The sequence below is a fragment of the Pseudophryne corroboree genome, chromosome 3 (genome assembly GCF_028390025.1).
Source record: "Pseudophryne corroboree isolate aPseCor3 chromosome 3, aPseCor3.hap2, whole genome shotgun sequence".
NCBI classification, from domain to species: Eukaryota; Metazoa; Chordata; class Amphibia; order Anura; family Myobatrachidae; genus Pseudophryne; species Pseudophryne corroboree.
In genome coordinates, this window is record NC_086446.1 from 240,763,690 (window position 1) to 241,052,047 (window position 288,358).

General features: G+C 46.4%; 2 pseudogenes; both read right to left on the minus strand.

Moving 5' to 3' along the window:
• Positions 1–14,457: 14,457 nt before the first annotated feature.
• On the minus strand, positions 14,458–14,562 carry LOC134899794 (U2 spliceosomal RNA; annotated as a pseudogene).
• A 246,867-nt stretch (positions 14,563–261,429) lies between these two features.
• Positions 261,430–261,548, minus strand: LOC134898172 (5S ribosomal RNA; annotated as a pseudogene).
• Positions 261,549–288,358: the final 26,810 nt, after the last annotated feature.

Sequence of the window (288,358 nt, forward strand, 5' to 3'; positions counted from 1 at the left end):
ATTGGGGACGGGGAGCAGCTGTTAGGGAGTACAGTGCAGGGTTTTGATTATACCACCAGTGAGTTTAATCCTTTGTTTCTCTGCCTGAAAAAAACGCTCCGACCACCATATCTGTGCTCACTCAGTGTGCTGCACTGCTGCATGATATATCTGTGCTGAGTGCACTGCTCTGCTCACACTGCCTAATTGTGGGGACTGGGGAGCAGTTATAGCAGGAGTACAGTGCACAGTTTTGCTGACAGTGACCAACAGTCCAGTATACGTTTGTCTGCCTGAAAAACACTCCTGTGTTTTTTTTTCTTTTTCTTCATACTAGTTTAGCAGTCTGCTGACAGTGTCCACCAGGTCCGTTATACAGTATATTATATATATAAGCAGCAGTACGGTAGGCCACGGCTGTACCTACCTCTGTGTCATCAGTGCACTTGTCGTCCATAAGTAATATAATACTATACTATCCATCCATCTACATTGTATACCTGTGGTGTTTTTTTTTCTTCATACTAGTTTAGCAGTCTGCTGACAGTGTCCACCAGGTCCGTTATACAGTATATTATATATATAAGCAGCAGTACGGTAGGCCACGGCTGTACCTACCTCTGTGTCGTCAGTGCACTCGTCGTCCATAAGTAATATAATACTATACTATCCATCCATCTACATTGTATACCTGTGTTGTTGTTTTTTTTCTTCATACTAGTTTAGCAGTCTGCTGACAGTGTCCACCAGGTCCGTTATACAGTATATTATATATATAAGCAGCAGTACGGTAGGCCACGGCTGTACCTACCTCTGTGTCGTCACTCGTCGTCCATAAGTAATATAATACTATACTATCCATCCATCTACATTGTATACCTGTGGTGTTTTTTTTTTCTTCATCCTAGTTTAGCAGTCTGCTGACAGTGTCCACCAGGTCCGTTATACAGTATATTATATATATAAGCAGCAGTACGGTAGGCAACGGCTGTACATACCTCTGTGTCGTCAGTGCACTCGTCGTCCATAAGTAATATAATACTATACTATCCATCCATCTACATTGTATACCTGTGGTGTTTTTTTTTTCTTCATACTAGTTTAGCAGTCTGCTGACAGTGTCCACCAGGTCCGTTATACAGTATATTATATATATAAGCAGCAGTACGGTAGGCCACGGCTGTACCTACCTCTGTGTCGTCACTCGTCGTCCATAAGTAATATAATACTATACTATCCATCCATCTACATTGTATACCTGTGGTGTTTTTTGATTTTTTCTTCATCCTAGTTTAGCAGTCTGCTGACAGTGTCCACCAGGTCCGTTATACAGTATATTATATATATAAGCAGCAGTACGGTAGGCCACGGCTGTACCTACCTCTGTGCCGTCACTCGTCGTCCATAAGTAATATAATACTATACTATCCATCCATCTACATTGTATACCTGTGGTGTTTTTTTTTTCTTCATACTAGTTTAGCAGTCTGCTGACAGTGTCCACCAGGTCCGTTATACAGTATATTATATATATAAGCAGCAGTACGGTAGGCCACGGCTGTACCTACCTCTGTGTCGTCACTCGTCGTCCATAAGTAATATAATACTATACTATCCATCCATCTACATTGTATACCTGTGGTGTTTTTTTCTTCTTCATACTAGTTTAGCAGTCTGCTGACAGTGTCCACCAGGTCCGTTATACAGTATATTATATATATAAGCAGCAGTACGGTAGGCCACGGCTGTACCTACCTCTGTGTCGTCAGTGCACTCGTCGTCCATAAGTAATATAATACTATACTATCCATCCATCTACATTGTATACCTGTGTTGTTGTTGTTTTTTTCTTCATACTAGTTTAGCAGTCTGCTGACAGTGTCCACCAGGTCCGTTATACAGTATATTATATATATAAGCAGCAGTACGGTAGGCCACGGCTGTACCTACCTCTGTGTCGTCACTCGTCGTCCATAAGTAATATAATACTATACTATCCACCCATCTACATTGTATACCTGTGGTGGCTTTTAGTTGTGCGCAAAATATGGAGAACAAAAATGTGGAGGTTAAAAAAATAGGGAAAGATCAAGATCCACTTCCACCTCGTGCTGAAGCTGCTGCCACTAGTCATGGCCGAGATGATGAAATGCCATCAACGTCGTCTGCCAAGGCCGATGCCCAATGTCATAGTACAGAGCATGTAAAATCCAAAACACAAAAGATCAGTAAAAAAATGACCCAAAAAATCAAAATTAAAAGCGTCTGAGGAGAAGCGTAAACTTGCCAATATGCCATTTACGACACGGAGTGGCAAGGAACGGCTGAGGCCCTGGCCTATGTTCATGGCTAGTGGTTCAGCTTCACATGAGGATGGAAGCACTCATCCTCTCGCTAGAAAAAAGAAAAGACTTGCGGCAAAAGCACAGCAAAGAACTGTGCGTTCTTCGAAATCACAAATCCCAAAGGAGAGTCCAATTGTGTCGGTTGCGATGCCTGACCTTCCCAACACTGGACGGGAAGAGCTTGCGCCTTCCACCATTTGCACGCCCCCTGCAAGTGTTGAAAGGAGCACCCGCAGTCCAGTTCCTGATAGTGAAATTGAAGATGTCAGTGTTGAAGTACACCAGGATGAGGATATGGGTGTTGCTGGCGCTGGGGAGGAAATTGACAAGGAGGATTCTGATGGTGAGGTGGTTTGTTTAAGTCAGGCACCCGGGGAGACACCTGTTGTCCGTGGGAGGAATATGGCCATTGACATGCCTGGTGAAAATACCAAAAAAATCAGCTCTTCAGTGTGGAAGTATTTCAACAGAAATGCGGACAACAGGTGTCAAGCCGTGTGTTGCCTTTGTCAAGCTGTAATAAGTAGGGGTAAGGACGTTAACCACCTCGAAACATCCTCCCTTATACGTCACCTGCAGCGCATTCATAATAAGTCAGTGACAAGTTCAAAAACTTTGGGCGACAGCGGAAGCAGTCCACTGACCAGTAAATCCCTTCCTCTTGTAACCAACCTCGCGCAAACCACACCACCAACTCCCTCAGTGTCAATTTCCTCCTTACCCAGGAAAGCCAATAGTCCTGCAGGCCATGTCACTGGCAAGTCTGACGAGTCCTCTCCTGCCTGGGATTCCTCCGATGCATCCTTGAGTGTAATGCCTACTGCTGCTAGCGCTGCTGTTGTTGCTGCTGGGAGTCGATCGTCATCCCAGAGGGGAAGTCGGAAGACCACTTGTACTACTTCCAGTAAGCAATTGACTGTCCAACAGTCCTTTGCGAGGAAGATGAAATATCACAGCAGTCATCCTGTTGCAAAGCAGATAACTGAGGCCTTGACAACTATGTTGGTGTTAGACGTGCGTCCGGTATCCGCCGTTAGTTCACAGGGAACTAGACAATTTCTTGAGGTAGTGTGCCCCCGTTACCAAATACCATCTAGGTTCCACTTCTCTAGGCAGGCGATACCGAGAATGTACACGGACGTCAGAAAAAGACTCACCAGTGTCCTAAAAAATGCAGCTGTACCCAATGTCCACTTAACCACGGACATGTGGACAAGTGGAGCAGGGCAGACTCAGGACTACATGACTGTGACAGCCCACTGGGTAGATGTATTGCCTCCCGCTGCAAGAACAGCAGCGGCGGCACCAGTAGCAGCATCTCGCAAACGCCAACTCGTTCCTAGGCAGGCTACGCTTTGTATCACCGCTTTCCAGAATAGGCACACAGCTGAAAACCTCTTACGGCAACTGAGGAAGATCATCGCAGAATGGCTTACCCCAATTGGACTCTCCTGGGGATTTGTGACATCGGACAACGCCAGCAATATTGTGAGTGCATTACATCTGGGCAAATTCCAGCACATCCCATGTTTTGCACAGACCCTTGAATTTGGTGGTGCAGAATTATTTAAAAAACGACAGGGGCGTGCAAGAGATGCTGTCGGTGGCCAGAAGAATTGCGGGCCACTTTCGGCGTACAGGCACCGCGTACAGAAGACTGGAGCACCACCAAAAACACCTGAACCTGCCCTGCCATCATCTGAAGCAAGAGGTGGTAACGAGGTGGAATTCAACCCTCTATATGCTTCAGAGGATGGAGGAGCAGCAAAAGGCCATTCAAGCCTATACATCTGGCCACGATATAGGCAAAGGAGGTTTAATGCACCTGTCTCAAGCGCAGTGGAGAATGATTTCAACGTTGTGCAAGGTTCTGCAACCCTTTGAACTTGCCACACGTGAAGTCAGTTCAGACACTGCCAGCCTGAGTCAGGTCATTCCCCTCATCAGGCTTTTGCAGAAGAAGCTGGAGACATTGAAGGAGGAGCTAAAACAGAGCGATTCCGCTAGGCATGTGGGACCTGTGGATGGAGCCCTTCATTCGCTTAACCAGGATTCACGTGTGGTCAATATGTTGAAATCAGAGCACTACATTTTGGCCACCGTGCTCGATCCTAGATTTAAAACCTACGTTGGATCTCTCTTTCCGGCAGACACAAGTCTGCAGAGGTTCAAAGACCTGCTGGTGAGAAAATTGTCAAGTCAAGCGGAACGCGACCCGTCAACATCTCCTCCTTCACATTCTCCCGCAACTGGGGGTGCGAGGAAAAGGCTACGAATTCCGAGCCCACCCGCTGGCGGTGATGCAGGGCAGTCTGGAGCGACTGCTGATGCTGACATCTGATCCGGACTGAAGGACCTGCCAACGATTACTGACATGTCGTCTACTGTCACTGCATATGATTCTCTCACCATTGAAAGAATGGTGGAGGATTATATGAGTGACCGCATCCAAGTAGGCACGTCAGACAGTCCGTACGTATACTGGCAGGAAAAAGAGGCAATTTGGAGGCCCTTGCAGAAACTGGCTTTATTCTACCTAAGTTGCCCTCCCTCCAGTGTGTACTCCGAAAGAGTGTTTAGTGCCGCCGCTCACCTTGTCAGCAATCGGCGTACGAGGTTACTTCCAGAAAATGTGGAGAAGATGATGTTCATTAAAATGAATTATAATCAATTCCTCCATGGAGACATTCACCAGCAGCAATTGCCTCCAGAAAGTACACGGGGATCTGAGATGGTGGATTCCAGTAGGGACGAATTAATAATCTGTGAGGAGGGGAATGTACACAGTGAAAGGGGTGATGAATCGGACGATGATGATGAGGTGGACATCTTGCCTCTGTAGAGCCAGTTTGTGCAAGGAGAGATTGCTTCTTTTTTGGTGGGGGCCCAAACCAACCAGTCATTTCAGTCACAGTCGTGTGGCAGACCCTGTCGCTGAAATGATGGGTTGGTTAAAGTGTGCATGTCCTGTTTATACAACATAAGGGTGGGTGGGAGGGCCCAAGGACAATTCCATCTTGCACCTCTTTTTTCTTTCATTTTTCTTTGCGTCATATGCTGTTTGGGGAGTATTTTTTGGAAGGGCCATCCTGCCTGACACTGCAGTGCCACTCCTAGATGGGCCAGGTGTTTGTGTCGGCCACTAGGGTCGCTTAGCTTACTCACACAGCTACCTCATTGCGCCTCTTTTTTTCTTTGCGTCATGTGCTGTTTGGGGAGTATTTTTTGGAAGGGCCATCCTGCCTGACACTGCAGTGCCACTCCTAGATGGGCCAGGTGTTTGTGTCGGCCACTTGTGTCGCTTAGCTTAGCCATCCAGCGACCTCGGTGCAAATTTTAGGACTAAAAATAATATTGTCAGGTGTGAGGTGTTCAGAATAGACTGGAAATGAGTGTAAATTATGGTTATTGAGGTTAATAATACTATGGGATCAAAATGACCCCCAAATTCAATGATTTAAGCTGTTTTTTAGGGTTTTTCTGAAAAAAACACCCAAATCCAAAACACACCGGAATCCGACAAAAAAAATTCGGTGAGGTTTTGCCAAAACGCGTTCGAACCCAAAACACGGCCGCGGAACCGAACCCAAAACCAAAACACAAAACCCGAAAAATTTCCGGTGCACATCACTACTCTAAAGTAGAGATGTGCGGGTTCGGTTTTACTCGGATTTATTCGGGGCTCGAAACGGCATCTTATTGGATCACGAATGTCACGCGTTTTGGATAGCCAATAAGCAAAACCCGAAATATCCGAGTAAATCCGAGTAAAACCGAACACGCATATCTCTACTCTAAAGGGGGGTACACATGGAGAGATCAGTGCTTAAATTCTAAGCAATCTGACTAGACTGCTTAGAACTTAAGCACGGATCTCTCCATGTGTATCCCCTACAGCGATTCCGATGCGCGGTCCTGCACGTCGCTATCGCCCATGCTAGATTGGCCTAGCAGGTCGCTCATTTCCCTGGGTGAAATGAGCGCCCCCCCTCCCCCCCCCGCCCGCCCCCCCTTGCTCAGCACATCGGCACTGTGCTGAGCGGGGGGAGAGATGTGTGCTGAGCATTCGTGCTAGACCGCTCAGCACACATCTCTGGGGAAATCTCCCCATCAGTACTGGCCTTAAGGCTATGATTCACTTGCCTAGTCAAATACAGATGGGAAGATCTCCTGTTTTGACCCAGGCCCTATGTCAGAGTGCCCTAAAGTATTTTGATGGCTTAGGCAGGCCTCTAAGGTGGAGTAAGGTGCTTCTTATCATGCAATCCGCAGCAAACACACAGAGGACAACACACAGGTAGCTCTTGTTTTTCGTTGCTTATCAGGGGTCTACACAGCTCTACTTGCCATGGCATTCTTCTGCGATGCCTTCACTCTGGGTTGCTGCATGACTCCTGCCGGTCTTTACCTGGACAGCAAGTGCCAAATGTATGCTCTTTTACTAAAGGCCTCCTTGTCACCAAGACACATTTTTGGTGGTTAGCCGTAAATTCTTAGTGGTTTTTGTTTTTCTGTCTCCAATATGTCTTTACATTGAGCCTAGCTTCACCCTGACACCCACGAAACCCTGCACCAGGGCTCTGATTGGCCCACAGCTCATTACACACTTAAGCAGGGGTGGCCATCGGTGGGTGAAACCAATGATGGTTACCTTGCAGATGGTTTAATTACATCAAAGCTGTCCAGCAATGGTACCATTGATGGTGATCATCGATGGATAACTTAGCGATGGCCATCCCTACTATGGGCCGCAGCACTGTAGTGAGTAGGCAAATGTTCAGAGTAGTATGAGGAGGGCGTGCAGTGACGTAGTATGAGGATGTTGTTGATGTGGGGAAATAGTGTTGTGATGTAGTGTTGGCAGGAGTGCAGTGATATAGTCCAGAGATGTAGTCTGGGGATGTAGTGTGGGGAGGTAGTGCAATGCTATAGTGGTGGGATGTAATGTGGGGAGGTAGCTTAGTGATCTACTTCTGGGATGTAGTGTGGGGCGGTAGCATAGTTATATAGTGTAGGGAGGTATCTTATTGATCTACTTTTGGGATATAGTGTGGGGAGATAGCATAGTGATATAGTATAGGGAGGTATCTTAGTGATATACTGGTGGGACGTAGTGTGGGGAGGTAGCATAGTGATATAGTGTAGGGAGGTAGCCTAGTCATCTACTGCTGGGATATAGGGCCTAATTCAGACCTGATCGCTGCTGTGCATTTTCGCACAGCAGCCGATCAGGTCTGAACTGCGCATGCGCCGGCGGATGCCAGACAGCCGACGGCTGTCTCACCTCTGCGATTGCCTCTGCCTGATTTTGTGGGCCGCAATAGGGGGCGCGGTCCAGGCAATGTAGGCGTGCCTGGACCATTGGGGGCCGGGGGCGTTGACTGCGTGACATCACACGAAACCGCTGCGACACACGCAGCGACGAGTAGCTCCTGCCAATGCGCAGCAGCTGCGCTGGCAGGGCGCTACTCCTACAGTACAAAAGCATCGCCGCTGTGCGATGCTTTTGTACTTGTGTGGGGTGGGGGGTCGGGCCTGACATGTGGGACGGACTAGCCCTGTGCTGGGCATCCCCCCGCATGCCTGTGTGACTGATCGTAGATGAACTAAATTTAGCACATCTACGATCAGGTCTGATTTAGGCCCACAGTGTGGGGAGGAAGCATAGTTATATAGTGTAGGTATGTATCTTAGGAATCTACTGTTGGGATGTAGTGTGGGGAGGTAGCATAGTGATATAGTGTAGGGAGGTATCTTAGTGATATACTGGTGGGATGTAGTGTGGGGAGGTAGCATAGTGATATAGTGTAGGGAGGTATCTTAGTGATATACTGGTGGGATGTAGTGTGGGGAGGTAGCATAGTGATATAGGGGGTCATTCCGAGTTGTTCGCTCGTTAGTTTTTTTTCGCAACGGAGCGATTAGTCACAAACTGCGCATGCGCAATGTTCGCAGTGCGCCTGCGCCAAGTAAATTAGCACAAAAGTTTGGTATTTTACTCACGGCATTACGAGGTTTTTTCTTCGTTTTTGTGATCGTAGTGTGATTGACAGGAAGTGGGTGTTTCTGAGCGGAAACTGGCCGTTTTCTGGGAGTGTGCGAAAAAACGCTGGCGTTTCTGGGAAAAACGCGGGAGTGGCTGGAGAAACGGGGGAGTGTCTGGGCGAACGCTGGGTGTGTTTGTGACGTCAAACCAGGAACGAAACTGACTGAACTGATCGCAGTGTAGGAGTAAGTCTGGAGCTACTCAGAAACTGCTTAGAATTTTCTATTCGCAATTCTGCTAATCTTTCGTTCGCAATTCTGCTATGCTAAGATACACTCCCAGTAGGCGGCGGCTTAGCGTGTGCAATGCTGCTAAAAGCAGCTAGCGAGCGAACAACTCGGAATGAGGGCCATAATGTAGGGAGGTACTGTAGTTTAGGTATCTACTCCTGGGATGTAGTGTGGGTAGGTAGCGTAGTGATAGCGTAGGGAGGTAGGTTAAGTATCTACTGCCAAAATGTAATGTGGGAAGGTAGCATAGTGATAGAGTGTAGGGAGGTAGCTTAGTGATCTACTGCTGGGATGTAGCAGGGGAGGTAACGTAGTGATATAGGGTAGGGAGGTAGCTTAGTGATCTGCTGGGATGGAGTGTGGGGAGGTAGTTTAGTGATCTAATGCTGGGATGTAGCAGGTGAGGTAGCGTAGTGATATAGGGTAGGGAGGTAGCTTAGTGATCTACTGCTGGGATGGAGTGTAGTGAGGTAGCTTAGTGATCTACTGCTGGGATGTAGCAGGGGAGGTAGCGTAGTGATATAGGGTAGGGAGGTAGCTCATTGATCTACTGCTGGGATGTAGTGTGGGGAGGTAGCAAAGTAATATAGTGTATTGAGATAGCATAGTTATATGGTGTAAGGAGGTAGCTAAGTGATCTTCTGCTGGGATGTAGGGTAGGGAGAGTAGCATAGAGATATAGGAGTCATTCCGAGTTGTTCGCTAGCTGCTTTCGGTCGCAGTGCGGCGATTAGGTGAAAAAGCGGCATTCCTGCGCATGCGTATGGTGTGCAGTGCGCACGCGCGACATACTTTCACACAAAACTATGCAGTTTCACACAAGGGCTAGCGACACTTTTCAGTCGCACTGCTGATCGGTGAGTGATTGACAGGAAAGGGGCGTTTCTGGGTGGCAACTGACCGTTTTCCGGGAGTGTGCTGAAAAACGCAGGCGTGTCAGGTAAAAAAGCAGGCGTGCCTGGGGAAACGGGAGAGTGGCTGGCCGAACGCAGGGCGTGTTTGTGACATCAAAACAGGAACTAAACAGTCTGAAGTGATCGCTAACTAGGAGTAAGTCTCGAGCTACTCTGAAACTGCACAATCTTTTTTTGTAGCAGTTCTGCGAACCTTTCGTTCGCACTTCTGCTAAGCTAAAATACACTCCCAGAGGGCGGCGGCCTAGCGTTTGCACTGCTGCTAAAAGCAGCTAGCGAGCGATCAACTCGGAATGAGGGACATAGTGTAGGAAGGTAGTTTAGTGATCTGCTGGGATGTAGTGTGGGGAGGTAGCGTAATGATATAGTGAGTGGATGTAGCATAGTGATGCAGTGTGGGGAAGAGGAACAGTGATCTGATTCAGGGATGCAGTGTGGGTAGGTGGTAAAATGATATAGGGCCTGAGTCAGAGGGATACTCTGTGGTGGCATTGGACTCAAGCAGTCGTTTTTAGTCTACGAATGCATCATTCTAACCACCAGGATCTTGTCCAGCAGGATATTAACAACATCCCCCACAGAGCTGCGAATTAAAAACAAAAAAGGATTTCTTCTGTAATAACACGGTATGTGCACAGCTGCACATCATGTATGTTGGAACCTTGTGACTAATTAAATCTGACACTTACCTGTAATTGATTTAGGTGGTAAATTGTTAAAGTGTTCTGTGAACATAGAAACATGCTGTATATACAGTACCAGGTTGAGTATCCCTTATCCAAAATGCTCGGGACCAGAATTATTTTGGATATCGGATTTTTACGTATTTTGGAATAATTGCATACCATAATGAGATATCATGGTGATGGGACCTACAGCTAAGCACAGAATGCATTTATGTTACATATACACCTTATACACACAGCCTGAAGGTCATTTTAGCCAATATTTTCAATAACTTTGTGCATTAAACAAAGTGTGTGTACATTCACACAATTCATTTATGTTTCATATACACTTTACACACACAGCCTGATGGTCATTTAATACAATATTTTTTATAACTTTGTGTATTAAACAAAGTTTGTGTACATTGAGCCATCAGAAAACAAAGGTTCCACTATCTCACTCTCGCTCAAAAAATTCTGTATTTCGGAATATTCCGTATTTCGGAATGTTTGGATATGGGATACTCAACCTGTATGTTGTTTTGCAAATCCTACTTGCCAGCTATTGGGTCTTCGTCTCCAGAAGATACTGGTGGGGAGGTTCAAGTAGCAATTACAGGGGCTATGATGACGTAGTTATACAGGCTATAATGAGGCAGCAATGGTTGACCATGAATTTTGTCATCAAGCCATCAGTTTACTGCATCAGGAAGCTTGTGGAATCCGAGAGGGTACCCTGTTTTCCCATGAGATGTCCCGAAATTAGTGAGTCTTCCAGGCATTACAGGAGATCTATGAGGTGGAACTCTGGCTATACCACTTACACATGTAAATTAAATCTTTCTTTTTGTAATTTTTAAGGTCTACTAACTTTTTAAATGAGCAACACGCTGTGCTTTGGTTTCTGTTCGGCTGCTCTCCATATTTTAATGTTCCAGCTTATCTGTAAACCTGAGTTATTACTTGGCTAACAATGCCCCATTTTAAGATTAAAGGAGGAATGGAGTGTCAATGCATCCAGATGTGAGGGAATGAACGTCTCCATTTGGCAGTGAAGGGTCCCTTCTCCCTTATCAGGGGCCAATGTTTATGATACCTTCATTTTTGGCAGAAAAACCTGCTGTAAACATTTACGCTACACATTCCTTCAACTGCTGCAAATATTTCGCTTTCCAGGTACACGAGAATTATATAAACAATTGCTGCCTGCATCTCATTGATAATAACTATCAAGAGTAGCAATTAGATTTTATGTTATAATAACTATTCATATTTCACATTGTTCAACATCTTATTTATATATCCTATTAATTAAACTGAAGATGTGCACTCATTGCAAATATTTTATTTGACCGCAGAACCACTAATTTATGTAAATTTATTTATCTATTAAGATCCACTGATGAATATTGTAATATTTTATGTACAGTAATAATATATTTTATATTTTATTTATTGTGAGACAAAAAAAAAATGCAGCAATTCACCTTGTAATTGCAACTTCCAGACCACTTTCTTTTTCTAATACATTGAACAATGAGCTGAATATACAGTCAAAATGTTCAATTATGTTTATAAAAGAGATTTTTTTGGATTGAAAAAGCAGTCTTTATTGACATAAGAAGCAAAAAACATACATAAACATTACACACATACAGTAAGTACCGTGTCGCAGCACAGCCTAAACACAATACAAATGCAGACGGTATAGTGCAGCTGAAGAACTACGGCACAGGCCAGCCTACACTATAGTTCTCAAACTGCACTATGCATTTAAACTGTACAATAATACAACAGTTAATAAGGCTATGGGTGTGGAGGGTAGGAGGGTGAGGGAATCACAAGCCCGAAGCTTTATTGAAAGACAGACACATATAAGGGGAGGGTCAATAAATAGAAAGACATCAATAAAACAACAGACATTGTGAATGGGGGAAAGGGGCCACGGTCCCTAGTCTTATTATGCAGTTCAAACAAGGGGAGAGGGGCAGAAGAAGGGGGGTTTAGTCCTCTTCTTGCTCAGGGCTGTCCATGACAGAATAGTCTCTTAGCAGGCTGTGCGCCAGCCTGCAACAGTCCTGGATGGACATCCTCTCCCTCCTCAATATGAGGCAGTTCCTGGCGAGCCACAAAGCATCCTTAACACAGTTCATAAGGTGCCAGGCTTCCTGGATTGCCACTTAAGTGTGATTGCCAGGGAATAGTCCATAGAGTACCGAGTGGTACATGAGACAGTTCCTTGGCACACAGTCTTTCAGTTCGTTTTCCAGGGCATCCAACAACAACTGTGCACAGGTACAGTCCCAAAACAAGTGCATAGATGTTTCCTCATGTATGATGCACCTGGGGCAATGTCTGTACCTGCACAGGTTCCGGGAGTGCATGAATGACCTGAGGGGCAAACCCCCTTGTTGGCCATCCACGACAGGTCTTTGTGTCTGTTTGTGAGCCTTTTGGATACCACATTCTCCCAGACCTGTTTGGCAATTGCTGAAGGGAGCCCCGGATTCAGCTCCATAACGTCTTTGGCTCTGATGAGCTTGTAGATGGTCTTTGGTTTCCACAAGTCAGGTTTAACTCCCTCCAGTTGGTGCTCCCTCACAAACTTGGACACATCCAGGTAAAACCAGGGGGTGTTCCAGTTGTAAGGGATGGAGCTGTCCCATTTGTCCCAGCTGAGGACCCTCCTAAGGGGCAGGATGAAGAAACGAGACGTGGAGTTTCCTGCACAGTCTTTAAAGTTCTCACACAAAGTCCTGCGGATGCAGTTACACACAAAGAAGGCTCGCAGCATGGTGGGGATATCAGGTATTCCCTTTCCACCTTTGAAGGGCTCCATTTACATAACTGATCTCTTAACTCTGTCCATCTTGGAGCCCCAGATGAAGTGAAACACTGCCCTTGTGATGGCCCTGCAGACTGCGACCAGTGGTGGCCAGGCTTGCGCGGTGTACTGCAGAACGGGAAGGATGTCGTTGCACAGCACAAGTGATTTCCCCTTGATGGTAAGTTCTCTGAGGCTCCACAATCCAATTTTCTGTCGTACAGTCGCCAGTCTCTCATCCCAGCATTTCAGGGCTGCACCCTCACCGCCGAAGCAGACTCCCACAATCTTAATGAAGTCAGGCTTGATGGCAAAAGGAAATGGTGCAGAGGATGACAGGTGCCACTTTCCGAAGAGCATAGCCTCTGACTTCCCACAGTTGACTTTAGCCCCTGAAGCTCGGCCGAAGTTCTCGCAAGTCTGGGCGAGTGCTGTTACCGAACGCTGGTCTGCGCAGAAGACGTCGTCCTAAACAATAAAAGAGATTTTTTTTTTTTTTTTTTTTTTTACTTGAAGCCCGAGGTGCGGTGCTTCATCACCCAGTGTCTGTGACCAAACGTGCTGGGGGCATAGGTACTTGGACCCTCTCCCAAAGGAGAAGGGCCCCGTTACTCCTCTAACCCTCAGAGCCAAAAGGCCCTGAGGGAAAAAAAGGACTGTGGGTCCCCCTTTGCCAAAGCGCAGGGGAACCCTCGGGTGTCCCCAGGGTTAGCCGAAGCGTCCCCCTGGGGACCGATTTCTGCGTCTGGTCCTCCCCCCGTGGAGAGGACCTCAGCAACTTTAGAGGAGAGGGCGGCCCATAAGGGTCTCACCTTAACCCCAAACGAAAAACGTGAACGTGACACACTACACACTACAAAAAACGAATATAAGTGCTATAGTTTGTGCAGGTGCGGGTGCAAGTGCAAAAACTCAAATGTGGGCATAAATAAATAAATAAGCCCCAGCCAAAAGGCCGGGGGGGGGGTAAAAAATTATCCTTGCCCTAGCCAAAAGGCCAGGGCAAAGGATGTGGTGCGCCAGAAGTTGGGGGAAGTGACTGTGCAAGTGCTCTCAAAGTGCATAGGCTTAAGGACCAGTGCAAATTAAGGCACCCTTGGGGTTTTCACCCCAAGGGCACATGTCACCTCAGGCTTCTAAGCCGCTCCTGGCCTCTCAGCCAGACCAAGCTTCATACCTGCTCTATGCCAAGGTCAACCCCCAGTACGAGAGCAGATACTGGGCCAGGCTGTTCCCGATCCAACGTAAGGTACTGTTAGATCTTACGAAGTAGGGGTACGCCCAGCTTTTCTCCGCTCTCGACCAGGGGCCTGCCACACCCCGGCACGGTACTCCACAGGATGTTTCTCCATTCCACATCTAGGAACCTCTCACGCTCCTAGTGTAAGAACAGGTACTCCACCCCATGTTTCTCTACCGTAGATACTTCACCAGGCCGTTCCCTATACAACATGGGGTTTGCTACTCCCCATGAAGTAGGGATAACCGGCCCGGTTTTTCTCCACTGATAAGAACAGATACTACACTTGATCTTAGCCAAAAGGCCGAGAAGCGATTAAACAATAAAAGAGATATTGTACTTCAGTGTAAATTATAGGCCCAATCGTGGTTCTTTGGTTCATTCATGTACAGTCAGATTTAATGCATTTTTCATGCCCTATTTAATATATAGAGAATATGTTAAAAAAAATGTTATAAAGAGTAAAAATCAGACACAATGAGAACATTTATGAATCCTGGTCTATTCCAAATTATTTATTATTGGAACTTTTTAAAACAGTGCCAAACTATAACCTGTCCTAACTACTTAGCACTAACCTGATCATTTATGGTGAGATCTCCTGGAGTACTGCAACAGCAGGCAATTTCCCCAGGTAAACGTCTATGACAGGTGGGTGGGGACATGAATGATTATGCAAATTATGTATTCAAGCTACACCCACAACACAGTAAACACTGATAATGAATAATGAAATTAATGTCATTATACACCCTACTATTCCCACTTGATTACAACCCTCTTCTTTTAATACCTAGCTTCCACATTTCCCTGAAGTGAGGTACAAAAAGTGGGCAGGTATGATATAGTGTCACACTGCATACTCCTATGCAAGGTTCTGGTTATTGCATGAAGGTCTCGAAGCCCTGATTGGATTAGCTTGCACCAGAATTCATGTGCCTACTGCCTGTGGTTCAACTCTGGTGTTGCCACAGTACAAGGTCTCTTTCCAGGGATTACATATGTAATACCGGCAGACAGGATGCTGATTGTCAATATTCCGACAGCAGCATTCCTCCAGCAGCATCCCGGCCGAGAGAGTGCCTGCAGCGGCGCGAGCGCTAAAAGTCCCCATGAGGGCTTGCTGCGGTCGCCACGCTGCGGGCTTGGTGGCTCACCACAAGATCTATTCCCGATCCATGGGTGTGATAGACACCCAAGAGTGGGAATAGCCCTGGTGCGCTGGGATTCCAGCTGGCGGTATTGTCGGCTGTCGTATTTTTGGCATCAGTATCCTGAATGGCGGGATCCTGACAGCCGGCATTTTTACTTCATCCCCTTTCCTCATACTAGCTGTTTGTTCCTGCTGATACTGTTCTGGCATGGGATCAGTATGAAATACCTACAATCAAAATCCCAACAACAATTGACCGACGGTCAAAATCCCGACAAGGTCAAAATACTAACAAGGTGAAAATACCAACATTTAAAATGTCGACAGGTCAAAAAGTCAACAAAAGTTTTTCATTGTTTTTTGATGTGTATGTCGACATAGGTTGACATGGACACCGTATAAGTGTACCGCGTCCCCTCGCATGGCTCGCTGTGCTCGCCATGCTTCAGGCACAGTATTATATTCACCCTCTAGGTCCACTGGGATAGTAAACTATGAACAAGTTGGTTTCAATTAAAAAAATCATGAAAAACTCATGTCGACTTTTTGAACTGTCGACATTTTAAATGTCAGTATTTTGAGCTTGTCAGTATTTTAAATGTCTGTATTTACACCATGTCGGGATTTTGACCTTGTCAGGATTTTGACAGTCAGTCAATGGTTGTCGGGATTTTGACTGTCGGGATTTTGATTGTAGGTAAATTGACCGCATCACTCTGGCACAGTCTCTGGTAATATGTGAATCTGTGCATGACCTCTGCTGCCTCAGACTAAGTCTACTGGCAATTCCCAATCTGGTCCATTTCCTGGCTTTTCCTGTCTGCCTCCGGCAATTAATGACCTTTCCTGTTTCCTGACTGCCCATATTCCTCTGGCGTTCGCTAACCCAGCGGGTAACCTTAACCTTGTGCAAGCATTTGTATTCAACTGTGCTTTGCCCTGCTTCAGCCAGTGTTCGTGTGGTAAAGAGATTCCAGTACCTTCTCCATTCTGACTTGTCCTACATGTTACTCTGTTCTGAGTTTCCCTAAACTACTGGACATTACAGAATTCCTGTGTGTATAGTTTTCCAAAGCTGCAGTTCCCATCCCTTTTTATAATGTTACTTTGCTATTGCTTTAGTATTCTGTGATTTATCATTGGTGGCATTGTTAGTCAGCTTTGCTGTTCTGGTTATTCCTGTGATTACTCTCTAGGTGCCTTTCAACTGCAGTCCCTCATACCTCGTTAGGGGTTTTGTCATTTGCCTAGATTAGCTTAGTTTGGCAGTTTATCTCAGGTATATTAGTCTTAAGGGCCCTACACATTTAAAGATCCGCCGCCGAGCTGTCCAACGGCGGATACGGCCGACGGGCGACCCGGCGGCGGGGGTCAGTGACGGGGGAAGTGAAGTTACTTCACTTCCCCGTCACACAGCTCCATAGAAATGCAGGCAAATATGGACGAGATCATCCATATTGGCCTGCATGCACAGCCGACGGGGCACCAGCGATGAACGAGCGCGTGGCCGCGCATCGTTCATCGCTGGTGCCTCCACACTCAAAGATATGAACGGTATCTCGTTCATTAATGAGATTGTTCATATCTTTGAGTGATATCGCCCAGTGTGTAGGGCCTATTAAACTGGTTACACACTTTAGCGATCTTAGGACCCAGTGATGCAACAATACAATGCAATATATTGTGTCCTTGTACACACTGCACAATCCACTGTGTGTGTGTGTGTGTGTGTGTGTAAGTATATATATATATATATATATGTATATATATATATACATATATATATATATATCAATGTGGGAGGGGCACTCCTGGCTTAAATAATGCCATCTCAAGACATATCCTGCTGTGACAATGTTTCAGTGCTTTACTGTTATCAGGTTAATCAGTAAAGCAGTACAGCACTGAAACGTTATTACACCAGGATATGTCTTGAGACTGTATTTTTTTTAAGGCAGGAGTGCCCCACCCATGTTTGCTATACTACTTACCTGTGAGGGCACCAGCGCCAGTTTTCAACAATTAATAGGAGTGCCAGACCTTGGACTTCAATACACATAAGAAGTACTTTTCCATCATGCAATACCATCAGGAAGGCATCTGAGTGCCCTCAAATTTATTCTGCAGCAGGACAATGACCCCAAACATATAGCCAATGTCATTAAGGGCTATCTTCAGCATACAGAAGAACAATGAGTCCTGGAAGAAATAAATAAGCCTACCACAGAGCCCTGATCTCAACATCATTGAGTCTGTCTGGGATTACATGAAGAGACAGAAGGATTTGAGCAAGCCGACATACACAGAAGTTATGTGGTTAGTTTTCTAAGATGGAAAGGATATATAACAAGTATATATATGGGCGCTGTGATGAGTGTGTTTTCCCTAGCAGCATTAACAAATCCTCAAGTCCACCTGAAGTCATTATTGAGACATACTATACCTTAGAGTGTAGATTTTTAACTTGATAAAGCTAAATATTTATCATACTTAAAACCCTTTAAGAGGTCTAAGAACACTGTACGCTATTAACGTATGGAATACCGTAAGGGTACGCACGTTGCGTAACAATCGCTTAGCCGTAGTCGAGACGCTCAAGCGTCACGTTTCGCTCACGGCCAAGAGATCACAGGCAGGCACGCTATTGGCTGCCGACTAACGTAATGATTTGCTATAGCGTAGCGGACGCTCGGGACCACGAGGAGATCACCAGCGGCGCAGACACTCACAATGTTAAACCTTTATAACTATACCATAAAACAGTGTATTATGCAGTAAACCTTGGTGTAGTGATAGAGTGTAAATGCAACACAGTGTAACCTTATTAACTTAAAAGCTATTTGAGCGTCTCCGACGCTCTGAGAATACTTAGAAATATAAGAAATACACAGATACCGGGCTTAGGGTCTAACGCCTTATATGAATGTTATACTTGCAAAAGAATAATACAATACAAGTCATACACTACCAATATAACATAGACTACCTAACCAGATAACTACATGAAATACAATATCAGTACAATAACTATATAAGAGAAACGAGAGAGAAAGAGAAGAGAGAGAGAGAGAGAGAGAGAGATATGGCTCACAATAACAAGAAAGACAATATGATTGCGGAGAAAACTTACGCACAAAGGAACGATCGCATGCGCCTTTCTGAATATCCAGCTCCCGATTATCAGAGATGAGAACCGTTGAAGAGAGTGTGCTGGATACGATCGGCTTGTCTATTTATGCCCCACACACAATACAATTCAATGGTCCCTACAATCTCATTGTTCATTGGACACAGGAATTCGTCTTCGCATTATAACAAAAGGTCATAGGTTGATTCATACAGGTGGGCTGTGTCTACTTCCAACTGCTCAGGTGGGTGGGAAACTAGGTTTCCCGCCGCATGGATAAGTAAGTGCAAATAATAGTAAATGGACATAAACTTCTTATGTCCACAACTATTCGCACGAGCGATTAATCCGCTTCAAACCAACACCGGAATATTGCTAATTAAATACTCTTCCGATGGATACTAAACACCACTGTATGACCCATGTCTGACCCTTCGTATCAAACAAAGAGGGATCTCTTTGTCCATGAACATGCTATATTAACTAAACTTTCAGAATCTATCAAAGGGACCATGATCTACAAAATACATTATATGGTTAAAATATATATCGATTGAGTCGCCCGCTAGACGCATACAAACTCTACCGTAAATCCGCATATCGTGCGCCCGCGGGTGCACGCGACTGCGAGTATGCGCACGCACGGGAGAGCTCTTGCACGCGCAGCGGGAGCTCGCATGAGGTGCAAATATGGCAGTGTGCATAGTGATATTTTTCTGACTTTGACAGTCCACCCTTTGGCAGTCAACAATAACTGCCACTTCCTAAAACATTTCAAAACGAGAAAAATATATGTCAAGTGTAAATACATTTCCATGATTGGGTAAGGGAGGAGAGGAGAAGGTAGGAAAAGGGTATGACCTAGTGAGATAGCAGAAGCATGTGTGTATGAATCCATGTTTGGGGGGGTCATGTATCATCGTGCCGTACGTGTTTTAAATCAAGCTTCGAGGTATTGCGAAGTATACATTTGAATTCCTTCTTATCCCGTATTAAGGGTCTGTGGATGGGCTGTCAAACTCTACCGAGCTCTTTTCGGCTGTGGTTGTAACAAAATGGGGAAGCACATTTTAGTTGATGATACATGAATGGGGGAATATGTGATTGCTGATATCTGTGCCTGTATTCCCTATCGACTATGTGTGTCATTACCTGAGGGTTGTAGAAATGAAGATAAAGAACAATTATGGTAAATACAGTGGTATTCTATGTCAGGTTAATGAACATTTGTCGGTTGAAGTCTTGTTCGGTGTCTGTTGAATGCAGTCTTCTTTGGGCTTTTGCCAACAAGTGTGGGCAAAAAGCTTTGTCAATGTCCATAGACTTACAAAAGTGTTGGGCTAGCGTAAATTTAAAATTTCTAGGGAAACTGGGGGTCTATGGCATAGTTCATCAAATATCTGTGTATAAGGTTGTCAAAACTTCTTCTTTAATCCATCAGTTGTCTGTATACAGGCTCGTCAAATTCCTCGTCCAAGTGGGTCTTTTTACCTTGGAGAAAACGGAAAAACAGGTGAAAGAAACGGACCGTATAATCGCATTTTCATCACATCATTGTCTCTACCGTTGGGTCATAAATCAAATCCATTGGAATTACAATTTCCTCACTCCTTAGACTCATTATCCTGGTACTACGTTTGCACTTCATTAAAGCCTGACCGCATCTAAATATCAAGCCAATCGATATGACAACACCCAAGATACATAGAAGAAACTTCCCTACATCCATTATGACTCCTTGAGCCCATTCTCCTAAACCAGAGAACCAATTTCGCGGGTTCAACCATGACACCCAACCAGTCAGCTCATTACCCACAGCAGCAAGGGTGAGATTGTGTCTCCTGCGAAATTCCCACTTTAATTGGAGAATGTCATCCATCTTTTGGTCTATGACCTCGACCGGATCCTCGGTACTATTCGTTATATATGTGCAGCATTTCACGCCGTACTGCGTTGCCAGTGTGACACAATATCCACCTGTTACTGCTGTGAGATAATTAAGAACCATTCTATGCTGAACCAGTTCTGTTTTATAAGCTTGAAGTTCTCTTCCAGTATACCTAAACGTGTCATCATACATTTCTGTGATATTGTCTAACAAATTTGCGAGCGCAGATATGTATTTATAATTCAACACTCCTCTGGCGGTGCGAGTGATGTCTAACGCGAGTAGAACCTGAATCCCGGTGGATTCATGGATCATGTCAGAGGCCGGATGCTCTGTTCTTTCTATCAGGTGCCGTTTAACTACGTGCTCGTAATGAGTGTGAGTATAAGGAGCTTGGGCAACACGGTGTATATCTTTCATTTTGGCATGTGATACAGTCATTACCTCAGGCAGTACTTTTCCAATATAACACAACCCTTCTGAGTTTGGGGCAAGCCACTTATACGCCTTCCTCCCGCATATGAAATATGCATCATCGGGGAGAACATATGGGACGGAGTAGGACATAACCATATTACACATCTTCCATGTGAAATCTCCTAACCCTAATTCTCCCATCTGTCTAGTACACGTATCTGTTTGTATGATATGTGCACAGTATCCTGGTGATACCTCTCCAACTCTCATAATCCTACTTCCTAGGGTATACCTATATCGGAAAGATTTTTCTCTACTGGCTATGTGGCGTATAAGCTCTGTATCTGTTGGCATTCTGTCGGCTCTGTATGAAAAGGTCATGGTTTGGTTACTCCATGACACTTCCCAATTTCCCGGCTTTCGGGGATTGGAAATGTTAAAACATATTAGGGACTTATCCACATGATATTGGTGGAGCTTCAAACTAGGAGGACTGGAGATATTAAACCTCCTGTCCACCGGCCTCCCACCACTTAGCTCAAGTACCTCCCCTATCGTTAAAGGAAATGGTACTAGTCCTGATTTGCTATGACCTTGAGGTACTTGAGAGCATACCCAACAATCTGTTTGATTTAACACACTACCCACTAAGGAGTGATAGTCACTCAATGGATGCCGGTCCATGTGGATATTAAAACTGGATTGGCATTTCTTGATGCACCCATCCTCAACTACATTGTCACAGAGCCTACAGATACAGTTTTCTTCAGCGAACAATCCTTCACAATTCCTTCGATGGTCTATGTTATCGGATCGTTTTCTGATACTCGCCTTTGCTTGTTGATTATGTTGTTCTTGGGAAACTACGCCTCCATCTCTGTCATCAGAACCCATTCCAGAACCTCTCTCGACCTCCATGGTACTCTCGCCGGAACAGACTGCTCTGGTCAACATCATGGTCAACAGGAAAATCCGGATCACAGTCTCTTGGGGCAAGTCCATCTTAGAGGAGGAAATGGAGAAAAATGAGAAGGGGGAAAGAAATAATTGAGGGAGATGGGATGGGAAGTGGAGAAAAACAATAAAAGGGAACAGGGAATCGACAACTGCTTTCGATCTTGTGATTTTCAATGTTCGGGTGCCGCCTCAGTCCTCCTGGAACAGACACTCCAGTGATACAACTTCCTCTACCGTCTGTTCCTTATCACGGGACCTCTCTGGATCAGCAACCTTCTTACAATGGGACGAATGAACCCAAGTCTCTCTCTCGGCAACCTTCAATGCTGTAGTGCTAGTCAATAAGACTTGGTATGGTCCTTCCCATCTGTCAATAAGGCAACCTGAGTGTAGAAAATTCCGTATCATTACATAATCCCCAGGTTCAATGTCATGACAATTACTATCTGGTAAATCAGGAATCATCAACTTCAAATTATCATTTTGATTCCTTAGCTGTTTACTCATGTTAATCAAGTATTTTACAGTCACTTCATTGTTACACTTCAAATCATCCTGAGGGTTAATCATAACATGCGGTTGTCGACCAAACAAGATTTCAAAGGGAGACAGATTAAGAGGGGACCTGGGAGTGGTTCTGATGCTGTATAGTACAATGGGTAAAGCTTCTGGCCATGTCAATCCTGTTTCTGCCATAACTTTGCTCAGTTTATTTTTAATAGTGCTGTTCACTCTTTCCACCTTCGCACTCGCCTGTGGACGGTATGGAGTGTGCAGCTTGCTATCAATTCCCATCAACTTACACATTCCTTGAAAGACATCACCTGTAAAATGGGTACCCCTATCACTTTCAATTATTCTAGGGATACCATATCTACATACAAATTCCTGCACAATTTTCTTAGCAGTAAACATAGCGGTATTTGTGGCCGCAGGAAATGCTTCGACCCAATTTGAGAACACATCTATACAAACAAGTACATATTTCAAATTTCGACAAGGGGGTAATTGGATAAAGTCAATCTGTATTACCTGAAAAGGTCCGCCTGTAGGTGGGATATGAGATGGTTCTGTTGGTATTGCCTTTCCGATATTCTTTCTCAAACAGGTAAGGCATGACATTGCTCTCTTACCTGCATGGGATGAAAATCCTGGGGCGCACCAATATGCTCTTACCAACTTACACATTCCCTCCTTGCCCAGATGAGTCAGCCCGTGTGCTGCCTCAGCTAAACATGGAAGATATGCTCTGGGGGCCACTGGTTTACCTTGTCCATCCGTCCGGAGTCCTGAGGACTCCTGGCCATATCCCTTTGCCTTCCAGACTGCCTTTTCCTGTGTGGAACACAAATTTTGCATTTCACACAGCTTCTGTGTGTTGATGGTATTAAATACCATCAGTTGTGTGGTGTCTGTCTGTCTGGGGGTACCAGCTGCTAACTTAGCAGCTTCGTCTGCTCGGCTGTTACCAAGTGATACTGGGTCCTGGCTATATGTGTGTGCTTTACACTTGATAACAGCCACTCTGTCGGGTTCCTGTATCGCTGTTAGAAGCCTTTTGATGTGAGCTGCATGCGCTACCGGTGTACCAGCTGCCGTCATGAAATTTCTGAGGCGCCATAGGGCTCCGAAATCATGGACTACCCCGAATGCGTATCTAGAGTCGGTGTAGATATTGGCTGACTTGCCCTTAGCCAATTCACATGCTCTGGTTAGGGCGACCAGTTCAGCAACCTGGGCTGAGTGAGGTGGGCCTAGCGGTTCAGCTTCTATGGTGCCTTGGTCGTCTACGACTGCGTATCCAGTACACAAGTCTCCCGAGTCTGACTGTCTGTGACAACTACCGTCAGTGTAGAAAGTAAAGTCTACATCTTCTAGTGGGTTGTCACTGATGTCAGGCCTTGCCGTGAAATTTTGGGTCAAATATTCCATACAATCATGTGTGTCATCCTTTGTATTAAATCCTCCTTCCCCACCACTCTCATCCTCCACCCTTTGTGCCTGTCCAGGCACACCTGGGAGATATGTTGCAGGATTTAATGCACTGCATCTCCTTATGGTGATGTTTACGGGGGCCATTAGTGCCAATTCCCATCTTGTAAACCGCGCTGATGAGACGTGTCTGGTTTGGGCAGAATTTAGCAAGGCTGACACTGCATGTGGTGTATGAATTGTGAGGTTGTGACCTAGCACTACATCTTCGCTTTTCGTTACTAGCAATGCTATCGCAGCAACGCTTCGCAAGCATGTGGGGAGGGATCGCGCTACCGTATCTAGCTGAGCGCTGTAGTATGCTACCGGCCTGCTGGCATCACCGTGCTTCTGGGTTAGGACGCCTGCCGCGCAACCAGCACTTTCTGTTCCGTACAGCTCAAAGGGTTTCCCATAGTCTGGCATACCTAATGCTGGCGCCTGCGTTAGGCACTGTTTAAGTCTCTCAAATGCCATCTCGGATTCGTCTGTATGCGAAATCCGATCAGGTTTGTTTGAGGAGACCATCTCCTGCAAAGGTAACGCTAGAATGGAAAACCCTGGGATCCAGTTACGGCAATACCCACACATTCCTAAAAACGTTCTGATCTGTTGCTGGGTTTGTGGCAGAGTCATGTCTCTAATTGCTTGAATTCTATCAGCGGTCAGGTGTCTCAGTCCTTGTGTTAGACAGTGTCCCAAATATTTTACTTTAGTTTGGCATAATTGTAACTTGTCTTTGGAAACCTTGTGTCCTGTGTCTGAAAGATGAAACAGGAGCTGTTTCGTATCCTTCAGGGATGCTTCCAATGAATCTGAACACAGTAGTAAATCATCCACATACTGTATCAATACTGATCCACTCTCTGGTTGGAAAGACTGTAAACAATCATGCAAAGCCTGGGAAAATATACTTGGACTGTCTATGAAACCTTGTGGTAATCGAGTCCATGTGTATTGGACTCCTCTATATGTAAATGCAAACAAATATTGGCTGTCAGGGTGCAGAGGTACCGAAAAGAAAGCGGAGCAGAGGTCAATAACAGTGAAAAATTTCGCAGTGGGAGGGATTTGCATAAGGATGACAGCTGGATTTGGCACTACGGGGAACTGACTCTCAACTATTTTGTTAATCCCCCTTAGATCCTGCACTAGCCGGTAACCCCTCCCCCCACTCTTTTTCACAGGGAAGATGGGACTATTGGCAGTGCTGGATGTTCTTACCAGAATGCCCTGTTGTAGCAAGCGCTCTATTACGGGATACACTCCTAACTCCACCTCTGGCTTCAGAGGGTACTGTGGGATTTTTGGAGCTATCCTACCATCTTTTACTTGTACAACTACCGGAGCTACGTTTGCCATTAATCCAGTGTCCTGTCCATCTTTAGTCCAAAGTGACTATGGTATCTGGGATGTCATTTCTTCTACTTGGGATGTAGTCCTATTTGTCATAATGGTATGTGACAGTAATTTTGATGGGGAGTCTAACATGTCTCGCACTTCCTGAGCGTGATTCTCAGGTATGTCCAAGAATACACCTTCAGGAGTACAATAAATGACGCACCCCATTTTACACAATAAGTCTCTTCCCAGGAGATTAGTCGGTGCCGATGCAGCCAGCAAAAAGGAATGCTTGGTATGTAAAGGCCCTATTGTAATCTCGGTTGGTTTGCTAACAGGGTAGTGCTGGACTACTCCCGTTACTCCTATGGCTGGAATTGTCTTACCAGTGGTTCTCATGCCCACTGTCGAATTTATCACTGATTTGGCCGCCCCCGTATCTACAAGAAAGTTTAATGATTTACCAGCTACATTTATTGCAATTTCGGGTTCACTTCCAAGACTTGCAATCAATTTTACTGGCTGCAGATTACAGGTATGGCCACACCCCTATTGGGTATGGTGACCTCCCTGAATCCCGCTGGCAGCAACTACTTGTGAAGGGGTTAAATGGGAACTGCCAGAAGTTTGCCAGTCTCCTTTTGGGGGATATCTTTTTGTTTCCCCTGTATGTGGCTCATAACTCCGTCTCTGTGGACCCTGATCCCAATTTCGTGTGTCATGTCGTTGTCTAGGGGGTTGGTATGATCTTTGTGAATTTTTCGCTCTACAGTCTCGTGCTATGTGTCCCTGTTTATGACAAAAATAACATGTTACCACATTTGACTTACCCACCGGGTTTGGTGATTTAAACAAAGGCTGCTTTGTGGTCAGGGCCTGTATACTTACGGCCATTAACTTATCACCTTGTGACTCCCTGTGTCTGGTAATATTCCGGTCGTGATCAATAGCAGCCTCTCTCAAAGTAGCCACCGACAGACCTCGCCAACATGGTTGCGTGGTCTGTACCCTTGTCTTTAATGCTTCTTTTAAACCATCCATTAGCACAGATACTGCTACTTCTTGATGATTTGCATTGGTCCTAATGTCCTCTATGCCAGTGTATTTTGCCATTTCTAATAGTGCCCGGTGAAAATACTCAGCAGCTGTTTCTGACTCTTTTTGTTTAATGGAAAAAATTCTATTCCATTTGGCTACAGCTGGGAAATACTCCTTTAACTGTAAATTTATTCTTTTTACATTGTCTTTGTTGTACACATCTGTAAGGGGTACATCCTGATCCAATCCACAGTCAGCTAAAAATTGAGCTGAGTCGACATTGGAGGGTAAACATGCCCTCAGCAATATCTGCCAGTCTTTGTTATTTGGCTCTACAGTATTTCTAGGTCTCTGATGTATTTCTGGCTAGCAACTAGATCTTTCCTAGGATCAGGGAACAAGAATGTGAGAGGAAAAAACAGAAGGAAGTCTGTATTGTTGACGCACTGAAAGAATGTGAGTTTGTTCTAAAATATAACCTTTATTCGATATACATTAAAATAAGGTGGATATTTGTCCTGAGCTACCGTGAAACATCAGAGTTAAAATCACAATACTAACAAATACGTGAAAAGAATGGAAAAATGTGTGAATAAAGAGTTAAAAAACGTGTCCACATGTGTTTCTCGTCTAATTCTTGGAAGTTATTGTATATAAGTATATAAGTTATTACAATAACTTCCAAGAATTAGACGAGAAACACATGTGGACACGTTTTTTAACTCTTTATTCACACATTTTTCCATTCTTTTCACGTATTTGTTAGTATTGTGATTTTAACTCTGATGTTTCACGGTAGCTCAGGACAAATATCCACCTTATTTTAATGTATATCGAATAAAGGTTATATTTTAGAACAAACTCACATTCTTTCAGTGCGTCAACAATACAGACTTCCTTCTGTTTTTTCCTCTCACATTCTTGCTTCAGTGCACTGTAGTTGACAGCACCCCCTGAATACATTGAACAATATTTGTGATATAATATTAGGGGTTCACCAAGTGAGTGGATGGTGATGAACCACATACACTCACACAAAAAAATAAGAATTTACTTACCGATAATTCTATTTCTCGGAGTCCGTAGTGGATGCTGGGGTTCCTGAAAGGACCATGGGGAATAGCGGCTCCGCAGGAGACAGGGCACAAAAAGTAAAGCTTTAGGATCAGGTGGTGTGCACTGGCTCCTCCCCCCATGACCCTCCTCCAAGCCTCAGTTAGGATACTGTGCCCGGACGAGCGTACACAATAAGGAAGGATTTTGAATCCCGGGTAAGACTCATACCAGCCACACCAATCACACTGTACAACCTGTGATCTGAACCCAGTTAACAGTATGATAACAGCGGAGCCTCTGAAAAGATGGCTCACAACAATAATAACCCGATTTTTGTAACTATGTACAAGTAATGCAGATAATCCGCACTTGGGATGGGCGCCCAGCATCCACTACGGACTCCGAGAAATAGAATTATCGATAAGTAAATTCTTATTTTCTCTATCGTCCTAGTGGATGCTGGGGTTCCTGAAAGGACCATGGGGATTATACCAAAGCTCCCAAACGGGCGGGAGAGTGCGGATGACTCTGCAGCACCGAATGAGAGAACTCCAGGTCCTCCTTAGCCAGGGTATCAAATTTGTAGGATTTTACAAACGTGTTTGCCCCTGACTAAATAGCCGCTCGGCAAAGTTGTAAAGCCGAGACCCCTCGGGCAGCCGCCCAAGATGAGCCCACCTTCCTTGTGGAATGGGCATTTACATATTTTGGCTGTGGCAGGCCTGCCACAGAATGTGCAAGCTGAATTGTATTACACATCCAACTAGCAATAGTCTGCTTAGAAGCAAGAGCACCCAGTTTGTTGGGTGCATACAGGATAACAGCAAGTCAGTTTTCCTGACTCCAGCCGTCCTGGAACCTATACTTTCAGGGCCCTGACAACATCCAGCAACTTGGAGTCCTCCAAGTCCCTAGTAGGCGCAAGGCACCACAATAAGCTGGTTCAGGTGAAACACTGACACCACCTTAGGGAGAGAACTGGGGACGAGTCCGCAGCTCTGCCCTGTCCGAATGGACAAATAGATATGGGCTTTTTTGAGAAAAAACCCACCAATTTGACACTCGCCTGGCCCAGGCCAGGGCCAAGAGCATGGTCACTTTTCATGTGAGATGCTTCAAATCCACAGATTTGACTGGTTTTAAACCAATGTGATTTGAGGAATCCCAGAACTACGTTGAGATCCCACAGTGCCACTGGAGGCACAAAAGGGGGTTGTATATGCAATACTCCCTTGACAAACTTCTGGACTTCAGGAACTGAAGCCAATTCTTTCTGGAAGAAAATCGACAGGGCCGAAATTTGAACCTTAATGGGCCCCAATTTGAGGCCCATAGACACTCCTGTTTGCAGGAAATGCAGGAATCGACCGAGTTGAAATTTCTTCGTGGGGCCTTCCTGGCCTCACACCACGCAACATATTTTCGCCACATGTGGTGATAATGTTGTGCGGTCACCTCCTTCCTGGCTTTGACCAGGGTAGGAATGACCTCTTCCGGAATGCCTTTTTCCCTTAGGATCCGGCGTTCCACCGCCATGCCGTCAAACGCAGCTGCGGTAAGTCTTGGAACAGACATGGTACTTGCTGAAGCAAGTCCCTTCTTAGCGGCAGAGGCCATAAGTCCTCTGTGAGCATCTCTTGAAGTTCCGGGTACCAAGTCCTTCTTGGCCAATCCGGAGCCATGAGTATAGTTCTTACTCCTCTACGTCTTATAATTCTCAGTACCTTAGGTATGAGAAGCAGAGGAGGGAACACATACACCGATTGGTACACCCACGGTGTTACCAGAACGTCCACAGCTATTGCCTGAGGGTCTCTTGACCTGGCGCAATACCTGTCCCGTTTTTTGTTCAGACGGGACGCCATCATGTCCACCTTTGGTATTTCCCAACGGTTCACAATCATGTGGAAAAACTTCCCGATGAAGTTTCCACTCTCCCGGGTGGAGGTCGTGCCTGCTGAGGAAGTCTGCTTCCCAGTTTCCACTCCCGGAATGAAACACTGCTGACAGTGCTATCACATGATTTTCCGCCCAGCGAAAAGTCCTTGCAGTTTTTGCCATTGCCCTCCTGCTTCTTGTGCCGCCCTGTCTGTTTACGTGGGCGACTGCCGTGATGTTTTTCCCACTGGTTTAATACCGGCTGACCTTGAAGCAGAGGTCTTGCTAAGCTTAGAGCATTATAAATTTACCCTTAGCTCCAGTATATTTATGTGGAGAAAAGTCTCCAGACTTGATCACACTCCCTGGAAATTTTTTCCTTGTGTGACTGCTCCCCAGCCTCTCGGGCTGGCCTCCGTGGTCACCAGCATCCAATCCTGAATGCCGAATCTGCGGCCCTCTAGAAGATGAGCACTCTGTAACCACCACAGGAGAGACACCCTTGTCCTTGGATATAGGGTTATCCGCTGATGCATCTGAAGATGCGATCCGGACCATTTGTCCAGCAGATCCCACTGAAAAGTTCTTGCGTGAAATCTGCCGAATGGAATTGCTTCGTAGGAAGCCACCATTTTTACCAGGACCCTTGTGCAATGATGCACTGACACTTTTCCTGGTTTTAGGAGGTTCTTGACTAGCTCGGATAACTCCCTGGCTTTCTCTTCCGGGAGAAACACCTTTTTCTGGACTGTGTCCAGAATCATCCCTAGGCACAGCAGACGTGTCGTCAGGATCAGCTGCGATTTTGGAATATTTAGAATCCATCCGTGCTGTTGTAGCAGTATCCGAGATAGTGCTACTCCGACCTCCAACTGTTCCCTGGACTTTGCCCTTATCAGGAGATCGTCCAAGTAAGGGGTAATTAAGACGCCTTTTCTTCGAAAAAGAATCATCATTTCGGCCATTACCTTGGTAAAGACCCGGGGTGCCGTGGACAATCCAAATGGCAGCGTCTGAAACTGACAGTGACAGTTCTATACCACGAACCTGAGGTACCCTTAGTGAGAAGGGCAAATTTGGGACATGGAGGTAAGCATCCCTGATGTCCCGGGACACTATATAGTCCCCTTCTTCCTGGTTCGTTATCACTGCTCTGAGTGACTCCATCTTGATTTGAACCTTTGTAAGTGTTCAAATTTTTTTTTATATTTAGAATAGGTCTCACCTAGCCTTCTGGCTTCAGTACCACAATATAGTGTGGAATAATACCCCTTTCCTTGTTGTAGGAGGGGTAATTTGATTATCACCTGCTGGGAATACAGCTTGTGAATTTTTTCCCATACTGCCTCCTTGTCAAGGGGATACCTTGGTAAAGCAGACTTCAGGAGCCTGCGAGGGGGAAACGTTTCGACATTCCAATCTGTACCCCTGGGATACTACTTGTAGGATCCAGGGGTCCTGTACGGTCCCAGCGTCATGCTGAGAGCTTGGCAGAAGCGGTGGAAGGCTTCTGTTCCTGGGAATGGGCTGCCTGCTGCAGTCTTCTTCCCTTTCCTCTATCCCTGGGCAAATATGACTCTTATAGGGACGAAAGGACTGAGGCTGAAAAGACGGTGTCTTTTTCTGCAGAGATGTGACTTAGGGTAAAAACGGTGGATTTTCCAGCAGTTGCCGTGGCCACCAGGTCCGATGGACCGACCCCAAATAACTCCTCTTCCTTTATACGGCAATACACCTTTGTGCCGTTTGGAATCTGCATCACCTGACCACTGTCGTGTCCATAAACATCTTCTGGCAGATATGGACATCGCACTTACTCTTGATGCCAGAGTGCAAATATCCCTCTGTGCATCTCGCATATATAGAAATGCATCCTTTAAATGCTCTATAGTCAATAAAATACTGTCCCTGTCAAGGGTATCAATATTTTTAGTCAGGGAATCCGACCAAGCCACCCCAGCTCTGCACATCCAGGCTGAGGCGATCGCTGGTCGCAGTATAACACCAGTATGTGTGTATATACTTTTATATGATATTTTCCAGCCTCCTGTCAGCTGGCTCCTTGAGGACGGCCCTATCTATAGACGGTACCGCCACTTGTTTTGATAAGCGTGTGAGCGCCTTATCCACCCTAAGGGGTGTTTCCCAACGCGCCCTAACTTCTGGCGGGAAAGGGTATACCGCCAATAATTTTCTATCGGGGGGAACCCACGCATCATCACACACTTCATTTAATTTATCTGATTCAGGAAAAACTACAGGTAGTTTTTTCAGATCCCACATAATACCCTCTTTTGTGGTACTTGTAGTATCAGAAATATGTAACACCTCCTTCATTGCCCTTAACGTGTGGCCCTAATAAGGAATACGTTTGTTTATTCACCGTCGACACTGGATTCAGTGTCCGTGTCTGTGTCTGTGTCGACCGACTAAGGTAAACGGGCGTTTTAAAACCCCTGACGGTGTTTTTGAGACGTCTGGACCGGTACTAATTGTTTGTCGGCCATCTCATGTCGTCAACCGACCTTGCAGCGTGTTGACATTATCACGTAATTCCCTAAATAAGCCATCCATTCCGGTGTCGACTCCCTAGAGAGTGACATCACCATTACAGGCAATTGCTCCGCCTCCTCACCAACATCGTCCTCATACATGTCGACACACACGTACCGACACACAGCACACACACAGGGAATGCTCTGATAGAGGACAGGACCCACTAGCCCTTTGGAGAGACAGAGGGAGAGTTTGCCAGCACACACCAAAAAACGCTATAATTATATAGGGACAACCTTATATAAGTGTTTTCCCTTATAGCATCTTTTTATATATTTCTAACGCCAAATTAGTGCCCCCCCTCTCTGTTTTAACCCTGTTTCTGTAGTGCAGTGCAGGGGAGAGCCTGGGAGCCTTCCCTCCAGCCTTTCTGTGAGGGAAAATGGCGCTGTGTGCTGAGGAGATAGGCCCCGCCCCTTTTTCGGCGGGCTCGTCTCCCGCTCTTCAACGGATTCTGGCAGGGGTTAAATATCTCCATATAGCCCCCGGAGGCTATATGTGAGGTATTTTTTGCCAAAAAATAGGTTTACATTGCCTCCCAGGGCGCCCCCCTCCCAGCGCCCTGCACCCTCAGTGACTGCCGTGTGAAGTGTGCTGAGAGCAATGGCGCACAGCTGCAGTGCTGTGCGCTACCTTAAGAAGACTGAGGAGTCTTCTGCCGCCGATTCTGGACCTTCTTCTCTTTTCAGCATCTGCAAGGGGGCCGGCGGCGAGGCTCCGGTGACCATCCAGGCTGTACCTGTGATCGTCCCTCTGGAGCTAATGTCCAGTAGCCAAAGAAGCCAATCCATCCTGCACGCAGGTGAGTTCACTTCTTCTCCCCTAAGTCCCTCGTTGCAGTGATCCTGTTGCCAGCAGGACTCACTGTAAAATAAAAAACCTAAGCTAAACTTTTCTAAGCAGCTCTTTAGGAGAGCCACCTAGATTGCACCCTTCTCGGCCGGGCACAAAAATCCAACTGAGGCTTGGAGGAGGGTCATGGGGGGAGGAGCCAGTGCACACCACCTGATCCTAAAGCTTTACTTTTTGTGCCCTGTCTCCTGCGGAGCCGCTATTCCCCATGGTCCTTTCAGGAACCCCAGCATCCACTAGGACGATAGAGAAATATAATAAATAATACACTACGAGTGTGCAGATACCCAATCTCTAGGATCAGGGAATTCAGACACTATGGTTCTTAATTCCATTCGGGAAAATGGGCTATACATGGCAATGTTCCTAATGGGAGTGACTCCTGTAGTGTCCGTTTTCCCATTTGGAACAGCTATTACCCTAACGGAAGCAAGTTTAATAATGTCATTCTGATTAGATTCTACCGCCTGTGGTGAAATGGTTTCAGCATAGTGTAAGGTGCCGTACTTACCCGTTGATACGACCTCACCTGTCCCTCCGCTAGGGGCCTTTGTTACTAATCTTAAGGGTTGGGCCGTGCCTACTGTTGTCTCTGATATGGTGGCTGCTAGAGAGAGCGCCGATATTGTTGATGCTTCGTCTTCTTGATCACACTCCTGGGGAAAGTTCAAAACAGGGTACAACTTGCACGGGTTAATACTTGCATTGGTTAACTCATTAACATTTACACAGTTGCTAAGTGTTTGTTTGTTACACCCTAGTGCGTCATTCTCCGCAACCAATTTCTCTCCTGATATGTATGGTGGCGGCGGGGCCGTGGCTATCAGTTTCCTGATAGGATAAGATCCCGCCGCCTGAGCCAATCCTCTCTGTATTTCACCCTCCTGTTGCCATAACTGCAAATAATCATAATGTTTGATTCGTCTCTTTGCTGATTTAATGAGACATATCCTCCTCCTTAGATTTTGTAACACTTCTGGGCTAAAGCTGCCTACTCTTGGGAACTTCTCCCCGTCATGAACCGTCATTCTCTCCCATTCATCACATAAAACTTCTGTGTGTGAACCGTATTTTTCACACATTACGTACCTTGCCGACCCGATTGGTCGGTTCACTAAATCAACCCGAACCGAGGTTGATCGCCCCCTTCCTGAACAACTGGCCCCCATAATTTGCAGGTGTTGCTTGCTCTACCTCTGACCTTTATATCAGGGTCTTCAGCGAACCCTTACAAAAAACCAAAATATTCAAAGATAGGTTGACGGTGGTAGTTTACCGAGTACCCCACTTACTCGCCCACGCCGACCAATACGACCTCCACACTGATATAGTGCTGGCGTACTCGACCCAGGGCCCCTATGAACCTTTGTTTACTGGAACATGTGAGTGTGATCCGCAGAGCATTAACCCTTTCCAGTAACTGTGGGGTTGTTGGATAATTCCTGAGTGACCAGCGAACTTCCCTTTTAAAAATAAAAAATTACACAAATCACGTTAGAATGTACAAATAGCGTTTATGACCCTTTTCGTACACAAATGGTACTAGGTCAGATTACTAACTAATGCACACAATTACGTGCGGTACAATCGTTCAGTACATAAGCAACTAATCTTATGTACGGAGCGACCAACGGAATCGACATTCAGCAGCTGCGAATTCCTTCAGCCTGAGCTTTAATGGCCTATATGGGTTCTGCACCAACCCCCTGGGTTGTGCTCTTTCTCTATTTATAGCGGACTTCCTTGTCTGCTGTACCTGGACCTCCTGGTCTGTTCTGGACCTCCTGGTCTGTGCTACAGTATGACCTCCTGGTCTGCTATACTCTAATGCTCAGATTTTATGTTTAACAAGGGATGCCTCCCTAGCCACCATGCACGTCACTTACACGTATGTACTTCACGAGAACTCGATGATTTCTGTGGTTCAATCCCCAAAATTGTAAAAACTTTTATATGCAAAACACTCACTCACCACATGTACACTTTTGTTTCTATTTCTATTTCTGCGCAGAAATTTCTTTCCTTTAGACCAGATGTGTTGTAAATTGGAGAAGGATCTATTAGCTTAAATTTCGGACACTGAAATAGACTTGCGCTATTTATCGCGTTGCCACCTCTTCGCCTGCTAAAATAACACTTATCGTGTGATTTGAGTTACGTGGGCGTACCCAGACACTCCGTTGCGTAATATACGATGCATGCGTCGGCCTTTGAGTTGCGTGCGCGAGTCTCAGCCTTTTGTTAGAGACACGTGTACGCAATGCAGATATCCACCGTAACACAACTAACACGTTTATCAATGTAGATGATCCTTGATCATCTACCGAGCACCACACCAATCTCTCCTTGTATCTTTAGGTAGAGCTGCGTGCGTGCTTTGCAATTTATCCCTTAATGTATTACTTTTACACTTTAACTATGAAATAGCGACAAATCTCTCTTAGCACGTTTATCAATTATAAAATGGCAAACAGGAGAGTGATATATGAAAATACACGAATAAAAAGAAATGCAGATATGCGTGTGTGCGTACGCAAGATAGAAATAAACAGTTTTAAAAGACACTAGCGTGTTGTTCTTACCTCCGGTTCTGGATTCCTTCAGCACCCTTTACTAAGCGAAGCAGACGCTTATCCAGACAGCACTGCGAGGAATATGATCTCCCGCCCTTTGCTGATGGATAATGTCTGCTGGAATTACCTAGCAGAGATATGTGAAGGACTGGACGAGCCGCCAATTGATAAAGCTAAATATTTATCATACTTAAAACCCTTTAAGAGGTCTAAGAACACTGTACGCTATTAACGTATGGAATACCGTAAGGGTACGCACGTTGCGTAACAATCGCTTAGCCGTAGTTGAGACGCTCAAGCGTCACGTTTCGCTCACGGCCAAGAGATCACAGGCAGGCACGCTATTGGCTGCCGACTAACGTAATGATTTGCTATAGCGTAGCGGATGCTCGGGACCACGAGGAGATCACCAGCGGCGCAGACACTCACAATGTTAAACCTTTATAACTATACCATAAAACAGTGTATTATGCAGTAAACCTTGGTGTAGTGATAGAGTGTAAATGCAACACAGTGTAACCTTATTAACTTAAAAGCTATTCGAGCGTCTCTGACGCTCTGAGAATACTTAGAAATATAAGAAATACACAGATACCGGGCTTAGGATCTAACGCCTTATATGAATGTTATACTTGCAAAAGAATAATACAATACAAGTCATACACTACCAATATAACATAGACTACCTAACCAGATAACTACATGAAATACAATATCAGTACAATAACTATATAAGAGAAACGAGAGAGAAAGAGAAGAGAGAGAGAGAGAGAGAGAGAGATATGGCTCACAATAACAAGAAAGACAATATGATTGCGGAGAAAACTTACGCACAAAGGAACAATCGCATGCGCCTTTCTGAATATCCAGCTCCCGATTATCAGAGATGAGAACCGTTGAAGAGAGTGTGCTGGATACGATCGGCTTGTCTATTTATGCCCCACACACAATACAATTCAATGGTCCCTACAATCTCATTGTTCATTGGACACAGGAATTCGTCTTCGCATTATAACAAAAGGTCATAGGTTGATTCATACAGGTGGGCTGTGTCTACTTCCAACTGCTCAGGTGGGTGGGAAACTAGGTTTCCCGCCGCATGGATAAGTAAGTGCAAATAATAGTAAATGGACATAAACTTCTTATGTCCACAACTATTCGCACGAGCGATTAATCCGCTTCAAACCAACACCGGAATATTGCTAATTAAATACTCTTCCGATGGATACTAAACACCACTGTATGACCCATGTCTGACCCTTCGTATCAAACAAAGAGGGATCTCTTTGTCCATGAACATGCTATATTAACTAAACTTTCAGAATCTATCAAAGGGACCATGATCTACAAAATACATTATATGGTTAAAATATATATCGATTGAGTCGCCCGCTAGACGCATACAAACTCTACCGTAAATCCGCATATCGTGCGCCCGCGGGTGCACGCGACTGCGAGTATGCGCACGCACGGGAGAGCTCTTGCACACGCAGCGGGAGCTCGCATGAGGTGCAAATATGGCAGTGTGCATAGTGATATTTTTCTGACTTTGACAAACTGTTTAAAAGTATTTTATTCACAATTCTTTATATTAAATACATATATTTTTAGATTATACTGTGTCAAGTAGCGCTGTATACTTTTCTTTTCTTCTAGTTTTCTAAGATGTTTGGAACAACCTCCCTGCTGAGTTCCTGCAAAAACTGTGTGCAAGTGTACCTACAAGAATTGATGCTGGTTTGAAGCAAAGGGTGGTCACACCAAATATTGATTTGATTTAGATTTATCTTCTGTTCATGCCCCTTGCATTTTGTTAATTGATAAAAAAAAACTATTAACACTTCTATTTATTAAAGCATTCTTACTGTGCAGCACTTTTTCCACGCCTGCCTAAAACTTTTGCACAGTACTTTATATATATATATATATATAGAGATGAGACATAAAGCAAGCGGCACTCTAAGTCTGTTTGAAAGTCAAATATATTTCACACAAATAGTGATCCGACGTTTCGGGGTCCAAGCGCCCCTTTGTCAAGGTGAACAACCTTGACAAAGGGGCGCTTGGACCCCGAAACGTCGGATCACTATTTGTGTGAAATATATTTGACTTTCAAACAGACTTAGAGTGCCGCTTGCTTTATGTCTCATCTACCTACCTACTTCTGAGATGGCACCTAAGCAGTGAAGTGTGGAGGGGGAGTGCCGGTCCGCACAGTCTTCCTATATATATATATATATATATATATATATATGTACACAGTATATATATATATATATATATATATATATATTTATACACTGCTCAAAAAAATAAAGGGAACACTTAAGCAACACAATGTAACTCCAAGTCAAGCACACTTCTGTGAAATCAAACTGTCCACTTAGGAAGCAACACTGATTGACAATCAATTTCACATGCTGTTGTGCAAATGGAATAGACAACAGGTGGAAATTATAGGCAATTAGCAAGACACCCCCAATAAAGGAGTTCTGCAGGTGGTGACCACAGACCACTTCTCAGCTCCTATGCTTTCTGGCTGATGTTTTGGTCACTTTTGAAAGCTAGCGGTGCTTTCACTCTAGTGGTAGCATGAGACGGAGTCTACAACCCACACAAGTGGCTCAGGTAGTGCAGCTCATCCAGGATGGCACATCAATGCGAGCTGTGGCAAGAAGGTTTGCTGTGTCTGTCAGCGTAGTGTCCAGAGCATGGAGGCGCTACCAGGAGACAGGCCAGTACATCAGGAGACGTGGAGGAGGCCGTAGGAGGTCAACAACCCAGCAGCAGGACCGCTACCTCTGCCTTTGTGCAAGGAGGAACAGGAGGAGCACTGCCAGAGCCCTGCAAAAATGACCTCCAGCAAGCCACAAATGTACATGTGTCTACTCAAATGATCAGAAACAGACTCCATGAGGGTGGTATGAGGGCCTGACGTCCACAGGTGGGGGTTGTGCTTACAGCCCAACACCGTGCAGGACGTTTGGCATTTGCCAGAGAACACCAAGATTGGCAAATTCGCCACTGGCGCCCTGTGCTCTTCACAGATGAAAGCAGGTTCTCACTGAGCACATGTGACAGACGTGACAGAGTCTGGAGACGCCAAGGAGAACGTTCTGCTGCCTGCAACATCCTCCAGCATGACCGGTTTGGCAGTGGGTCAGTAATGGTGTGGGGTGGCATTTCTTTGGGGGGCCGTACAGCCCTCCATGTGCTCGCCAGAGGTAGCCTGACTGCCATTAGGTACCGAGATGAGATCCTCAGACCGCTTGTGAGACCATATGCTGGTGCGGTTGGCCCTGGGTTCCTCCTAATGCAAGACAATGCTAGACCTCATGTGGCTGGAGTGTGTCAGCAGTTCCTGCAAGACGAAGGCATTGATGCTATGGACTGGCCCGCCCGTTCCCCAGACCTGAATCCAATTGAGCACATCTGGGACATCATGTCTCGCTCCATCCACCAACGCCACGTTGCACCACAGACTGTCCAGGAGTTGGCAGATGCTTTAGTCCAGGTCTGGGAGGAGATCCCTCAGGAGACAATCCGCCACCTCATCAGGAGCATGCCCAGGCGTTGTAGGGAGGTCATATAGGCACGTGGAGGCCACACACTACTGAGCCTCATTTTGACTTGTTTTAAGGACATTACATCAAAGTTGGATCAGCCTGTAGTGTGTTTTTCCACTTTAATTTTGAGTGTGACTCCAAATCCAGACCTCCATGGGTTAATAAAATAGATTTCCATTGATAATTTTTGTGTGATTTTGTTGTCAGCACATTCAACTATGTAAAGAACAAAGTATTTAATAAGAATATTTCATTCATTCAGATCTAGGATGTGTTATTTTAGTGTTTCCTTTATTTTTTTGAGCAGTGTATATATATATATATATATATATATATACAAACAAATATAGAAAACCACAGCACTCGCCACCCCAGAAGCGGGGTGCAGTGTCTGCACTCACCACTCATAGGGTGGGGAGCATGCAGCCCATGGCCACCTACCCAAATACATACAAATAGAGAATTCAGCACTCACCATAGCAAGCTCACTTGTCCTCACAACATCAATAAATAAATGAATGATGGGGGTTTAGTTAGTGAATTGGCCAATGCACGGAAGCCTGCATACCGCTCCACGGTACCCCACCTACATGCAGGTCCTACACTATCACAAAGCTGTGTAATCTCAATTGTTCTAAACCTGTGTCAGCTGCTCCTTAGTAATTTACCGGCTGTGTCAGGTGACTAGTATGCCTTTAAAAGCCACTAGATATGTGGCAGGCATACATTAAACTTAGTGGGCATATTTGCAGTTATATTATGTGATACAGTTGCCAGGTTTTAATTCTTAAAGCTTTGTGATAGTGTAGGACCTGCATATAGGAGGGGTACCGTGGAGCGGTATGCAGGCTTCCGTGCATTGGCCAATTCACTAACTAAACCCCCATCATTCATTTATTTATTGATGTTGTGAGGACAAGTGAGCTTGCTATGGTGAGTGCTGAATTCTCTATTTGTATGTATTTGGGTAGGTGGCCATGGGCTGCATGCACCCCACCCTATGAGTGATGAGTGCAGACACTGCACCCCGCTTCTGGGGTGGCGAGTGCTGTGGTTTTCTATATTTGTTTTTATATTATGGGGTTAATCTTTGGTTAACTCTTATTAACCATGGTCACAGGCCTTTTCATGCACCCATGTGTAATCTCAATTGTTCTAAACCTGTGTCAGCTGCTCCTTAGTAATTTACCGGCTGTGTCAGGTGACTAGTATGCCTTTAAAAGCCACTAGATATGTGGCAGGCATACATTAAACTTAGTGGGCATATTTGCAGTTATATTATGTGATACAGTTGCCAGGTTTTAATTCTTAAAGCTTTGTGATAGTGTAGGACCTGCATGTAGGTGGGGTACCGTGGAGCGGTATGCAGGCTTCCGTGCATTGGCCAATTCACTAACTAAACCCCCATCATTCATTTATTTATTGATGTTGTGAGGACAAGTGAGCTTGCTATGGTGAGTGCTGAATTCTCTATTTGTGTGTATATATATATATATATATATATATATATTTGTACAGTATATATATATATATATGTGGATAGATATAGATAGATAGATAGATAGATAGATAGATAGATAACTAAATGGTTGTATGGTTAATGTAACAAGACCAAACATACATATGTACATACCTACACTCACTTAGAGGCTACTTTATTAGGTATAATTTTCTTGCACTAAAGAGAAATGCACTTGCCCCAGAACAGCCTGAACTCTTCATGGTAAGTATTCAACATGATACTGGAAATATTCGTTAAAGATTCTGGTCGTATTGACAGGATAGTAGGCTGCACATTAATGCTGCATATCTTCCATACCACCACATCCAAAACATCCAAAGGTGCTCTATTGGATTTAGATTTGACAGTTTTGGAGTACACTGCAGTAGACTGAACTCATTGTTATTTTTGTGGAATAAGCTTAAGATGACCTGTGTTTTGTGAGACATGGTGAATTATCCCTCTGGAAATAGAGATTACACCGTGAGTAGACTAGAGCAGTAACGGGATGCACATGGCCTGCAATGGTACTCCGGTTAGCTTTGGCATTAAAACTGTGCTCAATTTGTATTAAGGGATCTAATACGTGCCAAGAAAACATTTCCCACAAAATTATACCACCATCTCCAGCCTTAACCATAGATGGTCAGGATGAATCCATGTATTCATGTTGCTTATGCTAAATTCTGACGCTACAGTACCATCTACATATCACACCAGAAATCAGGATTGCTCTGACCAGCCAACAATTTTTCCATCCTTCATCTGTGCAGTTTGGGTGAGGGTGTGCCCACTGTAGCCTGTTGCATGTTTTTAGCTTACAACAGTGGAAGTCTTTGGTGTCTTCTGTTGCTGTAGCCCATCCACTTCAACCTGCTCTGCATTTACCACCTCTGATTACCACTGGTGTAATGCATGGTTACTTAAGTTGCTGTCAACTTGAACCAGTCTCGACATTCTCCTCTGACTTCCTCTCATTAAGAAGGCATTTTAGTGATGTGCACCGGACATTTTTCGGGTTTAGGTTTTGGATTCGGTTCCGCGGCCGTGTTTTGGATTCGGACGCGTTTTGGCAAAACCTCACCGAAATTTTTTGTCGGATTCGGGTGTGTTTTGGATTCGGGTGTTTTTTTCAAAAAACCCTAAAAAACAGCTTAAATCATAGAATTTGGGGGTCATTTTGATCCCATAGTATTATTAACCTCAATAACCATAATTTCCACTCATTTCCAGTCTATTCTGAACACCTCACAATATTATTTTTAGTCCTAAAATTTGCACCGAGGTCGCTGGATGGCTAAGCTAAGCGACACAAGTGGGCGACACAAACACCTGGCCCATCTAGGAGTGGCACTGCAGTGTCAGGCAGGATGGCACTTCAAAAAAATAGTCCCCAAACAGCACATGATGCAAAGAAAAAAAGAGGCGCACCAAGGTCGCTGTGTGACTAAGATAAGCGACACAAGTGGCCGACACAAACACCTGGCCCATCTAGGAGTGGCACTGCAGTGTCAGACAGGATGGCACTTCAAAAAAATTGTCCCCAAACAGCACATGATGCAAAGAAAAAAAGAGGCACAACAAGGTCGCTGTGTGACTAAGCTAAGCGACACAAGTGGCCGTCACAAACACCTGGCCCATCTAGGAGTGGCACTGCAGTGTCAGACAGGATGGCACTTCAAAAAAATTGTCCCCAAACAGCACATGATGCAAAGAAAAAAAGAGGTGCACCAAGGTCGCTGTGTGACTAAGCTAAGCGACACAAGTGGCCGACACAAACACCTGGCCCATCTAGGAGTGCCACTGCAGTGTCAGACAGGATGGCACTTCAAAAAAATTGTCCCCAAACAGCACATGATGCAAAGAAAAAAAGAGGCGCACCACAGGTATAGAATGTAGATGGATAGTATACTTAATGACGACACAGAGGTAGGTACAGCAGTGGCCTTCCGTACCGTACTGCTATATATAGTATACTGGTGGTCACTGTGTCAGCAAACTGCAAAACTAAAATGCACCACAGGTATAGAATGTAGATGGATAGTATACTTAATGACGACACAGAGGTAGGTACAGCAGTGGCCTTCCGTACTGCTATATATAGTATACTGGTGGTCACTGTGTCAGCAAACTGCAAAACTAAAATGCACCACAGGTATAGAATGTAGATGGATAGTATACTTAATGACGACACAGAGGTAGGTACAGCAGTGGCCTACTGTACCGTAATGCTATATATTATATACTGGTGGTCACTGGTCAGCAAAACTCTGCACTGTACTCCTCCTATATAATATTATACTGGTGGTCCCCAGTCCCCACAATAAAGCAGCACACTGAGCACAGATATGGAGTGTTTTTCAGGCAGACAACGTATACTGGTGGTCACTGTCAGCAAAACTCTGCACTGTACTCCTGCTATATAATACAGCTGCTCCCCAGTCCCTACAATTAAGCAGTGTGAGCACAGATATATACAGCACACTGAGCACAGATATGGAGCGTTTTTTTCAGGCAGAGAACGGATAACTGGTGGTCACTGATCAGCAAAACTCTGCACTGTACTCCTCCTATATTATACAGCTGCTCCCCAGCCCTCCCCACAATTAAGCAATAGTGCACAATCAAGTTCAACAATAATGGAGAGGACGCCAGCCACGTCCTATCCCTAACATTTCCAATGCACGAGTGAAAATGGTGGCGACGCGCGGTTGCTTATATAGAATCCGAATCTCGCGAGAATCCGAAGCGGGATGATGACGTTCTGGCGCGCTCGGGTTAACCGAGCCATACGGGAGAATCCGAGTATGCCTCGGACCCGTGTAAAATGGGTGAAGTTCGGGGGGGTTCGGTTTCCGAGAAACCGAACCCGCTCATCACTAATTTTCATACAACTGCAGCTCACTGGATTTCTTTGTTTTGTGTACAAAACACTATAGACTGTTGTGCTCAAAAATCCCGGGAGGTCAAAGGGTTCGGCCCCACCATGGTCAAAGTCACCTTGATCACATTTCTACCCCACTCTGGTATCTGGTCTGAACAATAACTTAGGGGGTCATTCAGACCTGATCGCTCGCTAGCTGTTTATTGCAGTCCTGCGTTCGCATAGTCGCCGACCACCGGGGAGTGTATTTTAGCTGTGTATGTGTGCAATTGCATGTGCAGCCGAGCGGTACAAGGTACAAAAAACTTTGTGCAGTTTCTGAGTTGCCCAGGACTTACTCAGCCGCTGCGATCACTTCAGCCGGTCCGGGGCCGGAATTGACGTCAGACACCCGCCCTGCAAACACTTGGACACGCCTGCGTTTTGCATGATCATGTCTGCATACTTTTTTTGTGAATTGAGTTGCTGCTGCCACATTATCGGCTAAATAGATATTTGCATAAATGATGAGGAGAATGTCAAGGGAACTACTTTTTTTTTAATCCTCTACATACAAACCATATTGCCCTCTAATGTAGCATACAAACATGTTTTAATTAAAACTGGTTAATCAGGAAGTTCAGCAAGTGACTAATATTAGTATTAACCAAACAATAGGCAGCATTTAGGTTATAAAAACACACTATGAGAAAAGCTCTTGCTAACACCTGTCACATTGCTAGTAGAACCTGAATTACATTGTGGCCAAGTTCTGAAGTTCTGTGTGTGAATAGCTTAAAGATGATAACACAAATAAAGAGAAACAAGTTTGTGTTTCCAAAGGATTACTATCTGGATTTGTATGTCAATGACTGATATACATATTGTAACTTGTGTTATATGCTCCATTGCATCATGGAAAATGTTATATAATCAGTATGATATGAGTAACACACATGTAATGTAGGAAGCTGGATATAGCATTATGTAAGGAGAAACCGTTGGAGTACATCTAACTCCACCTACCCCTCAAATATGAAAAAAGACTCAAAATGATTCCTTAGGTTAGAGGCCATATAATGTTGGAAATATTGATGGCATGGGATGCAGTTAAGTTCCTGAAGGACGGGATACCAGCGGGCGATATACTGATGCCGGAATCTCGAAGGATACCACAAGCTCTGCGTCTAAATACCGCCACAGCTCAGGATACCGGCATCAAAATACTGACAGCCGAAATCCCGAACGTCCTTCCAACTGGACGAGCTGACGTCCTGCCGCGTGCGGGTGAGGGGGTTTAGGTTTAGGCATAAGAAGAGGGTTAGGCTTAGGGTGCAGGGCCAGGAAGGTTAGGGTTAGATACTGGGGAGGGCAGGTTAGGGTTAGGCACTTAGAAGGAGAGGTTAGGGTTAGGCACCAAGTAGAGAGAGTAAGGTTTAGGCAGCGGGGAAGGGAGGGTTAGGCACCACTCACGAGGGTTAGGGTGAGGCACCGCCGGGGAGGGTTAGGTTAAGGCACCCACAAGGGAGAGTTAGGGTAGGGGGCAGGGGAGGCTTAGAGTACTTTACAGGGGGGCTGTCAGTATTCTGATTGTCGGGGTGTCGCTGTTGGCATTCTGACCGCCAGCATCCCATCCATCGGGATATCATACTGAACCCGATGGCTGAGCAGCATTACTTTCATTTGCTAAGGATTGGGCAAATACCTGCAAATGAATGAATGAGTGTTCAATTAAGAAAAATGTCACTTTTTAACTAATGCAGATACTGAGGTCTGGATGCTATGGTTTTTTTTATCATCCATCTTTAGCTTCAAAGCATATCTACAGCACTCCTTAAGTATCTACTACCAGGCAGAGCTGGAACTAGGGTGGACTAAGGGGTCACATGGCCCGGGTGCTGGATTTGTGGGAGCATTGAGCAGGGCCCCATGAAATTTGTCCCTTGCCATACGTGGCTCCGTTCCCACAGGTGTGTGTAGTGAACCTGCCTGCTTTCTGCACTGAGCTTGGGGGCATTCATGGCCCGCTAGTGCAGGAGGCAGACATGCATCCAGCACAGACCTTGTGCAGTTGGGGATGAAGAGACCGGGGAGAAAAATAAGTGATTTCTATGGCCAGAAGAGACTGAGCCGGGGCCCTGAGCAAGACAAGGCAGTGCTGGTGAAAAGAGTCACTGCCTCTACTACCTGCCTCTCTATCTCCCCTCTCCCTCTCCTCTATCTCTCCTCTCTACCATCTCTCTCTCTCTCTCTCTCTCTCTCTTTCTCTCTCAACCATCTCTCTCTGCTCTCTCCCCCTTTCCACTATTTCTCTCTCACCCCTCTCCCTCTCCTCTTTCCCAAAACTGTCTTCCTCTGTCCCATCTCTCTCTCACTCCCCTTTGGGGCGGAGTAATTAATGCTAATGAGCGATACTACTGTGCAGTGTAATGAGATTACGATCGCACTACTGTGTGGCATAGATTGAATTTTTTTTTGTTATTCTATGGTTTGTTTTGGGGTTTTTTTTTTTTTTTTTTTGGGGGGGTGCCAAATTACTGCCTTGCTCTGGGTGCCGAAAAATCCTGGATTCGGCCCTGCTACCAGGTCACACTGATTGTGTATTGACTGAGTCACAGCATTATATTAATGCTAACAGTACCAGTGTGATACTGATTTATGCATTGGCATACTGATTGACAGTCCTAGCATTCCACTAACTGATGTATCATTATCTTGATTGGCAGTCCAAGAAACATGTTGTCCCGATGCGGGTAATTAGTCACCACTTCTTACCTTCTAAATGTCTCCTGAGACTGGCCCAGCGCTCCAAGCCTGGATTCCACCTGCGCTGTCTACGTGCAGCACGCTGTGCAGCATTACCTCAGTCTCCCTTCTGTGATCACAACAGCGCTGTCATGGCAACTACTCTGTTAATCCCTACTGCTGAAGTGAATGGCGTCTCCAGCCCTCTGCGGCCTCCGCCGCCATCATCGCTGACTTCCACATGTTAATGTACAAACAGACTTTCCCTCCAGATTCAAACATGGGCGCAGCCATGTTTGATTTCACCACATGACATTCTACAGCCTATCCGCTGCGCTCTGGACTCTGCCTGATTATCCAGCCAATGCCTGCTTCCCAGCTGGTATAAATATCCTGCATCTAGGCAGCCTAATCGTCAGTGCTTTGGTTGTCTAACCCAGTACACATGTCTCTCCTGTTTGTGGATTCTTCAGCTTGTGTTTCCAGGTATTCCAGCTCTTGTGATCTTGCTCCACTAAGAGACCCGCACCAGTTACCATCCTGCGGTGCAGCCTGACTTCTGCAGGCTTCCAGTATTGCTCCCGGTTATCTGCTGCGATCTGACATCGGCTTCCAGCTTCCAGCGTTGGTCCTGCTCTGCTTTCAGACTCCAGTGGTGTCCTGGTATCGCACCTAGCTTTCGTTGTCTGCAACATAGCTTCCAACTTCCAGTACCACTCTCTGCTACCAGCGGTATTCCAATATCGCCCTGCATCTTCTGCCACACAACATCGAACCACAGTTTCCATCGATACTCACCATCGGACTCTAACTTCACCGGTGAGTTCAGCACACCTTTCGTTTGCACCGGTTCCATCCGGTAGTCTCGGACAGTTCTTCCATGTACCACTTCAACCCTGTGCACCTGTGTTTATCCCAGCTTCCTGTGCATCACCTGCTGGGCAGTACCATCTCGTTCCTCATCACAGCGGTTAGCTGTTGCCACGGACTTACAAACTCCGGATTCTGCAAGGACTTTGTCATCTTGTTCTGCATAGCCACAGCACTTATTACCTTTGCGCTTCTAGGAACTGTACTGCTATATCCTTCTGCACATCTACTGTTGAAGTCATTGCATTACCAAGGTGTTCATACTGTGTGTTCAATAAAATGACTTTATTTTTAAACTACGTTGTTGTGGTCACGCCTTCGGGCTGACGGTGCTAGATCTCCTGTATGTCCAGGAACCCTATTCTACCTTCACGGTTCACATACACGCCAGCCCCTACACCTGAGGCTTCCCCAGGTCAGCCTCATCCTTCAGTTGTGACACATGTTGACCGATGCTACTGAATGCAGTAATGCTGATACTGGCCAGAAATCTGACACTGCAGGGGGGGCACGTTATTTACTAATGGCTACTTTACAGTAGAATCTTTCCAATAGCAACCAAAGGAAAAAATAGCAACACCAGCCAGCCACTTCTCCACTTTATGGAATATACTTTGCTATAGTTAGACAATTGTAGCAGACACATGGTACAGGTTACGTGAAAGTGAAATTCTCCTTGAAATTGTGTGGATAAGTCAAATACCATAATGGGATGCATGGCCATTGTCACATAGTCTGACGCCCTTTGGCAGCATTTACCTGGATTACAACCTGTGCCTGGCCTTCTCTGTACATTGGGGGTAATTCAGAGTTGATCGCAGCAGCAAATTTGTTAGCAGTTGGGCAAAACCATGGGGGTGATTTAGAGTTGATCGTAGCTGTGCCAAATTTAGCACAGCTTCGATCAGGCACACGGACATGCAGGGGGATGTCCAGCACAGGGCTAGCCCGCCCCGCATGTCAGTCCCTGCCCCTTCGCAGAAGTACAAAAGCATCGCACAGCGGCGATGCTTTTGTACTTCAGGAATAGCTGCCGGCCAGCGCAGATCCTGCACGCTGGCTGGGAGCTACTCATCGCTGCCCGGGTAGCAGCGGCTGCAAGTGATGTCACGCAACCGCCGCGGCCGCCCCGGTCCGGCCACGCCTGCTTTGGCCGGACTGCGCCCCTTAAATGGCGGCTTAATGCCGCCATCCCGCCCCCTCCCGCCCAGCGACCGCCGCTGCCTATTAATCAGGCAGAGGCGATTGCTAGCTAAAGACAGCCGTCGGCTGTCTGGCATGAGCCAGCGCACTACGGTGCCAGCGCATGCACAATTCAGGCCTGATTGTTGCTGTGCGAACACGCACAGCACAGATCATGACTGAATTAGCAACCATGTGCATTGCAGGTGCGGCAGATATAACATTTGCAGAGAGAGTTAGATTTGGGTCGGTTATTTTGTTTCTGTGCAGGGTAAATACTGGCTGCTTTATTTTTACGCTGCAATTTAGATTTCAGTTTGAACACACCCCACCCAAATCTAACTCTCTCTGCACATGTTTTATCTGCTTCCCCCTGCAGTGCACATAGGGGGTCATTCCGAGTTGATCGCTTGCTAGCTAGTTTTAGCAGCCGTGCAAATACTATGCCGCCGCCCACTGGGGAGTGTATTTTAGCTTAGCAGAAGTGTGAACGCATGTGCAGCCGAGCTCTACAAAAATAGTTTGTGCAGTTTCAGAGTAGCTCTGAACCTACTCAGCGCTTGCGATCACTTCAGCCTATTCGTGTCCGGATTTTACGTCATACACCCACCCAGCAAATGCACAGCCACGCCTGCGCTTTTTCAGACACACCTGCATTTTTACAAGCACTCCCTGAAAACGGTCAGTTGACACCCAGTAACGCCCCTTTCCTGTCAATCTTCTTGCGGCCGCCAATGTGAAGGAAAACTTCGCTAGAACCTGAGCACAACCACAAAGAGCTTTGTGTGAAGGGGGTTGCCCCCTCCGGCCGTGCATCGCGGCGGGCAGGCCCTAGCCTGGAGGGGCTTGCATCCGAAAGGATTCAAGCCCCTCCAATCACGACGCCTGATTTTGAACGGCGCGCCAAGCGGAGCTCGCCGCGGTGGGCCTATCAGGGCCCACCGCGGCGAGCCAATCGGAGCTCGCCGCGGCGAGCCAATCGGAGCTCGCCGCGTCATAGCTCCGCCCGCTCCCAGCGTCATATAAGAGACGCTGTGGAGCGGGAAGAGTCAGTCGAGCGTCGGACGGAGAAGAAGGAAGAGCTCCTGAGAAAGAAAGAAGACCTCCCGCGGAAGACAGAAGATCCAGCGGCGGCAGCGGCGGCGGAGCGGAAGAAGAGGAGGAAGACGTCGGCGGAGAGGAAGAAGAGGCGGAAGGTGTCGGCGGAGGACGGCGACCAGCGGCGGAAGTCCGGCGGAGAGTGCTGCAGCGTGTGGAGAGCAAAAGAGCTAACGAAGCTCCCCGCTGCAGCCTCTCCCTCCGAGACAGGTAGGCGGCCTTGGGCCACCTCCACCTACCTCTGAGTCCACCCTAGAGCACCAGGGACAGGCGCTAGGCCTGCAGGGATAATCAGGCCCCCTCGGCCTGTGCCCACGGTAAGCAGGCCTCCTGCCTGAGCCCTCTTCCAAGCCACCGGCCTGTGCCCCTCTCCCAGGCCTCCGGCCTGCGCCTCACTCCCAGGCCTCCGGCCTGCGCCCCTCACCCAGGCCTCCGGCCTGCGCCCCTCACCCAGGCCTCCAGCCTGCGTCCCTCACCCAGGCCTCCGGCCTGTGCCCTCACTCAGGCTCCCAGGCCTACTGCCTTACATGGGACCCGGGGCAATTTCTGTGCGGACCGGCCCGGATCGGCTGGAAGTGGGCTGTGCGGCAGCTTCCGAGGGATCCGTGGCCGGTGTTAGGAGCCGACCGGCCCCACGCGGTGTATACTCCAGGGGATTCGGAAGTGTGGAGTAACGTCCCCGTCCCACACGTCGCCATCCCCCGGTCGTCTGGAGTGGGCAGCCGTCTGCTCTGGACCCCCGTTCCCCATTTAGAGCAAAAGGCAGTGGCCAGTGGCCAGCATCTGGTAGGTAGGACTGGTTAGTCGGGGTACGCGTTTGGACCGGGGAAATTGTTCTACTGGCTTGTTGGTTAGTGAATGTGTTTAATTTGTCCGGTCTCTGCTAGCTTGGGATAGAACCAGTAGCCTCAGTTGTCGTAGACTGTTTGTTCAGGCAGGCGTAGTTGGCTGTAGTTGTTGTTAGCCGTTAGTGTAGCCTGTAGTTAGGGAGGCTTCTCTTCTTGCCCCAACAGGAGTGGAGAGGCGCGGCAATCAAGGTGACCAGCAAGTCGGGAGTGAGTATTACTCTGTGTCTGTTTTGTCATCACCCCGTATAAACGGTCGGGGTTCTGCTCACGGACGTGAGGACCCCCCCTCACCACACAACGTGCGAGAGTGCGAGTGTGTGAGAACTGGGTAGCTGAGGCCTGCTGGCCGGTGATGACCTTCCGCCCAGCCGGTGAAGGTCGCTGCTACCCCTGACGTGCCCCGTACTCCGGACGGAGGCCGACACGCACGTCTCAACCGGTTCGTTCCTTCTTCCTAGGTTCCGCATCACCCCCTGCAAGGTGGTGTTCACGCTGGTGATAGGTCCGGAAGGCGGAGTCCCCTGACGCTTCGGGCATCGTCGGTGACGGGAGTTGCACAGGTGGGTGGAGTGACGACACCTGCACGGCAGCAGGCACTACATCATCGTCTAGGCCTGTTACATTTGTACCCATATGTCACGTGTGCGCATTGCGGGGCATACGCATGCGCAGAAATGCAATTTTTTCACCTGATCGCTGCCAGGGCCGGATTAAGGTCCACAAGGGCCTGGTGCTGAAAATGATCAAGGACCTATTGTGAGAAGTTGAGGAGGTGTGGCTAATGTTGTGTGAGTGTGGCCAGTGACATTTGGGCATGTACACTCCCCACACTATAAGCCCCAATGTCTCCCAAAAGACATAAAAGTACAACAACAGAATCAATTTGTAAGGAAATTAACATTTTTATTTAAATTGTTATCATTTATGGCAACCATGTGATCAGCTGGTCAATTAAACATCATCATGCTGTCATGGTGATCGGCCTATTTCTATATGGGGCCTGGAGCTGTAGCTCCATACGCCCCATTGTTAATCTGGCCCTGATCGCTGCGCTGCGAAAATCGGCAGCGAGCGATCAACTCAGAATGACCCCCATGGTTTTGCCCAACTGATAACAAATTTGCTGCTGCGATCAACTCTGAATTAGGCCCATTGTCTGTAACACTAGGTGTTTGTGTTCTCAGTATGGAGTTTAGTGCTTCCTGTAGTCGCAGCCTGCAGAGCAGCAGTATAGGGAGAGAAAAGAGCACAAGTAGCTTATTTCCAGATAACTGGTTCTCTGTGTAATTAGTTACACCAACAATACACAATGTACAGCATAGGGAAGGAACACTCTATGTACAGGTTAGGCTTAGAGTGTACATTTAAAGATGGTTATCTATTGCTAGGGGCTGATCCATTGTGAAACTCATCCAGCAGAGTGGTTACTCAGGTCAGCACCAAACTGCCTCTGCCAGGAAACAATAAATAGCAGATTATGGAGGGTACCACACTGGGGTTTGCCAAGAATAGTGTGCAAGCTACACAATGGACAAGCTGTTCTATGGTTCTTTGACACATTTTTTATTTCTTTCTGGGCGGCACCTATTTGTTAGCAGCAACTGCTTGTTAGCAATTTTGTGATCCGTGCTGAATGAGGTCCTAAGTCACTTAAAACTAGTGATGTGCACCGGACATTTTTCGGGTTTTGTGTTTTGGATTCGGTTCCGCGGCCGTGTTTTGGATTCGGACGCGTTTTGGCAAAACCTCCATGAAAATTTTTTGTCGGATTCGGGTGTGTTTTGGATTCGGGTGTTTTTTTACAAAAAACCCTCAAAAACAGTTTAAATCATAGAATTTGGGGGTCATTTTGATCCCATAGTATTATTAACCTCAATAACCATAATTTCCACTCATTTTCAGTCTATTCTGAACACCTCACAATATTATTTTTAGTCCTAAAATTTGCACCGAGGTCGCTGGATGACTAAGCTAAGCGACCCAAGTGGCCGACACAAACACCTGGCCCATCTAGGAGTGGCACTGCAGTGTCAGACAGGATGGCACTTCAAAAAAATAGTCCCCAAACAGCACATGATGCAAAGAAAAAAAGAGGCGCAATGAGGTAGCTGTGTGACTAAGCTAAGCGACACAAGTGGCCGACACAAACACCTGGCCCATCTAGGAGTGGCACTGCAGTGTCAGACAGGATGGCACTTCAAAAAAATAGTCCCCAAACAACACATGATGCAAAGAAAAAAAGAGGCGCAATGAGGTAGCTGTGTGACTAAGCTAAGCGACCCGAGTGGCCGACACAAACACCTGGCCCATCTAGGAGTGGCACTGCAGTGTCAGACAGGATGGCACTTCAAAAAACTACTCCCCAAACAGCACATGATGCAAAGAAAAAAAGAGGCACAATGGGGTAGCTGTGTGACTAAGCTAAGCGACCCAAGTGGCCGACACAAACACCTGGCCCATCTAGGAGTGGCACTGCAGTGTCAGACAGGATGGCACTTCAAAAAAATAGTCCCCAAACAGCACATGATGCAAAGAAAAAAAGAGGCGCAATGAGGTAGCTGTGTGACTAAGCTAAGCGACACAAGTGGCCGACACAAACACCTGGCCCATCTAGGAGTGGCACTGCAGTGTCAGACAGGATGGCACTTCAAAAAAATAGTCCCCAAACAGCACATGATGCAAAGAAAAAAAGAGGCGCAATGAGGTAGCTGTGTGACTAAGCTAAGCGACACAAGTGGCCGACACAAACACCTGGCCCATCTAGGAGTGGCACTGCAGTTTTCTAACGAGAGGATGAGTGCTTCCATCCTCATGTGAATCTGAACCACTAGCCATGAACATAGGCCAGGGCCTCAGCCGTTCCTTGCCACTCCGTGTCGTAAATGGCATATTGGCAAGTTTACGCTTCTCATCAGACGCTTTTAATTTTGATTTTTGGGTCATTTTACTGAACTTTTGTTTTTTGGATTTTACATGCTCTCTACTATGACATTGGGCATCGGCCTTGGCAGACGACGTTGATGGCATTTCATCATCTCGGCCATGACTAGTGGCAGCAGCTTCAGCACGAGGTGGAAGTGGATCTTGATCTTTCCCTATTTTACCCTCCACATTTTTGTTCTCCATTTTTTAATGTGTGGAATTATATGCCAGTATCAATAGCAATGGCCTACTACTATATATACTGCGCACAACTGAAATGCACCACAGGTATGGATGGATAGTATACTTGACGACACAGAGGTAGGTAGAGCAGTGGCCTACTGTACCGTACTGCTATATATTATATACTGGTGGTCAGCAAACTGTGCAAAACTGAAATGCACTACAGGTATGGATGGATAGTATACCGTATTTTTTGGACCATAAGACGCACCTGACCATAAGACGCACCTAGTTTTTAGAGGAGGAAAACAGGAAAAAATATATTCTGAACCAAATAGTGTAATATAATATTTAATAAACTGAGGGGGGGGAGTCACTTTATTATGGCAAATATTTAAGAGTAAACCTTAGCATTTGCTGAAATTGCGGTAGATCTTTACACACACACATACTCTCACTGTAAACACAGGTTCCCCGCATCCAGCCTGCATTAAACACACACACACTGTAAACACAGGTTTCCCGCGTCCAGCCTGCGTTAACCACTCTGAGAAAGGAAGAGGTGACGGGGGGAGAGCGGGGGGACTCACTTTATTGCCTGTCACAGCCTGTCAGTTTACGCTGCCCAAAGCACTCTACTCTGAGGAAGGAATCGGAGGAGGTGAGGGGAGGGAGCGGGGGAGTCACGTGATGCCGGCGCTCTGCTGCCGCGCTCTCAGATGCCGGGCTCTGACATGACGGCAAAGCAGCAGCAGCAGACAGGAGCCGCCGCTACCCGCACCCGATAACTGCTGCCTCTCCCACCCAGTGCGCTCCCGCCCAGCGCATTGAGAGCGCTCCATAAGGTTTTTATTGCTCTGCATATGTATTATTCGGACCATAAGACGCATGTACTTTTCCCCCCACATTTTTGGGGAGAAAAAGTGCGTCTTATGGTCCGAAAAATACGGTACTTGACGACACAGAGGTAGGTAGAGCAGTGGCCTACTGTACCGTACTGCTATATATTATATACTGGTGGTCAGCAAACTGTGCAAAACTGAAATGCACCACAGGTATGGATGGATAGTATACTTGACGACACAGAGGTAGGTAGAGCAGTGGCCTACTGTACCGTACTGCTATATATTATATACTGGTGGTCAGCAAACTGTGCAAAACTGAAATGCACCACAGGTATGGATGGATAGTATACTTGACGACACAGAGGTAGGTAGAGCAGTGGCCTACTGTACCGTACTGCTATATATTATATACTGGTGGTCAGCAAACTGTGCAAAACTGAAATGCACCACATGTATGGATGGATAGCATACTTGACGACACAGAGGTAGGTAGAGCAGTGGCCTACTGTACCATACTGCTATATATTATATACTGGTGGTCAGCAAACTGTGCAAAACTGAAATGCACCACAGGTATGGATGGATAGTATACTTGACGACACAGAGGTAGGTAGAGCAGTGGCCTTCTGTACCGTACTCCTATATATTATATACTGGTGGTCAGCAAAATTATGCACTGTACTCCTACTATATACTACAATGCAGCACAGATATGGAGCATTTTTCAGGCAGAGAACGTATAATACTGGTGGTCACTGGTCAGCAAAACTCTGCACTGTACTCCTCCTATATAATACTGCTGGTCCCCAGTCCCCACAATAAAGCAGTGTGAGAACAGATATATGCAGCACACTGAGCACAGATATGGAGCGTTTTTCAGGCAGAGAACGTATAATACTGGTGGTCACTGGTCAGCAAATCTCTGCACTGTACTCCTCCTATAATACTGCTGGTCCCCAGAATAAAGATATTTGCAGCCCCCTGAAACAAAGTGAGAGGACGCCAGCCACATCCTCTCACTATCATTTCCAATGCACGAGTGAAAATTGGCGGCGACGCGCTGCTTTTTATATAGAATCCGAATCTCGCGAGAATCCGACAGCGGGATGATGACGTTCGGGCGCGCTCGGGTTAACCGAGCCATACGGGAGAATCCGAGTCTGCCTCGGACCCGTGTAAAATGGGTGAAGTTCGGGGGGGTTCGGATTCCGAGGAACCGAACCCGCTCATCACTACTTAAAACTGTAATTTTTCAAGTGAATACTCCAAATTCTGGGGGTTATCGTGCTTACCAACATTGTTTATCTCCGTTCCTATAGCTTATGAAATACATGCCCTTGCTTTTCAATGTAAACAGTGTAGATAGCGATGTCTGTAGTGTTGCTGATTTTGTAGAAGAGAATCCTTTCCATTGGTAATGGTGATAATTATCTTAATGCCAACAAATGATTGATTATTCATAGCATGACCAGCCAGAGGCGTCACAAGGTGTGTGCGGGCTTTACCATGGTGTCACCCTTTCAGGTGGTAACACCAAAGTGCTGTCACCACTACACTGACAGGAGCCAGGTGCTACAGTGTGACATTAACCTGCAGTAATTAACTCCTGTCACTAAGAAGGAACCGGCAGTGCTGGAAGAGTCTCCAAGGGCAGCCCGCGCCACACCAGAGTGAAGTAATCAGGAGAATCCCACAAGGCCATGCCCCCTTTCAGGGGCTGGCTGGGCAGGGGGGCAGGGTGCCATCTGCCCCCTGGGCCAGTGCAATTTAAGTGTTCCAGGGCCACCTGACTGCAGTTTAGTGACTTCAGCAAGGCTCCATAAGGCTACGCCCCATGTACAGGAAGCCACGCCCCTTTTCGAGTGTGCACCCAGGGAGTCCTGCGCTGAGTGTCACCGACCCCAGAGCCGCCAGAGTGTCCAGCTACACTTCAAGTTATGATTGAAATGGATAATAGCAAAAAAATCAGAATTTAGAATAGTTATACATTTTTGGGTATGGGTTTTCTTATGCCCATGTCCTTTAAAATCCACATAAAGTAGGCAATGCATACAAGGTAAGCATTAAGGTACTTTAATGAAAACTAAATAGGATCATTTATTTTTGTACTTTTTCTTGGTTGGCAGTATGGCCTTCCGAATATTATATCATTATACTATAATATAAATTCTATCAAGAGGTTTATAGTAACCAATCAGAGTTTAGCTCTCATTTATCTAGTCTGTTTTTTTTAACTGATAGCTACAGTAGAGATGAGCGCCTGAAATTTTTCGGGTTTTGTGTTTTGGTTTTGGGTTCGGTTCCGCGGCCGTGTTTTGGGTTCGACCGCGTTTTGGCAAAACCTCACCGAATTTTTTTTGTCGGATTCGGGTGTGTTTTGGATTCGGGTGTTTTTTTAAAAAAACACTAAAAAACAGCTTAAATCATAGAATTTGGGGGTCATTTTGATCCCATATTATTATTAACCTCAAAAACCATAATTTCCACTCATTTTCAGTCTATTCTGAATACCTCACACCTCACAATATTATTTTTAGTCCTAAAATTTGCACCAAGGTCGCTGGATGACTAAGCTAAGCGACACTAGTGGCCGACACAAACACCTGGCCCATCTAGGAGTGGCACTGCAGTGTCACGCAGGATGTCCCTTCCAAAAAACCCTCCCCAATCAGCACATGACGCAAAGAAAAAAAGAGGCGCAATGAGGTAGCTGACTGTGTGAGTAAGATAAGCGACCCTAGTGGCCGACACAAACACCGGGCCCATTTAGGAGTGGCACTGCAGTGTCACGCAGGATGTCCCTTCCAAAAAACCCTCCCCAATCAGCACATGACGCAAAGAAAAAAAGAGGCGCAATGAGGTAGCTGACTGTGTGAGTAAGATTAGCGACCCTAGTGGCCGACACAAACACCGGGCCCATTTAGGAGTGGCACTGCAGTGTCACGCAGGATGTCCCTTCCAAAAAACCCTCCCCAATCAGCACATGACGCAAAGAAAAAAAGAGGCGCAATGAGGTAGCTGACTGTGTGAGTAAGATTAGCGACCCTAGTGGCCGACACAAACACCGGGCCCATTTAGGAGTGGCACTGCAGTGTCACGCAGGATGTCCCTTCCAAAAAACCCTCCCCAATCAGCACATGACGTAAAGAAAAAAAGAGGCGCAATGAGGTAGCTGACTGTGTGAGAAAGATTAGCGACCCTAGTGGCCGACACAAACACCGGGCCCATTTAGGAGTGGCACTGCAGTGTCACGCAGGATGTCCCTTCCAAAAAACCCTCCCCAATCAGCACATGACGCAAAGAAAAAAAGAGGCGCAATGAGGTAGCTGACTGTGTGAGTAAGATTAGCGACCCTAGTGGCCGACACAAACACCGGGCCCATTTAGGAGTGGCACTGCAGTGTCACGCAGGATGTCCCTTCCAAAAAACCCTCCCCAATCAGCACATGACGCAAAGAAAAAAAGAGGCGCAATGAGGTAGCTGACTGTGTGAGTAAGATTAGCGACCCTAGTGGCCGACACAAACACCGGGCCCATTTAGGAGTGGCACTGCAGTGTCACGCAGGATGTCCCTTCCAAAAAACCCTCCCCAATCAGCACATGACGCAAAGAAAAAAAGAGGCGCAATGAGGTAGCTGACTGTGTGAGTAAGATTAGCGACCCTAGTGGCCGACACAAACACCGGGCCCATTTAGGAGTGGCACTGCAGTGTCACGCAGGATGTCCCTTCCAAAAAACCCTCCCCAAACAGCACATGACGCAAAGAAAAATAAAAGAAAAAAGAGGTGCAAGATGGAATTGTCCTTGGGCCCTCCCACCCACCCTTATGTTGTATAAACAAAACAGGACATGCACACTTTAACCAACCCATCATTTCAGTGACAGGGTCTGCCACACGACTGTGACTGATATGACGGGTTGGTTTGGACCCCCCCCAAAAAAGAAGCAATTAATCTCTCCTTGCAAAAACTGGCTCTACAGAGGCAAGATGTCCACCTCATCATCACCCTCCGATATATCACCGTGTACATCCCCCTCCTTACAGATTATCAATTCGTCCCCACTGGAATCCACCATCTCAGCTCCCTGTGTACTTTGTGGAGGCAATTGCTGCTGGTCAATGTCTCCGCGGAGGAATTGATTATAATTCATTTTAATGAACATCATCTTCTCCACATTTTCTGGATGTAACCTCGTACGCCGATTGCTGACAAGGTGAGCGGCGGCACTAAACACTCTTTCGGAGTACACACTTGTGGGAGGGCAACTTAGGTAGAATAAAGCCAGTTTGTGCAATGGCCTCCAAATTGCCTCTTTTTCCTGCCAGTATAAGTATGGACTGTGTGACGTGCCTACTTGGATGCGGTCACTCATATAATCCTCCACCATTCTTTCAATGGTGAGAGAATCATATGCAGTGACAGTAGACGACATGTCCGTAATCGTTGTCAGGTCCTTCAGTCCGGACCAGATGTCAGCATCAGCAGTCGCTCCAGACTGCCCTGCATCACCGCCAGCGGGTGGGCTCGGAATTCTGAGCCTTTTCCTCGCACCCCCAGTTGCGGGAGAATGTGAAGGAGGAGATGTTGACAGGTCGCGTTCCGCTTGACTTGGCAATTTTCTCACCAGCAGGTCTTTCAACCCCAGCAGACTTGTGTCTGCCGGAAAGAGAGATCCAAGGTAGGCTTTAAATCTAGGATCGAGCACGGTGGCCAAAATGTAGTGCTCTGATTTCAACAGATTGACCACCCGTGAATCCTTGTTAAGCGAATTAAGGGCTCCATCCACAAGTCCCACATGCCTAGCGGAATCGCTCCGTGTTAGCTCCTCCTTCAATGTCTCCAGCTTCTTCTGCAAAAGCCTGATGAGGGGAATGACCTGACTCAGGCTGGCAGTGTCTGAACTGACTTCACGTGTGGCAAGTTCAAAGGGCATCAGAACCTTGCACAACGTTGAAATCATTCTCCACTGCGCTTGAGACAGGTGCATTCCACCTCCTATATCGTGCTCAATTGTATAGGCTTGAATGGCCTTTTGCTGCTCCTCCAACCTCTGCCTCTTAAGCATATAGAGGGTTGAATTCCACCTCGTTACCACTTCTTGCTTCAGATGATGGCAGGGCAGGTTCAGTAGTTTTTGGTGGTGCTCCAGTCTTCTGTACGTGGTGCCTGTACGCCGAAAGTGTCCCGCAATTTTTCTGGCCACCGACAGCATCTCTTGCACGCCCCTGTCGTTTTTTAAATAATTCTGCACCACCAAATTCAAGGTATGTGCAAAACATGGGACGTGCTGGAATTTGCCCATTTAATGCACACACAATATTGCTGGCGTTGTCCGATGCCACAAATCCACAGGAGAGTCCAATTGGGGTAAGCCATTCCGCGATGATCTTCCTCAGTTGCCGTAAGAGGTTTTCAGCTGTGTGCGTATTCTGGAAACCGGTGATACAAAGCGTAGCCTGCCTAGGAAAGAGTTGGCGTTTGCGAGATGCTGCTACTGGTGCCGCCGCTGCTGTTCTTGCGGCGGGAGTCCATACATCTACCCAGTGGGCTGTCACAGTCATATAGTCCTGACCCTGCCCTGCTCCACTTGTCCACATGTCCGTGGTTAAGTGGACATTGGGTACAACTGCATTTTTTAGGACACTGGTGAGTCTTTTTCTGACGTCCGTGTACATTCTCGGTATCGCCTGCCTAGAGAAGTGGAACCTAGATGGTATTTGGTAACGGGGGCACACTGCCTCAATAAATTGTCTAGTTCCCTGTGAACTAACGGCGGATACCGGACGCACGTCTAACACCAACATAGTTGTCAAGGCCTCAGTTATCCGCTTTGCAGCAGGATGACTGCTGTGATATTTCATCTTCCTCGCAAAGGACTGTTGAACAGTCAATTGCTTACTGGAAGTAGTACAAGTGGGCTTACGACTTCCCCTCTGGGATGACCATCGACTCCCAGCAGCAACAACAGCAGCGCCAGCAGCAGTAGGCGTTACACGCAAGGATGCATCGGAGGAATCCCAGGCAGGAGAGGACTCGTCAGAATTGCCAGTGACATTGCCTGCAGGACTATTGGCATTCCTGGGGAAGGAGGAAATTGACACTGAGGGAGTTGGTGGGGTGGTTTGCGTGAGCTTGGTTACAAGAGGAAGGGATTTACTGGTCAGTGGACTGCTTCCGCTGTCACCCAAAGTTTTTGAACTTGTCACTGACTTATTATGAATGCGCTGCAGGTGACGTATAAGGGAGGATGTTCCGAGGTGGTTAACGTCCTTACCCCTACTTATTACAGCTTGACAAAGGGAACACACGGCTAGACACCTGTTGTCCGCATTTCTGTTGAAATAGTTCCACACCGAAGAGCTGATTTTTTTGGTATTTTCACCAGGCATGTCAACGGCCATATTCCTCCCACGGACAACAGGTGTCTCCCCGGGTGCCTGACTTAAACAAACCACCTCACCATCAGAATCCTCCTGGTCAATTTCCTCCCCAGCGCCAGCAACACCCATATCCTCCTCATCCTGGTGTACTTCAACACTGACATCTTCAATCTGACTATCAGGAACTGGACTGCGGGTGCTCCTTCCAGCACTTGCAGGGGGCGTGCAAATGGTGGAAGGCGCATGCTCTTCACGTCCAGTGTTGGGAAGGTCAGGCATCGCAACCGACACAATTGGACTCTCCTTGTGGATTTGGGATTTCGAAGAACGCACAGTTCTTTGCGGTGCTACTGCTTTTGCCAGCTTGAGTCTTTTCATTTTTCTAGCGAGAGGCTGAGTGCCTCCATCCTCATGTGAAGCTGAACCACTAGCCATGAACATAGGCCAGGGCCTCAGCCGTTCCTTGCCACTCCGTGTGGTAAATGGCATATTGGCAAGTTTACGCTTCTCCTCCGACAATTTTATTTTAGGTTTTGGAGTCCTTTTTTACTGATATTTGGTGTTTTGGATTTGACATGCTCTGTACTATGACATTGGGCATCGGCCTTGGCAGACGACGTTGCTGGCATTTCATCGTCTCGGCCATGACTAGTGGCAGCAGCTTCAGCACGAGGTGGAAGTGGATCTTGATCTTTCCCTAATTTTGGAACCTCAACATTTTTGTTCTCCATATTTTAATAGGCACAACTAAAAGGCACCTCAGGTAAACAATGGAGATGGATGGATACTAGTATACAATTATGGACGGACTGCCGAGTGCCGACACAGAGGTAGCTACAGCCGTGAACTACCGTACTGTGTCTGCTGCTAATATAGACTGGTTGATAAAGAGATGTCGTAGTATGTATGTATGAAGAAGAAAGAAAAAAAAACCACGGTTAGGTGGTATACAATTATGGACGGACTGCCGAGTGCCGACACAGAGGTAGCCACAGCCGTGAACTACCGTACTGTACTGTGTCTGCTGCTAATATAGACTGGTTGATAAAGAGATGTAGTAGTATGTATGTATGAAGAAGAAAGAAAAAAAAACCACGGGTAGGTGGTATACAATTATGGACGGACTGCCGAGTGCCGACACAGAGGTAGCCACAGCCGTGAACTACCGTACTGTACTGTGTCTGCTGCTAATATAGACTGGTTGATAAAGAGATGTAGTAGTATGTATGTATAAAGAAGAAAGAAAAAAAAAACACGGGTAGGTGGTATACAATTATGGACGGACTGCCGAGTGCCGACACAGAGGTAGCCACAGCCGTGAACTACCGTACTGTACTGTGTCTGCTGCTAATATAGACTGGTTGATAAAGAGATGTCGTAGTATGTATGTATGAAGAAGAAAGAAAAAAAAACCACGGTTAGGTGGTATACAATTATGGACGGACTGCCGAGTGCCGACACAGAGGTAGCCACAGCCGTGAACTACCGTACTGTACTGTGTCTGCTGCTAATATAGACTGGTTGATAAAGAGATGTCGTAGTATGTATGTATAAAGAAGAAAGAAAAAAAAACCACGGTTAGGTGGTATACAATTATGGACGGACTGCCGAGTGCCGACACAGAGGTAGCCACAGCCGTGAACTACCGTACTGTACTGTGTCTGCTGCTAATATAGACTGGTTGATAAAGAGATGTCGTAGTATGTATGTATAAAGAAGAAAGAAAAAAAAACCACGGTTAGGTGGTATACAATTATGGACGGACTGCCGAGTGCCGACACGGAGGTAGCCACAGCCGTGAACTACCGTACTGTACTGTGTCTGCTGCTAATATAGACTGGTTGATAAAGAGATGTAGTAGTATGTATGTATAAAGAAGAAAGAAAAAAAAACCACGGGTAGGTGGTATACAATTATGGATGGACTGCCGAGTGCCGACACAGAGGTAGCTACAGCCGTGAACTACCGTACTGTGTCTGCTGCGACTGGATGATAAATAATGATATAAAAAATATATATATATCACTACTGCAGCCGGACAGGTATATATATTATATAATGACGGACCTGCTGGACACTGTCTGTCAGCAGAATGAGTTTTTTATAGAATTTAAAAAAAAACACCACACAAGTGAAGTCACACGACGAGTGTTTAACTTTTTCAGGCAATCACAATATAGTATACTACTAACTATACTGGTGGTCAGTGTGGTCAGGTCACTGGTCAGTCACACTGGCAGTGGCACTCCTGCAGCAAAAGTGTGCACTGTTTAATTTTAATATAATATGTACTCCTGGCTCCTGCTATAACCTATAACTGGCACTGCAGTGCTCCCCAGTCTCCCCCACAATTATAAGCTGTGTGAGCTGAGCACAGTCAGATATATAATATATACATAGATGATGCAGCACACTGGGCTGAGCAGTGCACACAGATATGGTATGTGACTGTCTTGTACTCCTGGCTCCTGCTATAACCTATAACTGGCACTGCAGTGCTCCCCAGTCTCCCCCACAATTATAAGCTGTGTGAGCTGAGCACAGTCAGATATATAATATATACATAGATGATGCAGGCATGCAGCACACTGGGCTGAGCAGTGCACACAGATATGGTATGTGACTGAGTCACTGTGTGTACCGTTTTTTTCAGGCAGAGAACGGATATATTAAATAAAACAACTGCACTGCTGGTGGTCACTGTGGTCAGTCACTAAACTCTGCACTCTCTTCTACAGTATCAGCCTCAGGTCAATCTCTCTCTCTCTCTCCTAATCTAAATGGAGAGGACGCCAGCCACGTCCTCTCCCTATCAATCTCAATGCACGTGTGAAAATGGCGGCGACGCGCGGCTCCTTATATAGAATCCGAGTCTCGCGAGAATCCGACAGCGTCATGATGACGTTCGGGCGCGCTCGGGTTAACCGAGCAAGGCGGGAAGATCCGAGTCGCTCGGACCCGTGAAAAAAAACATGAAGTTCGTGCGGGTTCGGATTCAGAGAAACCGAACCCGCTCATCTCTAAGCTACAGTAGAATATGATTGGTTACTAAGGACAATGCCTCCATTTTTGCTCTTTAGAAGGTGTGAGAAATCTCTCCCTATGTACCTTACCTTAACAGTAGGCAAATTTCCACCAGCAGTGTCGATGAATTTTGCTTTTGCCTAACAACACTACCAAGTTCTATATGGGCAGGTGATCTTGGTATCCCCCTTATGCCTCTTTATGTATTTCAGTACAGTACCTTCAGCCAGTACATGCCTCTCTGGAAACAGAGCCGAGCTTAAAAGTAGCAACAGTGGACAGAGGGGCTTTTACAGTCAGTTATTATATGTGTCTGGGTTTTGCAGGTTTTTACACTGCAGATGCTTCGCACACGCATCTATAGGTCTTACACAATTCAATAACACCTCCACTTGATGGGGTGAGGCTGCAAGGTAACAGGGTGTTCGCCCAGTAACAAAGTTTAGCATGGGCATGTTGAGGTCATTTTGACTTAACTGTGGGCTATACAAAGTGTATGTGAAGATGCGCCTGGTTTTAGGATTTCTTGTACCAGGGATAGGACTGGTGCAAGTGTGACTGCTATTTACTGTAACACAACAAACAGCCTAGCTAGAATAGATAAAAGGATTAAAGGATAGATTAAAGATAATTATAGCCAATGATTTATACGTTTTATTTTATGTAAAAATTGAGAAGAACCTCACCTACTATACTTAACATATACCCGAGCCCAGGTTAATTACAAAGTATTACAAAGTAATTACAGCCATTATTTATTGGACATGTCCTCAGGGCAAAGCTATAATTTTTTATGGAAACAGCACCCTACATTAAACTTTTGCCCTCTATCCCACCCTTGTTTAGAGATGCAAAAAGGCCATAATTAATAATTGTATTACATAGCACTTTATCTGCTTCATCCACAAACAGAGGCATACACTTGGTACATACAGTACTGTAATACTAAATACAGGTTGAGTATCCCTTATCCAAAATGCTTGGGACCAGAGGTATTTTGGATATCAGATTTTTCCGTATTTTGGAATAATTGCATACCATAATGAGATATCATGGTGATGGGACCTAAATCTAAGCACAGAATGCATTTTTGTTACATATACACCTTATACACATAGCCTGAAGGTCATTTTAGCCAATATTTTTTTATAACTTTGTGCATTAAACAAAGTGTGTGTACATTCACACAATTCATTTATGTTTCATAAACACCTTATACACACAGCCTGAAGGTCATTTAATACAATATTTTTAATAACTTTGTGTATTAAACAAAGTTTGTGTACATTGAGCCATAAAAAACATAGGTTTCACTATTTCACTCTCACTCAAAAAAGTCCGTATTTCGGAATATTCCGTATTTCGGAATATTTGGATATGGGATACTCAACAAGTAATAATAACCATAACAAGTGTCTAGCTCATATTCATCTTTCATTTCTGACATCTATTTATTTTATATGTAATATCTATCTGACCTATACATATCTACACATCTCACATCCACCTACATACTAGTCTAGTCCATGAGGGAGAATAAGTGTTGGTATGCCAGCTGTCGGGATCCCGGCGCCGGTATACTGTGTGCCGGGATCCCGTCAGTTGGCATACTGAAGACTAGAGATGTGCACCGGAAATTTTTCGGGTTTTGTGTTTTGGTTTTGGGTTCGGTTCCATGGCCGTGTTTTGGGTTCGAACGTGTTTTGGCAAAACCTCACCGAATTTTTTTTATCGGATTCGGGTGTGTTTTGGATTTGGGTGTTTTTTTCAAAAAACCCTAAAAAACAGCTTAAATCATAGAATTTGGGGGTCATTTTGATCCCAAAGTATTATTAACCTCAATAACCATAATTTCCACTCATTTTCAGTCTATTCTGAACACCTCACACCTCACAATATTATTTTTAGTCCTAAAATTTGCACCGAGGTCGCTGGATGACTAAGCTCAGCGACCCAAGTGGCCGACACAAACACCTGGCCCATCTAGGAGTGGCACTGCAGTGTCACGCAGGATGGCCCTTCCAAAAAACACTCCCCAAACAGCACATGACGCAAAGAAAAAAAGAGGCGCAATGAGGTAGCTGTGTGACTAAGCTCAGCGACCCAAGTGGCCAACACAAACACCTGGCCCATCTAGGAGTGGCACTGCAGTGTCACGCAGGATGGCCCTTCCAAAAAACACTCCCCAAACAGCACATGACGCAAAGAAAAAAAGAAGAGGCGCAATGAGGTAGCTGTGTGAGTAAGCTAAGCGACCCTAGTGGCCGACACAAACACCTGGCCCATCTAGGAGTGGCACTGCAGTGTCAGGCCGGATGGCCCTTCCAAAAAATACTCCCCAAACAGCACATGACGCAAAGAAGAAAAAAAAGAGGCGCAATGAGGTAGCTGTGTGACTAAGATAAGTGACCCTAGTGGCCGACACAAACACCTGGCCCATCTAGGAGTGGCACTGCGGTGTCACGCAGGATGGCCCTTCCAAAAAATACTCCCCAAACAGCACATGACGCAAAGAAGAAAAAAAAGAGGTGCAATGAGGTAGCTGTGTGAGTAAGATAAGCGACCCTAGTGGCCGACACAAACACCGGGCCCATCTAGGAGTGGCACTGCAGTGTCACGCAGGATGTCCCTTCCAAAAAACCCTCCCCAAACAGCACATGACGCAAAGAAAAATTAAAGAAAAAAGAGGTGCAAGATGGAATTGTCCTTGGGCCCTCCCACCCACCCTTATGTTGTATAAACAGGACATGCACACTTTAACCAACCCATCATTTCAGTGACAGGGTCTGCCACACGACTGTGACTGAAATGACGGGTTGGTTTGGACCCCCACCAAAAAAGAAGCAATTAATCTCTCCTTGCACAAACTGGCTCTACAGAGGCAAGATGTCCACCTCATCATCATCCTCCGATTCATCACCGTGTACATCCCCCTCCTCACAGATTATCAATTCGTCCCCACTGGAATCATCATCTTCTCCACATTTTCTGGAAGTAACCTCGTACGCCGATTGCTGACAAGGTGAGCGGCGGCACTAAACACTCTTTCGGAGTACACACTTGTGGGAGGGCAACTTAGGTAGAATAAAGCCAGTTTGTGCAAGGGCCTCCGAATTGCCTCTTTTTCCTGCCAGTATACGTACGGACTGTCTGACGTGCCTACTTGGATGCGGTCACTCATATAATCCTCCACCATTCTTTCAATGGTGAGAGAATCATATGCAGTGACAGTAGACGACATGTCCGTAATCATTGGCAGGTCCTTCAGTCCGGACCAGATGTCAGTATCAGCAGTCGCTCCAGAATGCCCTGCATCACCGCCAGCGGGTGGGCTCGGAATTCTGAGCCTTTTCCTCGCACCCCCAGTTGCGGGAGAATGTGAAGGAGGAGATGTTGACAGGTCGCGTTCCGCTTGACTTGACAATTTTCTCACCAGCAGTTCTTTGAACCCCTGCAGACTTGTGTCTGCCGGAAAGAGAGATACAACGTAGGTTTTAAATCTAGGATCGAGCACGGTGGCCAAAATGTAGTGCTCTGATTTCAACAGATTGACCACCCGTGAATCCTTGTTAAGCGAATTAAGGGCTCCATCCACAAGTCCCACATGCCTATCGGAATCGCTCAGTGTTAGCTCCTCCTTCAATGTCTCCAGCTTCTTCTGCAAAAGCCTGATGAGGGGAATGACCTGACTCAGGCTGGCAGTGTCTGAACTGACTTCACGTGTGGCAAGTTCAAAAGGTTGCAGAACCTTGCACAACGTTGAAATCATTCTCCACTGCGCTTGAGACAGGTGCATTCCACCTCCTATATCGTGGTCAGTTGTATAGGCTTGAATGGCCTTTTGCTGCTCCTCCAACCTCTGAAGCATATAGAGGGTTGAATTCCACCTCGTTACCACTTCTTGCTTCAGATGATGGCAGGGCAGGTTCAGGCGTTTTTGGTGTTGCTCCAGTCTTCTGTACGTGGTGCCTGTACGCCGAAAGTGTCCCGCAATTCTTCTGGCCACCGACAGCATCTCTTGCACGCCCCTGTCGTTTTTTAAATAATTCTGCACCACCAAATTCAAGGTATGTGCAAAACATGGGACGTGCTGGAATTTGCCCAGATTTAATGCACACACAATATTGCTGGCGTTGTCCGATGCCACAAATCCACAGGAGAGTCCAATTGGGGTAAGCCGTTCTGCGATGATCTTCCTCAGTTGCCGTAAGAGGTTTTCAGCTGTGTGCGTATTCTGGAAAGCGGTGATACAAAGCGTAGCCTGCCTAGGAAAGAGTAGGCGTTTGCGAGATGCTGCTACTGGTGCCGCCGCTGCAGTTCTTGCGGCGGGAGTCAATACATCTACCCAGTGGGCTGTCACAGTCATAAAGTCCTGAGTCTGCCCTGCTCCACTTGTCCACATGTCCGTGGTTAAGTGGACATTGGGTACAACTGCATTTTTTAGGACACTGGTGAGTCTTTTTCTGAGGTCTGTGTACATTTTCGGTATCGCCTGCCTAGAGAAATGGAACCTAGATGGTATTTGGTACCGGGGACACAGTACCTCAAACAAGTCTATAGTTGGCTCTGCAGTAATGATGGATACCGGAACCACGTTTCTCACCGCCCAGGATGCCAAGGCCTCAGTTATCCGCTTTGCAGCAGGATGACTGCTGTGATATTTCATCTTCCTCGCAAAGGACTGTTGGACAGTCAATTGCTTGGTGGAAGTAGTAAAAGTGGTCTTACGACTTCCCCTCTGGGATGACCATCGACTCCCAGCAGCAACAGCAGCAGCGCCAGCAGCAGTAGGCGTTACACTCAAGGATGCATCGGAGGAATCCCAGGCAGGAGAGGACTCGTCAGAATTGCCAGTGACATGGCCTGCAGGACTATTGGCATTCCTGGGGAAGGAGGAAATTGACACTGAGGGAGTTGGTGGGGTGGTTTGCGTGAGCTTGGTTACAAGAGGAAGGGATTTACTGGTCAGTGGACTGCTTCCGCTGTCGCCCAAAGTTTTTGAACTTGTCACTGACTTATGATGAATGCGCTGCAGGTGACGTATAAGGGAGGATGTTCCGAGGTGGTTAACATCCTTACCCCTACTTATTACAGCTTGACAAAGGCAACACACGGCTTGACACCTGTTGTCCGCATTTCTGTTGAAATACTTCCACACCGAAGAGCTGATTTTTTTGGTATTTTCACCAGGCATGTCAATGGCCATATTCCTCCCACGGACAACAGGTGTCTCCCCGGGTGCCTGACTTAAACAAACCACCTCACCATCAGAATCCTCCTTGTCAATTTCCTCCCCAGCGCCAGCAACACCCATATCATCCTCATCCTGGTGTACTTCAACACTGACATCTTCAATCTGACTATCAGGAACTGGACTGCGGGTGCTCCTTCCAGCACTTGCAGGGGGCGTGCAAATGGTGGAAGGCGCATGCTCTTCACGTCCAGTGTTGGGAAGGTCAGGCATCGCAACCGACACAATTGGACTCTCCTTGTGGATTTGTGATTTCGAAGAACGCACAGTTCTTTGCTGTGCTTTTGCCAGCTTAAGTCTTTTCATTTTTCTAGCGAGAGGCTGAGTGCTTCCATCCTCATGTGAAGCTGAACCACTAGCCATGAACATAGGCCAGGGCCTCAGCCGTTCCTTGCCACTCCGTGTGGTAAATGGCATATTGGCAAGTTTACGCTTCTCCTCCGACGATTTTATTTTAGATTTTTGAGTCCTTTTTTTACTGATATTTTGTGTTTTGGATTTTACATGCTCTGTACTATGACATTGGGCATCGGCCTTGGCAGACGACGTTGATGGAATTTCATCGTCTCGGCCATGACTAGTGGCAGCAGCTTCAGCACGAGGTGGAAGTGGATCTTGATCTTTCCCTATTTTTGGAACCTCAACATTTTTGTTCTCCATATTTTAATAGGCACAACTAAAAGGCACCTCAGGTAAACAATGGAGATGGAAGGATACTAGTATACTTATGGATGACGAGTGACTGACGACACAGAGGTAGCTACAGCCGTGGACTACCGTACTGCGTCTGCTAGTATAGAGATTATAATGATATAAATATATATATACTGCAGGTATATATAATATAATGACGGACCTGCTGGACACTGTCAGCAGACTCCTAAACTACTAGTATGAAGAAGATAGAAAAAAAAACCCCACCACAGGTAGGTATACAATTATGGACGAGCACTGACGACACAGAGGTAGCTACAGCCGTGGACTACCGTACTGCGTCTGCTAGTATAGAGATGATAATGATATAAAAAATATATATATATATCACTACTGCAGGTATATATAATATAATGACGGACTTGCTAGACACTGTCAGCAGACTCCTAAACTACTAGTATGAAGAAGATAGAAAAAAAACCCCACCACAGGTAGGTATACAATTATGGACGAGCACTGACGACACAGAGGTAGCTACAGCCGTGGACTACCGTACTGCGTCTGCTAGTATAGAGATGATAATGATATAAAAAATATATATATATATCACTACTGCAGGTATATATAATATAATGACGGACCTGCTGGACACTGTCAGCAGACTCCTAAACTACTAGTATGAAGAAGATAGAAAAAAAAACCCCACCACAGGTAGGTATACAATTATGGACGAGCACTGATGACACAGAGGTAGCCACAGCCGTGGACTACCGTACTGCGTCTGCTAGTATAGAGATGATAATGATATAAAAAAATATATATATCACTACTGCAGGTATATATAATATAATGACGGACCTGCTGGACACTGTCAGCAGACTCCTAAACTACTAGTATGAAGAAGATAGAAAAAAAAACCCCACCACAGGTAGGTATACAATTATGGACGAGCACTGACGACACAGAGGTAGCTACAGCCGTGGACTACCATACTGCGTCTGCTAGTATAGAGATGATAATGATATAAAAATATATATATATCACTACTGCAGGTATATATAATATAATGACGGACCTGCTGGACACTGTCAGCAGACTCCTAAACTACTAGTATGAAGAAGATAGAAAAAAAAAACCCCACCACAGGTAGGTATACAATTATGGACGAGCACTGACGACACAGAGGTAGCTACAGCCGTGGACTACCGTACTGTGTCTGCTAGTATAGAGATGATAATGATATAAAATATATATATATATATATATCACTACTGCAGGTATATATAATATAATGACGGACCTGCTGGACACTGTCAGCAGACTCCTAAACTACTAGTATGAAGAAGATAGAAAAAAAAAAACCACCACAGGTAGGTATACAATTATGGACGAGCACTGACGACACAGAGGTAGCTACAGCCGTGGACTACCGTACTGCGTCTGCTAGTATAGAGATGATAATGATATAAAAAATATATATATATCACTACTGCAGGTATATATAATATAATGACGGACCTGCTGGACACTGTCAGCAGACTCCTAAACTACTAGTATGAAGAAGATAGAAAAAAAAAACCCACCACAGGTAGGTATACAATTATGGACGAGCACTGACGACACAGAGGTAGCTACAGCCGTGGACTACCGTACTGCGTCTGCTAGTATAGAGATGATAATGATATAAAAATATATATATATATCACTACTGCAGGTATATATAATATAATGACGGACCTGCTGGACACTGTCAGCAGACTCCTAAACTACTAGTATGAAGAAGATAGAAAAAAAAACCCCACCACAGGTAGGTATACAATTATGGACGAGCACTGACGACACAGAGGTAGCTACAGCCGTGGACTACCGTACTGCGTCTGCTAGTATAGAGATGATAATGATATAAAAAATATATATATATCACTACTGCAGGTATATATAATATAATGACGGACCTGCTGGACACTGTCAGCAGACTCCTAAACTACTAGTATGAAGAAGATAGAAAAAAAACCCCCACCACAGGTAGGTATACAATTATGGACGAGCACTGACGACACAGAGGTAGCCACAGCCGTGGACTACCGTACTGCGTCTGCTAATATAGAGATGATAAAGATGATAGAGATGAACAAAAAAAATATAACACTACTGCAGGTAAATATTTATATAATATAATGAATGACGGACCTGCTGGACACTGTCAGCAGAATGCGTTTATAGAATAAAATAAAAAAAACCACAGGAGTGTTTAACTTTTTCAGGCAGACAATATACTGGTGGTCACTGGTCAGTCACACTGGCAGCAAAAGTGTGCACTGTACTCCTGCTATAACTGCACCCCAGTCTCCCCCACAATTCAGCTGTGTGAGCAGTGAGCACTCAGCACAGTCAGATATACATAGATGATATTATCATGCAGCACACTGAGGCTGAGCACAGATATGGTATGTGACTGTGTATCGTTTTTTTTCAGGCAGAGAACGGATTATATGAAATAATAAATAAAACTGGTGGTGGTCACTAGTAACTATCAGCAAAACTCTGCACTCTGAGTACTCCTAATGCTCCCCAAAATTACTAAGTTAGTAGTAAATCAACTCAAGTGTCTCTATCTATTCTAACGGAGAGGACGCCAGCCACGTCCTCTCCCTATCAATCTCAATGCACGTGTGAAAATGGCGGCGACGCGCGGCTCCTTATATAGAATCCGAGTCTCGCGATAGAATCCGAGCCTTGCGAGAATCCGACAGCGGGATGATGACGTTCGGGCGCGCTCGGGTTAACCGAGCAAGGCGGGAAGATCCGAGTCTGCCTCGGACCCCGTGTAAAAAGGCTGAAGTTCGGGGGGGTTCGGATTCCGAGGAACCGAACCCGCTCATCTCTACTGAAGACCACCCCTACTTTTGGATGTATCCAACAAATGCTGTGCAGGTTTTTCTTTTAACTGCAATTTAAATTTGAGTTGGATCCTTTCATTCTAGTTCTTGTGCAGATATTTTTTTTCCATTTCCCTATTCTCTCCCCCTGTCCTTCCCTACCATCTTTCCCCTTTTCTCCCACTAGTTCCGTCTCCCTATTCTTCCCCCTTTCCTCCTGTTTCTCCCTGTCCTTCGCCCTTTTTACCCATCTCCTCCAGGTTCTTCCACTTTTCCTCCCATGCAAGTAGGGTTTTGGTTACGGGAGGAGGGGTAGGGTAAGGGAGGCTTGGCAGTTCTTGACTTTCCCCACTTGAGAGGTGGCAGTGGACACTCTGCAGGTAGGGAAAGGGGGTGGCCAGTCAGTTTCGGACCTTCTTCCTCTGGTGGGGTGTGGGTGGGCAGTGTGCTGCAGGCAGCCAGTGAAAGCTGTGTGGGGAGAAAGGAGGTTATGGTCAGCCTCCCTCCAACTTTCTGGTGGACTTGTAGTAGATACATGGCTCTAGCTTGTTATATTATAGATTTGTGCTGTCTGCAATCTTTCTATGGTACTTTTGATATATATATTCTGTATACCACTGTGTGTGCTGTATATACAGTGTACATTTGTCTTAGTGCTGCCTGGATTCTGTACATCTGCCCTACTATCATGGGTGAACATTGGCCTTTACTGCCCATGGGCATCATACACACCTGTTTGCCCTGTGTGATAAACTCTGGTGGTCTTTCCACTCTCCATGCAGGCTACATTTACCCAGTGTGCCTAGAATATCTGCCCCTGCAGGCTTTCTACTGTCTGCTTGTAGCTACACTCTACCTGTTTGCTTCCCCACCCTCAAATTCCCTATCTTACCCCTCCCTATTATTTTCCCAAAAGTGCCCCCAATTATCTGCAGCAGCAGATCATCAGCTAAGGTTGGGGGTGGACTGATCCCTTGTTGATAGCAGAGGTGGAAACCAAAGGTGAAGGGGAGACCAGCATATGTGTGAGCAGTCCGCTACCCATGTAACATCATGGGCGCATTGTGAAAATGGTAAAAAAAACAGAGCCAAGAAAAATATCCAAAGAGATACAAGCACAGCTTATGGTTGGTAGTTTATCTCTCACCACTATTTGATAACTTTCCCCCAAACAGGGTTTAATGGAGATTTCTAAATTATTCAGGGAGATCACCACCATTTCAGAAAGAGTCAGCAATTATAATGTAAACATCAAAGGTTCCAGTCATTTTAGCTCCAGCTGTGGAGAGTGCACTGAAGGGGTGTGTTCGTCTCAGTGCTGGCTAGTGGGGTGTGGGGCTGCTGGCTGTTGTAGGCCTGGTGTATTAGTCCAGGGGTACTCTGTCGTTAAGTGGTGTATCTGACATGGTGTGATCTGTCCATAATCCATATACATCCAGGAGATCTTCCCCAGAGTTAAAACCCAGTATACTGTATGTACATCCAGGGGCTGGTTGGTCCTAGTGTGTCCTCAGTATCAGTTCAGAGGTGCTCTGTCTGTCGTCTGGTGGTGTAGCTGACAAAGGGTGATCTGTCCATATACATCCAGGGGCTCTGCCCCAGTGTTAAAAACCCAGTATGCATCCAGGGGCTGGTGTGTCTGACTCCTATCAGTATTAGTCCAGGGGTGCTCTGTCTATTGTCTGGTGGTGTATCTGACAAAGGGTGATCTGTCCATATCCATCCAGGGACTCTGCCGTATGTTAAAAAACACAGTATACATCCAGGGGCTGGTGTGTTCCACTCCTATCAGTATCAGTCCAGGGGTGCTCTGTCTATTGTCTGGTGGTGTATCTGACAAGGGGTGATCTGTCCATATCCATCCAGGGACTCTGCCCTAGTGTTAAAAAACCCAGTATACATCCAGGGGCTGGTGTGTTCCACTCCTATCAGTATAAGTCCAGGGGTGCTCTGTTATCTGGTGTATCTGACTAGGGGTGCTCTGTCCACCTAGGGATGATCTGTCTGTCCATCCATTAATGTAAAATTAAAATAATAAAAGCTAAAAAGCCTAAAATATAATTAGATATATTTTGTTTGTTTGTTTGTCTTGTACCCCAGTGTACTATACAATTTTTATTTTATTTTCATAATTACTGTGACACTGCCGGTGAGGCCGAAGTATATTATTATCTCAGACTTCTACACGTATTGTGCAACACTGTTGGTGAAATTAAACCACAGTGTTTGATTAATATTCCTGACTCATACATGTATTGTGCGACACCATGCATGAAGGTGGTACCACAGTAATATATTTTCGTAATTTCATACATGTATTGTGCGACACTGTTGGTGAAATTAAACCACAGTGTTTGATTACTATTCCTAACTCATACACATATTGTGTGACACTGTTGGTGAAGTTAAACCGTAGTATTTGATTACTAATCCTGACTTACACACGTATTGTGTGACACTGTGGGTGAAATTAAACTGCAGTGTTTAATTACTATTCCTGACTCATACACGTATTGTGTGACACTATGGGTGAAGGTGGAACCATAGTAATATATTTTCGGACTCATAGTGTCATACACATATTGTGTGACACTGTGGGTGAAATTAAACCGCAGTGTTTGATTACTATTCCTGACTCATACACGTATTGTGTGACACTATGGGTGAAGGTGGAACCATAGTAATATATTTTCGTACTCATAAGCCTATATTTACTAATATTCGTGTTTGAGTCGGTTTATGTAGTGTTTAAACTCGTTTTGTATCGGGTGCATTTTCATGCAACTTTTTGAAACTATGGCCCTCATTCCGAGTTGTTCGCTCGCAAGGCGATTTTAGCAGTATTGCACACGCTAAGCCGCCGCCTACTGGGAGTGAATCTTAGCTTCTTAAAATTGCGAACGAAAGATTCGCAATATTGCGATTACACATCTCGTAGCAGTTTCAGAGTAGCTTCAGACTTACTCGGCATCTGCGATCAGTTCAGTGCTTATCGTTCCTGGTTTGACGTCACAAACACACCCAGCGTTCGCCCAGACACTCCTCCGTTTCTCCAGCCACTCCCGCGTTTTTTCCGGAAACGGTAGCGTTTTTTCCCACACGCCCATAAAACGGCCTGTTTCCGCCCAGTAACACCCATTTCCTGTCAATCACACTACGATCGCCTGAGCGAAGAAAAAGCCGTGAGTAAAAATCCACACTTCATAGCAAATTTACTTGGCGCAGTCGCAGTGCGGACATTGCGCATGCGCACTAAGTGGAAAAACGCTGCGATGCGAAGAAATTTTCCGAGCGAACGACTCGGAATGACCTCCAATATACGCCAAGTTACTAAGCAGTTGAGTTTATGGTTTTCGCGTGTTTTCCGATGTCGATGCCAGCCGGTTTTTTTTTCCGGCACATTTACGTACGTGTTTTTGTTGTTTTTACAGGTTTTTTTTCTATGTTAAACGCGGCAGGGTTTTTTTTCAACCACGGCCGCATTTTCACTTTTAGTTTAGTTTTTCATCCCCGTTCGTGATTGCTTGTGTTTCAGATGTAGGAGTGTCTGTGCGCAACCATATAAATAATATGCCCCAAACCGTCCGCACCTCGTGGGTTTAGTTAGTGGTGAGGAGGGATGTTGTGCTGTGGAGGTTGGTGAGTAATTGGTTTGGTAAGGAGTTTTTTTGGGCGATTTCTGAGTGTAGTATTGTGTTTGAAAGTAGTCTTGTCATTCTTGTAGTCGTTTTTTTTGGTTTTGTCTCATTTTTTGTCCAAGTTTTTTTGATTTAGAGTCCCTTGTCTTGTGTGTGTGTGTGTGTGTGTGTGTGTGTGTGTGTGCACACACGTGTGTGTGTGTGTGTGTGTGTGTGTGTGTGTGTGTGTGTGTGTGTGTGTGTGTGAGTTGTGCAGTGGTGGTGGAGGAGTGTGTTGTTTGTTTTTATTTTTTCTGTGTTAATTGTTTAACCGGACAACTATGTCTGACTCAGAGGTGAGTGAGGTGGTGGGTGTGAGTGAGGGGGAGGAGGTTGGTCAGGTGGAGGAGGTGAGTGAGAGTGAGGTTAGTGAGGTGGAGGAGGTGGGTGAGGTTGCTGCAGCAGCCTCAAGTGACAGTGATAGTGACAGTCAGACAGCTCCGCAGCCACGCACCACTACTAAGACTGGGCGGAATGTAAAGTTTAGTTATGCAGAAAATGTGGCATTGGTGCGGGAGCTGATGAAGTATCAGCGGCAGCTATTTGGGCCTGAGTCCGCCAAGGTGCCAACACGGAAGAAGACGGTGTTGTGGGCGAAAGTTGTTGCTGCTGTAAATAGTGAGGGGGTGGTCAAGCGGACGGAGGATACGTGCCACAAACGGTACTATGACATAAAGCGACGTGTCAAGTCCAAAATGGCCAAGGAGGCGAAGTCGGCTCGCAAAACCGGTGGTGGACAGCCCTATATTGCCAGATATCTGGACTATGAGGAGCCCATGCGGAGTTTAATACCTCCTGAAGTAGTGTCTGCAACCCATGTCCATGATTCCGATCTGCCCAGGAAGGATGGTGAGTATGTGTATTTGCCTTATCATTCCATTACATTACTTCTGTCTTTATGTTTTTTGGTAATGTGTGTCATGTGACGTTGCATATTACTCCCATCTTCATGTGTGGGTCAGCCAATACATTGTTTTTGGTGTTTTTTTTTTTACCAAAGCCAATATAACATAGTACTTTATAGTATGTCATGTGGTTTTTTTACTGTACATTTTCCATGTGTGGTTTGGACTTGGTGTGTAATTGAATTGTACAGCAATAATGTTTTCCTTTGGCACATTTGCCAGTTTGCAAATTGGCCTATGTTTTTTTTTTCAGTTATCCATGTGCAATGTTTGAAAATCAGTGGTTGACATGTTAGAGGCTGGAGTAGTGTAAAGTGGCTTTGAAGCCAGTTACATGTGTCATTTCATTAGTACTGTATGTAATCTTGTTTAAGACAAAACCACTATTTTTTGGTACATTTAGAGTCTGTATTTGTACCCTGACACAACACTGCAGACTTAGTTACCGTACTATTATGATGGTTTTTTTTAAATGTGTTTTGGTTTTTGGCTCATATTGTGCTAATGTGTGTTTGTAGTGCCACATCACAGAGCATTTTCTAAATTGCATATTTCATTAATGACATAACATTTTTCAATGAAGATGTCTGTGTTTTGGGTAGTTAGTGTATGTATTAGTAATTGTGGGGCAGATTTATTAAGCCTGGTGAAGTGATAAAGTTGAAGTTGATAAATTACCAAACAATCAGCTCATAACTTACATGTTACAGGCTGGGTTTGCAAAATTTCACTTAGGAGCTGATTAGCTGGTGCTTTATTAACAAATAATAAGAATTTACTTACCGATAATTCTATTTCTCGGAGTCCGTAGTGGATGCTGGGGTTCCTGAAAGGACCATGGGGAATAGCGGCTCCGCAGGAGACAGGGCACAAAAAGTAAAGCTTTAGGATTAGGTGGTGTGCACTGGCTCCTCCCCCTATGACCCTCCTCCAAGCCTCAGTTAGGATACTGTGCCCGGACGAGCGTACACAATAAGGAAGGATTTATGAATCCCGGGTAAGACTCATACCAGCCACACCAATCACACTGTACAACCTGTGATCTGAACCCAGTTAACAGTATGATAACAGCGGAGCCTCTGAAAGATGGCTCACAACAATAATAACCCGATTTTTGTAACTATGTACAAGTATTGCAGATAATCCGCACTTGGGATGGGCGCCCAGCATCCACTACGGACTCCGAGAAATAGAATTATCGGTAAGTAAATTCTTATTTTCTCTATCGTCCTAGTGGATGCTGGGGTTCCTGAAAGGACCATGGGGATTATACCAAAGCTCCCAAACGGGCGGGAGAGTGCGGATGACTCTGCAGCACCGAATGAGAGAACTCCAGGTCCTCCTTAGCCAGGTTGTCAAATTTGTAGGATTTTACAAACGTGTTTGCCCCTGACTAAATATCCGCTCGGCAAAGTTGTAAAGCCGAGACCCCTCGGGCAGCCGCCCAAGATGAGCCCACCTTCCTTGTGGAATGGGCATTTACATATTTTGGCTGTGGCAGGCCTGCCACAGAATGTGCAAGCTGAATTGTATTACACATCCAACTAGCAAAAGTCTGCTTAGAAGCAAGAGCACCCTGTTTGTTGGGTGCATACAGGATAACAGCAAGTCAGTTTTCCTGACTCCAGCCGTCCTGGAACCTATATTTTCAGGGCCCTGACCACATCTAGCAACTTGGAGTCCTCCAAGTCCCTAGTAGGCGCAAGACACCACAATAAGCTGGTTCAGGTGAAACACTGACACCACCTTAGGGAGAGAACTGGGGACGAGTCCGCAGCTCTGCCCTGTCCGAATGGACAAACAGATATGGGCTTTTTTTAAGAAAAAAACCACCAATTTGACACTCGCCTGGTCCAGGCCAGGTCCAAGAGCATGTTCACTTTTCATGTGAGATGCTTCAAATCCACAGATTTGACTGGTTTTAAACCAATGTGTTTTGAGGAATCCCAGAACTACGTTGAGATCCCACAGTGCCACTGGAGGCACAAAAGGGGGTTGTATATGCAATACTCCCTTGACAAACTTCTGGACTTCAGGAACTGAAGCCAATTCTTTCTGGAAGAAAAATCGACAGGGCCGAAATTTGAACCTTAATGGACCCCAATTTGAGGCCCATAGACACTCCTGTTTGCAGGAAATGCAGGAATCGACCGAGTTGAAATTTCTTCGTGGGGCCTTCCTGGCCTCACACCACGCAACATATTTTCGCCACATGTGGTGATAATGTTGTGCGGTCACCTCCTTTCTGGCTTTGACCAGGGTAGGAATGACCTCTTCCTGAATGCCTTTTCCCTTAGGATCCGGCGTTCCACCGCCATGCCGTCAAACGCAGCTGCGGTAAGTCTTGGAACAGACATGGTACTTGCTGAAACAAGTCCCTTCTTAGCGGCAGAGGCCATAAGTCCTCTGTGAGCATCTCTTGAAGTTCCGGGTGCCAAGTCCTTCTTGGCCAATCCGGAGCCATGAGTATAGTTCTTACTCCTCTACGTCTTATAATTCTCAGTACCTTAGGTATGAAAAGCAGAGGATGGAACACATACACCGACTGGTACACCCACGGTGTTACCAGAACGTCCACAGCTATTGCCTGAGGGTCTCTTAACCTGGCGCAATACCTGTCCCGTTTTTTGTTCAGACGGGACGCCATCATGTCCACCTTTGGTAATTCCCAACGGTTTACAATCATGTGGAAAACTTCCCCATGAAGTTCCCACTCTGCCGGGTGGAGGTCGTGCCTACTGAGGTAGTCTGCTTCCCAGTTTCCATTCCCGGAATGAAAAACTGCTGACAGTGCTATCACATGATTTTCCGCTCAGCGAAAAGTCCTTGCAGTTTTTGCCACTGCCCTCCTGCTTCTTGTGCCGCCCTGTCTATTTACGTGGGCGACTGCCGTGATGTTTTATCCCACTGGATCAATACCGGCTGACCTTGAAGCAGAGGTCTTGCTAAGCTTAGAGCATTATAAATTTACCCTTAGCTATATTTATGTGGAGAAAAGTCTCCAGACTTGATCACACTCCCTGGAAATTTTTTCCTTGTGTGACTGCTCCCCAGCCTCTCGGGCTGGCCTCCGTGGTCACCAACATCCAAAACTGAATGCCGAATCTGCGGCCCTCTAGAAGATGAGCACTCTGTAACCACCACAGGAGAGACACCCTTGTCCTTGGATATAGGGTTATCCGCTGATGCATCTGAAGATGCGATCCGGACCATTTGTCCAGCAGATCCCACTGAAAAGTTCTTGCATGAAATCTGCCGACTGGAATTGCTTCGAAGGAAGTCACCATTTTTTTTACCACGGCCCTTGTGCAATGATGCACTGATTTTAGGAGGTTCCTGACTAGCTCGGATAACTCCCTGGCTTTCTCTTCCGGGAGAAACACCTTTTTCTGGACTGTGTCCAGAATCATCCCTAAGCACAGGAGACTTGTTGTCGGGATCAGCTGCGATTTTGGAATATTTAGAATCCACCCCTGCTGTTGTAACAGTATCCGAGATAGTGCTACTCCGACCTCCAACTGTTCCCTGGACTTTGCCCTTATCAGGAGATCGTCCAAGTAAGGGATAATTAAGACGCCTTTTCTTCGAAGAAAAACCATCATTTCGGCCATTACCTTGGTAAAGACCCGGGGTGCCGTGGACAATCCAAACGGCAGCGTCTGAAACTGATAGTGACAGTTCTGTACCACGAACCTGAGGTACCCTTAGTGATAAGGGCAAATTTGGGACATGGAGGTAAGCATCCCTGATGTCTCGGGACACCATATAGTCCCCTTCTTCCCGGTTCGTTATCACTGCTCTGAGTGACTCCATCTTGATTTGAACCTTTGTAAGTGTTCAAATTTTTTTAGATTTAGAATAGGTCTCACCTAGCCTTCTGGCTTCAGTACCACAATATAGTGTGGAATAATACCCCTTTTCTTGTTGTAGGAGGGGTAATTTAATTATCACCTGCTGGGAATACAGCTCGTGAATTTTTTCCCATACTGCCTCCTTGTCGGAGGGAGACCTTGGTAAAGCAGACTTCAGGAGCCTGCGCAGGGGAAACGTCTCGACATTCCAATCTGTACCCCTGGGATACTACTTGTAGGATCCAGGGGTCCTGTACGGTCTCAGCGTCATGCTGAGAGCTTGTCAGAAGCGGTGGAACGCTTCTGTTCCTGGGAATGGGCTGCCTGCTGCAGTCTTCTTCCCTTTCCTCTATCCCTGGGCAGATATGACTCTTATAGGGACGAAAGGACTGAAGCTGAAAAGACGGTGTCTTTTTCTGCAGAGATGTGACTTAGGGTAAAAAACGGTGGATTTTCCAGCAGTTGCCGTGGCCACCAGGTCCGATGGACCGACCCCAAATAACTCCTCTTCCTTTATACGGCAATACACCTTTGTGCCGTTTGGAATCTGCATCACCTGACCACTGTCGTGTCCATAAACATCTTCTGGCAGATATGGACATCGCACTTACTCTTGATGCCAGAGTGCAAATATCCCTCTGTGCATCTCGCATATATAGAAATGCATCCTTTAAATGCTCTATAGTCAATAAAATACTGTCCCTGTCAAGGGTATCAATATTTTTAGTCAGGGAATCCGACCAAGCCACCCCAGCTCTGCACATCCAGGCTGAGGCGATCGCTGGTCGCAGTATAACACCAGTATGTGTGTATATACTTTTTATGATATTTTCCAGCCTCCTGTCAGCTGGCTCCTTGAGGACGGCCCTATCTATAGACGGTACCGCCACTTGTTCTGATAAGCGTGTGAGCGCCTTATCCACCCTAAGGGGTGTTTCCCAAAGCGCCCTAACTTCTGGCGGGAAAGGGTATACCGCCCATATTTTCTATCGGGGGGAACCCACGCATCATCACACACTTCATTTAATTTATCTGATTCAGGAAAAACTACGGTAGTTTTTTCACATCCCACATAATACCCTCTTTTGTGGTACTTGTAGTATCAGAAATATGTAACACCTCCTTCATTGCCCTTAACGTGTGGCCCTAATAAGGAATACGTTTGTTTATTCACCGTCGACACTGGATTCAGTGTCCCTGTCTGTGTCTGTGTCGACCGACTAAAGTAAACGGGCGTTTTAAAACCCCTGACGGTGTTTTTGAGACGTCTGGACCGGTACTAATTGTTTGTCGGCCGTCTCATGTCGTCAACCGACCTTGCCGCGTGTTGACATTATCACGTAATTCCCTAAATAAGCCATCCATTCCGGTGTCGACTCCCTAGAGAGTGACATCACCATTACAGGCAATTGCTCCGCCTCCTCACCAACATCGTCCTCATACATGTCGACACACACGTACCGACACACAGCACACACACAGGGAATGCTCTGATAGAGGACAGGACCTACTAGCCCTTTGGAGAGACAGAGGGAGAGTTTGCCAGCACACACCAAAAACGCTATAATTATATAGGGACAACCTTATATAAGTGTTTTCCCTTATAGCATCTTTTTTATATATTTCTAACGCCAAATTAGTGCCCCCCCTCTCTGTTTTAACCCTGTTTCTGTAGTGCAGTGCAGGGGAGAGCCTGGGAGCCTTCCCTCCAGCCTTTCTGTGAGGGAAAATGGCGCTGTGTGCTGAGGAGATAGGCCCCGCCCCTTTTTCGGCGGCCTCGTCTCCCGCTCTTAACGGATTCTGGCAGGGGTTAAATATCTCCATATAGCCCCCGGAGGCTATATGTGAGGTATTTTTAGCCAAAAATAGGTTTTCATTGCCTCCCAGGGCGCCCCCCTTCCAGCGCCCTGCACCCTCAGTGACTGCCGTGTGAAGTGTGCTGAGAGGAAATGGCGCACAGCTGCAGTGCTGTGCGCTACCTTAAGAAGACTGAGGAGTCTTCATGCCGCCGATTCTGGACCTTCTTCTTGTTTCAGCATCTGCAAGGGGGCCGGCGGCGAGGCTCCGGTGACCATCCAGGCTGTACCTGTGATCGTCCCTCTGGAGCTAATGTCCAGTAGCCAAAGAAGCCAATCCATCCTGCACGCAGGTGAGTTCACTTCTTCTCCCCTAAGTCCCTCGTTGCAGTGATCCTGTTGCCAGCAGGACTCACTGTAAAATAAAAAACCTAAGCTAAACTTTTCTAAGCAGCTCTTTAGGAGAGCCACCTAGATTGCACCCTTCTCGGCCGGGCACAAAAATCTAACTGAGGCTTGGAGGAGAGTCATAGGGGGAGGAGCCAGTGCACACCACCTGATCCTAAAGCTTTACTTTTTGTGCCCTGTCTCCTGCGGAGCCGCTATTCCCCATGGTCCTTTCAGGAACCCCAGCATCCACTAGGACGATAGAGAAAACAACCACTTTATCATTTCACCAGGATTATTAAATCTGCCCCTGTGTCCTATGTCTGTGGCCTGTACATTATTTCCTGTGTTGCACTTTCCATCGTGCATTTGGCTATTGGCCAATGTGTGTATTTATTTAAAACATTTATGGTTTTGTACAGAAATTATGCACACATAAATAAGCATCCATTTGAGAAAGATTTAATGTTTGTAAACATAATGGGTGGATGTATCAACAATAGCATGAAGAAATTAGTTCTTTTATTTGTTTCATTATTTACAGTGTTGAAAAAAAGCAGTACTGGACGGCCTACAGTCACTCCCATGACATCTGATGATGATGACGCTGCGGAAGCAGGTAAAGTGTCTATTGTAGTATAGGTTATCTTTATAAAGGAATGGCCATAACAAAAGTACACTTTACATCCCAGGTCCATCCCAAGAAGTTTTTATCAGCAGAAGGAGGACTCCTGTAGCACACCAAACAAAAGTACATGTGGCAACAAAGAAAGCAAGGTCTGATGTCCAATCACAACCACAGCAGTCTACTCCGCCACGAAGATTGTCTACAGTTTCTTCGGTACCACCACTCCAAATTTTGGTCACACCTCCAAGACGCCAACCACACTCCCCTCATCTTGATTGTGAGTAAGAAACTGTAATGATGAAATAAATTAATCATCTCATAATAATCCATTTAATAATACTAATTAACTCTAAATTCCACAAAATCTGCTAAACTTACCGGAAAAAAAAACATCAAATGGATTCTGACCAAAATGGCCTTGTCCACATCCAGTAAAGATATGTATGTCCACTTCAGCCATACAACAGCAGATTGTGTTGAAGATGCTGCAAAATAAACACATGTGTAAGCTTGCAAAATAGTAATATTTTTTACCGCAATTTACCTTATGTGTTTGTCGTAACATTGGCACCAACATGCCAAAACATTAGTAAGTTTAAGATTTAAACACTATAAGGCCAAAAATTAAGATTTTAAGTGTGTTTTTATGGTGGAGTATGTCTGATCTACCATACAACTCATGTGCTTGTTTTAATAATGAAGTAACCAGACACATTTGCCACAAACAGGAATATGTCTGTTTTGTAGTTCTGAGTGATGATGTTGCTATGCTGGATATCTGAATGCACCATTTAAATACATGTGTTCCATGTTTATTGGTTTGCTTAAATTTTTCAAACATATGTCAAACTTACGCAAAAATGGTTCTAATTCTAGATTCTAGTACTGGTACCAGCATCCAGATGCAACAGCAGCAACACAGTGACATGGATGAGACAATCATGTTACAAATGCAGCCATTAATCCAAGGAATCAGCCACCCAGCACCTGTGAGTACACCACCACAGCAAAGCACTCCACCACCACAACACAGCCCAACAACACCAGTAGCACAAGGCCCTGATTAAGTGTTTTGGGACAGTTGGGCTACACAGCATGCCATTAATCAAGATTGCCTGCATAGGCAGACCCAAATTTTTGCAAACCTACCAGCTCACCTCAGAAGAATCAGCAGAAATATCAGTCGCCAAAATGAACCAACCACCAGAATTGCCAATACTATGGAAATCACACGTGCAGACATTACACATGTCATGGGCAACTTACAACGCATAATGGAAGAACAGCACAGACAACAGCAAAGCTACATCAACATCTTAGAAAACAATCAAATGATCAATGAATCTATCACCAGAATTTTAGAGAATCAAAATGCTGCAACACGTGAACTTAATGCCACCCTCACTAAGCTCAATGAAACACTCAGATCCCAGCACCATCAGCAACCAAGCAGCAGTTCTGGTACGACTACTCCGATTCTCTCACCAGTGTCCTCACCACCAAGGCGCTCCACCAGAGCACGCCAACACGACAGTGGTAAAGGCAAAGGCCAGTCCAAGCAGCCAACCACAAAATAATAAAAAATAGATACACCGGTCTCTGTATAGAGAAGTAAATAAACACATTTAGTAAGTGCAGGTTTGTCACAATATCTATTACACTTACCACCTTGTAAATTTTTTTAACATCATTAATTATAAATGTTACAAACAACAGCAGGATTTTGGCCAACACATTTATTATTTTTTAGGAGGAGGACAAAGTTATTTGATCTGCACATTGATGTTAGCATGCAGTAACAAGACCACTTGATTTTTTTCTAATCATTACTCTTTCTAGATTCCAATCATTCTTATATCCTGCAGGCAGACTAATTGGCAGCCATGCAGAATGTCTTTAGCATGCAGTAACAAGACCACTTGATTTTTTTCTAATCATTACTCTTTCTAGATTCCAATCATTCTTATATCCTGCAGGCAGACTAATTGGCAGCCATGCAGATTCATCCATGACCAATACAAAATACAATGTGATTGTTAACTCTTTTACCTTTCTTCTCTATACAACATTACAAGAATAACACAATTGAGTTGGCTAAAAAGATCCTAATATGTTGTGATAGAATTTAGATAATTCAGTGCCAAAATGAATGTCATTATTGTTGGGCCATGTTTGTGTGTGTTAAAAATGAGTAAACAGTTTCTTACACATGATGCAGAAACAAAGAAATTGTATTTTTTTTTAATAAGCACAAATAATGTGTATAATAATGGATATATGTGGCAATGTATTGACTTACAAATCAGCAAGTTTACTGCAGCAAACATTACGAAATAAATTATTTTGGATGATACTAAGTTTGTGTCCCTTAAATACGATGGAGCATCACACATAGGGACACATGTATTCCTCAAGGCTAACATATTATATGTGGAGGAGTGTTTAATTAGGACACAGGTTCTCAAACTCGGTCCTCAGGACCCCACACAGTGCATGTTTTGCAGGCCTCCTCAAAGAATCACAAGTGACATAATTAGCTCCACCTGTGAACCTTTTCAAATGTGTCTGTGAGTAATTCATACACCTGTGCTTCTACTGGGTTACCTGCAAAACATGCACTGTGTGGGGTCCTGAGGGCCGAGTTTGAGAACGTGTGCATTAGGACGTTACACACAATCATAAAGTAAAATACTAAATAAATTACTATGTGGATTATGTGTGCTTGTAATAAATTACCTGTGCAAGTTTAATAACACTTATCCAGACTTCATGCATGCCACTCATAATCTGTTGTTTTGAGTTTTAAAATAAACACAAGACACATGCTACATTTGTTTTGCATCAAGCGAGGGTATGTTTGTACTGTATGTCTCAAGGAGACAGACACATTCTGAGTAATGGTTTTTAAATGAAAAATGGGGCAACATATATTTAGGCTTACACAACAAATGAAAGAAGCAAACAAAAATAAGATTTTACTTACCGGTAAATCTATTTCTCGTAGTCCGTAGTGGATGCTGGGGACTCCGTAAGGACCATGGGGAATAGCGGGCTCCGCAGGAGACTGGGCACTCTAAAGAAAGATTTAGTACTATCTGGTGTGCACTGGCTTCTCCCTCTATGCCCCTCCTCCAGACCTCAGTTAAGGAAACTGTGCCCGGAAGAGCTGACATTACAAGGAAAGGATTTTGGAATCCAGGGTAAGACTCATACCAGCCACACCAATCACACCGTATAACTCGTGATAAACTTACCCAGTTAACAGTATGAACAATAACAGAGCATCAGATAAACCCTGATGCAACTATAACATAACCCTTATTTAAGCAATAACTATATACAAGCATTGCAGAAAAAGTCCGCCCAGCATCCACTACGGACTACGAGAAATAGATTTACCGGTAAGTAAAATCTTATTTTCTCTAACGTCCTAGTGGATGCTGGGGACTCCGTAAGGACCATGGGGATTATACCAAAGCTCCCAAACGGGCGGGAGAGTGCGGATGACTCTGCAGCACCGAATGGGCAAACACAAGGTCCTCCTCAGCCAGGGTATCAAACTTGTAGAATTTTGCAAATGTGTTTGAACCCGACCAAGTAGCAGCTCGGCAAAGCTGTAATGCCGAGACCCCTCGGGCAGCCGTCCAAGAAGAGCCCACCTTCCTTGTGGAATGGGCTTTCACTGATTTTGGATGCGGCAATCCAGCCGCAGAATGAGCCTGCTGAATCATGTTACAGATCCAGCGAGCAATAGCTTGCTTTGAAGCAGGAGCACCCACTTTGTTGGATGCATACAGGATAAACAGCGAGTCAGTCTTCCTGACCCCAGCCGTTCTGGTTACATAATTCTTCAAAGCCCGGACTACGTCAAGCAACTTGGAATCTTCCAAGTCACAAGTAGCCGCAGGCACCACAATAGGTTGGTTCAAATGAAAAGATGACACCACCTTTTGCAGAAATTGCGGACGAGTCCGCAATTCTGCCCTGTCCATCTGGAAAACCAGATAGGGGCTTTAACATGACAAAGCCGCCAATTCTGACTCACGCCTAGCCGGAGCTAAGGCCAACAGCATGACCACTTTCCACGTGAGATACTTTAGCTCCACAGTCTTAAATGGCTCAAACAGTGGGATTTCAGGAAACCCAACACCACGTTAAGATCCCAAAGTGCCACTGGTGGCACAAAAGGGCACTGAATATGCAGCACTCCCTTAACAAACGTCTGAACCTCAGGCAGTGAAGCCAGTTCTCTTTGAAAGAAAATGGATAGGGTCGAAATCTGGACCTGTATGGACCCTAATTTTAGGCCCACAGTCACTCCTGACTGTAGGAAGTGCAGGAATCGACCCAGCTGGAATTCTTCTGTAGAGCCTTCCTGGCCTCACACCAAGCACATATTTTCGCCATATACGGTGATAATGCTTTGCTGTCACGTCCTTCCTAGCCTTTATCCGCTAGGATCCGGTGGTCAACCGCCATGCCGCCAAACGCAGCCGCGGTAAGTCTTGGAACAGACAGGGCCCTTGTTGCAACAGGTCCTGTCTGAGAGGCAGAGGCCATGGGTCCTCTGTGAGCATTTCTTGCAGTTCCGGGTACCAAGTCCTTCATGGCCAATCCGGAACAATGAGTATTGTTCTCACTCCTCTTTTTCTTACAATTCTCAGCACCTTTGGTATGAGAGGAAAAGGAGGAAACACATAGACCGACTGGAACACCCACGGTGTTACTAGTGCGTCCACAGCTATCGCCTGAGGGTCCCTTGACCTGGCGCAATACCATTTTATTTTTTGTCGAGGCGGGACGCCATCATGTCCACCTGTGGCAGTTCCCGTCGATTTGCAATCTGCGTGAAGACTTCTTGGTGAAGTCCCCACTCTCGCGGGTGGAGGTCGTGCCTGCTGAGGAAGTCTGCTTCCCAGTTGTCCACTCCCGGAATGAACACTGCTGACAGTGTGCTTACGTGATTCTCCGCCCAGCGAAGAATTCTGGTGGCTTTTACCATCGCCACCCTGCTCCTTGTGCCGCCTTGGCGGTTTACATGAGCCACTGCGGTGATATTGTCTGACTGGATCAGAACCGGTTGGTCGCGAAGCAGGGTCTCCGCTTGACTTAGGGCGTTGTATATGGCCCTTAGTTCCAGGATACTGATGTGAAGGCAAGTCTCCTGCCTTGACCACAGCCCCTGGAAATTTCTTCCTTGTGTGACTGCCCCCCACCCTCGGAGGCTTGCATCCGTGGTCACCAGGACCCAGTCCTGAATGCCGAATCTGCGACCTTCGAGAAGGTGAGGACTCTGCAGTCACCACAGGAGAGACACCCTTGCTCTGGGGGATAGGGTGATTAACCGATGCATCCGAAGATGTGATCCGGACCACTTGTCCAGTAAGTCCCATTGGAAGGTATGGAACCTGCCGAAGGGAATGGCCTCGTATGATGCCACCCTCCTTCCCAGGACTCGAGTGCAGTGATGCACTGACACCTGTTTTAGTTTTAATAGATTCCTGACCAGTGTCACGAGCTCCTGAGCTCTCTCTATCGGGAGATAAACCTTTTTCTGGTCTGTGTCTAGGATCATGCCTAGGAGAGGCAGATGAGCTGTAAGAACCCACTGCGATTTTGGAATATATAGAATCCAGCCGTGTTGCCGTTTCACTTCCAGAGAAAGTGATACGCTGTTCAGCAACTGCTCTATTGATCTCGCTTTTATGAGGAGATCGTCCAAGTACGTGATAATAGTGACACCTTGCTTCCGCAGGAGCACCATCATATCCGCCATTACCTTGGTGAATATTCTCAAGGCCGTGGAGAGACCAAACGGCAACGTTTGAAATTGGTAATGACCATCCCGTACCGCAATTCTGAGGTACGCCTGATGAGGTGGATAAATGGGGACATGAAGGAATGCCTCCTTTATGTCCCGAGTCATCATAAAATCTCCCCCTTTCAGGCTTGCACTCACCGCTCTTAGCGATTCCAACTTGAACTTGAACCCTTTCAGGTATATGTTCAGGGATTTTAAATTCAATATGGGTCCGACCGAACCGTCTGGTTTCGGGACTACAACATGGTCGAATAATAACCCCCTCCTTGTTGAAGGAGAGGAACCTTGACCACCACCTGTTGAAGATACAATTTATGAATTGCAGTTAACACTGTTTCCCTCTCGTGGGGGGAAGCCGGCAGGGCCGTCGGTGAGGGGGCATCTTCTCACAGTCCAGCTTGTATCCCTGAGACACAATATCTATTGCCCAGGGATCTAACAGGGAGTGAACCCACTTGTGGCTGAACTTACGAAGGCGTGCCCCCACCGGGCCTAGCTCCGCCTGTGGAGCCCCAGCGACATGCAGTGGATTTTTGTAGAGGCTGGGGAGGACTTCTGTACCTGGGAACTAGCTGTGTTGTGCAGCTTTTTTCCTCTGCCCCCGCCTCTGGCAAGAAAGGACGCACCTCGGACTTTCTTGTTTCTTTATTCGAAAGGCTGCATTTGATAATGTCGTGCTTTCGTAGGCTGTGCAGGAATATAAGGCAAACTATCAGAATTACCAGCTATAGCTGTGGAGACCAGGTCCGAGAACCCTTCTCCACACAATCCTCAGCCTTCCAAATGCCTCTTAAGTCGGCATCATCTGTCCATTGCATTTTCTACAGGACACGTCAAGCAGAAATCGACATAGCTTTGACTCTAGGACCCAGCATACTCATGTCTCTTTGGGCATGTTTAATATATATATATATGTATACCTATCACTTAAGACAGCATCTTTAATATATATATATTTCTATATATACATATATATATATATATATATATATATATATGCATACTAGGGTCTCAATCTCTGCTGATAAGGTACCTGTCCACGCTGCCACAGCGCTATAAACCCATGCCGTCACAATCGCCGGTCTGAGTAGTATACTAGAATGTGCACGCTATCTGCAGGATCCCTGAGAATAGCTAGTGCTACCTTCTGGGCAAACGGGACACCCTAGGGTTCCCATCACATCCTGGCCCTAGTGGTGAAAGGATACTGCTTGAGAATGTTTTGTAGGAAGCTGCAGTCTCTTGTCTGGAGTTTCCCGCTCTTTTTCCTCATGAGAGGAGGGAAATTTACCTCAGCTTTCTTCCCCTTAACATGTGTACCCTTGTGTCAGGGACAAATGAGTCATTAGTGATATGCAAATCATCTTTTATTACAATAATCATATATTGAATACCTTTCAGCCATTTTGGCTGTAACTTTGCATTATCGTAGTCGACACTGGAGCCAAACTCCGTGTCGATATCAGTGTTTATTATTTCGGATAGTGAGCATTGTGAGACTCTGAAGGTCTCTGTGACATAGGGACAGACATGGGTAGATTTCCTGTCTGTTCTCTAATCTTTTGTGCAATAAATTCACCTCAGCACTTACACATATCCAAACAGGTGTCGGCGTTGTCGACGGAGACACCCTCTCACACACATATTTGCCCTATCTCCTCCTTAGGGGAGCCTTTTGCCACAGACATGTCGACACACACACAGGGGATGCTCTATTTGAAGACAGTTCCCCCACAAGGCCCTTTGGAGAGACAGAGAGAGAGAGTATGCCAGCACACACCCCAGCGCTATATGACCCAGGAATCACACAGTAACTTAGTGTTAACCCAGTAGCTGCTGTATATATTGTTTTTGCACCAAATGTATATGCCCCCTCTCTTTTTACCCTCTTCTATTGCAGGGGAGAGCCTGGGGAGCTTCTCTCAGCGGATCTGTGGAGAGAAAATGGTGCTGGTGAGTGCTGAGGAAGAAGGCCCCGCCCCCTCAGCGGCGGGCTTCTGTCCCGTTTCTGTGTAAAAATAATGGCGGGGGCTCGTACATATATACAGTGCCTGACTGTATATATGTATAATTTTGCCAAAAGGTATCTTAATTGCTGCCCAGGGCGCCCCCCCTGCGCCCTGCACCCTACAGTGACAGGAGTGTGTGGTGTGCTGTGGGAGCAATGGCGCACAGCTGCAGTGCTGTGCGCTACCTTAAGTGAAGACAGGAGTCTTCAGCCGCCGATTTCGATGTCTTCATGCTTCTGCTGCTTCTTTTCTTCTGGCTCTGCGAGGGGGACGGCGGCGCGGCTCCGGGAATGGACGATCAAGGTTAGGTACCTGTGTTCGATCCCTCTGAAGCTAATGGTGTCCAGTAGCCTAAGAAGCGCTACCTAGCTGCCGTGAGTAGGTTTGCTTCTCTCCCCTCAGTCCCTCGTAGCAGAGAGTCTGTTGCCAGCAGAAGCTCTCTGAAAATAAAAAACCTAACAAAATACTTTCTTTTCCAGCAAGCTCAGGAGAGCCCATTAGGAGCACACAGCTCTGGCCGGGCACAGATTCTAACTGAGGTCTGGAGGAGGGGCATAGAGGGAGGAGCCAGTGCACACCAGATAGTACTAAATCTTTCTTTAGAGTGCCCAGTCTCCTGCGGAGCCCGCTATTCCCCATGGTCCTTACGGAGTCCCCAGCATCCACTAGGACGTTAGAGAAACTTACCTTAAAAATAATGATTTATGAGGTCTTGTCTAACCTGCCTCCCTACATCTGTACTCCAAGTATCACCAGATGTCTCTAATTCCTCTGCTTGCTGGCTGCTTTCTTCATCCTCCTCCTCCTCAACATGTGGCAGATGTTGTTGCAAACACATGTTATGAAGAAAGCAGCAGCAGAACACAATTTGAGTCACATTCAAGGGACTATACAACAAAAGGCCACCAGACTTATCCAGACACCGAAACCTAGATTTCAGCACACCAAAACATCTTTCTATCACATTCCGCGTGGACTTATGTGCATGATTGTAATTGTGTTCAGCAGGGGTATCAGGTCGGGACAATGGAGTTAGAAGCCAAGAGAAACAGCCATATCCTCCATCACCTAAAAGACAGATATAGTAACGTGATTCATGTTAAGATACAGCAACACATAAGTAACACACTGTGGGGCAGATGTATTAACCTGGAGAAGGCATAAGGAAGTGATAAACCAGTGATATGTGCAAGGTAATAAAGGCAGCGTACAATCTGTTCCTAAATGTTAATTTACATATTGGAGCTGATTGGCTGGTGCCTTTATCACCTTGCACATATCAGTGGTTTATCACTTCCTTATGCCTTCTCCAGGTTAATACATCTGCCCCTGTATTTGGACAAAGTAGACACAGGCCTACACATATAAAATTACATACCCAGCAGCCATCCATCTGGCATTTGTCCATCCTCAAACTTATCAAAGAGGGATGACTGACTGAGGATGAAGGAGTCATGGCAGCCCCCAGGGTAACCAGCAACAACACTCATTATTTTGAGATTTGCATCACAAACCACCTGCACATTTGTGGAGTGCTCTAGATGACGATTAGTATAGATGTGCTGCCTGCCCCTAGGTGGTCTCAGCTGAATGTGTGTGCAATCTATGGCTCCCAGCACATTGGGCATGCCAGCCAGCTCATAGAAATCTACCCTGATGGCATGCCACTGAGACTCCTGGGTAGGGAAGCAGATTGAGGCATCGATGTGGGGCTGCAAAACAGCCAACACCTGTGTGTATATTTGAAAGAAAATTAAACCTGAGATTTTAGGACAGAACTGGCCACCGAGTGATTAAAACCAACCAAAAACAGAGGAGGTAGTTAGGTATACATCACCTGTGTTAATATTCTAGAAAATGAGGGCTGTGAGATTCCTATGACATCCCCAGACACAGCCTGAAAGCTGCCAGTAGCCATAAAGTGCAACACAGCCAGGAGTTTGTGCAGGCCTGAGACAGAGCGAGAGCGTGCTGTCTCAGGGTCTAGGCCCAGTTTGACAAGGTCATACAGACGGAAAATGTTGTTACGATTTAGATGGAACATCTGTATGACCGTATCATCGGACAATGCGTTCAAGTTTAAACGCCCCCTAAAAAAACGAGGCCTGCGCAGCCTCCGCGGTACCTGTACAACCTGCTGACCATGTTCAGTTTCTTGGCCCTGGTTACTTACAGGCTGATGTCTGATGCTGAGGAATCCCACACAAAATATCACTGGCCCACAGTCCTGCTGCCATTTCTGAGTGTAGGTGGATTGAAATGGGCCTAAGATCCTTTTATAGGCATCCTAATTCAGGTGTGAGTGATTTGTTAGTTGCAACACATGTAAACACGCCTGAAAAAAGCAGGTCTATTTTTTTGCCGCATTTTTTAACGAATCGCAAAAAAATACGACCACAATTGAGCACTCAGAGACTAACACCCAAATACGAATGAATAGTGAATACCCATGTTGTATGAAATAACAGCCGCGTTTGACCGATGGTCTATTCATTCGTATTTTTGAACTTTGCCGTTAAAACCATTACGAATAGCCCAAACACTGCCGAGATTTGTGCTTAGTGAATTCCCGTGTTGGGACTTAGAAAAAAAAACACAAATCGGTCAAACTTGGATTATTAGTAAATATAGGCCCTAGTGTCATACACGTATTGTGCGTCACTGTTGGTGAAATTAAACCACAGTGTTTGATTACTATTCCTGGCTCATACACGTATTGTGCGACACTATGGGTGAAGGTGGTACCACAATAATATATTTTCATACTCATAGTCTCATACACGTATAGTGTGACACTGTTGGTAAAATTAAACCACAGTGTTTGATTACTATTCCTGACTCATATTGTGACATTGTAGGTGGTACATTTCTTGTACAAATAGTGGTGTGTGCTGTACTCCACTTTGTTCGTGTTTGTGGATAGATATGGAGGATGAACAATTGAAAGGAGAGCAGGAAACAAAAACTAGTGGTGCAGGTGCTGCCACCAGTCATGATGATACAAGTCCGTCAACGTCATCTACTAAGGCCGATGCCCAAGGGCATAGATGGCTTAAGTCAAGGCATGTAAAATCAAAGAAGCAATATAATTTTACAGTGGAAAAGAAAAAAAAAACATCAAAAGTAAAGTTAGCTACAAAGAAAGATAACATTGGCAATATGCCATTCACCACACAAGTGGCAAGGAAAAACTAAGGCCTTGGACTTTATTTATGAGTGGTTCTGTCTCTTATGATGATAAGGCACAGGAACCAACTGTGTGCTCAGAAAAATCACAAATGCCTCAGGAGAGTTTAAGTATGTCCGCAGGTGCCATGTGTGAGCCTGACCTTTCCAAATCTGTACTGAGAGAGGAGGCTCTTTCCACCATTTGTGCTCCCTCTGCAAATGTGGGGATGAGCAGCACATGCTGACATGGAAATTGAGGATAAGAGCACCGGGGAACGCCCGCAGCAGCCCTCGACATATAGTGTCCATACAGGAGCTTGAAGAGGACCTGCAGGTAATGCACATTGCCGCTCACAGAGTGATTGCACCATTGGAAATAAGGCTCCTGTTAATCAATGAGAGAGAATCCACTGGGAGTATCCCTAGAGATATCGTGGTTGCAGAGAACACAATATAAACCATCCAGGGGGGTAACTATACACTTAAGCTATACAGGCTAATACAAATACAAATAGCCAGGATGTCGGCATTTTTGTCATCATTTATTTTGTATATACCCATTTTATGCTTCAACTAACCAGCTCCTATAATATCTTTGCTGGTGTAATAAGAAACAGCTATATATTCATTTGTATCATCTGCCTGGAGAAGTTTGTAGCAACAAGCTAAATCATAGCCTGTGGAGGGAGTGTAACAATATAACAAAATGGCATACCATCAGAAGTGTGAATGTATTCATGTTTGTATCTTTTGTGTATTTTTAAATAATCGGACATTTACAATATATCTACTCTCTATAGCCTAACTGCCCAATATATTAACTTATGTTTGTATGTTTCGTCTGATATTTTATTAAATATTGTTGAACTAAGCACGAGTTTCCCCATCCATTTATTGGAAGCCACGCAGCCAACCATATTTGATTTTGTGTACTATTTTATATAATAATACATTTACAGATAAGAATAATCTTTTTATTCACCAAGTGCAGTAATTCCACCTATTTACTTTTATGTTTGCCATTTGGGGTCCTAATGAAACCCTTTTAATTACTTGCAGCTATGGTGAAAATATATCTACATAATATATATATATATATATATACAGTATATATACAGGTTGAGTATCCCTTATCCAAAATGCTTGGGACCAGAAGTATTTTGGATATCGGATATTTCCGTATTTTGGAATAATTGCATATCATAATGAGATATCATGGCGATGGAACCCAAGTCTAAGCACAGAATGCATTTATGTTTCATATACACCTTATACACACAGCCTGAAGGTAATTTTAGCCAATATTTTTAATAACTTTGTACATTAAACGATGTGTGTGTACATTCACACAATTTATTTGTTTCCTATACACCTTATACACACAGCCTGAAGGTCATTTAATACAATATTTTTAATAACTTTGTGTATTAAACAAAGTTTGTGTACATTGAAACATCAGAAAACAAAGGTTTCACTATCTCACTCTAGCTCAAAAAATTCCGTATTTCGGAATATTTGGATATGGGATACTCAACCTGTATATATATATATATATACACACATTTTTTTATAATTATCAATGACATAGTGCAGGCCACTACAAATATTCTCTAATCTTTTTCCTGTCGCTGAAATGATTGGTTTGTTAAAGTGTGCGTGTCCTGTTTAATATATACAACACACGGGAGGGTGGGAGGGCCCAAGGACAATTCCATCTTGCACCTTTTTTCTTTGCATTATGTGCTGTTTGGAGCATTGCTGACTGTCTTCTTGTGTATACATTCTGTTTCCTAGATGTGGATGTTGGAAGTTTAAGTGCCATATGTTTGTGCACTGCTGTCACTTACCTTAGTCATCCAGCTACCTCGGTGCAACCTTTTGGTCTAAACTGGATGAAAACAATATTGTGAGATGTGAGGTGGTCAAAATTGACTGGAAATTAGTGGAAAGTAAAGTTATTGAGGTTAATAATACTGTAGGAACAAAAACAGGTCCAAAGTCTGTGGTTTTACCTGTTTTATGATTTAAAAAAAAAATACAGATCCAAAGCAAAACAGATCCAAAACATAAAGGAGACACAGATCCAAAACAAGAACCCAAGACCCAAGATTTGGGTAGGTGGACACCTCTAATTAAGACCCAATCGCCACTGGGGAAGCAATTCCATGAAATATACTACATTTACTTAAAATGGACACATTAGGATGCTGCAACCACCTGTTTTGTGTCATCTCTTCTAAGTGTAACTTATCCCACTCAGGGTGTTCCTACTGGTACCTTTTGTGCATGGACTATATAAACTGTTGAAGTTATTACCCAAAATGTCTGCACTATCCCTCACTGCTTATTGGGCCTAATTCAGAAGCGATCGCAGTAAGAATCCCTATGTAGACTGTGCTCGCGCAGCGTGCGCACTGTGGGTGCGCACCCAATGAGCCCAGTGAGATTATAAAAGCATCTCAGGGCTGCGATCGCCTCTGCCTGATTCAGGCAGGGGTGGGAGGGGGCGTGCTATCGCATACCTACAAGTCCCAACATGACCCTCTCCAGGAGGGACAAAATGCTCTACTCCTGGACTTTTCTCTTAATGTATGATTACCATCACCTGTGTTGAACAGGTAATGGATAAGAAAGGCGTTTCACCACAGGTGATGGCAATCATAAATTAAGAGGGAAGTCCAGAAGCAGAGCATTCTGTCACTCCTGGAGAGTCTCATGTTGGGAGGTATGCATTGGCATTAGAACACCGTTGGCGGGGACGGTCCAGACAACAGAGGCTTGTCCGGATCGTTGCGGAAGTGCTGAGACCCAGGACGCGGCGAGTAGCGGCCTGCAAGCATGCAGGAGCTGCGCTGGCAGGGAGCTAATGAGCGGGTGCAAAAGTATCACCGCTGTGCGATGCTTTTGCACCCTTGCGGGGGGTAGGGCCAGACATGTGGGGCGGACTAGCCTTTTGCTGGGCGTCCCCCCGCATGTCTGAGAAACTGATCGTAGATGTGCTAGGTAGCCCAGATGCGCTCTCAAAGCTGACAGTAATGGGATTGTCAGCCCCAATAGTAGGAAATATGTAGGTACAGAGTAACTAGCGCTGTGCTGTGTCTCCAATAATAAAAAATGGATGGATAGGTAAAAATATAACAATTCATTTAATATATAACAATGTACATTGAGCATAAAAAATTTACCCTAATAGGTCATTATTTCTTTAAAAGATACATGACGTGTATTTATATTACTGAGAAGCAAAAGTTTTTGTATATAACTGCCCAAAATATAAGTCCACAAATGGATCCCAGACAAATAGCATAGACTCCCAATAGGGTACCAAATAGTTCCGCTGGTATTACCCGTGGTGATGATTAGATCCAAATGCACTTTAAATCCTCAGCAAGCAAGCTGTCTGTGTGCAGTCCACCGTGTTTTCCAAATAATGCTGTATACAGTATGGTCACGATAAGCAGTTTTGAGGTCAGGGGAGTTCATTAGTAGTCCATATTTAGATCCATAGATGCAAGTGGAAGTAAACAGCAGCAGTTCCTCGTACTTAACGCGTTTCCCTAGGTGCGGTCATCTAGCTTCATCAGAAGTAGTTCTCAGTATCCAAAATGGGTCTATTAAAACCCCCTTGATTAACTGACGATTGTCAGATGCTTGCATAATCTAAAATTATCCATCCATAAAAATGCAATAGGAACACTTTTAGATTATATATACTTAATCCAAATTGGTATAGAGGCAATCCCACATGGATACTCATAAACTAAACACATCTTTAAAAAAACAAATATAGTTAAACCCTTTATGATGTCAAAGTTTAGTTTGTGGTCACATGACCGGAATGATCTTCACTCACCTGAAGAGATAGTGATTCTGCCCCAGGTGTGCCGCCCGCGTTCCTACACCGCTACCAAGCGGAGCCCGGCTAAGCTGGAAGCCCGCACTGTTGGTGCGACCCGTAGATCGTATGTCCGTGCGTGCATTGACGTGATGGTCCCGTCAAGTGCACCCTCGAAAGAGACGTGGAATGCACCTGGAGCCGTGTGGATCGCAATCACGTGACGTGAGGTTGTCACAAGATCGGCGCACACGGGGCTCAACCAATAACAATGTTCCTGGTCAAATAAGGCGCCCATAACTTTATTGTGATTACATAAACCTTTTTCTTAAGCTAGCTTATCACTAAAATAAAACGACACCACACACTGAAATAAAGACACGGACACGGTAGCTGGAGTTAAAGGTCAGACGATATTTATTGATCGCTGACCAACTCTTTAAACTATAATTGTGATCGAATTGGAATTAATTTAGATTATAGATTTAACTTTAGATTGGAGGATGGCAAAAGAAAGTCGCTACCAGACACCAGCTCCAGTCACCTAGATGAAAACCACCAAACCAAGGAGGGGAGTACCCAGACCCCGCCTCCTTCCTGCATAACCCGCATTGTGCTGGCCTCACCACTCTTTTCTCTGGCAAACGTTCGGTTCCCGCAGGGGAACGTCTAAATGTCCAACCGCAAGAGAAGGACACACCTGCCGTCCTTCTAAAGAGGGTGCCCCACAATGACCACTTATGCCTGTGTGACCGCTGGTTGGTAGCGACTTCCCGCCAATCTGGCTTTCAATAGCCAACTGAAGGAAACAAAAACAAATCAAATGCAATCCGGGAGGGCGGGCGGGCATACAATGAATGGCAAGAGGAAGTCTGAGGCACATGACCCTGCCCTATATACTATCCTAAGACCAACCCATTAAGCTTGATGGACAACCCTCTAATCCAATAGGAAAAACCACCGGAAAAAAATGATCTGCCTAGCAACTGCTTAGTCATCAAACAACCAATCACCAAAAGTTGGGCTCTTATATGGCCTCAGGCTTATGCAGCCTTCAGCTAATCTAAGGCGCCCATAACTTTATTGTGATTACATAAACCTTTTTCTTAAGCTAGCTTATCACTAAAATAAAATGACACCACACACTGAAATAAAGACACGGACACGGTAGCTGGAGTTAAAGGTCAGACGATATTTATTGATCGCTGACCAACTCTTTAAACTATAATTGTGATCGAATTGGAATTAATTTAGATTATAGATTTAACTTTAGATTGGAGGATGGCAAAAGAAAGTCGCTACCAGACACCAGCTCCAGTCACCTAGATGAAAACCACCAAACCAAGGAGGGGAGTACCCAGACCCCGCCTCCTTCCTGCATAACCCGCATTGTGCTGGCCTCACCACTCTTTTCTCTGGCAAACGTTCGGTTCCCGCAGGGGAATGTCTAAATGTCCAACCGCAAGAGAAGGACACACCTGCCGTCCTTCTAAAGAGGGTGCCCCACAATGACCACTTATGCCTGTGTGACCGCTGGTTGGTAGCGACTTCCCGCCACCAAAGGTTTACAAAACCGCCACCGCCATCCGAAACCAGCAAACAATAACCAACTAAGAACAAACTAAATAGCCCTAACGAAAAGGACCAAAAACATCCTCCAGGAAAATCTGCACTCCGTCCGGAGAAAGATGAACCCCATCCTCCTTGTAAAACTGCCGATTACGCAGCAGAAGTAAAGGATGCCTGACCGCTACTCCACCTATGGCCCTGACAAAGAGAGACACTGCCGAATTCACCTTCTTGCAGGCCTTCTCCAGAGCTGAGAAACGCATCGCACCACACCAATGAAAACGCGGAACTATCTCCGACCAAACAATGCGTACTCCTGGCCAGTGACAACGAATCGCCACCAAATCCGCCTTAATGGACAAAATTAAATCTATGCCCTTAACTCGACCTAAATCATTCCCACCTAAATGAAGGATAATACAACTAGGGCGACCCCAGCGGCGCTCACGGGAAAAAAGGAGCCGCAACAAATCACCCCACAGCATGCCTCTGACACCTAACCAGCGCAATTCCCTAGACCCAAAAACATCAGTTGCCCTAAGTGCCATGGGATGCCTCGCCGCCCAAAAAATATAGGAATGGCCAACCAGCCATACATGCTCCCCAAAATCAACGACAGCTGAAAAAGAAAAAACACCCTAATATCAGAATTGTGAACACATAAAACATACATAATGCATAACAGAATAACCCAAGTGAAGGAGAAAAATCAAAAACCCTCCCGTGGACCTTGATAGAACAGCCAATTGAAATTAGTCCCCCTCGGAGGAAAAATTTAAAAATTCACTTCACACCCTTGATTCCTGAACGGTAAGCGTTCAAAAACCGACGAGTAAACACGTTTTTGGGTTAGCACAACAGGCGCACCTACATCTTATCCAAATGGACATAAGACCTATAGGAGGCAGACTTCCAACGGTCCAGCTCCCGAATAGCTGCCGGGGATGAACCCGTAGCCGCCGCATGGGTAGCCGCCCCAATCCGAAAGGAATGGGTACTGAAGTCCGCCCCCCGCAAGCCCAATGCCGCCAAACATTTCTTAAACACAGCAGCAAATTGAAACTTCGTCAGCGGGCCAGCGTGCGCGTGCACTAGCAACTGGTCGCCCCCCGAAGGCCGCAACCGTATATACTCCTGCGTCAACCGCAGCGGGCAAACACCCGTTTCCTCCTGGGCCTCCAAGGACACCCAGCGACCCCGACCTGTTTGATCTGTCTTGGACGGCACAATCCTACAGAGCAACAGGCCATCCTGCATGCGCACATTCCCGTAAAGCAGACCCGACTCCCGCGATGCCTTGCTGCAGGCCACTAACTCGCTCACTCGGAAAGCCCCAAAAAAGGCTAGGGCATACGCACAACTAAACAAAGCCACCTCGAACTCCGAGGTCGCAATTTGAGGCAGCACACGCAGCAACTCTGTTAGAAGCTGCAACGTCACGGGTCTACGGGAGTCCGCGGGCGCCGGACGCAACCTAGCCCAACCTTTAAGCGCTCTGGAAAGGACAAAAGACCCGGTGGGGTCCGTCATCCCGTGGAGCCGCGAGTGAAAAGAAATGCCTGCAAGGGCAGCCGACATGGCCGCTTTTGACCTACCCGTTTGGTAATGTTCCCAAACAAAGGCCATCAAGACGTCAGCCGGGGACTCACCTGCCACACTGTACCTACTTTGAAAGACCGACCAATCGCGCCAGGCCGCATCATACGACCTGAGAGTGGAAGGAGCCAAAGCACACCTGGCCAGAGCAGCTAACCCGATTCGATAATCTGCCAGACAGAAGGCGGGTACGGTAAACCCTCCGCCGCCGCTCCCGGAACCAACGCCCGGAACTTATCAAATTGGAACCGAGACAGTGCATCCGCAATTCCGTTGTCGATTCCGGGAACGTGACGGGCCCTGAAATTAATATTGCGCCGCAAGCAAACTAACACTAGATGCCGTAGAAGCCTCACAGCCTGCGGAGAGGAGGAACGCTGATTATTAATCGCGTGTACCACCCCCAAGTTGTCGCAACGGAACGAGATGTCCCGATTCGAGAACTGGCAGGCCCACAATTCAAGAGCAACTATGATCGGGAACAACTCCAGAAAAAGGAGGTTCTTGGTAAAACCCTGCGTTACCCAAGAGGCCGGCCAGGCAGCAGCGCACCATGCCCAGGCAAAAAACGCCCCAAAACCCTGACTGCCCGAGGCATCCATGAACAATTGGAGCCACCTGCTGGAACAACAAGACGAAGGCCACAAAACCTCCCTGTTGAAGGACACCAGGAAAGAAACCCAAATCCGCAAATCATCCCTGATCTCGCGGGAAAGGTACACGGTGTGATGCTGCCGGACCGTCCCCGCCGTGGCCCGCTTAAGTTTGCGACAGAAAACCCTACCCATGGGGATAATCCGGCACGCATAGTTGAACGAACCCAGCAAAGACTGAACCTGCTTAAGCCGAACCCTGCGCTTGCCTAAACAATCATGAACTGAACCCAAAAGCTTACGCACTTTATCCTCGGGTAGGCGACAGCAATCCGCCACTGTGTCTATTTCAATTCCTAAATAGCTAAGACAAGTGCAGGGGCCCTCACACTTGTCCTGCGTGACGGGCACCCCCAAACTTTCGAACAAGTACCTAGCCACCAACAGAATATCCCCACAGATCGAACTGCCCCCTGGGCCCACAAAGAGAAAGTCGTCCAGGTAGTGAGCCACCCCGAGTTGGCCGGAGGCGGCCTGGATGCACCAGTGCAAAAACGTGCTAAAACTCTCAAAGTAGGCGCAGGAGACCGAACAACCCATGGGGAGACACCGATCCACGTAAAACTCGTCCCCCAGTTTGAAACCCAGAAACCGCAGGGAATCCGGATGCAGTGGAAGTAGCCGAAACGCCGACTCCACGTCCAATTTTGCCAACAGGCCCCCCGGACCACAGTCCCGCACCAAGCGCAGAGCGTCATCAAAAGACTGATAACGTACCCTGCACACGGCCTGCGGAATGGAGTCATTAACCGAAACGCCCGGAGGATGCGACAAGTGCTGTATCAGGCGGAACTTGCCTGGGGCCTTCTTGGGCACCACCCCAACGGGGGAAATGCACAAGGAGGGCAGAGGGGGAAAGGCGTAGGGCCCACACATGCGCACCAAGCAGATCTCCGCGTCCACCTTCCGCCGGACCTCCTGTGAGAATTCGCGAGCCGACTTCAAATTCTGGCGCGCCACCACGTGCACCGAATCCGAAATGGGCATACGAAAACCGTGTCGAAAACCCTCCAAGAGGAATGACGCTGCCGACTTGTTGGGGTATAAGCTCAGCCAGCGCCACAATTCGGGAACTCGAATCGGGGAGAAGGCCTTACTTGCCAATTCCCCCGGCCTCGGCTTGAGCGGAGAACTTACCGATCGCCGCCGAGGTGCAATCTTTGGCCGGGTGACTGGCCCCGCACAACTTACACGAGTGGTGAAAACGACAATTCACCCCCCTGGCGCATTTGCCCTTGTTATAGGCAAAACACTTTCCTTTCCCCACCGAGCGGGAACCCGTCGCGCCGGTCGCCCCGGGCTTCTTGACCGTGGCGTCCAGAGCGGGCTTAACCTGCTGTGTAACCTCCAACCACACCTCGACATCCTTAAAACCCGCGGGCAGGATGGGGTTACCATCTTGATTACGACGGAATTTCTCATCGTAATCCCGCCAAGCGGAACCTTTGGATTTTAAGTACATGTCATGCACTAAAACCAAGTATTTGACTAAATTGGAATACTCCGCGGGTCGCGATTCCGTGTAGCAAGCCGTAAAAACCAAAACCCCCGCAACCACTGGTGAAAATTGCGGAAAGCACTTTCCCCAATGCCACCCGGTTTCTTAGCTGCGTCAAAACCCTGCCGCATCTCATCCGTAAGGGTGAAGATGTCAACGTACTTCCCCTTCCGGATTTTTTCTCGCATCCGCTTACGAACCCCCCGTGTAACTGCCGTGTTGGCGCAATGCACCATCTCCGTATAACGGGGGGGGGGGGGGGTCGGGGGGAATTGCCGACGCCGGCGCTGCCACTTTCTGCGATTCCTTCGCCATGCGCCGCGCGATAAGTCTAGCTAATTTACGCAGGCGCCACGGAGAACCTGAAGAAACACTGCTAGACGAGGAGGAAGAAGAACTAGACGAACAGTGTGAAGGAATAGCGTGCTCACCAGTGCTTGAAGGACCCGGAACAGCATCGTCTGTTGCACCCGACTCCGGTGGCGGCAGAACCTCCCCCGTCGGTGCCGCGGCCGCGGCCCTCTCCGACCTCCGTCCCCTCCGCGACGCAGACCCGGAACCAGCCAGCACCTGTGAGGAAGAAACAGAAGGGACAACAGGCGCAGAGGAAACCAGCGCATCAATGGCAATGGGGGTAACAGGCGGGGAAGGAGTCCAAGCCCAGTCGCTCCGCGGCCGGGGGCCAGCGGGAAGCGGCGGGGGAGGACCCCCAACTGAGGGGTATGCAAAGGCGTGGGGGAAGGCAGCCCCGGCCCCCGTAGCGCCCCCTATGGTGTAAGCAGGCCGCCATGAAGGATGCGGCATGTAACTGACCGCCCCCGAAAATCCAGACGAAACCGGAAGGAACTGGGGAGGCGCTGGGGGGGCGGCAAAAATTGCGCTAACGGGTTCGCCCCAGCCGGGGACGGCCCGGAATGCGTGCCCGAAAAGGCAGGAGCGGGGAACCGTAACCCAGGGGGCCGCCGACCGACCACGTGGGCTGGACGCCGACGCCCGAGCTGGCAAAGTACGGGGAAAATTGTGGGGCGGACGTCACAGGTAGGCCTATGGAGGGCGCTCCGTCAGCCGCAGGGAACGCCGGCGCAAGAGGCCAGGGAAGGCCACCGGGGAAAAACTGACCCCCAGCGAAAACTTGAGGCGCGGCAAATGAGAGAGCAGGGCCGGGTAGGTGGAACGCCGCCGCGATGGACGACTGAGTCGCCACCAGCTGCAATGCCCCCGGCGGGCCGGGGGGAGGCGCCTGGAGCCTGACGCCCGGGGACGACGCCACGGGAAGCCGAGCAACGGGTGACTGGGAGCCCAGCCAAAAGGCTCCCGATGCGGGATTCCCATCCGGGAACCCCCGCCTTGCAACTTCAGGAGGGGTGTGCGTCGTGGCAGTCCCAGCCACGCCCCCCACCCTGAAAATCCCAGGGCCCGACCCCAGCACCCGATCCCCAACCCTATATATGGGCGCAACAGGCCCCCCTGTAGGGAGGGGTCCATCCGCATCAGCTGCGGTTCTGGTGACTGAGGGCACCTCACCCTGCTGTCCCAGATTTATAGTCCCTGCTTGCGCATTAATTATACAAGCATCTGACAATAGTCAGTTAATCAAGGGGGTTTAAATAGACCCATTTTGGATACTGAGAACTACTTCTGATGAAGCTAGATGACCGCACCTAGGGAAACGCGTTAAGTTCGAGGAACTGCTGCTGTTTACTTCCACTTGCATCCATGGATCTAGATATGGACTACTAATGAACTCCCCTGACCTCAAAACTGCTTATCGGGACCATACTGTATACAGCATTATTTGGAAAACCCGGTGGACTGCACACAGACAGCTTGCTTGCTGAGGATTTAAAGTGCATTTGGATCTAATCATCACCACGGGTAATACCAGCGGAACTATTTGGTACCCTATTGGGAGTCTATGCTATTTGTCTGGGATCCATTTGTGGACTTATATTTTGGGCAGTTATATACAAAAACTTTTGCTTCTCAGTAATATAAATACACGTCATGTATCTTTTAAAGAAATAGTGACCTATTAGGTTACATTTTTTATAATCAATTTACCTATCCATCCATTTTTTATTATTGGAGACACAGCACAGCGCTAGTTACTCTGTACCTACATCTACAATCAGATCTGAATTACCCCAATTGTGCTCTCTAGGTTTTGTTGTTTTATTTCTGTGTGACTTTCTGCTTGCTGTAATTCTAAATCCTTTATAGAATGCACCATGTTTTTGATGTCTGCAAAGCAACTTTGAGTCCGGCGGGAGAAAAGCACTATATAAAAAAAATTATTATTATGATGATGATGATGATGCAGCAGCTTATGAGATGCAATTAGACCAGCTCTGGATGTAGAGCAGATGCTGCTTAAGCAGTATGGAGCTATAGTTGAGACTTTATTTTGATCTGGATCAAGGCTAATTGAGCCAGTCCATAAACGTATCTAGAAAAACAACAAACACTGTACATTGGCCCTATTCAGGTACAGTAGTATAAAGCAGAGCTGCTGCTTCCTTGGAAGTAGCAGCTATTTTCATGTGGTAACACAGCTGAAGACATCTGGTATAAGTAGACACCACCTGCATACATGTGTGATCCAGTGATGTGCCTGAGGACGCAGCATCAGATGACTCTGAGACACCATTGGCCGGCTGAGTAATCCTGAGTTTATGCAGTCCAGCCACCACAGCTCCGTCGCTGAGGCAGGAAATTGTGTTGGAAGACGGAGACCCTGTCCTCTGCACTCCCACAAATGGAGGCAACACTTCTTCTGTTTTGTGAAACGGCTGCCATCGTCGCCCCCTTTCCACCCCCGGCTACAGATGACAATCACATCTGTAGCGCTTTGCATATGACAATACAGGACTCATACTGTATATGCGCAATACTGGTCCTGTGCATGTGCAATGTAACGGACATCGGTACATTGTGACTTTACACCTTATAAGTGAGTGGACCCGCATCATGCCCATTGTCCCTTCCTGACAAGACCACTGCTAACATTTTTGTGATCTTTTTGTTACACTAACGATTTTTATGTATTGCTTTTCGGGATTTTTGTTTCTGTATTTTATAGGGAAAACATGGATTTCTTTTTGTAGCATCAATGATAAATATCTATATGTGAAATACAAAATTCAGAAAAAAAAAATACTTTAAAGGCTCCACAATTTAATCAGTGTACTTTTAGGAGGCCTGACATAGCAAAAACACAGTGGGAAAAAGTATACAGTACATTTTATTTTTCACATTATTTTAACTAATAGGGTTGAGTCAGAAGAGAATGTTATAGGAGAGGCAGAAATGTAACTTTAGGTTAATAGATTCAGTATAAGAAGGATCTGAAAGTGACTTACAGCTAGGGAAGCCAATCCCGGGTCATTTTTTCAATCCCGGGTATCAGGATTGAAAAATGGCCAATCCCGGGATTCCCGGGATACCCAGGATTGGCTTTTAGCTATGTGGCCGCACCCTCCCCCCACCCCACCCCGCCCGCCCCGCACCATATACCGGCGGCGGGCGGGTGGGGTACATCCTCTGATCGCTGCTGGCGGCTCCCAGCAGCGGCTGACGGCGCAGCGTGACCTCTCACGCTGCGCTGGGGAGCCCGAAGAAAGAAGCCGGGCAGCGTCTGAGCTCCCTGTGGACGCTCAACACTGATCCCTCAATCCCCGGAATTGAATAACGGCCATTTTTGGCGCAAAATCCCGGGATCCCGCCGATCCCGACCCCGTGATTGGCCACCATACTTACAGCTTTCATTGGCTATATTAGAAAGGGGTGCTGGACAGACCTGCCATTTCTTTAACTCATACTTGCCTACTTTTGAAAAAACATTTCAGGGAGATTGTGAAAGTAACATCTATCAGTGCGGACGTGTACTGCTACATCTGAGAGGTGTGTCATGAAATGACTTACATCCAAATGTACAGTAAATGATATCCAATGTTAGTAAAATCTACTTGTTGAAGAAAAGATACTGATACATTGCAGGATTTGTTTGTGTATTTTGTTTTACAAGAGGTTCCATATACTGTAAGTGGCCATGAGAAACTTTATTTAAAATGCATGTAGACGTAGGGATCTGTGGCCCAAACGTAGTAAGCCTTTAAAAAGTTATTAAGTGGAGCACATAAAGAGTGATGAAGTACCAGCCAATCAGCCTCCTAACTGCCATGTTTGAAAAATGACAGGAGCCGATTTGTTGGTACAGGTTGAGTATCCCATATCCAAATATTCCGAAATACGGAATATTCCGAAATACGGACTTTTTTGAGTGAGACTGAGGTAGTGAAACCTTTGTTTTCTGACGGCTCAATGTACACAAACTTTGTTTAATACACAAAGGTATTAATAATATTGTATTAAATGACCTTCAGGCTGTGTATATAAGGTGTATATGAAACATAAATGAATTGTGTGAATGTACACACACTTTGTTTAATGCACAAAGTTATAAAAAAATATTGGCTAAAATGACCTTCAGGCTGTGTGTATAAGGTGTATATGTAACATAAATGTATTCTGTGCTTAGACTTAGGTTCCATCACCATGATATCTCATTATGGTATGCAATTATTCCAAAATACGGAAAAATCCCATATCCAAAATACCTCTGGTCCCAAGCATTTTGGATAAGGGATACTCAACCTGTACTTTATCACTCTTTAAGTGCTCCACTTTATAATTTTTTTTTAAGGCTTAACACATTTGGGCCATTGTGCCTTATAACCAATGCAGGAAATGGCACTGATGATTCCATTTGAATGTATGTACCTCTGATTTCTCCCCCCCTTCCCAAGAATGTAACAGCTACTTAATGGGGGTAAGGTGCCAGCAGGGAGATTGCTGATCTATCCAGGGAGGTAAGGAGATTGCTACAATTTCAGGGAGTCTCCTGCAGAATGCCGGAGGGTAAGCAACTATTCTCTAACTGCACAAACCTTTCCATATACAGTACTCTGTAGCACATGTGGTTTTTGACTCAGGTCTTACAAAATACACATCACTCCAAGAACTGAAGTCTTCTCAATTTACTATACCTCCAGATTATCAGACTCTAAGAAACACTGTATCAAATCACATTACACAATACTGGAAATTGCAATCAGATACAACATCTAGTTAATTCTTGGAAAATCTGTCTCCTAGAACTCTGTGTGTGAGACATGCAAGCAGAACTTCCTTCATTTACTTTCCTGTTTGACCCCACTCATGCTATATGCGTCTACATAACCAATCCATATTTTTCTTATTGTCATAGAAATTGTATCAACAGGAATGCTGCATCGTGAAGTTACATCAGCCTGTCAGAGCCCCACATTTTCATCAGCCACGGGGATCTGCAAGGCTTTAAGCTAACGCCGCCGGAGGAAAGTCTATTTCCGCTGGAGGAAAGGAAGGACACGCATACAGGAAGCCGCAGTACCAGCAGGGCTGGCTGGGCCATTACGCACAGTATTTACAAAAGATATACACCTGGCGCTATCATCATCAAAGTACCAGCGACTAGTCTCGGGGATTGAGTGCCAATAACCCCAAACATGAAAACAACATACAAACTATGAGACCGCGCTTCTTACTTTGATAAGCTTTTATCTGATGAAACACAATAAAATATAGATACCGGCCCGTATCTTAAAAATACATTACATTACACAACATATCATAATAATATCTTAACAATTAATTTGCCAAGTTTGAGCCTATCAGGTTTATATATATATATATATATATATATATATATAAATCTCCTGATCATGAGACTAAGATCTTATTTTAAATCACAGTCCCAAGGAATCTCCACTTGTAGTTTGTATAGCAATTTAATGGAAATAAATGATCAGCTGTATTATGCACAATGATTTTCTCATAAGCAATTTTCTCTCAGGTTAATGCATAATTTCACCTCTGGGGTAGGCTGTTAGTATGCATGCATATTTTAATGCTGGTTAGTACTATAAGCAGTTCTTTTAGGCACACCATGCACATGCACCAATAATACCTCTCCAAGATGCTGCCTATAGCTCACAGCATTGCCTGAAATTCCAAGCTGTTATGCAGAGTCCCTCCTGTTTCCCCTTAGCACTGGGGTAAGAGTACAGATGAAAGCTGGCCGGCTTAGCAGATGAATGCTGCACAAATCTTTCCCTCCTTGGGTGTCCTGTCAGTGACAAATGCGTTTCTCCGCCTCCAAATTCTTATCAGCGGCTTCCTCAGTGTCGATAATGACACAATACACATACCACCACTGGAAAGTTTTAACGCATCTGGGGGGAGACATAGGCTCCGGGATTAGGGGCCTATAGGTAAAGTTGCTCATAAAGAATTACCTTATTTACACAATCTATGAGACTCCCCCTCTGCACCGATGGTGACCCACCATCTTCCTATCAGCCCATTCTACTTCCCCATTTATTTGATATAAAACAACACTGGCATTATGCTGTCAGGTCCACTTTAAGGCATACTTACCGACTTTCAAAGTAACCTCTCAGGGAGAAGACCGGAGAGGTGACAAAGCTGGCACCTTTGGGGGTGGGGCTAGACTGTCAGTCACTAAGCCCCACCCCCAAAGGGCAGTGATTCATGGGACAGCAATGAGGGGCGGGGCTTAATGATGCAAATTCCATGTCTTTCATGTTGTCCCAGCCAAAAACAACACGATGGGGGACAGGGAGAATTTTATTTATTTTTATTTTATTTATTGTGTGTGTGTGTTTGTGTGTGGCATCAAATTCCTACCTTGCCCCGGGTGACAAAATTCCTAGTTTTGGCCCTGACCCCTACAATGGCTGCATTTCCCCTTCAGAATCTAATTCAAGCTTTTTTCATCCAACCCTCCCTCATTTACATCTTTGACCTTATCTCCCTTCATACTCCCGCCCACCTTCATCCTTCTACTCCTGCCTCCGGGATTTTCCATGTGCTGCTCCCTATCTCTGGAATTCTTTGCCTCTCCCTATGAGACCCTCTTCGCCATCCAGCTGCCCCATGCTCATTGTCTTCCCTATTTGTGTCACCCCTGTCCACCTGAACCTCCCCTTTAGAATGTAAGCACTCACAAGCAGAGCCCTCTTGCCTCATATGCTTTTCCTTCCCATACTTATACTATCATCTACTCCATACTCACTAATTCGGCACTTAACCCTTTGTTTCTGCCACCCTGCTGCTTTTATGAGTGCTATGACCGCTTATGTAGCGATGTTTATAAACTATGTAATTGTCAGGGGCGCTTTAAGAGAGGAGGATGCCCGGGTGCAGCCTCCTCTGTTCGGGCCCCCTCCTCTCTGCTGGCAGCGCTGACAGTCTGAGCACTAGAGCGCTCAGACTATACTGCGCATGCACAGATCACCGGGAAATTGGTGCGGCGGCCATTCTCCCTGAGATTTCTCTTCTGCGCATGCCAGAACTCTGTGAAAATGGCCGCTGGGCCATTTTCACAGAGTTTTAATACCAGAAAAAATTATATTGTGGGCGCTCTAAAAAGTAATTGATCTCAGCTGCTGGTTTTGTAAACACAATAATTTATTTATACAGTATTAAAAAATTAATTAATAGCTGTAAATTTTTCACAACACAACATAAAAACAATTAGAATAATACTATGGACACGTGTCCTATAACTCGAGACCTGCTACTTATTAGCACAGAATGCTGGTTAGTAATATAAATGTTTGCATGCATATATTAAGGATTAGTGGCCACTGATTAGTAGTAGTCCATTAAACTCAATGGCATGTTAGATGGTAGCAGAAGCAGTTCTTAGCTTTAGAAAACTTGTCAATACTTCATCAGTATATAGCTGTTTAAAGCATGTCCAGCTGTGTATTGTAGAGCTAGAATCTTATAGACGGATGTTTCCACGTCAGATTTACCTTCCCACGAGCATGGGGATAGTTCACTCACTGGCCAGTGTTGAATAGCGGCCGCTCTGCCGCGGCTTCTCGGTGCGGAGGTCCTGGGACTCGTCGGCTATGCCGTTGGGTCGTGTCCGCCTCGTCTGGCCGCAAAAACACCCGGGCTGAGTAGCAGGCCTGGAGCTGCAGGGGACGCTCACACGCCGCGGCTTCCGGGTTCGGTGCTTCCGGCTTCCGGCTGCGTACCACCTGCATTCCACGGTCGTTGGTTGGTCACCTGACATTTTCCTTCGCCTCTAAAAGGGGCAGTTTCATCAGAGGTATCCGTTTTAATACCACTGTGGACGTCGCCGCGGGACTCCGGAGGGGCGAGTATTTAGAAAATGGGTGCAGTGTGTGCAGTGGGGGCCCCCTCTGGACTCAGGGGCCCGTGTGCACCGCACACATTGCACCCATTATAGAAACACCAGTGGTACTCGTCCTGCAATGTCTTGTACTGTAAGCCACTGTTTACTTGTTTTGCTCATATGTTTATGTACTTTGCTAGGTGATGTGGAACCCTTGTGGTGCCATATAAAAATAAGGATAACAATACTCATAATAACCTAGAAATGCAGACTTAAGAGTAATAGGCCCTACACACTGGGCGACATGAGTGAAAGATATGAACGATCTCGCTCATTAATGAACGAGATACCGTTCATATCTTTCAGTGTGGAGGCACCAGCGATGAACGATGCGCGGCCCCGCAATCGTTCATCGCCGGTGCCCCGTCGCCTGTGCATGCAGGCCAATATGGATGATCTCATCCATATTTGCCTGCACTTCTATGGAGCTGGATGACGGGGGGAGTGAAGATACTTTACTCCCCCCGTCACTGCCCCCCCCCCCCCCCGCCGCCGGGTCGCACGTCGGCCGTATCTGCCGTCGGGCAGCTCGGCGGCGCATCGCGCAGTGTGTAGGGCCCTTAACTGTTGGTGCTGTACCATGCACATTGTGTTTTACTACTATGTGTAATACTGAATACTACACATATATTGTGATTGCCTCATCACTTCTATATCTTTGGGGAAAGTGGCCCCAAAATGTGTACAGCATACTTACCGACATTTTAAATCTCCTCTCCGGGAGATGCCCAGAGAGGAGAAGCAGGTGGGCGACGACGTGGGCGGGGCTGAAATAATGACATCATTAAGCCCCGCCTACTCTCCAGGAAAAGTTTACAAGTGATTAATATTTACAAATGGGGCAGAGCTAAAATGACACAATTAGAATATAATCGCATCATTAGGCTCCCCCCCCACCTCCGCCAGTCTGCGATTTTGCTGTGTTTTTCTCCACATTCTGCCCGCTTCACTAGGAAGTGGGCAGAATGCGGGAGGTGTGCCCACTCTTCCGGGGCTGCGGGGGACTACTCAAATAACCGGGTGTCTCCCGCAGAATACGGGAGAGTAGGTAAGTATGGTGTGCAGCCCTCCTCCGACCATACTGACAGACCACAGTGATGTCAAAGTGATGGGGCTGTCAATAATATTGAAACTTCCTATTGATGTTCAGAAGGAAACTCCAATGACTAAAGTTCTTAGGAATTGGAAACAACTCAAAAGAAATGGGAATGTGTTGTGACAGGCGAAGTCATCAGTGACTGGTGTATGAAATAGCAGATGCAGCCTGAACAGACTGGTGTCTCTAGCAGAAGATGATCAATGGGTAGCACTTGTACATATAGGCCAATGATAATGCACTTGGAAGCTCAATTGTATATTATATCCGTAGTCTGAAACAGTCCATGGTCTGATACACGTAGATGGCTTGGGTAGCGGCATTGTGTGAGCACATTCCAGGGTCTAGTACTCTTGTGGCAAACTGTAGTGCAAGGTGCTTAGGCAGAAGTGCTGTTTGAGCACAGTATAAGATCTGGTACACTTGCAGTCAACTAACAATATAGTACAGCAGAGAGCAAGCAGTAACCGAGACAGAGCACAAGGCAAGACAGTCAGTACACGGAGATCACAGGTTATGGGGCCCAGTTATCATTCAATATTTACGACTTAATCCTCAAAAGCACTTGCTTTCAAGGGGTAACCGCAAATATTTAGTACCCCCCAAATGTATGACAGGGGGACTGCAGCAGCAGACATCTCTAATATCTGCTGTGATCCTTCCATTCCTGCCTGCAGCTGAAACCCCTATGGGGATGTGATGCTGCCAGATTTACCAAGCTCTGGCATGCGAAGCAGTCCGAAGATTGGGCCCTGCAGCTACCGACATCTGAAGATGGCAATAGACTGCTGTAGCCTGTGGGCTACACATCATATAATTAGCCAGGAGAGGGTTCCCTTGGAATCCTACCCAGCAATGGCTGCTGTACATGCGTGGTCAGCAGATCTGTGCATGGGTGTGAGCCCTGGCACCACACTGAGCACATCACAGAGATGGGTTCTTTTCGGAGCCCCTGACCCTGCGGTTGCTCGGTCATACATCTTGATAAATGTGCCCCTTATAGAACACAACATGATGCACAAGAGACAGATTTAGGGGGTCATTCCGAGTTGATCGCAGCCAGCAACTTTTTGCTGCTGGTGCAATCAACTAATCTCCGCCTATGGGGGAGTGTATTTTAGCTTAGCAGGGCTGCATTCGCTTGTGCAGCCCTGCTTAGCTAAAAAAGTTTTGTGCAGTTGAAATGTAAGGCTGGAGCTACTTACCCTGTGAAACGGATCCAGCGACATTCCTCCCGGCTTTGACGTCAAACATCTGCCCTCCGTTTGCCTGGACACGCCTCCATCCAACGGTGAGTATCCGCCCCGGAACGCCTCCCTGCTGTCAATCTTCATGCGATCGGCGCTGCGTCTTCTTTTTTTGCTGGGCAACGATGCGCGTGCACAATGCGCACGCCGCACATGCGCAGTTCCGACCCATTTGCACCGCAGCGTGCGAATGGGTCGGAATGACCCCCTTAGACAATAACCTAGCAAAGTTATGCAGGCACTCACCAATTTGACTGACTGTCCCACTTACTCAGGACTGTGTCCTGACTTTAAGGACAGTTGGAATATGTGTACCATGGAATACAAATATAAACTTTCTTTGTTTAGAGCCCTTAATCAAGCCCTGGATGAACTTCCATCGACCCGCAGCTTCTACTCAACTTGCCTACTTTGAGTTTCTCCTTTCTGGGACAAGGCCGTCAAGGAGATGCAACTGACCACTCTGGTGCAAAGCTGTGCTCTTGAAACGTGGGTCTGTGGGGAGGGAGCATGATTAAAAGTACTCAATTTGCTGCCTTTTAGCCCTGCCACCTCCATACGGACTCGAGATTCCCAGGATTACTCATCCAGCTCACTTAACTAGGAAGTGGACGGGATGCGGGAGGTCCTCCTGGACTGCGGAGGACTACAAAATTGCACCTTCTGGGAGCATAGGTAAGTATGCTTCTACTTTGTATCCCTTCTGGGGACTACACATAACAATTACTACTTACAGTACCTGGTCTTAACTATAACTAGACTACAACACTATGGGAAATTTTTGTTATCCTTATTCTTAATCTGGCTCTGGACCTCGGCAGTTATTGTTCATTACTTCTGCTCTTCGGGTGGCTAGTCACACCCTAGCAATCAGCTGGTTATGCTCCTTCAGCTGTACCATCTCCCTTTCAGTGGGACCCTACCAGTGCATTACCCCTGTGAGCTTTTCATGCCCAAATCCAACACTAGGTATAGATCACCTTTAAATACCGTTGTGCCATCTAAAAAATTACTTTGACCAGTGGGTTATGTAGAAAAGATTAACAACTGTTTTCTACCCAGAATGTTCAACTAAACACAGTAGCCAGGTTCGAAAGACTGTTCCATATACTAGTACTGTTAAGTCTGAAATGTGACCTACAGAATCTCAGACAATATACTGTTTTAGGAAACCTCTATATCAGTTGCTCGAAACCATAACCCTCATTACTAGAGGTAAGTCAAAGGTGCCTACACTCCCTCATTCTGCAGGAGACTCCCTGAAATAGCAGCAACCTCCCTCACTCCCTGAATAGTCCATCAATCTGACTGCACCATATCCCCATTAGGCAGGCAAAGGGATGCAGAGGTTTGAAGCCACATAAGCACCCTGAGTTTTTGGGACTATTTGATTGAAGATAGGCAGGGCTAGCCTTAGTGATGGACAGGTTGAGGTCATGTGACCCAGTGGGCCTATCAGGCATTGTGTAGGAGGAGTGTATACAGGGGTATATAGTTGCAGGACTGGCAGCCATCTTCCTCTTGCCATTTTGGATTTCCTGAGGTACAGTGTCTGTCAGATTTGCTGTTTTGTACTGTATTTGTGCTTTCATTTGTCCCCCTTTTCCTGTTATTCCCCATATCAGGCTGTGCTGCATTTAGTTTCCCCCAGCGTTAGGGTGCCCCGCCCGCGTAGGTCTACTCCTCACCCCCTGCCGCCTGGCCGAGGCCGCCCACCCGCTGCCTGTAGCCGCAGACGGCGGCCATTCCTCCATCACGGCATCAGCGTCTGGCAGTGGGCGCGGCCGCAGATCTGTGCGCGCTGGGGATGGGGCTCTGTCCCTGGATAAAGGTGCGGCTGCCGCCGCATTGGGTTGTGGGTTAGCCAGCGAGTTGTGCGGTGCTGCTGACAGCGGCGCTGGGGCCCCCTTTTCAGTGGCCAGCTCCCCTGCGGGTGCTTGGCTGCTGGATGGTATTCCTCTACTCTCCCTAGGTCTGGTTGCTGCGGACGGGAGGTGCGGGGGGATTGGCTGCCGGGCCACCCATACCGCCTGTTAGGGATCCCAGTGTGCTGCTGTCCTGCGACAGTCCCTCTGCTGTTTCCTTGCAGCCCCTTTTAGATCAGGCATCGGGTGTTACGGCTGGTCAGGATTTGGGTATACATCCGGGTGCACTCCCGGTGTCCCAAATCCTGTGCCGACGTCCAGCAGCCCGTGTCTGGGAACGGGTACGCCTCCTGCTGGCCAACATGGTTTACTGCAGGTGGTGTCTGCGCACAGTGCCGTCTCCGCTACGCTTACCGGGCCGGTTAGCTTACCGCCAGCGGCTCCATCGGTTTTCCTGCTGGCTCCTTCCGTGTCAGCGGCCTGGTCGGGGGTTCAGCAATTTCCCGTTATGAGTTCGGCCGTATCAACTTGCTGTAGCGGTTCTCGGGCCCCTCTTTTTTCCACTTATTTGCCTGCGCCGTTTCCGCACTCACAGGGCTCTGTCACGTCATGGCCCATCGCTGTGGGTCCAGGGCTGCCCCCCTTTGCTGGGCCTTACGCCGGGGGATTTTCCCACGGGGCCCTCGCATAGACCCCCTATTGGTCAGCGTCTTTCCCGCAGGCCCCTTCCGCATTGGCACCCAGGTTACGTCGCGCAGGCTCCCTGGCCTCCCGCCTTGGGTGCGGCCGTTAGCGCGGCAATCACAGGCCCCGTGACCAGGTCAGTTTCCCCTGCCCAGATTCCCCTGTTGGCCCCCCTCCTTTACCTCCTGTACCCCCCCCCCCGGCTCCCGCCGGGTTTGTTCCTCCCCTGCCCCCCTCTTCTGTTTCCCCTTTAGGAGTCGAGGTATCGGCGGGGGTCTCTCCTCGCGTAAGATCTTCCGCAGCCTTGGTTCTTGGTTCTGGTGCCCAACAGGAGAAGTCGTCGTCGCAGGTGAGCGGCACTGCGGGAGCAGGTGAAGCTGGGGGATCTCGGGTGAGATGGTTACTCATTCTTCTTCCAACAGTTCTTCTAGTTCTTCTTCCGATTCTAGGTCTTCTGTGTCCCCTAGGCGCCTGTGTAAATTGGCCAGGCTTATTGCGCATCACATACACAAAAAGGATAGGAAGGCCAAAGGCAAGGGTGCTGCAGTTGCGTCGGAGCCCCCACTCTTTACGGAAATGGTGCACTGCGCGAACACGGCGGTCACCAGGGGTTTGAGGAAAAGGATGATGGAAAAGATTAGAAAGGGTAAATATGTTGACATGTTCACCCTTACGGATGACATGCAAAAGGCTTTCGATAAGGATAGGAAGGTTGGGGGCATTGGTGAGATTGTACTTCCGCTCCCGGGTCCCGGCCCTCTGATGCTGCCGAGGCACCCGGAAGTGGTAAATAAGGCACTTTCTCCTGTTAACTTGGCGGAATTAACTAAGTGGTTGGTTTCTTATCCTGACATCCCCTCCGGGCTATTTTTGTTAGAGGGTTTCCGTTACGGTTTTAGGCTTCCCATTGCGGATTCCGTCGTCGTGGTCTCCCATCGCAATTTGAAGTACGCGAGGGATTTTCCACTAGTGGTCTCCCGTAAGGTGCAGGCTGAAATTAGCTTGGGGCGCATGTGCGGGCCCTTTCCCGTCCCCTCCGTTGCCTTGGCTCTGCATTTCTCCCCTGGGTGTGGTTCCCAAGAAGGCCCCGGGTCAATTCCGCATTATTCAGCATTTGTCGCACCCTCATGGCGGTTCAGTCAATGACGCGATACCGGCGGAGTCCTGTAAAGTGCGGTATCAATCCTTTGATGAGACTCTTCAGTTTTTAAGGTGGCGGGTGGGTCCCGGCGCCCACATGGCCAAATTAGACATTGAGTCCGCTTTTCGCCTGCTCCCTATTCACCCCGACTCCCTGCGTTTTCTGGGTTTCCATTTAGGGGGTAGTTTCTATGTCGATAGGTGCTTGCCGATGGGTTGCTCCATATCTTGTGTCTACTTTGAGAAATTCAGCTCTTTTTTGCATTGGTGTATAGTGTCTGCCTCCGGTCACGCGGGGGTTGCCCACTATTTAGACGATTTTTTTCTTTGTAGGCCCAAGGGACAGTTCGGTTTGCAGGGATGTCCTGGGTTTTGCACAGCAGTTGTTCTGTCTTCTTGGGGTGCCTGTGGCCCCTGATAAGACTGAGGGGCCCATGGGTTGCCTCAGTTATGTGGGCATTGAAATCGACTCGGGGGCTGGTTGCTGCCGGCTGCCCTATGATAAGGTGCACAAATTGTTGGGTCTTATAGAGCAATGCCTCCTCAGTCGTAGGGTCAGATTGCAGCGGGTTCAATCGTTACTTGGGTCTTTTAATTTTGCCTACAGGATCATCCCCATGGGGCGTGTTTTCTGCTGTAAACTTGAGAGGTCCATGTCGGGTGTTTGCAAACCTCACCATACGGTGTACCTTTTGCGCGAGATCAGGGAGGATTTACAGGTCTGGTCCACTTTTTTGGTTTCGTGTAACAGGGAGGTGTTATGGCCAGCCGAGCGTTGTTTTGACGTTGCATTACAACTTTTTACTGACGCTGCCGGCAGTTCGGGCTTTGGGGCGTTTTTCAGGAGGGAGTGGTGCGCTGCACCTTGGCCTCTTTCATGGGTTACACGCGGTTTCACGAAGAACTTTTCTTTTGGAACTGTTCCCGTTGATAGTGGCTGTGGAATTGTGGTCATCTAGCTTGTCGGATCGGAGTATTGTGTTCCGCTGCGACAATCTGGGTGTGGTACATGCTGTTAATAATCAATGCACGTCCTCTCCGGAGGCTTTGCGCTTGTTGCATTATTTAGTGCTCAAATGCCTTAAACATAATATTGATTTCACGGCTAAGCATGTCCCAGGTATAGACAATAGAATGATGCGGGGTTGTGTGGTTTACCGGTTCCACCCTACCTTTGGAAGCTCGTTGACTAGGTTTCGGAACTGTGAGGTGTTTTATGGCTGGTTGTTTCTGTTCGCTGAAGGACAGTATGCTGGCGGGCGTCAGTAGTGCGCCCTCCTATGGTGAGTGGGTCCTGTCCATGCGGGGAGGACTCCTGCTTGGGTCACGGACGCCCGGCTTCAGTCAGCTGGTCTTGCGACCGGGCTGCTGGAGGGTTTAAGTGCGAATATTCAGTTTTAGTTTGTTGCGCCTGTTGCGCTAACCCAAAAATGTGTTTTACCCCTCAGTTCTTGAATGGCTAGCATTCAGGAATGGAGGGTGTGAAGTGAATTTTTAAATTTTCCTCCGAGGGGCCCGAATTACAATTGGCATCATTCACGGTCCACGGGAGGTTTTTTGAGTTTTCTTCTTCACTTGAGTTCTTCTTTGTGCATGTTTTTCATTGTGTCTCAATGTGTTGTGAATAGTTGCTGATGTTAGGAATTTTCTTTTGCAGCTGCATTGGATGTCTCGGAACAGATTTGGCTTATTGGCCATTCTTACATCTTTTGGGTGGAGAGGTATCCTATGCCGGGGAGAACATGTGATTTCTTTGGGGACAGGGTTGTCAGATGGTTGGGGGTTAGGGGTTTGCGTTGGGTTGGCTTGCTTCGGCTGCTGTTTCGCCACGAAGAAATGTGGGGTCAGCCCGGCTGGATCGTCATTCACCTTGTGGGGAATGACATGGGTCGAGTCAAGGGCATCGACCTTATCCTGAGTGTCAAGGCAGACCTGGTTGTGTTGCGAGCATCCTGGCCTCATGTGACAGTAGTATGATCTGACACTGTGCCCCGTTTTCACTGGCAGGTGCGGTTTCTTTTTCAGCCATTGAGAAAGCTCGTAAGAAAGTTAATACTGCTGTGTCAGTGTATGTTCAGGCAATAGGTGGTTTAGTGGTTAGGCATCCGCTTCTGGTTCTTCATAATTTACAGTTTTATAGAGAGGACGGTGTTCACCTTTCCCATACGGGTATTGGTGTGTTTTTGGAGAGTATTTTTCAAGTTTTGTCGGGTTGAATTTCTTTTTGTTTCTGGTTGGATGGTGGTCTGCGGTTTTGGAAAACCTTGTTGTGGCGGAAAGTCGCTACCAGCCAGCGGTCAAAGTTTACATAAGTGGTCATTGTGAGGCACCCCCTTTTGGTAAGACAGCGAGTGTGTCCTCCCCTTGCGGGTGGACTATGGACGTTCACGTGCGGTTTTGTCCAAGGCTCTGCTAGAGTAAAGGGGGTAAGTCCTGCACAGTGCGGTTTATGTTTTAGGAGGCTGTTGTGAGTCTCCTCCTAGTTTAATTGGTTTTATTATAGTTGACTAGTGCTGGTGAGTTGGTAGCGCCTGTTCTTGCCAATGCCATCCTCCAATATTTAGTTTAAAATCTAGGTCATCAAACAATAAATACCAGTTTTGACCTTTTAAATCTAGCTGTTGGTGTCCGTGTGGTTATTTCATAGTGCTAAACTAGCTAAGTTATAAATGTAAGTGTGTCACAATAAAGTTATGGGTGACTTATGCAACTGTTATATTCTTGGGGAAAGAAAAAATCTGAGATTCATTCCTTGCTTTGCTTATAAGGCACAATGATCCCTATGGCTACATGCATTTTAAATAAGGTTTCTCGTGGCCACTTACAGTATATGGAACCTCATATAAAACATAATACACAAACAAATCCTGCAAAATATCAGTGTCTTTTCTTTAATAAGTAGAACTTACTAACTTTGGGACTCATTTACATTTGGATGTAAGTCATTTTCATGACACCCCTCTCAGATGTAGCAGTACACGTCCGCGCTGATAGATGTTACCTTCACAATCTCCCTGAAATGCTTTTTCAAATGTAGGCAAGTGTGAGTTATGTTTTGAAGATTTCTGTCTGTGTAACAAGTGGGGTAATTACTGACCCAGTAAAATATATTTTCTTAGCTGTAAATGATTAAAGACATTCGCAAAATAGGACTTGTTGGCGGTACATGAGGGTTGCCTGCAGCGGAGAACCACTGTCTATATTATAATCACACTTGCCGACACCCTGGCTGCTCTCGCTCAGCAGGGGGGTGAGGCGGGGTTATGATGCATGGAGGGGGTGAGGCAGAATGGGGGCGTGGTTACCACAATCACATAATTTAAGCCATGTCCCTGCTCTGTAATGCCGATATTAGCGGCATTATACAGCAGTGGGCATGGCTATGATGACGCGATTCAGCGAGAATCACGTCATTGACTACCCGGACTGCCCACTTTATTAACTAAGTGGGCAGCCAGGCGGGGGGGGACAACACCTTAAAAATCTGGAGACTTGCCTGTTCTTCCGGGGGACTTGGAGGGCCATCCGATTTTCGGGGGCCTCCTGGCCATTACAGGGGAATAGGCAAATATTATTATAATTCATGAACTATAAATCATCAGTTTATTCAGTGCTGCACAATTAGCATGTGGTTAAGAAGGAATGCACTTATTAACTTTATCATCTACTGTACTTCAGAATTATCCAATGGTAAATCATATTACAACATTATGGGGTATATTCAATTAGTGTCGAAAACTGACGTCTGTCAAAAAGACGTCAGTTTTCGACTTTTTAAGGTCGAATAGTGATTCGACCTATTCAATCCCTGCAGTTTTTAGTCGACAAGTCGTGTAATTCGACCTGTCGAATAGTACATGAATCGGCGGTATAGCTGCCAATTCACATACTTTTGAGTGAAACGGGGCCAAATTCGACAGGATTTGGCCCCGTTTCCGACCATCTCAGTCCGACATAAAAAAATGTTGAACTGAGATGTGGGACCCAGAGGAGGAGAGGGGGAAGAGTCGCAGGGAGACGGGGGACAGCCGCGGGCATACAGGGGAGAGCAGCGCTACAGCTGGAGCCGGGTGGACACTGCCGTGAAGTCAGGCGGCTGTGAGACATCCTTCTGCAGCGCTGCTGTAGCGCTGCTCTCCTCCGTCTGCCCACGACTGTCCCCGCTGGTCTCCTCCCCTCTCCTCCCTCTCCGGTCCCTCATCTCAATTCGACTTTTTTAAAGTTGAATTGAGAGGAGATTGAAAAGGGGTTCAGTATGGTATGCCGGCGGTCGGGCTCCCGGCGACCAGCATACCGGCGCCGGGAGCCCGACCGCCGGCTTACCGACAGCGTGGCGAGCGCAAATGAGCCCCTTACGGGTTCGCTACGCTCGCCACGCTGCGGGCACGGTGGCGCTCTACGCGTGCCACGCTATTTTATTCTCCCTCCAGGGGGGTTGTGGACCCCCACGAGGGAGAATAAGTGTCGGTATGCCGGCTGCCAGGATTCCGGCGCCGGTATACTGTGCGCTGGGATCCCGTCAGTCGGCATACTGAAGACCACCCATTGAAAAGGGGTTGTCGGATCCATTCCGACAAATGCATGTTGGAATGGATCCGACCCTAATTGAATATACCCCATTATTTATTATTATACACTAGGTGCTTCATAGCGCCCTACGGGCGCTCTTCACACCGTCGAAAGGGGCTACGCCCTCTTAACCCCTGCACGCCTTGCTGCGGTTCAATATTTGTATGAGTATTACCTGCATTCCTAGGTTTGTTAGTGGTTAAATATTGCACGACGAAAGTGCTTCCAATGGTGAAGGGGGCGTAGCCCCTTGCGACGGCGTGAACAGTGCCTGCAGGGCATGATGTACAGAATGTAGCGGGTGCGGGGGGGACCGCAGATGAGGCAGGGAGTATGTAGATGCTGCGAGTGGACGGGGAGGTGGATGCAGGTGTGGGGGGAGGGGGTGCGGGACCTATACCTATGTCATTTTATTTGTAACAATATATAGGACACGGATAAGGATGTATGTGATATAGACATACCCGCATGAAGAGGTAAATGGTGTCATTAGACACAGAGGGGAGTGCTGGTACAATGCGGAGCAGGGGCAGCTGTGTCCTCTCTCTACACCGTACCATCCTTCAGGTGTAGCAACACGGACATGTTGCGCACGCAAGGTCTCCACGCGGCCGCAGGTGCACCAGTCCCCTCTGCATGCGCTATGTGCGCGCTCCCCTCAGGTGCAGTAGGAGGAGGGGGCAATGGCTGGAGCTGGTACCAGGGCCAATGGGCATGGACAGCGCGGTCATGTGCTCGGTGCTGGGCTTGCGCCCTGCGCTTGCTGTGTGAGGGATAGGGAGGAGGCGGCAGAGCGGAGCATCACCGATATACCGGTAACTATGGGGGGCACCGCAGGGGGTTATGGCTCCTGTACTCCTGGTGAGGGTTTGTCAGGGAGGTACCAAGGAGCCAGTGGTATGGACCGTGTATGGGATACAGGGCGGTAGGGAGGGGATACAGAGACGCGGGGCGGTAGGGAGGGGATACAGAAACGCAGGGCCGTAGGGAGGGGATACAGAAACGCAGAATGGTAGGGAGGTGATACAGAGACGCAGAGCGGTAGGGAGGGGATACAGAGACACAGGGCGGTAGGGAGGGGATACAGAGACGCAGAGCGGTAGGGAGGGGATACAGAGACGCAGGGCGGTAGGGAGGGGATACAGAGATGCAGAGCGGTAGAGAGGGGATACAGAGACACAGGGCGGTAGGGAGGGCACACAGACGCAGGGCGGTAGGGAGGGGATAGAGAGACGCAGGGCGGCAGGGAGGGGATAGAGACACGCAGGGCGGCAGGGAGGGGATAGAGAGACGCATGGCGGTAGGGAGGGGATAGAGAGACGCAGGGCGGTAGGGAGGGGATAGAGAGAAGCGGGGTGGTAGGGTGGGGATACAGAGGCGTAGGGAGGAGGGGATACAGAGACGTGGGACGGTAGGGAGGGGATAGAGAGACGCAGGGTGGTAGGGAGGGGATAGAGAGACGCGGGGCGGTAGGGAGGGGATACAGAGATGCAGGGTGTTAGGGAGGGGATACAGAGACGCGGGGCAGCAGGTAGAGGATACAGAGGCGGGGCGGCTGGGAGGGGATAGAGAGACGCAGGGTGGCAGGGAGGGGATAGAGAGACGTAGGCGGTAGGGAGGGGATACAGAGATGCAAGGTGTTGGGGAGGGGATACAGAGACGCGGGGCAGCAGGTAGAGGATACAGAGAGGCGGCTGGGAGGGGATAGAGAGACGCGGGGCGGTAGGGAGGGGATAGAGAGACGCAGGGCGGTAGGGAGGGGATAGAGAGACGCAGGGCGGTAGGGAGGGGATAGAGAGACGCAGGGTGGCAGGGAGGGGATAGAGAGACGCAGGGCGGCAGGGAGGGGATAGAGAGACGCAGGGCGGCAGGGAGGGGATAGAGAGACGCGGGCGGTAGAGAGGGGATAGAGAGATGCGGGCGGTAGAGAGGGGATAGAGAGATGCGGGCAGTAGGGAGGGGATAGAGAGACGCAGGGCGGTAGGGAGGGGATAGAGAGACGCAGGGCGGTAGGGAGGGGATAGAGAGACGCGGGCGGTAGGGAGGGGATAGAGAGACGCAGGGTGGCAGGGAGGGGATAGAGAGACGTGGGCGGTAGGGAGGGGATAGAGAGACACAGGGTGGCAGGGAGGGGATAGAGAGACGTGGGCGGTAGGGAGGGGATACAGAGATGCAGGGTGTTGGGGAGGGGATACAGAAACGCGGGGCAGCAGGTAGAGGATACAGAGAGGCGGGCGGCTGGGAGGGGATAGAAAGACGCGGGCGGTAGGGAGGGGATAGAAAGACGCGGGGCGGTAGGGAGGGGATAGAAAGACGCGGGCGGTAGGGAGGGGATAGAGAGACGCGGGGCGGTAGGGAGGGGATATAGAGACGCGGGTCGGCAGGAAGGGTCCCCAGTGAGGAAGCTAATGAAGAGAGGGGGAAAGTAGTGGAGGGGGAGGGCACCAGAAGAGGAGACTTGTGTAAAGTGGCGCCCACACATAGAATCAGTGGGTAGGATGGCCGGAGGGACTCACCGTTGAGGCTGTGGGCGGTTGCTGCAGGCTGGTAAACAGTAGTGTCCAGAGGCGTCACCGGGTCAGTATTACTGTTACACACATCTCTCAGCCCCCCCGCGCACGAAAAGGGGGCGTGGCCTGCTGTGAAAGGGGCGTGACCTCGCGGGTATGTTTTCTCTTGCTCCGGGGGTGTTTCCAGCTTGCCTGTAGATGCTGGCAGCCCCCGGAGACTGGAGTGTGTGTGCCGGCTCTTCTCTGTGACAGGAGGCGAGTGTTGCAGGAGATGACGTCACTGCAGCACTCGCCTCCTGTCACAGCAGGAGAGCGGACAGCTGGATGTGTGCGGAGGAGGCGGCGGGTCTGTGTACGCAGGGCAGGGAGGGCTATCAAAGCCTTCTCCTGCGCCACCGGTCCCTCCTAATGTGTATGCCGGGGGCGGCATCAGCCGTTGTTGTTGGCCCTGCGCCGCTGCCGGGGAGTCAGAGCTGCTGATGGGTGGGGGGAGGGGAGAGAGAGAGTTGGACAGGCAGCAGGAGCAGAGACTTGTTGACTCCGCCCACCGCTGTGACTCCACCCAGCGTTACGGCCAGGCACAGAGTCACAGATGTAGCCAAATATATAGGAGATTATTATTCATATGCATTTTCCATTCAACAATATTATCAAGTGCAGATAGTCAAACAATGAGTGCAATTAATGCTTGAATTGCTTTAATTACCAGAGACTGGTGCCTAGGAAATTACTGTGGTGTTTTGATTATCCAATAAGCTGTACAAAAGTGAATGTAACTTCATCCATTTTAGAAGACAGTTTGTCAGAGTGTAAGCAGAGATATTAATTAGGGGGTGGGAAATAGACCAGGGAGGGTCTGTAATGAGCCCTAGCTATGTATAGGCATTGGTAGTTATGTTTGTGCTGTGTCCTAGTACAAATGAGTCATGTTTTTATGGTGATGACAGTGAAACAGATACAGTGGCAGGGAACACCAAGATGATTGGGTGGAGTGCTTCTCACCATGGCCTCTGGGTGTTGACAGGCACTAATTCCAAGCAATTACATCATTAATCTACACAGAGTGGCTCAGTGGCTAGTATTGCTGACTTGAAGCACTGCACGTGTCCTATCTATATGGTTTCCATAGCTTCCTGTGTTTACATGTATTCACTGACAGTCTGAAATATATTGGTATGCCTATTTAAGAATTGGGGTGACATGTCCAGCAGCAATATTTGTGTTCTGTTTTTGCCATTTATTAATATTATTTTGTTTCTTCTTTTTTTTAGCTTTTTTAAATTATTTTTTTTTATCTGTGTTTATACTTTTGTATACAATTTCATTTCCTAATTCCACTTTGCATCTGTGAGCCAACTAAAGCACATCCACATCTGCAAATACTGACCTGCCAAATCAGTAATACCCCTTTCCCACTGACGCTAAAACCTGGGTTATTGCTGTGTTAACTCGGGTTGCGGCCCAGTGGAAACGGCTCCCTTTAAAAAATCCCGGACCCAGTGACCCGGGAATATTTTTCAGGTAGCTACCAGGCTTGGTCCTGGGAAGGACGATAAGGATGCAGTGTAAACGGGAAATCCGGGTCATCTGACCCAGGTCACGTTTACGGCATGCGGAGAGATTTCTTGGTGCTTGGATATGATGTCTCCAAGTGCTGCCAGAATTGAGACTGCACCCGTGTGCAATGTGAATGGCGCTGATCTGGGGATAACCCAGGTCTGGGCCCCAGTGGAAACAGGGTCGATCCAGGGTCTGACCCAGTTTGGAACAGGGTATAAATTAAACTGTATCACTATTGGACAGTATTGCTGATGCAGCTTAATATCTCTGATCTGACCTTAAAATAGTTTTTGTTAAATTGTGGCGACAAGTGCATTACCAGGGTTTGGGCCAGTCAGGGTAGGCTGAGTATCCCCCATCATGCTCCCTGTCAAACTCCTGAGATTTTATGTAAAACCAATTGGAATAATACAAAGAAGATATTTATAACATACACATCTTCTTTGTTTATTGTAGTCCTTTTTATAGCTAACACTCACCAGCTTTGTGGAGATCCCTGGATCTGAAGGGAGATGAGAGATGAGGCAGCAACAGCTCTGCCTCGGTTCTACAGTCAGACACTGCACTGCAGAACTGGAGTCCACACCAGAGGCAGTAATGCTGCACAGACAGGGAGCTGAGGGTGGGACTTGTGCACTGATGGACACTTGGATGTGTCATGTGACCAGGAAGTGTCCCATATTCGGAGCTCAGTCGGGAGGTGCTAGATCCTAGTGATCTTAAAGGACCTCTGACGACAGGGGGAGGAGCAAGGTCGGTGGCATAGCTCTTTCACTTTCCACGTCACCATCTATTCCTTTTGGTATCCTGGTGGCAAACGAAGTGGAGTAGCGTGGCGAGCGAAGCGAGCCCACAAGGCTAAATTTAGATTTCCATGTTGCGATCTTGCTCCTCCCCCTCTAGACATCAGGGGTCCTTTAGCCTAGTAGGATTTAGCCATTATCAGGCTCTCTCAGCTGCAAGAAGAGAAGACACCTGTATGTAGATAGGAGACTCAATGGACACTGTCGTCTAGTGTATTGAGGGGAGAGTTACAGTGAGTAGGGGGTGAGACAGGCTCCCATCATTCAGACCCATCCCCATGTGTGCCTCCCCAGCCATTCACCTCACCGCACTTCACTGGTTTGGCCTATCCCAATATCCCAATAAATAGGCACGTGTCACATTTTGCTGAATTCTACAAAACGTTAAAAAGTTTAAGCTACTATGCTTTGTGTCACTGTTTTGAGAGTTGAGACTAGTACAGAGCAGGTTAAATCATGATTGTATGTAGTTATATATTACAGGATCTCCCCACACCTCCTTTCTCTCTGTATGTGAAAATATATTATTCACACAACAATGTCATATGTATTCAATGCTCTTTCACATATAAAATACGTAAGTTGACAGCCCACCATTTACATGAAACAAGTTCTCCCAACATTCCTTCAGGTGCCCAAGTCTTCCTCTACAAAGCAAGTCATTGTTATTATGCTGAATATATAATTACCACAACCCAGGTAGGGAGTATAACAAAAGAACAAGCAGGGCGTTATGATTTGTGGAGAAAGAAAATGCAGGGGTTTGTGCCAGTACTGCTAACCTTGACAACACACCCACATGAACACAAACCTGTGCTCACAACAAGGAATGATTGTGGCTGAGTGCTGGTGCCAGGTGGTGGAGGTGATTATCTATCACAGGAAAGTGTTGAAACTCAGCAGCATTTCATAGTTGTAAGGACTGTAAGATGTGGATCTTACCTGTTTCATAATCATCTAATGACAAAACTATTTACCATCATCTAATGTTTTATACAAACACATACTTTGTGTCCCAGGGTGGTAGAAGAACTTTGTGTCCCAGGGTGGTAGAAGAATGAGCCAGTAAATGAACCAAGTAAAGTATCATAGTAGTATGTCGGCTGTATGAACAATGGTGGTAATTCAGACCTGATCGCTGGGCTGCTAACTTTGCTGTCCTGCGTTCAAATAGTTGCCACCCAGGGGGAGTGTAAATTCGCCGTGCAAGTGTGCGATTGCATGTGTATGCCGAGCTGCAAAAATCCAGTGTGCGCAGCCCAAGACTTACTCCTAAGGTGCGATCACAACAGATTGATCGGGGGCCGGGGCTGACGTCAGACACCCTCCCTGAAAACGCTTGGAAACGCCCGTGTTTTTCTGAACACTCTCAGTAAATGGTCAGTCACCACCAACAAATGGTCTCTTTCTGTCAATCACCTTGCGAACGTCCATGCAAATGAAAATTTCTCACCATCCTGCCGCTGACCGGCGATGCCCGTTGTTGTTGGCTGACGCGCGTGCGCATTGGGGCGCATGCGGAGTCTATTGCTGATCACCCGCTGTTTTTGCACAGCAGCGACCAGGTCTGAATCACCCTCTATGGCCCAAATGTATTAAGCCTTAAAAAGTGATACAGTGGAGACGGATAAAGGGGTCTATTTACTAAGCCATGGATGAAGATACAGTGGATGGAGATAAATAACCAGCCAATCAGCTCCTAACTGTCATGTCACAGGCTGTGTTTGAAAAATGACAGGAGCTGGTTGGCTGGTCATTTATCACTCTTTATCCATCTCCATTGTATCAGTTGCTAAATTTGGACCTATGTTCCAAACGGGCCTCCCATGGGAGAAGGGACAGGGAAGGGACACAGGTTGGAGCAGAGCATACTTGCCTACCTGACCCTCTCCATGAGGGAGAAAATGCTCTGTTCCTGGACTTTCCAGGTAATGTATGATTGCCATCACCTGTGGTGAAACACCTTTCTTATCAATTAACTAGCTCACTACAGGTGATGGCAATCATACATTACCAGGAAAGTCCAGGAACAGAGCATTTTCTCCCTCATGGAGAGGGTCAGGTAGGCAAGTATGGAGCAGAGGCTTAACAAAGAATGTGTGACTGGCACCACCTCCCAAGGCACAAGGCTGAGAGAGAAGCACAGTCACTACCCTGTTAATCCTACGCCACTTTGTTCTACTTTGTGGGGTGCCTGCAAGGAAAGTCACAGAGTGCAATATTAGGACAGGCCCGGCAGCCCCCTTCATGCTTCTCCATGGCTCTTTCAGTGCTGGCCATGTGACATCATGAAGTCATGAGAACCAGTTCGCCCCTTACGGCACTGAGTTGGAGGAGCAATGTACTGTGATCTTATGGGATGCAAGACAATTCAAACACGCTGCCAGCATTCAATCACACTGCTCCCAAAGGGCAGAAGCCCCATGCGTCACATTCGCATTGTCAAGAGAGATATCATTGCACGTCCCCATTACTAATATACAGTCCCACTACTTAATATAGTTCCTATAACTTTGTCAGGAGGCACATAATTCTTATGGGCGGTCCTGCATATAGGCAAATTTCCCACAGCATTAATCCTACACCAGTGTGGCCGGAGCCTGACATACCTACTCTGTGCTGGTTGAGTACACAGTTCTTCTGCTAGCTAATGCTCAGGCATAAATGTAACAAACTTTATCACAATTGATTTTCGGCGATTTCTGATGTTGTTTTAAAGCAGCAAACTGATGTTGTTTTAACGGCAAACTGTTTTGTTTTTTAACAACAATCTCCGCTTTAAATTCTGTGATTATTATTTTTTTGCATCTATAAAATTTTCTAAAAGTGTTTTATAGAAAAACCCCAGGATGGTCCCTGGAAATTTGGTACTGTTGTCAACTCAACCCTTGTTATAGTTCTTCTCCTACCTATATAAAAGCATCTCTTCTCTTCAGGATTCTCACTTGTTTTACTTTTTTATCTGGCTATTTCCCCCTGATCCAAAGGTTTATCACAGTTTGTGACAACAAACAGGTGCGGCTTTATTTTCTATATCTGGCAATCAGGAAATTATCATTGTGTAGGTGCTTTTTTAAGAAGCCTAATAAAACAAAAAGGATCCTCCTACTTTGTGGTGGGTTATGTGCTCAAGGTAATAGTTTGAAAATAACTTCCTGGTCCCACCCTGTGCAGAACATGGGAACACTAGTGGAAGCTGACAGTGTGCGTTGTCCTGTGACTCATCTGATTAGGTGTGCTGAGAAGCTGGCTCTCATCCCTCAAGTTTCAATGAGTGTCAGCTCATTATACATACCATATATCATACTGAGGAATTGGCAAAGCATTTAATAATCTCACATTGAACGTGAATCATTCTATTCTCGATAAACTATTTTTTTTAATTTTTTTTTTGCAGGTTACAAAGTAGTGTTTTCAGTGTCGGTATACAGTATTTTGAATCCAGGTCTCCTACCTCTATGACATATAATTAAAAAGTGTCAAGCTCATTGAATCTGATTTATAGACCCATTTGTGATGGGTCTATAAATTGATTTGAGCAACTACCACTTTGTGCATCACTGTTTTGAGAGGCATAGTTGGGATCTATAGTTAGAGGGTGTGCTGATCCTTGTAATGCCATCACGTAGCTTTGCTCTCAAATAATACATAAACATATGACCCAAAGTAGGTGCTATTATCATGTAGTGTAGCAGAGACGATATGGCCTGGCTGGTGGCAAATGTACGTTACTGAGATCTCTGTATTTTCTATTATTATGTAGGATGTACTGTGTATCTCTTTTGCTGGTCCTTTGCAGTGTGCTGAGGGGATTTGATTTGTTTTTCCTTGTCTAGATTAACTCCTCCCTGACAGGCACCTGTGATATGATAGGCCTATAAATTGGTTTGAGCAACTACCAACTGTATCACTGCTTGTAGGACTAACCTACACTAAGGGGTATATTTATTAAAATGCAGGATTATAGAACTGGAGATGTTGCCGGTAGCAACTAATCAGAGTCTACGTATCATTTATCTAGCACCTTTGAGAAGATAATAGCTGGAATTTGATTGGTTTCTATGGGCAACATTTGAGTTGAAAGCAGTTTGAGAAATGTCTGACTTAAGTTATACATGTTTTGTCCAACTGTAAATGAGGCTCTGTGGGGGAGATGTACTAAGCCTGAAAAGTGATAAATATCACTGTGATAAAGCACCAGCCAATCGGCTCCTAACTGCCATATTACAGGCTGTGTTTGAAAAATGACAGTTAGGAGCCGATTGGCTGGTACTTTATCACAGTGATAGTTATCACTTTTCAGACTTAGTACATCTGGCCCTATATGTTTAAATGCAGGTAACTGGTTGGGGAAATGTATCAAAGCTGAGCACATTACATAGATTTCTTCATTCCTTTGCAGGTTGTGTAAACTGTACATTAGACTAGTCATTTTTTCCTTCTAGTGGTATATCTTGAGTTTAAACAGATTCCATTTACACGATAATATCAATATTTCACAGTCTACTTCTATGAACATACGATCCTTTTGATTAAGTATGTTTACCATTTTAACCCAGCAAACTCAAGTTTTTTTAATTAAACACCACATTCCTAAAAAAGGTGGAATTTTCTCTGCGTTTTTCTAATAATGTGTAACAATAAATCTCCTTTGTGCAATATAATACATTTATTATAAACTATATAAATTTTTCTTAAACGTTGTGAGAAATACTCTATAATATTGTCAGCCACCACTCCGCAACCTTATATGCAGTTAGTGCCACTCTAGTTTGCAGGGTGATGATTAGCTTTATATCATAACTGCCGACTTTGCTGCCCCCTTCTGGAGGTGCATAGGGGACGTGGTGGCCGCAAAGGTGGACTGTGCATGGTGGCATAATTGTATCATTATGGCTCCACCCCCTCTATACAATGCAGAGAAAATAGGCATTGTATAGTGGGGGAGTGGGGCTATAATGATGCAGTTCAGCATGGATTGCGTCATCGGGTCCCATCACACTGCCCACTTGTACTCTGTAATTGGGCACCCACTGTGGGAAGTTGCAGGCAGCTGGGTGGGAGTGTGGGAGACTTGCCCACCTTTCCAGGGGGCACCACACGATTTTTGGGAGCCTCCCGGCCGTTCCGGGGGAGTAGGCAAGTTGGCTAATATCCTGTTATTTTCTTGTCATATTATGACGTAATCCCCACACAGTACAATCAATACAGGACATCTCCAGGGCCATAACTACGGAGTGGTGAGTGATGCTGCGGTCAAAGGGCTTGGGGGTGCCGCTGTTGCTGCCCCACGGCACTTGCATTCAGCTTGCAAGGTACCTGGACACACTGTAGCCATTTCAGCTGCTACAGAGCCGCCTAAAGACATTCTGGGCAGTGGTCTTCTTCCTGGTAATGGTGTCCCCATGCCCTCTGCGTGACATCATGACATTACATGTGCAGGTATGGCACAGGGTGGAATTTTGACCTGCTTCTACACCGGACATCTCTGTATCAGTGGCGGAACTACCGCCAGTGCAAGCTGCGCTTTGCACTGGGGCCCGCCACTGTCAAGGGACCCAAAGCCAGCACGGCATGTAATGAGTCAAACTGACTCATTACATACCTCCCAACATGACCCTCTCCAGGAGGGACAGAATGCTCTGCTTCTGGACTTCCCTGTTAATGTATGATTGCCATCACCTGTGCCGGTAACACCTTTCTTATACATTAACCTGTTCAAAGCAGGTGTTGGCAATCCTAAATTAAGAGAAAAGTCCAGGAGCAGAGCATTTTGTCCCTCCTGGAGAGGGTCATGTTGGGAGGTACAGTATGTCATTACATGCCGCTGTCCGCCCAAAGTCCCCCCCCCGCACATACCGCGTCACTTGGTCTGAGTTGGTCCCGTGCTGTGTTGTCAGCGTTGCGGCGTCACTGCGCACGACCCCACGCCAGCACGTCCCTGCTGCTGCCGCTGACTCCAAGGAGCTGAGCTGCTGAGCAGCGGCACGGCACTTCCGGCCACACTGACTAGGAATCAGGGGCGGAAGACCCGGAGGCAACGGAGTCTGTTGCCGCCAGGTTCCAGCCCTGAAGAGGGCAACTAGCTCCTCCACTGTCTCCCGACCATCTGCAGTGGCTGGCTGGGTAGGGGCAGGAAGACATATTCCCCCCGGCTGGTACACTTTACAGGTTTTGAGGCCGCTGCAACGGCAGCAAGGGAAAGGCTCCTCCTCCCTTTACATGCAATCAGGCAACGGCTGCAGCCAAGCTGACTGGGCAAGGAGATGTGATCGCTGCCCCCAGCCCGCTGCATCAAGTCATATTGCTGAGCTGCCGGCCACTGCCATAAAATGCTGCCATAGCAGCTCACCAGCCCATGCTGTCCCTGGCTCCGTTGCACGTGCTTGAACCCGGCTAGTTCTTTCGATTCCTTCTCCAGAAAGACAGAAGCTTGGCATGCACAGAGGAGAGCAGAGCTGCTGCCTGCTGTGGAACCTCTCATCCTGGGAGGAACAGCCACAATCATCCAAACAATGTCATGGTGATCTTTAGGTAATCAGTGTGTGGAGGGGGGGTGGGGGGGGGGGGTTGATAGGCATAAAGTATAGGTGATATGCATTATGTAAATAAGGGGAGTAATATGTATACAGTATATAAGGGGTGTGGGGGGAGGGATGATAGGCATTATGTATACAAGGGATGTGTGAATGCTTGGGATGATAGGCGTATATTTGGGGTGTGGGAGTTATAGGCATAAAGGCATAGGGGGAGTCTACGGGTGATAGGTATAAAATGCATAAGGGGTGTTGGGTTGTGTGATGTGCACAAAAACGGGACGCTGTCTGCCGTAATGTGTAAAAACAGGACGCTGTCTGCCGTAATGTGTAAAAACGGGACGCTGTCTGCCGTAATGTGTAAAAAGGGGATGCTGTCTGCTGTAATGTGTAAAAACGGGACGCTGTCTGCTGTAATGTGTAAAAGGTGGACTCTGTCTGCCATAATGTATAAAAGGTGGACTCTGTCTGCCATAATGTATAAAAGGTGGACTCTGTCTGCCATAATGTATAAAAGGTGGACTCTGTCTGCCGTAATGTGTAAAAGGTGGACTCTGCCGTAATGTGTAAAAGGTGGACTCTGCCGTAATGTGTAAAAACAGGACGCTGTATGCCGTGATGTCTAAAAAGGGGACGCTGTCTGCCGTAATGTGTAAAAACGGGTTCGCTGTCTGCTGTAATGTGTAAAAGGTGGACTCTGCCTGCCGTAATGTATAAAAGGTGGACTCTGCCATAATGTGTAAAAGGTGGACTCTGCCGTAATGTGTAAAAAGGGGACGCTGTCTGCCGTAATGTGTAAAAAGGGGTCGCTGTCTGCCGTAATGTGTAAAAACGGGACACTGTCTGCCGTAATGTGTAAAAGGTGGACTCTGTCTGCCGTAATGTGTAAAAAGGGGACGCTGTCTGCTGTAATGTGTAAAAAGGGGACGCTGTCTGCCGTAATGTGTAAAAGGGGGACTCTGTCTGCCGTAATGTGTAAAAACGGGACGCTGTCTTACATAATGTGTAAAAGGTTGATTCTGTCTGCTGTAATGTGTAAAAGGTGGACTCTGTCTGCTGTAATGTGTAAAAAGGGGACGCTGTCTGCCGTAATGTGTAAAAAGGGGAATCTGTCCGCCGTAAGGTGTAAAAGGGGCTCTACCTAGTGGCGCTACTGTGCGGCATAATTTGAATAATGGAGACTACTGTGCACTGTTATATGAATTGGTATTATTTTGTGGCCACACCCTTTCCCCATGAAGCCACGCCCCTATATTTTTTGCATGCGCCCATGGCACGCACTGCCCGTTTTACATAGAGGGGGCGGCTCCGATGCCGTTTCCTGCACACAGCGCTAAAACGTCTAGTTACGGCACTGTTGCTAGGTATCCATTTCCCTGGCCCTGAGCAGGTCCACCTCACCAGATCTTCTCCAGGGGTGAGGGGGTGGACTTGGACGGGATGGGGGGGGGGGTCCCAAGGCATTTTATCGCACCTGTGCCCACCGCTCGCTAGTTCCGCCACTGCTCTGTAGGTACTGTATATATGTATTCAAGGAGAAGTACATGTAACCCTTACACTCTTATTTCACGGTTCTCGTTATTGAAAAAATATATTTAGTTTTTTTACATTGTATTTTTATTAGTGATCAACACAAAATATTTCATCTGAAAAACAACAAAAGACACAATAAATGACTGTGTAAGTATTTATGTTTTTTTTTTAATTCAATATATTTTATTAGATTTTAAACAGTTACAGCAACTATAACACAAGCTTTTCCACATCAGAACGCATGCTTTGTTACATCAGAATATGCATGAAATAAGTATCTGTATTACTTAAACACAGCAACCTCAGTGACATCAGTTACCTTCATAGGTCACTTTTAACTGACTGAAGTTCCACCAATTAATATGTTTTTGTTGACTAATAGAAGCATACTTGCCGATTCTCCCTAAATGTAAGGCATACTTGCCTACTCTCCCGGAAAGGCCGGGAGGCTCCCGAAAATCGGGTGGCACTCCCGGCTCCCCAAGGAAGTGGACAAGTCTCCCGCATGCCGCTCACACCCCGCCGTATCCCACCACTCACCGCATCCCCCCGCACCGCGGTAACCCATCACACAGAAGGGAAGGGGGGGGGGGGGCGGCGATGACGCAATTTGTGCTAAATAACGTTATCATAGCCCCGACTTTACAATGCCGGTAATGTGGGCATTGTAAAGTGGGGGAAGGGGCTACGATGACGTGGCTGCATCACCACACCCCTGTACCACCTCTTCTATGCCCCGTACCGCCTCCTCGATGCCCCCTCCTATGCGACCTGGCTGCTCCCTATGGGAGGCAAGTATGAAGTAAGGAAGTGTGTGGTATGAAATGCCAACTTTCATAATGTTGTCCTGGTCATAGTCGACACTGTCAACATTCATCATGTAGACACTTAAGATGTGTGCCGACCCCCGTGTTTTGGTTTTGGATATTTATTAACTTTGTGTTTTGGTTTTGCCAACGCCTCCCTTACGTGTTTTTTGGTTTTGGCTCTGTATTTTTTTTTTTTTTTTTTTAGATTGATATATACAGCTAAAATCATATAATGTAGGCCTTTTTATGTACCTACAATATTATTAACCTCAATAACTTTCATTTTCATTAATTCCCACTCAATTTTGACCACATCACAGCTCACAATATTGTTCACCAACATATGCTACAGGCTGGCTGGCTAAACTAAGCAACAGAGCAGCAGCACAAACACACGGCAGTTATTACTGTTTGAAAATGTTCAGGAATTGAAAAATATAATTTCTTGGCCCATTATCCCTTTGCTTACTATCATCCTGTGGCTCAGACTATTAGGCACTTCTCTTGGCTTAATTCTTTAGATAGACTATTGTCACTACCAACACAGGCAATTAAGGTGATCTCTCATCACTATACTTTCCTACGTGGTGTCTTAGATTATGACAAACTTCAGACAGGCTTACCTCAATGGCTGCATTACTTCCCTGACTTAACATTGGACATACTGCCAAATTATTCCTGCTAGCTCATATATAGATTTTTTTTTAAAATATCTATCATAGAACATATATTAGTCTGCATTGTGTGTTTTTTAATGGGCTCCTTTCCCTGTCATTTATTTCCTCGTTGTCAGGATGACAATGCTAATTTATATAATTGTTTGTGGTCATGCCTTATGGTTAGAGCCTTCTGGCTTCAGGTCCGAAAATTCGCTCTGGATCATTTAGTTAATTTATTACCTTTAACTTCCACATGGGCCATACTGGGAATAATGCAATGGGGTCAAAATTCAGTATCGGGTGGTTGTCACAAACTCTTCCTAGCATTAAATGCACCTGCAATAAAACCCATACTACAGGTATAAATTCAGCCATGTGTGCACCCTTTTTCTCTTTTTAAGGTAACATTGTTCTACTTAATCAGGATGGATTGGCTTGAGACTTCTTTGGTCAAAGAGTCCAGAGTTGCTATTTTTGTTTAATGTTTGTTAGAGCTACATACAGGGTCGGATTGGCCCACAGGGGATAAGGGTAAACCCCCGGTGGGCCCCACTGCCTGTGGGCCCTCCTCCTCCACTAGCGATCAGGTTCCAGACTCTATCCTAGTGCACTTGAATTATGCATTATACATATGTTACATTATACATTATACATAAAATTTGGTTTATTATCTATTTACCAAGGGGCACAGAACATGTACTCTGTAATGGTTAGCCAAACTTCTGTGGTGGCAGGCCACGCCTCCACTGTAGCCTACCCACACCCTTAAACATGGGCCCCACAACAGCATTCCCCGGTGGGCCCCTCATGCCCCAGTCCTCCACTGGCTGCATATCTATACTTCCTGCACAAACATAACTAGACTTTTGTGGGCCCCATAGCAAAATTTTGAAAGGGCCCCCCAGCATTCTGCGAGAACATGAGGGGGTTTGGAGTCAGGAGAATCAGAGGGGAAGGGGTCTGACAGAGTAAAGGACGGGACCAGACAGGATGGAGACTAAGGTGTCAGTTATACTAACCCCCTTTCCCTTAGAGGGATATCCTTCCAATTTGCACAGCAGCCTTTTACATATTACTTTATTACTTTTTGGTTACTTTTTCTTCAATTTTCTTTATTTCATCTTGTGTTTTTACTTGTATTTGCTGGTTAATTTATGTTTGATATGACTTGAATCTTGTTTATGATCACCATTTGTATGTACTGTATGTACAGTGTGAAAACCCTCACTCACTGACGGGGATGGAAAGGGGGTTGGCATAATAACATTATTACTAATGCATGGCTTGCGTTTTGTGAATGATAACGCCCAAACAGACAATTGGATGAAAATTTGGATTGCACCTCCAGTGTGTAGAATTTCATAAGCTACAAAAATGGTCATGTCACTTTTTACCGTATCTCTCACTCAGGGCGGGATGTATTAACATACATTGCTGCCCATGTACTAACATATGCAATCAACAGCGCAATGCGGTGGCAGAGGCCCCCCACGATACCTGTGAGGTGGTGTGCGGGGGGGGGGGTCTCAGTCACCTCCCTGGGCTTTCCACCTGCTTACCTGCCGGGAAGCAGGCAGCAGGCTGTCCCCGGCTTCTCCTCCTCCTCCCTGCAGCCGGAAGGATCTCCGGATGTGTTGCTAGGGGGAGGAGGAGTTTACCTTCCAAGTCCAGGCTTCCTGGAGGATGGTATGTCGGGGGGGGGGGGGGGGGGGGGGAGGGGGGAGGGAGGGGTGGTCAGTGTCTGCGGTGGCTAGTTGCGGCAGCCGGCGATAATAAGCCCATAGGCTTCAATAATGTATACCGTCATGGGTGAAAACGTGATGGCCGAGTGTTAGTACATATGAAGATGCAATAAAACCGCCGAAAATGGGGGTTTTATTGCATTTTCCCTTTAGTACATCCCACCCTCAGTCACTGACTGACTGACTCATCACTAATTCTCTAACTTTCTGATATGTTAGGAAGCTGAAATTTAACATAAGTTGGGAAATAGGAAAACTACTTAATAAGAATTTTAATAACTTCCATTAAGGGGATGTACAGGGGGTTGACATAATGACGTCATTACCGAAGCGTGGCTTGTGTTGTGTGAACGATAACGGGCTAATGGACAATTGGATCAAAATTTTGATTGCACTTCCAGCGGGTAGAATTTAATAAACTACAAAAATGTTACTGTCACTTTTTAACATATCTGCTACGGGTGCTCCTTGGGTAATGCCATGATGACCTCCGGTTTTTGTTCCTCATTGAGGGGGTACAGCCTGAACATAGATCTTAATTTTTCTTTAAATTCTTTAAAAGGACTCATGCCAGCCGTCTTAGTATCTCCCGAGTATATGGGAAGCCATGGGGCCCCAAAATAATAATGCATCATGATCGGTGCAGCCTGTGATGACGCAGCTGGTAGTGACTGGCTTGGTGAAGCAGGTAACCTCCTTCGGACTGTAGTTGATTCAGACGCCTGAGGTTCCTACAGTTGAGAGATCCTGTATCCTGTTCGTGATGCCAAAATGTAACATTCAGAAAATCTTACACTACGGAAGTCAATATTAAGTACCGTTTTGCACAGGTTCTCTTCTTCAGGTAGAGAGGAGAAGGTAACGCATTTCTTCCAGACACAGAGGGGTATATTTACTAAGGTCCCGATTTTGGCCGAGATGATGTTTTTTCTTCAAAGTGTCATCTCGGGAATTTACTAAACTCAAATCACGGCAGTGATGAGGGCATTCGTATTATTTTGGAAGTCCTAGGAAAAAATTACGAATCAATACACCATCGGTCAAATACGCCTGGAATTTGGTAGAAATCGGTCATTTACTAAAAAGTGCAAATCACAAACACTGCCGACAATAGCCAAACACTGCCGTGCTAAAATACAAATCGTGAAAAAGTGCTAAAAAAAAACAGACCTGCTTTTTTTTTTACCGTGTTCGGATAGGCATGCACGGATCCATGAGATCCATGCATGTTTTTCAGTGGGAAGGGGTGGGAAAGTGTTATTTTTAAAAAAAAAATGCGTGGGGTCCCCCCTCCTAAGCAAAACCATCCTCGGGCTCTTTGAGCCGGCACTGGTTGAAAAAATATGGGGAAAAAAATGATAGGGGTTCCCCCATATTTAAACAACCAGCACCGGGCTCTGCGCCTGGTCCTGGTTCCAAAAATACGGGGGACAAAAAGCGTAGGGGTCCCCCGTATTTCTGAAACCAGCACCGGGCTCCACTAGCCAGATACATAATGCCACAGCCGGGGGACACTTTTATCTAGGTCCCTGCGGCCCTGGCATTACATACCCAACTAGTCAACCATGGCCGGGGTACCCTGGAGGAGTGGGGACCCCTTCAATCAAGGGGTCCCCCCCTCCAGCCACCCAAGGGCCAGGGGTGAAGCCCGAGGCTGTCCCCCCATCCAAGGGCTGCGGATGGGGGGCTGATAGCCTTTTTGTCAAAAAATGTATATTGTTTTTAGTAGCAGTACTACAAGTCCCAGCAAGACTCCCCCGCAAGCTGGTACTTGGAGAACCACAAGTACCAGCATGCGGTGGAAAACCGGGCCCGCTGGTACCTGTAGTACTACTACTAAAAAAATACCCCAATAAAAACAGAAGACACACACCTTGAAAGTAAAAGTTTAATACATACATCCACACCTCCATATACACATACTTACCTATGTTCACACGAGGGTCGGTCCTCTTCTCCATGTAGAATCCATGGTGTACCTGTTGAAAAAATTATACTCACAAAATCCAGTGTAGATGGCTCCTCTTCTTTTCTATTTGTAATCCTGGTACTTTGCAAAATAACAAAACGGACACCCGACCTCGCACTGAAAGGGCCCCCATATTTTCACATGGGACCCCTTTCCCCGAATGCCAGGAACCCCCCCTGACTTCTGTCTAAGAGGGTTCCATCAGCCAATCAGGGAGCGCCACGTTGTGGCACCCTCCTGATTGGCTGTGTGCTCCTGTAGTGTATGACAGGCAGCACACGGCAGTGTTACAATGTAGCGCCTATGCGCTCCATTGTAACCAATGGTGGGAACTTTGTGGTCAGCGGTGAGGTTACTTTCGGTCAACCGCAGACCACAAAGTTACCAGGATTACAAATAGAAAAGAAGAGGAGCCATCTACACTGGATTTTGTGAGTATAATTTTTTCAACAGGTACACCATGGATTCTACATGGAGAAGAGGACCGACCCTCGTGTGAACATAGGTAAGTATGTGTATATGGAGGTGTGGATGTATGTATTAAACTTTTACTTTCAAGGTGTGTGTCTTCTGTTTTTATTGGGGTATTTTTTTAGTAGTAGTACTACAGGTACCAGCGGGCCCGGTTTTCCACTGCATGCTGGTACTTGTGGTTCTCCAAGTACCAGCTTGCGGGGAAGGCTTGCTGGGACTTGTAGTACTGCTACTAAAAACAATATTCATTTTTTGACAAAAAGGCTATCAGCCCCCCATCCGCAGCCCTTGGATGGGGGGGACAGCCTCGGGCTTCACCCCTGGCCCTTGGGTGGCTGGAGAGGGGGACCCCTTGATTGAAGGGGTCCCCACACCTCCAGGGTACCCCGGCCAGGGGTGACTAGTTGGGTATGTAATGCCAGGGCCGCAGGGACCTAGATAAAAGTGTCCCCCGGCTGTGGCATTATGTATCTGGCTAGTAGAGCCCGGTGCTGGTTTCAGAAATACGGGGGACCCCTACGCTTTTTGTCCCCCGTATTTTTGGAACCAGGACCAGGCGCAGAGCCCGGTGCTGGTTGTTTAAATATGGGGGAACCCCTATCATTTTTTTCCCCATATTTTTTCAACCAGCGCCGGCTCAAAGAGCCCGAGGCTGGTTTTGCTTAGGAGGGGGGACCCCACGCATTTTTTTAAAAGATTTTAACAATGATTTCTATTTTAATAAAGGTGCACAATGAAGCCCAGCACGGATCTCTCAGATCCGGCCGAGATTCATTGTGTTAAAGTCGGCAGTGTTTTACAAGTCACTCACGTAAAACACTGCAAAAAAAAAACGAATGACATCGACATCGGTAAATACGAAAATGCAGAATACGACAGCTTAGTAAATTAGTCGTAATAAATTAAAAAAGTTGCAACTTTACACTTTCGATGTCATTCGTGATTGAACTTTAACCTCAGTTGGGAAATTATGAATTTTAGTAAATATACCCCAGAAAGTTAAAATTTACTAAATACAGTCTTTAATTACAAGGATTAATTAATTTTTAGTATGGCAAGGTAACACATGTGTAAAGAATGACAACACAGCTGTAGCACAGTAACAATGTACACCAAAGAATACCAATCATTTACTGTTACAATTATGTTATGCACACTACTGATACAGGTGTAATATTTATTGTACTGGAACTTCTATCTTCGTACTATGGATGGAATCTGATTAGCAATTCACAATAGAAACATTTAATGAACAAACAACTTTATCAAACACTTCACTTATCAGAACTATGCTTAGAATTAATGTTCTAAACTCAGTTTCAAACCAAAGTTAATATGTGCTGGCCAGGCACTAAGTGTTAGTGTACACAAGTTATATTGAATGTAATTCTCCAATACACTAATGAGGACAAAGCTACTGCTCCTACTCTATAGATATCACTCTCCTACTGAATCCTGGATAAATGAGCATGTACAAGATAATCCGTCGAATTTGTATGTTGCAAGCCCAGGCCTGGTTGACTCTAACTCTGACAACTAGGTGAAATGTGACGCTGCACTCTGTACCTTTTCCAGTTCCGAATATGGTCCACTGCTCGCATATATACTACATACTGTACTCCTCAAAGTAGCTACAGTAGCATTAACAGGGTCTATCTGTGGTTTAACTGCACAAACATAAGATTGGCGTAGAGTTTAGAATCCACTCCAAGGTAGGTCATTAACTATAAGTTATAAAGTGAGTGAGCTGTAAGTCTATCACTGTACTGTCTCAGTTCTCAGAATGATGATTTTAACAACTGAAAGAGCAGTTTGTCTGTCTCTTACTCCTACAAGGCAGATCCAGAGAAGCTATATGACAATAGTTAATGAAGGATAGCTTTTGCTGGCTAGGTACTTAGGGAATATGACTAAATGTTTAGGTTGCCACAGATTTATTCTGAATAACCAGGGTTTGCTTTCCTCTGTTGCAGATTGACTATATCAGTGATAAATGTGATGCTATGTGGCAGACAAGCTAGTTCACAGACCTGATCCTGGCAATACAACAGCACCTGCTGCTAAGACAGTGCTCCTTCCTCTCTTCCAGGCTTATCTGTCACTTAAGCTAGAGGGGTGACACAGCTGCTTATGACTTGCTTTGGTATCCCTAGAGGAGGTAAAGTCATAGTCTCTGCTTTACCCAGCCTCCATCACCTCAGGAGACTGTCCTCTGCTTGCCTACTCCCTCAGGAGTTCTCCTCACAGCAATCACATCAGGAGGTAAACCCTGCCTCCTACTCTTCCCGCTCTGCAGCACCCAATCAGCAGCTTCGATTCCTTCTGTTCTGCAGGTCTGCACCTGGATCCTAGTGCTCCACAAGTTGCTGTCGTTTGGTTGCTGGCGTTGCTTAGCAACCTAACCAAGGGGAAGCTGTCAACCCTTTCATCTGCAATGTGCCGTCTAGTGAGAAGTGAGGGTTCCTTTTAGGGAAAGTTTAGGTTTTTCACCCAGGTTGTCTCCAGTATCTGGGTGATGGTGTCTGCATGTATATATGACCCCCAAATGTCCATATAACAGGGGTCCATTACAGAGTGAGGCAACGTGGGTGGCGCTCGTTGATAAGATAATAAACATTTTAAAGGGACAATGCGCACAGAAGGAATGCACTGCAAAAAAGTGTATGGTCTTACAAGGAAGGGACATACTATGCCCCACACATTAAAGCCCCTGACACCATATTATGTCCCACACGGTAATGCCCTGACACTATATTATGTCCCCACAGTAATGCCCGGACCATATTATGGACACACACACAATAATAATGCCCCTTATGCCACAGTACCTGCCTTTTCTCAGGGATCCGTTATCCCCCCCCCAGCTGCTGCCATCACTTCCGGGCTCCAAAACAGCACCACCCGCTCCTCCTTGGCATCCCCCTGTGTGGAGCTCGCTCCTGACTTGACATTGTGATGTCACAACACAACAGAGCAGACTACTATGGATGGGAGGGGGGGCGCAGGAAGCAGTAGCTAGGAGGGTTCACGGCGTGCGCTCTATGCGGTAGAAAGACACTGATGCTGGCACACAGCATGGAATCTCCAGGACCCTGCTGCTGTGGACAGGACGCAGGCAGTTCCAGAATGACATTCCTGATTATGTCATCTTACAAAAGACCTTCAGGAACGGCGTTCTGTCTCAAAATAGCCCTGTATATGTACGGGGCTATATATCTCAAACAGCCCGGGACGCCACTGTATTGGTTAGTTGCTCAAGTGTCCCCTGGTATGGATGGACAGGTGAACAAAGAAGACAGGCAGCGGCACTCTGAGACTTTTCAAAGTATCAATATTTTAGAACATCAGTGCTGGTCAGTAACAGTGCAGGTTGGATACAGTGCTGGTTACAGTGCAGGTTGGATACAGTGCGGGTCAGATACAGTGTAGGTTGAATACAGTGATAGTAGTGTAGTAGTGTACTTACTGTGACAGCAGGCAGAAGGGTCCCCCGATGGTAAATGCCCTCGGTGGTGTCTTTAAGAATGATGATGTACCAAGCACTGCAGTTTACACAGTGTTCTGCTCACTGCCTGTCATGCCTGATTTGTGTATCTCTGCAGCGCAACAGCAGCCTGTGCTGACAAGAATGCTGGGATCCATTGGCTGAAAGTCGTGAGAACGGCTCTCTCAGCCAATCAGTGGTAAGCCTATTCATTTCAAAATCTGCGAAATCTGATATCCAGCATGGGCAAGATGATGTTTTGCCTCATTTTCGGATCTGAGGCAGGCCGGGAGATCGGAGTCCCAGTTCTAATCCATTCGGATCACGGTAATTTGGGTGGGCTCGATTCTCTGAGAACCGAGCCCACTCATCTCTAGTAGACACTAATGAAATGTCAACATATTGTCCCTGGGGGCCTGGCAGTGACATATCTGCTCTTGACTGCTGCAGGGAATCCATCACTTCCAGTGGAGTCATGTTGCCTGATGACAATTTAACAAATATAAATATCATAACTGTCAACATGGTAGTGTTGACATTATGAATGTTGATATTGTTATTGTCGACCAAATGACTACATCTCGTCAGGAAGTCTCCCTGAAATTGTGATGGTCTCCCTGGCCTGACTCCCTGCTGAGTCTAGCAATCTCGCTGAAATTGGGCTGGGTGGGACACACAATGATGACATCTTCCCCACTATGGAAGAAACACTAGGGAGAAGAAAAAGAATAGAGTGCGCTTCAAGAAAATGGCCATCGCTCTCCAGCACACTGATGGCTACATGAGTGGCTGTGTACCCAGGATGTGTGTTGAATTAATGGAGTCATATGCTTTATTAGTGTATATGTGTGCTACATTACAGTGTGTGGGCTTCATTAAGATGTGAAGATATGTATGCCCAAGGATGTGTAATACATTACAGGGAACGTATAGTGAATTGCATGAATGTGTTGCAAGAGAGTTAAATGGAGATCGTTAATCTTCAAAATAGTAGAGTTCAGCATGTTTATAAGGCACAGTCATGGTAAAACATCTTACATTAGTGGTGTCATGTTCTAAAGAGCAGACTTATTGCGGATTGGGCCTGATTCAGATGCGGACGCTAATGCAATCGCAGCTGTGATTCCATACCCAGTTTAATATGCTAAAGCTGCCACCTGGAAATGTACTGAGATGCCTACCGGTGGCCTCGCTAATATCAGCAACTGCGTACACAAACGCAGCAGTGGTTGCATTGACCATCTCAGTGACTATATGGTCACGCAGAGTGGCAGTGGTAAATGGGATGATGGTGTCATGTTTTCTGTGTACTAGGTGCAGTGTAGGCACCATGGCATGACGCGATCGTAATGCATACACAGATAATAATTGCTCCACTACGTTAATGTTGGTGTTGCGTCCGCATCTGAATCAGGCCCATTGTTTGCAAAGCTTAAATACTTGGTCAAAAGCACACACACATCTATCTATCTATCTATCTATCTATCTATCTATCTATCTATCTATCTATCTATTCACATACCGCAGGCATGTCCACACTGCGGCCCTCCAGCTGTTTAGAAACTACACATCCCAGCATGCCGTGATACAGCTTTAGCATTCTCTGACAGCAAAACTGTGTCAGGGCATGCTGGGATATGTAGTTTCGCAACAGCTGGAGGGCCGCAGTTTGGACATGCCTGACATACAGTATTCAGTATATTATTTTATATGTGCAAAACTATGTAACTGTGTTGGGGCTCATTTACAGTTGAACGCAACACAATTTTATGACGCCTTTCAGATGGAACAATACACGCCGTAGTTGCCAACTTTCTGGCTTCCTCTGGGATTGGGCAACCTGGTTGGCACAGCGGTGGGCGATGCAGGGGGCATGGCTTGGCACAGGGGGCGGGAAGGGGGTGTTATGCAGTGCAGGAGACTGTGGGTGGGGGCATGGCTGGTTATGCTATTGGGTGGGACCCACACCATTTTTATTTTTCAATGTTAAACCTTTTAAGACTTAAAGAAGCACTGCACAAATCAGTATGATCTCCCAAACACAGGCAGTTCTATTATTTTTTCAGTTTTACAGGTAGATTCTGTGTCAATATTAAACCTGACTGATAGTAAATGTGCAGTTTGTATAAAGTATAAACATCTATTAAAAAGTAGTGATTGTTGGCTTGATGGTCTAACTTATTCGAAAAATGGGGAGGGGGGTGGGGTTCAGTCGATTTTCAGCTGTTTTTGCCTTTAGTAAATCTCTAATTTGCAAAATCAACAGAAAATTCTGATCTAAACAATCTTTAGTAAATTTCAGACCCTCCAACATTTTACACATAAAAATTGGTACAAATTAGAAAGGGGTCAGGGCCACGGGTTAAGTGGGCATCTTCCCCCCTTTCCTATACTTTCAATAGAAATTTGCAGACTCAAAAATTGGTATAGGCCATAAAAAAAAGGCACTGTACCTGCCAAAAAGGTACAGTTGAAGGGTGTGAAATTTACCCCGAAGTCTGGCTGATGCTGCCCTATGTACTGTATTCAGGGCAGTCCCAGAGCAATGTAATGTTCTAGGGCTCTAAGCAATTATCTGGCTGGTGCCATAATAACAAAAATAAATAGTCCACTGAGTGAAAACAAATACTATATAGGGTGTAATTCCAAGTTGATCGCAGCAGGAATTTTGTTAGCAGTTGGGCAAAACCATGGCCCTCATTCCGAGTTGTTCGCTCAGTAATTTTCTTCGCATCGCAGCGATTTTCCGCTAATTGCGCATGCGCAATGTTCGCACTGCGACTGCGCCAAGTAAATTTGCTAAGAAGTTTGGTATTTTACTCACGGCATTACGAGGATTTTTCTTCGTTCTGGTGATCGTAATGTGATTGACAGGAAGTGGATGTTTCTGGGCGGAAACTGGCCGTTTTATGGGAGTGTGTGAAAAAATGCTGCCGTTTCTGGGAAAAACGCGGGAGTGGCTGGAGAAACGGGGGAGTGTCTGGGCGAACGCTGGGTGTGTTTGTGACGTCAAACCAGGAACGAAACTGACTGAACTGATCGCAGTGGCAGAGTAAGTGTCGAGCTACTCAGAAACTGCAAATAAATTTCTATTCGCAATTTTGAGAATCTTTCGTTCGCAATTTTACTAAGCTAAGATTCACTCCCAGTAGGCGGCGGCTTAGCGTGTGCAATGCTGCTAAAAGCAGCTTGCGAGCGAACAACTCGGAATGAGGGCCCATGTGCACTGCAGGGGGGGGGGGGCAGATAAAACATGTGCAGAGAGAGTTAGATTTGGGTGTGGTGTGTTCAATCTGCAATCTAAATTGCAGTGTAAAAATAAAGCAGCCAGTATTTACCCTGCACAGAAATAAAATAACCCACCCAAATCTAACTCTTTCTCATACTTGCCTACTTTTGAAAAGTAGTTTCAGGGAGATTATAGATCGCACTCTTAATGTGCCGCTCGGCGCACCATTGAGGGGGCGTGTCACATACCACCCAAGGGGTGTGTCTATCTCCACCTATGGGCGTATCTGTCAATCAGGGGTGTGTCCTGCAGTGGTAGGTGAAAACCGAAGTACAAAGCTCAGTACTGGCTACACAATGACATCGCAGCTATATTACACAGCAGGGCGACACACTGACATCACAGCTACATTACATGGCTACAAACTGACATCACACCAACATTACACAGCAGGGCTACACATTGACATCACACATGGGGGCTATATATGGTCATCACACCTACATTACACAGCAGAGCATAATACTGACATCACATCTACATCATTATACACATACAGTATATGTGTCATATACTGGATGTAGTCATGTGACCGGCAGACACATAACCTCCACCTACATCCCGTGACCAAAAGGGACTTTTCCCACTTGGCAGAGTTGCCACCGAGCCCGCAAGGGGCTAGCTAAACTTGCACACCCCCCCCTCCCGCCGGGATTCCACTATCGGGATCCCGGCATCGGTATGCTGACTGGCGGTCTCCTGACCGCCGGTCACGCTTACCGCTCCCGTCATATACATTTGACAGACTTTAATCCGGCCCTAGTGAGTACTACTAAATTTGACTTCTAATGTTGATTATTTACGTGCCACCTGGGGTGGGGGGATCTTATTCAGTGTCAGGGAAAGGGGGGGGGGGTCAGAGAAAGTGAGGAAATGAGAAGCAGAGCATGAGAGAGTGTCAGGGTGAGAGAGAGGGGTGAGAGGGGGAGAGAGGAATGCGAGAGATAGAGGATGTCAGAGAAAGTGAGGTAATGACAAAGTGAGAAGGGAGAGCGAGAGTGTCAGGGATAGAGTAGTGAGAGAGAGAGAGAGAGAATGTGTCAGGGATAGAGAGAGGGGGTGAGAAAGAGTGTGTCAGGGATAGAAAGAGAGGGGGGGTGAGAGAGAGGGTGTCATTGATAGAGAGAAGGGGTGAGAGAGAGGGTGTCAGGGATAGAGAGAGGGTGGGTGAGAGAGGGTGTCATTGATAGAGAGGGGGGTTGGAAAGAGAGTGTCATTGATAGAGAGAGAAGGGGTGAGAGAGAGTGTGTCAGGGATAGAAAGATAGGGGGGTGAGAGAGGTTGCGCTGAATAGAGAGGGAGAGGGAGTGAGTGAGACAGAGAGAGCGTGGGGGAGAGAGTGGGTGTCAGGAATAGAAAGGGGGAGAGAGTGTGCCAGGGATAGAGAGAAAGAGAGAGGGAGTGTGTGTGAGGGATAGAGAGAGAGAAGGAAGAGAGAAAGGGGGTGAGAGACGGTGTCAGCGATAGAGGGGGTGAGAGGGAGAGAGAGGGAGTCAGGAATAAAGAGAGAGGGTGAGAGAGACAATGTCAGGGATAGAGAGACAGGGAAGAGAGAGAAGGGGGTGAGAGACAGTGTCCAGGATAGGGAGCGAGGGAGAGAGGGAATAGAGAGAAGGGGATGACCGAGAGAGGATGGCAGGGATAAAGAGGGAGGGAAGAGAGAAAGGGGGGTGAGAGAGACAGTGTCAGAGATAGAGAGAGGGGGGTGAGAGAGGGTGTCAGGGATAGAGAGAGGGGATGAGAGGAAAGAGAGAGAAGGGAGTGAGAGAGAGGGAAGAGAGAAAGGGAGTGAAAGAGATGGTGATAGAGAGAGGGGTGTCAAGAATAGAGAGAGAGGGGGTAAAAGTGTCAGGGACAGAGAGGTGATGAGAGAGACGGTGTCAGGGACAGAGGGGGTGAGAAAGATGAATGAGAGAGAAGGGGGTGAGAGAGGGTGTCATTGATAGAGAGAGGGGAAGAGAGGGTATCAGGGATAGAGAGGGGGGTAAGAGAGAGGGAAGAGAGAAAGGGGGGTGAGAGAGAGATGGTGTCGGAGATAGAGAGTGAGGGAGTGAGAGTGGGTGTCAGGAATAGAGAGAGGGGGTGTCAGAGTTAGAGAGAGAGGGGGTGAGATAGTATCATTGATAGAGAGAGGGGGCATGCGAGAGGGGGTTGAGAGAGAGGGTGTCAGGAGTAAAGAGAGAGGGAGTAAGAGAGAGATGGTGTCAGGGATAAAGAGAGAGGGGACGAGGACGGTGTGATAGATAGATAGATAGATAGATAGATAGATAGATAGATAGATAGATAGATAGATAGATAGATAGATAGTGAAAGAGAGGGAAGAGAGTGTGTCAGGGATAGAGAGAGGGGGGTGAAAGAGAAGGGGTTTCAGACAGAGAGAGAGAGATCTGAAGGCAGTCAACACGGAGGTGGCTGTGGGGAGTTGCCGGCGTCAGACTTCAGCAGCCAGGCCCACGCGCTCGGAGAGGGGACAACAATGAAGAATGTACTGCTTCCACACTCCAGCCAGCAGCCCTCACCTAATTGACACCGCCGGAGTCAGGACCCTGTGAGGCGAGAGAGAGAGAGAGCATAGAGGGGAAACTGTGGGAAGGGGGCATTGGGGGTGCCGTGGATGGGGGAGGGGGATGTGAGGAGAGAGTGAGCAGGGGGGCAGGGGAGGGAGGGTGGGTTGGGGGTGCCGTAGATGGGGGATGTGAGGAGAGAGTCAGCAGGAGAGGCGATCCTGTGTGGGGAGGGGTGGGGGGTCAGGGGTGCTGTGGATGGGGGAGGTGGATGTGAGGAGAAAGCGAGCAGGAGGGGAATCTGTGTGTGTGGGGGGGGGGGAGTCTGGGGTGGCCTGGATGGAGGAGGGGATGTGAGGAGAGTGTGAGCAGCAGAAGGGAACCTGTGTTGGGGGTCGGGGGTGCCGTGGATGGGGGATGGGATGTGAGGAGGGGAGGGTCAAGGGTGCTGTGGATGGGGGAGGGGATGTGAGGATAGAGTGAGCAGCAGAGGGGAACCTGTGTGCCGGAGGGGTGGTGGGCTGTACTTCAATTTGCGGGGCAGTGGGGGACTCTGGTAAAAATGTTATAAAAGAAAAAAGAGGGTGGGTGCGCTATCAATAGCAGCTGGTAAGGGGATGGTAAGTCCCCTGAAGGTGCAATTAGCAGGACAAAAAGGAATGAATTACCAGCGCTGGCTGATTATAATTATAATTATTAAAATTACATAGGACTAAATAAAAAACAATCTATATCTCAAAAGGCTTATATTGTATAACAATTTATTACACATGAATATCCAGATTAAAAAATATAAAATATGAATGTAAAAAGTATATATAGGGAACACTCAATAATATAAACCACAGTATCTTATTATTCGTGAATCCACAATAGGCTTGTAGTTGTACTCAAGGGGACTGAGATCACTTGGCAATGTCCATCACTAATCGGTTAATAGCATAACTCCGATAAATTGGCAGATGTGAGGTATTTACCAGTGTTCTGTGAGCAGGTAATGTCCACCTGGTGTGTAGCTGGATCAGGTTAAACCTCTTGGCATGGAGGATTGGGTCCAGGAGGTGGATTCTGCTGATAAGAGATGTCCCAAATGGTATACACCGGAGTATCCGTGAAGCCAGTGGAGATAGTGGTATTGAGTGTCCCAATAAGGATGAAGCTCAACGCGTTTCGCTGGTTTAGATATTCCAGCTTCCTCAGGAGCAAGTGACTCTGGTAAAAAGCAGGAGCCTGCCCCAATATTACCCCCAGTGCAACATTACACACAGCATACACAGCCCTCCCTTCTCCATAATACACCCTGCACATTAAAGTATATACAGCATACATCCCCCATATTACACCCAGCAATTACATTACACAGTACCCCCCATATTACACCCAGCAATTACATTACACAGTACCCCCCATATTACACCCAGCAATGACATTACACACAGCCCCCCCCCATATTACAACCAGCACATTACATTACACACAGTCCCCCCATATTACACCCAGCACATTACATTATACACACAGCCCCCTCCCCAATATTACACCCAGCACATTACATTACACACAGCCCCTCTCCCCCATATTACACCCAGCACATTACATTACAGCCGCCCCCCCTCCCCATATTACACCCAGCACATTACATTATACATAACCCCTCCCCATATTACACAATGTACTAGATTACTCCCAGTCCCTGTGCCACATTACAGGACACACAGCACCCACCTAGCTATGTTGTTCCTTCCAATAAGGACTGGGGGCCGGCCCCAGGATAGTGTGGGTCTGTGGGAAGGCAGCACAGCACAGGCACATCCTATGGAGGAGCAGGAGGAGGGAATGTGCTGCTACACGCTGCCATCTGACTCAGTGTGGTGGGAGGGGCCAGCAACCAAGAAGCAAAGCCCAGCTTCAGACTGCCTCGCTCTCTGTGTACACGGCAAGGGGGAGATCGCTGCACACAATCCTGTGGTGGCCGGCTCTGAATTCTCCCGTGTCGGCCCCGCCCCCCCGATCTCCGGACTTGCGCATGCGCAGTCCAGAATTTTAACTTAGGACCCTCAAAATCCGGGAGGGCTGTCTAGGTGTGCGGGGCAGCGGGAGGCTCATGTAAAAATCGTGAGCCTCCCGCTGAATGCGGGAGGATAGGCAAGCCTGCTCTTTCTGCACATGTTATATCTGCCTCCCCTGCAGTGCACATGAGGGGTAATTCTGAGTTGATCGCAGAAGGAATTTTGTCTGCAGTTGGGCAAAACCATGTGCACTGCAGGGGGGGCAGATCATATAACATGTGCAGAGAGAGTTAGATTTGGGTGGGTTATTTTGTTTCTGTGCAGGGTAAATACTGGCTGCTTTATTTTACACTGCAAATTAAATTGCAGATTGAACACACCCCACCCAAATCTAACTCTCTCTGCACATGTTAAATCTGCCTCCCCTGCAGTGCACATGGGGGGTAATTCCAAGTTGATCGCAGCAGGAATTCTGTTAGCAATTGGGCAAAACCATGTGCACTGCAGGGGAGGTAGATATAACATGTGCAGAGAGAGTTAGATTTGGGTGTGGTGTGTTCAATCTGCAATCTAATTTGCAGTGTAAAAATAAAGCAGCCAGTATTTACCCTGCACAGAAATAAAATAACCCACCCAAATCTAACTCTCTCTGCAAATGTGATATCTGCCTCCCCTGCAGTGCACATGGTTTTGCCCAACTGCTAAAAAATTTCCTGCTGCGATCAACTTGGGATTACCCCCATGGTTTTGCCCAATTGCTAACAAAATTCCTGCTGCGATCAACTTGGAATTACCCCCATGGTTTTGCCCAACTGCTAACAAAATTCCTGCTGCGATCAACTTGGAATGGGTGTGGTTTTGACCTGTCGACCTAGAACATGTCGACCTAAAGACCCTGCCGACCTAGACACCCTGTCGACCTAGTTACTGTCGACCAATAGTGGTCGACCTAGACATTGTCGACCTAGTTACTATCGACTTTCAATCCGGATCCCCTTGGATTTACCCCCATAATACAAAGTGGAGGATGGCACAGAGCTACAACAGAGCTTACAGGCTATTCAAAGCCTGTTAGAAATACAGTTTACCAAACATTTGTCTCCGTGGCTCAGTCAGGTGATTAGCATGTCAATTGTGGCCACTACCGTCCCCCTAGTGCTAGTGTGAAGCGCAGAGGTACTGTAACTGGTTCCCTTTAAAGAGCAGGATGCCAGCTGTCTTCATTTAATACTCATGTGAAATGTTACGTCAGTGCTAGAATTTCAGTATTTTAGCAAACAGCTTCCAGGGACTCAAAGCTAAATATAGCCTATAATACTTTATTGGAGAAAACAAGTTGGCAGCGGATGTTCTCCATTATGCACAGCAGAGCCCATGACCGTTATACTACCTACAGTTCCTATGGCAGGAATCCCTTGGTCACATTTTGCTTTCCCAATTTAAAATTTTTGGTGTGTTACTCTATGGATACATCTGTTGAAAGTACAAATGTGTGCTCATATGCTATTGCCGCAGTCACGGCGAGCGCCCTTTCTAAGCATGCCAGGTTTTGTGCGCTGAATGTATTTTTTGCATATTTTTTCCACTGGAATAAATGTCATGAGAATGCGCTGATTAATTTAATATATGACACTTGTACAGCATATCTATGTGAGACTGATTCAAGCCAAGTTCCGGTTTGCTCCATGTGAGACTTTGTACATGGTTAAAACGTAAAACTTAATTTAAAAATAATTGGAAATGTAAAGACAACATTGCTATGCTACACCGCTCTACACCACGGACTTGAGCTAGGCATCTCGCATAGCATGGCGCATTGAGGGTAGATGTATAAAGTCACATCTGTATGTTGTGTGGTTTGTACTGTGTTTCAGGGGGTGTGGTATAGAAGATCGACAATGGTAAGGTCAACAGTCAATAAGTCGACCCCAAATGGTTGACATGCATTAGGTCGGCAGGTGCAAAAGTTACAAAAGTTTGACACATGAAAGATCGACAGTGGTCAATGTCAATAGTTACAAAAGGTCAACATTGTCAAAAGGTCAACGTGGCAATGGTCAACACAAATGGTTGGCACAATTGATGTCCTTGTGAATAGTAAATTAAGCAAATGTTGGAAAAACATGTAAAAACCAAACAAAATGTATTGGCCATATGTATCAACCATTGTCATGTCGATCTTATGCCCCTGTTGACCTTGCGCACTGTTGACCTTTTGTACCTGTCGACCTAATGCTTGTCAACCATATAGTGTCAACTTACAGGCTGTCGATCTATCAACCGGATACAGGTAGGCATATATATGAAAGTCTGCATGCACACCTGCACAGATTGACATTAATATTTCTATTAATTCACTACAAAGTGTATAAACTCAATACTCAGTGATGCTGTGCCCAACATATGGGCGAGCAGTTAGAATTACTGTAGGGTACAAGGGAGCAAAGCACTGGTGACCTGGATAGTGCTAGGGCGTAACAAGAGGATGGAGGGCCCAGCACGTCAGGGCATACAGTACAAACTAAAGGAAAGAGGGTAAACAGCTGGAGGGTAAGCTGGGAATGGTATATGAAGGAGAGGTAGAGAATAGTGACAAGTTATCAGGGCTGGTATGCTGTAATAGAAAAAGGTACGTTTTTAACTGGTTGAATCTAATTCCTGTAGATGAGAGTGTTTCATAGAATAGGGGCAATTTGAGCCAACTCAAGGAGACAAGTGTGAAAGTAATACCCCTTTCAGACTGCCAGCTTGTAACCTGGGTTATTGCACATGAGTGCGTATATCCTGTGTTGCTGTGCGGTCTGAAAGTGTCAGGGGAAATATCCCGGGTGAAGCGTTCGGGTAGCGAACAGGGTTAAACACGGATTCAACCCTGGTCACTGTGTGGTGTGAACAGGTTGCCGGGTCAATGCAACCCATTTCCCATTCGCACTGATGGACGAGCAGCTCTTGGAGATCATCTGATCTGCAAGCGCCTTCCCTGCACGCGCCACCGCTGACCACCAACCCGGAAATATGCAGGGATGCTGATGCCAGTGTGAAAGGGGGGTCGCACCCGGGAAGCATCATGTATGGCTCCCGGGTGAAAGGGGTATTAGTGACCAGGGTAGAAGAGGGGACTGTTGACAGATATGAGGTTAGGGATGTAGTGAGTGAACAAATGGTTTAAGTCTTTTGTACGTGAGGTGTTTGAACTGAATTCTGAGCAGATTTGGGAGCCAATTAAGCATGTTGCAGAGAGGTAGGCATACGCCGTACAGCAGTATAGGAAAATGAGATGAGCAACAGAGTTAGAAGTAGAATGAAGTGAGGAGAGGCCACAGAGACCAAAGAGGAGGAGGTTACAGTAGTCTAATCAGGAAATGATAAGAGACTGTACTGAGGTTTAGGTGACATCAGGTATAAGGAAGAATTCTGCTAATGTTCTGGAGCTAGCAGCGCTCTTTTAGAGAGCTGGACAAAATGTGAAGCATGAAGGGGGGCTGTGGATGACACCAAGACATGGCATTTGGGTGACAGAACAGAAGATAATATTATTATGAGAGAGAGGGAAAATAATGAAAGGAGCATCTTGTGCTGCCGATGGCTTTGCGTTTGGTAAAAAAGAGGGTGGCAAAGTTAAGGGCAGAGAAGGAGGAGGGCAACAGTAACACTGAAATGCTGGAATAACCCTCGATATCTGCTGAAGCAACATTTTAACAGGCTGGATATAAGAGCTCAGATAAGTATATCGTATATCCTAGATTACAGCTTAATTTATGGAATTCCAGTAAAAAAAAATTTGGAGCATGGATTCCATTATGGGTGGAAATATATGTACAAGGTATTCACTCATTTTGTTGTAAATTTTGCCAACAATTTAAAAAATCCCAGAACAATACTTTTCTGCTGCATAAAATACCCTAGAAACTTTGGTGAAATCTTTCTGTAACCTAGGATGAGAGCTCATTTGTTTACCAGTCAATCATGAGCTGATTACCAGCAAGAAGGGGGAATTTTCACAAGTGATGGAAGGCACCTTAAGGAAACAATATGTTTCACTGGTCTCTTTGTAATTGAAAGAGAAAAGTTGCTTGATATCCTGTAGTGCTCTTGAACAGCCTTTAAAATGGGTTGGGTATGCATCACCAGCGGTCAGGAGACCACTGGTCAGCATACCTCCGTCGGTGTCCCAACAGCGGAATGCCGGCAGGGGGAGCAAGCTCAACAAGCCACCGGGAAGAGAACGTAATGGGATTGCTAATGTGATCACTTTACTTTTACACATCGCAGGGACGACAATAGTACATTCTGGCAGAGTTTAATTTCTTATTGCCGCAAATTGCGACTGTGGCTGAAGACACCGACCCACATGGCCGCAGCGGCACTGAAGGGGTTAACCCCCATGCTGCTGCTTCATTTTTAAATGGACCTGTTGGTGCTTTGCGCCAATTTTAAATATAAGGCTCTTAAATATAAGAGCCATTTTTCAATGTTTGTTTAAAAATATAAACTTTAAATGTTTTGATGTGCTGTGGTCCCAGAACCTCTTCGGTGGCTGCAGCAATGCTGTTTGTTAAGCCCTGGTGCGCTGCACTCAGGGACTATATGTAAGGAGCTGTCCATGGGCTGAGTAATGAGTCTCAGCCCCAGAACACCTCTGAAGGGTACAGTGAGGCTGCTTGGTAAACCCTGGTGGACTACACAGGATAACTGCATGCAAAGAGCCGCTGCAGCCAGGACTCAGTCCCAGGGCTGCAGTGCTGTGTGGACTGGCTACTGGGGACCGAGACCTAGCTTCCTGCGCCCAAGCATTACAGGCATGGCTGTTGTGGCATGTTGTTAACCCCCAGTGCAATGCACCAGGAGAAGGTACCTGTAAAGCCCCAGGCTGCAGGAGGGGAGGCAGTACTATGCACTGATGGTGTAGTGTGTGGGTGTGGGATGCCACAGGCCAGAAGCCGATGCTGGGCACCCCTTTCCACGGGCCATCAGGCCGGAAGCCGGCAGTGCTCCCCGCATCGCAGGGTGAGCCCACAAGATGTAGTGCGTCATCACCGGGCGACTTGGGCAGCGAATCTGAGGCTGGCATGTCACCCAGCCCAGAAACCCCTGCGGCGGGGTTTTAAAGGCACGACGATGGAGAAGGGGAAGGAGGCTGCATGTGGAGAGGACAGAGAGAGGAGAGGGATCTCCTGCTGCCATTGCTGCTGTTCCTGCTGCTGCTCCTCCGGTTGCTGCTGCGGCTGACCATGGTGTTCCTGCTATCCAGACTTCTGCTGCTGCACCACTACCTCTGCCCCTGCAGAGGAAAAGAGAGGGTAGAAGGTCCAGCGACAAATGGAACGCAGGCCGGCGGTCAAGTAATGCCCTCAGTGAAGCTATTTCTCTATACTGTGGGTATTGTGTCAATACTGTGGGTATTGAGTAAGTACAAGGATACCAGTATGCCCTGGTGATGACAGACACCACACCAAATTCACGGTGGTCACCACCCACCCAGGCACAGACCGCTGACATGGCCACCAAGGCCATAGTAGAACAGTTTATCCGCAGGTATGGCTGCCCCAAATGCATCCATTCAGACCAAGGGGCATGCTTCCAAAGCCGAGTGATGGAATGCCTCTGTCAAATCTACGGCATGCAAAGATCTCGAACCACGCCTTACCACCCGGTGGAGAATGGGGCGTGTGAACGATTCAACCAAACCCTCCTGCAGTTGCTCAGGACCTTGGAGATAAAGCAAAAGAGGTGGTGGCCAGACGTCGTCCAGGAGTTGGTGTGAATATACAACAACTGAGTCCAAAACACCACAGGTTTTTTCCCCCTACCTCATGATGTTCGGTAGACCCAGTAGGAAATTACAAGACCTTGACCTTTCCCTGACGACAGGAGAAGGTTAGCAGACGCAGAGGCAGTGGGTCGAAGAGCTAAGACTCCGCCTGAAGACAGCTGGATAGATCGCCAAGCAGAATATGGAAGCCTCCACCCACCCTCAACCAGAACAATCCCTAGGCGGGCCCCTCATGGAGGGACAGCATGTCCGCGTCTGTGACCATTGGCCACACAACAAGCTGAGCGACTGATGGGAGACCCCAGCCGCCATTGTCCAACGGCAAGTATCACCTGAGAACCCGGTCTACGAGGTACGCTCTGAGGATGGCAGCAGAAGCGATCGTGTCATACACTGGAACATGCTGTGGCCCTATGCAGCCCTGGCACCACATCCCCTGGGGCCCACCTCCGTCGAACCGGCCTCCACCCCTGCCACACTTTACTGGTAGACACCCCCGAGGCCGCTTCCCACGGAAGGAGCAATGCAGCACGTGGCTCCACCCCCTTAACTGCCCTGCCAGTGTCACCAGAGTAGGGGACACCACTGTAACCACCCACAGAGAAGACCGGAGGCGTCGGGGTGGCTGCCTCTGTTTCAGGCTGTGCCACCCAGAAGGTCAAGCCGCAGCACGCTGGTGGTGCCGGCCCCGCGATTTGCAGACCCGGATTTCGACTGGACAAAAAATCAAATGTTTGTGGAGACCACAAAGGAAAAGGAGGGGGGGAGTGTGGGATGTCACAGGCCGGAAGCCGCTGCCGGACACCCCCTTCCCCGGGCCATCAGACCTGAAGCTGCGGCCGGGCGCCAACGGTGGTCCCTGCGTCATCAGGCAAGCCCACGTGGTGTGGCACGTCATCACCGGGTGATGCCGGCAGCAAATCCGAGGCCACCACATCACCGGGCCCAGAAGCCCCCGCAGCGAGGTTTTAAAGGCGCTATGCTGGAGAAGGGGGAGGAGGCTGCACGTAGAGAGGACAGAGAGAGGAAAGATTTCTCCTGCTGACGCTGCTACTGTTCCTGCTGCTGCTGCTCCTCCGGTTGCTGCTACAGCTGACCCCGGTGTGTTTTTGCTTTCGGGTTTTGGTTTTGGATCTGGATGATTTTTGAAAAAAAACATAACATCAGCTAAAATCACAGAATTTGGGTGTAATTCTGATCCTACGGTATTATTAACCTCAATGACATTCATTTCCACTCATTTCCAGTCTATTCTGAACACCTCACACCTCTCAATATTGGCCATCATTCCGAGTTGATCGCTAGCTGCTTTCGTTTGCAGCGCAGCGATCAGGCTAAAAAAATGGCACTTCTGTGCATGCATATGCGGCTCAATGCGCACGCACAACGTACTTTCACAAAAGCCGATGGAGTTTTACACAAGCTCTAGCGACGCTTTTCAGTCGCACTGCTGGCTGCAGAGTGATTGACAGAAAGTGGGTGTTTCTGGGTGGTAACTGACCGTTTTCAGGGAGTGTGTGTAAAAACGCAGGCGTGTCAGATAAAAACGCAGGAGTGGCTGGGGAAACGTAGGCGTGGCTGGGCAAACGCAGGGCGTGTTCGTGTGGTCAAAACAGGAACTAAATAGTCTGAAGTGATCGCAAGCTAAGAGTAGGTCTCCAGCTACTCAGAAACTGCACAATCTTTTTTTGTACCAGCGCTGCGAACCTTTCGTTCGCACTTCTGCTAAGCTAAAACACACTCCCAGAGGGCTGCGGCTTAGCGTTTGCATGGCTGCTAAAAGCAGCTAGCATGCAAACAACTCGGAATGAGGGCCATTGTTTTTAGGTTAAAAGGTTGCACCAAAGTAGCTGGATGACTAAGCTAAGTGACACAAGAGGGCGGCACAAACACCTGGCCCATCTAGGAGCGGCACTGCAGTGGCAGACAGGATGGAAGTTTTAAAAAAATAGGCCCCAAAGAACACATAATGCAAATAAAAAAAAAGAGGTGCAATATGGAATTGTCTTGGGTCGTCCCATCCACCCTCCTTTATGATGTTTAAACAGGACATGCACATCATTTCAGCGACAGGTGGTCACCCTGGAAAAAGCTTGCCAAGTTCTCCGAATCATAGCTAGCTACAAACATACCACCTCCTTCTTTGATGACTTTTCACATTATGAGAGGAGGCAAGAGGAAGAGGACAATGTCAAGATGGTGATTAAAAATTAGAGCGGCACACGCAATCAGGAACAACACACAGGCTTTCTCCTCCACTCCTATATTGGTGTGAAACGGAAAGGACTTCAACCAAGCAAATATATAATTACCACATTACTGGACAAACTGGAAAACTAGAGGTTAAAGTCTACAAATTTGTACACCCTTCTCCATGTTCAGGGATTAAGATAATCTCGGATTTAATGCTGGGATGCAAATAAACTAGTGTATACCACAATATAAAGATTGGATAGTTTCCCCTCCACGGATTCTGGAGAATCTTGTGGGTTTCTTTTTTTTTTTTTTTTTGCATTTTTATTTACATATTTAGTGGCAGATGCCTTTTTTTTGTTTTCCACAGCTCCCAGTTACACGCATGTAAGCATACCTGTGTGTCCCAGTTACACACATGTGAGCATACCTGTGTGTCTTGTTTATTTTTTTCATATTTAATTTTTTAATAAAGCAGCCCCTTAGATGGTTTAGCAGCCCCTCCTGAGCCCCCAAAGCAGCCCTGGATGGGGCAAGTTGATTTCGGGTGGGTTCGGTACAGTATTAAGCAGGACTGTGCAATGAATTTTTTCGTTATTCAGCCCCTGCCCTAGTGGAGTTTACCACTCTACAATCAAAAATCATTTCATACTATAAGTAGGACTGCAGGAGGAAGCAATGCTAACCTCTGTGCCCACAGCATGCCTCAGCCTTGCAAGCCAGACATCTTCCTGGCTGTAAGCCTTCGTGAGACTCCATACTGGGCCTTATTCAGTAACTGTTTGTGCCCCACAGGAACTCCTGGCCCATCTAGTGCTGCAGTGCAATCGAAAGCTGATGCAATGCAAGATCACTGAAACTCTGTACTTCTAACACCGCAAGTTCTTGCGATAACCCTACGCAGCCCTTAGGAAAAGGAGATACCTGTACAACAAATGCGCATCTTCTGAATAAATAATCCCAAAATGTGGAACATCAATAATAAATCAAAATTAAGGTTGACTAATTGGTGCCATTTATTTGAGTGAGTCCCTAACATGAAATAATTGAGAAGAACCTCTCTCTAATGCTCCGGCAGTTGCGCTGGATTATGATTCAGTCTCTTCTTAGTCACACTGACTTTGGCCACAAATGTGGTCTCTCCCCACTTTATTAAAAAACACTTCGTCAAAATAGCAATTTCCATTTTCACCTTTGCGACTATGTTTTCACAAATCTGTTTGTGATTTTGAAGCTTGGTTCATATCTGCTCTAGGCTTTCATTTAAACCTAGGATCAAGTACAGCAACACCACTGGAATTATACGGCAGCACCCCTGGACTTATACAGCATAGGCAGCCCCCCTGGAGAATTAAACAGCAGACAGGCAACAGCACCCCTGGACTTAATCGGCAGTGGGGCAGCACCCCTGGACTGATAGGGCAGCGGGGCAGCACCTCATACAGGACCAGTGTACTTTTATTTTAACAGCAGCACCCCTGTATTTTTACAGTATACAGGGCCAGTGTTTTTTAATTTTAACAACAGCACCCCTGTATTTTTACAGCATACAAGACATGGCCAGTGTACATTTATTTTAACAGCAGCACCCCTGAATTTTTACAGCATAAAAGACAGGGCCAGTGTACATTTATTTTCACTACACCCCAGACTTTTTTACAGCATACAAGAAAGGGCCAGTGTACATTTATCTTCACTGCACCTCCGATGTTTTACAGCATACAAGACAGGACCAGTGTACATTTATGTTAACAGCAGCAACCCTGAATTTTTACAGCATGAAAGACAGGGCCAATGTACATTTATTTTCACTGCACTCCAGATCTTTTAGAGCATACAAGATAGTTGGGAGGCTCCCTATCACTCGCTGCTCTGCTCAGTTCAGAGCAGAGCAGTGGTGAATCCGCGGTGAGGAGGGGCAGTTGGGAGGCTCCCTATCAGTCGCTTCTCAGTTCAGAGCAGAGCAGCAGTGAATAGATGCTGTTCGCATGCGCACAGCATCTATTCCAGAAAGGCAGAGGGACTGGGGGCATGGGCAGCAGCTCACAGAGCGCTGGCCATGCCCCCACTGTGACGAAAGTTGGAGGCGTGGCTCACGATCGCCATCATCCATGTGAGGGCATGCCCCTTTCAATAGGCCACATCCCATTTTTGGTGCGGGGAGTCTGTTGGGAGGTATGAACATATAAGAAGATTTTTTACAGCATATAAGACAGGACCAGTGTACATTTATTTTCACTGCACCCCAGATTTTTTACAGCATACAACACAGGGCCAGTGTACATTTATTTTCACTGCACCCCAGATTTTTACAGCATACAAGACAGGGCCAGTGTTCATTTATTTTAAAAGCACCCCTGTATTTTTACAGCATACAAGACAGGGCCAGTGTACGTTTATTTTAACAGCAGCACCCCATATTTTTTAGAGCATACAAGACAGCATACATTTATTTTCACTGCAGCCCAGATTTTTTACAGCCAGCACCCCGGTATTTTCACAGCATACAGGAGGACAGTGCCCCTGCCCCCTGTACAACACAGTGACAGCCAGCACAGCAACACCCATGTACAGCTGCAGCACCCCTAACAGCACATAAAACACCAGTGACAGCCAGTACAGAACCCCTAACAGCACAGGTACACCACAGCAGGGGCGGATTGGGATCAAAAACCAGCCCGGGAAATTTATGGAAGCAGCCCTAATAGGGGTGGTGGACTGTTGAGGGGGTGGAGTCTGTCAAGTGGGAGGGATTACTGCTCAAAAATTTAGGGACATGGCTTAGTGGGAAATGGGCGTGTCCACATAATAGTGGCAATTCACATTACACCAAACAGTAGTGCCACTTATACATAGTGCACCAGGTAGAACCTCCTATACACACTGTGCCAGTTTGAGCACGTTATACATATTCCGCCAGAGAGAGCACATTCTACACTTTGCGCCAGGTAGAGCACGGTATACACTTTGTGCCAGGCAGAGCACATTATACACATTGCACCAGGTAAAGCACATTATACATTTTGCGCCAGGCAGAGCACATTAAACACACTGCACCGGTGCTGTAACTAGGCATTTTAGCACTGTGTGCAAGAAATTTAATTGGCACCCCCCCATGCAAGATAGGAGCAGTACGCGCCGTAGGTGTGTAAAAAATATATAGAGGCGTGACTTCATGGGGAAGGGGCGTGGCCACAAAATAATACCAATTCATACTACGGTGCACAGTAGTCTCCCTTATTCAAATGACGCTGCACAGTAGCGCCACTTACACACATTACACCAGGTAGAGCCCCTTTTACACATTACAGCAGACAGTCCCCCTTTTTACACATTACGGCAGACAGCGTCCCCTTTTTACACATTACGGCAGACAGCATCCCCCTTTTTACACATTACGGCAGACAGAGTCCTCATTTTACACATTACGGCAGACAGCGTCCCCTTTTTTACACATTATGGCAGACAGCGTCCCCCTTTTTACACATTATGGCAGACAGCGTCCCCCTTTTTACACATTACGGCAGACAGCGTCCCCCTTTTTACACATTACGGCAGACAGCGTCCCCTTTTTACACAATAAAGCAGACAGCGTCCCCTTTTTACACATTACAGCAGACAGCGTCCCCTTTTTACACATTACGGCAGACAGCGTCCCCCTTTTTACACATTGCGGCAGACAGCATCCCCTTTTTACACATTACGGCAGACAGCATCCCCTATTTACACATTACGGCAGACAGCTTCCCCTTTTTTACACATTACGGCAGACAGCATCCCCTTTTTACACATTACGGCAGACAGCGTCCCCTTTTTTACACATTACGGCAGACAGAGTCCCCTTTTTACACATTTCAGCAGACAGCGTCCCCTTTTTACACATTACGGAAGACAGCGTCCCCTTTTTATACATTACAGCAGACAGCGTCCCCTTTTTTACACAGTACGGCACATATATAAAACTGCAGCAGAGCAGTGTAATAGGCCCTACACACTGGGCGACAATATTCAAAGATATGAACGATCTCATTAATGAACGAGATACCATTCATATCTTTGAGTGTGGAGGCACTAGCGATGAACGATGCGCGGCCCCGCATTCGTTCATCACTGGTGCCCCGTCACCTTGGCATGCAGGCCAATATGGACGATCTCGTCCATATTTGCCTGCACTGCTATGGAGCCGGGTGACGGGGCAGTGAAGAAACTTCACTCCCCCCGTCACTGCCCCCCCCCCCCCCCGTCACCGGGTCGCCGTCGGCCGTATCCGCCATCGGGCAGCTCGGCGGCGGATCGCTTAATATGTAGGGCCCTTAAGTCTGGTGATAATGTCGATTTATATACAGGAACGAAAAGCTATACCTTCTATACACTCTAAACACACTTTAAACCTTAGCCGCTGAGGCCGCTATACTTGGTACACACGGTACGTACTTTTTACACTAATAGCGTACAGAGTCCCGTACGATGTACGGACTCTGTGTACAAACGCCGCGCTGACGGTACAATGCACCCGCAGCGCGTACACACCCAATGAATATGCTTTAAACCTTATACAGCAATGCAATGCGTTACTAATACACTTTTAAACCATAGCAGGGAAAGGAAGACACAACACCGATTTGTAGTTAAATCACTGGTTTCCGACACCACAGCGTTATATTGCTAAAAGGGGGTTACAATATATACAATACAATATAAGACAATATAACAGAATAATGGCTACAGTCAATGGTACATATGTGAGTATATTCGCGTGCGCTTCCCGGTCCGGTCCTCTGTAATCTAATAGATAACGTTGTGAGTCTTGTGTCAGACCAGGCTGCAGCAGGCTTTATTTATACAATTCTTCCAAAAGCAATACAATGGATACTGTAATCCTTTTGTCCATTAGACACAGGAATGCACTTTTACAGTACAGGAGAGGTCATAGGTCGATTTGAATTGGTGGGCGATGTCTGTTCTAACTGCTCTTGTGGGTGGTCTCCTCTGGATTCCCGCCGCATACATAATGTACAGTAAATACAGTTTATATCTATATTCTGCTTCTGCACATAACTATCCGCAGGAACATGCGACCTTCCTCAAACCAACACCGGAATGTTACCCTTAAATACCCTACAGCTGGATACCAAACACCACCTTATGACCTTGTTCTGTCCCCTCCTATTCTGTAAAGGTGAATCCCCTTGTTCTGAAACCATTTAAACTGTTGTTATTTTCTGGTGTGGTGCAGGGGGACTATGTGTACATTGTGCACTATTTGGATTAAATATGTAATGTATTTTGATAGCCTTCCATGCGCTCACAAACTCTACCGTAAATACTCATACCACGCGCTAATGCGCAGGACCGCAGGAGCGACCATACGCAAACTGCGAATATGCGCACGCACAGGAGAGCAAGTACGCGCACGGAGGCCATCTGTGTGTAGTTTGCACATGATGTGTGTATTGCAATATTTTTCGACTTTGACAGTCCACCCTTTGGCAGTCACCAATAACTGCCACTATCTAATCACTAAACAGAAAAATATCTACACAATATCTACAGAAGTTTTGGATGGTCGGGGGAGAGTGGTAGGTAGGAAATGTATGACCTAGTGGGATAGTAAAAAGCATGTATGTATGATTCCATGTCTAAGGGGCATGTATCATCGTGCCGCATATGTTCTAAATAAGCTTTGAGGTATTGCGAAGTATACATTAAATCCTTCTCATCCCGCACTAAGGGTCTGTAAATGGGCTAACAAACACAACCGAGCTCTTGTCGGATTGTTCCAACAAATGGGGTGCACATTTAGTTGATGATACACGGAGGGGAGACATATGTGAGTGCTATTATATGTGGATATCACCTGTCGACTATGTGTGCTATTAACTGGAGGTTGCAGAGATGAAGATAAGACACATATCTAAAATACATTCACATAAACATTTACATAAACATTCTTGGGTAGGGCTGATGTCTTTTCCGGATGGGTGTATCTGGGCAGAGGGGGAGACAAAAGAAAAACGGGTGAAAGAAACAGGCCATGAAATTAATTTCCAATCCTTATCATAACACTGTCTCTATGGATGGGTCGTAAATTAAATCTGCTGCTACAACAATGCTCTCGCTCCCTAGACTCATCAACTTTGTGCCGTGCTTGCGCTGCATCAGAATTCGAACACACCTAAATGTCAAGCCAATAATTATGACGATTCCCAGGATACAAAGGAGAAACTTCCCTACACTCATAACAAAATTTTGAGCCCACTCTCCTAATCCTGAGAACCAATTTCGTGGGTTCAACCATGAGACCCAGCCGGTCAGCTCATTACCCACAGCCGTCAGGGTAAGATTGTGTCTCCTCCGGAACTCCCACTTCAACTGCAAGATATCGTCCATCTTTTGATCGATAATCTCCGTGGTGTCTTCAGTGCTGTTTGTAATATACGTACAGCACTTCACACCATATTGAGTTGCCAAAGTGACACAGTACCCACCCGTCACGGCTTTGATATAATTAAGGACCATCCTGTGCTGGATCAATTCCTTCTTGTAAGCTTGTAACTCCCTTCCCGTATACCTGAAGGTGTCGTCATACATCTCAGTGATATTATCTATTAAGTTCGCTAGCGCATGGATATACCTATAATTTATAATTCCTCTGGCAGTACGGGTGATGTCTAATGCGAGAAGGAATTGAAACCCGGTGGATTCGTGGATCAAATCAGAGGCTGCGTGCTCTGTCCTATCTATGAGGTGTCTCTTGACGATGTGTTCATAGTGAGTATAAGTATAAGGAGCATGAGCACTGCGGTGAACATCTCTCATCTTATCATGGGTTATGGTCATGACCTCTGGCAGTACTCTCCCAATATAACACAATCCCTCTGAGCTCGTGGCAAGCCACTTGTACGCCTTCCTCCCACATATGAAATAGGCATCATCCGGGAGAACATAGGGGACAGAATATGACATCACCATATTACAAACTTTCCACGTGAAAAACCCAATCCCTAGTTCTCCCATCTGCTCAGTACAAGTATCGGGCTGGATGATATGAGCACAATACCCTGGCGATACTTTTCCAACCCACATGGTCTTGCTTCCACGAGACTACCTATACCGAAAATACCTTCCACTGTTGGCTATTTGGCATACAAGTTCAGAGTCTATGGGTATCCTATCAGCTCTGTGTGAAAAGGTCATTGTCTGGTTATTCCACGTCACTTCCCAATTTTTCGGTTTTTGGTAATTGGAAATATTGAAACAAAATAAGGATCTATCTACATGATACTGGTGGAGCTTCAAACTAGGGGGCCTAGAAATATTGAATTTCTTGTCCACCGGTCTCCCACCCCGCAATTCGAGTACCTCATCTATTGCTAAAGGGTACGGTACTAATCCTGACTTGCTCTGACCTTGAGGTACTTGTGAGCACACCCAGCATTCTGTCTGGTTTAAGACCTTACCCACTAGTGAGTGGTAATCACTCAATGGATAACGGTCCATGTCGATGTTAAGGCTGGACTGACATCTCTGGATGCACCCATCCTCGACTATGTTCTCACAATTCCTACAAATGCAATTTTCCTCAGACAATAACCCTTCACAGTGCCTCCGATCTCCCTGACTACCAGAGCGCTTTCTGATACCCGCCTTTGCTCGAGTGATGTGTTGCTCCTGAGATTCTACAAATCCATCCTCGCCAGCAGAACCCATTCCAGATCCTTGCTCGACCTCTCTGGGACCCTCACCGTAACAGACTGTCCTGGTCAACAACAGGATTAACAGAAAAACCCAAAACGCAGTCTCTTGGGGTAGATCCATCTTGTTAAGAGGAGAGAAGGGAGACAAGAAGGGGGGGAGAAAGAGAAGAAGAGAAGGAGAGTAGTGGGAGATGGAAAAAGAAAAAAAACTGGTGCGACAACCGCTCTGGTCTTGTTGTTCTCCGCGCTCAGGTGCCGTTTCAGCAGTCCTGCCTCTCAACCTTCCCGGAACAGACACTCCAGTGATACGATGTTCTCTACACTCTGCTCTTTGTCACGGGTTCTCTCCGGGTCAGCGACGAGTGGACCCAAGTCTCTCTTTCGGCAACCTTTAATGCTGTCATGCTGGTTAGCAAGACTTGGTACGGTCCTTCCCACCTGTCAATGAGGCAACCTGAGCGTAGAAAATTTTGAATCATTACATAATCCCCAGGTTCAATGTCAAGACAATTACTGTTCGGTAGGTCAGGAATCACCAGCTTTAGATCTCTATTTTGATTTCTCAGCTGCTGGCTCATCCCAACCAAATATTTCACAGTCACTTCATTATTGCATTTCAAATCATCCTGGGGGTCTATCATTACATGAGGTTGTCGACCAAAAAGAATCTCAAAGGGTGATAGGTTAAGGGAAGACCTGTGAGTGGTTCTGATGCTGTACAATGCTAGTGGCAAAGCTTCTGGCCACAACAATCCAGTCTCAGCCATCACTTTGCTCAGCTTGTTCTTAATAGTTCATTCTCTCCACCTTCGCACTCGCCTGTGGTCGGTACGGAGTATGCAGCTTGCTATTAATTCCCATCAGTTTGCACATAACCTGAAAGACTTCACCTGTAAAATGGGTACCCCTATCGCTTTCAATTTTTCTAGGGATACCATATCTACACACAAATTCCTGCACAATTTTCTTTGCAGTGAACGTAGCAGTATTTGTGGCAGCAGGGAACGCTTCTACCCAATTGGAAAATACATCAATACAGACTAACACATATTTTAAATTCCTACAGGGTGGTAACTGTATGAAATCAATTTGTATTACCTGAAAAGGTCCGTCTGTCGAAGGGATATGGGATGGCTCTGTTGGTATTGACTTTCCAATATTCTTCCTCAAGCAAGTAAGGCATGTCATTGCTCTCTTACCTGCATGAGAAGAGAATCCTGGCACACACCAGTAGGCTCTCACTAGCTTGCACATACCCTCTTTGCCTAGGTGAGTCAGACCGTGTGCCGCCTCAGCTAGACCTGGAAGATATGCTCTGGGGGCCACTGGCTTACCGTGTCCACCTGTCCAGAGTCCTGAGGACTCCTGGCCATACCCCTTTGACCTCCAGACCGCCTTTTCCTGTGAAGAACACAAATTTTGCATTTCAATTAATTTTTGTGTGTTGATTATGTTGAATGTCATCAGTGATGTTCGTTTGTATGGGGGTGCTGGCTGCTGATTTAGCAGCTTCGTCTGCCCGGCTGTTACCAAGTGAAATTGGGTCTTGGTTGTAAGTGTGTGCTTTGCACTTGATAACAGCCACTCTGTCTGGTTCTTGTGTCGCTGTTAGAAGCCTTTTTATGTGGGATGCATGCGCCACAGGTGTGCCAGCTGCCGTCATGAAATTTCTGAGGCGCCATAGGGTCCCAAAATCATGCACCACTCCAAAGGCATACCTAAAATTTGTGTATATATTAGCTGACTTACCCTTGGCCAATTCACACGCTCTGTCTGTCTGTGGCAACTACCGTCAGTGTAAAAGGTAAAGTCTACGCCTTCCAGTGGGTTGTCACTAATGTCAGGTCTCGCAGTGAAAGTCTGATTCAGGTATTCCATACAATCATGTGTATCAATCTCTGCACTAAATCCTCCTTCACCATCATTCTCATCCTCCACCCAATGAATACGCTTTAAACCTTATACAGCAATGCAATGCGTTACTAATACACTTTTAAACCATAGCAGGGAAAGGAAGACACAACACCGATTTGTAGTTAAATCACTGGGTTCCGACACCACAGCGTAATATTGCTGAAAGGGGGTTACAATATATACAATACAATATAAGACAATATAACAGAATAATGGCTACAGTCAATGGTACATACGTGAGTATATTCGCGTGCGCTTCCCGGTCCGGTCCTTTGTAATCTAATAGATAACGTTGTGAGTCTTGTGTCAGACCAGGCTGCAACAGGCTTTATTTATACAATTCTTCCAAAAGCAATACAATGGAAACTGTAATCCCTTTGTCCATTGGACACAGGAATGTACTTTTACAGTACAGGAGAGGTCATAGGTCGATTTGAATTGGTGGGCGATGTCTGTTCTAACTGCTCTTGTGGGTGGTCTCCTCTGGATTCCCGCCGCATACATAATGTACAGTAAATACAGTTTATATCTATATTCTGCTTCTGCACATAACTATCCGCAGGAACATGCGATCTTCCTCAAACCAACACCGGAATGTTACCAGAATGTATTTATGTTACATGTTGTAATGTTATGTAATGTATTTTGATAGCCTTCCATGCGCTCACAAACTCTACCGTAAATACTCATACCACGCGCTAATGCGCAGGACCGCAGGAGCGACCATACGCAAACTGCGAATATGCGCACGCACAGGAGAGCAAGTACGCGCACGGAGGCCATCTGTGTGTAGTTTGCACATGATGTGTGTACTGCAATATTTTTCGACTTTGACACTGGTGAGTGCTGCCACTAACAAATAGCCTATAAAATAAATATATATATATATATATATATATATATATATATATACACATATACAATATATACATATACAGTATATATACACACACATATACAGTATATATATATATATATATATTCACAAACGTGGAGCGGCACTCGAAGGACTTCAGTCAGATAACAAAGGACACAGCGGTCACTAGTTTGTTAGAATCGACGTTTCGATAATTTAATATCGTCTTCAGGATACATACAGTGCATACAAGACAACATTTATATACCTACTCACCAACCCTGTAGTCACCACGCCACTGCTGCGGGCGCCGGGTCCTCGGACGACAGTGTGAATCCGTCGCGCACTTCCTGTGCGCCCGGCCGCTCGAGCGGTTGCCTGGAGACCAAACAATAACATGTGATGTCAACAAAAAACGAGTGTCACTGGGCAATGCTGGATTACATGTATCTAACATAGATGTACATACAGGGACAAAAACTAATGATTATACAAGTGCATGCTAACAACACATCATCTGAGTACCATCTAAAAACGTATATTATATACGACTTTATATGCTAGCATCCATAGACTAAATGCATCAAGAGAACATTGCTAATCCATAAAGAAAAACAAACAGTGGTAACTCAAGCTCCAGTACAAGACAGGCAAAAGTAATCTTAATTGGTAATGGTACAAAGTGTGTTATAAGTCATGCACATAGGATTTCCAGGGTCCAGAACCATCATGGAGCTAAATTGGATACCTAAAACGTGATGCTGACAGAAACAAAAATGAAAGAAACCGATAATTTTTTGAGAGAGAACATGTAAACTCTACACAATCTAAGAAAAACCATTATATACTTCACAGAAAACAATTCAGGGGAAGGTTTTCATTAAGACCTTTCGGTGCAATAGTATTCAGGCGGTATATCCACCTGGCTTCTCTCTGAAGTAGGGCCTTGCCCCTATCACCCCCCCTAAGTCGTTTAGGTTCGGTATCAATGATTTTGTAGCGTAATGTGGTAAGGCCATGTCCCATTAATCTAAAGTGACGGGCCACAGGTTGATTTGATGCACTGCTGGCCCCCTCTAGTGCATGTCTGATGGCCGACCTGTGTAGAGCCATGCGCTCCTTGAACATCCTGGTGGTTTTCCCCACATATATGAGACCACAAGGGCATCTAATAATGTACACCACGTAAGTACTGGTACATGTTAGTACATGGCGTATGGCGATCCGTTCCCCTGAATGTGGATGGGAGAAGGAATCACCATACTCCATGAAACTACACGTGGTGCAACCGGTACATCTGTAACAACCCGCCTTTCTAGTGAGGAAGGTAGTCAGCCCAACTTTTTTGGTATTAGAAACATCGTTCTTAACAAGCCAATCTCTGAGATTCCTATTTCTGGTATAACTGGCTAATACTTTAGTATTTTTGAGCATACTCAGTTCGGGATCTGTTGTCACCACAGGCCATAAGTTCTTTACGGTCTTCGCTATATGTGGACTAGCTGGACAGTATTGTTGAACAAATGGGATACAGTCACCAAGTCGTTTGTGACGGTCACCGGATGGGATTAAGGTTCTGGAGCGTGGGATAGCCAACGCTCTCTCTTTGGCTTTCACCAAGTCCCCATACTTGTATCCTCTGAGCATGAATTGCTTCATCAGGTCATTAATCTCTCGTTCAGCATTGACTATATCATCAGATATACGGTGTATCCGCAAGAATTGAGAGAACGGTAGACCTCTCTTTGTGGAATTAGGATGTTGGCTATTAGCATGCAAAATTGTATTGCGGTCCGTGGCCTTCTTGTACAATGAAGTACAGATTCTGCCATTTGCCACAGAGATTTGGACATCTAGGTAATTCACGGATTGTGTGCTCATCTGATACGTGAATTTGATGGTACTTTCCATGGTATTGATGGCTGTCATTAAAGTATTGAAGTCCTGTTCTGTCCCTGACCATATGAGGAACAGGTCATCAATATGCCGTGTAAAGAACAGAATCTTCGATGCAGTGTTGGTATCACTGAAGAAGGCATGGTGTTCCACCTCAAACATGTACGTATTCGCAAAGGCAGGGGCCACACAGGACCCCATCGCACAGCCTTGTTGTTGGACGTACCACCGAGAGTCAAATAGAAAATAATTTCTTTTTAGTGTTAGTTCCAATAATTTGATGAAAAATGAGATATCTGGGCCCAAGTACAGTGTGCTAGATGCCAGCAATCTGAAGACTGCATCTAGTCCCCCCGAATGGGGGATATTGGTATAAAGGCTAACAATATCTAATGTGCAGAGGAACACATTCTCTGGGAGTGTTTGTAACCTTTGTAGTTGGATTATTAAGGAAGTGGTGTCTTTTAAGTAAGTTTTCTGAGCTTGGACCACTGGCTGGAGGTAGATGTCTAAGTATTGGGAAATACGGTAATAGACAGAATGCCTCGCTGATATGATGGGGCGGCCTGGAGGGGAAATGGGGTTTTTGTGGATTTTAGGCAGTGTATATAGTACTGGGGCTACCGGATTCTCCTGGATGAGAGTGTCCCTGGTATTCTTGTTGATAAAGCCCTGTACCACTGCCTCATCCAAAACTCCTTTAAGCTCAAGATTAAATCTACTGGTAGGGTCCGTTGAAATCTCCAAATAAACGGAACTATCCTCCAGTTGTCTGTAGATCTCTTCTTTATATTTGTGTAAGTCTTGTAGAACAATCCCACCCCCCTTATCGGCGGGGCGGATGACAATACTATTGTCCTTACTTATGTTATTGTTTGGTCTCCAGGCAACCGCTCGAGCGGCCGGGCGCACAGGAAGTGCGCGACGGATTCACACTGTCGTCCGAGGACCCGGCGCCCGCAGCAGTGGCGTGGTGACTACAGGGTTGGTGAGTAGGTATATAAATGTTGTCTTGTATGCACTGTATGTATCCTGAAGACGATATTAAATTATCGAAACGTCGATTCTAACAAACTAGTGACCGCTGTGTCCTTTGTTATCTGACTGAAGTCCTTCGAGTGCCGCTCCACGTTTGTGAATATATATGATCTTTGGATCACTTGAGGAGGCACCGGGGCAATTGTATTTGTGTGTAAGAGTGCCGGTCTCCACACTGCAGTATATATATATATATATATATATAACATCCTGATGTAAATAGGACACAGCCAAGCTGCTGTGTCTTTCACTTGCCTGGCTGCTCCCTGGGAGGGAAACTGTCTGGGGCCAGAGGAAGCCTCTGGAGGCACGGCAGACTCTGGGCTGGGGGCTGGAGGTTGACTCTCGCCTGGATGCAGCCCCGGAGGCGGAGCCATCAGTGCTGGCTGACGGCCCGCTCCTACAAAGGCTTATGGGGGAGCTGAAGCGGCTGCACATGTACAGCAGCTCCTCCGGTGGCCATCTTTAAATTACTTTTAAGTTAATGCGGCCGCGATCGGAGCTAAGCTCCGCTCGCTGCAGCCGGCCAGTATGGGGGGGGGGGGTGACGGCGGCCACTGGGGAACGTACGGACCAGCCAAACGGAATCTGGTCCGGCGTCCCGGCGTCCCAATGCGCCTCTGCACCACAGTGACAGGAACAGCACCCCTACAGAGCATACACTGACCCCACCCGATGCCACCATCCACAGAGAGACAGAGGTCTGCTCTCTCACTCTCCGAGTCCAGAGTGAAAATGGCGGCAATGCGCAGCTGTTTATATGGAGTCCAAAACCTGCGCGAATCCGACAGCGGGATGATGATGTTTTGCCTCGTTCTGGTTTCCGAGCCTGGCGGGAAGTCCCGAGCCCGAACCTGCTCATCTCTAGTCAAAATTATTCATAGCCAAAATTGCACCGTGTATATAGTTAATATCGGTGGTTTTGGGCTCTGAGTTCAAGCCAAAATTGGCATTTAGCCAGAATCGCACCATGTGTATGCCTCTCAAGTCGACTATGGGGCTTATGTAATAACCTACAAGATGCAGGCTGTGCGGGAATTTGGGCAAGTATGTCTGTATTTTAAAAGTGGCAATCATTTACAAGGCAAAGCCAACCTGATTTTTCTTTGTAAATGACTGTCGATTTAAAAATCCGGCATACTCTTTGGAGTTCCCTCACAGCCTGCATCTCGCAGGTTATTACATAAACCCCCATATAGTGTGTGTAATATATAAAGCATGATGTAGACAAACACAAGGTTTCTGGGCGCAGCAGAGTGGAACATTGAGTGTGCTGTATAACAAACATAACAGAAAATGTAGTTACACATTCATTTCAAATAACAGAGAGCACAGAGCCTCTCAGGAGACAATGATGAAAATTTTAGCAGAGGCCACAGAGTGCAAAGGCTGGTATTACAGAAAACACTGAGTCACTGATGAGTAAGAGGTGAAGACATAGGACGTTTAGGTGACTGTGAAAATCGCTGTTGTTCCTGGATTTACAGCCAAGCAACAGCCTGGATAAAAAAAAAGAAAAGAAAAAACAAACACAAAAAATTAAGCATTTCCCATACATTAGGGGAATTCATTTGTAGGTGAAGGGTGCGAATTGCCGTTGCCGTGGTGTTTAAACGGTGGCAACGGCAGCCCATCTTGCACCCTTTCTTCTTGAACACTTTTGTGTGAGATCCTACTGCTGTAAAGCGCGTCAGCTGCCGCTGGGATTCGGCAGGGCAATTGCATTTGCCCAAAATTAAATTCCATCCATAATCTGTATAGCAAATGGTAATTATAGAGAGATTATGTTAACAGTCCAGTTGTATGAAACGTTCATAAACTCTTGTTAATGCTTACAGGTTGTTAGTAAGTAAGGTCGGAGCTGTAGTCAGACAACTGAGGCAGTTAATAAAAATGTAGAAAATAGCATATGTATTGTGGAATATTATGTCCCTTACATCTCTACAGTCCTCTTGTTATCGGGACAGTTCTTTTTCACGGAGACAAAAGGGGCATGAGGCCTTTGGGGCCTGATTCGGGGTTGCCGTTAGTGCAATATAGGCGATTTTTCACGCTGCGTGTGCTTCATAATCGAGCAACTACATGCGATGTAGGGCCTGATTAAGAGGGGGGCATTAATGCAGTAGCAGCTGCAACAAGCGGTGAATTTATGCAAACACCGCACCAACAGACTGTCTACTGAGACACCCACAGGCTGCAGCTCTAATCCACTGCATTGTGCAAATAATTGCACCATTGAGTAAACATCGGTCACACCATTGGACATTAGAGCAACCCTATGTTAGCGCGTGGTATGAGTAATTATGGTGGCATTTGTACTCGCATGGAAAAGCCACAAAGACATATCATATATTTAATCCATATAGTGCATAAATCACCCACTGTCTGCTCATCCTTCTAATAGCACACATAAATTATCCTCCTAGAAAGTCTAATACAATGTACCAGATGGCCGTGTTTATGCAAAGCTTTGAAATCCTATGAAGAAGGCAAATACCTTTGGATTCCCCCGTTGTTCTAGAGTTGTCCAGTATCTGCCGAAGACAATAAATACTGGATTGTCATTGTCTTATCTGAAGACAGGACAAACAAAAAGACAATATCCAGGAACCTAGGGGGTCATTCCGAGTTGATCGCTCGTTATTTTTTTCCGCAACGGAGCGATTAGCCGCTAATGTGCATGCGCAATGTCCGCAGTGCGACTGCGCCAAGTCAATTTGCTATGCAGTTAGGTATTTTACTCACGGCATTACGAGGTTTTTTCTTCGTTCTGGTGATCGTAATGTGATTGACAGGAAGTGGGTGTTTCTGGGCGGAAACTGGACGTTTTATGGGAGTGTGTGAAAAAACGCTACCGTTTCTGGGAAAAACGCGGGAGTGGCTGGAGAAACGGGGGAGTGTCTGGGCAAACGCTGGGTGTGTTTGTGACGTCAAACCAGGAACGACAAGCACTGAACTGATCGCACTGGAAGAGTAAGTCTCGAGCTACTCAGAAACTGCTAAGTAATTTCTACTCGCAATTTTGAGAACCTTTCGTTCGCAATTTTGATAAGCTAAGATTCACCCCCAGTAGGCGGCGGCTTAGCTTGTGCAATGCTGCTAAAAGCAGCTTGCGAGCGAACAACTCGGAATGAGGGCCCTAGTTTGACTGAAGAGAAACTCAATTAGCAATAGCAGACAAATTACAAACCAGACATTTAGATAGCTAAGGTAATAACAGTCATGGTCTGAACTCTTGGAAATGTGTATGTATATATATATATATATATATATATATATATGTTCCCTAACAAATTGTAATAACAGGAAGATGTATGTGTGTGTATGTATGTATATATATATATATATATGTATAGAGATATATATATATATATATATACAGGTTGAGTCTCCCTTATCCAAAATGCTTGGGACCAGAGGTATTTTGGATATGGGATTTTTCCGTATTTTGGAATAATTGCATACCATAATGAGATATCATGGCGATGGGACCTAAATCTAAGCACAGAATGCATTTATGTTACATATACACCATATACACACAGCCTGAAGGTAATTTTAGCCAATATTTTTTATAACTTTGTGCATTAAACAAAGTGTGTCTACATTCACACAATTCATTTATGTTTCATATACACCTTATACACACAGCCTGAAGGTCATTTAATACAATATTTTTAATAACTTTGTGTATTAAACAAAGTTTGTGTACATTGAGCCATCAAAAAACAAAGGTTTCACTATCTCACTCTCACTCAAAAAAGTCTGTATTTCGGAATATTTGGATATGGGATACTCAACCTGTATGTATATATATATATATATATATATATATATATATATATGGGTAAATGTATATCTTGAGGATGGAAATGGAAAATCATATCATGTGTGGGATCATATTGTTCAGAGTCACATAAACAGTAATCTGGTGGGTATAATAATATTGTCACATATTGCAATTATAAGTTATTAATAATACCAGATTTATGTATGATTAATGTGAGGGGTTTAACTGGTCATGGGGCGGGAACTCAGATGCAAACAACAGAAATCACATCTCAAGTCTTAGCCATCGCTCACCGCTTGAGCTGACCAATGATCCCTGGGGCACAGGATATGTCCCACCCCCGAACCAATGGAAGAAGAGCATACAGTTTCTATTGTATTCTGTTTTGATCAACTGTATAAAAAGCCAAGCTGCCTAGCCAGTCGGTAATCTCTCTCTGAAGGGTCATCATGCCTGATTCATCTGAGCACCGGGAACGTGTGGCGCTGGCGAAACCAAACGTATGTACCTTTGCATTGTAGCCTCTTTTCTCTTATTGTAATTGTAGATTTGTTGTAACCCCCTTTTTATCAATTATAAGTTGGCGGGTCAGATCCCAACTTCTTAAATACAATTGGTGTTGTGTCTCTCTTTCCCTGCTAAAGTTTATATAAGTGTATTTAAGTCACACGTGTAGCTGCAAAGTGCTCACGGCGTGTCTTTGTGTGTATGCACCGCGTGTACTTTGTACGTCCATTGCGGCGTTTGTACGCAAAGTGCGTACACGGTACGGGGCTTGTACGCTAACTGTGTAAAAAGTACGTAGGCTAAGGATTGATTACAGCAGACGCAGCGGCTTCATTTTAAAGTGTATTGTGTGTATTTTTAAAGTGTTGCTTTTAGTCCTGTAAGTAAATCAGCATTTACAATTGGGGACTCGATCCGGTTTTTCACATGCTCATAGGCTAGCAGAACATAGCAGACTTTAATCTATCAGCAAAGGATAGAAATACATCTTTAAGTCAAACCTTTTCCTGGTTGCTTGGATGTTTTAAAACTCTATTTTTGTGCTGTTAGATTGCGTCTGCTCTGTCTGGTCTACAGAGGTGCTGATAGAGCCCGGAGGTAAACAGGAAAAAAGCTATTTAAAAAAATCTGTGTAGTTTTTCTTGGCGAAAAAGCATACACAGGGCGTACCTATACTTTGCATACCCTATCACATATTGTTGCCACAAGGTATAGGTTTTTAAATCAGTTTAGATCTGTGTGTAATCGGATACATTTGTTCGCTATATAGATAAATTTGAATATAGTATGTTAAGGGAGTAAATGCATTATAAAAAATAGGATTTTAATACCTACCGGTAAATCCTTTTCTCTTAGTCCGTAGAGGATGCTGGGGATGCTTCAAGAATATAGATGGGATCCGCAGGAGACATGGGCACTTTAAGACTTTAAAAGGGGTGTGAACTGGCTCCTCCCTCTATGCCCCTCCTCCAGACTTCAGTTATAGGAACTGTGCCCAGGGAGACGGTCATTTCGAGGAAAAGGATTTATTTAATTTTTATTTAATTTTTAAACTAAGGTGAGATACATACCAGCTCACACCTCAAACACGCCGTACAACATGGCATTTAACAACAATGCATGCAACGGCATGACCAACATCAGCCACAGACTGACTGTACTTAACTCAACATGAGTGTAACCAAAACCAAACTGCAGATACAGCCCGCACTGGGACGGGCGCCCAGCATCCTCTACAGACTAAAAGAAAAGGATTTACCGGTAGGTATTAAAATCCTATTTTCTCATACGTCCTAGAGGATGCTGGGGATGCTTCAAGAACCATGGGGTTTATACCAAAGCTCTAGAACGGGCGGGAGAGTGCGGATGACTCTGCAGCACCGATTGACCAAACAAGAGGTCGTCCTCAGCCAGGGTATCAAACTTGTTAAACTTTGCAAAGGTGTTTGAACCCGACCAAGTAGCAGCTCGAGCAGCCACCCAGGATGAGCCCACCTTTCTGGTAGAATGGCCTTTCACCGATTTCAGTAACGGCAACCCTGCCGTAGAATGAGCCTATTGAATCGTATTACAGATCCAGCGCGCAATAGACTGCTTGGAAGCAGGAGTCCCAATCTTGTTGGGAGCCCACAGGACAAACAGAGCCGCTGTTTTCCTAATCCGCGCCGTTCTGGCGACATAGATTTTCAAAGCTCTGACCACATCGAGAGACTTCGATTCCGCCAAGGCGTCAGTAGCCACTGGCACCACAATAGGTTGGTTTACGTGAAATGAGAAAACCCCTTTTGGTAGAAATTGCTGACGAGTTCTCAACTCCACTCTATCAGCATGGAATATTAAATAGGGGCCTTTGTGAGAAAAAGCCGCCAATTCAGAAACTCGCCTTGCGGATGCCAAGGCTAACAACATGACTACTTTCCAAGTAAGGAATTTTAACTCAACCTTTCGTAAAGGTTCAAACCAAGGAGATTGCAGGAACTGCAATACCACATTAAGATCCCACGGTGCCACTGGGGGCACAAATGGAGTTTGGATGTGCAGCACACCTTTCACGAAGGTCTGAACTTCTGGAAGGGAGGCCAATTCTTTCTGAAAAAAAATTGACAAGGCCGAAATTTGCACTTTATTAGAGCCTAACTTCAGGCCCGCATCCACACCTGCTTGCAAAAAATGGAGCAAACGCCCTAGCTGAAATTCTTCCGTAGGAGCCTTCTTGGATTCACACCAAGACACATATTTTCTCCAAATACGGTGGTAATGCTTCGCCGTTACTTCCTTTCTAGCCTGAAGAAGAGTGGGAATGACTTTACTGGGAATACCCTTTCTGGCTAGGATTTGGCGTACAACCGCCATGCCGTCAAACACAGCCGCAGTAAGTCCTGATACACGCACGGACCTTGTTGTAACAGGTCCTCCCGAAGAGGAAGCGGCCAGGGATCTTCTATGAGCAACTCCTGAAGATCTGGATACCAGGCCCTCCTTGGCCAGTCTGGAACAATGAGTATCGCCTGAACCCTTGTTCTTCTTAAAATCTTTATCACCTTTGGAATGAGTGGAAGTGTAGGGAACACATAGACCGACGGAAACACCCACGGTGTCACTAGGGCGTCCACCGCTATTGCTTGAGGGTTCCTAGACCTGGAACAATATCTCTGAAGTTTCTTGTTGAGGCGAGACGCCATCGTGTCTATTTGAGGAATTCCCCAACGACTTGTCACTTCTGCAAAGACCTCTTGATGAAGATCCCACTCTCCTGGATGGAGATCGTGTCTGCTGAGGAAGTCTGCTTCCCAGCTGTCCACTCCTGGAATGAAGACTGCTGACAGAGCGCTTACATGTCTTTCCGCCCAGCGAAGAACTTTCGTGGCCTCGGCCATCGCCGCTCTGCTCTTTGTTCTGCTCTGGCGGTTTATGTACGCCACTGCTGTTATGTTGTCTGACTGAATCAAGACGGTCAGACCGCGAAGAAGCTGTTCCGCTTGCAGAATGCCGTTGTAAATGGCCCTTAATTTCAGAATGTTTATGTGCAGACAAGCTTCCTGGCTGACCATTTTCCCTGAAAGTTTCTCCCCTGTGTGACTGCTGCCCAGCCTCAGAGACTTGCATCTGTGGTCACCAGGATCCAATCCTGAATCCCGAACCTGCATCCCTCCAGAAAGTGAGAACTGTGCAGCCACCACAGAAGGGAGATCCTGGTCCTGGAAGATAGGATTATTTTCCGGTGCATGTCCAGGTGAGACCCGGACCACTTGTCCAACAGGTCCCACTGAAACACCCTGGCATGGAACCTGCCATACAGAATGGCCTCGTAGGCCGCCACCAACTTCCCCAGCAACCGAGTGCATTGAAGAACTGACACTTTTGCCGGTTTCAGAATCTGTTTTACCATGTTCTGTATTTCCAGAGCCTTTTCCACTGGAAGAAAAACTCTCTGTAATTCTGTATCCAGAATCATACCCAGGAACGACAGCCGTGTCGTCGGAACCAACTGTGATTTTGGCAAGTTTAGGAGCCAACCATGTTGTTGCAGAACCATCAGTGAGAGCGCAACATTCTTCAACAATTGCTCCTTGGACCTCGCCTTTATGAGGAGAACGTCCAAGTACGGGATAATTGTAATTCCCTGCTTGCGCAGGAAAACCATCATTTCCGCCATAACCGTGGTGAAAATCCGTGGTGCCGTGGACAGACCAAACGGCAACGTCTGAAATTGGTAATGACAATCCTGAACCGCAAACCTCAGGTATGTCTGATGTGGAGTATAAATGGGAACGTGTAAGTAATCATACCTTATGTCGACCGACACCATAAAATCCCCCTCCTCCAGACTGGAGATCACTGCTCGGAGAGATTCCATTTAGAGATGAGCGGGTTCGGTTTCTCTGAATCCGAACCCGCCAGAACTTCATGTTTTTTTTCACGGGTCCGAGCGACTCGGATCTTCCCGCCTTGCTCGGTTAACCCGAGCGCGCCCGAACGTCATCATGACGCTGTCGGATTCTCGCGAGGCTCGGATTCTATCGCGAGACTCGGATTCTATATAAGGAGCCGCGCGTCGCCGCCATTTTCACACGTGCATTGAGATTGATAGGGAGAGGACGTGGCTGGCGTCCTCTCCATTTAGATTATAAGAGACTGAGAGAGATTTACTGGAGCTGACTAGGAGGAGTACTGTTACTGTAGAAGTGTAGAGACTGAGTGGATAGAGTTTACTAGTGAGGACAGTGCAGTTTACTTTATAATCCGTTCTCTGCCTGAAAAAAGCGATACACAGCACACAGTGACTCAGTCACATACCATATCTGTGTGCACTGCTCAGGCTCAGGCCAGTGTGCTGCATCATCTATTATCTATATATAATATTATATATATCTGTCTGACTGCTCAGCTCACACAGCTTATAATTGTGGGGGAGACTGGGGAGCACTACTGCAGTGCCAGTTATAGGTTATAGCAGGAGCCAGGAGTACATAATATATTATATAGTGAGTGACCACCAGACACACAGTGCAGTTTATTTAATATATCCGTTCTCTGCCTGAAAAAAGCGATACACACAGTGACTCAGTCAGTCACATACCATATCTGTGTGCACTGCTCAGGCTCAGGCCAGTGTGCTGCATCATCTATATATATTATATATCTGTCTGACTGCTCAGCTCACACAGCTTATAATTGTGGGGGAGACTGGGGAGCACTACTGCAGTGCCAGTTATAGGTTATAGCAGGAGCCAGGAGTACATAATATTATATTAAAATTAAACAGTGCACACATTTGCTGCAGGAGTGCCACTGCCAGTGTGACTAGTGACCAGTGACCTGACCACCAGTATATATAATATTAGTAGTATACTATCTCTTTATCAACAACCAGTCTATATTAGCAGCAGACACAGTACAGTGCGGTAGTTCACGGCTGTGGCTACCTCTGTGTCGGCACTCGGCAGCCCGTCCATAATTGTATATACCACCTAACCGTGGTTTTTTTTTCTTTCTTTATACATACATACTAGTTACGAGTATACTATCTCTTTATCAACCAGTCTATATTAGCAGCAGACACAGTACAGTGCGGTAGTTCACGGCTGTGGCTACCTCTGTGTCGGCACTCGGCAGCCCGTCCATAATTGTATATACCACCTAACCGTGGTTTTTTTTTCTTTCTTTATACATACATACTAGTTACGAGTATACTATCTCTTTATCAACCAGTCTATATATTAGCAGCAGACACAGTACAGTGCGGTAGTTCACGGCTGTGGCTACCTCTGTGTCGGCACTCGGCAGCCCGTCCATAATTGTATATACCACCTAACCGTGGTTTTTTTTTCTTTCTTTATACATACATACTAGTTACGAGTATACTATCTCTTTATCAACCAGTCTATATTAGCAGCAGACACAGTACAGTGCGGTAGTTCACGGCTGTGGCTACCTCTGTGTCGGCACTCGGCAGCCCGTCCATAATTGTATATACCACCTAACCGTGGTTTTTTTTTCTTTCTTTATACATACATACTAGTTACGAGTATACTATCTCTTTATCAACCAGTCTATATATTAGCAGCAGACACAGTACAGTGCGGTAGTTCACGGCTGTGGCTACCTCTGTGTCGGCACTCGGCAGCCCGTCCATAATTGTATATACCACCTAACCGTGGTTTTTTTTTCTTTCTTTATACATACATACTAGTTACGAGTATACTATCTCTTTATCAACCAGTCTATATTAGCAGCAGACACAGTACAGTGCGGTAGTTCACGGCTGTGGCTACCTCTGTGTCGGCACTCGGCAGCCCGTCCATAATTGTATATACCACCTAACCGTGGTTTTTTTTTCTTTCTTTATACATACATACTAGTTACGAGTATACTATCTCTTTATCAACCAGTCTATATATTAGCAGCAGACACAGTACAGTGCGGTAGTTCACGGCTGTGGCTACCTCTGTGTCGGCACTCGGCAGCCCGTCCATAATTGTATATACCACCTAACCGTGGTTTTTTTTTCTTTCTTTATACATACATACTAGTTACGAGTATACTATCTCTTTATCAACCAGTCTATATATTAGCAGCAGACACAGTACAGTGCGGTAGTTCACGGCTGTGGCTACCTCTGTGTCGGCACTCGGCAGCCCGTCCATAATTGTATATACCACCTAACCGTGGTTTTTTTTTCTTTCTTTATAGTCATACTAGTTACGAGTATACTATCTCTTTATCAACCAGTCTATATTAGCAGCAGACACAGTACAGTGCGGTAGTTCACGGCTGTGGCTACCTCTGTGTCGGCACTCGGCAGCCCGTCCATAATTGTATATACCACCTAACCGTGGTTTTTTTTTCTTTCTTTATACATACATACTAGTTACGAGTATACTATCTCTTTATCAACCAGTCTATATATTAGCAGCAGACACAGTACAGTGCGGTAGTTCACGGCTGTGGCTACCTCTGTGTCGGCACTCGGCAGCCCGTCCATAATTGTATATACCACCTAACCGTGGTTTTTTTTTCTTTCTTTATACATACATACTAGTTACGAGTATACTATCTCTTTATCAACCAGTCTATATTAGCAGCAGACACAGTACAGTGCGGTAGTTCACGGCTGTGGCTACCTCTGTGTCGGCACTCGGCAGCCCGTCCATAATTGTATATACCACCTAACCGTGGTTTTTTTTTCTTTCTTTATAGTCATACTAGTTACGAGTATACTATCTCTTTATCAACCAGTCTATATTAGCAGCAGACACAGTACAGTGCGGTAGTTCACGGCTGTGGCTACCTCTGTGTCGGCACTCGGCAGCCCGTCCATAATTGTATACTAGTATCCAATCCATCCATCTCCATTGTTTACCTGAGGTGCCTTTTAGTTGTGCCTATTAAAATATGGAGAACAAAAATGTTGAGGTTCCAAAATTAGGGAAAGATCAAGATCCACTTCCACCTCGTGCTGAAGCTGCTGCCACTAGTCATGGCCGAGACGATGAAATGCCAGCAACGTCGTCTGCCAAGGCCGATGCCCAATGTCATAGTACAGAGCATGTCAAATCCAAAACACCAAATATCAGTAAAAAAAGGACTCCAAAACCTAAAATAAAATTGTCGGAGGAGAAGCGTAAACTTGCCAATATGCCATTTACCACACGGAGTGGCAAGGAACGGCTGAGGCCCTGGCCTATGTTCATGGCTAGTGGTTCAGCTTCACATGAGGATGGAAGCACTCAGCCTCTCGCTAGAAAAATGAAAAGACTCAAGCTGGCAAAAGCAGCACAGCAAAGAACTGTGCATTCTTCGAAATCCCAAATCCACAAGGAGAGTCCAATTGTGTCGGTTGCGATGCCTGACCTTCCCAACACTGGACGTGAAGAGCATGCGCCTTCCACCATTTGCACGCCCCCTGCAAGTGCTGGAAGGAGCACCCGCAGTCCAGTTCCTGATAGTCAGATTGAAGATGTCAGTGTTGAAGTACACCAAGATGAGGAGGATATGGGTGTTGCTGGCGCTGGGGAGGAAATTGACCAGGAGGATTCTGATGGTGAGGTGGTTTGTTTAAGTCAGGCACCCGGGGAGACACCTGTTGTCCGTGGGAGGAATATGGCCGTTGACATGCCAGGTGAAAATACCAAAAAAATCAGCTCTTCGGTGTGGAGGTATTTCACCAGAAATGCGGACAACAGGTGTCAAGCCGTGTGTTCCCTTTGTCAAGCTGTAATAAGTAGGGGTAAGGACGTTAACCACCTCGGAACATCCTCCCTTATACGTCACCTGCAGCGCATTCATAATAAGTCAGTGACAAGTTCAAAAACTTTGGGTGACAGCGGAAGCAGTCCACTGACCAGTAAATCCCTTCCTCTTGTAACCAAGCTCACGCAAACCACCCCACCAACTCCCTCAGTGTCAATTTCCTCCTTCCCCAGGAATGCCAATAGTCCTGCAGGCCATGTCACTGGCAATTCTGACGAGTCCTCTCCTGCCTGGGATTCCTCCGATGCATCCTTGCGTGTAACGCCTACTGCTGCTGGCGCTGCTGTTGTTGCCGCTGGGAGTCGATGGTCATCCCAGAGGGGAAGTCGTAAGCCCACTTGTACTACTTCCAGTAAGCAATTGACTGTTCAACAGTCCTTTGCGAGGAAGATGAAATATCACAGCAGTCATCCTACTGCAAAGCGGATAACTGAGTCCTTGACAACTATGTTGGTGTTAGACGTGCGTCCGGTATCCGCCGTTAGTTCACAGGGAACTAGACAATTTATTGAGGCAGTGTGCCCCCGTTACCAAATACCATCTAGGTTCCACTTCTCTAGGCAGGCGATACCGAGAATGTACACGGACGTCAGAAAAAGACTCACCAGTGTCCTAAAAAATGCAGTTGTACCCAATGTCCACTTAACCACGGACATGTGGACAAGTGGAGCAGGGCAGGGTCAGGACTATATGACTGTGACAGCCCACTGGGTAGATGTATGGACTCCCGCCGCAAGAACAGCAGCGGCGGCACCAGTAGCAGCATCTCGCAAACGCCAACTCTTTCCTAGGCAGGCTACGCTTTGTATCACCGCTTTCCAGAATACGCACACAGCTGAAAACCTCTTACGGCAACTGAGGAAGATCATCGCGGAATGGCTTACCCCAATTGGACTCTCCTGTGGATTTGTGGCATCGGACAACGCCAGCAATATTGTGTGTGCATTAAATATGGGCAAATTCCAGCACGTCCCATGTTTTGCACATACCTTGAATTTGGTGGTGCAGAATTTTTTAAAAAACGACAGGGGCGTGCAAGAGATGCTGTCGGTGGCCAGAAAAATTGCGGGACACTTTCGGCGTACAGGCACCACGTACAGAAGACTGGAGCACCACCAAAAACTACTGAACCTGCCCTGCCATCATCTGAAGCAAGAAGTGGTAACGAGGTGGAATTCAACCCTCTATATGCTTCAGAGGTTGGAGGAGCAGCAAAAGGCCATTCAAGCCTATACAATTGAGCACGATATAGGAGGTGGAATGCACCTGTCTCAAGTGCAGTGGAGAATGATTTCAACGTTGTGCAAGGTTCTGATGCCCTTTGAACTTGCCACACGTGAAGTCAGTTCAGACACTGCCAGCCTGAGTCAGGTCATTCCCCTCATCAGGCTTTTGCAGAAGAAGCTGGAGGCATTGAAGAAGGAGCTAAAAGGGAGCGATTCCGCTAGGCATGTGGGACTTGTGGATGCAGCCCTTAATTCGCTTAACAAGGATTCACGGGTGGTCAATCTGTTGAAATCAGAGCACTACATTTTGGCCACCGTGCTCGATCCTAGATTTAAAGCCTACCTTGGATCTCTCTTTCCGGCAGACACAGGTCTGCTGGGGTTGAAAGACCTGCTGGTGACAAAATTGTCAAGTCAAGCGGAACGCGACCTGTCAACATCTCCTCCTTCACATTCTCCCGCAACTGGGGGTGCGAGGAAAAGGCTCAGAATTCCGAGCCCACCCGCTGGCGGTGATGCAGGGCAGTCTGGAGCGACTGCTGATGCTGACATCTGGTCCGGACTGAAGGACCTGACAACGATTACGGACATGTCGTCTACTGTCACTGCATATGATTCTCTCAACATTGATAGAATGGTGGAGGATTATATGAGTGACCGCATCCAAGTAGGCACGTCACACAGTCCGTACTTATACTGGCAGGAAAAAGAGGCAATTTGGAGGCCCTTGCACAAACTGGCTTTATTCTACCTAAGTTGCCCTCCCACAAGTGTGTACTCCGAAAGAGTGTTTAGTGCCGCCGCTCACCTTGTCAGCAATCGGCGTACGAGGTTACATCCAGAAAATGTGGAGAAGATGATGTTCATTAAAATGAATTATAATCAATTCCTCCGCGGAGACATTGACCAGCAGCAATTGCCTCCACAAAGTACACAGGGAGCTGAGATGGTGGATTCCAGTGGGGACGAATTGATAATCTGTGAGGAGGGGGATGTACACGGTGATATATCGGAGGGTGAAGATGAGGTGGACATCTTGCCTCTGTAGAGCCAGTTTGTGCAAGGAGAGATTAATTGCTTCTTTTTTGGGGGGGGTCCAAACCAACCCGTCATATCAGTCACAGTCGTGTGGCAGACCCTGTCACTGAAATGATGGGTTGGTTAAAGTGTGCATGTCCTGTTTTGTTTATACAACATAAGGGTGGGTGGGAGGGCCCAAGGACAATTCCATCTTGCACCTCTTTTTTCTTTTCTTTTTCTTTGCATCATGTGCTGATTGGGGAGGGTTTTTTGGAAGGGACATCCTGCGTGACACTGCAGTGCCACTCCTAGATGGGCCCGGTGTTTGTGTCGGCCACTAGGGTCGCTAATCTTACTCACACAGCTACCTCATTGCGCCTCTTTTTTTCTTTGCGTCATGTGCTGTTTGGGGAGGGTTTTTTGGAAGGGACATCCTGCGTGACACTGCAGTGCCACTCCTAGATGGGCCCGGTGTTTGTGTCGGCCACTAGGGTCGCTAATCTTACTCACACAGCTACCTCATTGCGCCTCTTTTTTTCTTTGCGTCATGTGCTGTTTGGGGAGGGTTTTTTGGAAGGGCCATCCTGCGTGACACTGCAGTGCCACTCCTAGATGGGCCCGGTGTTTGTGTCGGCCACTAGGGTCGCTAATCTTACTCACACAGCTACCTCATTGCGCCTCTTTTTTTCTTTGCGTCATGTGCTGTTTGGGGAGGGTTTTTTGGAAGGGACATCCTGCGTGACACTGCAGTGCCACTCCTAGATGGGCCCGGTGTTTGTGTCGGCCACTAGGGTCGCTTATCTTACTCACACAGCGACCTCGGTGCAAATTTTAGGACTAAAAATAATATTGTGAGGTGTGAGGTATTCAGAATAGACTGAAAATGAGTGTAAATTATGGTTTTTGAGGTTAATAATACTTTGGGATCAAAATGACCCCCAAATTCTATGATTTAAGCTGTTTTTTAGTGTTTTTTGAAAAAAACACCCGAATCCAAAACACACCCGAATCCGACAAAAAAAATTCGGTGAGGTTTTGCCAAAACGCGTTCGATCCCAAAACACGGCCGCGGAACCGAACCCAAAACCAAAACACAAAACCCGAAAAATTTCAGGCGCTCATCTCTAATTCCATTTTGAATTTGTACTTTTTCAGAAAGAAATTGTGGGATTTTAGGTTCAGAATCGGTCTGACTGAGCCATCCGGTTTCGGGACCACAAACAGACTCGAATAAAAGCCCTCCCCCCGTTGTGACGGGGGTATCGTGACAATGACTTGATTTTGACACAGCTTTAGTATCGCCGCGCATACTACTTCCCTTTCTAGATGAGAAGCTGGCAAGGCCGATTTGAAAAAAACGTCTTGAAACTCTAATTTGTACCCTTGGGTTACTATTTCTAAAATCCAAGGATCCAGCTCCGAGTGCACCCAGACCTGACTGAAGAGTTTGAGATGTGCCCCCACCGGTGCGGACTCCCGCAGAGGAGCCCCAGCGTCATGCAGTGGATTTGGTAGAAGCCGGAGAGGACTTCTGCTCTTGGGAACTTACCACAGCCTGTGACCTCTTTCCCCGTCCTCTTCCTCTCACAGCAAGGAAGGAGTACCCTCGTCCTTTTTTTAATTTATTGGGCCGAAAGGACTGCATCTGATAGTGTGGCATTTTCTTCTGTTGTGCAGGAACATAAGGTAAAAATTATGACTTACCCGTGGTAGCCGTAGATACCAGGTCAGTGAGGCCGTCGCCAAACAAGACACTACCAATAAACGGTAAAGACTCCATCGCCTTCTTAGAGTCGGCATCAGCATTCCATTAATGAATCCACAATGCTCTCCTAGCTGAGACTGCCATGGCATTGGCCCTTGATCCCAAAAGGCCAATATCCCTTACAGCTTCTTTTAAATATGCTGCAGCGTCCCTGATATGACCCAGAGTCAAAAGCACGCTATCCCTGTCTAGGGAATCTATCTCAGATGACAAGTTATCTGCCCGCTTTTCAATAGCGCTACTCACCCATGCCGAAGCAACGGCAGGCCTGAGCAGTGAACCCGTAGTGACATAAATGGATTTTAGTGTATTTTCCTGTTTGCGATCCGCAGGATCCTTTAGGGCTGCCGTGTCGGGAGACGGAAGCGCACCTTCTTTGATAGACGCAATAGAGTTTTATCCACCGTGGGGGTTGATTCCCACTTTTCCCTGTCCCCAAAAGGAAAGGGATATGCCACTGGAATTCTTTTGGGAACCTGTGCCTTCTTGTCAGGATTTTCCCAAGCCTTTTCAAAGAGAGCGTTCAGTTCATGAGAGGGAGGGAAAGTTACCGCAGGTTTCTTTCCTTTATACATACAGACCCTAGTATCAGGAACAGCAGGGTCCTCAGTTATATGCAACACTTCTTTTATCGCCACAATCATATACTGAATGCTCTTAGCCAGTTTAGGATTTAATCTGGCATCACTATAGTCGACACTGGAATCAGAGTCCGTGTCGGTATCTGTATCTGTTAATTGGGCAAATGCACGTTTCTGTGACCCCGAGGGGGTCTGAGCTTGTGACAATGCATCTTCCATGGATTTCCCCCATGTCTGGCTTTTAGACTCAGATTTATCTAATCTCTTCGTCAACCGAGCCACATTAGCATTCAAAACACTCAACATATTCACCCAATCAGCCGTCGGCGGTGCCAACATGGTCACTCACCCAGTCTTTTCTGTTCCCACTCCAGCCTCCTCCTGAGAAGAGCACTCAGCCTCCGACATGTCGACACACACGTACCGACACCCTCAAGCACACTGGGGTTATGGGAGACAGACCCACAACAAAGCCTGTTAGAGAAACACAGAAGGAGTTCTGCCAGCTCACAACCCAGCGCCTGAACCGGTTCTGAAGCGAGTAAAATACTGCCCAGACCTGCTAGCGCTTTCACATTACAATAATTAGCACCAAATCTCTTGTGCCCCCCCCCCCCCCCCCCGTTTTGCACCCTGTTACTTGCACAGTAATGTGGAAGGCCAGGCTCAGCGTCTCTGCAGCTTCTGTGAAGAGAAAATTACGCTGGTCAGAGCTGTGAGGACTAAGCCACGCCCCCTTAATGGCGCGCTTCAGTTCCGCTTATTTTCATATTTTTATACTGGCGGGGGTCTGTAATCAGTGCCTAGGCACTTTATACTCTTTTGCCAGTGGCTAATATTGAGGATTAATGCTGCCCAGGGTGCCCCCCCTGCGCCCTGCACACTGCAGTGCCGTTCTGAATGTGGGAGCGTGGCGCACAGCACGGCCGCTGCGCGGTACCTCAAAAGCCGACTTCTGCCGTCACTGAAGTCTTCTGATCTTCTAATACTCTCCCGGCTTCTATCTTCTGGCTCTGCAAGGGGGGTGACGGCGCGGCTTCGGGAACGAGCAGCTAGGCGTACCAAGTGATCAGACCCTCTGGAGCTAATGGTGTCCAGTAGCCGAAGAAGCAGAGCCTTTGAACTCAGAGAAGTAGGTCTGCTTCTCTCCTCTCAGTCCCACGATGCAGTCCCTGAAAATAATAAACCTAACAAAGTATTTTTTTTGAGAAACTCTGGAGAGCTCCTCAGTGTGCATCCAGTCTCACTGGGCACAGAATCTAACTAGAGTCTGGAGGAGGGGCATAGAGGGAGGAGCCAGTTCACACCCCTTTTAAAGTCTTAAAGTGCCCATATCTCCTGCGGATCCCGTCTATACCCCATGGTTCTTGAAGCATCCCCAGCATCCTCTAGGACGTATGAGAAACACAAAACGCCGTTCTGGCCCAGTCGTAAAAGGGTTAAACAGAACAAGTGTGGGTTGTGTTAAGTGAGCGATTATAGTTTGTATTGCTCACATTTATAGAGATTGTGTGGGGTGTATTATTGCGGACGCATGTTTTGTAAACGTGGGCCGGACAAAGTACAGGATCGCGCACGTGGCGTAAAAGGCACGCACGGTCGCGTGTTTACGCAAAGTTGCGTAAGAGTGCGGACGCTAAGTACAAATTACACGATAGTTTGTTCAATTAAAAGGTGGGATAGTATACCTTAAATACAATAGCACATAACTATCCTATTTCAAAAGCAGATTAGTGTAAGACTTTTTGTCTAAACTGTAAGTGCCTCTGGGGTAAAACTGCCAATCAGAAAGAGTGGAAATTTTCTGTACAGAAAAACGCTGTGTATTTGTGTGAACTGAAAGCGGAGTGAGTGGATTTGAACCCCGGAAATTCGGGTCCCGTGGGTACACAAAGTAAGTGGAGGCTTGGTGGCGTGAGGCGGCTGACTCACGTTAATACAGATAGAGATAATACGCAAATCGTGAGGTGATTTGTAGAGGAGCGTGATATAGAAATGTGCATTGTGCAGAAGTATAGAAATTGTGAATTGAAGTTTAAAGGTTTTTTATTACGCTCCGGCTGAGGATCGCAGCTTGTATATTCGATTCCAGTGGTCGTAGAGCGGATAGGTAACAAGTACCTATACACTGTGCGATTGGACCGCATGTTTGTGGGTGCGATACATAGCGCAACTTGATACCCCTTCACGAGCTTTTGCGTAAAATCGCGGTATCATTAGCGCTGTGTAGAGCATACGCAAGCGTGATTTGTGTAAGTCAAAGAGGGAAGTTTTCGCTGGTCTCTCTCAGGAAAATCTTCAACGGTAGATATTCACTGGAAAAGGTAAGTTACTCCTAAAACTTCCAGTGAATAGAAGCCAGTTAGGGCCTCACTGGGTACGCGGTGGTCACTATTGGAGTGAGTCGTGGAACGTCAGCGGAGAAGGAGCGAGTGAAAGCGCTAGGTGTCTTTCACTGTCTATTTGTGTTGTGCATTTGGGGATTGCGTTTATAGGCAAAAAGTCTGCGATGGGATCCAATTGCACAAGCAGTGGGCATTTGGTAGCTAGGGTTCAGGCTGAAGAGTTGGGACCGAGAAGGTCAGAATTGCGGCCGAGAGGGTCAGCAAGGTTTATTATGTGTGAGAAATATGGTTCACACACGGAGGCTTTTTGCAATGAATGGGTACGTATGACTGCGGAAGATAGGGTATCATTCCCTAGGATGGGCAGCTTTGAGCCAGAGGTACTGCAGAATGTAGGTATTAGAATATGTCTGATCAAATCTAGAAAACAAAGGATCAGACATAACGATTGTTTAAATTTGTGGCAACAAGAAGGGAAGGTGCAAAGGGAACAAACTTGCAAGGCAAGTTTCAAACCTAGCAGGAATGAGGGCACGAACACACCATTACCGACACAAGTCGAAGGGGAGGAAGTGGCTACAATGAATGGTATATCTGTAAATGATAGAAAAATGCAGAATCAATGTGTTAACCTTAACCCTTGCAAGTTGTATTCTGTTTTGAACTCTCTCCAAGGTCATAGGTCAGAGGAAAATGATGCATCCATCCCACTCTCAGCCCTCATCCAGGCAGTCGCCTTACAGGAAATTCAGGTGGGTCCTGTCCAACCAGTAAGAGCAGTAACAGTATCTCCCACTGAAAGGACTGGTGAGATCACAGACATCGGTAAGTGTGAGACTGTTCATTACACAGAGACATTAACACCTCACAGTGAGCAGATTAGAAATGGAATGGTAGGGTTATACCCTGTCTTGGAAATAGTAACTCCCAATGGGAGAACCGATAGTCAGGGAGTAATCCTCACCAGAAATAATGCAATGTATTGCCCGTGGTCCAGATCAGAGCTGCGTCAATCATTTCAGAATTCCCCGATCCCCAGAAGCATTTAGACAGATGTCAGAAGTTTATCAGGGATTTGGGTAATACCCATGAACCGGCAAACAAAGATTGGCGGATATTCTTGAAAGCGTGCCTACCCCCTAATATTGACACCCAAAAATTTATTACGGATTGTAAATTAGAGTCGGATGGTCCTATGACTGACGAACACAATCAGGAGAACGTGGAACGAATTAACATGCAACTAGGATTGTATTTTCCCACTACTGTTAAGTGGAGAAAAATTTTCTCCATAAAGCAGAGAGAAAATAAAATGACATCTGAATATTTCTATAAAGCGTTGCAAATAATGGCTAGATACACTGGGGTATCGGATATAGGGAACAATGAGAATTACAGGGAGGTGGCTGTCTCTGTGCTAATGGACGGGCTCAATAAGGCATTGAGGGCCAGGGTGCAAACCTCTTTGCCAAATTGGAGAGGGGTCACGGTAGATAATCTTATAGAGTGTGTTATGGAACATCACAGGAATATCACTATATGCAGGGAACAAGAGGAGGAGAGGCTGAGGACTGAAAATATACAGGCTCTTACAGCAAAGTCCCATCTACCTGAACCCCAGACCATTGATGTTTGGAAAAGATCAAGACTATGTTACACTTGTAGGAAGGAAGGGCATTTTGCCAGAGATTGTAGGAGTAGTAGGACACATAGTCAATATAGACCCCCTAGACAGAAAACACAAGCCACATTATTAAACACATAGACGGGACCAAGGGACATATAGTAAGGTTTAACGAGCCATATAGAAAACACTGATTCGGCTAATGGGAAGAATGGAATATATGCAACATTACCCTTTGACAAAACTTGCTGGGGTTAAGATGGGGCCTCTAAACTTTTGCTTCTTTCTCTAGCAGAGATGGCCCCTGATTAACTTAACAGGAGCTTTGTTAGATATGAAATACATATAATGTGCTCCCGATCAGGAAGTGCAAAGTATGTTAGTCATCCACAAAGACTAATGTTACATTTCACTGTTCTAGATTCATGTCCATCACAGGTAGAGGAAATTATCTCAAAGATACCGGGTTCCCTATGAACTTAGGATGGACAGGACACTGGATTGATGGCTGGGATAGTCCCAGTAGAGATACAACACACATAGAATTTTTTTTAGGGGAGTAGACCAAGTAGAAAAGTCATTCCCCATAGTGCCCAATCCAGTTGTCAAAATTTATAAAATCCTCTCTGCCTCTACAAACTTATCTGTTACTAACCTCTATGTGATTTTTCTTCAAAGTTTCCTCCTCGTCTCTTACGTTCACCGACAGGAGGGTACAATACATGGACCCGATTACAGTTCAAACGCCACATGCCTACTCGGTCCTTCAGAGTTCTGCCCAAATCCAGTATATCTCACCAGCACAAGGACACCAGTATTACTGCACAAAAAGGGTGAAGAATGAGAATACTGGTGATGGGAGACTGTGTACAGACACCAATATGCATGATGGTGTGACAGCCTGTTGGTGAATGCCAAACCTGACATTTTTCTTTTTTTATTATTATTCCCCTCTCTTCTCTCATCCAGAGACGGTTTACTTCACACAACTGATGACACACGACAGTAAATTGCAATGAAAATTTGTGTTCCCTACAAGAAAAAGCGGTCTGGAAGGCGGAGGGATATAGTCAGGAATCCTCAGGACTTTGGACAGGTGGAGACGGTAAGCCAGTGGCCCCTAGAGCATATTTCTCAAGTCTAGCTGAGGCGGCACACGGTCTGACACATCTAGGTAAAGATTGTATGTGCAAGCTGGTAAGAGCCAACTGGAGTGCACCAGGATTCGCTTCTCATGCATATAAGAAAGCAATGACATGTCTTACTTGCTTGAGGAAGAATATTGGTAAGGCAATACCAACAGAGCCATCCCATATCCCTCCTACAGACGGACCTTTTCAGGTAATACAAATCGACTTCATACAGTTACCACCCTGAAGGAATTTGAAATATGTGTTAGTATGTATTGATGTATTTTCCAACTGGATAGAAGCATTCCCCTGCCACAAATACTGCGGTGTTCACTGCAAAGAAAATTGTGCAGAAATTTGTGTGTAGATATGGTATCCCTAGAATGATTGAAAGTGATAGGGGAACTCATTTTACAGGTGAAGTCTTTCAGGTCATGTGCAAACTGATGGGAATTAATAGCAAGCTACACACTCCGTACCGACCACAGGCGAGTGCGAAGGTAGAGAGAGTGAACAGCACTATTAAGAACAAGCTGAGCAAAATGATGGCTGAAACTGGATTGTTGTGGCCAGAAGCTTTGCCACTAGTGTTGTACAGCATCAGAACCACTCCCAGGTCACCGCTTAACTTATCACCCTTTGAAATTCTTTTTGGTCGACAACCGCATGTAATGATAGACCCCCAGGATGATTTGAAATGCAATATTGAAATAACTGTGAAATATTTGGTTAGCATGAGCCAGCAGCTGAGAAATCAACAAAGAAATCTAAATCTGGTGATTCCTGACCTACCGAACAGTAATTGTCGTGACATTGAGCCTGGGGATTATGTGATGATACGAAATTTTCTACGCTCAGGTTGCCTCATTGACAGGTGGGAAGGACCGTACGAAGTCTTGTTAACCAGCACTACAACATTAAAGGTCACCGAAAGAGAGGCTTGGGTCCACTCATCCCACTGCAAGAAAGTCGCTGACCCGGAGAAAACTTGTGACAAATATATATATACAGTATATATATATATATATATATATATATATATATATATATATGGATATATGTATATCTTGAGGATGGAAATGGAAAATCATCATGTGTGGGATCATATTGTTCAGAGTCACATAAACAGTAATCTGGTGGGTATAAGAATATTGTCACATATTGCAACAATAAGTTAATAATAATACCAGATTTATGTATGATTAATGTGAGGGGTTTAACTGGTCATGGGGCGGGAACTCAGATGCAAACAACAGAAATCACATCTCAAGTCTTAGCCATTGCCCACCGCTTGAGCTGACCAATGATCCCCGGTGCACAGGATATGTCCCACCCCTGAACCAATGGAAGAAGAGCATATAGTGTCTATTGTATTATGTTTTGATCAACTGTATAAAAGCCAAGCTGCCTAGCTGGTCGGTAATCTCTCTCTCTCTGAAGGGTCATCATGCCTGATTGATCTGAGCACGGGGACCGTGTGGCGCTGGCGAAACCAACCGTATGTACCATTGTATTGTAGCCTCTTTTCTCTTATTGTAATTGTATATTTGTTGTAACCCCCTTTTTATCAATTATAAGTTGGCGGGTCGGATCCCAACTTCTTAAATACAATTGGTGTCGTGTCTCTCTTTCCCTGCTAAAGTTTATATAAGTGTATTTAAGTCACACGTGTAGCTGCAAAGTGCTCACGGCGTGTTTTTGTGTGTGTATGCACCGCATGTACTTTGTATATCCGTCGCGGCGTTTGCACGCAAAGTGCGTACATGGTACGGGGCTTTGTACGCTAACTGTGTAAAAAGTACGTAGGCTAAGGATTGATTACAGCGGCCGCAGCGGCTCCATTTTAAAGTGTATTGTGTGTATTTTTAAAGTGTTGATTTTAGTCCTGTAAGTAAATCAAGCATTTACACCATCAGGGCGCAGGCGCAGTGTGTCCCAAATACATGTGCAGAATTAAAACATCGGATGCTTGCACCTTGTACAGAGCTGGTGAAACATTTGCCGATGGTGGTTGTTCATACATACAGAAAGATGCACCAATATATCTTAAAGATATGTCTGCTGTTCAATCTGCTATATACAGTATGCAGATGGGTACACCAATATAGCTGCAGATATATTGGTCATCTGCTGTGCTGTACAGCAGATGCCATATATCTGTGAAAGACGTCTTTCACAGACATACTGCTTGTACACACCTGCAGAGCGGCAAAAGATATATTGACCGATCAATTGATAGGCTAATATATCTGCTAGTGTGTACCCAGCATTAGATGCAGCCAACTGTGAACACATACAAAGATCCACATTTATTTCCAAGCACCCAAAGAGGCTACATCTGTGACCAACTATGATTCAAGCCCTTGGTGACCTGGAATAAGCTGTCCTAGTTCCCAGATTAGTAGTGTGTACTCCGAAAGAAACATCCTTGTTGTACTTAATGAAAGTGGTGGCTGTGGAACTTATAAGTCACACTTTCATGTGAAGGGTATGGAAGTGGGTTTTGGTAGTTGTTGAGAGCAGTAGGCTGAAGTTTTACCTAGGGTGACGAGAAACCTTGCACCAGCCCTGTACTTAATGGGTTTAATAGAATGATTTGCAGTGCAGGTATTCAGAGAACAGTGTATGGTATACTCTTGTGGTAATGTTAGAAAAGTGTATGTACAGACATTTATAGGAAAAGTGATCAGAGTAAGCCATTAGTTGTGGCAGCAGGACCAGCCTGTCTGAGTTGAAAAGGTTACACATCCCATAATAAATATTTGTACATAAGGGATCTTCTTTTTTGATATTTTGCTGAAAATTTGGGGTTCATATGTTACCGGTGTAATGTTATTTCCATGTCTGTCTTGATATGTCTTATTGTACTGGAAGTGTGTATCTTTAAATAAAAGAATATATAAAAAAGAACTGAGATTTTTAAGAACACATTCTCCCCCCTCATGTTAAGACACCTGTCTCTTCTTGCTGGCAGCTGCTCTCTTGCACAGTGCAATGTTTAGGCACTCAAAACCACACAGCTTCAGACTTGGTAGGAGAAGCTGCTACCACAGAGTATGTGCAGCCTGAGCCGGCTCCAGGCCTACTAGCACCCTGAGCGAGAAAATGTAAAAGCGCCCCCCCCCCATGCGCGCGCCGAAGGCGCGCGCGCTCCCGGAAAAGTGGGTGTGGCCTCTGGAAAAGTGGGCGTGGCCTCAACTTCATATCATCAAACTATAAACATATTTTCACACAATTAGCAGCCTTACACATAGTCACAGTAGTGTTCCTTACACACAATGTCTCCAGTATAGTGCCAGATACACATAATGTGCAGTGCCAGATAGACATGACATGCCCCCCAGCAGTGCCAGCTACACATGACATGCCCCGCAGCAGTGCCAGCTACACATGACATGCCCCGCAGCAGTGCCAGCTACACATGACATGCCCCGCAGCAGTGCCAGCTACACATGACATGCCCCGAAGAGTGCCAGCTACACATGACATGCCCCGCAGCAGTGCCAGCTACACATGACATGCCCCGCAGCAGTGCCAGCTACACATGACATGCCCCCCAGCAGTGCCAGCTACACATGATAGTGTTCACTTTTTAGGGCATGGTGCTGATCACAGGGAGAGCACATTTTTAAGTTAGGAGGGCAAAATGATGTACATACTGCTTGTTGTTCCCATACCTATATGCCAAAGAATGGACAGTGCGCGCCGAAGGCGCGCAGCAAAAATTGAGGGGAGTTACTTCGTGGGGAAGGTACGTGGCCACATAATAGTGGCAATTTGCATTACACCACACAGTAGTGCAGCTAATACACACTGCACTAGGTAGAACCTCCTATACACTTTGCGCCAGGCACAGCACTGAGACGCATTGCACCAGGGAGAGCACTGAGACACATTGCCTAGCCACAGACGCCTAGCGGGAACACTACATGACATGCCCCCCAGCAGTGCCAGCTACACGTGACATGCCCCCCAGCAGTGCCAGCTACACGTGACATGCCCCCCAGCAGTGCCAGCTACGTGACATGCCCCCCAGCAGTGCCAGCTACACGTGACATGCCCCCCAGCAGTGCCAGCTACATAAATGGCCACACAGTGCCAGAAATGCCCCCACAGTGCCAGAAATGCCCCCACACAGGGCCAGATAAATGCCCCCACAGAGCCAGATATGCCCCCAGTGTGCCAGATATGCCCCCAGTGTGCCAGATATGCCCCCAGTTTGCCAGAAATGACCCCAGTGTGCCAGAAATGCCCCCAGTGTGCCAGATATGCCCCCAGTGTTCCAGATATGCCCCCACGGTGCCAGAAATGCCCCCACAGTGCCAGAAATGCCCCCACAGTGCCAGAAATGCCCCCACACAGGGCCAGATAAATGCCCCCACAGAGCCAGATATGCCCCCAGTGTGCCAGATATGCCCCCAGTGTGCAAGAAATGCCCCCAGTGTGCCATAAATGCCCCCAGTGTTCCTGATATGCCCCCACGGTGCCAGAAATGCCCCCACATTGCCAGAAATGCCCCCACAGTGCCAGAAATGCCCCCACAGTGCCAGAAATGCCCCCACACAGGGCCAGATAAATGCCCCCACAGAGCCAGATATGCCCCCAGTGTGCCAGATATGCCCCCAGTGTGCCAGATATGCCCCCAGTGTGCCAGATATGCCCCCAGTGAGCCAGATATGCCCCCCACAGTGCCAGAAATGCCCCCACAGAGCCAGATATGCCCCCAGTGTGCCAGATATGCCCCCAGTGTGCCAGATAAATGCCCCCACAGTGCGATCCATAAATGTTTGACCCCCCCCCACCTAATACCTGAGGCGCTGAGTCTGAGAGGGGGAGGAGGAGTGCTGGCGGGAGTGCTGGCGGGCGGGAGAGTGAGGATCCGAGTGCGGGTGGGCGGGCGGCCACTTGTGTGCGCTATGCGCGGCGCCGGCGTCTGACGTTAGACACCGGCGCCGCGCAGCGCAGCGCACGCCGCACACACGGACGGCGGGGACAACGCTGCGCTGCACACACACACAGGGCCGGCTCCAGCTTCGAATATGGCGGCGCCAGCGCGCGGCGCCCATTAAGGGTGGCGCCCTGCGCGGCCGCTCTATTCGAACATGCCTAGAGCCGGCCCTGCCTAGGGGCACAAGCAGCTTCTGCTGAATAAATGATATGCAGCATGCATATATTCTATGTGTGACTGCAGCTCTATCTGCATACGAAATGCATTACTAATGAGCGCCATTATGTGTATAAGATGTACTACAGTACTTTGTGGCATATCGTATAGAAAGTAGAGATGAGCGCCTGAAATTTTTCGGGTTTTGTGTTTTGGTTTTGGGTTCGGTTCCGCGGCCGTGTTTTGGGTTCGAACGCGTTTTGGCAAAACCTCACCGAATTATTTTTGTCGGATTCGGGTGTGTTTTGGATTCGGGTGTTTTTTTCCAAAAACACTAAAAAACAGCTTAAATCATAGAATTTGGGGGTCATTTTGATCCCAAAGTATTATTAACCTCAAAAACCATAATTTACACTCATTTTCAGTCTATTCTGAATACCTCACACCTCACAATATTATTTTTAGTCCTAAAATTTGCACCGAGGTCGCTGTGTGAGTAAGATAAGCGACCCTAGTGGCCGACACAAACACCGGGCCCATCTAGGAGTGGCACTGCAGTGTCACGCAGGATGTCCCTTCCAAAAAACCCTCCCCAAACAGCACATGACGCAAAGAAAAAAAGAGGCGCAATGAGGTAGCTGTGTGAGTAAGATTAGCGACCCTAGTGGCCGACACAAACACCGGGCCCATCTAGGAGTGGCACTGCAGTGTCACGCAGGATGGCCCTTCCAAAAAACCCTCCCCAAACAGCACATGACGCACAGAAAAAAAGAGGCGCAATGAGGTAGCTGTGTGAGTAAGATTAGCGACCCTAGTGGCCGACACAAACACCGGGCCCATCTAGGAGTGGCACTGCAGTGTCACGCAGGATGGCCCTTCCAAAAAACCCTCCCCAAACAGCACATGACGCAAAGAAAAAAAGAGGCGCAATGAGGTAGCTGACTGTGTGAGTAAGATTAGCGACCCTAGTGGCCGACACAAACACCGGGCCCATCTAGGAGTGGCACTGCAGTGTCACGCAGGATGTCCCTTCCAAAAAACCCTCCCCAAACAGCACATGACGCAAAGAAAAAAAGAGGCGCAATGAGGTAGCTGTGTGAGTAAGATTAGCGACCCTAGTGGCCGACACAAACACCGGGCCCATCTAGGAGTGGCACTGCAGTGTCACGCAGGATGTCCCTTCCAAAAAACCCTCCCCAATCAGCACATGATGCAAAGAAAAAGAAAAGAAAAAGAGGTGCAAGATGGAATTATACTTGGGCCCTCCCACCCACCCTTATGTTGTATAAACAAAACAGGACATGCACACTTTAACCAACCCATCATTTCAGTGACAGGGTCTGCCACACGACTGTGACTGATATGACGGGTTGGTTTGGACCCCCCCCAAAAAAGAAGCAATTAATCTCTCCTTGCACAAACTGGCTCTACAGAGGCAAGATGTCCACCTCATCTTCACCCTCCGATATATCACCGTGTACATCCCCCTCCTCACAGATTATCAATTCGTCCCCACTGGAATCCACCATCTCAGCTCCCTGTGTACTTTGTGGAGGCAATTGCTGCTGGTCAATGTCTCCGCGGAGGAATTGATTATAATTCATTTTAATGAACATCATCTTCTCCACATTTTCTGGATGTAACCTCGTACGCCGATTGCTGACAAGGTGAGCGGCGGCACTAAACACTCTTTCGGAGTACACACTTGTGGGAGGGCAACTTAGGTAGAATAAAGCCAGTTTGTGCAAGGGCCTCCAAATTGCCTCTTTTTCCTGCCAGTATAAGTACGGACTGTGTGACGTGCCTACTTGGATGCGGTCACTCATATAATCCTCCACCATTCTATCAATGTTGAGAGAATCATATGCAGTGACAGTAGACGACATGTCCGTAATCGTTGGCAGGTCCTTCAGTCCGGACCAGATGTCAGCATCAGCAGTCGCTCCAGACTGCCCTGCATCACCGCCAGCGGGTGGGCTCGGAATTCTGAGCCTTTTCCTCGCACCCCCAGTTGCGGGAGAATGTGAAGGAGGAGATGTTGACAGGTCGCGTTCCGCTTGACTTGACAATTTTGTCACCAGCAGGTCTTTCAACCCCAGCAGACCTGTGTCTGCCGGAAAGAGAGATCCAAGGTAGGCTTTAAATCTAGGATCGAGCACGGTGGCCAAAATGTAGTGCTCTGATTTCAACAGATTGACCACCCGTGAATCCTTGTTAAGCGAATTAAGGGCTGCATCCACAAGTCCCACATGCCTAGCGGAATCGCTCCGTGTTAGCTCCTTCTTCAATGCCTCCAGCTTCTTCTGCAAAAGCCTGATGAGGGGAATGACCTGACTCAGGCTGGCAGTGTCTGAACTGACTTCACGTGTGGCAAGTTCAAAGGGCATCAGAACCTTGCACAACGTTGAAATCATTCTCCACTGCACTTGAGACAGGTGCATTCCATCTCCTATATCGTGCTCAATTGTATAGGCTTGAATGGCCTTTTGCTGCTCCTCCAACCTCTGAAGCATATAGAGGGTTGAATTCCACCTCGTTACCACTTCTTGCTTCAGATGATGGCAGGGCAGGTTCAGTAGTTTTTGGTGGTGCTCCAGTCTTCTGTACGTGGTGCCTGTACGCCGAAAGTGTCCCGCAATTTTTCTGGCCACCGACAGCATCTCTTGCACGCCCCTGTCGTTTTTAAAAAAATTCTGCACCACCAAATTCAAGGTATGTGCAAAACATGGGACGTGCTGGAATTTGCCCATATTTAATGCACACACAATATTGCTGGCGTTGTCCGATGCCACAAATCCACAGGAGAGTCCAATTGGGGTAAGCCATTCCGCGATGATCTTCCTCAGTTGCCGTAAGAGGTTTTCAGCTGTGTGCGTATTCTGGAAAGCGGTGATACAAAGCGTAGCCTGCCTAGGAAAGAGTTGGCGTTTGCGAGATGCTGCTACTGGTGCCGCCGCTGCTGTTCTTGCGGCGGGAGTCCATACATCTACCCAGTGGGCTGTCACAGTCATATAGTCCTGACCCTGCCCTGCTCCACTTGTCCACATGTCCGTGGTTAAGTGGACATTGGGTACAACTGCATTTTTTAGGACACTGGTGAGTCTTTTTCTGACGTCCGTGTACATTCTCGGTATCGCCTGCCTAGAGAAGTGGAACCTAGATGGTATTTGGTAACGGGGGCACACTGCCTCAATAAATTGTCTAGTTCCCTGTGAACTAACGGCGGATACCGGACGCACGTCTAACACCAACATAGTTGTCAAGGACTCAGTTATCCGCTTTGCAGTAGGATGACTGCTGTGATATTTCATCTTCCTCGCAAAGGACTGTTGAACAGTCAATTGCTTACTGGAAGTAGTACAAGTGGGCTTACGACTTCCCCTCTGGGATGACCATCGACTCCCAGCGGCAACAACAGCAGCGCCAGCAGCAGTAGGCGTTACACGCAAGGATGCATCGGAGGAATCCCAGGCAGGAGAGGACTCGTCAGACTTGCCAGTGACATGGCCTGCAGGACTATTGGCATTCCTGGGGAAGGAGGAAATTGACACTGAGGGAGTTGGTGGGGTGGTTTGCGTGAGCTTGGTTACAAGAGGAAGGGATTTACTGGTCAGTGGACTGCTTCCGCTGTCACCCAAAGTTTTTGAACTTGTCACTGACTTATTATGAATGCGCTGCAGGTGACGTATAAGGGAGGATGTTCCGAGGTGGTTAACGTCCTTACCCCTACTTATTACAGCTTGACAAAGGGAACACACGGCTTGACACCTGTTGTCCGCATTTCTGGTGAAATACCTCCACACCGAAGAGCTGATTTTTTTGGTATTTTCACCTGGCATGTCAACGGCCATATTCCTCCCACGGACAACAGGTGTCTCCCCGGGTGCCTGACTTAAACAAACCACCTCACCATCAGAATCCTTCTGGTCAATTTCCTCCCCAGCGCCAGCAACACCCATATCCTCCTCATCCTGGTGTACTTCAACACTGACATCTTCAATCTGACTATCAGGAACTGGACTGCGGGTGCTCCTTCCAGCACTTGCAGGGGGCATGCAAATAGTGGAAGGCGCATGCTCTTCACGTCCAGTGTTGGGAAGGTCAGGCATCGCAACCGACACAATTGGACTCTCCTTGTGGATTTGGGATTTCAAAGAACGCACAGTTCTTTGCGGTGCTTTTGCCAGCTTGAGTCTTTTCAGTTTTCTAGCGAGAGGCTGAGTGCTTCCATCCTCATGTGAAGCTGAACCACTAGCCATGAACATAGGCCAGGGCCTCAGCCGTTCCTTGCCACTCCGTGTGGTAAATGGCATATTGGCAAGTTTACGCTTCTCCTCCGACAATTTTATTTTAGGTTTTGGAGTCCTTTTTTTTCTGATATTTGGTGTTTTGGATTTGACATGCTCTGTACTATGACATTGGGCATCGGCCTTGGCAGACGACGTTGCTGGCATTTCATCGTCTCGGCCATGACTAGTGGCAGCAGCTTCAGCACGAGGTGGAAGTGGATCTTGATCTTTCCCTAATTTTGGAACCTCAACTTTTTTGTTCTCCATATTTTATAGGCAGAACTAAAAGGCACCTCAGGTAAACAATGGAGATGGATGGATTGGATACTAGTATACAATTATGGACGGACTGCCACGGTTAGGTGGTATAAAAAAACCACGGTTAGGTGGTATATATTGTAATACAATTATGGATGGACGGACTGCCTGCCGAGTGCCGACACAGAGGTAGCCACAGCCGTGAACTACCGCACTGTACACTGGTTGATAAAGAGATAGTAGTATACTCGTAACAACTAGTATGACTGACTATGACGGTATAAAGAATGAAAAAAAAACCACGGTTAGGTGGTATATATTGTAATACAATTATGGATGGACGGACTGCCTGCCGAGTTCCGACACAGAGGTAGCCACAGCCGTGAACTACCGCACTGTACACTGGTTGATAAAGAGATAGTAGTATACTCGTAACAACTAGTATGACTGACTATGACGGTATAAAGAATGAAAAAAAAACCACGGTTAGGTGGTATATATTATAATACAATTATGGATGGACGGACTGCCTGCCGACTGCCGACACAGAGGTAGCCACAGCCGTGAACTACCGCACTGTACACTGGTTGATAAAGAGATAGTAGTATACTCGTAACAACTAGTATGACACTATGACGGTATAAAGAATGAAAAAAAAACCACGGTTAGGTGGTATATATTATAATAATACAATTATGGATGGACGGACTGCCTGCCGAGTTCCGACACAGAGGTAGCCACAGCCGTGAACTACCGCACTGTACACTGGTTGATAAAGAGATAGTAGTATACTCGTAACAACTAGTATGACTGACTATGACGGTATAAAGAATGAAAAAAAAACCACGGTTAGGTGGTATATATTGTAATACAATTATGGATGGACGGACTGCCTGCCGAGTTCCGACACAGAGGTAGCCACAGCCGTGAACTACCGCACTGTACACTGGTTGATAAAGAGATAGTAGTATACTCGTAACAACTAGTATGACTGACTATGACGGTATAAAGAATGAAAAAAAAACCACGGTTAGGTGGTATATATTGTAATACAATTATGGATGGACGGACTGCCTGCCGAGTTCCGACACAGAGGTAGCCACAGCCGTGAACTACCGCACTGTACACTGGTTGATAAAGAGATAGTAGTATACTCGTAACAACTAGTATGACTGACTATGACGGTATAAAGAATGAAAAAAAAACCACGGTTAGGTGGTATATATTATAATACAATTATGGATGGACGGACTGCCTGCCGACTGCTGACACAGAGGTAGCCACAGCCGTGAACTACCGCACTGTACACTGGTTGATAAAGAGATAGTAGTATACTCGTAACAACTAGTATGACACTATGACGGTATAAAGAATGAAAAAAAAACCACGGTTAGGTGGTATATATTATAATACAATTATGGATGGACGGACTGCCTGCCGACTGCCGACACAGAGGTAGCCACAGCCGTGAACTACCGCACTGTACACTGGTTGATAAAGAGATAGTAGTATACTCGTAACAACTAGTATGACACTATGACGGTATAAAGAATGAAAAAAAAACCACGGTTAGGTGGTATATATTATAATACAATTATGGATGGACGGACTGCCTGCCGAGTGCCGACACAGAGGTAGCCACAGCCGTGAACTACCGCACTGTACACTGGTTGATAAAGAGATAGTAGTATACTCGTAACAACTAGTATGACTGACTATGACGGTATAAAGAATGAAAAAAAAACCACGGTTAGGTGGTATATATTATAATACAATTATGGATGGACGGACTGCCTGCCGACTGCCGACACAGAGGTAGCCACAGCCGTGAACTACCGCACTGTACACTGGTTGATAAAGAGATAGTAGTATACTCGTAACAACTAGTATGACACTATGACGGTATAAAGAATGAAAAAAAAACCACGGTTAGGTGGTATATATTATAATACAATTATGGATGGACGGACTGCCTGCCGACTGCCGACACAGAGGTAGCCACAGCCGTGAACTACCGCACTGTACACTGGTTGATAAAGAGATAGTAGTATACTCGTAACAACTAGTATGACACTATGACGGTATAAAGAATGAAAAAAAAACCACGGTTAGGTGGTATATATTATAATAATACAATTATGGATGGACGGACTGCCTGCCGACTGCCGACACAGAGGTAGCCACAGCCGTGAACTACCGCACTGTACACTGGTTGATAAAGAGATAGTAGTATACTCGTAACAACTAGTATGACTATGACGACGGTATAAAGAAAGAAAAAAAAATACCACGGTTAGGTGGTATATAATTATACAATTATGGATGGACGGACTGCCTGCCGAGTGCCGACTGCCGACACAGAGGTAGCCACAGCCGTGAACTACCGCACTGTACTGTGTCTGCTGCTAATATAGACTGGTTGATAAAGAGATAGTATACAACAATATACTACTATACTGGTGGTCAGGCACTGGTCACCACTAGTCACACTGGCAGTGGCACTCCTGCAGCAAAAGTGTGCACTGTTTAATTTTAAATTAATATAATATTATGTACTCCTGGCTCCTGCTATAACAACCTGCAGTGCTCCCCAGTCTCCCCCACAATTATTATAAGCTTTTATACATTGATGTGCAGCACACTGGGCTGAGCTGAGTGCACACAGACTGAGTCACACTGTGTGACTGCTGTGTATCGTTTTTTTCAGGCAGAGAACGGATATAGCAGAGAACGGATATATTAAATAAAAGTTAACTTAACAACAACTGCACTAGTCACTGTGGTAAACTCTGTCTGCACAATCTCTCTCTCTCTCTCTCTCTTCTAATCTATTCTAATGGAGAGGACGCCAGCCACGTCCTCTCCCTATCAATCTCAATGCACGTGTGAAAATGGCGGCGACGCGCGGCTCCTTATATAGAATCCGAGTCTCGCGAGAATCCGACAGCGTCATGATGACGTTCGGGCGCGCTCGGGTTAACCGAGCAAGGCGGGAAGATCCGAGTCGCTCGGACCCGTGAAAAAAAAAGTGAAGTTCGTGCGGGTTCGGATTCAAAGAAACCGAACCCGCTCATCTCTAATAGAAAGCGCACTACTGTGTGGTCTAATGTGAATAAAGAGCAATATGGTGTGGTGTAATGTGAATAAGGGGCACTACTGTGAGGAGTAACGTGGTACTACTGTGTGATGTAATGTGAATAAGAGACATTATTGTATGACATAATGTGAATAAGGTTGCAGTACTGTGTGGCGTAATGTCAACTGGGGGTATTATTGTGTAGCCATGCCCCTTCCCAGTAAGAACACGCCCTGTTTTGGGCTGCGCACCGAATGTGCACACTGTTCCTATTTAAAATATAGGGGGTAGGAGCACCAAAATAAGGACTGCTATGGGTGAGGGGTGATGGTGCTTGGAAAGGGGTACAGGGTCAGAGGCGGAACTAGCGTCTGTGCAAGGGGGCACCAGCCAAAATCTTGCCTAGGGCATCATATTGGTTAGGGCCGGCTCTGTGTGCAGCAGCTTAATTTCATGTCTTCTACTGCATGTTCTGGTTGCAGCTATAGTAAAATGTTATTATATATTGGCTTGCCATAATATTGTTTAAATCCGGTACAGCTATGATATACACAGGTTCTGTAGCTGCTTAATACCAGGTGAAATGCAGGTTTGAATTTAGCCAGTCCCAGAACCTGTGTAAATCATAGGTGTCCCGGATATTATAGCAAGCCTAGTTATATACCATTGCTATTGCGGCCATGATTTGAGTTACTGGCCAGAAGATGATATGACTGGAAACCGCCCTGCATTTGCCTATGACATTCTGGCATACAAACCGTCATGTTATATTCATATACTGTGTGATAGATCTACTGAGCACACATAATTTATGTAGACTTTAGAAGTCCCATGTGTTTTTTATAATGCATTTATGATGCAATTTTAATTTTCAGATATTAAATTAAGGCCTGTTTTTAAATTCTCCATTGTATACCCTTTCATGTCAGTACAAGAAAAATAGTGCATTACTATAATGTTTTCCTTCTATTCTTCAACTGTGTATTTCATTAGTTAATTAACATACACATATGGGCCCTCATTCCGAGTTGTTTGCTCACTCGCAGATTTTAGCAGCATTGCACACGCTAGGCCGCTGCCCTCTGGGAGTGTATCTTAGCTTAGCAGAATTGCGAATGAAAGATTAGCAGAATTGCGAATAGAAATTTCTTAGCAGTTTCTGAGTAGCTCGAGACTTACTCCTACACTGCGATCAGCTCAGCCCGTTTCGTTCCTGGTTTGACGTCACAAACACGCCCTGCGTTCGGTCAGCCACTCTCCTGTTTCTCCAGACACTCCCGCGTTTTATCCTGGCACGCCTGCGTTTTTCCGCACACTCCCAGAAAACGGTCAGTTTACGCCCAGAAACACCCACTTCCTGTCAATCACACTCCGATCACTTCAACGATGAAAATTCTTCGTTCGGACGTGAGTAACTCTACTAAGTTTTGTGGTAAAATACTTAGCGCATGCGCACTGCGTACCATGCGCATGCGCATTTTTGCCTTAATCGCTCCGTTGCGAAAATCGGCAACGAGCGAACAACTCGGAATGACCCCCATGAAACATTCCATCCAACAGACTAAACATTTTGTATACAGTGACCTAGGAGCTGTTCAGGCTACACAGTGCTGGAACATGAGCTGGACAAGTACGGTAAATATCAATGTTTATTGGCACCGACAAGTCATGTTTACTAGCACTGATGAGCTGTACAGCTGTTTACGTACTTAGCATAAAAGTAACACTTCACATGCTTAGTACATACACACACAGCACTATGTTTACTAACTTGCCAATTGGCAATGCTAATATAAATTGTTAAATTGTTGCTTTAAATTTGCATTAGCAGGTGGGATAATTACTGTCCCAGTAATTATGTGTATGATTAAAGAAATCCAGAAAACATGATCTGTTGGGGGTACTTGAGGTCTGACATTGAGAACCACTGGCCTAGGAGGTTTACTGTGACAAAACTTATAGAAAACATGCACAAAAGAGATGGTCTTATTATTAAATAGTACCTGAAATCAATCAGGATCCTGTTTAAAATGAAGCAGAACCCTTAAAAATATTTGCATATGTTGAAGTAAAGGGTGAACTGTAATGCCTCACCTTTCCTTTAACCAGGGCTGTTTCTAGGGCCGGGTAAGCCATGCAATCACACTGGGTGCCTGCAGCCAGTGTCTCCCCTCAGTATTCTATGCAGTCTGGTTGTCTGCATGGCATACTGTCGAAAATGTTCCTTCCAAAATGACCACCGCCATAGAGGAAACAGTTAAAAAGTATGCTGGGGGACCAGTAGTACCTATAGCATATCTTATATCAATTTTCGCGGGACAGTCCCATTTTTTTGGACTGTCCATCTGTCCCACCTGCGGGCCGCAGTGTCCCGCGGTGGGGTTGGGGGAGAGGACAGATGGGAGGCTCCTGTCACTGCTTCTCTGCTTAGCAGAGCAGCGGTGAATAGACGCTGTGCGCATGCGCACAGCGTCTATTCACGAATGACAGAGGGAGAGGAGGCATGCCAGCAGCTCACAGATCGTTGCGCATGCCCCCTTCAATGACGTACAAGGGAGACGTGGCTTACAATCACGACATCACAATGAGGACACGCCCCCTTTTTGGGAGCATGCACGGCTTCGCCGCGCATGAGTCCCGCTTCAAAGAAAATCAAAGTTGGGAGGTATGCCTATAGTATAAAGATACTAATGGTTCTCTAGCATCTTTCACCACTTTCTCCTTTAAGGCGGTGGCCAATTTGGGAGGGACATTTTCTAGAGTCTGTAGTATCAGGGGATGGAGACAGGCACGAACAGTAGTCCCCGGAAAGGCCAGGACCGCTGACCCATGTGGAATACTGCAGCTACTGTACATAAAAAGTGACGTGGGTGCCAAACTGGGGACGGCATGAAAACCCCTGACAACGAGCATGCAGTTTAAAAGTTGGTGTTGCCTTACTGTGGTGCATAATTTGGAACGAATTCCCTTGATCCCAGATTCTGTGTACACACTGGAAAGAGTTTTATGAAGGATCAAACTTTAGTACAAAAAACCATTGGTATAAAAAATGCCAACCCCAAATACTTGTTTATGTGCGAATGTAAGCTTCTTTCACCTAGTATTTCCCAAATCCAGTCCTCAGGGAACCATGGCCACACATCTAAAGAGTATCTTTCCAAGCAGCCAACTAGTTACCTAAAAAAAATGTAACCAATTTGTCTGAACAACCAGTGTTTGGCAGCAAATGGCCGATTCTGTACATTACCAGCATTACAGTGCACATTTTCCAAGTCTCCTCAAAGAATCATAATACAATCGCTGCAGCTGCTGCAACCAGTGAGGATAACAATACTAGTCCTTTAACGTCATCTAAAGCCAATGCTCAAGTGAATAGAGGGTTTAAGTCAGGGCTTTTGAAAGAGAAAAAAAATATTTTTACAGGGGTAAAGAGAAAAACGCCTCTATTAAAGGGAAAGTTTAGTGCAGAAAAACATATAATTGGCAACATGCCATTGACAACACGCGGTGGGAAGGAAATGTTCAGTCATTGGCCTTTATTTATGAGTGGTGGTTCTGAAACTGTCAGTGAGGCATCTTCTGCCTCTTATGACAATGCAAGACCATTTCACTCAGAGTCTAGAAGAGGATGAATGAATGAAAACCACTAAGGCAGTAGAACAAACTGTGTGTTCAGAACCGTCACACATCCCTGAGGAGAGTCTATGGGACGTTAACTATGTGTGAGTCTGACATTTGTCACACACAATATCCAACATATGGGTGGGTGGGTGGGTGGGTGGGTGGGAGAGCCCAAGGATATTTCCATCTTGCACCATCCTTTTCTGTCACTGCTGTGTGACAAGGTTTCATAGATGTGCAATAAACTGCCATGTATTTGTGCTGCTGCTCTGTCACTTAGTAACCTGCTAGCTCGCTGCAGCCTTAGGCCTAATCTGGATGAAAACAATATTATGAACTCAAAATTGACTGGAAATTAATGTTATTGAGGTTAATGATACCGTAGAAACAAAAAAAGGTCCAAATTCTGTGATTTTAGCTTTTTTATTTAATTAAAAAGAAAATACAATACCAAAACCAGTCTCAGCGTTTAGGCAAAAAAAACGGATGACGAATTAGAACAAATTAGAACCAAAACCAGCAATATGATCCAGTGCACATTTCTAATGTACTGTATGATAATGTTTAAACAGGTTATTGTATGCTGTACTTCTATTTATACTTAATGAACCAGTCTGGTGAAGCTTGGTAATCCGACCAAAGCACCTAACGTGCTCACGTATCTATAGGCTTACCCTGCTATCCTTTTAAACTGGGACACTCATGAATTAGGTTTCAGTGTGCAATCCCAGTGCTCGGGATACTGGCGGTCACATGACCAACAGCGGCATCCCAACACCGAAGATCCCAACATCGGACAGGGTAAGTATTGTAACCCTCCCCTACTTTAACCCTCCAGGGGTGTCAGCTAGGGCTAACTTCGGGGGTGTTGGCTACAGCTCACCCTCCAGGGGTGTTGGCTATGGCTATGGCTAACTCCACCTCCCTAGTGCCTAACACTAACCCCCCTAGTGCCTAACCCTTACCTTCAGAATGTCGGCTGTCAGTGGTGTCTGGATTCCAGTGAATTCGGCTATTGCCACACTAACTCACAACCATGATAATATCACAGATAATTGTATTGATACGCATGTTATTGCTAATAAATCCTCCCTATAAAAACAATCAAATATATAACTTTGCATTGAACAGCCCTTGTTCCTTTTTCCTTATTATCTGAATGGGGCCCAGTGGTTATTGTAGCACCTCGGTTCCTTTAATTGTAAAAAAAAAAGCATTTTGCTGGCACAGCAACAGTTAACAGAGTGGACAAGAGCCCGGTCACGTGTTCCATGCAGTGAGGTGGCATGATCTGATTGGACAGAGTCTGAGGAACAAGTAGAGCCTTGCGGGAAGAAGAAGGGAGTGACATTGTTGAGCAGGAGCCATTGCAGAGAGCAGATGTGTATGTGGAGCGGAGCAGAGCAGTGAACCGGAGAGTAACTCTGCAGAACAAAGGCCGCGAGGTATCGTGAGAGACAGGAAAGCGGGCATGGGACGCAGCAGCCGGAGACCAGAGCCCGCCAGGCCTATGCAGGGGCCCTGATGCTGTGGCCCGTTTCAGCAGTCTGCTGACGCCGCCTGGAGACAAGCGCAGGTGTGGAGGAGCCGCTGAGAGTATGAGTGAGTTACATAGACTGTGCTAATTGTTAAACTATAGCAGGATGAGTGCTAAAACCGATTTCTATTGACACATTATACACACCGCCCAGCTACCTAGGCACCTTAAGAACAGTGCTTGGAGGCATAATACAGTTAACTGCCACAGATTGATCCCTATCAATTGCTACAGAGTTATTGAAACCTAAAGACATATTTGCCAAAAAGACCCTGTGCATATTTGGATTGTAGTGACACTGTCTACAGAAGAGTAGAGATTTGATTACAAAATCTATATTTCTTTAGGGAGGTGCCTAAACCATTGTGCAACATGTTCAGTTTAAGCCACTTTATATGTCAGTACTCCTCTACAGCACAGTGACACTGTAGGATCTATGAGCTTCCATGTTTTTATTGCCAGTGAAGATCGGGACTGTGTGTAGGGATATTGAGGGAAAATAGAGATTGTATTTTTACTGAGTCTCAGTGACTTTAATTGATTTTTTGCAAATTACTCTTTTCTTGTTTATTTTTTTTCCATTGTCTTCTTGAAAATTGTACTGATTACTACTTGCATATCTGTGATTAGAGTGATTATAAATCAGTCATTAGGCCTGAGCCACATTGAGTCATCCAGTGTAATGTGAGCTGTAGTGAATTAGTCTTTATTGAATGCTACACACAGTGAATTAATCTTCTTGAATATCATCTTTGCCATCTTGATTGTTTGAACAAATTAATCTTCTATCTATCCAGCATTTATTGCAGTAAAATAAAGATTACTCTCCACAGATGTTGCTGTTAAATGACCTTCATGTTTACATATTAATCTTTCCTACCTTTCTGAACCACTCACATCAAAGAAGGTACGGGGGAAAAACATTTTAGGGAAGGGGTTCTTCATAAAAGCCACTGAACACCTGTGAAATCCATCTCTAACCACTTAGACACCCGCCGACCCCGGGATGTTACATTTTCAGAGAATGAGAAGCAGCATGGGTGCTTGAAATCATAACATATGGCCAGACTAACTAGGAAGTAAAGTTTAAAAAAGCATGAAACTGTGAACCTGAGAAAAACCATGCTGCAGATGTAACATGTGTAAAGAGATTTAGATTTGGGTGGCATGTGTCTAAACTAGAGATGTGTGACGGACCATTTTTGCTGGATTTGGATTTGACTCTGATTCATTGCCCGGCTTTGGATTTGCCTGACCACCGTGTCTGGTTTTGGAACTGGATTTTTTTTTCCAAAAATTGACAAACAAAAAGCTTAAATCACATAATTTGGGCCTGTTTTTGTTCCTAAATATCAATCCCGGGATTGAATCCTGGCCAATTTAAGCCCGGGATGATTGCCCACCCTAAACCCAGTGTTACTAATAAATAGCAAAGCAGTGAGCTTTTTTGGGGGGGAGCAGGCTGTTGCTACTCTTCTCACATACTGTGCTGCATGTCTCTCACTGTTTACTGGAGAAAAGCCATAATTAAGGGATGCTTATAACACAAGAGGGCCCTTCTACTGGGAACATCTAAAATAGATTGTGATCTATAATGGAAACAGTGAGTATAAATTAGCTGTAAAACGCCAACTGCCTTACACTGGACTTTTTCAACCATGTACCCTGCACACTGGATGAAGCTGAACTGGCTTGAGGGCATCTCATGCCCTGGACCTTTAGAATGTTAGGAACCTACCTGATGATGAGGTCACCTGGACACGGCGGACAGACCCATACAAAATTATGCTAAGAAACTCACTTTTACTTTGTGTTAAAGTGCATCATTTATTACAATTATTCTGATTAGTAATGTTTGGAGAGTGCACCTGCATTATTTTTTTATGTGTGTGGCACTACAAGTCTTAGCATGATGGCATCTCTCAATATGTTTAGGGTGTGCTTTTCATCCCACACATGTACACTGCATGAGGATGCAAGAAGTAGTTACCAGATCCTTCAAATTGCACAACCAGATCATCAGTCTTCCCCCAGACTCCAGGAACAGAATAGTATATGAGTCATTCACTTTGCAGATATCTAATCAAATATCACATATACATCCTAATCTTTATTAGTGTTTATATGGACAGATTCTGCCCTTCTCCTCCATTATGCATCTATTAAAAATGTGGAATTTCCAATTACAGTACAGACCAGTGCACATCATCACTGTCTGAGATGATGATTATTGACCACATCATATACATGGAAAAAGGGGGGGACCTGGACTGCACATCCTATTACTAAAGATATCAAAAGGTGCTATCATGCTGAGGCTTCTAATACTATGCTGGAGGAAGAGAGATGCAGATGCACACTCTTAGCGCTAAGAACACTGATAATAAAAATAATTTAAATAAACCCTCACAATTAACATGGAGTATAATTGAAGTTCTTAGCACACATTTGCGCAAATATGCGGGCCCATGTACCGCGGCCAGGTGACTTCCTCACATGGGTCCCTAACATTCCTAATACTATCACATTCTATTTATTTATTCAGGACTTACCTCTAAATAGGGCCTTATAATTGTGTGATCTGAAATGCAGGAACCCAGCTAATTAAAATGTTTTAATTACCTGGGTTCCTGCATTTCAGATCACACATTGATAAGGTCCTATTTAGAGGTAAGTCCTGAATAAATTTATAGAATCTGATAGTATTAGGAATGTTAGGGACCCATGTGATGAAGTCACCTGGCCGCGGTACATGGGCCTGCATATTTGAGCAAAGTTGTGCCAAGACCTTCAATTATACTCCATGTTAATTGTGAGGGTTTATTTAAATAATTTTTACTATCAGTGCTCTTAGTGCTAAGAGTGTGCATCTGCATCTCTCTTCCCCCACATCCTATACATGTCTGAGGTCAGCACTGATACAGTTAATGTAGACTATCCTCTTAAAAGCACAAAGCAAGTTACAAGCAGCTTTTCAAATTTGGATGGGGCCGCGAGCCATGATTGGCCAGCAGCCAATTAAGAGCGGCATCTGTGAGCCAATTGCAGTTCACCATGTCATTGCTCCACCCACTAACTCCGTCTTTTATTATCTGGCGCAAGCAGCTCAAAGCAGGTATGATGGTGGAGATGGAGTATAAGCTCCCGAAGATGCATGAAAGATGCCGGACAGAAAATGCGACCAGATGGGAAGATGGGCGCTGGAAAGCAGTTGACTGGAGGAGGTGGCAGAAGGATGACAGAAAATGCCAGACCAAGCTAAAAGACTCGTGGATGTCTACGCCATGGTAGTAGGGGGATTTATACAGCTTATACTGGTCCTCTTGCTGTGCAGTTGACATCCAGCGAGGGTCAAGTAAACAACGAAGTCAAGTCAACACTGAGAGGCAACAGAGGATCTGGCACTTGGCAAGCTGAGGAGTGGCGCTGGCTCGCGCACTGAAGTACTTGACTGTGGCCAGTGGCCTTTTCACAGAGTAGGGAGTCTGTTTGTAGACTCCGGGTGGGCCCCCTACCCTTCACGGCGCAGTAGACTCTTGCATTGTGCCAGAGTCTACTGTGCATGCACAGTCCTCCAAAAACATGGTGCCTACCATGTTCCAGAGCCTAAATTCCTACTGCATGGCAGCCATTTTGACAGTGATATTTTTACTGCGGCTGTAGATCCTACGCAGGACTCCAGTAAGTTAAGTAATAAAACATGGGTGTAATGTGTGCAGTGTGGGCCTCCCTGGACCCAGGCACACATTGCACCAATTGCACATATTGCATCCAATAATATGCCTGTGGCATATTATTAGAACTTCAAGCTTGTTCATTTTGCTAAATAAACTAGTTATACAAGTGGTCACCATTTTTGTGAATACCAAAATGCACATTTATGAAAACAGCTCAGCCACAGCATTGGAGTCAAATTTGATTGCTACAGTTGATCACCAAGAGGTGAGATAAAGTGAAAGAAGGGAACTCTTAGAGAACAGTTTTTATTTAATTCACTTCGCCTATCTCTCTAAAATCTTTGAAATTTTGAGAAGAAGCCCCATTTGGTGTGCCACAGAGTTTGCGACTTTGCAGCGGCATGTGACTTTTCCTTAAAATAGTGCTTTATTAATCATAAGTACTTAGGGCTTGGTTCAGAGTTGTACGCAAATACATTTGCATATGCGATTTCGCTCGCTGTGCAATTGCAAAAATATGCATCTGACTCAAACTGCGTGTGAATAGGGACACCCGCTGCCAGTCATCTCACATCCACCACTCACATACAAAAGTGGAAACATTGTATGCATGACAACAATCAAATTTATGATTGAGTTTACGTTGTCTCAGATAGACTGGCTCTCCTAAGACGATGAGTGCTCTCCAGCTGTGAGCAAATTCACAATGGCTGCATTTTTTTAGCTATCCCCGGTTACCTCCCCCCACACGCTGACTACCTATCACTCACTTTGCAAATAAATCCTCTGTGCATACACTATCCCAAATCAATCACTGCGCAGTGCTGCTTTGCAGCATGCGCAGTGGCAAATAATCACTTAATCTCGTACCACATTGACATTGCATCATAGGCGTGCACAGAACATTTTATTAGGGGGTGCACCGTTGAAGGGGCATGTTTAGCACTACCTACTGGGCAAGTCTAGTACAGCCTATTGGGCGTTTTGGCACTCAATGCAATATAAATCACTTACCACAAGGGGTGTAGCCACTGCAAATGGGGGCATGTCAACATGACACGATACCTTTTTCTCATCACTCTGGGAGCATTCCTTTCCATTCCATATGCCCCTTACCTATATGGTGGTTTCTCACAATGGGGAACCTCTGAATAAAAGCCCTCCCTGGGCAAACAGCGTCTTCAGTCGGTAATCACTATTCATGTAGGAAATTACATGGTCCAAAAGATGTCTGTTTGAGTAGGAAAATAACTAAGATCATCATCATGCAACAGAGAGGTTCAACCAGACTTGTGTCACCTCCTGCCCCTGCGTCTCTCAGCCACACCATCATCTTCTTCCTGTGTCTCTCAGCCACACTCTGATCTCCCGGCTGTATTTCTCAGTCACATCATCTCTAATCCTCCCTGCATTGTCTATCTGAATCCGATTCTTTTGGTTGCATCTGAGAACATTGGCGCAAAGTACAGATTTACGGTACTTTGCGCTGGCACAGGGCCGATTCTACGCATGTGCGAACGTGTCCTGTGGCATAGGACATAGGCTGGCATCAGACTGTCATTGATTGCCATTTCGGGGGCGGGGTGGGGGTGACGATGGGCTTTGTATGGAAAAATGGAGGTGTGTTGTCGCCATTTAGAAGATGGAAAGATGCCAAGGATCTCCGTCATAGGACACAGATTTCCTGGCCTCTGCCACCTAGTGGTGAGTGCTTTGATCCGATGCTGCTCAGAACACTAGTGCAGGAGGAGGGATCTGCAAGGAAGCAGCAGTGATAGCAAAACCAACCACATCTGAATTACCCCTTTAATTAACTAATTAAGATGCAAAATTCAGTAAAAAGTACATAATCTAGGCAAAAGATAGAGATCCTATACTAGTTACTCGCGCCACACTTTCATTATGCAGAATCGCTCTCTTTATACCTAATCCTATGTAACATAAAATGGTAACCTACATAGTTACATAGTTAGTGAGGTTAAAAAGAGGCAAAATGCCCATCGGCTGTATTCTGTATCCTGTATTCTGTGTTAAGCTGTTCATATTATGATGCGCCTGCTGAAGTAATGGTTTAGTACCAATTGACAACTATGATTCTTATCACTCCCAGATATTTAATGTCAATATGTTAAATGCTATAGCCCTGGATACATTTTCCAGTTAGAAATTTGTCCAATCCGTTTTTAAATGCATTTACAGAGTCTGCCATTATTACCTTCTCCGGCAGGGAGTTCCAAACCTTTATTGTCATTACCGTGAAGAACTCTTTCCTACATTGTGTACAGAATTTTCTCTCCTCTAGCCTCAGCGAGTGCCCACGTGTCCTATACTGAGTTCTTTTAATAAACAAATCTCCTGCTAATTCCTTGTAATGACCCTTTCCATATTTGAAGATATTAATTAGAGATGAGCGGGTTCGGTTCCTCGGAATCCGAACCCGCCCGAACTTCAGCTTTTTTTACACGGATCCGAGCGACTCGGATCTTCCCGCCTTGCTCGGTTAACCCGAGCGCGCCCGAACGTCATCATGACGCTGTCGGATTCTCGCGAGGCTCGGATTCTATCGCGAGACTCGGATTCTATATAAGGAGCCGCGCGTCGCCGCCATTTTACACGTGCATTGAGATTGATAGTGAGAGGACGTGGCTGGCGTCCTCTCCGTTTAGAGAAGAAATAGATAGGAGAGTGAGAGTGAGACAGTGACACTTCATTTACTGGAGCTTAGGAGGAGTACTCAGACAGAGAGTGCAGAATTTTGCTGATAGTATTAGTTAGTTATACTAGTGACAGAGTGAGACAGTGACACTTCATTTACTGGAGCTTAGGAGGAGTACTCAGACAGAGAGTGCAGAATTTTGCTGATAGTATTAGTTAGTTATACTAGTGACTGACCAGTGACCACCAGTGCAGTTTTATATTATTTAATATAATCCGTTCTCTGCCTGAAAAAACGATACACAGTGACTCAGTCACATACCATATCTGTGCTCAGCCCAGTGTGCTGCTGCATCATCTATGTATAATATCTGACTGTGCTCACACAGCTTAATTGTGGGGGAGACTGGGGAGCAATTAGGTTATAGCAGGAGCCAGGAGTACATATTAAAATTAAACAGTGCACACTTTTTTTCTGCAGGAGTGCCACTGCCAGTGTGACTGACCAGTGACCTGACCACCAGTATATAGTATACTATATTGTATTGTGAATGTCTGCCTGTAAAAGTTAAACACACGTCGTGTGACTTGTGTGGTGTTTTTTTATTCTATAAAATAAAAAACTCATTCTGCTGACAGACAGTGTCCAGCAGGTCCGTCATTATATAATATATACCTGTCCGGCTGCAGTAGTGATATATATATATTTTTTATATCATTATTTATCATCTAGTCGCAGCAGACACAGTACGGTAGTTCACGGCTGTAGCTACCTCTGTGTCGGCACTCGGCAGTCCATCCATAATTGTATACCACCTACCCGTGGTTTTTTTTTTCTTTCTTCTTTATACATACTACATCTCATTATCATCCAGTCTATATTAGCAGCAGACACAGTACAGTACGGTAGTCCACGGCTGTAGCTACCTCTGTGTCGGCACTCGGCAGTCCGTCCATAATTGTATACCACCTACCCGTGGTTTTTTTTTTCTTTCTTCTTTATACATACTACATCTCATTATCAACCAGTCTATATTAGCAGCAGACACAGTACGGTAGTCCACGGCTGTAGCTACCTCTGTGTCGGCACTCGGCAGTCCATCCATAATTGTATACCACCTACCCGTGGTTTTTTTTCTTTCTTCTTTATACATACTACATCTCATTATCATCCAGTCTATATTAGCAGCAGACACAGTACAGTACGGTAGTCCACGGCTGTAGCTACCTCTGTGTCGGCACTCGGCAGTCCATCCATAATTGTATACCACCTACCCGTGTTTTTTTTTTCTTTCTTCTTTATACATACTACATCTCATTATCATCCAGTCTATATTAGCAGCAGACACAGTACAGTACGGTAGTCCACGGCTGTAGCTACCTCTGTGTCGGCACTCGGCAGTCCGTCCATAATTGTATACCACCTACCCGTGGTTTTTTTTTCTTTCTTCTTTATACATACTACATCTCATTATCAACCAGTCTATATTAGCAGCAGACACAGTACGGTAGTCCACGGCTGTAGCTACCTCTGTGTCGGCACTCGGCAGTCCATCCATAATTGTATACCACCTACCCGTGGTTTTTTTTTCTTTCTTCTTTATACATACTACATCTCATTATCATCCAGTCTATATTAGCAGCAGACACAGTACAGTACGGTAGTCCACGGCTGTAGCTACCTCTGTGTCGGCACTCGGCAGTCCATCCATAATTGTATACCACCTACCCGTGGTTTTTCTTTCTTTCTTCTTTATACATACATACTACATCTCTTTATCAACCAGTCTATATTAGCAGCAGACACAGTACGGTAGTCCACGGCTGTAGCTACCTCTGTGTCGGCACTCGGCAGTCCATCCATAATTGTATACCACCTACCCGTGTTTTTTTTTTCTTTCTTCTTTATACATACATACTACATCTCTTTATCAACCAGTCTATATTAGCAGCAGACACAGTACGGTAGTCCACGGCTGTAGCTACCTCTGTGTCGGCACTCGGCAGTCCGTCCATAATTGTATACCACCTACCCGTGGTTTTTTTTTCTTTCTTCTTTATACATACATACTACATCTCTTTATCAACCAGTCTATATTAGCAGCAGACACAGTACGGTAGTCCACGGCTGTAGCTACCTCTGTGTCGGCACTCGGCAGTCCATCCATAATTGTATACCACCTACCCATGGTTTTTTCTTTCTTTCTTCTTTATACATACTACATCTCATTATCATCCAGTCTATATTAGCAGCAGACACAGTACAGTACGGTAGTCCACAGCTGTAGCTACCTCTGTGTCGGCACTCGGCAGTCCGTCCATAATTGTATACCACCTACCCGTGTTTTTTTTTTTTTCTTCTTTATACATACTACATCTCATTATCAACCAGTCTATATTAGCAGCAGACACAGTACGGTAGTCCACGGCTGTAGCTACCTCTGTGTCGGCACTCGGCAGTCCATCCATAATTGTATACCACCTACCCGTGGTTTTTTTTTCTTTCTTCTTTATACATACTACATCTCATTATCATCCAGTCTATATTAGCAGCAGACACAGTACAATACAATAGTCCACGGCTGTAGCTACCTCTGTGTCGGCACTCGGCAGTCCATCCATAATTGTATACTAGTATCCATCCTTCTCCATTGTTTACCTGAGGTGCCTTTTAGTTGTGCCTATTAAAATATGGAGAACAAAAATGTTGAGGTTCCAAAATTAGGGAAAGATCAAGATCCACTTCCACCTCGTGCTGAAGCTGCTGCCACTAGTCATGGCCGAGACGATGAAATGCCAGCAACGTCGTCTGCCAAGGCCGATGCCCAATGTCATAGTACAGAGCATGTCAAATCCAAAACACCAAATATCAGTAAAAAAAGGACTCCAAAACCTAAAATAAAATTGTCGGAGGAGAAGCGTAAACTTGCCAATATGCCATTTACCACACGGAGTGGCAAGGAACGGCTGAGGCCCTGGCCTATGTTCATGGCTAGTGGTTCAGCTTCACATGAGGATGGAGGCACTCAGCCTCTCGCTAGAAAAATGAAAAGACTCAAGCTGGCAAAAGCAGTAGCACCGCAAAGAACTGTGCGTTCTTCGAAATCCCAAATCCACAAGGAGAGTCCAATTGTGTCGGTTGCGATGCCTGACCTTCCCAACACTGGACGTGAAGAGCATGCGCCTTCCACCATTTGCACGCCCCCTGCAAGTGCTGGAAGGAGCACCCGCAGTCCAGTTCCTGATAGTCAGATTGAAGATGTCAGTGTTGAAGTACACCAGGATGAGGAGGATATGGGTGTTGCTGGCGCTGGGGAGGAAATTGACCAGGAGGATTCTGATGGTGAGGTGGTTTGTTTAAGTCAGGCACCCGGGGAGACACCTGTTGTCCGTGGGAGGAATATGGCCGTTGACATGCCTGGTGAAAATACCAAAAAAATCAGCTCTTCGGTGTGGAACTATTTCAACAGAAATGCGGACAACAGGTGTCAAGCCGTGTGTTGCCTTTGTCAAGCTGTAATAAGTAGGGGTAAGGACGTTAACCACCTCGGAACATCCTCCCTTATATGTCACCTGCAGCGCATTCATAATAAGTCAGTGACAAGTTCAAAAACTTTGGGTGAAAGCGGAAGCAGTCCACTGACCAGTAAATCCCTTCCTCTTGTAACCAAGCTCACGCAAACCACCCCACCAACTCCCTCAGTGTCAATTTCCTCCTTCCCCAGGAATGCCAATAGTCCTGCAGGCCATGTCACTGGCAATTCTGACGATTCCTCTCCTGCCTGGGATTCCTCTGATGTATCCTTGCGTGTAACGCCTACTGCTGCTGGCGCTGCTGTTGTTGCTGCTGGGAGTCGATGGTCATCCCAGAGGGGAAGTCGTAAGACCACTTTTACTACTTCCACCAAGCAATTGACTGTCCAACAGTCCTTTGCGAGGAAGATGAAATATCACAGCAGTCATCCTACAGCAAAGCGGATAACTGAGGCCTTGGCATCCTGGGTGGTGAGAAACGTGGTTCCGGTATCCATCATTACTGCAGAGCCAACTAGAGACTTGTTGGAGGTACTGTGTCCCCGGTACCAAATACCATCTAGGTTCCATTTCTCTAGGCAGGCGATACCGAAAATGTACACAGACCTCAGAAAAAGAGTCACCAGTGTCCTAAAAAATGCAGCTGTACCCAATGTCCACTTAACCACGGACATGTGGACAAGTGGAGCAGGGCAGGGTCAGGACTATATGACTGTGACAGCCCACTGGGTAGATGTATGGACTCCCGCCGCAAGAACAGCAGCGGCGGCACCAGTAGCAGCATCTCGCAAACGCCAACTCTTTCCTAGGCAGGCTACGCTTTGTATCACCGGTTTCCAGAATACGCACACAGCTGAAAACCTCTTACGGCAACTGAGGAAGATCATCGCGGAATGGCTTACCCCAATTGGACTCTCCTGTGGATTTGTGGCATCGGACAACGCCAGCAATATTGTGTGTGCATTAAATATGGGCAAATTCCAGCACGTCCCATGTTTTGCACATACCTTGAATTTGGTGGTGCAGAATTTTTTAAAAAACGACAGGGGCGTGCAAGAGATGCTGTCGGTGGCCAGAAGAATTGCGGGACACTTTCGGCGTACAGGCACCACGTACAGAAGACTGGAGCACCACCAAAAACTACTGAACCTGCCCTGCCATCATCTGAAGCAAGAAGTGGTAACGAGGTGGAATTCAACCCTCTATATGCTTCAGAGGTTGGAGGAGCAGCAAAAGGCCATTCAAGCCTATACAATTGAGCACGATATAGGAGGTGGAATGCACCTGTCTCAAGCGCAGTGGAGAATGATTTCAACGTTGTGCAAGGTTCTGATGCCCTTTGAACTTGCCACACGTGAAGTCAGTTCAGACACTGCCAGCCTGAGTCAGGTCATTCCCCTCATCAGGCTTTTGCAGAAGAAGCTGGAGACATTGAAGGAGGAGCTAACACGGAGCGATTCCGCTAGGCATGTGGGACTTGTGGATGGAGCCCTTAATTCGCTTAACAAGGATTCACGGGTGGTCAATCTGTTGAAATCAGAGCACTACATTTTGGCCACCATGCTCGATCCTAGATTTAAAGCCTACCTTGGATCTCTCTTTCCGGCAGACACAAGTCTGCTGGGGTTAAAAGACCTGCTGGTGAGAAAATTGTCAAGTCAAGCGGAACGCGACCTGTCAACATCTCCTCCTTCACATTCTCCCGCAACTGGGGGTGCGAGGAAAAGGCTCAGAATTCCGAGCCCACCCGCTGGCGGTGATGCAGGGCAGTCTGGAGCGACTGCTGATGCTGACATCTGGTCCGGACTGAAGGACCTGACAACGATTACGGACATGTCGTCTACTGTCACTGCATATGATTCTCTCAACATTGAAAGAATGGTGGAGGATTATATGAGTGACCGCATCCAAGTAGGCACGTCACACAGTCCGTACTTATACTGGCAGGAAAAAGAGGCAATTTGGAGGCCCTTGCACAAACTGGCTTTATTCTACCTAAGTTGCCCTCCCACAAGTGTGTACTCCGAAAGAGTGTTTAGTGCCGCCGCTCACCTTGTCAGCAATCGGCGTACGAGGTTACATCCAGAAAATGTGGAGAAGATGATGTTCATTAAAATGAATTATAATCAATTCCTCCGCGGAGACATTGACCAGCAGCAATTGCCTCCACAAAGTACACAGGGAGCTGAGATGGTGGATTCCAGTGGGGACGAATTGATAATCTGTGAGGAGGGGGATGTACACGGTGATATATCGGAGGATGATGATGAGGTGGACATCTTGCCTCTGTAGAGCCAGTTTGTGCAAGGAGAGATTAATTGCTTCTTTTTTGGGGGGGGTCCAAACCAACCCGTCATATCAGTCACAGTCGTGTGGCAGACCCTGTCACTGAAATGATGGGTTGGTTAAAGTGTGCATGTCCTGTTTATACAACATAAGGGTGGGTGGGAGGGCCCAAGGACAATTCCATCTTGCACCTCTTTTTTCTTTTATTTTTCTTTGCGTCATGTGCTGTTTGGGGAGGGTTTTTTGGAAGGGCCATCCTGCGTGACGCTGCAGTGCCACTCCTAGATGGGCCCGGTGTTTGTGTCGGCCACTAGGGTCGCTTATCTTACTCACACAGTCAGCTACCTCATTGCGCCTCTTTTTTTCTTTGCGTCATGTGCTGTTTGGGGAGGGTTTTTTGGAAGGGCCATCCTGCGTGACACTGCAGTGCCACTCCTAGATGGGCCCGGTGTTTGTGTCGGCCACTAGGGTCGCTTATCTTACTCACACAGTCAGCTACCTCATTGCGCCTCTTTTTTTCTTTGCGTCATGTGCTGTTTGGGGAGGGTTTTTTGGAAGGGACATCCTGCGTGACACTGCAGTGCCACTCCTAGATGGGCCCGGTGTTTGTGTCGGCCACTAGGGTCGCTTATCTTACTCACACAGTCAGCTACCTCATTGCGCCTCTTTTTTTCTTTGCGTCATGTGCTGTTTGGGGAGGGTTTTTTGGAAGGGCCATCCTGCGTGACACTGCAGTGCCACTCCTAGATGGGCCCGGTGTTTGTGTCGGCCACTAGGGTCGCTTATCTTACTCACACAGTCAGCTACCTCATTGCGCCTCTTTTTTTCTTTGCGTCATGTGCTGTTTGGGGAGGGTTTTTTGGAAGGGACATCCTGCGTGACACTGCAGTGCCACTCCTAGATGGGCCCGGTGTTTGTGTCGGCCACTAGGGTCGCTTATCTTACTCACACAGTCAGCTACCTCATTGCGCCTCTTTTTTTCTTTGCGTCAAGTGCTGTTTGGGGAGGGTTTTTTGGAAGGGCCATCCTGCGTGACACTGCAGTGCCACTCCTAGATGGGCCCGGTGTTTGTGTCGGCCACTAGGGTCGCTTATCTTACTCACACAGTCAGCTACCTCATTGCGCCTCTTTTTTTCTTTGCGTCATGTGCTGTTTGGGGAGGGTTTTTTGGAAGGGCCATCCTGCGTGACACTGTAGTGCCACTCCTAGATGGGCCCGGTGTTTGTGTCGGCCACTAGGGTCGCTTATCTTACTCACACAGTCAGCTACCTCATTGCGCCTCTTTTTTTCTTTGCATCATGTGCTGTTTGGGGAGGGTTTTTTGGAAGGGACATCCTGCGTGACACTGCAGTGCCACTCCTAGATGGGCCCGGTGTTTGTGTCGGCCACTAGGGTCGCTTATCTTACTCACACAGTCAGCTACCTCATTGCGCCTCTTTTTTTCTTTGCGTCATGTGCTGTTTGGGGAGGGTTTTTTGGAAGGGACATCCTGCGTGACACTGCAGTGCCACTCCTAGATGGGCCCGGTGTTTGTGTCGGCCACTAGGGTCGCTTATCTTACTCACACAGTCAGCTACCTCATTGCGCCTCTTTTTTTCTTTGCGTCATGTGCTGTTTGGGGAGGGTTTTTTGGAAGGGCCATCCTGCGTGACACTGCAGTGCCACTCCTAGATGGGCCCGGTGTTTGTGTCGGCCACTAGGGTCGCTTATCTTACTCACACAGTCAGCTACCTCATTGCGCCTCTTTTTTTCTTTGCGTCATGTGCTGTTTGGGGAGGGTTTTTTGGAAGGGACATCCTGCGTGACACTGCAGTGCCACTCCTAGATGGGCCCGGTGTTTGTGTCGGCCACTAGGGTCGCTTATCTTACTCACACAGCGACCTCGGTGCAAATTTTAGGACTAAAAATAATATTGTGAGGTGTGAGGTATTCAGAATAGACTGAAAATGAGTGTAAATTATGGTTTTTGAGGTTAATAATACTTTGGGATCAAAATGACCCCCAAATTCTATGATTTAAGCTGTTTTTTAGGGTTTTTTGAAAAAACACCCGAATCCAAAACACACCCGAATCCGACAAAAAAAATTCGGTGAGGTTTTGCCAAAACGCGGTCGAACCCAAAACACGGCCGCGGAACCGAACCCAAAACCAAAACACAAAACCCGAAAAATTTCCGGCGCTCATCTCTAATATTAATAATGTCTCCTCTTAGACGCCTCTTTTCTAGTGTATACATATTTAACCTAGTAAGCCTTTCCTCGTACTCCAGTGTCTCTAACCCTTTAATCAATTTAGTAGCTCTTCTTTGAACTCTTTCTAGTTCCCCGATATCTTTTTTATAATACGGTGCCAAGAACTGCACACAATATTCCAGGTGTGGACATACCAATGATTTGTACAGTGGCAGGATTACATCCCCGTCCCATGTCTCAATGTCCTGTTTAATGCACGCAAGCACTTTACTTGCCTACTTTGCTGCATTTTAACATTGTGTACTGTTATTAAGCCTATCATCTATGAGCACCCCCAAATCTTTTTCCACCAGTTACCCCTATATTTTCCCTATTTAGAGTGTACGATGCAAGTGTGTTTTTTGTCCCAAAATGCATAACTTTGCATTTTTCTATATTGAACCTCATTCTCCATTTAGATGCCCAGTTTTCAAGTTTAAACAAGTCATTCTGTAGAGACTCCACATCGCTTTCTGAATTAATTACCTTACACAGTTTAGTATCATCTGCAAAGTTTGACTGTGCTTTCCAGGCCTATTTCTAGATCATTGATAAATATATTGAACGCTGACTACTGGTGCCCAGCTGGAGAACATCCCATTGACCACTACTCATTGTACGCTGTTATCCAGCCAATTACTTATCCATGTACAAATAGTATATCCTAGGCAAAGTTCCCTTAATTTGATGATCAGCCTCCTGTGAGGCACTGTATCAAAGGCTTTTGCGAAATCTAAATACACCACATCCACTGCTTTTCCCTGGTCAAGATTCTCGATCACTTCCCTGTAGAAGCTAATTAAGTTGGTTTGACATGATCTATCCCTTACAAACCCATGCTGACTTTTGCTAATAAACTTAGTAGCCTGCAGATAATCCTCTATGCTATCCCTCAAAATGCCTTCCAGTATTTTTCCCACTATAGAGATTTAACTAACTGGTCTGTAGTTACCAGTATCATCGCTGCAAAGACATTAATTTAAAATCTCCAGCATTGACTATTGCACTGTCTTTCTTACAAGCCTTCTTGTAACCAGATTTATTCCATTTCAGACAAGGAAGATATTAGTTCTGCTCTGTACAGCCAGTCATTATATTGGTTTCCTGTATGAATCCACAATAAAGTACTTACAATTAATATATACAATATTATACCTTCAGGGGGTCGCAAAATATCTCCCTCTACTTTGCCCAAATCAGAGCAAATATCCAGGGGGTGTGGTATATAGATGTTTTACAGTGCATCCGAAAAGTATTCACAGCGCTTCACTTTTTCCACATTTTGTTATGTTACAGCCTTATTCCAAGATGGAATACATTTTTCCCACAAAAATTCTACACACAATACCCCATAATGAAAACGTGACAAAAAGTTTTTTTGAGATTTTTGCGAATTTATTAAAAATAAAAAACAAAGAAATCACATGTACATAAATATTCACAGCCTTTGCTCAATGCTTTGTTGATGCACCTTTGGCAGCAATTACAGCCTCAAGTCTTTTTGAATATGATGGCACAAAACTGCTATCTTTGGGCAGTTTTGCCCATTCCTCTTTGCAGCACCTCTCAAGCTCCATCAGGTTTGATGGGAAGTGCTGGTGCATAGCCATTTTCAGATCTCTCCAGAGATGTTAAGTTGGATTCAAGTTTGGGCTCTGGCTGGGCCACTCAAGGACATTCACAGATTTGTCCTGAAACCACTCCTTTGATATCATGGCTGTGTGCCTAGTCATTGTCCTTCTGAAAGATGATCTGTCGCCCCAGTCTGAGGTCAAGAGCGATCTGGAGCAGGTTTTCATCCAGGATGTCTCTGTACATTGCTGCATTCATCTTTCCCTCTATCCTGACTAGTCTCCCAGTTCCTGTTGCTAAAAAACATCCCCACAGCATGATGCTGCCACCACCATGTTTCACTGTAGGGATGATATTGGACTGGTGATGAGCGGTGCCTGGTTTCCTCCAAACATGACGCCTGGCATTCATGCCAAAGAGGTCAATCTTTTGGAGTAATTCAGACCTGATCGCTGGGGTGCATTTTTTTGCATCCCTGCGATCAGGTAGTCGCCGCCTACAGGGGGAGGGTATTGGATGTGTGCAGGTGTGCGATCACATTTGTTGCAGAACTGCACAAACATAAGTTTGTGCAGTTTCTACTCAGCCCAGGACTTACTTAGCTGCTGCGCTGATCGGGGCCGGAGCTAATGTCAGAAACCCTCCCTCCAAATGTCTGGTCCCTGCTGCGTTTTTCCAGACGCTCCTTGAAAATGGTCAGTTGCCACCCACAAACTCCCTCTTCCTGTCAATCTCCGTGTGCTCGCCGGTGTGTTTGGAATTTTTGCACCATCCTGTTGCTGACCGGTGATCTTCGTTGCTGTGGCCATCGCGCCTGCGCATTGCAGTGCCTGTGCAGTTCAGATTTTATCACAGGCTGTGAGAAAACGCAGCCTAGCGACCAGGTCTAAAGGGCCCCTTTGTCTCATCAGAACAGAGAATTTTGTTTCAGCTGCATTTTGGCAAACTTCAGATGGGCTGCCATGTGCTTTTTACTAAGGAGTGGCTTCCTTCTGGCCATTCTACCATACAGGTCTGATTGGTGGATTTCTGCAGAGATGGTTGTTCTTCTGGAAAGTTCTCCTCTCTTCACAGAGGAATGCTCATAGCTCTGACAGAGTGACCATCGGGTTCTTGGTCACCTCCCTGACTAGGGCCCTTCTCCCCCGATTGCTCAGTTTAGATGGCCGGCCAGCTCTAGGAAGAGTCCTGGTGGTTCCGAACTTTTTCCATTTACGGATGATGGAGGCCACTGTGATCATTGGGACCTTCAAAGCAGCAGATATTTTTCTGTACCCTTCCCCAGATTTGTGCCTCAAGACAATCCTGTCTCGGAGGTCTACAGACAATTCCTTTGACTTCATGCTTGGTTTGTGCTTAGACATGCACTGTCAAGTGTGGGACCTTATATAGACAGGTGTGTGCTTTTCCAAATTATGTCCAATCAACTGAATTTACCACAGGTGGATTTCAATTAACCTGTAGGAACATCTCAAGGATCATCAGTGGAAACAGGATGCACCTGAGCTAAATTTTGAGCTTCATGGCAAAGGCTGTGAATACTTATGTACATGTGATTCCTTCGTTTTTTATTTTTAATAAATTTGCAAAAATCTCAAAAAAAACTTTTGTTCGCATTGTCATTATGGGGTATTGTGTGCAGAATTTTGAGGGAAAAAATTAATTTATTCCATTTTGGAATAAGGCTGTAACATAGTTAATTGTGGAAAAAGTGAAGCGCTGTGAATACTTTCCAAATGCACTGAAAGAGTTTGTTGAATAAAGGGTTGAGATACACTTTTGGGAACCTTTTTTCTCATCTATGTCAACTAACAGGGCATGGAGCGTTTGTATCATTAACAAGGTCAATGGTTCTCCTGATGTAAACCATAGCTTGTCAGCCCGAATAATTCACACCTGGTCAGGATGTACCAGAGAGCATATGATCCCTACAGATCTGTTCCCTAACATTTTTGAGAATAGTTTTAAATTTAAATAGACATGGATTGAGAGCTAACGCATGCATTAGAAGCTATATCTTATTTGGTAAGCCCACAATCTCCACATATGTAGTGGCTGGATCAAATTTTGCCCCTGTATGATAGAGTTCAGGACTCTAGACAATATGGTCACATACTGGATAGTGCAGAGAAACTTTATATTAGTGTGTCTTGATGCCATCTGTCATGATTGTTAAGGCATCATGTTCTGATCTCCTAATGACATGCACCAAAAGACACATAGTGGAATCTGAATAATCTGATGCAAGTCTTATGAGCCTTATACAGTTGTTCTTTTTTCAGAACAGCCTTCTTTAGAGATATGGGAGTGGGCCTTGTGTGGCCTTAATGTATTAGGCCCATCTAATGTTATATTTCTATAGACTACCACTGACGGATGTTTCATAGGTTACTCAAATACGAGAAGTGTGCAGTAAGTTTCCGGATGTACAAAAAGTATTAGATTTACAAAGTGAACATTACAATTTTTCAAAGTATTCACCTGAGAGGTTTATGCAAAGTTGCATGTACTCAAACCACATAGTGAAGCAGCTGGACCGAAGTCTTCTACATGCTGAATGAACAACTTTACTGCAGCTTCCACTGATGCAAAATGAATCCCATGTACTGTATCTTGCGTTTGATTTGTGGGAAGACGAAGAAGTTGCAGGGGGCCAGGTCTGGACTGTATGGTGTATAACAAAGCTCCTGGCTGTGTTCATGGGTCAGAAAATACACCACTTTCCTGGAATTGTGGGCAGATGCATTGTCGTGATGGAGACGGGCACCACGAGCGTAAGTTCTTGGGCGGCGCCTGGAAATGGCTTCCAGTACCTGCAGCAGGCACTGGTTTGTGTACCAGTCCCCAGTGACGATGCGCTGTTACATGAGTATGGTAGCTACATGACCAGTCTTGGCCACAAAAAATAAGAATTTACTTACCGATAATTCTATTTCTCATAGTCCGTAGTGGATGCTGGGGACTCCGTAAGGACCATGGGGAATAGCGGCTCCGCAGGAGACTGGGCACATCTAAAGAAAGCTTTAGGACTATCTGGTGTGCACTGGCTCCTCCCCCTATGACCCTCCTCCAAGCCTCAGTTAGGATACTGTGCCCGGACGAGCGTACACAATAAGGAAGGATTTTGAATCCCGGGTAAGACTCATACCAGCCACACCAATCACACCGTATAACCTGTGATCTGAACCCAGTTAACAGCATGATAACAGAGGAGCCTCTGAAAGATGGCTCACAACAATAATAACCCGATTTTTGTAACAATAACTATGTACAAGTATTGCAGACAATCCGCACTTGGGATGGGCGCCCAGCATCCACTACGGACTATGAGAAATAGAATTATCGGTAAGTAAATTCTTATTTTCTCTAACGTCCTAAGTGGATGCTGGGGACTCCGTAAGGACCATGGGGATTATACCAAAGCTCCCAAACGGGCGGGAGAGTGCGGATGACTCTGCAGCACCAAATGAGAGAACTCCAGGTCCTCCTCAGCCAGGATATCAATTTTGTAGAATTTTACAAACGTATTTGCTCCTGACCAAGTAGCTGCTCGGCAAAGTTGTAAAGCCGAGACCCCTCGGGCAGCCGCCCAAGATGAGCCCACCTTCCTTGTGGAGTGGGCATTTACAGATTTTTGGCTGTGGCAGGCCTGCCACATAATGTGCAAGCTGAATTGTACTACAAATCCAACGAGCAATAGTCTGCTTAGAAGCAGGAGCACCCAGCTTGTTGGGTGCATACAGGATAAACAGCGAGTCAGATTTCCTGACTCCAGCCGTCCTGGAAACATATATTTTCAGGGCACTGACAACGTCTAGCAACTTGGAGGCCTCCAAGTCCCTAGTAGCCGCAGGCACCACCAATAGGTTGGTTCAGGTGAAACGCTGAAACCACCTTGGGGAGAAATTGAGGACGAGTCCTCAATTCCGCCCTGTCCGAATGGAAAATCAGAAAAGGGCTTTTTTCAGGATAAAGCCGCCCATTCTGACACGCGCCTGGCCCAGGCCAGGGCCAACAGCATGACCACTTTTCATGTGAGATATTTTAACTCCACAGATTTAAGTGGTTCAAACCAATGTGACTTTTGGAACCCAAAACTACATTGAGATCCCAAAGTGCCACTAGAGGCACAAAAGGAGGCTGTATATGCAGTACCCCTTTTACAAACGTCTGAACTTCAGGGACTGAAGCTAGTTCTTTTTTGGAAGAAAATTGACAGGGACGAAATTTGAACCTTAATGGACCCCAATTTCAGGCCCATAGACACTCCTGTTTGCAGGAAATGTAGGAATCGACCCAGTTGAATTTCCTCCGTCGGGCCTTACTGGCCTCGCACCACGCAACATATTTTCGCCAATTGCGGTGATAATGTTTTTGCTGTTACTTCCTTCCTGGCTTTGATCAGGATAGGGATGACTTCATCTGGAATGCCTTTTTTTCCTTCAGGATCCGGCGTTCAACCGCCATGCCGTCAAACGCAGCCGCGGTAAGTCTTGGAACAGACAGGGTCCTTGCTGGAGCAGGTCCCTTCTTAGAGGTAGAGGCCCCGGATCTTCCGTGAGCATCTCTTGAAGTTCCGGTTACCAAGTTCTTCTTGGCCGATCCGGAACCACGAATATAGAGCTTACTTCTCTCCATCTTATCAATCTCAGTACCTTGGGTATGAGAGGCAGAGGAGGGAACACATACCCTGACTGGTACACCCACGGTGTTACCAGAGCGTCTACAGCTTATTGCCTGAGGGTCCCTGGACCTGGCGCAATACCTGTCGAGTTTTTAATCATGTGGAAGACTTCTGGGTGAAGTCCCCACTCTCCCGGGTGGAGGTCGTGCTGAGGAAGTCTGCTTCCCAGTTGTCCACTCCCGGAATGAATACTGCTGACAGTGCTATCACATGATTTTCCGCCCAGCGAAGAATCCTTGCAGCTTCTGCCATTGCCCTCCTGCTTCTTGTGCCACCCTGTCTGTTTACGTGGGTGACTGCCGTGATGTTGTCCGACTGGATCAACACCGGCTGACCTTGAAGCAGAGGTCTTGCTAAGCTTAGAGCATTGTAAATGTCCCTTAGCTTCAGGATATTTATGTGAAGTGATGTCTCCAGGCTTGACCATAAGCCCTGGATATTCCTTCCCTGTGTGACTGCTCCCCAGCCTCGCAGGCTGGCATCCGTGGTCACCAGGACCCAGTCCTGAATGCCTAATCTGCGGCCCTCTAGAAGATGAGCACTCTGCAACCACCACAGGAGGGACACCCTTGTCCTTGGTGACAGGGTTATCCGCTGATGCATCTGAAGATGCGACCTGGACCATTTGTCCAGTAGGTTCCACTGGAAAGTCTTGCGTGGAATCTGCCAAATGGGATTGCTTCGTAGGAAGCCACCATTTTTACCCAGAACCCTTGTGCATTGATGCACTGAGACTTGGCTCGGTTTTAGGAGGTTCCTGACTAGCTCGGATAACTCCCTGGCTTTCTCCTCCGGGAGAAACACCTTCTTTCTGGACTGTGTCCAGGATCATCCCTAGGAACAGAAGACAAGTCGTCGGAACCAGCTGCGATTTTAGAATATTGAGAATCCAATCGTGCTGCCGCAACACTACCTGAGATAGTGCTACACCGGTCTCCAACTGTTCCCTGGATCTTACCCTTATCAGGGAATCGTCCAAGTAAAGGATAACTACAATTCCCTTCCTTCGAAGGAATATCATCATTTCGGTCATTACCTCAGTAAAGACCCGGGGTGCCGTGGACCATCCCTACGGCAGCGTCTGAACTGATAGTGACAGTTCTGTACCATAACCTGAGATACCCTTGGTGAGAAGGGTAAATTTTGACATGAAGGTAAGCATCCTTGATGTCCCGAGACATCATGTAGTCCCCTTCTTCCAGGTTTGCAATCACTGCTCTGAGTGACTCAATTTTGAATTTGAACCTCTGTATGTAAGTGTTCAAAGATTTTAGATTTTTAAAATCGGTCTCACCGAGCCGTCTGGCTTCGGTACCACAATAGTGTGGAATAATACCCCGTTCCCTGTTGCAGGAGGGGTACCTTAATTATCACCTGCTGGGAATACAGCTTGTGAATGGCTTCCAAAACTGCCTCCCTGTCAGCGGGAGACGTCGGTAAAACAGACTTTTGGAAACGGCGAGGGGAATACGTCTCGAATTCCAATTTGTACCCCTGAAATATTACCTGAAGGATCCAGGGGTCTACTTGCGAGTGAGCCCACTGCGCACTGAAATTCACTGAGAACGGGCCCCCACCGTGCCTGAACTTGTAAAGCCCTAGCGTCATACTGAGGGCTTGGCAGAGGCGGAAAAGGGTTTCTGTTCCTGGGAACTGGCTGATCTCTGCAGCCATTTTTCTCTCCCTCTGTCACGAGCAGAAAAGAGGAACCCTTTTGTCCGCTTGCCAACCAGGACTGCGCCTGATAATACGGCGTCTTATTTTGAGAGGCGACCTAGGGTACATCCCCTTTTTTAAGGCAATACTTCCAAATGCCGTTTGGAATCCCTGACCACTTTACTGGTAGAATACAACGCACTTATACTTGATGCCAGTCGGCAAATATTCCGCTGTGCATCATGCATATATAGAAATGCATCTTTTAATTGCTCTATAGGCAATAATATACTGTCCTTATCTAGGATATCAGTATTTCCAGTCAGGGAATCCGACCACGCCAACCCAGCACTGCACATCCAGGCTGAGGCGATTGCTGGTCGCAGTATAACACCAGTATGTGTGTAAATACATTTTAGGATACCCTCCTGCTTTTTATCAGCAGGATCCTTAAGGGCGGCCATCTCAAGAGAGGGTAGAGCCCTTGTTCTTACAAGCGTGTGAGCGCCTTATCCCCTGTAGGGGGTGTTTCCCAACGCACCCTAACCTCTGGCGGGAAAAGGTATACTGCCAATAACTTTTTAGAATTATCAATTGTCATCGGGGGGAAACCCACGCATCATCACACACCTCATTTTATTTTTCAGATTCAGGAAAACTACAGGAAGTTTTTCCTCACCAAACATAATACCCCTTTTTTGGTGGTATTCATATTATCAGAAAAGTGTAAACATTTTCCATTGCATCAATCATGCAATGTGTGGCCCTATTGGAAATCACGGTTGTCTCTACACCGTCGACACAGGAGTCAGTATCCGTGTCGGCATCTGTATCTGAGGTAACGGGCGCTTTAAAGCCCCTGTATGAGACGTCTGGACATGCACAAGCTGAGTAGCCGGCTGTCTCATGTCAACCACTGTCTTTTATACAAAGCTGACACTGTCACGCAATTTCAACAGTACATCCACTCAGGTGTCGACCCCCTAGGGGGTGACAACACTATTACAGACACTCTACTCCGTCTCCACATCATTTTTCTCCTCATACATGTCGACACCAACGTACCGACACACAGCACACACACAGGGAATGCTCTGATAGAGGACAGGACCCACTAGCCCTTTGGGGAGACAGAGGGAGAGTTTGCCAGCACACACCAGAGCGCTATATATATACAGGGATAACCTTATATAAGTGTTTTTCCCTTTATAGCTGCTGTATTGTTTATACTGCGCCTAATTTGTGCCCCCCTCTCTTTTTTAACCCCTTTCTGTAGTGTAGTGACTGCAGGGGAGAGCCAGGGAGCTTCCCTCCAACTGAGCTGTGAGGGAAAATGGCGCCAGTGTGCTGAGGAGATAGGCTCCGCCCCTTTCTCGGCGTCCTTATCATCCGTTTTTCTGTATGTTTTGGCAGGGGTTAAATGCATCCATATAGCCCAGGAGTTATATGTGATGCATTTATTTTAGCCATATAAGGTTTTTATCGATTTATTGCGTCTCAGGGCGCTGCCCCCCCAGCGCCCTGCACCCTCAGTGACCGGAGTGTGAAGTGTGCTGAGAGCAATGGCGCACAGCTGCGGTGCTGTGCGCTACCTTATCTGAAGACAGGATCGTCTTCTGCCGCCGATTTCACCGGACCTCTTCGCTCTTCTGGCTCTGTAAGGGGGCCGGCGGCGCGGCTCCGGGACCCATCCAGGCTGAACCTGTGATCGTCCCTCTGGAGCTAATGTCCAGTAGCCTAAGAAACCCGATCCACTCTGCACGCAGGTGAGTCCGTTTCTTCTCCCCTTAGTCCCACGATGCAGTGAGCCTGTTGCCAGCAGGTCTCACTGAAAATAATAAACCTAAACTAAAACTTTCACAAAGAGCTCAGGAGAGCCCCTAGTGTGCACCCTTCTCGTCGGGCACAGAAATCTAACTGAGGCTTGGAGGAGGGTCATAGGGGGAGGAGCCAGTGCACACCAGATAGTCCTAAAGCTTTCTTTAGATGTGCCCAGTCTCCTGCGGAGCCGCTATTCCCCATGGTCCTTACGGAGTCCCCAGCATCCACTTAGGATGTTAGAGAAACAGCCACCATCTGCTTGGCCATGCTGCCCTCATGTTGGAACATCTGTGATGGCACACCTCCAACTGGAGTCTACAGGGCTGACTGGCCATGGTTACCCTGGCATCCACCTCAACTATTGTCTGCATGGCAGCAACGTTGTCCTCAGTGATGGCAGACACAGGTCAGCCCCAGCGCTACTTATTCCAGGTCACCCATGCCGAAATTCTGCAAACCAATCAAACACAATGGTTTGGGACGGTTTTTTCTCCCCAAAAGCAGCTCGCAGTCTGTCAAAACAGTCCTGCTATCGCAGACTATTCTTGTAGTTGTAGAAGATAATGGCTCTCCAGTGGCCTCTGTTGAGCTCCATAATGAGTTTGTGAAGGAATTAAACATACTGACGTCTTTGGTGTGCAGTGCTGCTCACCTATATATGGTTCTGTGCCTTGATATTTCACAAGAACATTAGTCAGAGATTACAATTCACAACCAGACAGTCAGATTGTGTCTACTCTACCTATGCACTGCACATCCAGAAACTTATTGCACACCTTTCATAGATGTATATAGGATGGTGGGCAAGACCTAGATTTAAAGGGCACATATAATTGGATATAGACTGCAAATTAATCAAAGGATGGATGGCGACCGTAGGATCAGGAGCCACTCCACATGTCATGGATGATCAGCTTCTCCCTGGTCCCGATGGCAAACTACCGCAGGGCTACCTGTAATCTAATGATGTCACATGTTTAGGGGGTGATTTTGTGCCCTGCTATGGCTCTGTATGGTTACAATTCTGAGAGTGGACTACTATGGCACATAGGTGGCTGGTAGGAACTAGGTTGAGATGGCTGTTGCCCCTGGGCTGCAGCACCATCCAAGGTGTGCATGGGGGAGCTGGCCAGGACATATGAACATACATGTGCAGTTGTATGTAACATATGTCCTGGCTTCCTTCCCGGGAATTATCAGCCGCCGCAGCATGGGACACACCGCTTAGCTTGTTAATCGTCATTTAGCCCGCCCCCGGACTCCTGTAAAACCCGCTAATGGGAGTCCAAAGGCAGGTTAAATGATGATTGACAGACTGAGCAGTGTGTCCCATGCATTCTCACCACAAGCCTGTACGTTGGAACCCAGTCAGCGGTCCGTGACATGTGTATCGGGTGTAGCAAAGCCCAAACTCCCTTGTGGGGGTCCCTGTTGAAGGTTACCGGTATGTTAGACTCCATACCAACTCAAATGTACAGTCAGCATCTACTCTATTTCTGAGAGTTGTGACAGTGTTATTTTGGCGTATAATGTAGTTTTGTATTATATGAAGTAATGCTTAGATTATTTATTAAGTAGGGGACGAAAAAGGTAAGATGTGATATGCTGAGACCCAATCAGGTATACTGGCAGGACCAGAGATTGTCTGGGGGCCTAATTCAGATGTGGTTGTTCTTGCTGTTGCTTTTGCTAGCTTTTGTCATATGCTATTGCGATTATATGCTAATATGGTTAGAAGCTAACCTGAACATAGGGACGCCCACTGCTATTGCATAATTTCCATCCAACGGCGTGCAATTGCTACTACATCGGTACCATAGTCGCAAATCAGGTAATGTCGCAGAGTCTGAGTGTCTCTGTAGATGTGCAGGCTGAGATGCTCTCCAGGGACGGGTGGTCTTCAGTATGCCAACTGACCGGATCATGGCGCACAGTATACCGGCGCCGGGATCCCGACAGCCGGCATACCGACACTTATTCTCCCTCGTGGGGGTCCACGACCCCCCTGAAAGGAGAGTAAAATAGCGTGGCGCGTGTAGCGCACCACCGTGCCCGCAAGGGGCTCATTTGCGCTCGCCACACTGTCGGTAAGCCGGCGGTCGGGCTCCCGGCGCAGGTATGCTGGTCGCCGGGAGCCCGACCACCGGCATATCGTAGTGAACCCCCAGGGACGCAGAGGTCTCTCCAGTAGCAAGTAAATATCACAACTGCTAATTTATGCAAGCCAAGAAAATGCCAGCTGGATGCCCATGACACGCCTGTGTTTACCCGACCACTCCACTATGCGACTAATTCCTCGTTATGACCACAATTGCATTGGCCACTGAGTAGGTGAAGGCTGTCACTGAAGTACTAGAGAAGAGGGCTGTGAGAACAGAAGGGGGAGGACCCAGCTCCAAGGAGCTTACAATCTAGTGCGCATGCATACTGCGGCTCAGACACATGCACAGTAAGAAAACATTGGCCGTTCAGTGTACAATATCGTTGCAACTGCATCTGAATTAGGTAAATATCACCGAACATTGCTTTACAGTACCAGGTAATCATGCCACATCCTTTCTGCATACCACCTTCTCCCTGCATACCACCTCCCTGCATACCACCTCCTCCTCCTTGCATACCACCTCCTTCCTGCATACCACCTCCTCCCTGCAGCCTCCTCCCTGCATACCACCTCCTTCCTGCATACCACCTCCGTCCTGCATATACCACCTCCGTCCTGCATACCACCTCCATCCTGCATACCACCTCCTCCCTGCATACAACCTCCTCCCTGCATACCACCTCCTCCCTGCACACCACCTCCGTCCTACATATACCACCTCCTCCCTGCATACTACCTCTGTACTGCATACCACCTCCTTCCTGCATACCACCTCCTTGCATACCACCGCCTTCTTGCATACCACCTCCATCCTGCATACCACCCCCTCCCTGCATACCACCTTTTTCCTGCATACCACCTACGTCATGCATATCACCTCCTCCCTGCATACCACCTCCTCCCTGCATACCACCTTTTTCCTGCATACCACCTAAGAATGCCAAATTGATTTCTCACAAATATTTAAAATGCCCGCTCTAATATATATTGTAAATGCCTGCATCTCTTATTAAAATATCCCATGAATGTGCGCTATACATCGCAAAACACTGCGACCCATAAGAGAAAACAATACACCCACACATTATCTGAGTTCCAAAGCTCATTGATTTATATATTTGTTATTAAAATGATATGGATTCAATATATATTACAAAGTACAGTATACCTTTAGTTACATGATTACAACTCACACAGTAAGCAGTTAATACATAAAGTTACATACAGTTACATGCCATTACATACAGTTTCAGTTACAGGCCAGCGATACAATTACCATTCCCTACAATGCATCTTATGTCTCTCTCTCTCAGTAAATAAATACAGGAACTGATCTGCCAGCAAGTCCATCATCGTCTCAGACCTTACAGCCACTAACTTCCTGTGTGGTCAATCTGTTATCTAGTTTCTGGGGGAGGGATTCACGATGAGTCACCAGTTCCTTTGTATATGCTGAACAGGTTCAGCCTTGGGGACGTCCAAAGGGGCTGACCTGAGCTTCCTGTCCACTGTCCTAATAAGATTTTTTTAGCTTTCATACATGTAATCATAATTATCCGCTGCAATGTCCCACAACAAGCATCAAAATAATCTACACATCAATCTGGTTGCTTCAATAGTAAATATGACCGGTCTATCTGGTTTCGTTCAAATAATACACATACATGACATTACTTCATTATATACAATTCTAAATCATCATGATGTCTGGCGCTTGATACCACCACAATTATGTACTGCATGAAATAAGTGTCGAATCCATCTCTGTGGCATGTCCGTGTAAATGCGTGTGTTACCATATATTGCTGTGCTCGCTGTGTGTATTTGCAAGTATAGCGACTTATATGTGTGTAGTTTGTATGTTCTCTTTATGTAATATTTTTTTGACTTCGACAGTCCACCCTTTGGCAGTGAACAATAACTGCCAACAATTATTAACATAAGAAAAAATATTTCATACCATAATCGGTGACCTAGACACAAGTATGTATGCATTTCGCAAATCAGACACTTGACTATATTTGGGGAAAACAGGGAGGAGGATGAGACATCCTCTATATGCACTCGGCGGTCACGGGACCACTGGTTGGATGTGGGACAACATTCAACCTATAGAGTATGCTGGGACAGTGCTTTGGCCTATAATGTCTGATTTGCGAGGAACATTTCACACATACATGTACCTACGTCTTTGTACACTGATGTTTGGATTCGATTGAGGTTCTGCTGGGTAGATGAAGAAGACACAAACAAATCGTGACAGTGACATATAAAATTTTCATGATGCTATCATTTTCTGAACATTGTTTCCATTTCTGGAACGTATGCTAGGTCTGTTTAATCTTTGAACAAGGGTTATAAGTAGTGTCCTTCCTAAATAACATAAACCTTCTGAGTTCGGGGAGAGCCACTCATAAACCTTTCTTCCACATATATTAATGAGCTCTTTATCTGCAATGTGTGAATAGCCATTGTCTGATTGTTCCTGATTACCTCAGAACTCCATAACTACTAGAACTTTGATTTTTCTCTGACTTTAACAAACTGATCGGCTAATCCTGGGATCCTATAAGGAAATCACTCCTTCCTCCAGAACCAGTTCCAGTCCCACACTCGACTCCTCATAAAAAAACCTCGCAAAAATAGAATATCCTGAAAGAAAATGTTTGTCAGCGGGAAAGAGAGAAAAGAGAAATAGAACAAAACAACTCTTGTTCATAACAAATCAATTACAATGACTGGTCTTTCTGCAATCCTTTAGTACGCTCAGGTAGTGTTCAACAGTGCCGCCTCTCAGTCTTCACGGAACAGAGTCTCTGGTGATACTTTTGCGATCTCTTTGCCTTGCTCTTTGAACACACAGTTCACTTTGCTCTCCACCTTGCTCTTTGAACACACAGTTCACTTCGAACACACACTTCACAAACTCGATGAATGTGAGCAATAAACTACTTTGTCACGAGTTCTGTCCGGTCAGCGACCTTCTTGCAGTGGGACGAGTGGACCCAAGTCTCTCTTTCTTGGTATGGTCCTTCCCACCTGTCTATTAGGCAACCTGAGCGTAAGAACAATCACACAGTCTCTTGGTTCACAATCAAGACAATTAGCATTTGGCATACCAGCAATCAACAGTTTCAAGTTCTTTTGTCAAGTTCTCAAATGCTGGTATTGTACTGTCACCTCATTGGTGTATTTCTGATCATTGTGCGGATCAATCATGACATGAGGTTGTCTTCCAAAAACAACCCAAAAAAAAGACACAAATACAAAAACAAAAACAAATTTTGAAGAGGGTGATTCATCGAGTGAAGTTCTGGGAGTGGTTCCGAAGCTACATAATACTAGTGGCATTATCTATGATCACAATAGTACAATTTCAAGTTTTTCTCCTACTTCTAGGGGTACCATTATCTACACACAAATTTCTGCACAATTTTTCTTTGCGGTAACCACAGCAGCATCCGTGGCGGCAGGAAATGCCTCTACCCAGTTTGAGAAAACATCAGTGCACACCAATACATAACAATAATTCCTAAAGGGTGTTAACTGTACGAAGTAGATTTGTATTTCCTGAAATGATCCGTCTGCAGTAGGAATATGGGATGGCTCTGTTGGTATTGCTTTACCAATATTCTTCCTCAAGCAAGTAAGACAGGTCATTGCTCTCTTACCTGCATGAGAATAGAATCCTGGCACACACCAGTAGGCTCTCATCAGCCCGCACCTACCCTCTTTGCCTAGATGAGTCAGACCGTCTGCCACCTCAGCTAGACTTGGAAGGTATGCTCTGGGGGACACTGGCTTACCGTGTCCACCTGCCCACAGTCCTAAGGACTCCTGGCCATACCCCTTTGTCCTCCAGACTGCCTCTTCCTGCAGGGAACACAAATTGTTTTGTATCTTAATTTAACTATCACGTGTTTGCAATGTAGAGTACCATGAGTATAACTCAAAAAAAAAAAAAAAAGAAACATCTCTAGAGGAGAGAAGGAAGAAGAAAATGAAAAAGAAAATGTCAGGTTTGTCATTCACCAACAGGCATATCAGTGTCTATACAAAATGTCCCTTCACCAGTATTCCCATTCTCCACCCTTTGTGCATGACAAGGCACACTGCAGTAATACTGGTGTCATTGTGCTGTTGAGATATACTGGGTTTGGGCAGAACTCTGAAGGACCTAGGCATGTGCAGTTTGAACTGTACTTTGGTCTATGTATTGTACCACCCTGTGTGAACGCAAAAGATGAAGAGGAAAACTGTAGAGAAACAGAATAGAGGTTGGTGACAGATGAGTTTGTAGAGGTGGAGAAGATTTTATAAAAATTTGACAACTGGATTGGGCACTACAGGGAAGTGATTCTCTACTTGGTCTATACCCCTTAAAAAAAATCTGTGTGTCTTATCTCTACTGGGACTATCCCAGCCATCAATCCAGTGTCCTGTCCATCCTAAGTTCATAGAGAACACGGTATCTGTGAGATAATTTCCTCTACCTGTGATGGACATGCCTAGAACAGTAAAATGCGACATTAGCCTTTGAGGGGCGTCTAGTATATTTTTTACTTCTTGAGGATGGTTCTCAGGTATATCCAAGAAGACACCCTCAGGAGTACAATATATGACACACTGCATTTTACACACTAAGTCTCTGCCGAGTAGATTAGTCGGAGCCGATGCAGCCAGCAGAAAAGACTGTTTGGTTTGCAAGGGCCCTATCGTAATCTCTGCAGGTCTACTCAAAGGGTACTGTTGCATCGTTCCTGTTACTCCCATTGCCCGAATCTGTGTTTTCTATATGGCTCGTGATTCCTTACTATATGTCCCTTGGTCCCGTCTATGTGTTTAATAATGTGGCTTGTGTTTTCTGTCTAGGGGATCTATATTGACTATGTGTCCTACTACTCCTACAATCTCTGGCAAAATGCCCTTCCTTCCTACAAGTGTAACATATTATTGACCATTAGGGATCTGGGGTTTGGACTGATGGGTCTTTCCTGTATGTGCCAGTATACTATCCGTCCTCAACCTCTCCACCTGTTGTTCTCTGCGCCTAGCACTATTCTTGTGATGTTCAATAGCACACTATCTAAGATTAGCTACTGTGACCCCTTTCCAATTTTGCAAAGAAGTCTGCACCCTGACACTCACTGCCTTATTGAGCCCATCCATTTGCACAGAGACAGCCACCTCCCATTTGCCGAATTAGTGTTTACCAGTGATCTTATCCAGATGGAGAGTTTTCTATTACTGCAAGATACAAAAACAAAAAAAAGTTTAACAAGCTTCTAGGTCATGCGAAGTATTTCATTCAATCCTTCTCATCCCGTATTAAGGGTCTGTACATGGTCCAACAAACATTTCCAAGCTCATCTTTACTAGGGGCATTACTAGGAATGAATACTTCTTATATGGTAACTGAAAGAAATACCCGGGGGTTACCTTGTCTCTGTCCGCTTTCCTACTGGCAAATACTGACGTTACTTTCTTGATTTTTTGTTTTATTTTTTGGGTTTTACTATATATGTACACGAATGATACCATACTTACCTGTTCCACTGGTCTCAGCTACTTCCCCCACAGGCTACTGCTCTTCTTTTACCGGTTGGATACTCCTCTGGGTGCATGAGAAATGGCTGAAACGATCAGGTCACCTTCTCTTCCTAAATAAAACTTCAACATTCATTAGTACATATATAGGTTACAGTCATATTTTTCATATTTTTGTTATTTTCTATAGTTTGTATGCTGGCCGTAACTGCTTCCACATCTACATAAGGCGGTGTACTTGCATTCTCTTTTTTTCTTCCTACTTATTTATTGTTGCTACAAGTTCAAACAGTTCTTATATTTCCATTCTTGTCTTATATGACTTTGGTTAAACATACCACCTGCAATACCTTAGGATCAAACTCACCAACCCCTCTTGCTGTCACAGGTTTAAACAATTTGTATGTCTGACCCTTTGTTTTCGGGATTTTATCAGACATATTTTTATCCTTAAGTTCTGCAATACCTCTGGTTCAAAGCTGCCCACCGTAGGGAATGGTACCCTATCTTTGTCAGTCATACGTACCCATTCAGACAAAAAGTCTTCCGTGTGTGATCCATATTTACCACACATAACAAACCTAACTGACCCCTTGGGCCGCGTCTCTTCAACCTAAACCCTGGCTACAAAAGGTCCACCGCTTGTGCAATTGGATCCTATCGCGGACTTTTTCCTTTTTACGCAATCCCCAATGCACAATACGAATAGACGGTGAAAGTTCTTAGAGCGCTTTCACCTACTCCTTCTCCGCCGAGTACCACGACTCACTCCAATAGGGACCACTGCGAACCCAGTGAGGCCCCTATCTGGTTTCTATTCACTGGAAGTGTTTAGGAGTGACTTACCTATTCCAGTGAATATACACCGCTGGAGATTTTCCTGAGAGAGACCAGCGAAAACTCCCTATACACTTATACACAAATCACGCTTGCGTATGCTCTACACAGCGCTAATGATACCGCAGTTTTACGCAAACGTTCGTAAAGGGGTATCAAGTTGCACTGTATATATCGCACCCACAAACGCGCGGTCCAATTGCACAGCGTATAGGTACTTGTTACCTATCTGCCGTACAACCACGGGTCAATGTACAAACTGTGACCCTCAGCCTGGAGCGTAATACAAAAACCTTTTTACTTCAATGCTTCGCAATACTTATGCACTATCACGCTCCTTTGCAAATCACCTCACGATTTGCGTATTAAACCTTATACTAACGTGAGTCAGCCACTTCACGCCGCCAAGCCTCCTCTTACTTGATGTACCACACGACGGGATCCCGATTTCCCGGGGTTCAAATATCCACTCACTCCTACGTTCGCTCACTCAAATACACTTTGTTTTTCTGTACAGAAAATTTGGATTCATTCAGGTTGGCAGCTTTACCCCAGAGGCAATACAGTTTTTAAACTAAATTTAGAGTAACCTGCTTTTGAAATCTGATAGTTATGTTCTATTGTATTAAATGTCTACTATCCCACCTTTGAACTAAACGACACTATTGTGTGGTTTTATTATGCGCACACAACCCTACGCAAGCTTGCGTAATTACGCAACTGTGCATACCTCTATGCACATGTGCGGACTTGCGCCATGTGCACGTTTTTGTACGCTGTCCTCATGTTTCGTATCACGTGTACCAATGTGCGTACGCAATAAAACAACTCACACAACTTTGATAAATGTGAGCAATAAAAACTACTATTGCCCACTAAACACAACACACACTTGTTCCGTTTAACCCTATTACGACTGGGCCAGAACTACGTTTTGTGTCTTTATACTTACTTCCTTAAACACTGTTATTTTAGTTTTAACTATATAGCAACAAATGTATCCTATTTCACACAGATCTATAATGACTCTAGCAATAATCAATAATTTAAATGACATGATTCAGATTGAGTAGCTATCCTGCAGAACATACACTGATATAAACACACACATAATTATAATAATATTATATATAATATACCATTCACTGGTCTCCTATGAGACACCTTACCCATTCAGTGCTTCTAATTTGCATATCAGAGGTTCATATGCATGTTCAAGAGGGTAGTGGGACAGGTTAATTAACATTTCAATGGCTATCCTAAACTAGCAAGCAGATTTAACTAAATCCTGGAGGAAAAAGAAAAAAACTTTGTTTATATCTGTGTGTAATTCTTACATCAAGTATTCATCTGTTAACTCTCACTAGGCCCAGCTGAAACTATTTGTAATTGACTATGGCATGGGTTATATAAATGCATTGGTAACTCATAAATGGTGTTTGATGTGACCAAGGAAAGCTGATTATTCTGAGCAGTGAAAATCAGCCATTTAGAAAATGACCTTCCCAAAATGGCCGCTGCTCCTCCCCCTTCCACATCCGTGAGGGTTACACAAAATGGTGGACAGGCCATGTGGTTAGTACAAAATGGAGGACAGACCATGTGGCTTCCTTTGTCACAAAGAAATCACACATCATACAAGCACCAGAAGTTATTTTAGGCCTGAGTTTAAAATAAAAACTATATCAAGGCTATGCAGCAACTTTTAAAAATACTTTTAAACCTACTTAAACAGATAAACAATCCAATCTGAATCAAACACAATGTGACTTATTTGAACCTTGTTTTTGCAGCAATAAAAATACATTTTAGCATCTTAAATATTTTGAGAAACGCATTGTCCCTTGAAATTTCATATCATTGGCTTACTGATACCACAACAATACATTAACGTGGATGTTATTTTCATCAGCTTCGCAATGCGTCCATCGGAGCCGGTCAATTACAGCCGCGTTTGTAATGTACAGTGCATCATTAAGACCCTGATATCCCGTAAGAGCCCTCATCTAAGAATGCCAAATTGATTTCTCACAAATTTTTAAAATGCCCGCTCTAATATATATTGTAAATGCCTGCATCTCTTATTGCCATATCCCATGAATGTGCGCTATACATCGCAAAACACTGCATCCCATAAGAGAAAACAATACACCCACACATTATCTGAGTTCCAAAGCTCATTGATGTATATATTTGTTATTAAAAGGATATGGATTCAATATATATTACAAAGTACAGTATACCTATAGTTACATGATTACAACTCACACAGTAAGCAGTTAATACATAAAGTTACATACAGTTACATGCCATTACATACAGTTTCAGTTACAGGCCAGCGATACAATTACCATTCCCTCCAATGCATCTTATGTCTCTCTCTCAGTAAATAAATACAGGAACTGATCTGCCAGCAAGTCTATCATCGTCTCAGACCTTACAGCCACTAACTTCCTGTGTGGTCAATGTGTTATCTAGTTTCTGGGGGAGGGATTCACGATGAGTCACCAGTTCCTTTGTATATGCTGAACAGGTTCAGCCTTGGAGACGTCCAAAGGGGCTGGCCTGAGCTTCCTGTCCACTGTCCTAATAAGAGTGATTTTTTTAGCTTTCGTACATGTAATCATAATTATCCGCTGTAATGTCCCACAACTTCACAACAAGCATCAAATGAATCTACACATCAATCTGGTTGCTTCAATAGTAAACATGACCGGTCTATCTGGTTTCGTTCAAATAACACACATACATGACATTACTTCATTATATACAATTCTAAATCATCATGATGTCTGGCGCTTGATACCACCACAATTATGTACTGCATGAAATAAGTGTCGAATCCATCTCTGTGGCATGTCCATGTAAATGCGTGTGTTACCATATATTGCTGTGCTCACTGCGTGTATTTGCAAGTATAGCGACTTATATGTATGTAGTTTGTATGTTCTCTTTATGTAATATTTTTTTTACTTCGACACACCTCCGTCCTGCATATCACCTCCTCCCTGCATACCACCTCCTCCCTGCATACCACCTCCTCCCTGCATACCACCTCCTCCATGCATACCACCTCCTCCCTGCATACCACCTCCTCCCTGCATACCACCTCCTTCCTGCATAACACCTCCTCCCTGCATAACACCTCCTCCCTGCATACCACCTCCTTCCTGCATAACACCTCCTCCCTGCATACCACCTCCATCCTGCACACCACCTCTGTCCATCATATACCACCTCTTTCCTGCATACCACCTTCGTCCTGCATACCACCTCCATCCTGCACACCACCTCCTCCCTGCATTTGCGATGCGATCATTTCTCAGATGAACATCAAGACCGTCAGTCGCGATGTTCATCTGCGACGGCAGGCTGTGTAAGCTTCGTCCGCACCTGCCCTCGTCCCTCTCCAGTAATGCATTTGCCTGTCAGGCAGAGGCATTTGCATACTTGTGCCGTGATTCGTAGGACCCGCCCTGCACATGCACATAACGAGTCCTGCGCACATCGGGGTAATGCAGTAAGCATCACATCAGCGATCCTTACTGAATTAGTCCATAAGTCTTATAAAATTGAGAGGCTGTGACGGCTTCCCAGCTTCAATAGGATGTAGCTTTTTTCAGATTTAGGGGATGATGTCTCAAGCACTGAAAAGAATAGAGAAGTGGACCAGTGGAGACTTAACAGCAGCCAGTCAGCTTTGAGGTAGCATTGTTTAAAATGATAGGTAGAAGATGATTGGTTTCTATAAGCAACTACTCTACTTATCTACTACTCCACTCTTTTCAATGCTTGATACAGTACATCAACCACTTTATGGGTGGGGTATGAAATATCGACAGTTGGGATTCTGACAGTCAGAAGACAAACAGCGAGATCCCGACAACCTCCTGCAGCCTAACCCTATCCTTCCCCGCCCCCACAGCCTAGCCCGATCCCTAACATTGCGCCTAACCCCTACCCAGGTACTTACCTCCGAGATGTGTCAGGATTGTGACTGTCGGGATCCTGCTCTTGGTCTTTGACTGCATCCCGCCTAAATATGTCAACTCCAACACAAGCAGCTCAAGGGATGCTCTTTTCTATGATATTTTAAACCCTGGCCTACTGTGAATAGACTCCTTCAAATGGCATGTCGAGGCCCAGCTAGCAGTAAGTCACAGCTAAATGTGGACTGCGGAGGATGTTCAGTAAGTGAAAGCCTCGGGGGTGCTCTTCGATGATCATAAACATTTGGCCAGCTAGTACTTGGAAGGGTTACCCTAAAAAACACAGTTTTAGCTGCTAAACCATAGATCTGAGTGAGTATGGGCAGGATGTAATGGAGACCGAGTGGTCCCGATGTGTGGGATGCCGACTGAACTCTGACTTTATTTTAAAGGGGTAATCATTTACAAGGCATGGTTATGTCTTTTAAATGACTGCCCTTTTAAAATAATGTTTGAGTTCGTCCGGCATCCCTCACATTGGCCCTCATTCCGAGTTGTTCGCTCGTTAGTGGTTTTCGCAACGGAGCGATTTGTCGCAAACTGCGCATGCGCAATGTTCGCAGTGCGTCTGAGCCAAGTAAATTTGCCAAAAAGTTAGGTATTTTACTCACGGCTTAACGAATAAATTTCTTCGTTCTGGTGATCGGAGTGTGATTGACAGGAAGTGGGTGTTTCTGGGCGGAAACTGGCCGTTTTATGAGTGTGTGCAGAAAAACGCTGCCGTTTCCGGGGAAAACGCGGGAGTGGCTGGACGAACGCTGGGTGTATTTGTGACGTCAAACCAGGAACGAAACTGACTGAACTGATCGCAGTGGCAGAGTAAGTCCCGAGCTACTCAGAAACTGCTAAGAAATTTCTATTCGCAATTGTGCTAATCTTTCGTTCGCAATTCTGCAAAGCTAAGATTCACTCCCAGTAGGCGGCAGCTTAGCATGTGCAATGCTGCTAAAAGCAGCTAGCGAGCGAACAACTCGGAATGAGGGCCATTGGGTGAACTCGGTTTCCATTACATCCCGCCCCATGTATCTGATCAGGTCTGCTCTGCTCTGTTCCATTCCCCAATGCCTGTCCTGATCCTATGTATTACTTCTTATACCCACTGCAAAGTGTTGTGGTACTTTACAAATGGTGATTCTTTTCTTGCTGATGACAAAACTTATCAAAAGAGTATGTGGTGATATAACTATGTAGCTAGCTAGCTACATAAATAGGAAGAAGGAAATGTATTTGAAAAATGTTTTGTCTGAAGTAGGAAACAATAAATTGTTATTGATGGTATTTTTTTTTTTTTAATGACTTGTTACTAATCTTATCAGCATTATCTCACTCCATATGTGTTTTTATTATGTTCTGACGCGTTGCAAAATTGTTTTATGTATATGCACATTTACATTACACCAATGTGAGGTCAAACCTTATTGATGATGTAGGGAAGGATGAACACGCAGGAAACCCAACTTTCATTATCAGATCCAAATACCACAGTGTGTTAATGTAACACCCTTAGTAACCTACATTCAACTTGGTGTTCTTATCACATGTACAATCATTTGCAAGAGCAGTGCTTACTACTAGAGAAGTTAAAAAACAGTCCTTACACTATGTCAGCCTTCTAAATATAACTGCAACACACTCTGCAAAGTATATCTAACAAATAAGCTGCAAAATACATCTACTAGGTTGAGAGGGGAGTGTGTTCTGTGCAGACGTTCCCTCTATCGCCAGGTCCCTCTATAGACGGAGGTGTGCTGACATCACAGCAATACCAGGGCTGAATTAAAGGTCACATAGGCATGGGAGTTGAAAATGTTAAAGGACCTATACTGGGAATGGGAGGAGCTGTGACCAGTGCAGTGTGGGTGTGGCCAGAACCATGTGGTTGTGTACACCCCTTCACTATTGGCCCTACTGTCTCCCTAAATACATTTTTTTTAAAATATTTTTGTGAGAGGTACAATTTTAATACTTAAGATGATGGGCCTATTTTTATGTGGAGGCCTGGTGCTTAAGCTCCATCTGCCCGATTGTTATCTTCCCCCGAAGCACGATCTACTGCATATGCATGGGCTGTCCGTGTGTCGTACATCTCCATCCTCCATTGAGATAGGATGTGTCCCTTAGTATCTCTCTACTGCTTGGTACTATATCCAAATACTGTAAATACCCCTGTCACCACTTGTCAGACTGAATATCTGTTAACCCTGCATGTACCCTATACTCTCCTGGCTACATCTGTATGACTGCTGTATACACCTACATTAACTGTGTGGTACGTATATTGAAATATTTTTCTGCTGTTTAATAAACCCATGAAATTGGCTAAATTATCTGCCAGGCAGACTGACCTCAATCACACACAGGGGACACACGTCAACAGAATAGGTTTTGCCAATAGCTAAACATACTGCATATCCAAAATTATAAGGACAACCAAACATCACACCCAAACCTGCTTGTTGTACATTTCATTCCAAAGCCACAGGCATTATAATTCAGTTGTACCCCATTTACAGTTATAAAAACTTCCACTCTTCTTGGAAGGCAGTCCACTAGATTTAACAGATGTTCTCTACATTGTGTGGCAGCCTTTAAGAGATTGATGCACTCTGTATGGTGGTCACTAGGATGCACCCCATATTGTATGTCACAATAATGCGATCTCCATTGTATGTTATTATGTACTCTTATTATATATTATATGATGGTCTCTGGAATGCTCTTTGTATTATAAACTGTCAATAGGATTAAGAGCAGTCTAGCATTGTCTAAAATGAGAGCCACACCACTTGCATGATGGTGTCATTGAACTAAAACCCCTTTCTAGACATCAGTTGTGATAGTGATGGTGGCGCTATGAGTGTATTAGTCTACGATGGATGAAACGCTTCATCATACCCTAGGTGCAGGATTTATGTGTTACCAAATGACCTCATCATTGCAACGTACTGCATGTGGCCAAAATTGGTATTTGCCAATCCCAGCTCTATGCTACAGTATATTGGGGGTAATTCTGAGTTGATCGCAGCAGGAATTTTGTTAGTAGTTGGGCAAAACCATGTGCACTGCAGGGGAGGCCGATATAACATGTGCAGAGAAAGTTAGCTTTGGGTGGGTTATTTTGTTTCTGTGCATGGTAAATACTGGCTTCTTTATTTCTGCACTGCAATTTAGATTGCAGATTGAACACACCACACCCAAATCTATCTCTCTCTGCACATGTTACATCTGCCTCCCCTGCAGTGCACATGGTTTTGCCCAACTGCTAAAAAAGATCCTGCTGCGATCAACTCATAATTACCCCCATAGTTACAACAGGTTCTCAAACTCGGTCCTCAGGACCCCACACAGTGTATGTTTTGCAGGTAACCCAGCAGGTGCTCGGGTGTATTGCTGACACATTTTAAAAGGTGGAGCTAATTATTTCACTTGTGACTCTGGGGCAGATGTGTTAAGCCTGGAGAAATGATAAATCAGTGATAAAGAAGTGATAAGTGGAAGGTGATAATGCACCAGCCAATAAGCTGCTAACTGTCACTTTTCAAACCTGTAATGATTGGCTGGTGCATTATCACCTTCCACTTATCACTTCTTTATCACTGCTTTATCACTTCTCCAGGCTTAATACATCTGCCTCTATCCTCCATATTACCATGCTTGAAATGCTTGAAATTTAGCATTACAGCGTTGTAATTTACACAAAGGTTTTCTGCGGTGCATTATTTTTAGTGGATAAATACAGTGCCTGTAGCCACACACTGAGTGACTGACTACTGACATCCATGACAAAGCAATTTACGTCACTTTGACACTGAACTCAGCTCAGACTCAAAAAACAAATCGGATTTTCCACACCGTATAATTTTTTCTCCATGGACCTAATTCAGACCTGATCGCTAGCAGGCGATTTTTGTACTGCTGCGATCAGATATTTGCCACCTACAGGGGGAGTGTATTTTAGCTGTGCAAGTGTGCGAACGCATGTGTAGCAGAGCTGTACAAACAGATTTTGTACAATCTCTGCGCAGCCCAGAACGTACTCAGCCGCTGCGATCACATCAGCCTGTCCGGAACTAGAATTGACGTCATCAACCCTCCCTGCAAACGCATGGACACGCCTGCGTTTTTCCAGACACTCCCTGAAAATGGTCAGTTGACACCCACAAACGCCCTCTTCCATACCCTCCAACATTTTACAGTTAAAAATCGGTACAAATCAGGGAAGGGGGCGTGGCCACGGGTAATACGCCCCTTTTCCTATACTTTCAATGGAATAATGGAGAGTCAAAAATTGGTACAGATCATAGAAAAAAGGTACTGTACCTGCCAAAAAGGTACAGTAGGAGGGTATGCTCTTCCTGTCAATCTCCTTGCGAGCGGCCGTGCAAATGGATTCTTTGCACAAACCCATCGCAGAGCGGCGATCCACTTTGTACCCGTACGACGCGCCTGTGCATTGCGGTGCATACACATACGCAGTCTGGACCTGATCGGCCCCTGTGCGAAAACGCACAGCAGCAATCAGGTCTGAATTACCCCCATATACCATATCACTAACACATCCCTCTGCCTGTCCTAAAACGAATCCTTGAAAATTAGTCTTTATTATGAAATCATAGATCTTCCAGATGGCTGTGTTATAAGAGGAACAGCATTAACCACAAAACTTTTTAGCTACAACTGTAAATATATCTATTAAAAAAAAAAAGTTTAACTCGTATAATGCCAGTGAAGTGAACAGTGAAAAGTGAATAATGGCCACTCCATTTTTTTTTTAAGTGCACCGAGCAGAATGTTAGATTACATTTGCTCCCAGCGACGGAGTGCTGCATGTTGTACGTGATGTTAGAGTTACTGTATGTATGAGGTAGGCCATTGTGAGAGCAGTACAGGAAGAGACAGCCATGGCTTTTTTCAGGGGATTTCCCAACTCTCCACAGCACTGAGCTTCTTGTAAGCTGCATCACATGACTTGGAGCAACCTCCCAATACTTACTGTCATTGCAATTAACTCTGTCAGTAACAGATGCTCAGCCCATAATTACAGTTTGTGTAATACGTCCTGATCCCACACACTAAAATATGCCATAGATAAACAGTCTCCTGTATTGTGACTCAGCAGTCTAATGTTGGCCTTCTGCTGCTGTAGCAGGGAGCTGAGACTGTATGTGTGACTATGTGATTTTGGTTCCGTGCAGGATAATACGATTTACAGTATATAAGACAAGTATTGTCTAATCAAACTATAATCACTACTTTGAAATTCTGGGAACAGAAAGGTAACACAATAAGGAAATACATACAATTTTTAGTTTAAAGTATAGTGTACTGCATTGGTATGCTGGTGTTAGACATACAACTATGGCAAGAGTCATACTGGGTTAAAAAAACAGCCCTGGCATAAACCAAATCTGCCCACTTATGTACCCGCGCTTATCTTAATGATGTCACAAAAGTCTCCTTGACTCAGCTAACATCTCTCTGTACTGGCAATATCCCTGTAGCCTGCTGACCCAGTACTGACCGAGAAAAAATTGGCCCGCCTCAATTTTAGGAAGAACAGTTTTGTTTTGCAGGGTCTGCAAGGGACAGGGATGTGGGATAGTGGCAGCACTTTGTCAAACTGTAGGCACTTTTGGCAGGAAATATGAGGGTATTTAGCATTGGTCAGGCAGGGCTTATTTGTGTCTTATTTTTGTGTGAGAATATCTTGAGAGCTATACATAAGGGACTGAGGTCAGACCACTAAGTAGTTGAAGCCCATGACGCTTATGTATATATCAGGTCAGGTTGACTGGATGAGGCTTAACTGTCACTGATAAAAAGAAAAAAACAGTAGTCCACAGCCAATCTGGTAAACGTCACAATTGCCAGTCTGAGCCTGATTATGGCCCTATAGACAGTTGCTGGCATATTGCAATCCACTTAATAATATCTGGCTAAGAGATGATATTTGTAGGTAAATAAGTATTAGAACATAGCCTGGCATTCGTTACTGTAGTAACAATCCTGTCGAAATATTAACCCCAATGTTATTAAGCGGAATAAACTCAATCAACTTGTGACTCTCCAACTGTTGGGGAACTACAAGATCTAGCACTCCATGAAAAATGCAACAATAAAATTCTGGAGTTTAGGAATAGTTTGGCTCTCTAAAGTATAAACAATTAATGAATTTCAATTCCTCTATGATAACAAAATAGTTTTGATTATATTACATGTTAAAACGTTTGTATACCTTCAACTCAGTGGTGTAGATTAGGAGTGGTGTAGATTAGCAGTGGGGTAGATTAGCATCGGGATAGACTAGCAGTGGGGTAGAATAGAAGTGACGTAGATTAGCAGTGAGAGTAGCAGTGAGGTAGACACTGGCAGTGAGTGTGACAGATTAGCATTGGGGTAGATTAGCAGTTGTTTAGACTAGCAATCGAGTAGAATAGAAGTGGGGTAGATTAGCAGGCGCATAGATTAGCAGCAGGGTAGATTAGCATCGGGGTAGATTAGCAGTGGGGTAGAATAGAAGTGACATTGATTAGCAGTGGGGTAGATTAGCAGTCGGGTAGAATAGAAGTGGGGTAGATTAGCAGTGGCATAGATTAGCAATGTGGTAGAATAGAAGTGTCATAGATTAGCAGTGAGGTAGATTAGCAGTGACATAGATTAGCAGTGGGGTAGATTAGCAGTGACATAGATTAGCAGTGTGTAGGATTGCCAGATCATCCCTTTAATCCTGGAGACCTGTGGTTTACACAGGTTTTGTGGCTGATTAAAATCAGGTGGAATGCAGGCTCGAATTTAATCAACCACAGAACCTGTATTATTCATAGGTCTCCAGGATTAAAGGGATGAGGTGGCAACCCTAGCAGTGGGGTAGATTAGTATCAGTGTAGATCATACTTGCCTACCTGACCCTTTCCATGAGGGAGAAAATGCTCTGTTCCTGGACTCTCCTGGTAATGTATGATTGCCATCACCTGTGGTGAAACACCTTTCTTATCAATTAATTAACTCACCACAGGTGATGGCAATCATACATTACCAGGAAAGTCCAGGAACAGAACATTTTCTCCCTCATGGAGAGGGTCAGGTAGGCAAGTATGGTGTAGATTAGCCGTGGGGTAGAATAAAAGTGAGGCAGAAAAGACTCGAAAAGCCTGCATAGGTTTGAGAGAATATAAACACCCTGTTTTTTATTGAAGCAAAACTGGTTAGAACAAGTATTTGCTTGATATTGGTCTATTGGTGGTTACGAAGCGTCAATCAAGGAGTTAGCCAGTTAGGAGGTTTCGTGTAGGTGGGTTGTTAAATTATATGAAGGCTGGCAGAGGATTTCAACTTCCTCTTGGCATTTTGTGATCCCTCCCATCCACTATACGAAGGATTACATTTTCTCAAAAGTTTTTTTAAATTGGAATAAGATTTATGGTTTTATTCCAGCAATGCAAGGCACAGCAGGTGGAAAGCAGTTCTCCTCGGCGGCTCAATTTAGCGCAGCAGAGCTAGGCTAGCATTTCCACTTTGAGAAAGGCAAATCAGTCACTACCTTAGGGGAGGACCAGGTAACCATCTTAGGGAGGGACCAGCACTGTGCTAGTTAGGGAGATGGTTCTACCCAAGATGGAATGCACAAGGGGCGGAAAGTCTGCCCCCATTTTAGTAATTCAAACTTTATATAGGGGCTATGGCTGAGGGTGCACTGCTTCTTTTTGCAGCACTGCCGATCTGGCACAGTACAGAGGAGCGCTGTGTTGTGGATTGTGACCTCTGGAGGAGCTTGACACTGAATTCTCCAGTGTAGGATGATCTCATGCTGGACAACAGTTCAGAGAGGAATGGCCAAATGGCCTTCTAGCTCTAGATGCCTGGACCCTCTACCACTCTCTGGGCCTGATTCAGAGTTGTACAATAACCCAGTGGGTGCTAGGCATTGACTTTAATCACACAGGAATTGTTATAACCCACATACGAAGTCACAGATGAAGCACAAACAGATCGTGAGAAAAAGTTGCGGCTGCTCATATCAGAGCCAAATCAGTCTTAGTTGCACACAGATGTACAAATACTGCCAGTGGTCAGTGTGCACTAGTAGTGTAGTTTTGTCAAATCTAGGTGTTTTAATCATGCAAATAAGACGCACATTTGTATAAAAAAAGATGCTCTGTATCGAAAAAAAAGACGCTTGGCATGGCCAAGTTGCACGGGACCTGGCTCACCAAGATGGGATATTTGGCACGACTTGAGCCACAGTGTATGAGGACACATTGGTATTATTTCCTTGTGCAGCTTCTATAACCACCAGTGTGTCAATAAGGGAACAGTTGAGTATAAAATAAAAAAAGTATGTCCTACTGATCGAAAAGACATCTTTTGGTTACAAATTATGCATTTAAATACAAAGATCACTCTTATAGACTGATTAGTTGTTGAGAGAGTACATTTTTACATGACTGCAGGAGATCATGCAGCTGGAGGTCAGCACTGTGTTATGCACACCACTATCACTCACCTGCTAAGCCCTAAGGCACTCTTCTCCTTGCTCCATCTCCAGCTTCACTTCCTCACACTTCCCTTCCAATTCTCTCTGCCATGATTGTTGCCTCCCCTGCTTCCTGACCAGCTCTTCTTACTCACACCTTCAGAATTTGTCCTGCACTTCCTTCAACCTCTGGAATGCCCTCCCAAACACAATTAAGTGTTCGCCAGCCTCTCAGCTTTTAAACATATTTTAAAACTCATTTTCTTATTCAATTTACCCCCACCTATCCTCTCCAGCCCATGCTTTCCTCTCCCACTTTGGGGCAGATTCAGTTATGGTAGTTGATGTCTGTTTGCACCTGAACAGGGTTCAAGTAGAAACAGCCTGTGACATATCACGCGATGCTACCAGAAGCTGTTTAAGTGGCTCTAGTGGCTACTTCATGTCCGCCCATGTTCCCTCTACAAAGTATGCTCCCTCACAAGCAGGACCCGTTCTCCTATTGTTTTCTAAGCAATTATGTAGTTTGGCAATGTACTGTAATGGACATTGCCCACACGACTACTCTGTACTGCCACAGTTGTGTGAGTACACACGATAGTCTTTTGTTATCCAGCAGCACATGGTGCTATACATTTTGCACCTCTTCTTACTCCTATTTCCCACCCAAACCTGTCTACACCACTACTTCAGGTTACGTTATTATTATTTAAGCTATATATTTATAATATTCACTCCGCAGCGCCTCATCTTGTTGTTGTGGCCGGCAGCCAGGAAGCCAACAGAAACCTCGTCAGTGCACTACAGGAAACGTGCTCAGCGCACAGATAGGAGCCAGATATGCGGCATCCCAAGCAGGCGGTCGTGGGTGGCTCTGAGTGTTGTGCAGCAGGTCAGGTCTCTGGGCAGAGGGAGGGAATGTGGACAACCCCCCAGAAGTCTCGTGGTACCCAGATGTTACCACCCTAGTCTGTGTGGCGTCTGTGTCCTCCAGCATGCACCATAATATGAGGCAATAGTAGCGGAGTCATTTGGATTCAGGGAGGTAAGGACACAACAAGGGACTCATTGGTAATCATGAGGAGTACGGGTCCCTGGCCCTCTTCTTACTGTGCCACCCCTTCCTCTCTGTGTTCTGTTCCAGCCTTGTGTCTCTCTTGCTCCCCCCCCCAGTGTTCTGTCAAAGTCACTGTCCTGTCACCCCTGTGTCCTTTCACTTTGTCACCCTCTGTGTCCTGTCACTGTGTCGCCCCCCTGTGTCCCATCACTGTGTCACTCCAGTGTCCCATCACTCTGCCAACCCCCATGTCTTGTCACTGTCACACACCCCCCTCTGTGTTTTGTCCCGGCTATCGCCTCCCCCTCCCCCCCTCCCCCCAGTCTTCTGTCACAGAATAATAACATGAATAAGGGGAAACATGAATAACATGAATAAGGGGCATTATCGTGTGGTGTAACGTAAATAAGGGGCACTATCATGTGTGCATAACGTGAATAAGGGGCACCACCGTGTGATGTGACGTGAATAAGGGCCACTACTGTGTGGTGTAATGTGACTAAGGGGCACTACTGTGTGACATAATTTTAATTGGTGGTACTAATCCACGCCCCTTTCTTGTGAGACCACATCCTTTTTTGTGTCGTGAAGTATGGGAGGGAAGGCGCAAATTTATAGTTTGCAGGTTGTCACCGTACACCCTGGCACTGGCCCTGATCAGAGGTGCCTCATATCGTAATGTAGGCCTGGAACCTGTGGCTCCCCATGTGCTGTGAAACTACAGGTTCCAGTATACCCTGACATATGTCTGCTGGTAGTACATGATGGGCTTTTTTTAGTTTCATTACTGTTCCTGGTGAATCATACGATGTATAGATCATAAACTCATGATGATAGCTATATATCCCCAAATGGCTTTCCTTTTCATGTTGAATCTTCATAGTCAAGTGATTACTAAACATACTGGGAGAATCATGGGCTTCCTAGAGCTGTGGTTTATTTTTTATCCTGGGATCCTTCTGGGGAAATCTTTTTTCACTGCCCAGATCTAACAAGGAAGCAATATAGCCTGAAATAGAAAAATAAAACTTACGCCTGAACTTTCTCTGAAGCTTCCCTATTTCCCTTCACCAGTAATTCCCCTTATAGTTGTTTACTGAAACATAAATAGAGATCACCATGAGCCTAGCACTGCGATGTTGTGTCCACTCACCATGTACAGCTGGCCTGTCACATGGTAACACTTATATTGACATTAGACAAAGTTTCCTCATAGGAACACAATATCACATATTGCAAAATGTATTTACATCCCACACTTATAAAGGTATATACTATGTAGTTAGCTTGTAGGGTTTTTAAAATGTTGACAAGCACAAGGGGATAATGGCATGCAGGGTTGGGCTGGCCCACAGTGGTACTGGGGAAACCCCTGGTGGGCCCCACTGGCCAGGAGGAACCCCTTCCTCTAGGGATCAGGTTCCAAACTGTGCACTTGAATTGTACATTATACATGTTACCTTAAACTGCAAAGGACTGTGGTGTATTTTCTACAGTGCATCGCTGTTATTAATCTGGTACATTATCATCATGCAGTAGCAGTATTTACTATATATATTTATCAAGGGACCCAGCCAATACAATCTCTAATGGTTAGTCAGGACTCTGTGACGGCTGGCCACACCCCCTCTGGAGACAGTCCACACAGCTAAACATGTGCCCCTACCACTGCATTCCCCCGGTGGGCGCTTCATGCCCCATTCCAACACTGGTGGCATGTAAAATCCTCAAATATATTTGGGGAATACCGCACAGGATATAATAGAGATATAATTTAATCAGTACCAAAATTAGAAAATAACAAGAAAACTAAGTTTTCTAATTTTTAAACAGTTTGGTGGTGCACCCTGAGTCAGTATTAAGACATAGAACAACAGGGAGAAAAGAAGACTCTTTTTTGGGTGCACTCTTAACGTGAACAATGTATAGACTGAACGAGATGAGATATAATATTTAAAATCAATTTTTATTATCACAAAATTAAGATACTTAGTGGTTAATGAGAAAAAAGACAGTCAAAAAAGAACAATATAGATAATTAGCAAAATTGCTGATATAATAATTATGATAATAAAGTCCTGGCTGACGGAGTTAGATCTAAGTGCAGTAAATAAATAACTGGGATATGGAGTGGTACGTTCTACTAACCATAAATTAACAAAATTGAAACCCTGTCCTATATTGGTGCCAAAATAATGCCTCAATAATGATTGTAATTATTAATAGAAAAAAGAACAGAGAGAGATAAGAAGGCAGAGTGAATCTGCTGTCAGTGTTAGACACTGAGCATGTAGGACCAATGCGTGCTCTACTAAACTGAGTCTTCCTCAATGGTCTCCCACTTGAGTACTGACCCAGCCCAACACTGATTAGCTTCCAAGTTCGGACGGTTTCGGGCGTTTCCAGTGTGGTACGATAGTAGGGGTGTAGTACGGCTGACCGGCGGTCTCCTGACCGCTGGTCAGCTTACCGATGCCGGGATCCTGGCGGGGAGGGGCGAATGCAGCAAGCCCCTTGCGGGCTCGCTGCGCTCGCCACGCTGCGAGCTCGGTGGCGACCTACGGTCGCCACGGGTTCTATTCCCACTCTATGGGTGTCGTGGACACCCACGAGTGGAAATAGTCCCTGTTGGTCGGCATGCCGACCATCGGGACAGTGACCCGTCGGGCTGGTGGAGGAGGTCATGTGACTGTCGGTCAGCTGACCGGCGGTCACATGAATACCACCCGATAGTAGGGAAAATGAACGCTAATAGGGAGCTCTGGAATCACTGATGAGAGTTCACGAATTACATAGTATCAAAGCAAAGTGACAGAAATTAGCCAATAGAGGAAAATAGATGGATCTGCTGCCAATGTTAGACGGGGATATACCCTGAATCAGTGGTGAGAGTCCATGAAATTGAGTATAGATGGAAACAAAGAAGAGGAGTACACAAATGTACCTGTACCGATAAAGTAAATCAGGTTATCAAAAAAGAAGAAGCATATGTTCAAATGGACTAATCAGAGTTATGCATACATACAGATATACAGTTGTTGAAATGAGACCAAATAATAATATGTGATCTCTATGCTTGTATTGTTAAGGTATAGGGTACAGTGTCTCCACCCAATACTGATAAAAATTACAACTGGATTGTTACTGGGCACAACAACAGTATTGCAATCTCTGGAATAATACTAAATGTGTTAAAGAGGTGTTTTGAATGATAGTATTCTTCTAAGTAAACAATGCAAAATGACAATATATCCAGTAGTATTGCTGCAAAAAAGAAGAAGGGAGGGGGGAGAGAAGGCTGGATTGATCATATACACAACTGAAGTGCAATCTCTGTGAGGGATACAATGTATTCCAAAAACTAGTCTGTGTTTGGAAACAGAACTAGGAACGGAAGTAATAATGTAGCAAATACAAAGACAGTGTTCCTTAAACAGGCTGAGAATTCTGGATAAGTTTCTAAATCACAGCACATGTATAGATCAATAATCCCAGCGTATATTGCTAATTAGGCATAGAAATGAAAGATGAGATCAGGGAAAACACCTAGGATTCTTAAGATACAAAACGTATCAATTTTAAATGTATGGCAAAAGACATGAACGCTGACTCAGACCAGCAGGGGCTAATAGGTGTCCAATCTATGCGGGTCTCATTCTGATCATAACAGGTGGGAGAAAATTAGATATTACCCGCGATGACTGTCAGGATAAAGTGACCCCTTCCATGCTGAAGTCTGTTCCGAATGGTGATGGAGGAGTGCACGGTGCCGCCGGCCCGGCAGCCCCAGGCAGGTGCAGGAACACGTCCGCTGCTCAGTTCAAACGTGGTGATGTCGGAAGAAGCACAGGACCACCGCAGGAAAGGAGAAGGAGGACATCCGATGCTCCAGTCAGCCCAAGCGAAACACTGTCAAAAGAGGCACGGGACACGGGTGGGTAGGAAGAACGTCCGCTACTGCAGTCAGCCATGACAAAGGTGAAGTCAGAAGACGCGTTTCACCCGTACGCCGGGCTTGATCACTTCCTGTTGTGGGCTGGGTCCCTGCAGGCTTTTAACGTGAATGAAGCTGGTTCAGATCCAATCAGTGAAAGGGTGTGTCCCTTAATTAGCTGCTGATATCCTAGGACTCTGAGGGAATTGTTTGCGATCAGGGCTTGACAGGGGGGCCCATAAATGATATCACATTAAAAAAAAAATGCAAGAGAGAAACAAAGATTAAAACACAACCAACAATAAAGAGTATATATTTGTCAGTCTATAAAGAGTATATATTTGTAAGTCTATATATAATTATATACACACTAGGTACTACTTGCTAGCAATTAAATGATAGCATTAGCTCAATTTATCATTGGTGCAGAAATTTGAACGACGCTCATGGAATATCAGTGAAGTGTCTCCTCAGAGAGGGATAAAGTCACAGAGCTACAGGTGTTTTATGATTTCACAAAATAAATCGTATATGATACTGAGATTTTTGTAGACAATGAGAAAATAAAAAAATGAAAGAATGGGCATTAGGAGTACATAAAGTACTGTGATTGAGCATCAGACAGATAAGTCTAATTAGTAGCGCAGCATGGTGTTAAAACAGCCTTATAAAAATAAAAGGAACAGGATGTATCCAATAGAATAGATGAATAAATAAGTGTCGGGTCTATGTGGCCTGATTATTAGTGTGAGAGAGTGAGTATCCAGCGATGTGGGAGCGGTGGGAGCGCGGGGGGGGGGGGGGGGGGGGTTGGGAAAAGGAAAGAAAAAGAAACAAAAGAAAGGTGACTGCAGCCTCTATATTAATTGATGTCAAAGTAAAAGGTAAACCAAATGTGTTCTGCCATTACAGTGGGCTGGAGTATGGGTGCTACCTGTACAAATATGTGCATGCCTGTGGACACGTATTAATTTTCAAAGTATGTGTGGATTGGAGGGGGTGTACATCAATTGAAAGTGGTGTGCTTGGGGAATTGCACAAATACAGATGGATTAGGAGGTGATAAAAATAAGGAGGTATGCTAATGGCGTGGTGATGCTATGTGTGAGGATTAATATAGAGGCCAGGATCCCAATTAACTTCCGTGCTTTGAGGTAGCAATGCTAAACACTGTACCTCTGTGCTAACCCTTCTTTTCTGGACTATTCTGGATTTACAAGTGTGTTCACACAGCTTACTTTATACCCCACTATTTTCTGCCTACACCTACTGTATATTTTAACTTCACTCTCCATCAATGAATCTCACCCCATTCCAATAATGTTAATTCTCTTTTGTACATTTCAATGTTTTTTTAGTTGTCAATTTATATGGGCAGGATTACAAGCAGAAAAATCCCCCCACAAGCTATATAGTACTTAGGGTTCTATATATCAAGGTTTATTTTCAGGATATCAGCAAAAAACACCAATTTTCGGGGAGTTGGTGTACTTGTAGAGATTAAATAAACCCCAGATATATATTCAGGGTGCTGCAGCAGATATCGGAAATATCTGCTCAATCCCCCATTTTCAATTGTAAATACTATACAATACAAATAGTTTTTACTGTCACAAGAAACATTAAAAAAAAGGTCTAAGTGAAATGACAATGCAGTACACCTGCACCAAAAGTGGGACTGTTTTATGTAGGCTTCTATGAGGGCTACCTATTTGCCAAATTTTCCACGCTCTACATTGTAGCCTATAAAAAAGAAAAGGTTGGTGCCAATGGTGCCACTAATTGAGGTGGTAAGCAAAGGTAGAGATAAATAATAAGATTTTACTCACCGGTAAATCTATTTCTCGTAGTCCGTAGTGGATGCTGGGTACTCCGTAAGGACCATGGGGAATAGACGGGCTCCGCAGGAGACTGGGCACTTCTTTAAAGAAAAGATTAGGTACTACATCTGGTGTGCACTGGCTCCTCCCTCTATGCCCCTCCTCCAGACCTCAGTTAGGGAAACTGTGCCCGGAAGAGCTGACATTACAAGGAAAGGATTTGGAATCCAGGGTAAGACTCATACCAGCCACACCAATCACACCGTACAACTCGTGATAACTATACCCAGTTAACAGTATGAACAACAACTGAGCCCCATTAAACTGATGGCTCAGAACAAAAAACCCTATAGTTAAGCAATAACTATATACAAGTATTGCAGAAAGTCCGCACTTGGGACGGGCTCCCAGCATCCACTACGGACTACGAGAAATAGATTTACCGGTGAGTAAAATCTTATTTTCTCTGACGTCCTAGTGGATGCTGGGTACTCCGTAAGGACCATGGGGATTATACCAAAGCTCCCAAACGGGCGGGAGAGTGCGGATGACTCTGCAGCACCGAATGAGCAAACTCAAGGTCCTCCTCAGCCAGGGTATCAAACTTGTAGAATTTTGCAAACGTGTTTGATCCCGACCAGGTAGCAGCTCGGCAAAGTTGTAAAGCCGAGACCCCTCGGGCAGCCGCCCAAGAAGAGCCCACCTTCCTCGTGGAATGGGCTTTGACTGATTTAGGATGCGGCAGTCCAGCCGCTGAATGTGCAACTTGATTCGTGCTACAGATCCAGCGAGCAATAGTCTGCTTAGAAGCAGGAGCACCCAGCTTGTTGGGTGCATGCAGGATAAACAGCGAGTCAGTTTTTCTGACTCTAGCCGTCCTGGAAACATAGATTTTCAGGGCCCGGACTACATCCAGCAACTTGGAAGCCTCCAAGTCCCGAGTAGCCGCAGGCACCATAATAGGTTGGTTCAAATGAAACGCTGATATCACCTTAGGGAGAAATTGGGGACGAGTTCTCAATTCTGCCCTGTCCATATGGAAGATCAGATAGGGGCTTTTACATGACAAAGCCGCCAATTCTGACACACGCCTAGCCGAAGCCAAGGCCAAAAGCATGACCACTTTCCACGTGAGATATTTCAACTCCACGGTCTGAAGTGGCTCAAACCAATGTGATTTTAGGAAATCCAACACAACGTTGAGATCCCAAGGTGCCACTGGAGGCACAAAAGGAGGCTGAATATGCAGCACTCCCTTAACAAACGTCTGAACTTCAGGCAGTGAAGCCAGTTCTTTTTGAAAGAAAATAGACAGGGCCGAAATCTGGACTTTAATGGATCCCAATTTTAGGCCCATAGTCACTCCTGACTGTAGGAAGTGCAGAAATCGACCCAGCTGAAATTCTTCTGTCGGGGCCTTCATAGCCTCACACCAAGCAACATATTTTCGCCATATGCGGTGATAATGTTTTGCTGTCACATCCTTCCTAGCTTTTATCAGCGTAGGAATGACTTCAACCGGAATGCCCTTTTCCATCAGGATCCGGCGTTCAACCGCCATGCCGTCAAACGCAGCCGCGGTAAGTCTTGGAACAGACAGGGCCCCTGCTGTAGCAGGTCCTGTCTGAGAGGCAGAGGCCAAGGGTCCTCTGAGATCATTTCTTGTAGTTCCGGGTACCAAGTCCTTCTTGGCCAATCCGGAACGATGAGTATAGTTCTTACTCCTTTCTTTCTTATTATCCTCAGTACCTTTGGTATGAGAGGAAGAGGAGGGAACACATAAACCGACTGGTACACCCACGGTGTCACTAGAGCGTCCACAGCTATCGCCTGAGGGTCCCTTGACCTGGCGCAATATCTTTTTAGCTTTTTGTTGAGGTGGGACGCCATCATGTCCACCTGTGGCCTTTCCCAACGATTTACAATCAGCTGGAAGACTTCTGGATGAAGTCCCCACTCTCCCGGGTGGAGGTCGTGCCTGCTGAGGAAGTCTGCTTCCCAGTTGTCCACTCCCGGAATGAACACTGCTGACAGTGCTATCACGTGATTTTCCGCGCATCGGAGAATCCTTGTGGCTTCTGCCATCGCCATCCTGCTTCTTGTGCCGCCCTGTCGATTTACATGGGCGACCGCCGTGATGTTGTCTGACTGAATCAGCACCGGCTGGTTTTGAAGCAGGGGTTTTGCCTGACTTAGGGCATTGTAAATGGCCCTTAGTTCCAGAATATTTATGTGTAGAGAAGCCTCCTGACTCGACCATTGTCCTTGGAAGTTTCTTCCCTGAGTGACTGCCCCCCAACCTCGGAGGCTTGCATCCGTGGTCACCAGGACCCAGTCCTGTATGCCGAATCTGCGGCCTTCGAGAAGATGAGCACTCTGCAGCCACCACAGCAGAGACACCCTGGCCCTCGGGGACAGGGTGATCAGCCGATGCATCTGAAGATGCGATCCGGACCACTTGTCTAACAGATCCCACTGAAAGATCCTTGCATGGATCCTGCCGAATGGAATTGCCTCGTAAGAAGCTACCATCTTTCCCAGGACTCGCGTGCAGTGATGCACCGACACCTGTTTTGGTTTTAGGAGGTCTCTGACCAGAGATGACAACTCCTTGGCCTTCTCCTCCGGGAGAAACACCTTCTTCTGTTCGGTGTCCAGAATCATACCCAGGAACAGCAGACGCGTCGTAGGAACCAGCTGCGACTTTGGGATATTCAGAATCCAGCCGTGCTGTTGTAGCACTTCCTGAGATAGTGCTACTCCGACCAACAACTGCTCCCTGGACCTCGCCTTTATAAGGAGATAGTCCAAGTACGGGATAATTATAACTCCCTTCTTCCGAAGGAGTATCATCATTTCGGCCATTACTTTGGTAAATACCCTCAGTGCCGTGGACAGACCAAACGGCAACGTCTGGAATTGGTAATGGCAGTCCTGTACCACAAAACGGAGGTACACCTGGTGAGGTGGGTAAATGGGGACATGTAGGTAAGCATCCTTGATGTCCAGTGATACCATGTAATCCCCCTCTTCCAGGCTTGCAATAACCGCCCTGAGCGATTCCATTTTGAACTTGAACTTCCTTATATAAGTGTTCAAGGATTTCAAATTTAGAATGGGTCTCACCGAACCGTCTGGTTTCGGTACCACAAACATTGTGGAATAGTAACCCCGTCCCTGTTGAAAGAGGGGAACTTTGATTATCACCTGCTGGAGGTACAGCTTGTGAATTGCCGCCAGTACTACCTCCCTGTCCTGGGGAGTAGCTGGCAAAGCTGATTTGAGGTAACGGCGAGGGGGAGACGTCTCGAACTCCAGCTTGTATCCCTGAGATACCACTTGCAGAACCCAAAGATCCACCTGTGAGCGAACCCACTGGTCGCTGAAGTTCCGGAGACGGGCCCCCACCGCACCTGGCTCCACATGTGGAGCCCCAGCGTCATGCGGTGGACTTAGTGGAAGCAGGGGAGGATTTTTGTTCTTGGGAACTGGCTGTATGGTGCAGCTTTTTCCCCCTACCCCTGCCTCTGGGCAGAAAGGACGCGCCTCTAAACCGCTTGCCTTTCTGAGGCCGAAAGGACTGTACTTGATAATATGGTGCTTTCTTAGGCTGTGAGGGAACCTGAGGTAAAAAAGTCGACTTCCCAGCTGTTGCTGTGGATACGAGGTCCGAAAGACCGTCCCCAAACAATTCCTCACCCTTATAAGGCAAAATTTCCATGTGCCTTTTAGAATCAGCATCACCTGTCCACTGCCGGGTCCATAATACCCTCCTGGCAGAAATGGACATTGCATTAATTCTAGATGCCAGCCGGCAAATATCCCTCTGTGCATCCCTCATATATAAGACAACGTCTTTAATATGCTCTATGGTTAGCAAAATAGTATCCCTGTCGAGGGTATCAATATTATCTGACAGGGTATCAGACCACGCTGCATCAGCACTACACATCCATGCTGAAGCAATTGCAGGTCTCAGTATAGTACCTGAGTGTGTATATACAGACTTCAGGATAGCCTCCTGCTTTCTATCTGCAGGCTCCTTTAAGGCGGCCGTATCCTGAGAAGGCAGTGCCACCTTTTTTGATAAGCGTGTGAGCGCCTTGTCCACCTTAGGGGATGTCTCCCAGCGTAACCTATCCGTTGGCGGGAAAGGGTACGCCATTAGTAACCGCTTAGAAATTACTAGTTTCTTATCTGGGGAACCCCACGCTTCTTCACACAATTCATTTAACTCATCAGATGGGGGAAAAGTCACTGGCTGCTTTTTCTCTCCAAACATAATACCCTTTTTTGTGGTAACCGGGTTAATGTCAGAAATGTGCAACACATTTTTCATTGCCGTAATCATGCATCGGATGGCCCTAGTGGATTGTATATTTGTCTCATCCTCGTCGACACTGGAGTCAGACTCCGTGTCGACATCTGTGTCTGCCATCTGAGGTAGCGGGCATTTTTGAGCCCCTGACGGCCTCTGAGATGCCTGAGCAGGCGCGGGCTGAGATGCCGGCTGTCCCAAAGCTGCGTCATCGAACCTTTTATGCAAGGAGTTGACACTGTCGGTTAATACCTTCCACATATCCATCCACTCAGGTGTCGGCCCCGCAGGGGGCGACATCACACTTATCGGCACCTGCTCCGCCTCCACGTAAGCGTCCTCATCAAACATGTCGACACAGCCATACCGACACACCGCACACACACACAGGGAATGCTCTGACTGAGGACAGGACCCCACAAAGTCCTTTGGGGAGACAGAGAGAGAGTATGCCAGCACACACCAGAGCGCTATATAACAGAGGGATATACACTATACACAAAGTGAATTTTCCCCCTATAGCTGCTTATATCACAATTTGCGCCTAAATTTATGTGCCCCCCCTCTCTTTTTTACCCTTTCTGTAGTGTATACTGCAGGGGAGAGCCTGGGGAGCGTCCTTCCAGCGGAGCTGTGAAGAGAAAATGGCGCTGGCTGTGCTGAGGGAGATAGCCCCGCCCCTTCAACGGCGGGCTTCTCCCGCTTTTTATAACGTTAATGGCGGGGGTTTCTGCACATATACAGTGTTAAACACTGTATTATGTGCTTTTTATTGCCAAAAGGTATATTAATTGCAGCCCAGGGCGCTCCCCCTCAGCGCCCTGCACCCACCAGTGACCGGAGCGTGTGGTGTGCTGTGGGAGCAATGGCGCACAGCTGCAGTGCTGTGCGCTACCTTATTGAAGACCGAAGTCTTCAGCCGCAGATTTCCTCCGGTTTCTTCCGTCTTCTGGCTCTGCAAGGGGGACGGCAGCGCGGCTCCGGGAACGGACGATCGAGGTCGGGCCCTGTGTTCGATCCCTCTGGAGCTAATGGTGTCCAATAGCCTAGAAGCACAAGCTAGCTGCAAGCAGGTAGGTTTGCTTCTCTCCCCTAAGTCCCACGTAGCAGTGAGTCTGTTGCCAGCAGATCTCACTGAAAATAAAAAACCTAACAAATACTTTTCTTTTTAGTGAACTCAGGAGAGCCCACTAAGTGCATCCAGCTCAGGCCGGGCACAGATTCTAACTGAGGTCTGGAGGAGGGGCTATAGAGGGAGGAGCCAGTGCACACCAGATGTAGTACCTAATCTTTTCTTTAAAGAAGTGCGCAGTCTCCTGCGGAGCCCGTCTATTCCCCATGGTCCTTACGGAGTACCCAGCATCCACTAGGACGTCAGAGAAATGGTGATAGTAATAAGAGTAAAAAGAATGGAATAATTCTTACCTTAGATGTGGTATAGGAGATGAAGTGCTGAGACTAGAAGCGTGTTTCAAGGTGTTCCATAGACTGATGATAAATTATCTCTGCATGACTGTACCATGTAAGTAAATAAAGGTACCAGAAAGAAGCTTGTCTTTAGCACTGAGATAGAAGTAGAGGGGCACCGGATCCTATCACTACACAAAAGTACTGTAGCCAGGGTTTCGGTAAGTACAAGTCCCAAATGCCAAACAGGATCATGGTGAAGAGTTATGCAGGGTCCATCTGGGGTCGACGTGTTTCGAGATTCTGGGAGCTCTTTCTCCAGGCCAGTGGGTCTCTGCAGTCACACACGTCTAAAATACTATAAAAAATGTAATCTCTGGGTCTGAAACCAGAAGTCAAATGCAGTATTTCCGATTATGAAGAAAGAGCCCAGTGACAATTGGGGAGACAAGGGATGGCCTTCCATGAGTGGGTAAGTATTGGAATATGTCTCCTAGGATGATATGGTCCAGAATAATTTATGGCAGTCCTGCATGAACCAGATGTTGTTGGTGGCACTCATGTCACTTTCAGTCTAGACCAGAGGTTCCCAGGCTCCAGTGCGGGAATGGAAGTATAGTTCATTCATTACTTGCAATCTGGCAAGGGGAACTTCTTGGTGGCCATAAATCTGTTCCTTAAAGTGGGGGAGATGGAGCCATAGGGTCCCTCCCTAGTGTGGTCAGCAGACCGGGCATGCATAGAAGAATGCCAGGGTCCCAAAGAGAAATGAAATGTTCACATTAGTGATCACATCACTTCTAACACATTGCAGCGATTCATTCATATCAGAGCCTCTGCCATTGTTATTGCATGTGTAGTTTAATATATTTGGGTGATCCTTATTTTCTTATTGCCGCAAAAAGTAAACCACTGGACAGTGTTATTAATATATAATAACTTCACTTTTAACATAAAAAAAGACATTTAAACCAGATGCAAATACAAACATCTTCTGTATTCCCCATGAAAAGATCTGAAGGAGATATGCTTTCATGCTGCAGACCAAATTAAAATATCAATGTAATACATCAGCCACACTAGTATCAGTAGGAAGACTTCAGGGTATCAGTAGAAAGGATTCAAATGCACTCAGCCAATCAGAAGCGGCTGACAGTCATCGTCATCATTATCATTATCAATTCATATTTCCTAGTTATTCTAATTTCATATCCATATTTGTGGACAATAGACGAAAGCAGTTACTCAGGGGAAGTGTGTATGTTGTCACTCTTTCTAGTTCCGGACAGGTACAGTAAACACTTTTTCAAGATTTATCTGCTCAAGTTTCTCTCAGAATAATCCTTATCTCTGTGGTATGGGCAGAGACTACAATCCTGTATGATGACCAGTACAATGTGCTCGCTCATTCAATAGCTTACATACAGTATCTTACTTCATATGATTGTATGATTCATTTTCCTGTTAGGTGTGATCAACATCCAGTAACACAGCTGGGAGTGTTGAAGAGGAACTAAATTAGTTTGTATTTTATGAATAAAAGAGATGCTAGTACAGTACATTTTCTCACACTGTACCTTGGAAGAACTGATATCGGGCATAAAACTCTCGCTTTGAATATGCTGGCTCTCCAGGAATAATCACGTTGGCACACTTCCCTATGAAAGCAGCCACAGCTTCACACAGCTGACACGCTGAACTAGGACAGTATAAAATCTATTGTCATTCGCCATTATAATGAAAATATGAAACAGCTGTCCAGCTCTTGCCAAGACAGATGTGGATAAAAAAGGCATGACTGTGCTTCCCCAATGCTGCCCTTCTCTCTGCCCCAATGCTGCCCTACTACTTGCCCCAATGGTGCCGTACTCCCTGCCCAAATGCTGCCCTTCTCCCTACCCCAATGCTGTCCTACTGCCTACCCCGCCCCCAATGCTGCCCTTCTCCAGTTCTCACACATTTTCATACCTCTTGTATGGTGCAGCTATTGCTTAAAGTGCTGCCAACAATTAGATTTTTTGATTTGTATTCATTTATGATATTAATATGGACCTGCAACTGGTACCATGTACAATATTGTAAATCCAACCATGGGCTTATTTCTTTCCTGTTTTTGTTTAAAAAAAAAATGCCCTAATGTTCCCATGGCTGATTGAGTGTTGACCCTCTGCAGAGATTGGAGCAATTGATAGATAGATAGATAGATAGATAGATAGATAGATAGATAGATAGATAGATAGATAGATAAAACACAATACTATGGTATTCATTCCCTTCCATCTCAGACAAGCCTATATTACTTAGCAGCTTACCCAGGTTTTGACTGGCCCACAGGGGTACAGGCGAAACCCCCGGTGGACCCCGCTGCATGGGCCCCCACCTCCTCTTCTAGGAATCAGGTTCCAGACTGTGCACTTTAGTTATGTATTATATATATATGTTACATTATACTGCACAGGACTATGGTGTATATTTTCTACAGTGCATTCATGTTATTAATCTGGTACATTATCATGCATACTATATATATTTATCAAGGGGCCAGTGGCGTAACTACTGCCCCCGCAGTCCTCGCGGTGGCTTGGGGGCGAGGGGCGAGGGGGCGCCACTGACTTAGAACAGATTGACATGCGGACGAGCGTCCGCATGTCAATCTGCGGTCTCCTTCCCTCCGCTGCTGTGTTGGAGGGACACGGAGGGCACCGCGCGCGCCTCTCCAGTGTCCCTCCTGGCTCTCCGGCCGGTCTAATAAAGGAAGTGCCGTTCGTGAGCTCTGATTGGCTCACGAACCGGCACTTCCTTTATTAGACCCGCAGGAGAGCCAGGAAGGACACGGGAGAGGCGCGCGCTGTGCCCTCCGTGTCCCTCCAATACAAAGGAGCGGCGGGGGGGGGGGGGAGGGGGGAATAGGGGAGCAGGCACTGTGGGGGAGTATCTGGCACTGGGGGCATATACCTGGCACTGTGTGGAGGAATATCTGGCACTGGGGGCATATACCTGGCACTGTGGGGCAATATCTGGCACTAGGGGGAGCAGGCACTGAGGGGGCTTATGTGACACTGGGGGAATATCTGGCACTGGGGGCATATATCTGGCACTGTGGGGGAATATCTGGCACTGGGGGGAGCAGGCACTGAGGGGGCTTATGTGGCACTGTGGGGGAATATCTGGCACTGGGGGCATATACCTGGCACTGTGGGGGAATATCTGGCACTGGGGGCATATACCTGGCACTGTGGGGGAATATCTGGCACTGGGGGGAGCAGGCACTGAGGGGGCATATGTGGCACTGTGGGGGAATATCTGGCACTGGGGGCATATACCTGGCACTGTGGGGGAATATCTGGCACTGGGGGCATATGTGGCACTGGGGGGGGGGTATATTTGGCACTGTGGGCATGTACCTGGCACTGTGGGGGCATATGTGGCACTGGGAGCACGGCCCTACCAACAAGCACTACCCCCTAGCAATGAGCATGACACCCTGAGCATGAAAATCCCTGGCACCGTGCATGGAACCAAGATCATGAAACCCCTGGCAACGAGCAGGTAATTTAAAAGTAATTAGAAGCCTTACTGTAGAACTTAATGTGTAATGGGCATTACGGTGTGTGGCATAATGTATCACGGACATTGCGGTGTGTGTCATAATGTGTCAGGCATTACGGTGTGTTGTATACTATATCACGATCATTGTGGTATGTGGTATAATGTCTCAGGGTCATTGCGGTGTGTGTCATAATGTGTCACAGACATTGTATGTGCTATAATGTATCAGGGGCATTGCAGTGTGTAGCATAATGTATAACGGGCATTGCGATTCCTGTCATAATGTGTCACAGGCATTACGGTGTGTGGCATAATGTGTCGGGGGCATTACAGTGTGTGCATATTGTGTCATGTGCATTATTGTGTGTGGTATAATGTCTAAGGGCCATTGCAGTATGTGGCATAATGTGTACTGGGCATTACTATAAGGAGGAAAAATGACAAATAATGTAAGGGGCATGAATCAGGATGATTTTTCTTTCCTGTGGTGGCTAACGTCTGGGCGTGCAGGTTGCAAAACTGGGGTATAAGGTAGTCTTTTCCTGCAATGGCACGCCCCTTTATGCGGAGCCACGCCCATTTCAACGAAGCCACACCCCTTTTTTGGCGGCGCCTATGGCGCGCGTAGATTTTGTCCCTTTACTACTGCCAATTAAGGGGGGGGGGGCGCCGAAGAATTTTTTGGCTTGGGGGAGAAAAATTTCTAGTTACGCCACTGCAAGGGGCATAGACATGCACTCACTAATGGTTAGCCAAGCCTCTGTGGTGGCTGTCCACACCCCCTCTGGAGATTGGCTACACCCCTTAACATGAGCCCCTAGAACTGCATTCCCCCGGTGAGCCCTTTATGCCTCAGTCCAACACTGACTGCCTCATCTTCTAGAGGAAGGCCCAAACAAACAATTGGACACCCGTCCCTACAGATGACTGACCCAATGTTGAGTTACTTTTATCCTGGAACCAGAGGCAGATGGGTTCCATGGAAAAATGTTAAAATCTGGTTCAAGCACTTATAGCACTACATGTGTCAATGTACTTTGACAGCCTATAAATGTCCTTAAATGTTGGATATTGTAGAATTACAAGTATAATGGGGGTCATTCCGAGTTGATCGCTAGCTGCTGTTGTTCGCTACATAGCGATCAGTGAAAAAAATGGCTAATCTGCGCATACGTATGCACCACAGTGCGCACGGGCGTCGTACGGGTATGAAGTCCATTGTAGTTTTGCACTGGTTCTAGCGACGATTCCAATCGCACAGCCGAACACAAGGAGATTGACAGAAAGAGGGCGTTCATGGGTGGCAACTGACCGTTTTCTGGGAGTGATTGGAAAAACGCAGGCGTGGCCGGGCGTTTGCTGGGTGGGTATCTGACGTCATTACCGCAGCAATCATCGCACAGGATAAGTAACTACAGGGCTGGTCTTGTTTTGCACAAAATGTGTTTGCAGCCGCTCTGCCACACAGGCGTTCGCACTCCTGCTATGCTAAAATACACTCCCCCGTGGGCGGTGACTATGCATTTGCACGGCTGCTAAAAACTGCTAGCGAGCGATCAACTCGGAATGACCCACCATATACTATCACTTGCTGTGCCACACATATGCACTGCTAAAAACTGCTAGCGAGCGATCAACTCGGAATGACCCACCATATACTATCACTTGCTGTGCCACACATATGCACTACAAGTGTTGGCCCGCTAATATATAAATAATAGTGCTCTCTTATATAAAAGTAAATAATTACATTTACCCATTTATTACAGGTGAAACTCAGAAAATTAGAATATCATTAAAATTTCATTTATTTCAGTGATTCAACTTAAAAGGTGAAACTAATATATTATATAGACTCAATACATGTAAAGTGAGATATTTCAAGCCTTTATTTGTTATATATTTTGATGATTGTGGCCTACAGCTTAAGAAAACCCCAAATCCCAAATCTCCGAAAATTTGAATTTTTGCAGCCCTACGATCAGATAGTCGCTATCTACAGGGGAGTGTACTTTCGCTGTGCAAGTGTGGGAATGCATGTGTAGCAGAGCTGCACAAACTGAATTTGTGCAGTCTCTGCACAGTCCAGGACTTACTCAGCCGCTGCGATCACATCAGCCTGTTCGGGGCCGGATTTGACGTCAGACACCCGCCCTGCAAACGCTTGGACACACCTGTGTTTTTCCAAACACTTCCTGAAAATGGTGAGTTGACACCCACAAACGCCCTCTTCCTGTCAATCTCCTTGCGAATGCCCGTGCGAATGGATCCTTCACACAAACCCGTCGCTGATCGGCGATGCCTGTTGCTGTGGTCCATCGCACCTGTGCATTGCAGTGCATACGCATGCGCAGTGTGGATCTGGTCGCCCGCTGTGCGAAAACACACAGCAGTGATTAGGTCTGAATTACCTGCTTGGTTTGGGCCCCTTTTGCATGAATTATTGCCTCAATGCGGCGTGGCATGGATTCTATCAGCCTGTGGCACTGCTGAGGTGTTATGGAAGACCAGGATGCTTCAATAGCGGCCTCCAGCTCTTCTGCATTGTTCGGTCTCATGTCTCTCATCTTTCTCTTGGCAATGCCCCATAGATTCTCCTTTCTCTTTAGCCCAGGTAAGACGCTTCTGACGTTTTTTGTTCAGGAGCGGCTTGACAAGAGGAATGCGGAATTTGAAGCCCATGTCCAGGATCCGTCTGTGTGTGGTGGCTCTTGATGCACTAACTCCAGCCTCAGCCCACTCCTTGTGAAGCTCCCACACACGTTTGAATGGCCTTTTCCTGACAAGAAAAAAAGAACTGGTCTGTTGCTCAGTGGTCCAAAGTCCTCTTTTCTGATGAGATCAAATTTTGCATCTAATTTGGAAACCAAGGTCCCAGGGTATGGAGGAATAATGGTGAAGCACAAAATCCAAGATGCTTGAAGTCCAGTGTGAAGTATCCACAGTCTGTGTTGATTTGGGGGAGCCATGTCATCTGCTGGTGTTGGTCCATTATGCTTTATTAAGTCCAGAGTCAACGCAGCCATCTACTAGGACATTTTAGAGCACTTCAGCAGACAAGCTTTATGGAGATGCTGACTTCATTTTCCAGTAGGTCTTGGTACCTGCCCACACTGCAAAAGTACCAAAACCTGGTTCAATGACCGTGGGGTTACTGTGCTGGATTGGCCAGCAAACTCACCTGACCTGAACCCCATAAAGAATCTATGGGGCATTGCCAAGAGAAAGATGAGAGACATGAGACCGAACAATGCAGAAGAGCTGAAGGCCGCTATTGAAGCATCCTGGTCTTCCATAACACCTCAGCAGTGCCACAGGCTGATAGAATCCATGCCACGCCGCATTGAGGCAGTAATTCATGCAAAAGGGGCCCAAACCAAAGTACTGAGTACATATGCAGGATTATACTTTTCAGAGGGCTGACATTTCTGTTTTTAAAATCCTTTTTTTATTGATTTTATGTAATATTCTAATTTTCTGAGATTTGGGTTTTTCTTAAACTGTAAGCCACAATCATCAAAAATATAACAAATAAAGGCTTGAAATATCTCACTTTGCATGTAATGAGTCTATATAATATATTAGTTTCACCTTTTAAGTTGAATTACTGAAATAAATGAACTTTTGCACGATATTCTAATTTTCTGAGTTTCATCTGCATAAATAAATATAATTTTTATATATTGCCTCACAAAAGCCAGTCAGCTAATTAAGAGCAGTCTCTTGCACCACTCTGCCAATCGTGCATAGAGTATGAGAGTGATCTGTTCTGTCCATCAGGATTTTTATTCCCAATGTGAATTGCTTTGGAACTAGAATATTTGATTATTTCAGCTAACTATTTACTAGGGAACTATAGAGATCAATAATAATGAAATTATGAATGCAGCCATATTAAATGTTTATCCGCTTGGGGGGTGGAGTTTCACTGAATGACGCACCGCGTCATTTCGCGGAGTACTATGAAAGGAAGGAGTGGAGCTAGCGGGCTGTGGGGTTTGTAGTGCAGCAAGCATTACAAACCCCTGGCAACGAGCATGACACCCATCCCAGAGCATAATACCCCTGGCAACGAGCAAGACACCCAGCCCATGAAACCCCTGGCAAATAGCATGACACCAGTGCCGTAACTAGGTATTTTGGTGCTGTGTGCAAGAAATGGCATTAACGCCCCCCTACGCAAGACAGGAGCAGTGCGCGCCTCAGGCGTGCAAAAAATATATAGGGGCGTGGCTTCATGGGGAAGGGGCGGGGCCACAAAATAATGCCAATTCACACTACGGTGCATAGTAGTCTCCATTATTCAAATTACGCTGCACAGTAGAGCCACTACACCAGGTAGAGCCCCTTTTTACAAATTACGGCAGAAGGCGTGCCTTTTTACACATTACGGCAGGCAGCGTCCCCCTTTTTACACATTACGGCAGACAGCGTCCCCCTTTTTACACATTACGGCAGACAGTCCCCCTTATTACACATTACGGCAGACAGAGTCCCCCTTATTACACATTACAGCAGACGGCATCCCCTTTTTTACACATTACGGCAGACAACGTCCCCCTTATTACACATTACGACAGACAGCGTCCCCCTTTTTACACATTACGGCAGACAGTCCCCCTTATTACACATTACGGCAGACGGCATCCCCTTTTTTACACATTACGGCAGACAACGTCCCCCTTATTACACATTACGGCAGACAGCGTCCCCCTTATTACACATTACGGCAGACAACATCCCCCTTATTACACATTACGGCAGAGTCCCCCTTATTACACATTACGGCAGACAGCGTCCCCCTTATTACACATTACGGCAGACAGCGTCCCCTTTTTGTACACATTATGGCAGACAGCGTCCCCCTTTTTACACATTGCGGCAGACAACGTCCCCCTTATTACACATTACGACAGACAGCGTCCCCCTTTTTACACATTACGGCAGACAGTCCCCCTTATTACACATTACGGCAGACGGCATCCCCTTTTTTACACATTACGGCAGACAACGTCCCCCTTATTACACATTACGGCAGACAGCGTCCCCCTTATTACACATTATGGCAGACAACGTCCCCCTTATTACATATTACGGCAGAGTCCCCCTTATTACACATTACGGCAGACAGCATCCCCCTTATTACACATTACGGCAGACAGCGTCCCCTTTTTGTACACATTATGGCAGACAGCGTCCCCCTTTTTACACATTACGGCAGCCAGTCCCCCTTTTTACACATTGCGGCAGCCAGTCCCCCTTTTTACACATTGCGGCAGCCAGTTCCCCTTTTTACACATTGCGGCAGCCAGTCCCTCTTTTTACACATTGCGGCAGACAGACACCAGAGAGAGAGAGAGAGAGAGAGAAAGAGAGAGAGACAGAAGGGGAGAGAGAAAGAGAGAGAGAAAGAAAGAAAGAAAGAGAGAGAGACAGAAAGAGAGAGAGAGAGCTATATACTTACCATCTCTCAGGCTCCTCGTGCTGGCAGAGATCCCAGGCAGCCACAGTGGAGAAGGAGGAGGAGGGAGGGGGACTTGAGCTGCAGCAGCGCTATGTCATTGGTAGCGGTGCCGCTTCAGCACTCCCCTCTCCTTCCGTACTGGGAGCCACATTGTCTAGAAGGAGAGAGAATTGACTGCATAGGAAAGGAAAGAGTTAAACATCTGGGGAGGGGTGGACCTAGCTGTTAGGAAAGTACAGCCCTTTTAAGGGGAGGGTTTGATATATATAGGGAAGGTGAGGCCATCTTAGTTCTCTTGGTGGATTTGCTTTTAGGTGAGTGCTGCAGTGCAAGCAAAATTTTGTTTCTCAATCTACTGTGAAAATATTACACAGTGTAACACCCCCCCCCCCCCCCTGCTTTATTGTTAATACTCCTCCTCTCCACCTTATCATTATATTCGCTGCCATGGCTGCCCGCCCCCAGCGCGTTTTACGGGCCCCGGCTCGGTACCGTGGGTCAGACGGTCGAGCGGGGCCTGATGATGTAGTGGGTGGCATGGGGGACGGGGCTCCGTCCCTCGGGGCCTCCGCAAGTGAGGGCGCGGGCATCGGGAGCCGGGCCCGGTTGGGCTCGCCGCCAGGAACCGAGCCGGTCACACCGGCCGGGCGAGGGCGGCGTGGGGGACCAGGGGTCCTTGCAGGCCGCCCTAGGATCGACGGACGGCGGCTGTCCCCTCCGGGAGCCGCTGAGTCCGTGATCGGGTCGGGCGCCCGCGGGCGCGCGAGTGCGCGCCGCGGGGGGCGCTCGGCGGTTGCGAGCCCTAGCCCTCCTCCCTTGCCGCGGCCGAATGCTAGTGCCGGGCGGGGGGAGAGGACGGGAAGGGGAGCTGGCGGTCGCCGCGCGGGGCCTGTGCAGGAGCCTCGCGCGGCGGCCGAGGAGGAGACGCCGGCCGGGAGTTCGACGGCGGGTAGAGGTGGGCCGCGCGCACGGGGTGCGCGCGCGCCCACGCTCGCTCCGGGCGGCGCCGGCCGCGCACGTGTGCGCGCAGCGGCGCCGCTGATGCACCGGCCATCCATTTTGACTCCCCGGATGCCGGAATCCGGCAGGGGGAGAGGACACAGCAGGGGGGTGCAGCGTTTGCCTCTGGTAGGCAACGCTGAGCCGAGAGGGATGGCGCCACGTGATGGGGCCACAGCAGAGAGTACAAGGGGGGGCCACGCGCAGCATGCGCGTGCGCACACCGGGAGTCGTGCGACACGCGGGGGAACACGCGCGGGTACGCAGTGGGTCTCTGTGACTCCTCATACCACTCCTGCAGAAGTAGGACGCAGCGGGTCCCGCGGGCGGAGGGGAGACAGAGAATGGGTCAGCGGCCGCAGGGCCGCGGCACGGGCCGCTGCACACGACAGCGGGTCCTCCCCGGGACCGGGGGATTCTTCTGCTTCTATGGGAAGGGGGGAAGCATGCTCAGAAGTGGAGAGCGAATGGTCTGGTCGGGGGGCTCTCGCTTTCCCGTCGGATCAGGAGGGACCGGGTGCCCGGGTCACGTCGGCCGGTAGGCGGGCGCGGGCTCACGCCCAGGCAAGGTCCGGAGGTCCTTCGGGGGCTGTTGACGGGGGTCGCAGCACGCGGGATCCTCCCGGGGCCCTAGCGTCGGCCCTGGCCACAGTAGTAGAGGCTTTGGGGCCGTTAGCTGCAGCGGCTTCCCCTAGGACAATGTCTGATTTCGGACAGGCTGCCGGAGGCAGTGGGTCCGGCAGGCAGAGGACCTCGGCGGCGCAGCGGGTGGCACGAGCCTGCTAAGAACTGGGGGCGGCCGCTGCGGAGCTGGAGCTAGGTACGGACCAGGAGCGGCAGGGACGCGCGCTCACAGGGCATACCACGCGGGGGGCCCGGCGTGCGCCGCAAGCATGGGCCGGGCCCTCTTCTGCTTTGTCTTTCACAGAGAGCCGAGAGGAGGGGGATTTGGCGGAATTCGTGGAGGACGACGATTGGACTGAGGAGGATGAGGATTCCAGGTCGGAAAGGTCGATGGCATCCGGTGAGTTGGCACAGTCTATATCAATTTCCCCCACGAGCTCGAGTTCGCATAGCTCTTCGTCTTCCTCCTCTTCCTCTTCTTTGTCATCGCAAGCGTCCGACGTAGACAGTACTTCTAGGGCAAAGAAGAAGGCGGCAAAATTTGCCAAGCGGGCAGCAAAACAGCAGAAGAGGCGTAAGCGGCGCAAACGGGTTAGTGAGGAAGAGCGTAGGGCAAAGAAGCGGCGCGATCTGCCTGGGGTAGTGCGCTGCGAGTACACCGCGGTTATGCGGGGGCTGCGAGACAGCTGCCGCAAGACGATACGTAGGGGTGACTTCGTGGACTTATTCGTTTTGACTAAGGCCATGAAGAAGGATTACAAAGCGGCAGCCGCTAAGAAAGGCATGGGGACAGAGGTCTTCCGGTCTTTTGATAATTGGCTGGCCGGTTTCTGGGTTTTTGCGGCATGCTATTTGGAGGATAGGCCGGAGGAACACATGAATGTTATCCGGTACCTGCATCTCGTTCACGACATGCAGCGCACGTCCCCGGGCTCGGAATGGCGCCGGTATGATCAGGAGTTTCGAGAGAAACAGGACGGGCTACGGGTCATGGATTTCGGGTTCAAGGACGTGGAAGTCTGGCTCAAAGTGACCCGGGCCTCACAGCAGGAAGAAGAACCCCAGAAACAGGGAGCAGGTGGGCGTCGGGCAGGGTCATCAGCCCACTGGTCAGGCGCGGACGGAGGATTTGCCAGGACAGGCGGATTGGCCGTTCGCGTGGGCGGGCGTTCCGCCACGCGAGGGAAGTGTTTCGCTTTTAACAGCGGAACATGTTCCTTTGGCAAGCAGTGTCGTTTTCGTCACTCCTGCCAGCAGTGTGGAGGAGCCCACCCAGCCTCCTCTTGTTTCAAAGGTGGTCGACAGGGAAATCGGGGAAAGCAGGCGTACCCTAAGCAGGCCGCGAGCGGGACCGCTCGGCAGAGCCCCAACGCCAGTTAAGCTGGAAGCAATGGGTAAGTGGTTGGATTTGTATCCGAATAAAAGGGATGCAAAATTTTTGTTCGACGGTTTTAAGTTTGGTTTTCGCTTGCCTGTTGCGAGCGAAGTGTCAGTGCGCGCACAGAGGAACCTCCAGTCTGCCCGAGCTTTGCCGACTGTGCTGCGGGAGAAAGTGGATAAGGAGGTCAGGTTGGGCAGGATGGAGGGGCCATTTAGGTCACCCCCGGTGGATGACTTGGTCATCTCCCCGGTCGGGGTGGTACCGAAGAAGACTCCAGGCGCTTTTCGGCTCATCCAGCATCTTTCTTACCCGCCGGGGGCATCGGTCAACGACGCAATACCGCCAGCTCATTGCTCGGTGGTATACCAGTCATTTGACGAGGCGCTAGAGATGGTCCGCAGCTACGGGAGCGGGGCCCTCATGGCTAAGATTGATGTTGAGTCAGCCTTTAGGTTACTGCCATTGCATCCAGACTCATTCCGTTTTATGGGTTTCCGGATTGGGGCGGAGTATTTCATCGACAAATGTTTGCCGATGGGATGTTCCGTCTCATTCTCATTTTTCGAGCGCTTTAGCACGTTTCTTCATTGGTGCGTGGAGTCTGCGTCAGGCGGTCACGGAGTTGCCCATTACCTAGATGATTTCCTGTGTGCGGGTCCGGCTAATGACGCAAGGTGCGGCGACTTGCTGTTTAGCATCCGGGCTCTTTTTTTACCACTTCGGTGTGCCGGTAGCCGTGGACAAAACGGAGGGCCCGGACTCCTGCCTATCATTTTTGGGGATTGAAATTGACACGGTGGCAGGAGAATGTCGCCTGCCCCGAGACAAGGTGTCGAAGCTCCGCGAAACCATTTGCCGGTTCAATGGCTCGCGTAAAGTTACGCTACGGCAGGCGCAGTCCCTGCTGGGCATGCTGAACTTTGCTTGTCGGGTTATACCGATGGGCAGGGTTTTCTGCCGGAAGCTTGAGAGGGCGACGGCGGGGTGTGCCAGGCCTCATCATTTCGTTCGATTGTCCTCCGAATTAAAAAGGGATTTGGCCGTCTAGGCTTCGTTCCTGGAGGAATTCAACGGAGTGAGCATATGGCAAGCGCCAGCTGTGGACAGCGAGCAGTTGCAACTGTTTACCGACGCTGCAGGTGCCTCTGGATTCGGTTGTTTTTTGGAGGGATCTTGGTGTGCGGCATCCTGGCCGGCAAACTGGCATAGCGAGGGTCTTACAAAAGATCTGGTGCTGCTGGAGCTTTTTCCCTTTATGGTAGCATTGGAGGTCTGGGGCGATCGGTTGGCTAATCGCAGCATATTGTTTAGATGCGATAATCTGGGCGTAGTGCATGCGATTAATAACCAGAGGGCTAAATCGCTGGTGGTTCTGCGGGTGCTCGGGCAATTGCTTTTGACGTGCTTGCGTAGGAACCTATGGTTCCGGGCACAGCATGTGCCCGGTTTGGAGAACGGAATTGCTGACGCTTTGTCGCGTGGACAGTGGTAGAGGTTTTGGGTTTTGGCACCCGAGGCCGAGGAGCAAGGTTTTCACTGTCCCGGTTATGTTTGGCAGGTGATCGGGCCGGAATGGAGGGTCTAGCATTGCGGTCAGTCGCGCCAGCCACGCTCAAGGCTTACGGACAAGCTTGGAGCGAGTGGGAGGAGTTTTTCCAAGGTCGTCAGCAACAAGGTAAGAGCAGGCATCGGCTGATGCTTTCTTTTATTTGGCAGCTTTACGTTTCCGGTAGGTCCCGAGTGGTGGTATCACGGTACTTGGCTGGCGTCTCATTTTTCTGCAAGCCGCGAGGCGTCCCTGATGTGACAAAAAGCGAGGTTCTGCGGAAGGCAATGAAAGGGTGGGCGCGAGTAGCGCCGACGCCACCAGATAGGAGGCGGCCCATCGATGCGGCCTTGTTTCCGGCCGTCATCGCGGCGGTGGGGCGAGTCGCGTCGTCCAGGTTTGAGACGCTTTTGTTTAGTTTGGCGTTCTCAATGGCTTACCACGGGGCCTTTAGGGTTTCGGAGTTGGTAGCGCCTTCCAAGAGAGCAGATTCGCGCATGCTGGTCGGAGACGTTGTAGTGGGTGAGAGGTCCTTGCTGTGCAGATTGCGGCGCTCGAAGACGGACCAAGTGGGGAGAGGGCGCTGGGTCACTATGGTCCCAGCGCTAGAGGGGAGCGTTTGTCCAGTGGGTCTGGCAATGCAATATGTGGGGGTGCGACCCGTTAAGGAGGGGTCATGGCTATTGCATTATGACGGGCTACCAGTCACGAAATACCAGTTCCGTTGGATGCTGGGTCGTTGTTTGGCGAGCTTGGGCCTCCCACCCGCTGCTTTCGGTACCCATTCCTTTCGAATAGGCGCGGCGACGTCGGCTGCTGCGGCGGGTTTTTCCAGAACGGAAATCCAGGCGGTGGGGCGATGGAAGTCGTCAAGCTATAGACGATACATTCGCCCCGTCGCGTGAGAAGTCGGTTTGCACCTAGCGCTTTGTTTTATTTGCAATGTATTATGTTGTTCCAGTTCTGTGATTTTATGGTGTTGTGCGTCTGTTGGTGTTTCCCCCTTTTTATCCTACTCAGGGATTAGCTACTCGCCGTTGCTGGCATGAGTCGGCAGCGGGGGTCTGGAGTGATTTTGCGATTTTTTGCCTGACTTGACGGACTGAATTCTAATCTACAATTCGGCTAATCTGGTCTAATCAGAGTCCCTCAGCAGGTCTTTACGCTTTCACCTCCAGCTGAGTTATTACATGTGTTTCCCATTTTATACCCCCCCCCCCCCCTCCCTGTTTTATTTTGTTTGTTTTATTTGACCTTTCCCCTTTGTGTCTTTAATTGCGCTTTAAATTGGCAACGAAGCATGGTGCAGTTCGGCTAGGCCGTGACTGCTGCAATAGCGAGATCTAAAGTTTTTCTTTTTGGCAGATCCTTCAGTGTAAACAATTAATAAGCCTCTTAGTAATCAATTTTACCCCTCTTTTCCCCTTCAGGATGGTTTGACGACAATTTGGCTATTTGGGTGGTTGGCCACTCTTACATTTACTGGGCGGCCAGGTTTGTGGCCTCGGAAGGGGCTCAGGCATTGCTTGGAGCACAGGGTGTCAGATGGCTTGGCTGGCGAGGAATGATGTGGGGTGAGCTGAGGAGTAGGTTAGTGAGTCAGGCCAGCAAGCATGGAATCCCTAGGGTCCTGGTTGTCCATCTAGGTGGCAACGACCTGGGGAAGAGGACATCCTTGGATCTGCGGTGGGCCATGATACATGATCTGGCAAGTGTGGCCGCAACATGGACCAATTGTGTGTTGGTTTTTTCAATGATGGTGCCAAGATTGTGTTGGAGGGGTGTGGCGGATGGGCGCCAGATTGACGAGGCCCGGAAAAAGGTGAACGGGGCGGTGGCAAAGTGGGTGCTGTCCCACAGAGGGAGGGTGGTTCGCCACCCGAGGATTCGGTTCAGAGACAGCCACCTTTTCCGGCATGATGGAGTACATCTATCCAATGAGGGGATGATGTTTTTTCTGGAGGATCTAGGTTTTGCTTTGCAGGAGTTAGGGTAGGTTTATGGTGGCGGTGCGAAAGACTTTGGGGATGAGTCTTTCGCTGTTGGCGGAAAAGAACGGCAGTTTTGTATTGTAGGGAAAACTGTAGTGTTTTACAGTTTGTTGTGGTTTAGGTGCACTCACCTCCATCGACTTATGGCCGCTTGACCACCCGTCCGGGAAGGCAGCGGCAGGGCACCCAGGAGCGGTGGGTAGTCACTGTGGGGGTTGAGTTGTCACCTATTACCGGTTTATGATAAGTTTTAGTAAATTTATAGGGTTAGTTATTTAAGGTTAATTTAGGTTAATTGAGCCGTTCTTTTGGGCCGCCACCATATGCCGGCTGGAGCGGCATATTAAATTAATTTCTTTATTACAGGTTTCCTAATGGATAGGGACAAATAAATAGCTAGCAATTTTCTGCCAAAATTCAAGTCTCTGTGTCGTTATTTCTGGTTCTAGGTTACGAATGCTTTACTTTCAAAGAAAGGGGTCCACCAAATATCACTAGGATGTTTAGGAGAGAGAATTGACTGCATAGGAAAGGAAAGAGTTAAACATCTGGGGAGGGGTGGACCTAGCTGTTAGGAAAGTACAGCCCTTTTAAGGGGAGGGTTTGATATATATAGGGAAGGTGAGGCCATCTTAGTTCTCTTGGTGGATTTGCTTTCCCGCCCTCCCGCCCTGGTACTAAGAGATTCTGGCACGTGGTGCTTTGGCGTTAAGTTGTTGGCTGGTTTATCGTTGGCTATTTATTGGCGGAAAAGAACGGCAGTTTTGTATTGTAGGGAAAACTGTAGTGTTTTACAGTTTGTTGTGGTTTAGGTGCACTCACCTCCATCGACTTATGGTCGCTTGTCCACCCGTCCGGGAAGGCAGCGGCAGGGCACCCAGGAGCGGTGGGTAGTCACTGTGGGGGTTGAGTTGTCACCTATTACCGGTTTATGATAAGTTTTAGTACATTTATAGGGTTAGTTATTTAAGGTTAATTTAGGTTAATTGAGCCGTTCTTTTGGGCCGCCACCATATGCCGGCTGGAGCGGCATATTAAATTAATTTCTTTATTACAGGTTTCCTAATGGATAGGGACAAATAAATAGCTAGCAATTTTCTGCCAAAATTCAAGTCTCCGTGTCGTTATTTCTGGTTCTAGGTTATGAATGCTTTACTTTCAAAGAAAGGGGTCCACCAAATATCACTAGGATGTTTAACAGCCCTGTTTATAGGCATTTGAATTAAGCTGCTCTCAACTACAATCTCCAAGGCACACACATTCTAGGTCCAGTTCCTGCAAAAAGGATCTTGTCACCTGACAGCTGACTGTGCCTCTTTTTGTCTCTCTTATCATGTAAGAAATGTTTATGGCTGATACAGTGAAGTAACAAGCTACAGGTGGTATTCTAAACATGTCAGTAACAAGTATTCATTCAGTGCATGATAACTTACAATATTTTCCTCTGTTGTGCTGCCAGCGATGTTCATTCCACAGTATCTTACACAGAAAGGGAAATAGTTTCCAACAAACTATTTTCCCCTCCCATTTATCATGTGGTGATACAAAATCTGCCACCATGAAAATGTGCTGCATTATGTGATCCCAGTGACTGCAGTTGATAATTCTACAGATTCAAACAACAGAAATTATTAGTTTTTTTTCTTTGTGTTCTCAAATATTAAATAAAGGGACCTATTTATCACATAAATATTTCCAGGATTGCCCCTGAAAACATGTATTTTCGGGGGGGTGCACACAAATGTTAAATGAATGTATCTACGGGAGACCACAGATTGCTGCTTAATTGCTGTCTTTAACCAAGCACATTCCAGAGCTCGGCCTCTAGGCTACACTCTGCTTAAGTTAACAGGAGAGGGATTTGTAAGATCCCTCCCTAGGCTGCATTCTCCACTCGCACATGCACCTTCAGCAGGCTGTGCATGCTCGGTGGTGCTGCCACAGAAACTGAAAGTAAAGTAATCACATTAGCCATATCTCCCAACTTTCAGGTGGTATGAATCATCACTCCGCGCCCGTGTGGGAAAAGGGGGTGAGCTTTGCTGTAATTCCGCGATCTGTGAGCTGCTGGCCATGCCCCCAGTTCCTTTTGTCTCCGTGAATAGATGCTGCGAGCATGCGCACAGTATCTATTCACCGCTGCTCTGTGTGAGTGACAGGAGCCTCCCAACTGCCCCCAACCGTGTGACACTGCAGCCTGC